Raw genomic sequence first — 231,332 nt, forward strand, 5'->3', positions numbered from 1 at the left:
GGTCATTTTGGTTACTCCTTTACTTTATTAATTAATTAAGAATACACAAAATCACACAATTATTACCACAAATCGTATTATTTAAAATTCAAAAATATTGTTAATTATTATTTTATTTTATTATTATTATTCAAAATGTATATTTCTTTGTGTAAATATTTTCTAATTTATAGTTTATCGTGGAATTTCTAGTTAATTACGTTTTTTGAGTTGATTTGAAAATAAAATAACTATATAGATTTAATATGGTTCTGTATTATATTATAAAGAAACCCAACGCTAATCAAAATACGATTTATCAAGTTGACAATTTTTTTCGGTAAGAAAAACATAACTTTTGAATTATCCAAACTTACAAATTTAAAGTGGCAGAATCGATGGGATAATTAACTATTGTCCTACATGGCGGAATCGATATACCTTTGTCCTGGTAGAAAAAAAAACGTATAGTGAAATCGATTATATCCTCTAAAGTATATATTGTTATTGTTTAGAATGTCGTGTACGAATAATGTGTAGAATAACTATACCGTATATTATTGTTATAGTGTGTTAGTATAAATCAGTAGCAAGTATAAGAGTAAATAATTATGAAATTATTGTAATAGTGACATATTATAAAATATCATCAAAATATTCTTAGGCCGACAATTTTTTTTTGTATACGTGCCTGATCTCTAAACTATATGTATATAATATATTTTATATTCTAAATTCTAATTTCATAATTAATATAAATATAACTATTTAATACAGATTCAAATAATTTATTGATCATGAAAATTATATTCTTAAATGGTACTTAATTTAAATGTTTAATTTTGATTTTTATATAATAAATATATTTAAAAAAATCAATTTTATAAAAATGATTTTATCGGATAAAACGCCCTGATTTCATTAATCAATAAATACCTATTCAGTTTTCAAGCCATTAAAATTTCGTTTAAATTATGACGATCTAAGGTCTTGAGTTATTGAAATATTGTCACCAAATAAATGGTGAATATAAAATACAGTCATGCTATTGTTGTACTGTTGTGTTGCAATAAACGTTTGATTTGTTAAAAAAAAATCTATCGGAGACTTAATATATACTTGTTTGAATTGTATGACTATAAAAATGTTATTAAATGTAACGGAAAATATTTTCTGGAGAATAAAATGCATAATAACAAACATGGGATAACAATATTGATAAGTGAACCGGCTTTGAATTGTGCCAATATTAAACTTAATGGAAAAACTTTACTTCTGTATCGTATGCATGTTATGTAAATGTCTATCTTGAATAGTTTATATTGAATTTTGCACACTTGGAATTTCGTTTTATATATTTTACGTATCCAAGTATTGAATTTAAATTGTCATATAATATTATGTGTATACTTTTAGATAAGGTTGTATAAATACGTATATATATAGTATTATAGTTATAATGGGCTATAGTGGTATTAAACAATGAAATTTATAAAAAAAAATATAACGATTTATACATATTATTATGAGAGTAAACGTGAATATTTTGTTTATAATATAAATTAGATAAATATTATTATTAGGTATTAAATTGAGTACGATGGAAAATTAATAACTAGACATATAAATAATATTATATTTTAATAATATAAAATATATTTTTATTTAATATTATTAAATCAATATTTCAATTTTGAGTTAACATAGTTTGTTTTCTATTTGAATCACCAATTTATATTATATTTCATTCTTTGTCTCAAAGTAGAATGCTAAATGGTATTTAAAGTACGATATTAAATGTTGAAAATATATTTTTAATGACTTATAAATATTATTATTACATATTATTCTAAATACTTAAAATCAATACTATACTACTATGTGAAGTAAACAATAAATACAATTATTCAAAAAAATACCATCATCACTATAATAGTTGACATTTAACTCGTTTTTAGTAGTAATTAATAATGATTTATAGGGGTTTATATATGTAATACATTCTACATCTATGTATAGTAAAATGTATAATAACAAGTAGTGTGACGTCGACAAGTCAAGTTTTTTTTTAACGATATTAATTTGTACAATTTCATATTTATTTTACTGTGCATCACGAGTTTATTAAATAGTATTCTATTTTAAACTTTTTATATGCACATTTCCATGACCAAATATCAATATCATCATCAAATATGATTTTGTTTCAATGAATTTTTGAACTAAATTTAGCTACGGAAATAATAAAACCATCCAAGAATAGAACATTCGGTTTGGACATCGTCTTACCACTACCGTAATCTCCACACGCCGATAATCTACACGACGAGAATACGGAAAGTCTAGTCAAAAAATAAACGACCCACGTCTGGTCTCTGGAGCGAGCTTTTTAAATGTGCAAAATCCATATTATATAAGAATAAGACGAGCGAAAACTTGTTGAGTTGACGGATCGATGCTATGCGTAACAAGGAAAATTGTCGGAAAATCGATAAATTTAATTATAATGCATTATATACTACGGAATTTATTGATAACCTAAATGTAGTATTAAGGCTTGTTTCGACGACTATTATATTTGATTAATATGCCGGTAATCGTATATTGTCTTAAATCAGGTGAGTAATTAATTTTTTAAGTGTTCCGACGACAGGCGAATACACCAGTTTATTTAAACTTGTATAAGTAAAATAAAACGCACAATTGTTATAATCATACGATTGATTATAAATTAATATTGGTAGAGAAGAGGTATTTTTAAATAAGTTATATTCATTGTAATACTATGGAACTAACGCCATAATTCGAGATATTTGACTAAAGTATTGCTACTTATCAAAAAAACTTTAAAAAGTTTAAGCTAAATTTCATTTTTTCCATGAAAAATATTAAACTAACTAATTTGTCTTTATTGGTTACCTTGGATAGAATTACAAGAATGTACAAGAAATATACAAATGTACATATTATATTATTATATTCAATTTAAAATTATAAATATTAAAGACTTAACTATATACAAATGTTACAAACTGATTATCCCTGTAAATTTTAAAAATATACATTATACACATACATAAATAAATTCACGTTATTGTTATTTATTAAATTGGATATAAATATTGGTTGTGTAAATTGATGTGTAATTTCAAAATGGTTATCTAAAAATTACAAAATATATAATATATTAGGTACTATTAATTGTTTCTGTCGTGTATATGCCCATGTATAGATTATTATAAATGTATATAATATATAACAATATGAAAAAGTAAATTTTGTCTTCACGGTTCAAATAAAAATAGCAATACAAAATATTGAACTAAAATTTGCGAATACCATAAACATAAATGCTATGCAAAATTAATGTATGTAATATGACCCACATAATATATTATTATCAAAAACATTTTGAAACAAATAATATTATAAATAAAATCATTTCGACTTTCAAACCCTGTTTATGAGATATCGAAACAATTAACCAACGACGGAGTAATGTTACTATATTGCCTATCCAAGACTCCGTATAATAATTATAATGTTATGAAGATTATATTATAAACATTATTATTTTATTATTATCAAAATATACAGTATCTCAAGGCAATGAAAATAATAATAATAATAATAAAAAGTTAAAATAGCAATAAATATTACGTTATTTTTTGTAAAATTAAACAATAACAACATTAATATAGTTTTCTACTTATTATATATAGTTTTTTAGTTGATAATCCGAACAGTCTAGTATAATTAAACTAATTTTAAAATATTTTTATAGGTTGAGTCTACCAGAATATTTTGTAAGGAAAATAGTTACGTTGAAAATTTGTTAATACTCGTACAATTTTGTAGGAAAGTACATTATTGATATGTCTATTAGCAATAATGATACACGTGAGCACTTTTTATTAAATTGCTAAAAAAATAATATGTAACATAATAACAAAAAAAAAAAAATTAATAATCAAGTATCTATACCATTTACATGAATATTTGTATACAAGAAATATACAGAATTGCCATTTTATTAAAAAAAAATAGAATAAAAAATTTTTTTTTAAATCCCAAGATGTTTAGCTTCTAAGTCTCAATCAATAATGTTTACTATTACAATTGAAATATATACATACCTACATTATTTTAACATCACGGAAATGATGAATGATGGTATATAAGTACTCATACAATACAATCGAATAATTACACAACAAACAACATAAAATAAATGTACGTAATATTATAATATTATAATATAGTATTCTAGTATAATTCTTTCCTGAAAAAATAAATTAATAATAATAAAGTAAATAAATTATTACTTTTACTGTGGTCAATAAAGTACTAAAAAAAACTCAAGGGATTAGGATACAACTGTAAAAAATTATATATTTATAATATAATATATCTAAATTATTCTACTTTTTTTTATGTATCTCATTCAATGTTTAAACTGAAGTTAATAATATTTATGTGTACCATCTGCTATCATGGTATATCCATTAATTTGATTCTATAAGACATTACAAGTCACAACTTTACAGTTACACAGTTTATATCAATTTAAAAAATAAATTTAGTATAAGTATATAGATAAACAATTTGTATTTAAAGTAGATAATAGTTTCTATAAAATTAAAATTATTTATGTACCTTTTATATTTAATTAATTTAAATAACAAATATTTGCTTTGTCCATGGTATTTTCTTAAATAAGTTTTAAAAAATTTAAGATAAGCAAACATTAATTTAGATAAAAAAATTGACACAGGAAGTTTTCAAATAATTTTTGATACCCAATTAATAAAATCTAATATAATATACCATTTTATGCTTGAAAATATGCCAGAGTTGCAAAGTTTAATGACATATTGCATTCCAATATTAGGGAAGTTTCTAAACCTTGAAAGTTTTGCTTTCGTAAATGCAACTCAGCTTTTACAGTTTGTACATCAGAATTAATATTAAATAATGTAACTTTATTAAATAATCAAAATCTTCAAATTTAATTTAATGAAATATAATATATTATTCAAGACGAAAACTGAAATTAAATTTGAGTTTAAATAATATCATCGCAGACATTAAACAATACAAACAATCTCGTTATAATAAGTAACCACGAGTTTTTATTTTTAACTTAGCATTTTTATCATTTATTAAGTAAACGTTTGTTACTCGTAACAAAAAAGTAATTTTTGAAATCTTATACATAAATACGTCAACGATAATTATTATTTTTTATTTGCTTATTAGTTATTACAAAAAAATTTAATATAATATTAATATATCAATAATATGGTATATTATTTTTACCATTATAATATGTTTAAATGGTAACATCAATAGATAAAATTAAATGATGATAAATTAAATCGTCAAAAATTCATGTAAAATATAAACAGTTATCATTACAAATAATTAGATAGCTTACATTTCACTGCTATAACACCTAAATTGGTATCCTCAATGCTGCTTAATAATATATTTATGCTATTTAATCTTAAAGTAAAATTACATTTTCAGTTTTCTTTTATTTGCTACCTTTAGCAAAAAAAAAAATCAAATATAATCATACATTATAAAATAACCTAGTGGTAATAATTAGATCGAGCTATTTTGTGTTGATCATCTAAGCTTTAACCTAAACTGATATCATTCGTAAATTATTAATGGAATGATTATATTTGGTTTATAATACATTTGTAAGTTTATTAAATGTAACCTTATACAGCAGAAATGGCCAACCCAAATGATTTTGCGGCCACTTTGGAAATACATAACAATCCGGGCCACATATAAAATTATATTAGTATTTTGCCATAATACAAAAAAATTTAGAGTAAAAATTTTAAACAAAATTAATTATTATTATAAAATAAATTAGGTTACGTTGTTAATAATATGGATACCACGTTGTGCGGGCATTCTGATTACTGGAATTGATTTGGCATTACAGGAATCCAGAATATTCTATTGGCACGACAATACATTTTTTTTTGTAAATGTTTGATAAATATCGCGGGCCGTATAACTTTCTAAAGCGGGCTGCGGGTTGGCCATGCTTGTTATATAGTGTGAAAACTCCAATTGAAATATCTATGTTTTATGTCAATATCGCTAAATTCATTATTTTAATCTAATAATTTTATAAAATAGCTCACGTAATATTATATTATTTTCGTACTAAAAAAAAATTGTTTTTATACCAACATTGTTGATGTATAAAAAAATATGAATTAACCAATAATAAGTTTAAATATAAAATTTTATATATATGTTATAAAAAAGTTTGAAATTATAAGTACTTAAGTATATGTACTTGTAGGTTGTCTGGAACAAAACTGCTTTTAAACCTTTCAAAATTGTACCATATGAACGAGTTTATTAAAAAATAATAATGAATAAGAATGAATAATAATAAATGACCTTATATGGTTGGTTTTATTCGTTGTATATTTTATGTATGCTGTATTTTAGAAGGAATTCTGTGTCATAATATTAAAATAGTTATTATTTATCTTAATTGTTTCACATTAACTATCTAATTAAATAATATACAATGTTAAATTATAAAAGTGGCAGCACGCCTAAAAACGGTTTTGATGGATTGAATACGTTGATTCAGTTGGACTTGGACAATTTAAACATTTTTAACTGCATATAATGATTACTGTTATATAAAACAAATGTTTGCATTGAAAAAATGGCTCATGAGATTATAGTGTACTTAAAAAAAAAAATAACAACATTACCTAGGCTAACCTGATAATTACTAAAGTATTATAGTATTAATTAATTACCATTATAGTATACATTATTAATTATTTTATCATTATATCTAATTAACAATTTTTGAATTTTCTTAACTCACAGAGTAGAATATTATGGGTTCAACGACAAAATAGTCCAGTCAAAATATCCTTAAACCAAAATATCCCGGGTAAATAATAATTTAAAATTTAACCTTTATTTATAAAAGTTTCGATTAGAAGTAATAATAATATGTGTTATAATAATTGTATTGCAATAATAACTATGTAACTTTAAATAATTTATATTCATTTTTGAAGAAAAAATTATATATTTTTTTAAAATTTTTATATAAAACTGGATTTTTAATATATTGGGATAACAAAGTAATGTATCAAAAGTTAAACTATAATGCTTATTATTTAACACAATAAATGTAGATTTCGAAATTGAATGTAGAAATACAGTCAATATATAGATAATAAGAGTGATTCAGAATTAAAATGGTTGGCACTCGTGGCGCCTTCGTAAATTAAAAATATCCTTTAATTACTTGTTAAACATCTCGTAAAATAAGTTAGGTACGTTAAAAAAAAAAATAAAAAAATAAAACTAAAAATAAATTTAAGCATTATTTAATGTGGATAAAGCAATATACAATTTTGATAGGTCATGTAAATCACACGTTGATTTTTGATAATTAAACTTTCAGCTTGTATTTTGATCATAACTTAAAAACAAAAAGTCTACTTAAATTCGATCATGCGCACTATTGTTTTAAACGTATCAAAATACTCTTGGGGAAAAATCATTTAGCATTTTTAAGTGGGATGTAAAATAGATTTAAGTCTAAAAGACGTTTTTATGTTACTGTGCATTTTAGTTGAAGTTGGTACCACATTATTAATGACTTAATATTATTTTTAAATATTCGTCTAGAGCACTTTCAATACTTTTAGCGAGTCGTTAACGTTTTTCTTTGCGTATTTTTAGTGGAGATAAATGTTCTGTTTTCTTTTTTTAGATTTACAATAATCTCATCGTATTTGCTTTGGACGATATCCCGAGTTCATTAACACATTGTAATAACATACAATGCCACTAATTTAGTACGGCGCACGGACCGGGTAACTTGATTAAAAACTGCACCGTACAACATTATTATAATCGAACGTCCGATTAAAATGTATAAACGCTGAGTGCAATAATATATGATTAATCAATTTTATGTAAATTTCAAGTTGGATTCTCGACCATTTCCGTTTGAGCTGCAGGATATTGTGGCTCCCCGTGAATTACGTCGATGCAAGTAAATAGTCCAAAAAAAAAAAAAGAAGAATTTTCACAATAAAGACGAGTGTGTTCGCTGTTCAATTTATAGTGACAGCTATATCCAGACGAGTTAGTAGTTTTTTTCCTTCGGTGTGGATTTTCATTTTATTTATATGGACACCGTATTGCGGCGTTGTGTGCAATATTGTTTTTTCCTTTCTGCTGGTATTTAATCCGATGAATCATTGACCACTATATAGTACATGCAGGTAAGTACTAAAAATAAGTATATAAATCTAACTAAGAAAATATCACTTTTTTCTTATTGCATAGGATTGTATAATATTATTATGTTAAAAATAAGTGCGAAGAGGTTAACGGGTTAAAAGATAATACGTGGAATATCAAGTCCATGCGTATTATTTTTGGACCAGGAAAAAAACGTGATCCTAGGCCCGAGAATCATATATGGATGGCAATGGTGACGGTTAAAATAATAATAATAATAATATGATACAAAATTGAGGATGTTAAGCTAAAAACGAAATATAATGTTTCTCGTAGATTTATGATAATGGTCAACATGTAATACGTGTAAATGACCAATCTATTTCGAGTGTTGGCGTGTACTTAATCTATAGTAATAGTAATAATATATAAAATAAAATAATTTGTCCCATTATTTATATTCAACCGTTGTTTGGTTTAAGACACACATACAAGCCAATTACTGTTTTTTTAAATTTATATTTTCTATTTATTTGTTTGTAGAAGAAAATATTTTACTAAATATAATTGTCGAAGGCGTATGTTAAAACAGTTATCTTTTTCTTTCTTAAGTCTATGTAAACATATCAAAACTATATAACCTATCGTCATGGTTAATCTTGTGTATAATATTCCTCACTGCTTTTATTAGTCTTATTTAATTATTTAAACTTTTCTTTATAACTGTTGTAATAATATTATATTAGTATGTAACATTAGGTATTTTTAACGTACAATTAATAAATTAAATTTGTTTTCTTATGTTAAATAATATTGATTATCTTTTGTTTCACAAATATAAATAATTAATGAATATTTTTAATTTTTAACAAATTATCAAAAAATTAAAATACAATAATATTTTAAGCTCTCCGTTTTTGTACTTAAATTCTAAATGTTGACAATGAATGCTGTCAGATTTGATAATAATTTTTAAAAAAAATGGTTGAATGAGCTGCACTGTGATTAATGGATTTAATTATTACAGTGCATTTTATTTATGGTTTATATTATAATTAAAATAGTACTCCAATATAATATAGATCTTCTCAGAGTGAAATTATTTGACAGGCGCTGCAGTTTTCAATCGTGCGCTTCTTATACGTTCGCTTACAAAAATAAACGGGTCATGTGTGATTAACGGAAAGCTGCATATATGTATACAGGTGTTACGTACTAATGTGTTTCAGTGTGCTGTGTTGTTTTTGGCGTGTTCCCAGATTAGATTCCAGACGTGTATAGTCAGAGTACAAGGTAATTCTTTGATCGTGAACCTGGAAATATTTTAAAATGTATACGAGAAATGTAAAGGCATTTTTTAATTTTAAGAACAAATACTGGTAATTATAATTTATTAGAGTTCGTGTTTAATTACATTAAAAATGTTCAAAATGTGTAGGTATGCGAATATGCATTTAAAATTAATAGAAAAATAAGTTTAAAAATAACTCTGTAGATATGTTTTGATTCTTTTTTGTTTTTGTATAATAATCTATGATAAAATAAAACTGAAAAACAAATAATTATTAAACATTAAAATACGAAGCTGAAATTATAGGAAAAAACAGAATAAAATAGTATATATATATAGGCAATTTATGCTCTAATATCAGATTAATAATATTTAAGTTATTGTTACTAATGCTTATAGACTAATTTGATTTTTTTGCAAGATAAGTATTTTAAAATTCCAAGTAACGTTGCATTTAATTTTATCATTTCACAAAACAAATTTTTCCCAGAATATTCTACTACTACGACAAAAATAAAAATATGCAAATGCAAAGTCCCAATTTAATTGATAATAATAGAAAAATGAAAAATAGAAAGACAAAATATAAGAGTACACAATGAAAAAATAATAAATTTAAAAATATTTTTATTACTTAAGTTATAGTTGTCTGGTTTATAATAAAAATCTTTCTTGTGCACCTTTTACGTATTACTGTAGTATATGGTGTACAAAATACAAATAGACATATTTCTGGGAATATTTTTAAATGGTAGTTTTATAATAATAATTTTTATGATAAATAATAATAATAAGTAGTTCCTGTCATAGAAATATATTTTATTTTATATAAATTTACAAAAAGGTATATTTGGATGGTTTACCCGCACCTATATCACAATAACGGCATGAACTTAGTGAGGTAGATGCATGAATGCCGTGTGAAGTATTGCTGCACATAGTATTTCGGTGCGGTAAGACTTAAGTCGCTTAAGACTTGCAGATTACATCTGTATTGCGTTAAAGTATAACAACTCGCGATATAACTCCACAAGTGCCATGAGATTGATCTGCAGTGACGACATAAATTGATGGCACGCTTTCTAACTCAAATCTCTACGAGTAGCAAAGTAAAAAAAATACGATTTGTGATTACACCCGTTTATTTATTTTGCGCTGTCTCGTTCTCTCGGTTCGTTAGGCTTAGTTTATTGGAAATTTGAGAATTTTTACATTTTTTTTTCTTTTACAATATGACAATAATTATTCAGTTCATCGGCTCGGACGACTTCATAGGACATATCATAGGACACTGCTGTAAGTTGTCCTGATAATAAATTATACGGCATTATGCATATAGTATACACAATAATATATTCAATTTTTTAATTGTATTTATTATGTAGCAGAAAAATGATCTTGCGGAACACTAGAATATAATATTTAATAAATGAAAGTGTAATAGTTTTACCGATTTTTGGGGTCAAGAGAACACGAAAGAGATTTTTGCCCCCATTGAAAGGTTCGATAAAATTAAAATAAATGCACATTATTTTTTACTATCAATTTTGAAACCATTTGCCATGGAATTAAAATGCTTTTTTTTTGTGAAATTTATTTTTCATCGGTGTATCGTTTTAGTTTTGTAGGATAAATATTTATTATCTGACACAAATTAATGAGTGAAAAACTAAATACAATTTGGCACTCTTCATCTTTTTTTCCGGTTCCTCTGAATGATGTTTATGAAATATGTTTGATGCTAAAAGCTGATGTCCCGTACCTATATTTCATACCATTCAGGCTATTCTGGTCTCATTTAATGACTAATGACATGACGTAGTCGTGTTCCATTTATATTGATTTTTTATGAACTATATATCATTCCCTTTTCATATACAACAAATAAATATAAATTAATGAATTTAGGAATTGGAATTAAAAATATAAACGAGGAAGTAAATTTTATTTTTGTTCCGATGTTTTCTATTTTCTCAAATATAAGTAATTGTCGTCATATATTTCCTGGTTTTATTATTAAATATACAAAATTGTTTTGTTTGCCATACATGTATATATTAAAACAGTTTAGCTGTTATAAGTTAATTCATTATTAAATTATATTTTCACGAATATATAGATATTAATATATATAATTAACCAAGTATATATAATACATTTCTGTTTATTATAAATTTGACGAAATATTTATTTGGTCATAGTGTATTAAAAATAAAATTCCCATTACCAACGGTGCGTTGAAACGAGAGCAAATGTAAGATTACGTGGGTTGGCTAATATGATAGAATCGTTGTAGGCGATTTTGGAATGTTTTATATCAGTTCATCAGTTAATTTTTATAAAGAAAATTATTCTTTAACTTCAAAGGTTGGCCATGGCAACTAGAAATTTAACGTATAAATGAATACATTGAACTTAAAAAATATCTGTTCTAATCACTACATTTAATTTAAAAGCAAGCAAGCAAAAAAAAATAAACATATTTATTTGATTATTTATTGTACATTGAATATTTAATTATTTTTTTTTAGATAAATATGTTTTCTGATACTGTTTTTTTTTTTTAAGCATAGATCATATAATTTTTAAAACTATACAGATACTCATTCTTGGTATTTTAACGTTATATAATATTTTATTTATTTTATTGGTTAATTAAGTTTTTATAGTGTCAATCACTTAAAACTGTTGGAGTATTTCAATCAGTAATATATATATTTTATTATATTATAACCAAATCAATAAATTTATTTTATTTATATTTTATGGTTTAATATAGTTATTGTAAACTATCTTTAATTCAATTTATTATCATACATATCTTGTAAATATATGCATATTGTTTTTATTATATTATATTTTGTTGAATGCTTTAAAACTGATTGAAATATTATTTTTATTACTATTTTAATTATAATATGGTGGTCAGTAAAAAAGTTGATGTTACCAAGTAATAAAGTCATCATTTTTTCACTAACCAATATATGTTTTTATTGTGTGTCCAATTAATTAGTTGATATCATGGTAGATGTACGGTAGTTATATCCAATACACATAACGAAATAATTTTATAAACTATAAACGATCAAAATAATTGACTTAAGTACATGGTAAAAACGTTTTAATGAAACAACTATGGTGTACTTATTGAAAATAACGTAGCCCGTAGGCATAATCATTTAAAATATTTACTTAAATTCCTAAATTATATAAATATCTATAGAAAATAACATTCTACACTTGTGGGCCAGTAAAATGTTAAACTTTTAGCTATATTGTGCAGTGGTGGTTTTCAAAAACTTATCAAATCGTTTTAATTGAGCATAAATTTAAAAAAAAAAAGATCTTAGAATGGTAGTAACTTTTTTTATAATAACAATGCTTCAACACAAACAATGAACGTTATAAAAAAAAATTTAACTATAACAATAGACGCACAAAAAGTTTTTTCGTTGTAAATATTGTTTCTGGCCATTGAAACATTTTTCTTGTAATATTTAGTTCTTAGTTTATGTTCATCATTTATTATTATTTTTTTATTTACGAGTAAATCTCACAACTGCAATGCGTTTTGTAATATTACATTTGTAATTTCAAACACGATAACTTGGTGTAAAAGCGGATTATTTACTTTTAACATTAAGCAAGGTGTCTGCTACGGATTTTTACAATATTAGCTACATCTAGCTCGGAACAATGTATTTTATTTCGACCATTACTATATTGTATTTACAATATTAGTTGAATTCCAAAGGTAGAATAAATAATACAACTCGCCCGGGACAGATGGGAAACATGTATATGTGTATTATTTACGACTTAAATCAGTACAGAAGGAACAGGGAAATGTTTCACTTTGTGTGTCATCTATTTCTTATTCAATTTAAAAATGTAAAATAGTAAACACACTCGCTGTAAGTTTGCGAGAACGTATTATAAGATAAATATGCTAAATAATAATCGTAAGGAAACGGATTATTAGACTTTTGATTAGAATTTATAATTTTAGATTTATAAATGGATTGTATGTACATTTAATCATACTATTGATCCATTGATAAATTCTATGGAGTCCGACATTGGCACTGGACTTAATACAATTTTACCATAGCGAATGGTCCTAGAAACCTTATAATAAAATACAAATAGACTAGAACTATCAACATAAAATTTAAAATACAAATCACAATATATAAAAATGCCCATAATGAATGATTCATAGATTTTCCTTTATTTTTTACTCTGGGCTAAGCGAAATTATCTCTGCCGATTCTTGTAGATTGGAATTATTAAGTGTGTAGTCGTAAACACAGTTGCGTTTCATTTGTATTACATATATAAATATTAAATATTAAATATAGTAATACATTTCTCAATGCATAAGTTGTCAAATAGAAACCCTAATTTATACATTCATAAATTACCTACTCCAATTTTTATTGCGTTTTTAATTTTTATACTTGTATCTATAACTAATAATCACAAATTAAGATTGATAACATGTTAAATTTTAATTTATTTATATACACGTGATGATATATACTTATAGGCTTTAAACGGCCAAAGATGCGTGCACTACCTAAAATCGCTGATTATATGAAGCATATATATAGATTTAAATTTTCATTGATTAAATATTAAAAAAGCAATGCATCAAATAACTAAAGTAAAATTACTTCAAAACAGATTAAAATAGTTTTATTTTTTCGTACTGAATTTTATTTGTAAAGAATATTTATGACAGTAGAAATTTTTATCTTTGATATCAAATTTATCAATTTTTATTTTTATTTTAAATATAAATAAAAATATTAATTTCTTTTTCTTCATGCTTCTATAGTTCTATCTCAACTATATAGAATTGTGGTACTTATACTAAGGATATTTTTTCAATTCTTTTTTCTTCACAGTGGAATTAAAATAATTATAGGTATTCACATTTAAAAATGTTCCATGTCCACAAAATTGTACTTTGTAATTGTTTATTAAGCAGTGATATATGATAATAATTTTTTTTTTTAATTATACGAAATTCCCAAATCAATGTAAAAATATGATAATAAAAATGTATAAATATTACAAAATAATAAATATAGTGGTCAAAACTTAACTTATACATTAAAATATACGGTATTGATATTTCAGAATAATAAAAAATAAAAACATTTATACATTTATAATATGTGTATATAAATACAAAATAACTTGAGGAGAATTGTGCTTGTACTTTATGAAATGACTTTTTATCTATTCTTGATTATTCAAACGTAAAAATCTAGTGTTCTAGTTTGCTATTATGTATACAAACCAGTTGTAAAAAAGGTAATAGTACATAAATGAGTTGTACCCTATATGGGAGCCAATACAAAACATTTTCTGTATCGGATCATTTAAATAATATATGGTAAAGTACTATGAAAAATATTGTTTTATTATATCCTACTCTGACGGTGGTATGTGATTTTGGATATTATTTTATACCCAGAGGCGTAGAATTCTGGAAAATATACCCATTCCAACATCTATAGTAAGAATTTATTTAAAGGCCTATGTGGGCTGAATCGAAGTGTATGATGTATACAATATGTAAAGAAAAAAACATAACATTTATTTAATTAAATATTGCCGAAATAACAAAAATAAATCTAAAAGTACAATATTGGTATATATGGCAGGATTTTAACATAATTACTCTAGGAATACAGGATTTTTGTATTGAATCCATATTAGTTAATTTGTGCATTCACGCGAAATGCGATTTATCGTAGCCTATAAGATGATTATATCCATATGATATATAGTAGATTTTTATAGAAAAAGTTGTACAAGAATGAGACGGGTATCGAGGGACGTGAAATCGTACAAGTTCCAGTAGCTCAGGACAAGATATAGTTCCATTTAAAAGTTTAGACATGAAGTAAATGTCAGTATGGCCGCTTGTTCTTCATTAAAAATCATTGATTTCCACTTGTTTTGCTTGAACGAGATTGATAAAATGTTACGCGGAGAACTATCGTGCAACCGATTGGTATGTTTAAAATATAGATATATTAGCAAACTCATTGCTGTATTGATTACAGTAAAGCAAATATTAAATGTTTTACGATTTTAAAAGTTCTGTAATTATATAAATTATAGCGTAATGTTTTTTTTTTTTTTTTTATGAATTTGACGTCACGGGACACTACTTTTGTACATACGTATTACGTATATTACGTAAGTATAGTAAGTTTTGGTGTACTATTTCACGACTGGCACATTTCGTCAAAAGCCGGAGGACAACACAGACGGCCAAGGACTTGACAAAGGAACCGGAGAACTATAATAATATATAATAGAGTACCTACTTCTCTCTGAATAGCTTTAATGACAAAGAGATCGCGATGTACATGGCAATATATTATTATATACAATATATACCTTCCTATACCTACTGTTTAAATGCGTGTATAGGAGCGTTATAAATATTTGCATTTCAACCCCGCCCCCTTTTTAAACGCACACATATCATATTTGATGTATGTATACACTGCACAAACACACACACACACACACACACACACACATACACGTAATTGTATTATGTACAATAAGATTTATTACGTATTCTGAGAATTTCGGCAAACATAATAATGTAAAGGGTGATTTGTATTATTACGAATTAGAATCTTTTACGGGAGTTCTTCAATTTTTTGTAATTTTTTTACCAACAAGTCATAAGTGATAAATTATATTGTATTATTCAGGTGATGTTATTATAAATTATTAAATCAAAAACAATTTAACTGTGAAAAAAATTGTATATTACGTTAGGCGTTGTCGTTAGTTAAAATATACTATTATAAAACATTCATTGGTTAAAATATCCTGTATGTTATAATATATTATGTATATTTATGAAACTATTATTATTATTATTATAACGAGGTGCGATGATAGGAATTTGCGATTTTCATTAGACAATGTAATAAACGACCGATGAACGTTCGTCAAAAACCGTTACGATACACCACATCTACAGGTATCTCATACCTCAATTCCATCACCGTCCTGGGGAGGTAATTATTATTTTGCCACTGAATACACCAACTAACCAAGTAATTGACTTTTATACACTTTGTTCGTTAACTGCAGTTAGTACCTATACACATCACACAATGCTGAATGCACGCTGTACACAACTGTTTGTTTGTATCTACGTGTTATTAGTTGTTGTTCGTGTGGTTTATTATTAAATATACCAACACATGGCACTGGGCTGATAAAAATCTAATTTCATAAATTCCATTATTTCAGCAATATTATACATTGTGCATGTAATCAATCTTTTTGTTACAATAAAATAGCAATTTTCATTCGTAGACATGTCAGGGTTATACACAGTACTACGATGAATGATTGCGTTTGGTGTGCTCTCAACGCGTTATTGTCAAACAATTCTATTTCAATCTTCAAAACAAGTCATGATTTAAAAACTAATACAGATACATTTTAAAACGCTTTACTAGACACTGATCGGTTGCGGCAGTCTTTTTTTTTTTCGTTGGATGTCAATCACAAACCACATATTCATAGAATTCAATAACCATCACACATTATAATATATATTGAATCACTAAACATAATATTATATTTTTAAAACAAAACAAAAAAAAGTTATATTATTTAGTATTTGGTGTACAGTAGTAGACAATTGTTTTTTTTTTTTTTTTGTTATTATTAACCAATGATAATGAAAAATGAGTATACATTTAATTATTATGGTTCAGTCATTTTTAATGCTAAAGTATATTCATTTAAATTACAATATTTCCTAAATGTATTTACACTTTTTTCGTCATCTTGCTTCTTTTATCTGTAAAATATCAACGCAAGTATAGATAATAATTTAGCAAAAAACAGTTAAATATTTATAAAAACATATCATTATGATTTAATTTACAAAATTTTAATTTTGGAAAAAAATATAGCTCATATTGTTAATATATTTTCAGTCGAGCCATGTGTTGCATTTAAAATGGTTTTAAATGACAACACTAACTGTAAAATATTTGGAGCAAATCCAGCATAGAGTTTCTCTGGACCATTAAACGAAACGAGTCAACTGATTTAGGATCGTAACGCCGACAAATTGATGTGCGATTTAAAACTGTCTACAGAAACAGTTAGTTAAAATGAAAAGTCAAACACCTATGATATATTTGTTATAACAATTTTTTCTTCTCTTCTCTTAGCGTGATGTATGTGAATTATATAGTAAACAATATGTAAATATTTTTATGGCATAATATGTTATTAATTTCCTATTTTCAATATGGTAATTTGCATTTTTTTCGTGAATCATATGAAATAACGTAAAGGTGACATGGTTGGACACAATTTTAGATTGCCCTGATGTGTTTTTGCCAAAAACATTACATATAAGTATAAGTAGTTAGCAACACACTTCTTTTACTCTTATTTTTTTGCTCAGTAAACGTCAAGTTGTCTGTTAATATAACTTTTTTACTCCAAACCATGTCACTAACAGTTATTCAAATTGACAAGTTCGTTTAATTTCAGTTAATGGACTATTTAAAATAAAAAATAAAATATTATACAAGACTAGAATTATTTAAGATAAGAAAATATTTTAGAACATTTTATAACTAAAATAAAATAAAAACATACTACAAAAAACTAATCTTATGAATTTAAATACGTTTTTTTTTTTTTATCACTACAACATTTTATTGATCTTACTTTCTAGCTTTAAACTCTTTTACAAAAAAAACATAAGCTTAATATATATAACACGATGATAATATAAAAGTATACCATCGTTCTATATATGTTTATCAAACGTTTTAACAAGATCAAAATTACACATTTGGCAAATATGAGTAAATTAAATTAACTTAAGATTAATTTTAGAACGATGGAAAATATTTTCCAAACAATAATTTTGATCAACTTTAGATTGAACGTTAATAAAATCATAGTTAAAAGTAAAATGAAAAAAAAGTTGAATCTTCTCTCAAACTCGATGAGATAAATGATTTACTTTGAGATTCATGCATAATCAACTTTGTTAAACTTATTATGCAATTTTTGGAAAATTGGTATAAAATGTAAAGTTCATATAATATATATTATAACAAGTTTTATTCTATTATATTTTTTTATTAGATTATACAATTTATCTGATAGTTTTACATGATATTATGTTGAACCGTAAACTATATTACATTTTTGATCATGTGCAATGTATTATATATTTATATTTAACTTTTAACTTTTAACTTTAAATGCAAGTTAAATTTAGTTTTAACTATATTTGGTTTTGTATAATTATAATATTTATATCAAAAAATAGGTCGATTCTTCATTAAATCAACCTATTTTAACATATAAACGCAATTAAATGAGAACAATTTTACAACCCTATCTAAAGGAAATCTAGATAACAATTATTTTACCCTCACAGAATGAAAATATCTCTGTCATTATCTAGTGTCAGTATCATTTAGTGTTTTAAATGAGTGGTGTTGTCAAATTAAATCAACATAACCCATATATTCTAAGTTGTAAGTACAACTCTTTAATTATGAATAAGTTGAAGGTATAATAGTTTGAGCTTTTATTTTAGATATTATTAAATTCATTTCATTTTTAGTGATAATTTTTTTTTTCAAATGTAATTAATTAATATTATAATAATTATTTGTGTATTATGTGTATTAACAAATGTTTAGGTAAATTTTGTCTCTATTTTTAGATTCGATTATTGTATTATAACGAGTTTAGTTATAAGTTTTAAAATATATTAGCCATTAGGTACACTTATTTTTAGGATTGTATTTGTCCTCGTAGTAGAACTGTCACCAGCACGTGTTGGTTAACTATAGAATCAGTATTGAACAAATTCGAAAATTTATAAAAATAGAATTTGTTTAACATTTTTTTTTAGTTTAAGAAAATATTAACCATTGGTTGACATTGGCCATAATATTTTTTTCAAAATAAATTGGCGTTATATAGTTATAAATACACGGATTCCACAATAAAAGCTTAATATATTAAACGAAATCAACAATAACAAATAGGTACATAATATTGAATGACTAACATTTTCAAAATTTAAACTTAAAATATGTACGCTGTACTTCAATCACTGATATAAATTATATGTTATAGTAAATAAACGGCAAAACGTAAATTTATTGTTCGATTTATAAATAGTTCTAAATTTTAATCGTATATTAATTATATTCTTAATATTGTTGAAAGCATCTGAATACCCACATTTGTATATTATTAGTACAATTATATTCGAGTGCATTCAAATTGCAAACCAATTTAACTTTTGTTTTGTTAAGTTAATAAATTTACATACAACTCAACAGTTGATTGTATTACCTATAGTTTAATTTTAATACACTAAATTTCCAAAAAAAAAATAGAAGATTTATTAAACGTCGTCACGTTTTGTGAACTTGTTTCGCTTCAGAATAGTATTTTATTATATGTCTTAATTATATTCATTAAAAAAATCTAGGGCAACCATCTTAAATTGCATTAAAACTCACGACTTCCAACTGTCTTAGTCGGTTTAGAACTTAATATTTTCTCTATTATCCCCTACCCAATACAACAAACGTAACCACTAAGAATCTGTTGGTAGAAATAATAGCTTAACCGTTTTACAGTTTTAATAGTTTATTGTATATTTAATAGTTATAATGAAATCATAGAACTTTGATAATTTTTAAAGATTTTAGGTACAATATTAAATTAAATATAAGAAAAAAAGAATAAAAATAAAATAAGTACATATTAAAGTTCAACTTAATTGTTACTGTAACATATTTGTACATTATTTTCACACTTATAATTTGAAATAAGATCCTTGGTGATATTCATCGAAAAATAAATTGCATTGTCGTAGAGAAGCATTACCTGTAAATACTATTTTTTTAATTATTTTTTTATAACTCGTCTTAATCATCTTTCTCAATTGTTTACGTTTTCGCAGGAAGTGAACAGTTTAGTTAATTGTGTTTAAGGAATATTTGGAATAATTTATATTGAAAATGATTTAAATTAAATTCTTAACCAATTTTGCTGTAAAAATATTGTTTACCATATTGATTAACTACTGAATTTTAGTATGATATAGTATTTGAGGGTAGTGTAAAGTTAACACTTCCATCAAGTTTATTTCGTCCACAACTTAACTGTGAGGAACTTACATATGCCTAAAGCCAACACGCAATTACTTACAAATTAAGCTCTACAACTATAATTCATTCGAGTGATTCGGACAAAGTGGACAAAGTTTGAATAGAATTATACAATTATACAATGTTAAATTAGTAATATACGTATAATTTATGAGATACTGGAAAAACGAACCTACAATAGTTCTGTATGCAAAAAGCCTATTCAAAACGCCGTAATCACTATTTTATTATTAACATAAATTTATCATGTTTATGATTTATACCTATTGCTAATTGATTACTGATTAGGTAAGTGAGATACTGGAAAATGAACCTAAATATTCAGAAATAAAATGACTGTCACGAGCATGTAAATAAGTAATGATATACTTATAATTCGCTATCCGCTCATTGATAATGACAATTTGTCGGTTGTTCTCAAACGTTTCAACATCATTACGTGATAATTATGTTTAATTTGAATTTTTAAACTGCAGGTTCTTCTTAAAAAGAGTCTTTATATTCCACCTATTTTATTTGATTTATATCCTAAAATATCAAAATGTGTAAATTGTCGTGATAATAAGTTATAATGTACAACAATACTAGATCTTGACGCTTAAGTCTTTAAACCAATTGTCGTTGTAGGTGTAAATATATCTATATGTATGATAACTGTAAGAATTTGAATAATTAAACACCTAACTTCGTATAAAAAAATTATTTTTTAAATTTATTTTGACTTATGATTATTTTATATAATAATTTATATATTTTGTAAGCATTTGTTGAATGTTAGAACAATCAAACGCAAGCAAGCTCAGCAATACATGCATTAGTTAATAAATTAATCTAATGCAGATTCGTCATTAATATTGTTTACCGATAACATTAACGTGACCAATGTCATTTGAAAATGTGAAGTATTAATTAGTTAATTAATACATTTTCATGATTATTGAAAATAAAACAATTTAGCTGTTATAAATATAAATTCGCTGATCTTCTTATCATTCGAAAAACCCTAAACAAGTGTACACTACAAGTTTTTCTGAAAAAAACATATAACAATTATACAATTCTAAGTTGAAATATGCATGACCACCCATATCACAAATTTAGATTTTTGATATACGAGGTGTGTTTTTAAGACGTGCGCGTTCTTTAAATATCATGACCTACTATTTCGTATAGCGATCAGCTGCCCACGTTTTTCTGTGATTATTAATACGACACATCGGCATGGTTGTCGTTTGATTACAATTAATATTAAATAGTTATTATTGCAATACAATGTTTGCATTCGAAATTACTATTATCTACAAAACAGAAAGAATTCAGCAATTTTATCTTAATATGTTAATTTTATTGTAAGCCTATTACTTACAAGTGAAATTATATTTTAGTATTTAAAAGGTTCAAGTAACGCGTGTATTACTACAATTGTATACAATTATTCCTGTATATTGCTTGCCAAATGTATGTACTCTATTGTATATAGGTTGAAAATCGTTGATATAATATAATAATATCTATGTATCTATTTATCTACTTAATATCTAAAAACGTAGAGCACGCTAAAATATTAAATTTCAAGTCATGAGCATGAACGATGGTCCACGTCATCAGATAATAGTAACAAAGATATAAAAGTAAATAAAGATAACTTTTAAACTATATAAGTTTTTTTATAGTATTTTACTAAGTATTATAAAATGTTTTTATTTTCTGGAATAATAGTACTATTTATTCAAGTTGAATGGGTACGCGAGAGTTGAACAATGCTCGTTCAAAGTTTGGGTATTTACATGATGTAGAATTGTAGATACATGACTATGACTCGAATAATAAATAATGCTATACACTAAAATGTCTTTGACATTTCGATAAAAAAAATTGTGATATGTTATCAATGGTAAAAACTAAAAATGTTACCTATGCGTGGGAATTTTTACGCATAACCAATTTTCGACAAAATCGATTTTTTTTATTTTGCTGTAACTCAAAAAAGAATCATTGTAAATACTTGAAATTTTCACCAAATGTGTATATTAGCGTTATTTTTTTTATTAATTATTTTAATTCAAGCAAGGAACTACCAGTTTCTGCAGCAGCTGAAGCGTAAGAAGAAGCCTAGGGAGCTTTTAAGCCAACAATATCGGCTAGTGCCCTAAGCCGACTTCGAACCTGGAAGCTACCAGCACACCGGCCTCAAAGAGGAACTAACTCGCATTGTGGTGCATATTATAGACTATGTGTCATGTTAAACTAATTTCGTTTGTTTTCCCATCAATTATTTTAAATTGCGTCATCGTATAAAAAGTATGTGTTTACAAAAAATATGATAATTTTTTCCCTCACCACTTTATTATTATATGTTATCGCACGCAACTCAAGGAATATATATGATATATTAATGAATACGTTTTATGCAAATAAATGAATAATACACGTATAAATATGTTCGTTAAGTATTATTTTATAAATATATTATGTATATATAATTTATCCTATACTCTTGTTATTATCATCATGCAAAGGCTAAGTGTACGTTTATTTATACATGTATAGTATGCCGTATATTCATATGTATTTCACTGTAATAATTATCGAGCAATTAAAAATAATAAGTACCAAGAAGATGAACGATAGAATTGAATTGAAAAAATACAAATATTCGTTCAGTATATGATGTTGGGAAATAGTCTGTAGTAAAAGATCATAATATTATAATATATTTACAAATGTTGTGAATTTTAAAAAAAAATGGTTGCAAGCAGAGTTTGGATTATTCAAAAACAGCCACAATAATAAGCATATAATATTTTAAAAATCATAATGTAACTTTAATGATATATAAATCATAAATATTAACCGTTTATGGCACTTCTAAACTTTTTAATTTTTAATTTTAATATTTATTTAATTATCTGAATGTAATGTCTTATTAGCTAGTGACCAATGTTTAATAAATTTTAAGGAAGTACATACGTATGATAAAAGTTTACGATTTTGGTGTACCAAAAATACTCGTAAATATCAAATACTAAATTGTATTTATAAATTTATAAAAATATAATTCGATACGATATCGATACACAATAATATTATATCGTTACCCAATACTAGTAAGTTACCATATTGGTAAATTACAATATTATTACATTTGTATACGGTGATACGTTGCTCGTGCCTTGTTACAGTGCATATTATAATATAATAGAAGAAAAAGTGAATCTCCTAATTAAATAAACCATAAACACTATGTTTCATCGTACGTCACATTATTCTGATTGTTTTTATTGTCAAACAGCTATTAAATTTTTAGAAGTACACATTTTTCGTATAGGTTAATGCGTATCTATTGGAATTACTTTACAACAATTGCAGTGCTAAATACGTAGGCCACTATATATTTTAATGTAAACAATTACCAATACACAGGTGGTACAGTAATGTTATGGATTTATGGTGGTGTAAAGTTTTTGCTTTATTGGAGGAACGGAGTTGTCATAATAATAAAATGACGCCCGACGGTAGCTTTTACCACGGAATTTCAAACATCCTTCCATCAACTCTTTGCGATATTATATTATTTTACACGCGTTTCGTATATTATTGTGTTCTCGGATGTTTCATTCAGATCCGCGTGTGCGCAGTATTATGTTCTATATTTCCGTCATTATAAATATATTTTCTTTGTCTTATAAATTATTTTAACAAAATACAAGATTTATTAAACCTCACCTCTCCGCGAAATTTACCCGAAGATACCGCCGGACGTCAACCTAACTATGTACTTCCGGTTTTTGCGAAAGATTTGTTCTAAAAACAATAATAATAACAACAAAAATAAAGCATAATATAAATATATCACGGGGTTTACCTAGTCGCCGCAACCGGTCACTCACAGGGAAGTAGTACAGGGAATGATAATGCGTACTTATACCTATTAAGACGAATAGATAAATATGGGGATATCCCGAGTGCGTCCTGTTTATAATTTTTACTTTTTTCATAACCCGAGTGCGTCTTTGGTCCACAGCTATAAGCACAGGCGTAACTAGTTTTTTAAGTTAGGGAGTACTTGATTCCTAAAGATGTTTTATAGCAAATTTTTTTTAAATTAGATTATTATTTATTGTTTCTATTGGTGTTTATAACTGATTTGAATGATTATTTGTTTATATGAAACAATATATTTTTTTCATATTGTAGACAAAAATAAAGTTAATACCTACTAATATGTTTATAAGCACATACATTTACCCCAAAATTCTGGGGTTGGGCTGAAGCCACACCCAAGCCCCCCCTAGTTACGCTTATGGCTATAAGTACTTATTTAAGATACAGGTTTGACGATCGAATATTGTGATTCAAATCTATAAATATAATACTTTATAGATATTTAAATTTTTACAGCTATGATTGTGAAGCACTGGTAACAATGGGTCACTAATAAGAATCACAAAATATTTTTGTGGTGTAAGCCAGTTCACCTCCTTGTGGTCAACCCTGGATAAGTCTAAATTAACTGGGGCGCATTAAGGCTATGTCAAAAATATGACCTTCTTTTTTTTGGACGCACTCAAGTGTTACTTTATTTTGGACGCACTCGGAACATTAAAAAAAGATAATTTCGGGAAGCACTCTGGAAGCTCCCATGAATATAACTGTTTTCGTTAATTGCGTCGATTTTGCTCGACTACTTCAAATATATACACTTTTGCGCCGATATCACAAGCTAAAAAGGTATTCATTGATTATGCCAGGAAAATATTTTCTATTATATTTTTGATATTTTATTTCACAATGAGATATACAAGAAAAACAAAAACAAACAAATACAAATAATAAAGTATTACAGATTTGCAAGTGTAAAATTTCAAAATTTTTATGAATCGTAATCAGTTAAAATGTATGCGTTGACGTTATAAGCCGCTACAAAAGAAAAAAAAAACTTTAGAATAACAATTTTTGAGAATCGCAACGCATTAAGACTTAAATATACAATTAAACGTAAAACAGAATAAATCGTGAAAAAAAAATTTAAAAATAAATTATAATTTATGTAATAATATGTGTATTAAACCAGATAGTTCGGACGCGATCGCCGTATACCCAAACGCATATAACATCATACAACAATATAATAATATAATGTTTAATAGTACCTATAATAATTTATTGTATAACATACAATAATATTATAATATCGTATTGTACGCGTTTAGGGGGTGACCCGATGGGCGCGCGTGCGCTCGCCGACGACGCGACCGTTGACTGGCGGCGGCGTCGGCGAGCGAGCGACTTGTCGCGCGACGAGACTACAACCACCACACTCACACACACACACACATACACACACCATACACACGCAAACACGGCGTGCCGTCGAACTTCAGTTTTCAGTAGTCTCGTGGCCGTGACGCCGGTGCGGTGTGCGCGCGTGTTTCGTCGTTCCGTTTCGCGAGCGCACGTCTCGCGTTGTTTTCGACTCGTTTTCCGATTTTTTTATCTTCCGTTTTCCAAAATAAAAAAACACTACACACACACACACACGATCTTCTCCGATCTCTTCGCCGTCCGCGATAGTGTGCCGATAATTTTCGCAGGTGTCGGTGACGTTGTCGTCGTCGTCGTCGTCCACACATCGGCCGTGTAGCGCACCACCACCGATGCCGGCGCACGCGGTTCCGGCGGCACCTCAGTCGCTGCCGCTGTTGCTGCCGCCGCCACCGGCCGTCCAATACGCTCCACCGGAACCGCGGTTCCGGCGGTGCGTCCGCAAGTTCTTCGCGCACCTGTTCAGCAACTTGGGCCTGTTCGGGCTGGTGGCCGGTTACGTGATCGTCGGCGCGTTCGTGTTCCGCTTTCTGGAGGCCGGCAACGAGCGGCAACAGCGCGACCGCATCGGCCGGCTCAAGAACGACTGCTTGGGCGAGCTCTGGAACATCACAGGTACGTCGCAGGCTCACGGCGAGTGTTATGTGTTTTTTTTTTTTGTTTTTTTTTGCGGTCGTCGTTTCGTCGTCGCCCGACGACGTGACGATTCGCGGCGGTGCCGCCGGGTCGGGGTCCGCGAGACCTGCAGTTGGACGGCGAACGAGAAATTTCGATTTTAAATATTATTTTTTGTACACTCGTTTACTTTTGGGTTTGTTACTTGGGTTCGCTATCGTGTACCGGTAAAACGGTCATAAATCTGCAGGTATTGACGAAAACTCGAAATACAAAAAAATAAATAAAAATATCTGACCGATAAATCATATCGCGTAATGTGTCAGTAAATACGTGTCGGGCGGACTCGCGGCCGGCGGCGAACGATTATGATATACTCATACTGTTTTCCCATAGTACTCGAATCGTACGCAAACACATTTCGTTATATTATTATTATTATTATTATTATAACGCGCACTGAAAAAATACGTCTTCCGGAAAACGGTTATCGATAGCGTATAGAGTGTGATATTATTGTTATTTTTATCGCGGTGAACGCGGAACGGGCGCGCGGTGAACGTGATGAGCATACGCGTAAATTAAAAACAAACACACGGCTTACGGACAGACTACTTACATTTTCCGAACTTCCGTGGCCTCCCTAATTTATTACGCCGATGCACGCACGTATGACCCGATGATGGTAACGTCGCGTTTGTACGCATACTGCAGAATCTATTAAAAATATATGTCGTTGCTTACCGTCCCAAAACGATCGCGGCGGTCCCGGAAAAAATAAGAATTTATATCAACGACCATGCGACGAGAGATACCTACACCTACAGCAGGTCTCATCTCAGACCGTAAGTAGAAATTTCGCATGATTTTGTAATTTTACTGAAAAAATTCTACGTACGTACGTATATTATTCGTACATTAATAATTCATACTTTCATAACAACGATTAGGGTACGTCAGGTTAGGTGTTCAGTTTAATTGCTATTTTTATCGCAGTGCTGTGCGTAATATATTTTAAAGCATATATTATTATGATTGCAACTACGTCTGTCACCATTAAATTTAATGTGTATAACTCGAAATCGATTGTTTCATAAAATTTGATATTTTTATTTATTTCGAAGTTCTGTCGTGATATATTGTGGTAATCGTTTATTATTATACACATTATCTATGGATTTTTTATAAAACTATGTGTTCTATTAAACAGTATTAATTATTGGTTTTCTGTAATCGATTCGTCGAGTTTTCCATAACTGCACGTTAGCTATCACGAGGGTACTAACACTGTCAGTTCTGTGCATCGAAATTATTTTTCAATTTCTATCTCTGCAGTGTACTTAAACGGTTATTCATTTAATATTTGTGATACGAAAACTACTAGAATTAGTTACATATTATTTACTTTGTACGTCCTATAATATATCTACCCATGACCGTGTGCACTAAAAGTTTCGTTTAATGTCCGAAAAACAATTATATTCTCATCTCTGGCCATTAATTGCAGTAGGTACATTATAATAATAACCGGCGGCATATATATATATATATATATATATATGCTAAAACCTTACATTTAACAATAATAATAAAATTATACCTATTATTAAACAACCATAACCGTGTTATGGTTATAGGGCTATTTATTTTATATCGTCATTTCGAATTAAAAAAAAAAAACACGATTTTCTTCGCATATGGGTTTTAATAAAGTCGTATGCGGTATGCGCCGCCGCGACGCTTGTTGTACGCCGACAGAATGCATATCGTCGAAAGTTTAATTGAACTGTGTGTATGCAAATCGATGCGGTTTTTTCGCTATACCACCGGCTAAACGATATAAGGTCCCTTATATGTGCATATATAATACATATAATATGCATATATTTTACAATCGTCTAAGTACATTTCGTCGTTTGACCTGGGCCTCGGAGCGATCTTTTTTTTTGTGCGCTTCTATTACCGCTAGGTATATTATTATACTAACCTCTATGTCGCAAACCTCCACTCCTCGTTCCCGGAAAATGCGGCTACCCCATAACCTCGGAACCGGAATATTATAGTAAGAAAATGTTTTCGTCCCATCCGCGAACGGTAGATTTCCTAGAACAAACTTTGTACACACATGCCAAACAATTAACCTACTTACGCCCTATACGAATACCTCTAAAAAGTTTCCGCAACAAGGGACGTCGTGTATATTGATACCGGTAAGCACCATTTGTTTTCACACATTTTTTTTGACATTTGACAAAAACTTGCTGGAAATTTTTTCGTATAAATGAGTAAACACTCAGTAAATTTTATTGTTAGTATTATTTTTTTTTTCGGAACTATATTTTTGCCCCTTTCCTTCCTAATTTAGAATTTATACTCTAGTAACAAAAGTCTAGTTAACACAGACGTTACTTTAAGTCTCGTATTTTTACAGAGAACCTGAAACTGGAAATGTATAGATCATCCAATGCGCAATTCCAAACTATTAATATTTATTTTATTCAGTTTTAGTTTTTCATGTTTCTTATATTAAAAAGTAATAATAATTTTAGACTCTGAAATATATTATCTATTTTACAAGGTGTGTGTGTATATGTATGTTTTTTTGTCTGTATACACGGCAATTAGTCGAAAAATAGTTTGATTTTCAACTTTAATGGTGGTATCAGGTATCAAATTAAATATAGTTTATATTTAAAATTACAAACTAAAAGTATTTTACTGTAGTAAAAATGAATAGAATTTTTGTTTTTTATAGCTAAGGTTTGAAAATATAATATAATACTCTTCATAAGTATCTCATGCTGGAACTAAAACATCAACAAAATGTTCGTACACAATTAGTTTTTATAGATATTTAAATTATTTAAATTTGAATAAAATTACATATTTTAACGATGAATAGTGATATACGACGTATATTATATTATTATGAATTTTGCTATACGCATTGATATTTTTTATTTCTTTTAAGATATTATCTATTTATACTAGATACATGTATGAACCTATTTTTACCGTTTTATGGTATTTACTGAAATAGGTTAATGACTTATACAAGTTGATATTATATTGTATTAATATAATATATTATTATGAGTTATTACAATTAAATACTAATTAATAATGATTTAATGAATGCAAAAAAAACATATTAATCTATCGTAATACTAAAATAAAAATAAATTACTTTAATAGTTATATCAAAAAAACATATCACGACATAATATCTTTACTGATATATTTTCTATAGAGAATCGTTTTTCGTATACAATGATACCAGTATATCATTGAATTCAAATTTAACAAACACGTTACAGTAACCCCCATACGACATCTAATGTATAGCAATGTGGTACCCAAGTTGCTTACATTTTTTTTAAATAACATATTCTGTTTTTATATTTTAAAAATCACTGTACATTACATATAGTACGATAATATTTTAGTAATACAATTATTAAAATAATATTTTGATCAAAAATAGTTTAATTCCTTAACACCTGTAATTTTAATAATAAAGAATAAATAATCAGAAGCACACCATTATAGTAATTGCAGATTCATATAAACAATACTATATTTTAATATGCTTATACCTATGTTATACTTAGTATGTTCTGAACAGGTGTTTTTGAGAAGCTTATACGACCAAAAGCTACTTGTGATAATTATGTATATATTGGCTACTATAATGATGAGTATAATGTATTCAATTATCATTATCATTCATAAAATAGTGTATGTTGTATAGTAATAATAATAACAATAGTAATTTGGAGAGCTTTTCATATTGACTATTGAGTATCAATTAAGCGTATCTTATACTGTTTTAAGTATTGAAGTATATTTTAAAGTAGCCATATATATTATATATATATATTTAATCATATTTTTGATACACTCAAAGGTTAGTCAATATAAAAAAAAAAAAAATGGAAACCAATATATTCCATCCAAAAAAAATTATTTATCCAAACTTTAAACTTTTTTAAAGGAAATAAAACCTTTGTAAAATTGAAAATTACAAAATGTATTGATATTTTCTTTCAAGATTAAATTGTATTTTGTCATTATCATATTTGTAGTATGTACTGTAATGGCATCATGATCATTATTCATGTATACCTTAAGCGTAATTCAAATGTATATTAGTTGAACCTTATGTATTTAAATACGTATATCCATTCTTAGATCAATCACATATATAATATTATACATATATATTATTGTCAATAATAACTAATAAAGACATTGAGTGTATTAATATTATGAACATTGTAAAAGTTCTAAGAAAAAATAATGAATACATTTACATATTAACTTATTTAGTATAATATTATACTTGTATAGTTGTATGTATTTTATAGTGTAATATAAATAGAAATAATATATAATAATAATATATTTTGTTATAGGTACATATTTTTAAATATTAAGTATCTCTTCTAATAGTTGTTAACACTTAAAAATCATTTAATTTGATATAAAATTCCGTTGTTTATAGCCTAATAGAATTTTAATTTATAGCATCTTGTAAAGACTCTCTCGTAAACACTTTTACATTTAAAACAAATTGTAAAAATTGATTCCTGACACTTAATATATTATCTTCTATAATTATATATTAATAATAATTTAAATAAATTTAAACTATTGAAAATAACTTATCAAACTTTCTACTTTCAAACATGAAATGTAAATAACTATTTTACAGAATAACCAATTAAAAAATAAATATATAGGTTGTCAACAATGTTAAAAGTTTGAAAGACGCCACATTAACACACCGATAACATATTTTATTTTATTGAATATCTAAGTACATATTATACGAGTAGGAGTTCGATGAGCAAAATAAACATAATTTGAAGTAAAAATGAAAACCCTCAAAGCAAATAATGGATATTAAGAGTTAAATAACTTATTCAGATGCCAGTTGAAAAATGTACATACAAAGTATATGACTGGTACGCGAAGAAGAATTAGGATAAAATATAGATAATTCGTAAAAGACTGGAGATCATAAAATTGCGTATTTTAAATAATAGTAGAAACATTGAAAGGAACAGCGTTTGAGATAGTAGAGTAAATAAATATTATACTTTAAGATTTTTCGCATTGATATATTTATTTGCGTGTTGTGTTGATAGATGTCTTACAAAATAGTTGGATCCATCCTTAAAAGTCGTTAAATGTCATCGCATGTGTGGAACAACACACGAGTGTAAACAGATATTTTGCAGGAATAATAAAACATCTCATGAATACCTTAACATATTCATTAATCATTATATTTATATAATAACAAAATTAAAATTGAATCTAACGGGATATGCGTATAACTGTGGAATTTATGAAATTATATTATTAATATATTATACTACTGTATATTATGCGTTATTGAAATGTAGACAAATTAAAAAAAATTAAATATTTCCATTTTAAATCAGTGTTCACTACAAAAGTCGTATTATAAAAATAAAATATAGAAGTATGTTCAAGATATTCTAACGAAGTGTACATAATTTAAAAAAAATTAAATTTCCATTCATTTATCATTTTTTAACACCACCCATCAAAAATATGTTAAGTTCGAACTAAATTTATACCACACTATACTTATTCCACGAAAAAAAAAGTTTTGTTTATTATTGTTCAACTTTAAGAATATATTTACACGAGTCCCTAGTTATTTGAATCTTAAATTACTTTTACGACGATAATCTGATTCAGTATAGTTTTGATTTTAATCGTTTATTATATTTTAAAGTATTTTAGTATCTCAGTTGTCCACACATCAGCAATTATAATGATTAATGTCGGCAATCCCAATAAAAAAACCACTTTATTTTGAATGAATAACATTTTTAAATACATAAAAATAAATGAGATTATGATTTATGGTAATATTAAACTAATCAGTCCTGTGTTTCTATAATATTTATGTTGTATTCAATTGTAAAGATATTCTGAGCAGTGGCGTTATCCAGGGGGTTAGAGGTTTATAATTCCCCCCGAAATTCCAATGTAGTATGTATTATAATAAAACCTAGTTTTTCGTAAACCGGGAGCCCTCCCCCCCCAAAAAAAAAACAAATGATATTGAAATAATCAACAATTGATTATAATTTTTTGAGTTGAATTAAATTTTCACTTATCGATCACAGAAAGACAAAATCCAAAAAACATATGATTGGATTATTAGTATTTTAGTAGTATATTGGACTTATTTTATTTACGATATCACTTTAAACTATTGTATGTAGAATGAATGTATGTAGAATGTATGAATGTATGTAGATATTATTTATCCCCTTAGGAATTAAGAATTATTAGCATATTTATAACTCTTAATATTATTATAGATGTCGTTTAATATCAATTCACTGTATTATATTATAAGCGTAGAAAAAAAAAAAAATTATGCGATTTGAAACTACACATGATTTGGAAGTGCGTGATTTATAGTATCTACGCATATTTTCTTAAAATTCAGGTGAATACATGATTTTACCGTTCTCGTGGGATTTTTGACTTAACACCATTTTTTAACACTTAGGCCGTAGGTATACTGATAATTTAATCGTAAATCCGATTGTTCAACGTCTAAACTCATCCCGGTGGAATTTCAATGCAAACTGTTAGAATTATAAACGAGTTTCCGAGTACCATAGATATTAGATTTATTTCACTATTTATAAAAAGTTTAAATTGTTAAGCTAAAATCACGTTTGATTATACATTGAGTTTAATTTTTGATATACTATTATAAACGATAACTATACCTATTTAAATAAAACAACAATTAATGTTTAATAATCAATATTAATATTATATTGGATTAACATACATTTATACAATATTCACTATTAAAACTTCTCCAATAGTTGTAATTTCTTAACGGTTTAGTTTAAATAAGTATATATTTTTTTTTATGTCAGTCATAAATAACATTTTTAATTAGACAACAATTAAAAAATGGGTTGCCATTTTTGTTCATTTCTCTCTCTCTCAAACGTTATTTTGATAATCGCATATAATCCATTCAACTCAACAGCAGCGGTTTATTTGGAAATACAATTAACCGTATAATGTAATTACTGATGTTTATTGAAATATATATTTTTATTCAAACGTGCAATTTAGAATGAATATTTATTTGTTTTTATTTATATATATATATAAACATAAGAAAATATACATACGGCAACATATATATATATAGTGATTTCAATCGTTATTGTTTCTTGACTTTTTCTTACGAATCTACCTTAATAAATTTTCGTTTGAAGGCGGAAAGTTTGTTTTTAATTTAACCATGGAAAATAATTTTAATATTATATAACATTATAAATCAAAAAAGAGATTGTCTTTGAGAAGTCTAAGTGAAGAAATAAAACTTTTATGATTATTTTCTTTTTAATTTTAATTAAATTCATAATAAATTAGTTTTTACTGTAGGTATATAATAATTCAGAATATAATAAATTAGCAAATCATCATAGAGATTCGGAAGATTCAGAAGTGTAATGTCAAAAATATAAGTTTTTATAACCTTTCCTTTAATACATCATATGTTGAACCTTGATTTGGATAACATCAACAAAACGTCAGCATTTTTAAAACCATCTAACTTATATATATAATTTAATTTAGGATTACTACATATTTTGCTATTATTTGTCATAAGGCAATAGTCGTTGTTGTGTTAAAAAAAATTTAATATATATATACGATATGTATGGTATATGTATATTATTATCTAAGGAACAGTAGTTGACAATCAAACGACTTAATTACATCTGGAAAATGAAAATATTGTAAAATATGAAATTTAGACATTTTTCAACTGAAAATGCTAATGTGCCTGCTTTTGATTTATTGTTTGGACGTTAGGTAGTAAAATTATAAATTATTGTCAGTTATATCTGTGGGTGATGGGTATAACTCTAGATCCGCAGAAAACGTATTTTTATAATCATTCTCTAGACACTTTTCTAGCCATGAGTAGTCGATGGAGCCTGAGATGCTTACAGTGAGTGTTTGGAGGGGACAGGACTTTGGTATGAAAAAGTTTTCTGCTCAAACGGTTTATCCCTGATGGGTTAAGGTGTGGTTCTGTACGATGGGGTTGTAAATAAATATATCACGCGTTAAGATCTCGTCTTTGTGTTAAGCGGTAGTTGCTTACATCGTTCGCGGGTGGAGTTTGTTTTTTTTTAGGTACTGGTTAGTTATCGCCCGGTCGTGTGAACATTTCATCACCCAGCCACTCTGATTTTTTTACATTCCAACAAACATAATAATATTATAATCGATATAATTTTGCATGTAAAACAAGTCAGTTTAACAGCAAAATATATTTATATACTGTTATATTAAGGGATTTGTTATGGTTAATGTTTGATTTATTGGTTTGATTATATAAATAATTAGTATCTAAAAATAATAGGGGTAACTTTTTTCGAAAAAGATCAATGCTATCTTATCATCTTGGCAGTGGTACGTGTTTATATTTTACAAAAACAACTATAATTATAATAATAATATAGTATACGTATATATTAATACGTGTGATGTTATATGTTTATATTATATCTTAAATCAAAGTGTTAGTATTATTTAATATGTGGTTTTTGATAAGAAACATCGGCATTACTCACTGGTCAATATTTTCTTCTTCTCTGACACATTATCCTATATTAATTTTTGATGAATATTAATTGTGATGTATATTGATTATACGGGTAGCGAAACGATAACATTTTCATGTACCCGAACCCGGACGGGGCAATAATAAAAAAGTAGGTACTGTTTTTTGTTTTTTTTTCCAAATCTACTTGACAACCATTTCCTTTAAAAAAAAAAGAACTATATAATAACGCTCCGTGGATGTTTGTGTGCACAATGACAAGGCGATGACGTATACAAATGAGTTTCGTTCATATATTTATTTGTTTAGTTTTTTGTTAAATATAATATATAGACTTATTTGTTATCGTTGTGGTTACTGTATTTATGTAACGTATGAAATATACTGGAATTTGTATGGAGTGTACGTAAATAAGATTTCCCTGACATCGATTGATCAAATGTCTTGACATAATTATGAGCTTATTGTCACCCAAATCAGTCTTAAATATTTTATCGTTGTTTCTGTCGTAACCTTCTTTAAAATATAAACTGCATTAATATGATAAATAATTAAACGTCTTTTTAATAAAATAAGAATTTAAAAACAATACATAATAGTTACTCAATGTATTTTTTTAAATTAAATTAAATGTCTTGTTAATTGTATTCACTTTTACTTTTAGTTCAACACTAATGATAGTTTTACATTTTTTAAATCGTAAGTTATTGTTAAAAAGTTTATTTATTTAGCCATGATAATACGTGCTTTAATTTGTGTATTTAATGTTGTGCTTTAATTTGTGAAAGGGAATTTTAATTAAGAATGTCGTACTTTCATATACAGTTGTATATTTTAGTAGAAAACAATTATTTTTTTATCTCTTGAAAAAACAATATTTAAGTTACGTGATCAGTTTCTTTAAAATGCTATGTATATAATTTGATTGGCCTTATAAAAAACAAAATATTTATAATTACATCATAGATATGTTTACTAAGTATAGTAATTTAATAAATTTGTGTGAATTACAAATAAACAGTCTGTTATTTATTTATTTTTGATAATTTATAAGATATTGACATTTGTTAAAGACAAAATGAAATCATTTTACTCAATAAAAAATATGATTAAGTTTAATAGTATGATCTATTTACTATATAGATAGGTATTTAATGAACATTTATATATACGTACATTATAATATTATTTTATAATATGCATTATACTTGTATTGTATGAATACAAAATTTAAAAAAGTTTTAACTGATTAATGCTGAATAGTTTAATATTTATAAAATTATATATACAAGCAATGTTAGAATTTCTTAAATAATCGCATACATTATGCAACCAGACATCAATTATATTAAATTATTCCATACATATCTAATTCAATATTATATATTATATATATTATATTCTAAACACGCCTGCAACCAATTACACTTTTGTCTTTCGATTCTTGTGATATCAAATGTTGGTAAACCTACCATAATTAATGGATGAAACCGTTAACCTAATTAATATGCACTATTATTATATTGTCCCAGACTTATGTGACCACGAATTCGACTAGGTATGTGTTAATTAATGTTAAAGTTTAGTCAAAATTCTAGAAACATTAAAAATGAATCGATCTTATTTAAACATTAATGTGCTCACTATTAAGTTTGTTACTTTATAAGATCATTCGTATTAATGCGTTTTTTTATCCGGAAAAGTTGTAGTTATATTCATTTTATTTGGTGTCCGCGAGTTAAAAATAAAATTAACATTTCGTTTTAATTGCCGGGTATGTCCTGCAACGAACGGAAATATTCAAATAAATACAATTTTTGTCTAAGCCAGTACGGTTCATTGTATGGATCCTTTAATAACAATTCTCGTTAATCCTCAATTACAATAACGTGTATCTACTTTTCTTTCCTTTTATAACCATTATTATTATTGTAAAATTATGTATGAAATAAATTTAAAAAATGTATCTTAGTACGCATTAAATGACTTAAAATTATCTTAGCCGAGTGTCTGGGATGGTCTTTTTATATCTATTTTTCAGTCAAATTCAATAATTTACAAAGAATAACAGAATAATGTGTTAGGATTTTTTGTGGAATATTATGTTAGTAAGGATTTTAATAAAATTAAAGTTGTATACTTTTAACAATTTATTTTCAATTTGCCTTTATATATTTCCGTGGTTTTTTTAATTTATAATTGTTATGTAAATGTAATACATTTATTTAAAGTTTTATTTTACATTTTCATTCTAACTTGTTTAAAAGTGCGTTGCTTTAAAGTATAAATTGACTATATTTTAACTATTTTTTACACTTTTAAAAAAGGTGACTTTTTTCAAACAAAGCATTCATTATTAGAAATTATTACTGTGTTTATGGATAACAGTTTTTTTTTTACAATAATTAGAGTACAAACTTTTTAAGGTCAACTGTTAAATTTTACAATTCTTTTTTTACACGTTTTTATTTTTATAAATTAGAGAAGAATATTTTTTAGACATTTAACATGTATGCTTGCTATTTAAATATTTGTGACTGTTTTACACTTGTTTGTATGCAAACATCCCTTTATATAAATAGTGTAAAACAAAACACTTTCGTAGAGTATTGTAAATATTTATTTGTTCATACTTAAGTATAATATTGCATAATAACTAGATTGAAACAATTTTCCATACATACTGCATACAGTCAAATTGAAGAACAAGGTTTATATTATTTAAAGTTTGTTTTCCTAAATTATTCATGATAATATTCTATTAATTAATTTACAGATATTAAGTACAATGTTATATTAGTATAATAGGTACTGGTAGTAATTATTTTATTTTATACATGAATTCGAGTATTTTATAACTTTAAAATTAAAACAATTTTTGATTAGGTATATTTAATTAATATCTGTTTATTTGTAATATATATTATCATGTCTCAATTAATTATATAAGATTATATTATATAATTTTCAATCATTCACAATATTATTTTGTATTGCTCCTAGATGTTAACTAAAAAAAAAAAATTATATAATAGGTATTTATAATTTACACAACAAAAGAAGACAATAATATTTTAGTTATAATACAACGGGTTTCTAATAATAGCATTTCAAAGTCCTTATAAATATTTTATTCATTATAATTTTTAATTTATAATATAAATTATATTTTATTATTTTTTTTAAAATGCTAAAAACAAAATAAACTATATGACTGATAAGAACCATTAATGCAACATTTTGTAATTAATAATAAATACATATGTCATATATCTTATTCTACTATATTTTTCTGTGAAAAAATCTAAAATTCTTACGCTGTTATGTATTTTATTAAATTGCTAATGTTTTATGTTATTGAAATAAATATTTAAATTATAATTTATTCACATTTTACTTATGTTAAATAATATAATTCGTAGTAAGATTATTTATTTTCACACAGCATTTAATCGGCAAAAGTGGTATTGTTTCTTTTTTGTTAAATTTACATTGTAATCTTTGTATAACTATGCACATTGTACATAAAAGTAAACAACATTATAGTGATCTCGTAAAAAAAAAATAAAAAAACTAAAACAACCATTTCAACTATAGGCATAATCTTTCAATAACGGTGAATGAGTTTTGTCTAATTCGGCAAACAAAAGTTGTTCTAACTTATAAAAAACAAAAAAAAATATAAAAAAAAAAATACTACAGACAATTATGCTTGCACATTTGTCTTCTCGCACAGTAGGTACCACTATATATTATGTAGGTACAACACATCATTTTGAAAGTTTCATTATTTTTCTCGTCGTTTTTAGGCTACATCGCCGCTATAAAATATTCCAGGGTTTCGTCGTGGTCGTGCGTTTTAATTTGTATTCGTATAATTTGTACACTACACGCGTATAATATAATGTGAGCGCACAATCAGTATTTTATGTACCGTTTAATCGGAATATTTGTTATTTCAAAACGGTGGAACGGAAACCACACAAATCACCGAGTTTAGCGTTTGCCTGCCTAGGCATATATAATATACGTATAATATAATATATACGTACATAGTTTACGGTACTGATTGGAGGTGACGGTTAGGTGAATTAAATTTCTAAACGTATGATTTAAAAAAAACATAATATCGATAGGTATACCTAAATAAACAGTCTCTACCAGTTTGTCGGACAAATGGTTAGGAATTTTGTGGCAAAAATACTCTTAATTTGGATCCGATGGTCACGTAAATGTTGTTCAGGTGTCGACCTATTACATCGGCATTCCACATTCCACATTCACACGAAATTCGGAAACCAATAATGACTGCTACAACGATATGTAAATATGAAATGAAAAAAATAATGAATAATATATAGGAGATTTTATTTTTCACAAAGCAGTCATTAATTGGTAAAAAAAATTGCATGTGAAAGAATTTTTACATTCATTTTAACGTTACCATTTGATACCTTTTTTATTTCATAGCTGGAAGCAAAGTATTTTTCTGAGGATATTTTGACAAAAAAGTTGAATTTAAAATTATTGGTTAATCAGTTGATAATATGTATTATTTCAAGTTCCAACATTTTTAAAAATATTCATATTTATGATAAAATAACTGTATAATACAAAATCACCATACAATGTGAATTGACCTAAAATGACTAATTTGGTACAAACTACATATATTTTTTTGCTCTTCAAATCAATAGATTATACATCCAACGTCTTAACTAACTTAATATGCGTATTATATTTTAAATTTCCGAAAGGATATTTCGAATAATTTCAAAAATTTATTTTTTTTTTTAAACGAAAACTAAAAATCTAAATATTCTTCAATGTGTCCACAAAATGTTCTGAATTTTAATATAATAATTATCCATAATATAATAGAACGACATAGTGGTTGACGGTTGTAGATACTACCTGATATTTTATCATATTTTTATCAGGTATTTAACAAACAATTTCAGAAATTTCCTGTTAACATCATGCTAACTAATGCTAACTATGCCAATAATAATAATAATAATATGTATGCAGTGGTGTAACAGCGTTGGTAGAAATAACGCATAATGTGCTGCGTATGATACGCACCGTCTGGACCAAAACTAATTACATGACAAACCAGAGCAGTGGCGACCGCCGCCGTCACGGACGCCGTTTGAAATTAATCAGGTTAAATGTGTCTCCTCGTAATTAGGGTAGCGGGTAGATAATATGCAGTACCTACATTTCTTTTGGGCATGCCATTAGCGGTTATACCAAAGGGCCTTTAAATTGGGATTTAGGACGGCACTACATTGGGCATGGGATTCGATTAATCCGCGAGTATATTGAGTATAGATATGTAGCATATTTCTGGGTAGAAAAGACGGTGAAAATAAACACTGGAAAAATCACTGAAAGAGTCTCGGAAAAAATCAAATGAAAAAAAAATAAATAAAAAAAATCAAACGAAAAAAATTGCGCTGACAAGTGACATATTATTTTAGCATTATATAATATAATATTTTATAAATAATACAATATTTGATAATTTTAAACTCGTTTAACCACGTTAGTAAACGTGTATATTATAAGTAAGTATATATTTTCTTACTATATAATTTCTATACTTATGAGTGCATAATCTTAAATGCTTAGATATTGATTGTATTTATTTTCTACTGTAAGTATTGGTATTACAAAAAAAATGTTTCAGAACACCTTTAGAAAATAATACCTATATATTGTAGAAACAGAAAATCTTAAACTTAAATATTATAATAATGTGCTTTGAGCCATTTAAGGATAAAAAATATTTTAAAAAATAATTCAAAGTCATATTTTTAGTCATGCACTCGTGGTGTACTTTAAGTATACTTTTGAACAAGCTTTAAGTAGTATTTGTCTCTGGTAGATTTGTTTTTTTTTTTTGACAAGTCTATCAAACACCGTAAAATCATTTTTTTTTCACTGATTTATTTATTTACCAGACATTTTATTAAACGAAAAAATATTATTTGATACGTCCTACCTATACAAGTATATTATTCTTCGCGTTTTTATTATTTATTTTTGACAAAAATCGGTTGTTAATGGTATTTATTTATTTTGTAAGTTAATGTATAAGTATTTTTAGATATTTTGTTTTGCGTTCCCCGTGTGACATCAGCTATGATTGTTATGACTTATAATCATCTAACCATTTAAATATTTCAACATACTATAAAAAAAACCTAAACACTATCCATTGAATACTGTTGGCCAATAAACTTACATACCTTTATCACATTGTAATATATATATTTTTATATACATATATATTTATTGCACTAACGATTTAAAGACGGTAAGAACGTGACTACCAGATAAAAGAAACTAATAGAAATTATTGCTGTGCAGATGTTCTTTTAAGCGTAATGTGTAGGACTTACTACTGGCGTGGGTATACAAGGAGATTCACACAGCAGAATATATGTTTTTTTTTTGAAATGTTGATACATAAATTAATATTCGAACGATTAGTTTCTGAGTTATTACACTTTATGTATTAAAGTTAATAGCCCCTAGCTAATAATGGTTTTACATAAAATATAAAATTTATGGACGTAATATTTAGTCTAGTACTTATTATACCCAGATATTTTTTATAAAACATAAAATTTTAATAGATTCATATTAATTTTTACAATTTTCAAAATACCATAGACCTCCTATATTATCTAAATCTATTAACATGAAGTATCATCCATAAAATTTACATTTTTATAACTTAGAAATTACTCTTCAAAATAAATTTTGATTTAAATATAACAATATTTTTCAAAAAAATCATCTGCTAACTATCTATAATACAAATGAGGTTACATTGAACAGAACAAAGTATTTATCGCCACAGAACACTTCTTTGATGGCACACGAATTCGAAGTATTTAAAATTTTATTATTCGTTAATGTGTAATGAAGCCACGCCCAACTGTATAATTGATCACTAGTTAATATATTATATTACTTTTATTTTGAATAGAGTATAAACAGTTATCAAAACATTTCCATATTCTGTGTACATAGAAAAGTAGCAAAAAAGTAGCTATCCAATATATGAATTTATTACTATTTTATTTATTAAAATTTATAGTGTTAACCTTTGGATATATATGTAATATATAACGTCAGACTTCAGCTGATTTTACAATTACAAACACAAAAAAAAAAAATTAACGTCATCTGTATTTAATCATATTTTTTCCTCATATTTTTTTGTATTTTTAGGAAATCTCTCATATAATAAATCATCCACGTAAATACAATGTGAATGGAGATAACTATGAGAGTACTATGTTCTATGTATAATAACAAAAAATATTCAAATTTTAAGTTTTATAAATAAACACTTTATTATAATATATAGAATTTTTTTATAATTTACCTATAAATATTTTATAATAACTCTCAGCTGAATCTCGAGACGAAATAAACACTATTTATCACTCTTTACAGTTCTAAAACTATCCCTAACAAACGGTATATTCACTATTAAAGTACAACTGTCTGCATTGGAATAGGTTATTAAATTTTATTCAAGCCTAAGGCATCCCGAGGGATTTAACATCAGCACGTGGTGTGAATAACTTCGCATATCATCGTGTACTGTATAGTGTTTACGTAGGTACCCACATGAAACCTACCTATATTATGTTGGATTCACCGCCACAAAATTGAATATATTTTTACCTTTGTCTGACTTAACTGACTTTTGGTTTAAAATTCGAAATGTCCCATCTTTAAAAATATAATGAATTTTTAAATCAGACGTGTAAAATATAATTTGTTTATTAATTATCACTTATTTTAACAAAATATTAATAATATGGTATTGTAAAAGTTGCTTTACAAAAAAACTCTAGAAAAATTAAAACACAATAAATTTAAGTAATTTTCTATAATATATAACTGTAAGTTACTTACTAATGTTATTACATTTTGAGGAAAAAAAATATTAATAATGATCCTTATTATAGTGTAATGCAAAAACAAATAGTACATTTTTCTTAAATGGTTTATGCGTCGAATGAGTAATATGGGTACAGGAATTATGTGTATGACAAAAGTATAATGACTTTCAATTTATCAAAGTACTAAAACTTTGTCTTAAATATATTATAGCCCAATCACCCTCTCCACAAGAAAAAAAATGTTCGTTAAAAAATGTGATGGTTTCATGAAAACAAAACAACTTTTGTAATTATTATTATGAAAGCTTATAATTATTGAATTATAAATTAATATTATTATGCTAATATGTGTAAAAACCCATGTAGGTATTTACTTACTGTACTTCATTTAATTTTCACTTTGTTTTAAATCGCTCGATTGTTGTACCCGTATTATGCTAACTAGCTAACTTAAAGTAATACTGAACCTTTTTTCTTTTATTGAATTTATATAGGTATTTATTTTGAAATTGAAACAATGGAAATTTTTAATATCATAATTTTAGTACAGAGTATAGGTACTTAGAAGGTAAAAAAAAATGTTTGTTTTTTTCTGAAACGGTTGTTTGTAGATTAAAATATACTATATATGTGATGGCAATAGTTTGTATTATATAATTTAATAACAACATGAAATATTATAAACATTTGTAAATATTGTACTAGATAAATAAATAATTACCTACAAATCGATTATACTTTAACAGCATTATTTATGTGTCAATTAAAGACGAAAAAACATGAATATTTAAAAAAATATATAAGAGTGGCACTATAGAGTACACTATACAATTCACAAAGTAAAATGTACACTACACATGGTGTCACGAAATATACTTGCCTTCCTTTTTTTTTTCCAATAATAATATAGTTAATTATATTTATTTGATATATTTTTTTAAATTTTTTAAATATACTCAGAGAACATATATTTAAGCACTTGAGATTTTTCGTGTTACTTACAGAGTGATATTATGTATAATTATTTACCAAAATAGTTTTCTAAAAATGTTGACGTATGAAATCTAAATTCAAATGAATAGTTTTTAAGTTATTTAACTTAATAAATAAACTAGAATAAAAGGTCTATGATAATGTGTTTTGGAGATATAAGAGCTATGGTATTTAAGAATTTTAGTAATTAATAATAGTCTCTTAAGAGGGATGCTATACCCTCATGTGATGTATTCTTCTTACAAACGTATAACATACCAAATTTTCTTTCAGTAGAACCGATGTTTTGTTGTTATTTTTAGTTTTAAATTAAATTGATCTATTATAGAACTTGAAAGTAAAAATATTATCTATTCTTTTTATATATTAGTATTAAATAATATACACATTACATGCTTAAAAATCAAAATGTCGTAAAAACCAACACGGGTTAACAAAGCATTTTTTTAAGTTTTGTAATAGGTCAATTTGCTCTAGAATTAAAAATAACAATATAACATCAGTTCTATTGAAAGTAAATTTTCTATGCTATACGTTTGTGAGAAAGAGACAACATATTATGTGGGTGTAGCATCCTCCAATCTCTTAATATTAACAATTAATAAAAATTGTCCAGGTGTAATAAATACTAGATCAGATATTAATTAATTTACAATCAAAATGGGGTTAATTCTTAAAAAAACAGAAGTTTGTCCACAAGACATTCTTAATGAGTAGTATAAAAAATCTCAAGGATTTTTAAATATAGTTTTTAAGTATGTTTGAAATTCCGAAAGTCAAATTTTAAGTAGCTGCATTGAGTATTGAAGAAAAAATAGTAGGTGAGCATGTTTGGTGAATCACCTTTTATATTTTAATAAAAATCACCATGTATAATAATATTATGGTATACATAATACGTGTTCGTTGTTTGGTAATTTTTCGGAATAACGCAAACAAACTGTTCACCATAATCTATACTTAACATCATACAACACAATGCTATTATACGCTATAACTATAACAGACTTTGTTGCACTTATATTCACATTGTGGTTTTAATGTTCATGTACACCACAATGACTATATTATTATACCATAACTTCAAAATTGCACCGTATACTATTACCTGTGGGCTGCGATATCACAGGAATTGTGTTTTAACTTTGCTGAAATATAGCAATATAAATAATTAACCCGGGAAACTCGGTGGGATACATTTAATTTACTAAGCTTTATTTGTAGAGTACTCCAGTCAAACAATAATTATTTATCATACAGATTTAGGAACATACATATTACATACGCGATGTTTCGTTAAAAACTATTTGTCATTAAATTTATCACTTTTTTTTTTTAATTTTTACATCAATTTTAATAATAAATAAAAAGGTTTTCATTCATCCTGTTCTTAACTCATACATTTTATAATTATATGGTTTATATTGGTACATTTTGTTATATTTTAAGTGAAATTAAAACTCACATTAAAATAATTTATTATCCACTTAAAATATTGATAGAATGTACATTTTATTGTGATCTTCGTCTTATATTTGTTTTAAATTAAGACTTAAAACATCATAGTAGATAATTAAAAAACATTATAAATATCATTATATCATCGACTTTAATTTATTCTTTTTATTTTAAAAGGACATGACATTGCAAATTTAACATAGTTTGTCAAAAAAATTGTTTCACAGAATCTTCGAAATTAGACAAGTGTACTATTGGAAATACGCCAAAATCTGCAATGGATGGCGTTCGTCGATTTACGGTCATATGTTTTTTATTTCTTTTGGAAACTATTCATTTATATATTTTTAGTTCGAATATTGGATCACAAAATATAACTGATTTTCAGTTTTTATTTATTTTGATAAAATATAAGTTTCGTTAAACGCTAATATTATAAATACTTAATAAATTTTCTATGGTACCTATTTACAAAGTCGGTTTATAATTAATTGTCAGTCTACAATAATACGAAATAACTACAATACGTTTAAAATTTAAATTTAAATCATATATCTATAACCAAGTATTGATGAATATATAATATATTAATCTATAGTAATGTATAATTTTACTGTTATATAAATATACCTAAACAAAATTAAATAAGGCTCAAGGACCACCTATTATTGGACACTCTCTATTTACAGCACAGCAAATATATTAAAAGATAAATCATAGTGGATATTTGAAAAAAATAATTTCCATTTACTGTATAATATAATGTTTATATGGCTATTTTTTAAAAAAAAAATTGTTACCCGTGAAAATAATTAATTATTAAAGTTTTTGAAATTTTCACCATTTATAGATTATGAAAATTAATAAATGAGTCTTAATACCTAAAGCCACAAATCTAATTAAAATAAGTATCAAAAAATAATATTGTCACATAATGATATTTATAATATTGGTGGTTCAACTGATGCACCCATTGCATCCTATCTTCCTTAAGTAAACTACCAAGTTTCTCAATATTCCACTTGTTCCATTGATCATTATGTAGTTTCCAGATGTGCTACAAATTATTGTCAAAATCATCTGCTTAACCATTTAATGTTTTTGGCTAATGAGTAATGAGTTCTCAAACCAGCTATCTACATAGTTTTATGATATTTATATTGAAAACAAATGTATTTGCATCGTAATATATTTAATATAATATATATAATGATATATATTATGAATAAATTAAAAGGCACTTATAATTCTTTAATTATTTTAGTAAACTCATTATAAAACACAAGTTGTTAGTAATTCTTTTAACTTGATTTTATATTAAATGTATTGTTTTTAACATTTGAAAGTGAAAATAGAAATTTTTATTATTAAAAATCGTAAAATAATATATTATATTTAAAACTTGATAACGCATCAAATTTAATTACATTAATTCAAAATATTTTTAATTTTTACAATTTCATAGATTGCCATTATACAATTATTAATATTATAGATTTGAATTTTAAGAATATTACTTCTAAATAGCTACTTGCATATTTTTATTTTTAACACATTTAAATATTTTTATAGATATAAGATTTTACAAGTTATTAAATTATATTAAATAATAGGTATTCGAAAATGTTTCTGTGTATTTTACGTAAAGGATTTTAAAATGGATTATATCAATATAATTTTCCGATTTAAAAAAATTGACTACATTATTTTTATACACATTTTTAGTTTTTTTCCTGTAGATTTAACGAAATACTTTATCTATCTACTTTATATAAATACAAAACAAGAAAAAGTTATCAAACTTAATGCTTATCAATAAAGTATAATACGTAGAAGATATATTATGTAAGTGTATTTTGTTCATTTTGAATGATAGTCCTTTTTGGAAAGGGTCAATAAAAATTTAGAACTAAAAAAAAATACATTATATACGACATCTGGCTGAAATATTCAATCCATATTGTATGTATATTTATGGATCCATCTTATATGAAAGAGTTATATTTGTTTCGAACGTAAAATTATAGATACATATTATATTTTATTACATTATCCGATCATTTTTTACTTAGAGTATACGTATTATATTACTGTTGATAATGTGTTTTTAAATCAGCTGAAATGCTTGTGAATGTTTATTTTGGTTTTTAAAATTTTAAATCGAATGCATCTAATTTTACTATCGAGTCTTTTAAGTCAATTATATATTTCGTTTTGTTACAAAACTAATTAATTTGATTACAATATACCGCCATGGTACATAATACATCTATCTTGTTATTTTAATTGAAAAAAATTAACTTGTTTTATGTTGATAAAACTCAAGTGAATAGGTTTGATTAAACCTTCATTACTTCAATAACTTTTTAAAAATATAAATATTCGTTCAAATCTATTTCTAATAATTTTATAAATAAAAGCATAGTTAGTGTTTTTCATTTGTCGTATATTATCGCATAGTAATAAAAATAATTACAAAAGACAAATATATTTCTTACAACTATTATGACAATAAAGTTTTCTTTGCAAGTTATTGACCATCTGATGTGATTTTTTTATATGATATTGTACAGGTCTCTTGTATTAATTTAAAATAATAAACACAATTATATATTTAATTAAAAATTTAACAGGAGTAATTATTTATAACTTATTAGTAAATACATATCATGATATATATTATAGTAAACTGCTTTTGCGTTAAAATAATATTTTTCTGGTTCAATAATATATTATTGTATTTAAATCACTTGACAGCAATACATAATAATATAGACATAGGCGACTCTTTGTTCCACAATCGCAATTTATTTTGAAACTTATTTTTTTATGAAATTGTGACTTAATCCTATTTGAGTTCGTTTGAGCTTAGTCCAAAAATAATAAATAACACAATCAGCAAAATAATACATTGCCAGTTTCTCAGTACCTCCACAACGTTTTGTACATGTTTAATGTTTATATCTTGATTTTTCTATGACAAAATAATAATATGTCTTTCACTATTTCCGTCATAGTAAATATGACTATTTTATAAAAATGCCCGTTTATGTTAAATTGCTGTGATTATGAGGATTCAATGGAATTATCTTTCTTTAAAAGAACATTCTATGATTAAAAAGAAATATCAGATTTAGAATATTATTTTTATTTATTAGTTATTAGTGTATTAATATTTTTTTTTATTTAGCATATTATTTTATATAATATTATACAAATAATACAATTATTGTATGAGGGTATATTATATAATATTATATTTGATAAGTTTGTAAATATATACAAGTATACTATTATTTGTATAATATGTTAAAATATAAAAGGCAAACGTCTACTTTATGACCATAGTTTTTTATAACATAATAATTTACGTTTTATAACATGTACTTATTTATAATTATTATTTATTTATTAATTCAAGTACGAAACAATTAATATTACAAACATTAACAATAATATAGTATAAATACTTTTAATAAACAAAATTGTATTCACATAATTAATAAAAGTAAAGTTAAATAATTCAATTTTCGTTTCTTTAGCTAATTGAAGAAACTAAAGTATAGTTTGTGCTTTGTATAAATACATTAAGCAATATGAGGTAAGTGAACCTAAAATACATTGAAAAACATTAAAATTAAGAACAGGTACTTAATTTTTGAATAACATAATTAGTTAAGTCCTAAATATCCTAACCACTATTATAGAAGATTTACTTATGATATGTTATAAGTATTGGATAAAAAAAAGCGGAATAACTAAGATGGCACTAGTTCTATAGTCATAATTATTTAAACATTTTACCAGGATAAATTAATTTAAAGTTTTGGGCTTAAGAAGATATTATTAACGATTACTTATGTTTAATGTACAGCAGATACAATAACTCTGTTTTTATTTATATATATATATATATATATATATATATATATACATATACATAAAAAAAATACTGATAATTTCAAAAATGGAATATTCTTTTATGTTTATTTTTTCTTAACATCCGATGTCAAATAACTTGCATCAAGGCTAATCGTGTGCCGTGTTGTCATCACTATCTGTAGTTGTGTAGATAGTGTTTTTCTTTCTCGATGAATCGAGTTTTTACGAAATATGTTGGCAATCTATTTCTTTAAATAAATATATTTTTCTGCCAGTCTTTAATGTTATTTTCTTAGACTTGTTGCATATTATGTTGCCGGCGAAAAAAAAACGCCCGGTGTTTTACTCGAGAATACGGGATATTTATGCGGGCACTTGTCTTGTTCTCTATCGTCGGCATTGCGAAAAGTAAAATCAATCAAACGGTACTGACGCCTTGTTTCTGGTTCGGTAGGCACTGAGACAAAGGTAGGAACTCCAGGAACGGTGAAATGGATACTTTATTGACTTAAAGACGGTCAACTGGGTTTGACTTTGTAACTCCTAATAATGAACTATATAGGCACTGCTGTCATCGGATCAGCACTCGCAGAGGGGTGAAAGTTAAATACGACGATAAAATTAAATTTATAAGTAGGTATTAGCATTATTACGTATACGATTGAGTCCGACAATGATTTAACGTTTATCACTGCACAAAAGGTACGTATCGTGTATATATTATAATGTATTGGTATACTTTGATTTGGGTCTTTATTGGCGTTAATAATTTGCATTATATAAATGACACTATGTTTTTGCTACTGTAGTAGTGTGGTTTATTGAACTTCACGTACTGCCCATTAACGATGCATCGTAAAAGGCAATTATAGCTGAATCATATAAATATTAAATTATGTATGGCGCAATAAATTTACTAACGTAAATAAAGACGAGTATTGAGTATACTTTTAATATTATTTATTCCGACAATAACATTACAACGAAATATTTTATGCTGTTCGTTACTTAAACATGACATTTTGGTCGATTAGAGGTAAAGTGAATTTTTCTATTGATACAACGAAATCCTAAAAACTCAACATAGTGGTTGTTGACAGTTAAGTGTACATTTTTATGTGGCTGTTTGTCATTTAATGGAGAACGGTCGATGCGTATATTATATAGTGTTCAATGTGCAATAAACGCCAATGGCCACTCATCACTGCCGCCTGTCGAACGCAAGCCAAATGGACACTGCCATTGGTTGGGTTGGTTGATTGATTACAGTAAATAACTTTTGTGCATTTTGCACACTTGTTGACTTGGTAAGTAGCCAAAACCTGATTATGTCACCCAAAATGGTGTTATCTATACTCTCTATATATACGGGGTGATTTATCAATTTTGATCACCCTTTTTTTCCTGTGGTTATTCAAAATTTATTTTTAAAATTTTGAAATATACTTTATCGCAATATTTTCGTTTATATGAGATTTCCCGTGTATCATTTAAGAACAATCTTGTGATGATTAACACTTTTGTTTTTAAAACAAGAATCACCCTTTTTACTTAAATTTTTCTGAAAACTATGATACATCTAAATCAGAATTTAAACGAGTAGTTCCGATTACTTTAACTTTATTTACTAATGATAGTAGTTTATGATACTTGCCATGGCAATCTATCAAATATCAAAACATAAATTTGATAATTATTTAGTCATAATCGTATTAGTAATTTTTCAGACAATTATTAGTTAATACTAATTTTAAAATATGCATATAGATTAATATAACTGATTACTATCATTTATAAATAAATTAAAAAAGAAACAATATTTACCATTCATATTATATCTAATCTCTTATCTAATTTGCTTGTAAACATAACGTAATATATTTTATGTTATGTGTTTAAGCATATCTATAATCCTCGGTAGTTAGTAAAAATTGAATCAGAAACTACTCGTTTAAATTTTGATTTAGATACTTGAGCATTAAAAAAAAAATATCTGTCAAATTATTTATTTTTAAAAAGAGTGGCTTTCATTAAAAAAAAAAAAAAACTATTTGTTATTTTAAAATAATTCAAATGGTACTTTTTTGTAGTATATAAACATCAAATATTTAAAAAATTAGATTTTTGAATAACTTTATTTTTAATTAACAAAAAGAGAGTAAGCATTAAAAGTATAGATTAATGAAACGTATTTTTTACCATATTAATTTTGATTCTAACAAAATTCTATACTAAAAATGTATTTTGATTTTCACAAAATTATTTTAAAACTATAAAAATTATTTTTACAGACCCTATGGATGATAATCGCACCTAACTCAATCATTATCTTTGTATTTTTATTTAAATATTTTTGGTAATATTAAGATATGTAAAAAATTATAATATGTATCTAAAATTATCGTGTAATGTTCTATAACAAAGTTTATAATTTACTTTTACAAAACTTTTAATTCCTAAATTGATTTATTGTTTGATAAATTTAGATTTATGGAGTACAAATAATTTAAGACACCACAAAACTTTCATACATACGGTTCTATTCATTCATTCAGACTATAACTCTTAGATTAATTACATTTGTACCCTAATGCACGTCAAACAATTGTGTTAAAAGACGTCCGATCAAAATCGAAACCATAACTGAATTGGCTATACACAACATCACAACTTGTTTACAATTAAATTTAACAACCACGAAGAAGGATTCATTAATATTAAGCACGTCAACTGTCAGATAAACTACACTACTAATTAAAAATAAAATATAGTAGGGACCATCATTACCATTACAATCAAATCTATGATATACGATAAGGTTTAATACACTCAGGTTAAGTTATTTGTTTATAAACTCGTATATTTAACCATTAGTACAATGTTCTAGAAACGAAATTTTGGTAACTAAGTACGTAACCCAAATGAATAATTTTCAAGGATAGAAAGCTCTTGTAAACAAAAAAGCTAAAATGTTTCTTTGAACTTTTGAATAGAAAAAAGTAGCAGTGAAAACGTAAAACTGTCTACTACAGAATTATTTGGTATCCCCGCAAATATTCTGTCTAAAACAGATACCTATTCGTTTTATTGAATAAACCGAATTTCTTAGTCTCAGCGTGTTAATATAATGTTTTACTTAAATTTAAGTTTATTTTACTATAGAGTTACATACATGCCTAAAATGCGTATTTAAATAATAATGTAAAACCGTATCGAATTGTTATTGCGTTTTTGAATACCTATTGAGTTTTATTTTAATTTGTGTTTTTTCTAGTTATTCAACGAGCCATTTTTTTTTAGTAAAATTAATGGGAAAATGCCTAATATTTGCCGGTTAAATTCCACTGCCTATATATTTTTTATATTTATTAAATAATGTTTTGCTTTTAAAATAACATCACTTAATTAATGTTTATATAATTTATATGTTCCGAATCTGGGTTTATTATACATCTGCTATATGACTTAAATTGTGTTTAAATAATAATAATCGTTAAGATAATTTTATAGTTCAACGTAAATATAAAATAATCGAATTAAAAGTGTATTCAACATTTTGATTTTTAAATATTCTTATATACTTTTTTTTTCATCAATGACAAAAAGGAACAATAGGCGTATACAAATTCAGAATTATTAATTATAAAATACATTTAAATTTTGTTAATACTAAATGTGAATGCTGCAGCTATTATGGGATCATGTATTGTTTTTACCTGTTTTACATTGGCTTGTGAGGTCGATACTTGATATGTCCAACTATATTATGTAAATCGGCTTATTCATAATTATTTTGTGCTAATTTGTAGAACTGACCCAAATGAGGATATTAACCCAAGGGTGACATTGCAGTGGTTGAGTGCTCTATATGCATTAAAGAAAAACGCATAATTAAACGAGATCAAACTTAATCTGCCCGTTTAAATTACATACACTTATACATACTTGTACAGTGTCCACAACGATTCGCGATTCATTTGAATGAGAACCGGAAATAATGCAGTTAATACTGAAACTAATTTATTAGACGCATAAAATTACTTCGTTCTATATGCGGAAACAATGTACAACTTTGTTGTCTCTTTTATTCTAATTTAATTTATTTCATAAATAAAAGTTTTAAGATGTTTAAATACATTGAAATACTTCTGAAATACTATAATATATATTATAAACAAAAATATTTTCAATCCACGTTTAAGTGAATCTATTTAATTTTTGGATAAATCTAAACGTATATTATTTATTTTTATAACTTTGACAGGCATTTTATATTTTTAGTCAACTCTATATATTTATCGACATAAATTGATAAATTATGCACATACATTTTTTTAGACTCAAATATATTTATAAAATGTGTTGTAAAATGTAAGATTTATTGTTGTGGATTTTTATAAGTAAATGCTGTATAAAATATAAATTTAAACAGTTATATATTATTTTTGTGTTATTTAATGATGTAGATACTATGTTATACTCAAATTTATATAAATATTATAAATTTAGAACTTGTTATTATTAGCGTATTTTTTATGCTAAGGTCATTTCCAAATTATATATTTATATATAAAAACATTACTTCTTATATAATGATTATTTTTTATACAAAAATTCTTTATTAAACATAGTCGATGGTCTTATACATAAACAAATTATTCAATAAATTATTTAAGAATAAAAACAATACCAATCAGTAATTTATATTTATAGTACATTAATACTTACTTAAATACATATTATTCATACATTTTGATACTTAGCAACACATGACTGTGTTTTATTAAATTTTTCAATATTTATGTATCCACAAATATTCTAAATATGATCTTAATATACATATTATATCAGTTGTTTTCAGAGTTATTTCTTTTATAAATCGTATTTTTCTTAGAATAATACACATCGAAGGTTTCAAAATAATAAATTATCTTTTAAATTGTGTTGACACGCTTTTCACAAAATTACCATCACATGTGTGCAATGTGTACGGTTTCCACCTTTGATGGAAATGTAGTGCAAATTTCCCGTGAGATTACTGTTTGAAATGAAATAAACAAACACGCCGAAAATAAACATTTTTATCAATATAAGATTTCAAATTATATAATTTTGTATAAGCATAGTACACAGTTATTCTTAAATAACTTTTATCCACCAGTTAATAATACATTTAAGCGATAAATTTTCTATCATATTTTTTTTAACTTTATTTACTACCATCGTTTGTTTAGTATGGGTTGAACAGTAGTTTAAACATATACAATGAAGTGCTTTTGTATTAAGTGATAATTTAGAGATGTTTCGTGCCGGTACACTAAGAGTAATGTCATTACTCATTTATAATAATCACGCGATGACATATTGTAGGTGACAGTTAAAAATAAATTTAAAAAGTACATGAATATTCCAATTTATTTTAATGTAGATTTTATTATTTGGTAGACTTAACAGACTATGATCTCACGAGGCACATTCGTAGATGATTTTGAAAATAAGAAATATTTCGCTTAAGATATAGCGTGTTTTAAGAATCACATTCCGAAACGAAAAATGTTATAATTCTAACTTATACTTTGTAAAAGTAGTTTAGTATATCAATGGCATTTTTAAACTATAATAGATATTAGATTTTTAGTCTATCTTAAGCGCAATTTTGCCACAATAATATACATTAGGTAAGCTAAGTTTTTGATTCAACTAATATTTAATTATATTGAAAGATAATTAGTGATACATATAATTATTATGGTTACAGACCTAAATCCGTATATTGTAAAAGGTCCAAAAAGTATAGCCCAGAATAAAATAAAACAATTAATTTTAATTTCCAGTTAATGCAATTTCCATTGCTAGAAAATCCGAAAAGTTTAACTCTTGTTTTGGTCACTAGGTATATAATATTTAATTATACGTAGAAATAGAATATATATATATGTAAACATTTACATTTTAATCGAAAACAAATATTTCATTTATTTAAATTGTATATACAATAACAAATTGTTTATAATTTTATTTTTCTAAATTTTAACTCGGAACCATTTAACAAGCATTACAGACATCGTCAATTCGATATTTTTTTAAACTTAATCGTAAAGTCTTACAGAATTGTTTCATTTAAAATAAAATTGTTTGTACATCATAACCATAAAATATTTTTTTCTTACTTTTTGCATGTACTCTATCTCATCGAGGTTTTTCGATCTAAATCTAGAACTTTAATTTTCGTATTAGTCGTTGCATGTCAGTAAAAATTAAGCGAAATACTCAGAAGAAAAGTAGAAAAATCACTAAAGGATGCATTAACCTGATAATTTATCCATATACTGTTCATAAGATAAATAAAAATAAATTAGCATAAACATTCCTCGAGAAAAAATGAATCATATATATATCATATTTTCAAAATATAAAAGCTATTTACACTATATTATAACAAACATTTTTGTGAAATAATAAAAATTATATTTATATCATTGTGATATATTTTTTTTAAGTATTTAAAATAAAATATTCATTTATATTATTAAACAATGATATTTTAAATAAAAAAGACACTTCGTCATCTTGGTATAACCATTGCTTACCATAGATATAGGTTGCAATATGGATGTCTGCAGTTTATGTTTTTAATAATGGTTGTATACATCTAAATATATTTTAATTTACACGTACTAATAAAAAAAAAATATTTATCCAATTCTACATTATAGTATCTGCAACAAACATTTAAAAAAATTAGTTCAAAACAACTTTTAATGAATTCTAAAATATATTATTGCATTCTGTAATAAAACAATAATTTATACAATAATTCTTATATTGTACTCTTTGTTAGGTCTAAATAAGAATTAAATTCTTTCTTATTCATAATTTATTGTATATATATCTATATATATTTCAAAGTAACATTGTAATTTTGTTTTCGTTTTTTTATGTTATGTAAAAACTTAAAATATAAAATGTAACAATGTGATGAATGTCTGATAGTATTTACATTCTTTCCTGTTGTAATTCCTGGTACCTCATAACAACTACATATATCAAGGGACTTTTTTCGTAAACAACAGACTAAAATATTGAGATAAATATAAATCCTCATACAACAGGCTCCATTTCAATGCAAACTTAAGTTTGGTGAAGGGAAAGTTCAACAACTTAAACTAATACATGGAATTAAGCATAAAAATGTTAGGTACTGTGTTTTATGAATTATTTTGGTCTATAACAGACTAAAAGTTTCAAATTTTCAAACATAATTTACCTAAGCGACATGTACAGATGAATGACTGAAGATTATAAATAATCAATTGTAGCATCCATGCTAATTGTTAAAAACACAATATATATATATATAATACATACACACACACACACACACACACACACACACACACACACACACACACACACACACACACACACATATATATATACTATGACTAGTATTTTTATTTTGAAGTTATACTCAGTTTTTTTTTTATTCGTTTAATATGTTATAGTATATATTTAATATCTTTATTCTAAGTTTTTATTTATAGTTTTGTGTATTGTAAATGTTAAGTACTAATATATATTTGAAAACATCCAGTTATAATTACTGTGTGATTAAAAATGTTATTACTTATTATTGCTTTTTACTTTTTCACATTTATTGACGTACACAAAATATCGGGAATACTGTTCAAAATTTCAAATTAAAAATCAAAGGTTATAAGATATAGCTTAACACAAATTTCTTTCTTATTATAAAGCAATATTAATGATGCAAAAAATAAATATTATTTTTTAATTATTTACAAGTGAAAATGTTATGTTTTGAAGAAACAGGTACTACAATAAGAAAATTTAGATATCAATCTATGTTATGCTCCGAAAAAAAACATTAAAAATTTGCAATAAGTATGAAATTATACAGCGTAATGTACTACAAGTTACTTGTTTAATGATTTAGAAATTATATTATATTACGTTGAATAATATATTATTATTTTTTATATAATTATGAGTCACTTTCACGGTAAATTATTTAAATATTAATAGAAATGAGCTTTTTAGCCGATTAGAATAATATTAATTAAGTAATTTAAATATTTATGTATTGTAATTTTTATATAAAACAAATTATTATTTTATTTATACTCAGATATTGTACTCAACAAAAAAGTTAAGTTTTTAATAAATTAGGTACCGTCAATCGTTATGCATTGAAAATGCAATAGCTATACATATGTAAATACTCATAATTACATTATAGGAAATTATTATTTTATTATTAATATAGAATAAGAAAAACATTTTTTTTATGTTCACTCTTTACTGTGAATTATTGAGACATAAAACGCTAAAAATTTTAAATTTTAGATATATAGAACATATAACATTAATTAGCGTATTTCATGTCTCATCTACAAATTATAAACATTGTAACACAAATTTAAAAACTAAAAAGAATCTTCTATTCTCCTTTTATACACACTCATAAACGTTTTTACTCGACTATAGGTTGGCAAATTGGTCGATTACGTCATGTGCGAAAATAGATACCCAATTTTCGTACCTTGAGTTTAGTGTGTGCGTCATGTAAGTGGTTCAAAAATAAATCCTAAAATACCTTTATGACGACCCGATATCATGGAAAAAAATAGGTATCATTTGCTGCGCTGATCTGAAAGACCACGTTTTACGTGACGAAAGGTTAAATCTGAAACGTGAAGTTATAAAATATGTATTCGGACATTTTTTTGAAATACTGTTGTGAAGAAAATGTATAGTGACTATATAATACAGTATATTCAGTATAATGTTTAAGTTGAATTCATTTTTTATTTTTTGTGGATTTTATCATTCCTTTGCACTTTATTCAGTATTCTTAATAGTCTCAGACTCTTAGATACAATCAATTGTTTTCATTTATTTTGACTTAAATTGTGATAAATCTGACTTTGTAGTTTGTACTGTACAAAATAATATTATGTACGTGATATGCAAGTAAACCGCAAATAAAAATTAGTTTACTGGATTGAAATTATTTAAATTTCTTAAATAATTACATTTGCAAAACGATTGTGTATAATTAATAACTAGTAATCATATAAAATAATGTAACTGTACACAATAAAAATAATACACAAAGCAAAAGTGATTTATATTTAGTTAAAATTATTGTGCCACGTGTTTCACTTGGTCACAGTAATAAGTTTTTAATTAACAGAGTTAAGGTAATTAATGAAAAAAATAAATAGGTAATTAAAAAAAAGTGCAAGTTAAAAAAAAAACAAATTAAGATTTGTAGTTTTATATTGGTATTCACATAAGTAAATATGAAAGATGTTTTATAACTTGACAGATATCGAAACAGAAATAAACATAAATCATTTAATTTAAGAAAATGCATAAAAACCCATATTGTGTAATTGGAATTTAAGGTATTTAGAATTTAAACGTATTGTGCGTCGTGTTTGTCAATATTGAGTACAAATATTTTTATCTGACTTAGTACACTTTGAAATAATGAACAACTTAAGTGATCAGTTATGTATTAATTCATAAAATAAAATAAATATATCACATTATGGCAAGTATGATATTTTGATTATTAAAATCTAGATATTAATTTAAATTATTTAATGATCATTGAATTCAAATTTAACACATCCATTACATTGTCCCACTCGACACTTACTGCACAGAAAAGTGGTAACCATTTCCCTCTTTTTTAAGTTTTACAAGTAAACAATGTTTAATAAACATTAAAATTCTAAAAAAAAAATTTAAAAATATTGATATTTTTTATCATATTTAAATTAGTTATAAAGCAATATATTTCGTTATACATACACAATGCATACGTATATAGAAATAGTATTTAAGTCCCGTCTATACGCTCTTAACTACCTAGCTAATATATGGTATTGAATATTATCTTAGGTGTAAATCCCTTCTACCCTTCTCCCCAAAGACTCTACACTTAAAATCTTTACGCTTATTATTTTGTTAATTATTGCTCATGGAAATTACTCCAAACCCAGATAAGGTTAAATCCTAGATCTTGCATATTAGAACATATAATTAAAATATTCATATTAAATTTGAAATAGTGTTCTTGATTCTAACTCGATATTGTGCTAATAACGAATATTATTTGAAGAAATAACGGGAAAAATATTATAATTATTAGGGTTATGAGTACCATTAATATCAACAATTTCTATAATTTTTAAAATTTTAAAATTACACTCTTTTTGAAATAATACAATGAAATATATTTTACATTTATTTCAAATATATTGTGTTTAATAGTATAAATTAAAACTGTAATATACTTAAATCTTAAATAAAATAATTTAATAAATATTAATTGGTTTTTCTTTCATGCGTAAGTAGTATATTTATAATATATACATATTGCTATAATAAAAGTCAATAAATATTATAAATTTAAAATTGTCAATTAAAGATTGAATTGTAGTATCAGTCTGTATGTTATTATTAAATAATTTAGTTGTATAAATTATTTAAAAAAATATTATTTTATCTTTCAATTGTCTTAATAAAATTTTTTAAATAATGAATGAGTATATTATGCAATCAAAAATATGTTTAAAAGTTAACTTATGATTTATAAATAATTTATTAAATATGAAGTATTGTAATTTTTATAATATATTGCGTACTCGTGTTTAAAATATTTCTATTATAATTTTCACTTAATTAAATGTTTGCTATAGTTAATACTTACTACGATAGCTTATAACTAAAAATACATTTTTTTTTTATTTTTCATTTAAATTAAATATTTTATAAAACTTTTAAGAAATTTTAGATTTTATTATAATTGTGAGGTTTCAAGTTTTTATTTTTTTATTCTTGTTATAGCTTAAACAACTTAGATTATTAGTTAAGAACAGTATTAAACATTAACGATACACGTGAATGAATGCAAGAGAAACCAAAATTATTTCATTACAGTTGTCTTCAATTGGGCTCAGAGCTTTGAAGAGGTTGTCAGAAATTCCTAGGCTATTTCTAGTTTCCACATGACTACGAAAATAAACAAGGAAGTGTTTGACTGAAGCTTTGTACTGTTTAGTTGTATAAAATGTATTATGAGTAGGTATCAAATTTATCATATTATAAATATTATCTGTAAAGTATTAGGTATAACGATGTTCGTAAGATCAAACATATTTAATATGCGTAGGTATTAAAACATCAGAAAAAAATAGTTATTATTATAATTTGTTTTATATTGGTATTGAATTTCGGATATAATATCATCAATTAGGTACTATACAAATATGAGTTTTAAATTCTAAGTGAAATAAAGGAATAAAATATTTAATAACTAATTACTATATTTTTACTTATAACTTTTACTTCCAACTCAATGGGAAATCGCAGATAAATTATGAAAACACGAAGTGTATAATATGAAAATATATAAACATATATTATACAATTATAAAGGCTTTACCAAAGTCTGTTTTGATTTTTTTTTTCAACGCTATGTATTCCAAACACCACGTTTTGATTAATTTGGTGATCAAACTTGTTAACCGTTTACTTCTGGTGGAAAAATTCACACCTGCCGAGGTAATCACCGATCAACCGCAATCATGTATGATTTTGTTTTATCATAAACGGTTGTAGTTATTATCATAATTCGTTTTTTATTTTTAAATTTTATTTACTTATACAATGTGTCATACCGTCATGTGGTCCGAAGAGATGTTTCTACATGGTCTTAATTATTTCATTTATTGCGTGTGAAATTCATACCATCGCTGGTTATAATATCCATAGTTAAATCACAAATTCGATCACCTTAGAGTATTTGAGGCTCACTGTATAATAAAAGCCCAGTGGCGATACAATTATTTATAAAATAAGCAAAATTATTAATCGCCAATATTACAGTATGAAGTACAACAATATTAGATAACAGTTATAACTAATTAGGTTAATATTAATCGTTCTATAAAATATGAATAAATATTCATGCCTGAATTTTAAAGTGTTTAAATATTTAAAAAAAAAAAGTGTATGTAAAACGATGAAGATCTGTTAGTAACGCCACAAGAAATTGTATATAATATAGATTGATAGACTATGTCTGATTTAATTAAATGTTTTTAATTAATCAAATAGTAAAATCTGCCAATACTTAAATCAACATATTTTATTAGCAGCTCGTTTTTTAATACCTTTGGAACATTATCTGAGACAGTATATATATATATAGGTACAGCGTTTAAAAGTTTACTAAAAAAATTGTGCGCGTTTGTTCTCGTCTGAATTTGAAGCCGACTTTCTAATTAATTAATACAATCCTTAATAATTCAATTTAATGAAGTAGGTGTACCAAAGAACAAATAAATCAATTTTTAATGTGAAGTATTCTATGACTCTGATGTTGTGGGCTACGAAGAACTGCACGCAACGTTTTGATTACAATTCCCAGTAATATAATTTACAGATGTTAATCTTAAATCTTTATATTATTATTTTAATTTATGTTTTCACAGGAAATAAATTGTATTTTAATATAATGTAAATTACATTATATAAATTAGTAAATAAAAAATATAAATATTTATCTTCTACACGTGCAAAAATATGTTTTGAGGATGTTATCCGATGTTATAAGTACCTATAAATTAATATTTGATTTGGAAATGAATAGTTACTGTTTTTTTCATTTTATGATCGATAATAATTAACAGTTTTTTTTTTCGATTAATTACTTTTTTTGATTCAAATAATTGAATTTATTGTCCATATATTAGGTAATAACATTTTTATAATGCATTATCTAACTAAAAATTACCATGCATAAAACTCACGATCAGTCAGATTATTATAATAATTACAACAATACAGCGTTTTCATTTTTCAGGTAGATATAGTTATAAGGATTAGTCTACCTCTTGAGCTGTGTTAATGTTTATTTTTTAAAATCTCAATAATTAAAATTAAAATAAAATATCAATTACTTTGATTGAATTTAAACAAAATTCAAACTTTGAAAAGCCCCTATCAATATGCTACTAAAATGAAATACGCTTAGCGTTCTCAATTAATTAAACATTAACACAATCATTTAGATTCGTATTTATTTATAGTTTAAAGAATTGGCTATAAGAAAATCATCGATTCTGGATATTATCGTAGGTATTAATATTATTATTATTATTATTGCGTTTCGTAAGTGCGATTTATATTTATGAAAATAAATTCAATTTAAAAATCATACGATATATTCTATATGTATATTTTTATATACACTTTTTAGCTGTCACCGAGATTGACGTAAAAACCTTCAAATCCAGTTATCGTATCTACAACATTGAACATACATATTGTACTTTTCCCAGACAAGTATATTGATCTCTGACAAAATATGTACATAAAAAATATATTATTGCTTGTCTGAATAGTATTAATTTCAGATATACCCATCATAAAAAAAAAAAAAATATTGAAATTCTAAGTGGTATTTATAAACTAAGTGAGAAATAAATTAAATCACCAATAGATGTTCTAAGTTAACTATTTTAGATAACAATTTTAAGTATATTTTTCTTATTAGATTCTTTTATTACAATACAGCTGAATTATCTATGCATGAAATAAATGTTTCATAATTTAAAATATAAATAATAATATTATACGGGTCTTATTAGTGATATTTAAATCATTACAAACAAGTTTCTACAAGTTTTCTGATTGTTGTTTTCACTTTTAGGGTAAGGACCCAGATCTAATTTACGCTAAAACTTTTCAGTGAACAGGTCTAAACCATTACAAGGACAACAGCTAATTACTTCTCACTTTGAGCTTAATATACATACTTTTGAATTAAATAAATTGTTGTAAGTGATATAGCAATAGTATGTTTTTAGTTAAGTTTATTTTTGAATTAATAACTATTGTATTATATTGAAAATATATCTATTGTGGCCTACTTGAAAAAATGTTTTGACAATAAGGCAAGTTCATTCTAAAAGACACACTTAAATATATACATTTTAGTTTTGAAATTCCTACTTTGGTTTTACCAGGTTATTCACCATCTACTATACGTCTATGGTCTATTACTAGTAATGCTTTACTTAATATAAATAATAATAAGGGTTAGATTTATACGCAATAAATACAAATATACCTATTATAAAATAATATATTATAATTACATGTATGTTGCATGTACAAATATTTTAATCAGCGTAGTTATTAATGATCGACATACGAAAAATATATTTATTATCATTGGAATATTCGATATAAAATCAATATTTGTATCAATAGATATCAAAATAATATTTAAATTATTAATTTTGCTGATAAATACCGGTTATATTCTTGTAGGTGTTTCAGTAAGTGACTTATATGTTGTATATTGTATGTACATATACTATATACCTTATTGTCAATATGACACGGTACATGTTGTTTTCTTTGTGTAGTGGTAATGTGACTTACATGTTTAGATTGAATTTATTCAACCGTGTGTTTTAACGGCAGTTGCGTCAAGATGTATAAAATCCAATTGCATATACAAGGAGAAACAAAATACTGTTTTAAAATAACATTCTCTTGTCAGTACTTTATTGAAATTACTAAAAAGTACCATTATTTTACATAAGTACAAAATATGATTACAAAAACTCATTAAATTGTATAAGTACCTATCTAACACATACACATAATATGATATACTGTGTAAGTAGTTGATTTTTTAACTGTATGCTTTGGCAGGTTGGTAAAAAATTGACGTAAAAAGTAAAATGAAATGAAGAAAGACGAAAACAATTGAAAAAGCGTAGGCGTTATTATATAATATATTATTTTATTGACAGCCATCTCCGCATCAGCCTCGCCACCAACGTTCGCATACAAAAAACGCGTTCCATGCTGCAGTTGCTTAAGTGGAAATTGTTTTAAGGCGGTGCTGTTATAAAATGAGCGCACGTGGTTTTGAGAAATGATCTAGTTGACGGTGATCATTTATCACTTTAAACGAATGAAAAAAATGCATACGGTTCTCGCAAAGTGCGATACTTATTCACTATTATTATTAAAACTTAGTCATCAATAGTAAAAAACTGCATTAAAAGTAATCAATAGTCAAAAACATTCAATATACAGTAAAAATAGCTTAGTTCTACACATGTGTCAGGATAGCAAAATATAAATGTATGTAGTAGATGAATGAATACATTTTTTAATTATTGTTTAAGCTTACTTTAACTAACGAAAATTTCCATTGCCATTTCTTTGGTCAAAACGGGCTTTCTCTTTATACTGACCGATAGTCATTTTACCGTAATTGCATCGCAAACAAAACCTGTGAAAGATCTGCTTTATTTCCGAGTTCGACCGGTTGACGTTTGTTAAACGCCTAAAAGACAAATATTTGTTTTTGCGAAAGGGGCAACAAGTGTGATTGTTAGAATTTGGTGTATAGGCGATATCTTTACAAACGAAATGATAAATTTACGATTTACCAACAACTAAATATATTGGTAGAAGCAGTTTAGATAAGCTGAAAAAAAATACTAGGTACCTATGGCACCAATTTTTGGGACTCGTTACTCGTTTGAATTAAGAGATGTTCTATGGTAACAAAAACTACTAATCTTCAAATAAGAACTCAGCCCTCTACCTTTTTGAACTATTGAGTGAAGAAAATATTCATTTGTCTAATTCAAAATTTGAATGAATAATGTTTCATTGTTTTTGAAATATTGTTAAGGGTAATAGTCTGTTTTACAATAATATATTAAAACATTTTAATAAAATTATCCAGTAGATGGTATAATGTATCTATCTACTTGTTTTCGCATAATATAATTGAATTAAAACAAATAATGTTTTCATTAATATTGATGAATCCATCTATTGGCTATATTATGTCTATTCCAACTACCAAGGTCTGCATCTTATTGACTTTGTGCTTTCTACTTTGATTCATCACTCGGTGTGTAATTCTCAGTAAACAGATGTCGCGTGCTATTAGGCCAGAGCTCCAGTGGTGATCAAGATTTGTTTTGTCACTGCACAACATTACACGATGCGAACTCAATGAAGACTTTGATGATATTACCAACGATTAATGTTTAATAATACTGACCAACGTAAGCATACATATGATTATTAGTTAGGTTAGGTTAAATTAAATTAAATGCTATACTTGAGTGGTTAACTACAGTATTTTACACAGGTTATTTATATTACAGCAGCGGTTGTCGCCGACCGTTCGATTCAAAACGATATTCTATCGAACCGTTTTTGCAAGTGCATATTATACTATTTTCAATGTGACAAAATTTCAAAAATACGAATCTTAAAAATAATATATAATATTCACGTAGTCTGGTCTTTGTACGTACAGGTATAGCGATAATAATTAATAAAACATGTATTATATTCTCGCATAATGTACTTTTTATGTATACAGAACATTTTAGACTCGAAAAATCTATCTAAGACCTTAATAAAATTGTCGCATGACATTCAAATTTAATATAGTGCAATATTATAGAATATAGTCACATCGTATTATTTTACGCGTAAATATAAATATTATGTGTATAAATATATAAAAAAATATTTATGAAAACAATCTTAAACAATAATAATAGTAAACGATTTTTGAAAATTCTTAGTTATACAAAAGCCATTTTCATTCAAAGAAAATCTACCCATTTGTAAGGCTATCCTTTTCCCGGTTTTAGATTTCCATTAAATACAAAAAAAATTAAAAAGTATGACATAGTTGTTAATTTATGTAACTATAAAAGCAAAATTTATTGTACAAACTTAGTTCATAAGCACCATTTGATATTATATTATAATATATTGTGTAAAATTTACAAATAATTTATAAGCTATTGCTAGAAGAATGCTAAAAATCGAGTATCAAAAAAAGAAATCGAATAAAATCTTGTGGTGTGATTTTAATAAATAGTTTAACGGAGACATTTTCATAAAATTACTTATTTCTTATAAATATAGCACTTATTAACTAAAATCTACTATAAACAAATTACAATTTGAAGATAAAACGTTGTAGCTATGGCACCTTAATTAAATAATACAATTTTATTATATTTATAATATAGAATTATATTATAATCTACGTAATTTGTCGTAGTATTAAACTATATTATTTTATTTTTTATTAAAAAAATTAAAACTAAACAGTTTTGTCTTTTAATAATAAATAATTTTAATTATAAAACATAAGACGAGGAAATTATCCATTGGTAATACATAATTTAATTATTTATTTAATATTTTATTAAATTACGATTTCAGTTTCGTTGTAGCTGGCGAAGAGGATTATCAAGAATATAAAAGGAGAAAATATTTTTTATTAAAGGGTTAGTGTTGGAATTAAAACGTTTGTAATTAAATTTGGTAAAGTCATTAGAAGAAATAATATCTTTGTTTAATATTAGGTTAGTTAAATACCATTGGACCAATACCAGTAATAACACTAAGCGATACATTTTGGAAAGCAAATTGGGCGGATGTTAGATGGTTTGGCTGGGCCCCAAATTTGTATATTATATGACTAAACAGGTCTGATCACAGCATTGTATAGTGATAGTTTAGTTTTGAGATTTAATTTTGACTTTAAAAGTGGATAAAAAATATGCAGTCTGATGTTAAGTACTTTTCTTTTGATTGTTATGTGAAGTTTCCCCAGGACTGTTAGTTCATTATTGTTATTCAAATATACTTGATTTTGTATTATATTAAAACGTTTATGGTATTAACTGTAATTCTAGAGAATTTACCTTGCCAGAGACTGATTTCTAACTAATTTTAATCGCCAGTTTCCGTATCACGCTCTGAAAAGATGAAAAGATTAGTATTATGTTCTTGAAGAAATTGAGCTTCTGTTCTAATATCGTTATTTGTCGAAAATATCTAGAACCTACACTGTTTTAAGACCATAACAAAATGTTATTATGTCAAATACTCAAATACTAAGTATACAAAATCAATAAGTATATTGAAAAATACTGCTCATAATATATCTTTATCTGCGCAACGTGTCTTAAAAAATTTATCGTAATGCCCATATTTAAATCAGGTAATAAGATAAGTTGTTGTAATTATAGACGTATTTCATTATGATTGTCCTTACAAAACATTTTTAAAGAATGCATTAAATCCAAAATAATTATGCACTTTATAAAAGTCAATTCTTTTTTTTTCTGATAACCAATTTGGTTATTTACAATGTAGGTCAGTAAACGAATGCACATTTCTTTGTCAATAAGTACATACATAAAAATCTCGATTTGAGTAAAAAACTATAGTAATTGTATATCAAAACTAATAAAGTCTTTGAAGCAGTAAATTTGTAGTTTAAGCTATTAAACTTTATCAAATTACAATTTAATGGATATTGTCTATTTTGTTATTGCTCAAAGTATCCACGAAATATTAACCATATTCTATAATATTATGGTATATAAATACATATTGTAATACCTATAGGCTGTTATCGTAAGCAAATTTAATTGTAATTTCATATGCCTGCTATATCGGAAGTATAAACGTACTAAGTGTATACGGATTTACTCTTGGTCACATTTTCTATTCCCATAATGGTTATATTTCGTGTATACATTTATTTTGAATAAAAAATGACTTTTGAGTAGAATATGCTTGAAATACCTCTCAAGAGCTAGATAATACATGATGTAGCCTAATGGTCTTGCGACAAAGGATGAAATGTTTTGTGTTGAATTTTCGATTTTTGATTGTACTACAAAAAAAATCACTTTTACTTATATTATATTCGTAAATTGTAATAAATCTCACGGATTACTAGTTTCTGGTAAATATGCTTGTATAAATGTAAATCATAGAATAACATAACGATAATTATTTTTAATATAATCCATTATTATATTTTATAATTATAGATTATTGTTTTTAACTGTCAGATTGTAAACTTGAAAATAGTTAACAACGGTATTGCCGTAAGTAAATATATTTTTCATTGTATTCGTGAAAATGTACATAAAAATAGCTATCTTTTGGGATATAATATCCTTGTGCGAACATTTTACAGGTGAAATAAGTACACATATGTGTTTGATAAAAAGTTCTTGATTATTTCATTTATTCTAGGTAAAATATTTGCAATTTTAATTAAAATACAGTGTTAATAATTAAAATTGCCATATATATTTAAGCACAGTGTAGCTTAATAATTAACTGTAATCAACACATACGTCCGCTGCATATTGCATCCAATTTATTTTTATTACTGTAGTTAAATTTTTTTTTTTCAATGTAGATACTTACCTTATACTATGTACAAAAAAATTACGTTAATTTTATCTATATTATTCATAGTTATATTATATAGATAAAAAAAAAACTTTAAGTTATTTCTATTAAGTTTTTAATTTATCGTGAAAATTGGTCTTGAAAATCGAATAATCAATTTAAATAATATTTAAATATAAATATAATATAATATTTTTTTCTATATTATACATATATGTATAATAATATTAATGCGCATACAGGATACATGATGAATTATTAATATCCATGTAGGTAGTGTTCAAATTGTAATCTAAGTTTTTCTATTAAAACATACAGAGATAGAATAGCATATATTATAACATATTTGTATATATTTATGAGTAAAAATATGATAATTAACTGTATTTAATTAGTCCTTACTAACATAGAAAGAAATTATTTTTTGTGTACAGATGTTCAACGTTTTTCCACGAATATCAATATACATTTACTCTATTGTAAGTAATGGATATAATTACTTTAATTAAACATCGATAGAATTTCAAAAAAAATTTCAGTAATTTCAAATCTGTAATAAAATATTTTATTTGAATAATATTAGTGAATTATAAAAATCATTTTTCAATGATTTTATTTTTATATAATAATAATAACAATAATTCGTACACAATAGTATTATATTATATTATGTTGTTTTTAACGATTTAGTGAATATTATAAGAGAATATAAACATAATAACTCTTCAAGTTATCAAACTTAAAGATCATACTGACAAATATATCTCATGCTATTTCTAACTATTACCTGTCTTGGTACTCTGTATCTGATTTCAACGGTCTGACGTGCATCATCATTTGATCATCACATTTTTACCAGCAGCATCTCAGTGGCGTAGCCAGGGAGGGTCTGAGGGGGCTGCAGCCCCCCTCCGAAATATTAATAAAACTTATTTTAATTTTTAATGGTCTATGAAAATTGCTACAAAAATCTTAAATTATATTTTACAACAATTGATCAGCCCCCTCCCTCTCGAAGAAAAATCCTGGCTACGCTATTACAGCGTCTTAGTGGGTTTTTCTCAGCTGATACATTGCATTTTACCTGGCGTATAAAAATGTGTTCTTTAAAGCCACACTAACTGGTTAAACCGAGTCTTTTATTTTTTATATCACTCACTATGCTATACCAGTAGACTTTCTTAATCTCTTTGTTGTTTAAAATTCTCTGCTCACTTTAATATTAGATCCCTGCAAGTATGAGCCATATATTTTCCTTTAGATTATTCTTTTAAAAAATTATTATCCCACAATATCAAATAATATTATATATTGTATTATTATGCAATAATTATAAAAATAATCCTACGAATACATTTTCATTTTTTTTTTCTTATGTTGTTATTATTTAACGTGTTTATTTTATATTTGAGACATCGCTGATATTGTTAAATGAACAAATTATTTGTTCACAGAAAAAAAGTAAGTAAGGACCAATGTTTATTAAATATTCAAATTATCAACAGTTATTTAATTTTTATATTCTTTAATGGTCTCATTTGAATTTACATATTTAATGATTATATTTAATAAATTATAAATCAGATATCATCACATAACATGTATATACAATGCATTCAATTTGTGGTCTTCTTTTGTAAAATATATATGTTTACAATTAGTATAATTTTAAAATAAATAATTAATTTCACTTAAAATGTGTACTGAACTGTTAATACAATCACTATCATTGAAATAACCTATATAACGAGTATTTAAAGCACTATTAGACTGTGAAAATTTGAATTAAAAAAAGATTAGATAGGCGCGAGTAAGTATAACAGAGGAAATAATAAAAAACCTATACATAAATAAGTTTGGAATACACGCATTAATTAATTACTTCATCTCTTTCGTTGTTTTCGTTTCATTTATTCTGAAAACTATTCAAAATTAATTATTATTTATCAAATATATCAAAAGCGTTTTATTAAATAAATCGTGTATACAAAAATATCAAAACCAATTTATAAAAAAAAATTGTAAAACTATATTAGCTAAATTATGCGAATTTTGAAAATTAGATATCACTGAATGTATACTATGTAGTTAAAATACTTGTAACATGTAAATATATTAAAATTATCAGTGATGAGATATTATATAATATTAATTCTAATTAGGGCATTGATTATATTAGATGCTTATAGTGGTAAGTTAGCTTAATAATTAGTTCATAAGATAGAAAATTATATAATAATATAATATGTATAATGTATATAAGTAAAATCTAAGCAGTTAATTGTAACATCATTAAATAAAATTGAATTTATTTATTGAAAATCAATTGAGCTATAAGTTTAAAAAAATCATTACAGACATAATACATATATATATATATAAATATATATATGGCGAAAGTTGTAGTACAAATATTTTTTTTTTACTTACCAAATAATCATAAACTTATTTTATAAAAAATTAAACATTAAAAAGTTTTAAACCAGAATTGATAGTATGACCTAAAAAATATGAAATAAATTAATAATTACGTAAATAACATTTTTAATTTTAATTTATTATTATTATTATTATTATTATTATTAAGCAAACCATTAACTAAACCGTTTGATTATGTTGTCTCTCAGTCGTTATAAGTATAACTGATTTTAAATATTATTTGTATACAGCCGTTACAGTCTTTATGATGAAATGTTTTGTCTGGCAAACCACTAAAAAAAGACAAAATATGCTTTTCAATAATATTATAAAACATAATATACCTATAAAAGAGTTTAGAACAATATTTTTCAACGCCGTTTGCACTCTTGTCCAAATTATAATTTTAATGAAATATATATACCATAGGAAGTCTCGAGTCCTCGTGGCCTTATAGTTATGATTTAAACGTATCGTATTACCTACCTCCACCACTGTTAATGTCGCTGAAATCTCTTAAAAAAGCTAATTACATTCATTAAGGAGTTGAACGAGTTCGTGTATAGTTTCGCGGGCTTTCAGAAATATTTCGCTTTGATAACGTCTACTCGGAGCGATCATAAAGGAGTTACCGTCGGTTATTAATTACGCGCAGGAGACATTAGAGTAGGGTGGATACTATACGGACTACGTTTATATAACATTAGTGTTAGTGTCCGTGTGCTTGTATGTGACAACAAATTACGAGTCAGCATCAATGAGTTATGAAAAAAAAAAAAAACAAAACAAAACAAAAAGAGAAATGTGTATACATATATAATGTCGTTAGTATATGTGTGTATGTACGCGCGAGAGATTTTTCTAGAGATAACATCGTTAAGGACACGCAGGGATGACAAATAAAAAAGATCTTAGTAAAGGTTTTTACATCCACCGTCCGCCTTGACACCCCCTGTCTCGCCTTATAGATCATTTCATTTCTCCGGAGACATCTAACTTTCACACGCAACTCTCAGAACACCAAATGGCCGCTAGAAGCGTTCGTCTGTAACGGAAAAAAATGAAATATATAACTATTGTTCTCTTTCAGCCACGGCAGACCGAAAAAGACGGTGAGGGAAAACACTTTGTTGGCCACGGCGATGGTATTTTATACAACAAAATAAAGTTGACTAAATAATAGCGAAAAAAAGGGGAAAAATTTGGTATGAAACCTCTCCGTCTTCAGTTGACTATGCATTTGGGAATTCGCTGATATATAGGCTGATGACAAGATACAATTTGCAAATATATATTTTTTACCGTCGTACACTATACATATTATTATAATATAATTACTTTTAACACTTTAGTCATCGTATAATAAATACGTTAAAAAAACTAATAAACGCAGTTAGTATATAATCAATTATCTATACACTACTTTAATATTAACATAATTCAGTTTTATATTAAATAATTTAAAAAAATCACAACTGCAATAAATCAAGTATATAAATTATTTTATGTTCAAATAATATTTTCAGCATAAAAAAATGTTCAATTTTTATACATATATCCAATAGACTTAAAATAAACATGAAAAAACTACCAATGATAACTATTTAACTTATAACTGTTGTATACTTGTATAAATATTTGGGAACAAATATGGTAGTAATTACAGCTATTCATAAAAAAGTAACCTTCCTTGTTAATCAAATTTTAGAATTTCAATGTTTCTTTATACTTCCAATAACTAACTCAATTGAAAATTTAATTTAGTAAATGGAACTTTTTGACTTTAACATCATGTATTTTATTTATCTTCATTTCATTTGTAATTTATTTTTTAAATTAATTACATTTTGCAATACTTTATAAATACGGTTATGAACTAATTTTTATTAAGCTAATTAAGTACCTAAATTAATTTCAAATATTTTTATTAGTTAACTTTTTAATATATAATTTTACCTAATACAATATATCAAGAGCACATTTTTTGATAACTATTTCATAATATAAAAGTGTTAAATCAGTCTTGGCTACAGTAATATTGTGATTATTTAAGTATTATATTATACGAAATATAAAATACACTTAATTCATAAAATTTAATATTTCCAAAAGCAACTTATAAACTCCTTTTAAACATTTTAAGTATTTTACCTAACCTCAAAACTAGTTTTAAGAATCCTCATTTTTATATTTAAAAAGATGATTTGTTTTACTAATTTAAATTATAAAGGTCAATAAGTATATTTATTGAGTTATATTTTTTAGTAATATTATTACAATTTTCTAATAAAATGATTAATTATGTATAACATAATATTATGGATATTATATTAAACAATTTAGCCGAGTTCCATAATTGAATACCGTTAGACGTAGATTATTATCATTAGATGGATTATTTGCACAGACATATTAATATACGTATATGGACTGAAAGTCTACCATACCATTATATAAGTAATCAAGAACCAATGATGTTATTAGAAAATAATATTCAAAATTTGATGGCACCTAAATGTATGCTATATGTTGTTCCTAAAAAGCTAAAAATGTTGTTATTCTTTTTTGTTAAACTTCTTTCTCTTTCTCCCTCTCTCTCTTCTCTCTTTCTCTCTGGATATTAATGGGTTACATGGTTTTAAATTGTATGCTATATTTTTCTAAAAAAGGTGACTACAGAATCTTCTCTCAATCTCTCTCTCTTTTTCTCACTGTTATTAGTCCATTTAATAATAGGTCCATGATTATTTATTATTATAATTATTATTATTTAGAAAAAAAAAAAAAAGAAATTTGGTATTAGAGTTAAGAAGGTGTTGGAGTTTATGATTTTGTTTTTGTTTTATGTATTTTTCAAAGTAAATACCTAAGTACCCATTTGGATGTTTAAAAACTATATTTTGAAGAAAATAAATAAGTTGTATTGCCTAATAATAACTTTTATAAAAACGATAAAGATTGATTTATAAATATTTTTACTGTTATATTATTGTAGTATCTGTGATTTTCTGAGCTCGTGATTGTAATATTTCTTAGAAAATATTTTTTATCTTCGTCATATCTTTGTCATGTATTGTGCTTATATATTTTGTGTTATAGTTTTATTTCAATTTCCATAATGGTGGCCTAAAAGCCTTCCGGAAATACAAAAACTTTACTTCTACTTTCGTTTTATTTCTATATTTGTTACTCCTGCAGCTCACTATATTCAGATGTTTAATATTTATTCTGAATTTGTTGTTACCCTATCGATGTGATTCAAATTCTAATAGTTGTACAGCTAATTTGCTTGTTTATTTTTACTATTATTATTATTATTATTTTTTTTTTGTTCATATATAGCAATAATTATTTTATTGTTATTGTTGACTTAGATACAATACTAAATAATATATCATCTTATTAAAAATGTAAATTTTTCGAAAAATTCACATTAGTTTGTTGATATTTAGTTATTGAAATATTTAGAAATTTATGAACCTAATTAAAAAATATTATGCATTGAGTTTAGATTTACTTAATACACTGCGATCAAAATAATAATATTTAATATAGTTTTAATGAACTATAACTATTATTTTTTTAGATAGGCTCCAACGTACATACACGTACGTCGTACATACGTATTAAATAAATACAACAAGGAAACGTTATCAATATTTGTTTTTCAAAGTTTAATTGAAAATGTTTTTATTAGAACAATATTTTTTTTTTTTTATGTCTATAGTAGATATATCGGTCGTTCAATCTTTATAATTTGATCGAAGTTCAGTGTATTTTCGAGTAAAGTTGTGTGTAATGAAGAATCATATTTGTAACATCGTTATCATTGTAAAAAAGTATATTAAACATAATTTGTCTATTCGAGGTCTTACATGTAAAGAATTTTGACTAAATAAAAAAACCTTTAAAAATCTCTAATATTAAAATCAAAACACCATTTTTATGATCAAAACATAGAAAATATTAAAAAGCACTATTCCTCCTGAACGTAAATAATCACATTGGGGTTTCAACAATGTTTGTATGATTGTACTCACGTATCGTGTAACTTAGTATGTACTGTAAGAATATATTACTTTATATTTTCATTGTCGGTTGATGTTTTTTTACGTCAACGATGTTCGAGAAATATTATTTTACATTCAATATGGAATCTTTAACATTATAGAGATTTTCAACGATGCGAACAAAAATATTTATTTGTACTATTGTAAAATATAGCGTAAATATACACGATAAAAAAAAAATCAAACTCCACGAATATTTGTTACAATATTATGTATAAGGACTTTATTTAGGCTATTCAATTTTTTGAATTAAAATTTTAAATATCACGTTCATGATAGTTATAATTTATTTTATTTTTTAGATATTAATCTTTATTGTAATTCAAATGTTATAATTACGTATATGGACAGATATTACTTATTGATAAAACAAATTTATTGATGTACAGAGATATAGCTCAAATTTTAGTTCAATAACAAATAATAAACATATATTCAATAATCGATCAATATAGTTTATAATTTTAAATATACATTTTTTTTTATAATAGGTATTTATATCGCTATTATATTTTAAATTATGAATTTAATATTATTAAGGCAAAATATCTACTTTCTAAGATGGTTGCTACCATAACAAATATATTGAACAAATAATACCTTAACGATTTAACATACCTAATTAAATTTAAAAGTATTTAACATATTGTACTTTTTAAATATTGTACAATCTATTTCTAAATTAATACAAATTTTACTAAGCTAATTAGTTTCATAAATTATGCAAACAATAATATTTTTAAAACGACTTTTTGCTTTTGTACAAATTTAGTAATTTAAATTATTTTTTTTCAATATTGTTGGTAATTATAGATTGCGTACATAATAAATATATAAGTGAATATTGTGATACGTGATCCAATTTATATTAGGTTTTTTGATATTAGTTAACCACTTAGTAACAAAAACATGTAAAATTGTAATTTTCTCGTGCTGTGTGAATTCTAAACATAATAGGTTTAGTTAAACTTGGTTGTTTATTATCGAATTTTAATAAAAAATATTATATATATCAATATATATCAATAATATATATGTTGAAATAATTAAACATTTTATTCTTCAGTGTGAGATGAATAAAAAAAATATGAAAATGTGTGTGTGTAGAATATTATGTAATTTTTCAAAATTTATAATTTATTATACATTTGTATACTGTGTAATATCCTATTTTGTTAAATACCGTTTTTATGTCGATAGTATTTTACATAATATTGTTTTCTAAATAAAAGTACACATTCATTGTCTATTAAAGTCAGCGACATTTTCATATTACAAAACATGTACTCCAAACAGCCATTATTATACACACCAATGCACTTGAAAACGACAAGAGAAATAATGTCTTGAAATAAAACCATTTCTTTTATTCTTCTTTCTTTTCATCTTAAACCCTTTTCAGTAAAAACGGCCAAAATTGTTAAATGGTTTCGTTTATCTTTTTTTTTCTTATTTTTTATCAAACTATCTTCATTCTGTTTTTTGAGATTTATTAGTTGTTTAAAGTGAGTTTTAGTACTGAATTTATTTGTAAACATCACCACATAAACAATAACTTCTATGTAAGAATATGTTTAACAATAATTACTTTGAATGGCTAATACGATAATTTATGTTATTATATTTACATTTTATGGTCAATATAGTTTTTCATATAATTGCATACATAACATAAAATAAGTAATTAAATTCTTTTCGAAATCTGAAAATTTAACTGTTTATTAAATATTATTGTGGACCATATATTAGAGTATCGATTTTAAAACGATATTCGTAAAAACAAGGTTTTTAATAAACCTAATAAATTAGAATATGTGAAATAAAATCAAAATTTGTATTATTAATAGGTACATTTATCTTGAATGTATGTTTAAAAAAATTATGGTTAACAGTTAACCATAATAATAAATAATTAGGATTTATAAAAGTTGTTAATATATTTTTATTATTTGTTATTAAAGTTTATGAATTATTAATTTGCATAAAATATGTTTATTTAAGTGAAATATAATGTTTATTAGCATTGTATTTTTATTTTATATCAAAAAATGTAGTTTTTATTATAGAAATTAGAGCTGATATTTATTTTTTAATTGTTGCAGGTAAGAAAAAATACAATCTAAGAATAAGGGTTCCATTATGATAACATGTACCTATAACGTATGTATACCATTTTTAAACTTAATTTTAATAAAATATATTATAAATATAATCTATTTTAAAGTTAATTTTTTTTTGTTTACCCATACCATGGAATATCTTAAAAAATACAAGAAATTATATTTATAGTTTATGTTAAGAACATATTCTGATGATTGATAATAATAATAAAAACAATGAATATGAAATTTTTAAAGGTTTAATAAAAAAAAAAAATGTCTTAAAAGAAAATCAGCTGATCATACCACTGATGAATACTAACCGATATATTTAAATAAAGTTATTGTTCAATATTAATACACATTGTTATAAATTATACTCATTGTGACTTTCTGCATTTATAAGTATAAAATAAAACTGCAGGAATACATGTGTATTCACGTGAGTGTTTTGATTTACGCGCACTTCACTCGACATTACCATAAAACTGTGCTTAAAGGTCGACCGAGACGGGTTTTGAGCATTTTTGGCGGTCACCGCTCGCACGGGTGAAAATCCAAAACGCATAAACACACATACACACACACACACACACACACATTACGCAGTAATACACACATAACAAAAACGTGAGGTTTCTTCGTTCCCGCGCGGAAGGAGACTATCCTATATAGTCTATACAAGAGCTTCGCGCGTCAGGTCGTCCAGCGTTAATATACGACTATAAGCTTACCTTTTCGTCGCGACTAAATATATTATATATACACACTACCACTACAGCGTGATGAATAATTCAAATTCGAATTTGGGGCGCTTTAACGTTAGTGGTAAGAGCCACGTGTAGTGTATACACATATGTAGGTACTTACATGAACCGAGTAACGAGGCGATGGCGGTGCAGTTACGTTCTTGATTTTTATCCCATTATTCCGGTTTAAAGTCACATATGCACCACACTGCAGTCTTAACATAAAAAATAACCAGACTTTGGTCTAAAAATTAAAATATTTTCTGTTGTATCAAAAATGCTCATATATTCGTTACTGTAAATAATTTCAAGATGCACAATAGACTTTTTTAAGATAACAAAATACATTTCGTTTAATAAAATTACGATTATCTATGATTTTTTATCACAGCAACTTTAAAACTGTTATTATTTAGGTGTAGTTTCTCATCTACACATACGTATACACTCTATGGATATTGTGTCACAGTATTAATCGTTATAACATTTTAACCAGCTTACCCATATACTATAATGAAACAGTATTGATTTAAACTAGAATGATTTTATCTGCAAAACATTTTATTTAAGATAAAACCAAATACTATGGAACATAATATACGCGATTAAAATAAATCCTATCCATCTGAATATAAACATAAATAACACTAAGCACACAGAAAAAGTACAGTACTTTAATTGCTTAGAAAGTAAAATAACAGAAGTTGGTTATAGTAAAGCAGTTATATAGTAAGCAGGATAACACGAGCAAAGAGGGATTAAAAAAAAATATGTTTGACAAACGCCAATTATATTTGACCGTATGCATAGGAGCCTTAATCCAATTAACAAATGACTAATGGACTATACTTAATAAGCATAATGACATTTGACATGTAAGTACATTTGCCCATTAGATGTTAAATAGTATAATGCTATACGCAGTCGGTTAATTGCATATACTATATCCTTTCATCTGCAAAAACTTTTAATCGTAAGTGCAAACTTAAAATGTACGTAGATAAATAATAATTAGCGTATAAATAATTTGACTCTGTCGTACTTTTCGACAATAGTTACTTCGTTGTCACGTTAGAAAACAATTAAAAAAATATCATACACAGATATTTTACTTAAATGAGGTTACCCTATAGATTATCATAACTATTGCATAAATTCATTTAAATTATCACTATTTATAAAATAAAACGAATACGTCATACTTAACTGTTATATTTCCACCACCGCAGTTCATATATTTGATGAATTTATTATTATTTTAACTTATGTAGATTTGTCACTTTCTTTATACACTTGCCGCAATAATTATAAGGGCAATAGTATAGACATTATTAATAGGTATAATTTATTTCCGTTAGACATCATAAACGTTTGTAATCTAGTAATATAACATTGAGTGTTAGCTTGTGACTATTTTGTTTTTACAATTCTGATAAAATCTAGCTGTTATCCGTCAGCGGATATTATATCGAATAAATAAAATAATATATAATGTATAATATACATATAAGGTGTAACAAGGCTATTTGACAAACTTCCATTACAAATGTTACTATATATTTTGTTCAATATTCCTGTTACATCCTGTATATAAATATAATGCAATATAGATCAATTATACAGCTTCATATTACGTCTGTTATATTATAATAATTCCGTATTCGTCGTCGAACGGCGATGTATGAATATGTTTTTTTTTTCCATTAACACCCGAGATTCCGAGATCCGTTTGATTCGACTGATTGTACTCCTGTGTATTCGTATGACACGATCGTGAATTCAATAACAAATACATCACTATAATAAGAACATATTGGTGGTGTCGGTACTGTAGTACGATGGCAACGGTATCGTCCGTATACAAGTTTGTGTAGTGTCCACATGTGTTTGTATATTGCAGCGGGTGTGAATCTGTAAGAAATATCGTAAGGGATTTAGGTGCCTCGTGTGGCGAGGCTTTTGTATACGCCAACGCGTAAAGCACGCACGCGGCACGCGATTATGAGCCAAGAGACGACGACTGGCGAAAACGCCACCGCCACCGCGTTACGATATACGGTTTTTGTCGTTTCAGAGTTCGAGCACGAACCTGACATTAATCCCAAAACTCTGGTCTTTTTACTCGGGCGTGCCCGTATATAATAATAATAGCAATGGTCACGTGGACCCGTGGTGGAGGGTGTAATAAGATGAAATGGATTTCGAACGAATAACACAAAGTCGGCAATTTTTTTCGTTGTGGTTTCGGCAGTGTCCTCTGTTACCACCACCATACACGGTCCATCGTGTTCTCACCTGTGCAGACTATATTATACACATTAATATAGTGTAATATATATATATATATATTATATATGATTATCTAATTGGTAATTATTGGTAATTTATATCAATCATTAAGCTTTGAAAAACGAGTAATTCGTTCAAAATTCTATTTTTATATAGTATGATATTCCAATAATTATACTCGTCTCCATTAATTATCCTCTAATAATAAATATATTCAAATTATTCTGGTTTTTGAATTTTCGAGTATCTTAGTTTATTTTGTGATTTTTTAAGAAATCAAGATATACCTATGTTTTTTTTTTTTTTTTAATATGAACTACCCTTTATATTATAGACTTGTTACTACGTTTTCAAACAATCATCTGCTTAATAATTAAACAGTTATATTAAACGCTGTTCAAAAAATACGTTTAATTTCTTAAAAACTTGTTTTATCATTATATTTTACACCAATTAAATTAGTTAATATTATAATATGTTACACAATTGTATTTTGCCGCTGGCTTTTTGTACTGCACTTTTTAATTGGTTCATTATAATTTGTACGTATAAACTTAAAAAATATATTTATATATTATGTATATACATATAATACAATCATAATAACAGTTTATTTTCATTTTTTTAAATGGATAGCTTAAGTAATAAATCGTTAATTCAAGTTAATTGATTTTTAATAATTAAGTTATGCTGTTATTGATCTTCCAATAATGCATTATATATCATTATTTTAAGTTATTTACATAATACAATAATAAAAACCATTTATCATACCTAATTAGTATAGGTGCTATATATAATATGAATATTGATCGTTTTATTAATACAAAAACATAACAATTAATTTACTGATATTTAATTTAAAACGTTAATTATTGTCCATGGTATTGTATATTTATACATAGTAAGTATTAATTATATGTCTTATCATAAAACAAAATGCTTACTTTCTATTTTGAATTTTATAAAAAAAAAAAAATTAAAGTTAATTATTTCAATTGGGTTGAAATAACTAAATTAAGCAAAATTATTACTGATATCTACTCATTATTATAAATAAGAGTTAATTGATTTATGATTACTTGGTTCAGTTAATATATTATTATCTTAGTTATATAGTAATTATATCTTTGAAAAAAAAAAATAAATTGATTACCGATAGTTTGGTAAGTACATTTTTAGATTCTGAAAAAAGTTAGTAGGTTATTAACAGTGAAAATATCACGAAGGCTCTAAAGAATAAGAAGCAATAATAACACGATATCGTCATGTTGAGATTCTTCTCAACTTGAGAATGCTGAAACATTTAAAAATGATAAAACCAGTAAAATAGTACAGATAACAATAAAAAAAAATTATATTTTAACATTTACAAATAAATTCAAGTTTCATGATTTCAGCAACGTCTGAATATTGTTTTTTTTACGATGTTAAAAATCAAAAATTACTAGTATTATGATATCTACTACAAATAAAAGTTGAAAACCAACTTGAAAAACATACACTTCTGAAGAAATCGGGCTAATGAAATTAACAGAGTAAAATATTAAAAAAATTTCAGGACATGACTAAAAGTTATGTTCATTATTAAATATGATATGTTTAAAATGTTTGTTTAATAATAGAATATGTATTTTATTTTATATTGGGCATGTAGGACTTTGTAAACATTATATAATTATAGTACTTATTTCTATGATTTTAATCGTAGTGGCATCATTAGTTGTTGTTAATAGCAATTTAGTTCATAAATAATATACGCTTTCCATAAGACAGTAGGTATATTTAATAACTTTTTAATACAACATTTATTATAATCATAGTAAAAAAAACCAAATATTCTTATTAAACTATTTTATAAGAGCTTTGTAAATCACAATATAATGATTAACGTATTTATTCTTAAGTATAATATTTTATTTATTTTATTTTATTAGTAACATTGTTCGTACAACACAATGTCAATTAATAATCCATTCCATTATTTGTCTTACTGTTAATTGAAGAAGATTGAATACGACAAAAAAAAATAATAATATTAACTATTTGACTGTAGGAATTGAATATTTGCGTGAAATTACTTGAAAATTGTAAAAAAATATATTTTATAAGCAGCATGTTATATAAAACTGAGACAACTTGAACGATTTCCACTTATGTTCCCAAATTCAAAATGCTAAATATAAATATGAATCATAGTTGCTAGTTTTTAAAAATTATTCAACACTTTTTTTTTTTAATTGGCCCTATCGTTCTCAAATGTATGTTATAAATTCTTAATATTCACAAATAACTTGGCAAAATATGAATATGTAATATTTTAATACTTTTTACTACTTTATTTTAATTTTAAATCACACAACGTTTATAATGTATGAATGATGCTCCAATAAACAATAACAATGTCCATTGAAGAAGTAAACGATTAAAATCCCAATAGTGAGAGTTGACTGAGGTAAGATCGGCGAGGTCTTTGAACTTCTTAAAGGAAAACCGATTTTCTATTCTCATTATTATAATGTTCTTGGCAAATAAAGGGATTGCTTTACCACCAAATACCTACAAATGAGAATACGACCCATGCAAACTGTTGTAAATAATTTATAAATGCGCAATTTACACCGTGGTTTTAACTTTCCTTTAGCTTTAAGAACAATGCACAGAAAATGATTAATTGGTAATAAACGATTACTTGTTTAAACACCTACTCTTATTACGTAGTTATATTTTGGCTAATAAATAGGACCTCATTATGACTTTTAAGTGTAAAATTTTATTTTAGGTATTTTATGAAAAATACTTATACAATGCATGTCAGATCATCTGCACCAAATAATATTGAAATCATCTATTTAATGAGTAGTCTTAATTGTAGAACTATAGAATTCAAAAATTATTCAATCAATGTACCTATCTATGCAAAAATGTATGTAATGTATATGTTTATTATTTAATAAAAGTGGTATATTAATTGAAGATTCTGTACGAACTTGATGATTAATGATTATTGAAAGATATTTTATACAATAAATTTCCGTATAATTTTATTTTTTATAAAATATTCATTATTAAATTGCTGAAAAATTGGAACAATATTTCTATCATAAATTCAAATTAGTTCCATAAATTACCATTTAAAAAATATAATGTTTTGAATAGAAATTACTTATAAAGGCATAGAACTTAAATATAGAAGGAAAAATCAATTTATAATTTATTTTATATTTTTTTAATACGGACTGAAGAATACTGATAATAATTGAGGGGTGGAGTAAACGTACGAGTATCACGAGTAATCAATAAGTTTGAAATTAAATTAAAAATATAATCCTAGATTATTAAACACATTTGAGTCGTTTTTAATAGAAATAATATTAACTATTAAATAATTTAAAAAAACTTCCTTGTCTTCAAAATGACTTGGCTATTTTATGAAAGTGAAGTTACTAGAGTTGGTGTCAAAAAAGGTTTAAAAATCTTCAGAACATCGGCTAAGTCGATATCCTGCCAAAACAAAACCATGTTAAGTTAGCAAAAAATGAAGATATTCAAATTAAATACATTTTTTAAAATACCAGCTCATGCTGAGGAATTTTATAATGATATCTTTCAAAATGTAAATAATAATAATATTGAAAATGACGAAGGCGGGGTTTATGAAGAAGACCCTTATTAAATAAGAATTATTATTATTTTTATTGTATTTATTATTTAAGAATTAATAATAAATTAAATTAGATGAATCACAATATGATTAACTGTATTTTATATACTTTTCAGGGTATGCAAAAAAGTAAAAACCATTTAAATATGTATACCAAAATTATAGTCATTGGTTTAAATATCTACTTATTATTCAGAAACTTAAGATCAATATTATTTTATTGTAATTTAATATCATATGAGTTATTAACTACCAAAATTGGAGATACAACATTAGAATTAAGTATTTACATGTCATATATTAAGCATATTATTTTAGAATGATCGTAAAAAACGTTAAAATGTAAAAACAATAAAATTATTAATAATATTTTTATTTTGGAAAAAACACATTTTGGAGTACATTTTAATAGGTTTTCCAAAACGAACTATTTTCATTAAATTTTCCAAAACGTACTATTTCCATTAAACTAATGAAAAAGGTACGTTTTGGATTATTGTACATTTTTATATGACAAAAAAATAGGGTTTATACTTAAAAAAAGAATTTTTTTTTTTTTAAATCGCTTTAACTCATTATACTTTACATGTATAGTGCTTCAGTAAATTGACATTGGTTATAGAAAAGGAGATACAGAAAATCATTTCTCCTGAAAAATCAGTATTTTGGCAACGGTATGTTTTGGATTTCCACCTCTCAATTGGAAATTTATGTTGTAAATTTAATATACCTATAATTGAAATTATGGAACATCTCTAATATGTAAACAGTATGAGTCAATGAGCAATTTTCATTCCCATTTTTTTCCTTTAATAATTAATTTATTTGAATTCTGATTTTTGGAATTTTTGAATATGTACACTAAAAGACTTTATTTTAAAATTCTAGAGATTTTACGTAGTATTTGATGAGTAGTAATTTAATATGGTGATAAAACTGGTTGTTTTTAACACTAGAACCCCCTTTTTTGCTATACATTTTGGAATAATTAACTTTTTTGAAAATGTTGATCCATATATCTAATAGTTCTATTTTAGTTCTTATAGTTCTAATAGTTCTTAATAAGTCTAATAAATCTAAAAGTCGATCGAGTAGTTTTTCTATAGTTAAAATGGTAATATTATAATAGTTTTTTAAACTGATTTCAAAAAGATATAAAATACATGTAATATTGAATCTAGTATTTATTGACTTAACTATTACAAACTTAAAAATTAAAATAAATTTTTTTAAATTATAAAATTAGTTTAATTGTTTAATTTTGTATTTATAATAATGCATCTAGTAAATATTGAGTAGTGTGTATAGTTATGTATAACTATTCAAATGACAAAACTTACATTTTAGTTTAATAATTTAACTCTTTGTTAAGTGGTTAAATAGAGTGTAAACATTGGGGAAATGGCTGTAAAATAAACACTTAATATACAATAAACTCGTACTGAAAATGTTTTAAACGTGATGAAATGTGTATAGTTGTGTGTTGCGTATGTAAACGAAATGTTTAAATAGGTGTAATTAATTTCTGCAAGACAGCTACAAATTAACTTCACTAGTTACCTATGAGAATGGCGTGCATCCGGTAAATTTGTATTATTGTATCGTAAGTGTATTTGTATGTAAATTTACGAGGTCTACATATAGACACCGGGGTAGTTATATGCTAGCCATTACTACCCGTGTATAGGAGGTACCTGAAATAATAGAAGAGATTTATTAGTTTTAATCTTTGAACCCGTAAGTCACGAATAAATATTATATTAATCTATATAATAACCTCGTTGAAACAATAGATTCTATCGTGCCACCGATGTGATACCTTTTAAACTTTGACCAACTCATTCGTTACTACTATATTTTATAGTTTATATGAATAATTTTTATGATATTAAAAATAAAATAAAATTGTATTGTTAGTATAATTGTGGGTCAAATAACAGACCATAATAAATTCTATAGATTTTCTTTTTCATTTTTTAGTATAGTACATACATCGATATTTCGTATATATTTTGTTTTAAAATTGTGTATGATGTTTAAAACATTTTAAGAATTTATGAGTTAAAATTTATTATCATAAGTAGAATATATTTAATTAAAATATGAACACATACATTACTCGTATGGATAATATTATCTGTATATTGAAAATTGAAATTGACTGTACATTTTAGATTCTAGAAGAGCGATACATATTATATTGATTATACAATGTTGTGTGTTTTATTTTATATATTTGTATACACGATAAATCGTAGAAAAAAAAATGCTAAGATTTTTAACATTAATATATTTTCTGGTAAGAAAGATAATTAAACAAATAATATTGGTAATTCAAATAACATTAATTTATAACACTTATCAAAATAATTTTTAAACATAAAAATTAGAGAAAATAGGAAATTTTACGCAAAACCAGTTTTTGAGAAAATTTATTTTATTATTTTATTATAATTCTAAAATCAAGTACTATTTAAACTTGAAATTTTCCCCATACACTTATATTAATATGTTCTATACATTATATAATTTTAACTCTTTTAAGTTATTAATAGACATTGAACATTTTTTTCTATAAAATATAAAGATAAATATTTTTTGCTCAGTCACGAGGTATAAAAATCGAATACAAAATTTCTGGTTATTACCATACTTTATAGTTTCATATTTATAAAACAAAAATTAAAGATAATTAGGCAACCTTTTTTTTTGTAAATATTTTAAGTTCAAATTTGAATGAAATTAAATATATAAACAAAAACAATATTTTTTAATTATTTTGTCGTAACTCAAAAATTGTATTTGCGTGGACTTAAAACTTTTACGTATATTATTATATTTTATAATATATAGGTATATTGTCATAGTGAAATTTTTAAATTGTTTAGATTAATTTTACTTCATTGCTTATTTATATCACGAATTGTTCACACCGTTTTACAGTAAGTCTGTATTGACTCAAAAGTTAATAACAATAATATTTCATTTTAAAATAATTAATTATTTAATGCAATATAATATGCAATTTTTCTGCAAAACTTTATTCAACATACCTATTTCTGATAGTTAAATAAAATATAATTGTATCACAAAATAAACTTATTAATATAAACTGAAATTTGACTGAAGGCTTTTCTTTGGTCAAAATCGTTTTTCGTATGTAACGATTTTTTTTATTAAACTCAAATTTTACTCATATTTTTCAGTTATATGATTATATATTATACTCAATGACGAGGTACACTTCACGCGTACTATTATTGTACAACAGAGCGGTTACCTATTTCTACTTGCATTATTGCTATTATTTACTTAATTTATTGATACAATAGATTTAAAATTTAAAATTAAATTATTTTTCTTCTAATACATAAGTACTGAATGCGAAATTGGGTATAAAATAAATTGATTATAATTGGAAAACATTAAATAATATAAAGGCCTATGGTAGGTATAAAATAAACATATAATCCAATTTAATTTTCATTATTCTTCTTTAACGAAGAAATAAAATAGTTAAATACAATATTCCTGTATATGTTTGTTCAATTGATTCTTTAAAGTATTTGAATATGATACTAAACTTTAAGATCAAATAGAAAATGAAGTAGCTAAAATAAACTAAAGGAAATTTCCAAATTCACATTTTTCAACATTATATCAAGTAAGCGAAAACAACTATTCTTTTTAATTTAATCAGATACATACATTTTTGTAGCTTAATATAAAATTGGTGTATTAGACAGTCAATGTACAGTTTAGCTTGTGATTAATGTGATTTAATTGGAAATAACAACTGCAGTTGAAGTAGCTCTCGGGACAAGAGCCAAACGACGAATTTTACTATAATTGCATCATTTCAACATTGAATCAAATAAAAATCTATCTCAGTTCAGCTGTAACATTCAGCATGAACACACGCATGTCTTTTCGTTTTTGCTTCGTTATCGCTATATTGCGCTCGTTAATTTATTATGGTCAATTTTATTGGCGTTCCTATAATTAATAATGTTTTCGTACAAATGTCAGATAAAAGGCTATGTTCGCCAAATATAACCAATCGTACTAAACATAACTTGTCAAGTTCATCTATGTCATCTTGCTATGACGATAAGAAAATCAAAAACTTTCGTTTTACCAAATAAGTAGGCCTTACTCGTCAATAATAATACTAGTGATAGTGCATTTATCACAATATCAATATCTTGTGACGTTCTCACAAATCCACCTATTCCCGATCAACATAAAAAATATTTAAAATGTCTTTTCTCACAAAACTCACTATCCCAAACGGTTATACTTATAAGTAAACGTCTTCTTACCTCATTGAATCTCGAGATTATTGTTACCATGTCGCTCAATACGTAAAATATGTTGAAACGTACTGTAAAAACGTGTTCCCAAAAGACCGAAAAAGTCCAGTCAAATTTGCCCTTTACTGAAAGGCCAATTTCAAGGATACCAAGACTTCAAGTCTCCCCAAAAAACCGTTTAAAATTAAAGATCTACTCTGCTATTTATAATATCATTATTATTATCTAGTTTATTCCAAACGTTGTTTCGTTATCACCTTTAATTAATAAACATAAAATTTACTATTATATACTTATAATTAATATATTTGTATTATATAGTAATTGTTGAGCTATCGTAGTTTAAACTAGTACCTAGTTAAATAAAAAAAACCATCTCTATTATGCTATAATATAGTATCCATAATATATAGATATTAGTTATCTATTGCTATCTTAAGTGAGAAGTTATTCTCATTTTAGGATATTTAATAATTAATTTTATTTAATTACCAATAATTCTATGACTTACATAGATATTATTTGAGGATAAAAATATTTATTTATCATCTATTTTTAAAAATACCGAATATAGTTACTGATTATATTATACATTTTTGCGTTATGATAAAACCAAATCGCTTATAAATACGGCACTGTAAATATTGAAATTTACAATTATATGATGCTTAATTAGTATAAAGTTTTGAATAGAGGTCTTAATAATATAATAAAAAGACAAAGAAATAAATAGAAGTTTAAAACAAATATATCAATCAAAAGAAATTTATTGTTGACAATAGTAATTATAACGTGTGTAAAAAGAAAAACAGAAACTACTTCAAAAAGTTTTTTGCTGCCTTTCAAATAAAGAAAAATAAGTATTCATCCTATTTAAAATGTTAATACTTTATTAACATAATATTATATAATATAGATACATAAGCATATTAAAGCAATTTAAATATTTAAAAAGCTTAATGGTTAACATTTAATGAAAATTTTATAAAAAATTGTCTAATATTTGTAAATTAATAAGATGAATGTTTCTTCAATCTTAATAAGTACTGACTGTTATAAATTAAAAAAGTTTAATTATATTTTTAAATATCGCTAACTATTTAACACAATATTATCAAATGAAAATTTATATATATAATTAATATTATGACATAAGTATTTCACAATTTCCATAAAGAAATTATATAATAATTTAGCAATTAAATAATAGAAATAAAATGTTTTGAGTAAAATCATTTAAACTTTTGTCAATCTTCGTGATTATAAATCTCGAATTGTTAATTAACTAATAAAAAATAAATACATTTTAAATTTTTCTTTAAATTAACCATCACTAGATAACTCTGATAACCATATCAAAGCACCGGATCCAGAATCTTTATATTTTTTTTATTATAAATAAATATAGTATAAAAACAGTGGTAATAATACCGTACTAAGTTTAATGTTATACATTTATAAATGTCTTTAAAATTATTAAAATTATAAAAAGTATTTATTTAAGTGCATTATTATTTTTAAGTAAATTGCACATTTTTGCAATATCATTATAATTATTTCCTAGACGCTTTCTTGTTATCACTCACGACAATATCTTTTGTTCATTAGTATCTTTAATGGTATCCATTAGTAAGAAATCAGGAATGTTTTTTCATCGTTTTGATGAGTAAAAGTAATTTTAGCAGCTGTTGAACTTTACAACTATAGGTAACATATTATTTGTGTTATAAATCGGCAAACGGTCCAGAACAACGATTCTATTTGTTTAAGTGTCTAATTAAGGCGGACTGTTTGCAAAACTTCTTCCTACTAACCATCAATCAAACCAGTCTGGAATTAGTGGCAAAAAGACTTAAGGAGTAATTTGTAATGCAAAGTGTAAAAGACCCTTGTAAATATTGTATCATACGACAAACAGGACCAATAAAATGACATTCTCATCAGTACTTCGTAAGGATTTAAATGATTTAATGTCCAATTTTGCTATAGTTGTCTATTACTAAAATTGAATTTATACTTGCTATAAGATTTAGTTTCACAAAAAAACAAATAATAATAATTATTACGCTTATTACAGTAAATTTAATACTTTTTTGATTAGAGAGAATACGATTAATATATTGTTGTATGGATAATAAGATAATATAAAAAATCTACCAAAATATTATACAATAAAATAAATATTCGTTGAAATATTGTTTCATTTTATTATTGTCAATACCATCATATTCGTCTATGTGATCTAAATAGGCTAACTGAATTATATATTATATTTAAATCCAGGAGGTTAAACTATTTAAAAAAAATGAAAAATATTATTAGTTAGGTTCCAGGCAAATGAAAATATAAGATAAATGTAGTAATAAATTATAATTAACTTAAGTTATTTATTTTGTGTAACATGATTTCATCTCCAATATTGTAAATGGGTACTTTTCTAGTTTTTTCAAACACAAAATGAATTTATTTTAATTCTCGAAAGCTACAAACTTAATATAAATATTAAATAATAAATTTCGTTTAATTTGATTAATGGTTATTAATTTACATTAGTAATTAAAAACAAATCCTGAATAAATAGTAGCTATTCTAGTGAATAATACAGTTACACTTGAAAATATATCAAATAATAAAAAATATTATAGATGTGTATTACGATTAATATAGTATGTATATAATAACGATTCTAATAGATTAATAAATATTTTTATTCGATAAAATATCATAAAATTTTAATGTTTATTTACATCCATAATATTATGTTATTATTGTTATTGAATATATTTGGTGTAAATGTGATTGTACAATTTGTTATACAATACTCTAATACATAAGAATCTAAGTTACTGCAACTCAGGTATAAATATTTATGTTATATCAAATATATTAATTAATTTTTAGTTTCAATAAAATACTAAAAACTTATTAATATACAAGTATAAATATTAAATGCACATTACACATATATGATTAAATACGTGGTGTTTAAAATTTTATTTTTGATTATTAGAGATTATAGTGTAGAAATAGTATTAAAGTTTCTAACAAGTTTAACTTATAGCCTATTCGTATTTTATAACATGAATTAACAATTATTAAATTTTAATTTAGAAAACTTCAATTCAAGATAATCTAAACTTTAAATTTAATGTAAATGATACTTATTTGTTTCTGGTAAATTATTCATTTTGAAACAACTTTTACAATCACCCCTTTTTATGCAGCCAATTGAAATTACATATTATGCATACATTTTTTTCATTAGTCGTGTAAATAGTATTTCGATTCAACACCGTAAATAAAATGTATTGTTTTGGAATACCTAATACATTTTGTTATAAATAATTGCAATTGTCCATATTATAATCTAGGTTTATATTATTTTAGTTTTTAAATATTATTAAATTTTTAATTTTCATTATTTTGAGAAAAAAATACAATTCTGATTACTTTGTTCTAGCAATGGAAAAGTTGCCGTTTAAGTGTTAATAAAGGTATTTAGAATTTTGAATTTAAACTGTAATAAATAATCGTAATTTTTTCATTCTTTACGTGCGTAATTTAAGTTAGGCATCCCTAACTACTGATGTAGAATACCTTATAAGTTTCATTTAAATACTAAAGTTGTATAGTTTTTCAGGAGTTATTCGATATCATCACCCTTAAACAGTACTCAGAGAAAAGCTTAACATTTCTTACAGTCCTCTATAGAATTTCGATAATCATTTCTCACACACAATCTCCAGGGAACATCCAAAAAATATATCAAAATATATAACAATGAATTTATTAGTTAAGATTCCATAGTGTAATTACTTGGATTTTACGATTTAACTTTATTTCATGAAATACAAGTCACGGAGTGATGTTTTAATGAATACCTAAGTACTTCTGATCGTTTAAATTAAACAAATAAGTTTTCAAATCAAATCAACAATCCGAGTTAATGAATACTTAAAGCAGTACAATAAATAGGAATACAGATTTAATCTACATTCATTTAAAAAGTTGCTAATAAAATAGATGTCTATACATTTTAAAGTTATAATAAACTAAATAAGTTAATAGAAAATTAATTATAATTGATATTATTTTACCCAAAACACTTCAATATGTCGTTAAATGCAAGACTGTATTTCATCACTAATCAGTAAGTTAAAATAAGTAATAAGCGTGATTTCGCATTTTTTTTTTTTTTAATTTAACCACCACATTTCGAAATAGTTGTATTGGACATTTATTTTTTTATTTTTAACATAATAAAAATGGTCCAATAACCGAAAAAAGTACACATATTTACATATTTTTAAAAACTCTAGTATATCATGTACGATTAGCTTTACTCACAATTTTAATCTTAAAATATCTATAGGATTCTATGACTACCTAATATATCATTTTTGTGAGTTTATGATATTGTACTGATAATGGTGAGCGTTATCAAATCAAACTTGTATCAAAAATAACATTCTTACGCGTATCAGTGTGGTAGGCAGTAACGTCATGTGCACGTGCGTACGGAAGTTACGCGTTATTAAAAGACAGGTGTCAACCACACGACACTTTTGCAAATAAATTAATATTGCCTATATTAAACTCCTTAAAAATAGTCAGTTTACAATCTTTTTAGATTAAATACAATTTAATTTATTCACAGAAGAATTTAGTGTTAGTAGTATAGTTATTCAGTACACAATAATGAGATATTAACCAAATACCATTGTATATGTAGATACGACAAAAATAAATCAATAACACATTAACTGGTTAAACCACTAATTCGAAACTATAATATTAGTATTGTTTTTTTCTCCGTTATTTGAAAGTAATTATCCTGATAGAAGTATTGAAGTATCCCTGATTGGAATTATTATTGAAGCTTCTTTGAATTGCTTAAAAAAAAAATAATTGGATTTTTCAAACTTATTTTGTATTTATATAAATAAATATTGTTTTAATTATAAAACTAAAAAATATTTGCTCTAAAAAAACTTTTGAAAATCATTTGTATTGTGCTCTTACACGGTAACTTTCTTAACTAAACAATATATATAATTTAATTGTAAAACCTATAGGATAGATACCGTAGAATAAAATAATCCTTTATCTGTACGAAATAATGATATAGTTAAAAACGAATTACACATTGTAAAATTGATAGTTAAAGAACTAGATATGTTTTATTCATATTTTTTTTTATTGTGAAAAAACACTTAAGAATACTATAAAATGGATACCTACTTTTATAAGATTTCCTTGCTATGTGCCCTTGGGTTAATATGATATTAAACCTTTACAAAAAAAGTTGAAGGTTTCAAGCACAAAACTTGCGCAACTTCATAAATAAGTAACTTTTCACGACATAGTACACATATTGAATGAATAAAATGTATTCTTCAATAAGTTCCAAAATATATTTTCTAAAATCAATCATCTGATTTCTATAGAATATTTTATCACAGGAAATATAAATATAATATACTTTGTATTAGTTAATTTTTTTTTAATTAAACCTTATAATTTAATTTATAATAGTATATTATTAGTGCTATTAATAAAAGCATTAGTAGTTTTTTATTTTGCAAAATACGTTTTCAATAGAAAAAAAAACTTTTAACATAACGTATTTATAAATTATATTTTGTTTTTCTTATAAACACTCGTTTTTCAGTGTAATCGACCAAAGTAATATTTCTGATTATACGAGCATGTCTTTTCGTGTAATTGTTGCAATGGGACTAAATAGCCTATGGTTAGTTTTAATCGTTTTAGGGCATGTACGGAAAAAAAAAGTTCTACCCCCAAATCAATGTTATCAACACACAAGTATTAAAATATGTACTCATAGTATAGCTGGTAAACATTTTTCATTTAACATCAGCGTTTCGTATCAATAACATGGTGTATAGTGGTATAAAAATTTAGGTAATTTATTTATTTTTTTATATAATTTAAAAAATAATGAGGACAACTAAGCTACAATTATTTAAACTAAACATTTCCGATGATAACACAAATATAAAAATTAAAGTATACCTAATTCGATTTATTTTTAAACAGTGTGCGTACTTTCTGTACGATATTGTGAATTGTGATACATGAAAATATCTACCTGTTTTAATATTTTATTTGATCGCTACTCTTGATTTTAATAAACTATTTATTGCATTTAAACGGCAAAGTATATTATAAATTTAAACCAGCTTTTATCAACATTATTCTATAACCCTTGAATGAATCACGGAATTTTCAAATACCAACCTATGGTTTTAATTATTCCACATCGTGTATTTTATTTTTCAGTTGATTTTCTCATACGTTGTTTAGATTGTTATTTTTAAATTTAATTAAATTAACCATTTTTTTTTCTCTTCTTAAATTTTGAAATTATCAGTATTAACTTTAAATGTCAGTTATTACTCATCAGTTAATCGTTTTTGTACGCATGTTTGGTGAATAAAATTTATAAATGCTATAAAATCTGATTATTACGTTACACGTGGTAAGTTTCTTTTTGAAAATGTTTATGATCACGAACAAAGTGTATACAGTATTGCAATAAAACAAACAAAAACGCGTATCTACGTATATTATTTTATTATTATTACTATTATGTTATATTTTGTATAGCATGAAATATAAAGGTTCTTTTTTTTTCTTCTGACCATCATCGAGCCACGCCCAATTTAATTGAACTCGACTAGGTTATAAATTAACGACGACACCCGGCCGATTTTATAAACGGTTTTAATTTCCTGCATTTCTGGCGAAAAGCTAATGGCGGTTTCGTGTACGGCAAATTGACGACGTAAACAATATTTTGTACCACCAGCAACGCGGGTCTAACACGGACGCTGTAATAATAAACACATAATAATAATAATAATAATAATATAATATTATAATATAATGGTGGCTCGTGCATACACTTATTACTTTTACCATATAGTCATATGCGTTCGGCGGGCGTAATATAAGTACTTTACGAGTTGCTCCTCTGCCTCGGCGTTGTTGCGTGCACGAAAACTTCGAACGGTCCCAGAACCGCGACAGTTTATGCGGGATTTACAATAAATACACGTATCGAATATTGTAAGTGCACGGCGTATAGTACAGTAAGACCGTTTATAATACATCCCTAGGTAACTATTTAGTAATTAATAATATTATTGCAATAAATTATCATAATATTAATACAATTATTATAATTATAGGGTTAGGACAATATCTATAAAATATGAGTACATACATTTTGCCCGAAAAATATCATACTATTATAACGATTTTTAAAACGATCAAATATGACCTTATAAAATCCTATTGTTCACTATTCATTGGAAATAAACAATATATTATTTAGAAACTATACAATTCATATTTGTTTGTTCGCAAGAAGTATGACTCCAACACAAATGCTTACCTATGATTATTGCGCCTACGGACATATGTGTCTGAATAAAACCATGTACGATAAGTTTTTGGCGTATGTGTAGTACAAACGAGCACCTGTACGCGGTAAATATATCAACAACAAAAAAGTTCTTTTAAATTTAAAAATTAAGAAAAATTATCTATGATTAAAAACTTATTTTGTAAAAATGTTAAATTTCAAATTACTGACTCTATAGCTAAAAATATGCAACGTCAAATGTAATATAACTGTTTCTGCGTCATACCAAAAGGATTTATAATTTGGTCCCAATGTGCTTGACTAAAAGAAAAAAATATAAAAAGTCATATCTCATTTACATCCTAACCCCTAATTATTATATTATTACGATTAAGTGGAATTCATTTATAATTTTATATGGTATATAATATAATTATACCTATATGCATGGAAATCTCACCAGATATAATTTTACATACCAAAAACTTCGCTACCTCCTCCCCTCGTGGCAAGTAACCTGAAATATGATAATCTATTTCATATTTACATCTTACATCATTGTTTTTATTTGTACAGACGAATAATTTTCGGCAAAAAGTGTAAGTGAATATTTGAAGGAAAACGAAGAACAGCTTTAGACATTTATAATATTGAACCACCTATCAAACTCCTTAAATCATTTATGCTACACGATAAATGATAATTTATTCAACTTAAAAATATGCATAATATTTGATTACAAATATAATAATTGAATAAAATATTGTGATTGAACAATTACAATACAATTATACAAAATAGGCAACTAGAGCTTAAAATATGATGAGATAAGGAGATAACTATGGACAATTTAAGTATTAAAAATAAGATTTTATAATTTTAATATACAAATATCCCAAAAATAATATCTAATATAGAATTAAAATATGAATTTAATTATATTCCTTACTTAATTACATACTAATATAATATACTATTTTTATTTGAAAAAATATTCAATTTATAAAAATTGTTGATTACGTGATAAAAATGAATCAAATAAAATATTGTATTGTGACTATTAGGTTTACTTATTGATTGCGAATGTTACGATTACCTTATCGGATAATAATACAATTAAATTGTTAAAAAATTAAAATATTTACAAAATATACGACTAAACTTGATTACGATTTTTCTTCAATTATATTGTAATATACTTAGAAGTTAAATTAAAGGAAACTATAAAGATTAAAATGTAAGAAACAGAAAATCGAAAATCGGAAAACTCATTCTAAGTTCCGTGAATACAATGTAATTTGTATCTAAGAATAAGTTGTTCGTGTTCTTTTCATAAACACGTTCTTATAATAATAATAATAATCATTTTTTATTTATTTTATATTTAATAATCTTTTCTTTCGTCTTTCGACTAATATAATACGCAAAATTATATTTATGAATGACTTGAGATCTGTCAAAACGTGTGGTAAAAGATTAATTTCATAAATTGAAAACTTTCAAAACCATCTTGATATATTTTATCATAATTTCCTTGCATATCAGTATAAATTGAATACTATCTGAAAGTTTGCTCGGTGACAACTCTCGTCAGCTTTACTTATCGCATTAAAGAAACAAAAATATTATATGCACAATAAGGCATTTTATTTTTACACAATACAATTTTCAATTCATATGTATTCATTTATCTGATTTAAAATATAAGTTGTTAATTTATTATTTGAACATAATTTTAAGAGTGAAAATGTTAATAAAATATAAAAATTATCCAAGTAATCTAATTATTTAGTTTAAATTACTTTGTTAGCTACATTAAAATATAATATAATCTAACTGTTCAAATGGAACAAAAAAAAAATAGGGTTTTTACTTTTTTAATTATTTATGTTAAAAATCTTGGAAAAATGAGACAACACTAAAATAAGATAGTTACAAAAACTTACTATGTTACGGATAAATTATATTCTTACCGTTTTATTTTATTTTTACATTGTTAATATTTAATAATTAAAAATAACAAGCATGTTCGCATTTTTTTTTATATAAAAAGTAAAAAGTACTTAAAAAAATAATATAATTCACCATATCGTTTTTAAATTGTTTTGTAGTAAAGCGAGCAGATTTATTTTTTAGGCCTTACAAACACTTTTTTTAATTATATAATTTAAATAAGTGGTTAATTAGCTGGACAAAAATAATATTATAACTAAAACTGACACATGTTGTTTTTTTCAATGTACGTATGATTAATTAATATGACATTGTAGTTATATTGTAATAATTATAGACAATATATTAATTTCAAAAGTATAAAAGAGATGATAAATTATTTTAAATTTGGAATGTCAAGAAATATGAATAGACAAAACAAAATAATTCGGGGAATAAATAGTAACGCATGGATTTATATGGAGCCTCTAATAAAATAATATTTAAATATCAGTATATAAAAAACGAGTGATATATTTTCAAAAAAAAAAAATAAAATGATTTATCAATGGAATAATGACTATAAAAAACATTTAACTCATAAATCATATAGTATATAACAGTAAACTCCCAGGCTCCCTAAAAATAATCAACATTTCCCTCTCCGAAAATATTTAAATGACAAATTTTAGAAGAACAATGATACCTGCCTTCAAAAAAATATAAATTAGTGATTTTTAAAAGTGGCTACAACTATACCATATAATATTTATACATAAACATTATTATAATATGTCCAATGTCATTTGAAAATGTATTAATTTATATCTTTGGTAAGTCCATGTTATCCATGGTCGTTATTATCATCATATTTTTATTTTATTTATCAAAAGCATATATATTTTATATTAAACTGGCACGGTAGAGTAGTTAAATTCTAAACAATTGCTTGGAAAATATATCATCGCTAGTATTATTCAACGCATTCTTACTCGATTTACTCGATACATTATGCCAAAGCATTGAACATTTTACCCTTTATAAACTATTAAGTATTCGGATATTTCCTGTTTTAAATTTTCGTATTCAGCCAATATGTCATCCCTCCGAACCGATTTTTACATTACGCATGACTTGACAAGGCTGCAGGTTCGTTTCCTGTATTTAAAGGAAGTGATGACTCTTCCACCCGTGTCTGAACCCACGACCCTAAATACCGGAATACACCGGTCGGCCAGTCCAAAACGCCAGGCACGTCTATTATCACAGTACGAGTACCTAACAAAATGAAATGGGTTAAACGTGTATACTATAAATTAAAAACGTAATTTTATAAAAAGTGATGATATCAAAAAGTGTATATTACATTTTAGATAAGTACATTAAAAAATATTCAAATTTTATTCAATACGATATGCTTTGAATACCCATTTTATTACCATTTTAAAATAATAATTGATATCCATTAGAGAAGTATTTTTCTCAAAAACCATTGAAAACCTTATACAAATTATAAGTATTATTATATGAAATTAAACACTAAAATATGTACTACGCAGTAAAATTATTCGTGGTGTTGCCGTGGATATCAAATTAAATTTCAAATTTATAGCACTTTATCTTAATTATTGCTTTTACTTAAAACTAGTGATTCCTATGTTGAAATATTGCAAATTTTAAATAAAATAAATATGTACAAATATGTTATATATTTACAATCAGTCTTGTATTATTTTAACTTATTTGTTATTTACTTACTTTAATTCATTAACAGTGTTTCATTCAAATAATTTATTCTGCTATTTATATATTAAATGCAATTATAATCCTTAAACGGAATCAATAAAACTGCCACAAATAATATTCCGAAATGATTCTTAATAAAAAATAAAAACCACTGTCCACTATTTTACATCCACATCCAGTCTGTTAGATCGTACACATGTCCAACCATTAACAAATCTAGAAAATTAACCTCTTATCCTAATTTATTTAAAAAATACCTCGGAACTCAGCTCAGAACTATTTTTAATCAACTAAATATTACATACTGGTAGTTTTGAAAAAAAAACACATCATTATTACTTTTATCGCTCTACTAATAACCTAAAACCGTTGACGTTACCTATTCGGTATTAAATTTTTTCTTACAATAAAATACTAATCAAAACTCAATTGTATTAATATTTGATTACACGGTGTACAATTATTTATGACATTTAAAATGCAAAGTATCTGTTGTATACAAGGTAATCTGATAATTAAATTTAAAATCCTTTTTTTCTATTCAAAACTATCAAATAAAACTAATTTAAATGGATTTACATCGTTTTACGCATTAATAAATTTAATAAACCCTTAAAAGCAACGAATTCCTTTATTATTTTAACAATAATTCTAGGTATTTTCTATAATGTAATTTATTTTAATTTATTAAAAATAATTCATGAATAAATAACAATTTTCAATTAACTAAAATTGATTACACATTTTATATTTTAATACTTTATACCTTTACATTATTTATCTCTAAAGCACAATACGAAAAGCTATAATATTTTGTAATATTTAAATATTTGATATATTTAATAATAATGAGACTCCTTGAAAAAAAAATTTAGGTAAATTTGAATACAAAATTTAATTTTTTTTTCATTTATTTAAAAGGTATTTTATATAATAACGACTTAATAACCAATATTAACTACCAATAAATTTATCAATTTTGTTTAACACTAGCAAATTTTACGTATTATGAAAAATGTACAAAATAAATGTTACATAATGTTTTATTTAAATTACTTAGATTATTGTCTTAGAACTTTAAACATTTTTAATATTACAATAATGATGGTTATAAATTTTAAATTCTTAAATTGCATTTAATGTAGTCTCTTGAAACAATGAAGATAAAATATTAAAATTGCTATATAATATAATTACATGCCATGCCTTATATACAGTTATATCTCCTAATAGATATTTCTCTATATAAAGTCGTTCAAATTTTACGATAGGTACTAAAACGATGAGGAATATACATAAAAACAAATGTTTTCTATTTTTGTGAAGTAAAATTGAATGTACAATTAAAAAACTTAACATACTTTTTAAAAACGTACATGTCGTACATATTATAAAAAAATTTTATTATATTCCAAATATTAATCTTCATTCGTAAACTACAAAATACACCGTACATTATCATAGTATTTATTTAAACATCATTCCACTAGTACTTATATTTTATTTCAAAATATTATTACATTTTATAATAACTGTAAAAATGTATATAATAATATATTATTAACATGGTATATTTTATTCAACGATTGAAAATTATTGAATTCATTTTTTTACTGATTTTACTCAAAAATATGTAAAACAAGCTATAAACAACTTATTCCAAAAAAATATTTCCTTTAACTTATCAATTATCATATTGTGTTTTCATTGGTTATATTATAATTAATGTTAACAGAAATGAAAATCTACGCAAAAACTATTTACTTCTTACAATCACTTCACAAAGCTGCATACGTTTATTATCAACAGTGTCCGCTTTTGATGTAGAAAGAACATAAAAATCAAGTTTTATGTACGGCATCTGGTGTTTATAAGAGATAAAAAGCCAAGTGTTCGATAGCAAATTTTTAACATTAGTTTCTCGTATGTAACTCGTGAGGTGTAAAAATGTATGTGCGCGTATGGTCAGAAAAAGTTTTGTCGGTCATACTAAATATTATCCACCATCACGACTAATACGAAAGTTTTTAACCCGTTCTTTAAACACATAAATCATAATCATTGATGATTAGACCTACAACGTTTTTGAAAAATGTCATTATTAACTAATTTATTAGAGCAGGATTGACCGCCACCATGATTCTCTATAGTCTATACGTATAATACTGTATGCGCATTACACACGATGTAATTATTTGGTGTAAAATATTTCCGATATTATAATATATTATTTTTATTATTATTTTTTTTTTTTTTGTTTAACAAAGGATTTGCAGCAAAGCTTTTTACGCGCATTGCATTAACGCCATCATCAATCATAAAATATAATTCTTATTAAATAATTTCACGCTGACGATAACATTTATATTATATTTATTAATTATTCGGTATTGTATATACGATTATATTGCCGAAAATATTTTTTGGTAGTCGTCTATTGATGTTACCTTCAAAGGTTTTCAGATATTATACATAACTCTGCAATACAAGCATTAAATTATTTTAAAATCATATATAAAATATATAATGTAGGTTCTGAACAAATATGAAAAAATCGATATTGATTACAAAAAAGGCCTATTTGTTCACGATTTAAACTTTGTCGTATCAGTCATTTATACTTTGTTGATTAATTTAATCACATTATTTGATTATTTATATAAATTCTCGTCGTCTATCTACGTCGTCTGCAGCTCGATATTGGCTGCTTTGTTGACAAAAATGTCAATATACAAAAGAATAATCAATGAAATTATATTTGTAAACATAGTTTGGAAGTCACTTATTGCAAATTTATGTATTTAAACGGAAGTTGTTTTAAATATCGCCAAAAATGGTAAAAAAAAATCTGTAATATATTGCAGTGATTTCGGTTTTTTTTTTTTAATGGATTTACTGGTTTTTATTACTGCTTTGAATGTAATTTGTACTTCAGCCGTGAAAACCCCCCAATTTATAAAGCCTTTGTATTTTGCAGCAACTCGTGATTTTCATCAATAGCAAAATTTACAACATTACTTGGATCCGTTTATATCCGTCACAAATAATATTTCTGATATTTTTTTGAGAAACAATATTTCTATACAGATATATGACTTAGTTATATAGCATCTATGCTATGTTTTATTTTTTCTCCCTATAATAAAGAAGATAGACGTAAGTACTATTATATCGATTGTCAGCCTATATTTTATCTTTGTGAAATACCTATACTTACCAAGAAAACATTTGAATTCGATTGTTTCTAGTAACACAGGTGATGTACGAACGTAGTCCTACACTGTCGTTTTTTTTTATTATTTGCACAAGTCCATTGTTTGATTGTGAAACAGTTTTATTAGATATTACATTTTTTTATGTTTATATATACATATATAGTATACAAGCCAATACAATTATGTCTTATGGACGAACATTTTTTATTAAAATAAATGTTTCCAAATCATTAGTACTATTATTACACTTTTCGATGACACTTAATCAAACATTTACATAAAAACGTCAAACAATAATAATAAAAAAAAAACAATATAAACACAATTATACTGACAGTACATAGTATTAATTTTTAACGCGAGAAATATTATAACTACTTACAAGCTTTTCAATACATACACTTCTGTAATGCTGTTTAGTCAACCGAATCAAAAAGTATATTTTTAGCGTCTAAAAATGCCAAATATTACATGGCAATCAAACAAAAACATATAAGCATTGATGCTAGTTAATTATTAAAAGTACATATAAATTTATCGATTTAATACATTTTTAATGTTCAGTATATTGTATACCTACTTTTAACTATATTTAACCATTTATAAAAAGTAAATACTGCGCCTACTTAATTAAATTTTCAAATTAAATTTCTTTGCTAAAAAAATTAATTAACATAATAATCTATATATCTTAAATATTTACTTTTACTGCACGACAATAATATGTACAGTAATAAATTTAGTAATAAATTTAAAACTAAAAGAATTTTATGAGTATATCTCATATTATTTAATATATATATATATATACATCAGAATATTTTGAACTTCAATAATAATTTACCGAATAATTAGATAAGTATTAAAAAATGAGTTATGATATATTATTGTATATAGGTAGATAAAAACAAATGTAATAATTGTGTTTAATAATATATTAAAACCTAATATCTAAAACCAACGATTATTTTTAACAATAGTATATAATAATATTGTATTGATTAAACACGGTGTATATAATGTATACATAATAAAGATATATCTCTATAAAGAGTTATTTTATTTTTCTTCATATAATGTGATGAATTTTCCACATACTATAAATTTAAATTTTAAAATATGGACATAAATGAACTTTTTCAATATAGTTTAATTTATTAAAACTATAATGACAATAATTAAATTTAAATCAATATATTTGTATACCTATTGTAAGTTATAGTATAAAAAAATGTAAAATGTCGTATTTTTTTTTTTTTTTTTGTATTTGTATTCTATATAATAATCATTAAGTTATATTTGGTAAAAATTGACGAATAAAACCATATTTTGAATTGTTTGATAACATTTACCCCTTTATGTCAATAAAGAAGTTATGATCACAATGTTTTCTGCAGAAAGAAGACATGCCCATGACTTAAACTTATCAATGAAAAAAATTGATAAATTTTTTACTTTCCAAATTAAATTAAATTTTTGAAGAAATTGAATTTAACTTAGTGCAATCATTTCAACATTTTTACGAAAATGTTCCATACGTTATTTATTTTTTCATTATTCCTAAAAAATTATGAATAGCGAACTTGTCTGCTTTCTGAAGATAGTGGATCAATTATATTAAATACTAATAGGTATAATATAATTAATATAATTTAATTTTAAATAGGTTAACTATGTATGTAATGTTATTATCCTATTATATTTTATGTTGTAGACTAATGATATCGTTAAACCGTTATGAGGAACTATTTATACAATAAAAAGGTATATATTTTTTATAAAATGATAAAAATTATTACAATTAAATGCATATACTTTTATTATTAGATAATAACATAAACAGGTATAAAACTTCACAAATACTAAGAAAAAAAATAGTTTCTATAACAATAATGTTTCTTCGAAAGTAATGAAAAGCTGATAACAATGAACTACTTTAATAAACGAATACACAAAAATATTATAAAAATATCGTTATTTTTTTAATGTATAATATGTCCTTATATATAGTACCTTCTAATCCACAGATTTATCAAACGCTTTTTAATTATTAATTGACTTTAACGATGAAACCGTTCGCATTTAAAATAAACATAAATGACAAAGGTGAAAGGTTTTCTGAAAAATGCTTTTAACCCAGTTAAATCATCACTCGTAACCCTTTTCGTATAATCTTTCAAAAACATGTATTTATATTTTATTTTTGTTATGCTCGTTTGACAGTAAAATCATATTATAACGCAACATTTTTTTTATGTGACGAGGGGTGTTGGAAAATAATAACACAAAAACAAATGTCTTTCACTGGTGATTAAATATAATGTAATAGGATCATGGCGTTTTCTGACACCTAATAATTAAAAAATACAATCACTAACGATTATTTAAGATTATATGGAAAAATATCGACATTGAGTATAGCATTTGTAACAAAATGTACACCAATAATATGTGTATGTAGCGGCGTCCATGATTATTTGTACCGACAGAGGAAAGTATTCGCGTTGAATATTTTATTTTGTTTTACGATACAAAAATACTCCAATAACTATAACAAAAAAACTTTACCAATGGACTTTTTGTGTGATTAATAAGCAGTTTTGAAAGTTGACAACTCAGAAGATTATATGCAGTTACAACTTACGAGACTAGAAATATAAATTGCTCAAACAGCATTTAACAGCTTTTAAATTTTATTATTAACAATATAATACTACGAAGCATTTAATAATCAGTCATTGTTCGAAGTAAAGTATAGGTGAAGCGAAGTGCTATTGCCTCCGAACTCATTATGTGCCCGCCTACACGGATATGATAATCATTTAAAAACTTTCTCTAGCACACTTGCAAATTTGTAGCCCCGGTTGCTGACAAAATTAAATTAAAATTTATTGAACATCGTGTAATGAAATATGCACGCACGAGTAGGTAGCAATCTTTGTATACTTGTTATCTGCAAAAAGCTGTTATATCGAGTAAAAAAATAAATGGAACCATATTACTACATAAATATCGTTAATATAATAAGTCTGTAATATACCTTTGCTTATGGTTATGGATTAACAGACGATTTATATACTATATATTTTAATGTATTTTGTCACCGCGTAGAAAATTACTTTTTTCATATATAACTTAAACTAATTAAACGGTGCGTACTGGTTCGAAGTGGGAGGGGGGTAAGGATGGATAACATCTCTATAATTATTTTGTCTAGAATCCCTTCTAAGATTTTTTTAGGGTATAATGTATATAGTATTTATTTCACAACATAATGTCCATCAAATCGAACTACAAAATCGTTTGCAATTAAAATAAATACTAAAAAATTATTCTCATTAAAACAACATAACCATGCTCGTTACATTACTACTTACCATATTCTGAAGATAATATTTAGATAATCAATTATAAAAGATAAACTCAACACCTATCAAAACCTGTAATATTAAATGCATTCTATAGAGTGCACTTTAGAGCGCAGGCCAACAAATTGTAGGTACACCTTTATTTTGTTTAACTTATCCGTAAGATCTGTACACAAATACATTTTATATTATACAGTGAATTTTAAAACCAGACTTCTAAATTATATATTATTTTTGATGTTTATATATTTGTTGTGCCTTCTAAGATAATAAACTGAAACGGAATGAAAACAAGAAGAAAATTACTATTCTTTGCATAAAATATTGTATTTCTTTTTGTGAATATTAATAGACGGTAAACGTAGCTCATTTTAAATCTTCTTTAACCAAACAAATATTCATTACCGGTGTCCTTAAGGCAGTTTTATAGACGTTTTACGTACAGTAGTTTCCATTACCTAATATGTACGGACGCACGTTAATTACGTCACGCCAAATCGCAAATGCGCTGTACAAGATATACCCACTTACGCAACCCTACAACTATACGTTATTATCATCACGCGCCAGCGGAACATGCGAATTATACTGACGATTCGCCATTATACTGACAGCGCCTTCGAAAATTCACTCACTCTACACGGTGGAAAATAAACGTAAATGACGCGTTATTGTCATATCGCACTTCATACTTGGGTAAGCGAGACCATCACAATAATAACCATAGGGGAAAGCCCATACAGACATTTACACGTTAATCGAAACAATATTATAATCCTATAAAGGAGATATGCACACCCTGACAACTTCTATAGGTACATCGGGTATTATAGATGCAAGTCAGGTTGGTCGTCTATACCTCTCGCGGATTTCGTATGCAAAAACGTTCATAATAATATGCTTACACGTGCCGACGAGAGATGCAAGTCGAGTTTATTTATATTATACAACGGTATACATGATATATATTTTAACGCTTTTGTGTACAAAGTATTTTTTTGATACAAAAATGTATTTAAAATATCAAACAGTCATATTATTATCTAATATATTATACATAATTTCGTTCATATCACAGTATCACAACACAAATAACGTAAAATATGACGATACGTATAAAAAAGAATAAGAGTAAAACGTTTTAAATCATTCAAGAAAACCAAATAATTAATTTTTACCTTTTTATTATTACTTATTATTTCTTTTATACATATATATATATATAATGACATTATACCTAGGTACCTACCGTATAATAAATAGTTTTGAAAAATTAATTTCAAATTGAATCCAAAATATTAGTTAAAATACACAAAAATTTGTAGCTATTTATATTTTATAAATCTCGTGATTCTTCATTCTAGTAGGTACACACTATTTTTTACAGATGAGTGAACTTTATTGTAATTCGGAGTACGGATAAAAATTTTCATCACATTCTCTGAAAATATCCTTCCATGAATATATTATTAAATGTTCAATTAATATTGACATTTCTGATTTTGTTTAGAAATTCAAATATTATATAATATTTGCTATTTGTTGTTGTTAACGTGCATTGATGAATACGCATCTTAATTTTTCAGCTTTAATTACCCAAATCTGATCACGTACTAAATAATACTAATTTATTTGTCGCGTTAGATAAGGTTAGATAATTACTTTTCGTTGTATTACATTCGTGTATTTTGTTATTTACTAACAGGCACTTAGCGCATTTAGTATATTTGATAATAATTAACAATATTAATTTGATTTTCAGTGAGAATGCACGTTTTACACGAATTAAATTGGACAAAATTAGTGTACGAGCCGCTGCACAAGTTCGAGACTCAGATCATATCAACAAAAAACATACAAGGATACGACAGCAAAAACACGGAACAGTGGTCATTAACAGGCGCGCTATTATACTCGGTCACGGTTATCACAACGATCGGTAAGCGCATTATACGTGATTCTTAATTGTATATATTATAAGTTATAAATACTGTTATAATATTTGTTATCATTACGACAGTAATACGATTTCGAAACTTTTTAGATTCAAAACTGAAAGTTGTACCAACCACCATGTAGTATAATATGCGTTTGATACTTTGTGGCGAGACATCTCCAAAAAACTTTAATTTTGAATCGATTGCTTTATGAACATTTCGTTTAACAGTTTTTATTGTAATATACTTAAATGAACTAAGTATATAACATATATTTTTCTAAAACTAAAGCGATTAAATAGGACATATTAATAAATTAAATAATATTGTTATATAATGGGCTCGTTCATTTATATATTACTAGCTGTTCTCAAACACTTTGTTGTCCATAAAAAATGCATCCATGTTAAATATAATGTTGCTTAATGCTAACGTTTAGCGAAACGTGAGTGAAAACTTCAAATCACCACGATGAAAGCACAAATCAATCATTAAACCAATGACGACCACGACATCGCGATGCATTCGTTAACCATATTTTTTATCATAATAAAACGTCGATTTTTCGACATCGATTTTAGCTCTTGAATCTTGATTAGCACTGTCATAAGCGTTCAGCTTCACGCCATCTGTCTAACTTTTGCTCTTCTGATGTTTTAATAGTTCTTAAAATAGAAGCTCTGATCCGATCACTTTCTCAGCTTGCATCTACTTCTTAAGATTTTTCATAAGATCTTATGGCTGACATTAGCCGCGCATGTCTTGGTTAATCTTCTAATGTTTTTCGTGGAAATTCAAATAATGTTCAGTATTTATTGTTGTATTGACAAATGAAGCATCTAAAGGTAGTTTATTTGTGTGTGACACAAATGTCATCCATATTTCCGACACGTTACATTACATATATTCACTTAAATACTAATTATTAATCCAATAATAATCAATTACTTTTTTTCGTGTCACCCGTGTTACCATAGTAATCCACGTATCAAAAAAAAAAAAATGTATTCAATATAATATAACATTTTCCATTTTTACCCCCTTTTAACCTCTCGGGGTGAATTTTGCAAAACCCGATCTTATCGGATATTTTCTACATGTATATTACAACTTACCTACCAAATTTACATTATTTATTAATGCATACTTAATAGAACAATTAATTTTCGAGATTTCGTGTTTAATCGAAAATAGTCGATATACGAGTACCTATATAAAAATATAAATATAGACTGATATTAATTCATTCATAATAACTAGGAACATACAATATCACATTTTTTAAACATATATTTTGATTCAAAAAAATATCATCTATACAATTGGTATATATGTATAGTACAATATTATGTATTTTGTTTAAGATGTATAGGTACTACCTATACTTGAAATACGATAATAATATTTGCTAAATAATTTTAAAAGATACTATTATAGTAATTTTTTTTTCTCTAAAATACTGCAAATTACTTAGGTGAGTTATTATATTAGATAATTTAGAATATTTTTTAACTCTTCTAGAAAATTTGTTATTGATTTATTTATGTCAATTACTTCTATTTGCGTCTAATGAGTATAGAATTGACCCGAAGTAGCCTACGCAAAGATTAAACGGGACTTAAAATAGAACACCATAATCTGGTGGCTTAAACATCGCGTATAACTTCAATCTAACATTGTCTGTTATGAAAACTTTATTATAAGCTATTTCTTACGGCATGGAAGCTCATTTTTTGTTTTTTTACTTTAATATTGTCAGGACTTGGGAAAGCTAGATTCAGAAGAATTTGAGCGATTTTCTTTTAGGTCTACACCGAAAGGTATCATTAGTAGGATTGCACATATTGTGCAAAGAGCTGGATCCAAAGTTTTTTGTAGAATTAATATTAAAATTTATATAATTAATTAGGCAAGTAAGTTAGTGTAGTTTTGTTTATTTTACCAGAGTTATTTATATTATTAATTGTACCGCAATTTATATTTGGAGTTGGGGACATAGCCTTCGAGAACAAAGGATACGATCCACTGCATGTCATCTGCGCCAGCGTTTTATCTACAGCAATAAGTTCGATGAATGTTAGATAACAGCATTTTATTAATAGTAATGACTAATTAATAATGAACTCAATTTTTATAAAAGCACGACGAATAAAATAGATATACTTACGAATTCAAAGTTAATTTTATATATTTGAATTGAATACTTTACGTGCTAATTTTATTGTATTCAATAACTAAGAATGAGAATCGCAAGCCATTTTATAGAACAAAAACTAGGAATATGCATCGTGAAATAAACGATTAAAATAAAAAATGAAGAATGATGATAACGTGTTAGGAAGTCTTTAATTAGAAACACCTTATGCTTTTTATTTAAGTTATCATATCATGGCACCATTTCCGCTTGAGTCGTTACCATTTATCTTATAAGTAATAGTAATGTACTAATGTATTTCACTCTTCTGTCGTAGCCCACATATTTTAGGTCTGTGTTAAATTCTGGTTTAAATAGAAAGCATGCAGTATTATCTTAATTTATTAAACTTATAAAACTACAAATTATTAAAAAAAAAGAAAAGTAGTACAGTTATCATATTTATAAATCACTGTTTGGAGTAACCTGCTACAAAGGGGTGTATTTAATTTAGTAGAAAAATACTTAATATGAAAAATGAGATAAAATAATAATTCAAAGTGAATTTAAATTGAAATAACTGTTTATATCTTTATTTAAAGAATTACTAATAAAAATAAATATTTATAAATAGGTAGGTATTGTAACTAAAGATTAATTTTTTAATGAAATCTGAATAAGCAATTAGAGTGTAATAAACAATGTTAATAAAATTATAAAATGAATCTCAGTCATAAAATTATCTACTAAATTTCTTACAAAAAGTACTTAACAAAAAATAATTCTATAATAATATTATAATATATAATACGTTACTTACAATTTTATCTTATATAATAGCATTTACTTTAATATTCAATTGTGTAACAACTTGAGGAATAATTATATGACAGTTTAAACATAATAATTATAATAAATTATTAAATATTTATGTACAAAGTATCTCCTTGCTTTTCTACTAAAATTAATTGCAAACTATGAATGAAGACAGTACTCTGGTCGGAAATAGAATTACTTACATTCCTCAATTTAGTACTATAAAAAATAAAAATGATATTATTTGCAAAAACACGAAATCGTTAAAAAGTAGCTTTAACATCGAGCAACAATGTAAATATTCAAAATAAAAGAAGGTACCTAATCAAATATCATAAAATAATATATAACAACGTATTTGAAAATATTAAACTTTCAAAGTATTTCCTAAGTCAAATAAAATCCCCACGAATAAAATCCAAAAGTTATTTACTTTTATACATATGTCTTAAATTTTTCTCTTCTTGTTTTAATGTTTAAATAGTTATTGAAACTTTATAAAAAACAAACATAACATTTATTGCCCACCTTATGCACTTAACTTCTCGTCAAGAAAAGAAAACTATTTGTTATCAAATAAAACGCAGCACAAAACAATGTAAATAAAACACAATAGAACATGCGTCAAACCCTAACATTAAAGAATGATAAAAAAAAATTCAATATACATATGTGAATATAACAAACTGATTTTATAATAACTGTAACTAATACTTCGAAAATAAATACACTTAAAAGTAAAAACTTTGTATTGGCTTAATATAATATGCATGTATGTACATTGTACAATATGTAACGTTTTACAAATACATAATATTATATAAATATAATTATTATGAACTCGATGTATCCATAGACCATATAGTATAAACTTAAATCTATAATTTAAATCTATTACAAATATAATGTAATATGAATAGTTTCTTTAGCCAAACAAATACAAACTACTTTTATAATAAATAAAATAAAATTATTCAGATTCTATCGTAATGTGTAAGTTTATTTTTTCATTTGTATTATACTATATAAACTTGCAGTTAATTGTGCCTATTTATCTACTTATCAACCTTAAACTTATTAACTTCAAATAAAAGTTGTTTTAATATGTATAATTCCGAATGAAAAATATTCAAATATTATTAAGTCGATCAATAACTATATTTTGTACAGTTAAAATGAATCAAAATGCTGTCGTCAACTTTAGTAAAATAATTATTCCTATTTATTGAACATTCTTACACATTATGTGATTTTACCATTCACAATACTTTGACTACTTTCAGTTGCCTGACCTTAAAATATTATAAATGGTAATTTTATAGCAGTGAATACTAATTTCTAAATTCAAAAAGTATAGACATTTTTTAAAATAATATTATATATATTAAATTTGTTATAGTTAATATTTTATTTTTACTTTTTAAATTGATTAAAATAAAATTTAAAATTTAATTTTATATTCATTTATATACTCTAAATAGTTATAGTAAAATTAAGGTAAACAGAAAAAAATTTAAAATGTTATTATTTATGTAATTCTCATAAATTACCTATTTTATGTTCCAACAATATTCATCAATGGAGATTATAGTTTAATATTTAATATTCATAAATAATGCAATGTGTTTGAACTGTCAAAATTACTTATAATCTTCTAAGAAATTAATATTAGTTAAAATTAAAATAATGATTGGATAGTTAAACATTTGAATTTAGAAAGCAATTATTTAAATGGTTATTTTTAATTAAATATTTAAGTATTTTTTTAAGATTAAAAATAGTTTATTTGTTTCCCTTCAATAATATAAGGCGTTAAACAAAGTGTCTAAAAAACTTTTGAAACGTGCAATATACGTATATATTATTACTAAATTCAAATTACAGAACAAACCATTAATTTAAATTTTTCTTGTTGTAGTAATTATTATTAAACGAAAACTAAACTCTTAAAACTTATACAGTTTTACAAATATCATGCTTGTAATATATTTTTTATAATACCGGGTGCTTCAATCAACATTAAAACATTCACTATCTCGAAATGATTTGAAAATAACATTTTTACATGATTTAAGTCATAACTTAATACTTATATTATATTTTGTAATAACTAAAAAGAACCAATAAAATAGGTTTATTTAAATAATTTTGATTTAAGATAATTATTATGTAATTACAATTTATAATAACTTTTTTTGATGATTAGATGGCGGATTTTTCATCTTTTATTTTTTATTTTCTATATTTGGAACAATAAAAATACTTTTATATTCAACGTTAGGGTGGTTTCTAGTTTGATTAATCAAAAATAATATATTTATATATATATATACTATTTTCATCGGAAAACCAAAATATTTAAGGAAAACGGGAATTTATACACAAAACCAGTTTTTGACAAAATTATATCTTTATTTTGTTATAATTCAAAATTAAGACATTTTAAATTTTTACCAAGTGTTTATAATAATATAATTTTGTCTTTATATAATGTACATTTTTTATCTCTTTTTATTCTTATTTTGTGTTTTAATCTCAATAGAAATGTTTTCACTCAGTCAAAAAGCTTAAAATTTTAAAATAAAATAGGTTTCTCATACGTATTTATGACCTTTTTGAGCAGTAAAAATGCTACAATTTTCCACTTTAGTCTTTAAGAGTGATTCGGGTAGCAAATTGGTTCTAGTTAGTACTTTGCATAACAATATTCTTTTTTTTATTATAATTCAAAAATATTATTCGTGGAGACATAAAACGTTTACATATATTATACATTTTTCTATACCTACGCAATAAATTTGTTTAAATATGTATAGATTAAATTATAGATAATACCTGTTTATACTATAATCTATTTACACTATTTAACGGTTAAGTAATATTTATTTAAAAATAAATAACATTATTAGTATAACATGATAATTTATTTATTACATATTCAATGTTTTAGAAAAAAATTATGTCAACCTAATTTAATACTAACAGTGGAATAATTCAAACTTTATACGTCCATTTCAATAAACCGTTAAACACTAGAACGGTACACAGTTACTCGAACGATTTTTTATATCGAAATTCTTAAAAAATGTATTCAAAAGTTCAAAAATCAAATAATTACTAAAAATCTAAAATGTGTACATACATATAGGATATAGCTATTAGTTGTTTTAAAATGTATGTGCAAAAACGATAATTTGTATCGCTATATTGTTAGATTATTTTTAAAATAGTCATTCTTTTAATTTATTGTGATATATTTTATATAGATATAATGCAGGAATCGACGAGTTTTTTATAATTAAAAAAAAAATTATTTTAAACCGAATCGTTCATACAGCGTATTTTTCTCTTATTCGTTTTATCGATTTTTCTTTTTATATTTATTTGTTCATAAAATGAGTGTATTTTTTTCAGGCTACGGTAATTTGGCACCAAAAACACCAGAAGGCAAAATCGTAACTATGGTCTACGCATTATTCGGCGTGCCGCTAATGTTGCTGTGCATATCAAATCTGGGGTCCCTGTTGGCCGGCACTTTCCAGTTCGCATACTCCCACTCGTGCTGTTTCTCTAAGAGGAAATCGGGTAAGGGAAAAAATTTAATTTAACAAATAATAAAAAAAAAAAAAAAAACGTACCAGTCGTTGTAGGGTTAAAACGTAATATTATCACGTCTGCAGCGTACACCTCTAAATATACGTATATTATGTGTTATATGTATTCGAGTGTACTCCCCCCCCCGAACCACTACATCCAATCGACCCTACAAAAATCACGGATATCACGTGCATGGGGATAATGAAGTTCCGCTTCGACTTGATTGAATACCGAGACGGTGTTATATATAACTTTATACATACCCACGTCCTATGCACACACTTACATATATGTATGTGCATGATAATATATATATAAATTCTATATTTTATATAAATATATAGGTATATAGTTTGTGTGCATTATCAATTGTAATATCGTTAATGGTTTTTCATATTTTAGCTCCTCCCCCACCCTGGAGCACCGAACAAAGTTTTTTTCTATGTAAGCGCAATGCTATAGTATATTATTATTATAATACGCCAAACGCGCATTATTATACATAAATAGTGTATATACATACAGTTGTGTAGTGGGTGAACGTGAAAATCTAATTTTGAGACTAAAACATATTTTTCTTGTAGATAATATTACTCTGACCTTTTCGCGTTCCCATATACACTGTATTATATATATATAATATATTATACTGCTTTATGGAAGATTACTTAAAGAAAATTTCATGGTACGCCAAAGATATTTTTTATGACGATGTGTGTATGTATGTGTGTGTGTGTGTGTGTTTATTTAAAATATTATGCAAACTAATATTCTATTGTTAACACAAGGTATTAAATAACCTGGAGCAAAAAAAGGCTCGTTTAAAATATATTATCTCGGTGTATAATGGACTGAGTTATTTTTTCTGTGCCGATGACGAACCCATAATATTCCATACATAGTGCGGTTGATATTTCGTTACCGTGGTTGGATATCAACGTAAACCCAACACGAAATATAATATTTATCCGCATTAAAAGCTAAAGCAATGATATTATTTTAATCATTGTTCCATATAAACGTTATTTTATTTATTTTTAACCTAAACATTTTATTTATGTTCTTATCATAAAAATAATAAGTCATATAAACACTTAAGATTAGGTTAAAGCTCTTTACACAGGATCAGATAAAGTAATTTGTGAAGTTGAAAACATTTTAAATTATGCAGCTTTGTCTGAATAACTCGAATTCCATAAAAAAAAAATCTTTGAAAAACACTTTTACAAATAATAATAATTCTGCTATAGCAGTATAAATAAACTTGTCAACATAGTGCTTGTTTAGATAATGAAATCCAAAGTTCTCTTTGTGAACTTAGTAAATAATTATTTATTTGAGTGTATTTATAGAAGTTTGGTTTGAGTTACATTATAGCTTACAATGGTATTTTTACTAGATATTTTAACTAAAGAAATAAATATATTACAATCTACAATATTATTGTAGTATTTATTTTTATCTTTTTATAGATAATATATTTCTGCCTGTATAAAAACTTTAATGAATGATGTTTAAAAAATAGACAGTATTATTTTTTAATGTAAAACGAATAATAAGCCATCATATTCCAAAAAAATATTTTAATACCATCCTAGTTAGTTACCTTTTTTAATTAAACAATAGCTCTTTATTCCACATAATTTATAATTATATAATGGCAATAAAAAAAAAGTATTTAATGCATCCAAAACTACAATTCATTCGGAAATAGCTATATTATTTCACCATTTAAATACCTTACTCTATGCGTATTATAATAACCACGCTTAAATACAATTAAGTGATTGTAATAATAGTACAATATAAGGCACTCTGTGTAACATAGAAAATAGAATCATATTGGGTGTTTGATCGTTATCTCTCTAGAATTTGTTAATTATTATTTGAACCATATCATTTGATGTTAAAATTATAAAAAAAATGGTTCAAGTTTTAATTCTGTGAAGCTATAAAATCAAAAAATTGAATGACGACCAAATGGAAGCGAGATTTAGACGAGACCAAAATATTTTTTCGTTTAGTTTACGATATTCAACTGTATCACCGTCGTGAATTCAAATAGAAATTATAGGTATCAGTAATTTTAGAATTATTATGCTGAAAAGCTAGCAACAAAAATGGGAAAAAATATAAACAAACATTTTCAGCAGAACATAAATATTAAATTAAATTAGGACTCATTATTCGTCTACCACGACACCGGTGACACTAACTGTGATTTATATACATTTCGATTGCTATAGTTTATTAGCCCTCTTTTTTTCTTCTGGAAGACACCAGGTAATTTTTTACTTCAAAAAGTTTATTATCTCTACCCACCCAGGTTCTGTATTTCAATCTTCTAGTGGCTTCATAATAATATAAATAATCTTATTTTAAAAATTATGAAATGTTGACAAATATATATATATATAAGTTACTTTCTTGCTGCTGTTTGAAAACTGAATTATTTTTTTAGTATAAGAAAACGTATCGTCTGAATTCACTTTATGCAATAAATAACGCCATGAAGAGTATCTGTCAAGTCTTAGTTTCTTTTTTTCATTATTTGTATTTATACTAGAACGTTCAACGTTTTTGTAATTTATTTCAATAGGTATCTACTTATATAAAATAAAATACATATTATATATCTTTAAGAAATATATGGTCTAGTATCTTTAAAAAGAAAACAACGATCGAAGTAATAAAAAAAAAAAAATAATAATAATAATAATAATAATAATAATAAAAAATTAATAAAATTAATTAATTTATTGATTTTGAAAAATATGTTTTTTAGTTAACTTTAAGCAATCTATTATTTTATTTGTATTATACAAAGTTGGGCAAATTGTGTATTCAATTTTATACAAGAAAAATATATCATTGAATGAGAGTGGTTATACTTTTATTTGTTTTTGAAATATGTTGCTATTTTTGTGGGAAAAATAATGATGTGTATATTATGCAGATAAATGATAAATAAAAAATAAAATATAAGAAAAGCAAATTCAAGATTTGGGAGTTAGATTTTGATAATAGTATCATTTGGCTTGAAATAAACTGCTGGCACCCAAAATAAATTAAATACATTTTTTTCAAAAAATTATAAATAAAACTATAACTACGATACTACTTTATATGACTATAATAATCAACAACACAAAACTTTTGCTTTTAAAACATTGTACACATTTAAAATATAATATAATCAATTTAAATATTATTTGAACAATGCACATTAGGTAGAAAACCACTTGACCGGGTTTGTATGAAACGTTTAGTTATGTAAATTTGGAAACAATGAGTTATCACATGCTTTAAACAATCCTAAGTAAAATACAACTCCATCTCATGTAAAAAAATTATACCCAAACCTATAAAAAACAGTTTCTTGGATTTTTTTTTTTACTTTTCACAAAAAGTACGAAAATAATAATTGCTTACATTAATTTGGTGACAATGTTATAAATTTATAAAAAAAAATATTCTTGTTATGTAAGACATAATATAATAAACAAAAATATTTTCATGGATTTTTTTTTTATTGTTTAAATAACAGTAATAAGTTAACGTTTCTGTTAAATTAATTATGAATTATAATTATATATTATGTATTATTTTATTGACATTATTTTTAAAACCAACAAAAAATAATAAATTATCTATATTTTAAAGTGCCGTCCGTTTTTTAATTGTGAATAAACTAGATTTATATATGCTATTGAAACGATAATATAATACATCTTATTTGTACGGTATTATATCAGTAATGAATCGAAATAGGATGTAAATATCACAATTATAATCTGTTAAATTTATGTAGTACTATACATAGTTATTTGTATAAAATACATGGAATACAAAACGTAGAAAAATACAAAATACAACATGTATTGTAAATTAAAAAAAGAAAAAAGTAATGGTGATTTTTGACAATTTAATAAATTGCCAGTATTAAGCAATACGTCCATTCACATAAAAAATAATCTTCAACTATTCATGCTAAACATGACTGGACATATTAAATAAACGATTAAGACATATTAAGCATTATTAAGATCGATTACATTTTTTTTCCTCTACATTTAATATGTTTTACTCAATGTCTCATCTATCAATTGACTTTTTATTAGATCTCGTTTAATGTGTTGTTATAGACTAATTTCTAATTAACCAGTATCAGCACTAAACAGTCTGTCACTTAAATTTAAAATACCCAAAAATCGCAATATAGACATGACTGTTTTAAAATATTTATTACAAGGAATATTTTTCCTTTGAGAACGCATTAAAGTGTTAAACTTATACTAAATCATAATCATATATTAATATTACTTATAATAAATTATGTTGATACCGATACATAATTCTAGCAGTTAACTGAAAGCTGATAACCAATCAATATAGGTAAGTAGTATTGGAGTGATCAAATTATTTTAATAATATATAACATACACACGGGAAGAAATTTACCCATTAAAATGTCCAATCTATATTAATGAAGATATCGTAAAATAATATTATCAACATAGTTTTATAAAAGATTAAAATTTATATACCTATACGTATAAATTTATAAAACTGTGATAGCTAAACAATTATAATATTTATTTATTTTTTTATCATTGTTTTGTGTTTTAAAGAACATTTAAAAATATCAAATTTGTTCTTCAATAAATGATTTATTTCAAATTAAAATAATTCGAAAAATCGTAAATTTATATTTTACTATATTATAGTAACAATTATAAGAATAAAAAAAATATACAGCAACATTAAATCTTTGTATATATATTTTAATACTTTGTTCAGTGTGAATAATCATCTTAATTGGGTTTTTATAATTAGCTTTTTTTATGGAAAATTATTTTTAGTAACTTTAAAGTTTTTCCTATCTTATAAATAATTTTTAATATAATTTAGCATAATAATCTAATACAATAAATAATAAAATGTAGGTACTTTATTTTATGAAATAAAATGGTGTTTATGAAAGTTTATTTTAAATTTTAAATTTAAATTTCTGCAATTTTTACTATACGATTGCCTCGATCATTAACCTTGATCACATATTGATTTCACTTAATAAATAATATTTAAAAACATTTTTGGTTTAATGTGTTATGTTTTTTGCCAGTTTTTAATGAAATTAAAATATGTTATATACCTTACCGAGGATTCCAAAATGTGTCGTCTTTCTTGTATGCGATTAAATCTTAATCGAGGAATTTCTTCGAATTATCTTTCAATGGTTTCCTTCTTTGAGTTATTCTGACTGCGCTGATTCAACTTTTCTCCCATATCCTTCTTAATTGCTCTTCTTTGTCATGTTTACGTACTTTCTACTCTCCACACTTTGTAATATTATCATGAAGTCCTTTTTAGCTCAAAACTCAATCATATTGTCAATTTTATCTCTTAACTTTTGTGGATTGGTTCAGTTATCATTATTATCAAATATCTGTATTGCGTAATCTTAATCCATTCAATTGTTGTATAACATAATTTGTCATAATTTCAAACTAATTCTAAGTTGCTTTATATTTTCATAGATTAAATAATAATAATATTATTTGAATAATTTTACAGCATGTCTACTGATTTGCGTTGAAACAAATCTCCCAGTGTACATCTACGCTCAATAATTTTCAAATCTAAACAAAAATAGATAACACTTAAAGCATTAGATTTCCATTAAGTATAATGAGGGTACTTAAAAATTGTGTTCTCAAAAATGTTTATAGTTAATGAGCATTTTTGTCCTAACATTTTTCTGAACAATATTATTGTCATCATTATTTTTATCGCATTAATAAGAACAATTATAATTCCTATATATATATTTACCTTTAATGCGTTTTTTTTTTTTTAAAGTAATGAAAACTATCTTTTTGTCTCCCTTTTTCATCGGTATATTATTACATTGTCTACAAAATAATAAATAAGTGTTTACCTCAAACTATTATCATATTAAAAAATGTTCATTTACGATTAACCATGGATTGCAATATCACTAGTACCTGGACCACGTACATATGACGTAGATAATACTTCCTACGTATTTATTCACTGCACTTTCTACTATCTGCTGGAATAATAAAAACTTTGTAATTTAATCTTTAGCAAAAGTATCAAATTGTATTACTATTGCATCATCTACAATTACATTCAATTCAGATACTTTTATCAAGATTTGCGTATTCTGTGCGCGTTCGTTGTACCATTTTTGATTATGCTCATTTAATTTTTGTTTTCTTATATTTGTTTTATTTTCGATAAAATAACAATTTAATATGTACACTGTACAGTATAAGTATAATAAGTTTGAATTAAATCTATTCCTCCTGTTATCTTAAGATATTATTTTCTAAAACAAATTTACACATTTCTCATTTCACATTATTGATTTAATAAAAAAACAAGATAAGTATTCAAACGGAACAAATTATTTTAAGGTATAGAACTATAAAACATAAAACATGATCATTTATTATATACTTTTACAGTTTTTTGTATTTATAAGTTAGATACAAAAATATAATATTATGGGATTTATTTATTTTCTACATATATTCCATGTTTGCATTATACAATATATAATATACGAGATTAAGCTATGCTACAGCCCAAAGAATAATACACAAGATAACCAAATTCACGGCGTAGAGAAAAAATCCACTTATTTAAATTAGCTTTGGAATAAATTTGTATGCTAATAAAATACTAACAATACTAAATATTTAATTTAACTCATCTTATCTGTGAACTGTATTTTTATTATAATACCAATACGGAAGTTGTTAATTTTATTATGTAATAAAACGTAAGTGTAAGTTACTTGGTATATTATTATATTTACAAATATAATAAAATGTAGTGGTTTTTTTTTTTTAATCCATCTATAACATTTTTATTAAATTGTGATTTTACAAAAAAAAAAAACAATTATTTTAATATTTCTATAAAAATTGATGAAAATTTGCTATACAAAAATAAATTATTATTACCATTATTATTATTTTTATTTTTTTTTTAATAATGCACAGAAATATAACAACTTATTTTGTTATTGGCTACATTATTTAGAAAACTTTTCATTTTTATTAATTATTCTATAATTTTTATTTTTTAAGTTAAATTTAAAATGAATATTATATTATAATCGATAATAATACACTGTCTGTTATTGTTTACCTTAAAAATTGTAAAGATACGATTAAATACTCATTACTATCTTGAACAGGAGCTTACAATAATATAAGTATACCTATACGTATTTGGTACATAATTCTATGTTGAGATAGTAAATAAGTTCACGAATAAGAGATTTCTACCTTGGTACAAAATCGTTTGCGTATCAGCATTTAACACAGTCAATAGACATAATATTATTATCCTATAAATTTAATAACAGGATACAGCTACAGTATTAATAACAAGAGTATAATATAAATTAATAACACTTTTATCATTATAACTTAATATACGCTTATAAGGAAGATTTACATTATTCGGTTCAATATTCATTGAGGTCAGTAAATGGCTTAGGACGTAATTTGTAATTCCTTGCCTTAAGTCAGTCCAGAACTATTTACGATTGATTTGTGGCTATCGCTCTGAAGAGCGATAAAAAAAATCAAAGAACACGATTCGAAATATAAATGAGTAAATTTGTGTACAGTTATAGTGAATTTGTATTTATTCACCATGCGTCAACATTTTGTGAAAATGTTTAAATAAATATTGAAGATTTTCATATTTGATTAAATTTTTATCGAGGAGTAGACGAGAAACAAAATTTACAAGGGTTGAAGTTAAATGCGATAACTATTGATGAATGATGATAACTATAAAATCACATTATTATATATGTTTCTATTTTATCTGTATAGTATTAACACGCTTATATTTAAAAATAAACATTTTGTATGGTAAATGTTTCCATTTTACTTTCTTTGTGTAAACATGAAATTTACAATAAGTTTATATTTTATATTTTGTGCCAAATTTAAATATTAACAAATTGACTGTTATTTCCCTTAGTTATTTTATTTATATATATCAGCTTAGTATTTACCGTCAAAAGGAATTGATTGAACATTTTTTTTTATACAAGAAAATTGTTAGAGCCTATTATATAAACTGTTTATTTTTCTATATTATTATTTAATATTGTAATAATATAAAATGTTCCTAGCTTAGTTGTGTCATGTTTATTAAAGGTACCTATTAACAATAAAAAAAAAAAAATGTAATTCAATCGAGTTTCGATTAGGTATTATAAGTTATAACTGCATGCAAGTGCATATATGCATTATATACTTAAATCTTTATATGTAGTGGGAAAATACATTTTTTTTACAATATTTGTCCTATACCTAATTGTTGAATGGAATTATATAACATATGATATTTTTAATAAAAAAAAAATGTCATGCTATGTACGGTTAAAATATAGTGAAGCATTTTATTTTTTTCAAAATCTAATCTATTACCTTTTACTTGTACTTGGCAGATATTTATATAGTTGTACATTATTTATACACTAAATTATTTACAATTTAATATCGATAATTTTAAATATTTTCTATATTATTTATAATTATGAATTATATAATAATATGGAGATAGTAATTAAGATACATTAAATATATAAAAAAAAATAGTATCAATATATTATCATAATATAATTAAACTAACATAACATAATTATTATTTATTGTACATTAATAAAATCATAAGTTGTATTAAAGACATTTTAAATTTAAAACTTTGATGAGAATATAACATTTTTGGTTGAATGAATTTTGAATTTAATTTTAAGGAGTAACTTATACACGCTATTTAAAAATAACTAAAAATTTTAATTTCTAGTATTAAGTTTTATTTCAAAATAATCTATTTATATATTTTAAAATATTTAGAAATATAAATTAAAATTTGAATAACAATTTAATTAATTACAAGTTTATTTTATAAAGCCTTGCATACGCTGGCAGCAATTTTAATGCAAATGCAATTTAAGATAACATTTTAAATAAAATACTGAGACTTTAATACTTTATCAACACTTACCAAAACCCAAAATGTTACAGCAAACTTATTCTTAACAGACATAGATTTTCTTTCGTGTGAATGTCTTATTTGATAACGTATAAACCAGTGATTTCCAACGTGGGCGCTACCGCCCCCTTGTGGAATTTTTTTAATTTGAAGGGGGCGTTTTCTTAGGGGGGCGCTAAAGGGGGTGCTCATCTTTCATTTGCATTTTTGTTGTTTATAACTGATTGCAATGTAATGTATAACTGCGTAGAATAAAAACTAATTTAAAATACTAAATGTAATATGTATTATACCTAATATTTTATAGACACTTAAATAACACCAATCTCAGGGCAGTCATTAGTCACATTAGTATTTTTTGTGTTATTATTTTACACTGACAAATTCAAAATCAAATTAAATAATTAAATAATTATTTTTTTTTATTTTTTTTTTATTTATATTATTTTATTCCTACTAATAAGTAGGTATTTAAATTTAAAATTAACTAAATTGTAGCGTTAAAATGTTAAATTATACTTTTTCTTTAATTAAATAGCTTATTAAAAAATAAAACATTAATCTTTTGAAAAAATTGATTTGTGGGGGGAGGTGTGGCATAGGATTTTTAAAATCTAAAAGGGGCCTTAAATAAAAAAAGGTTGGGAAACACTGAAATAAACCAATCAAATTAAGAATTACTTAAAATCCAAAATAAACATACAAAAAAGTTATTGGACGTTCCCGAAATAACCTATATCTTCAAATATAAAATGTTAGTTCCGTTAATAAATAACTCAAAAAAAAAATGCCAATTGTTACCCACTGATCGTGAATATACACGAATAGTATGAAGGTTTAGTTCGTAAATATTAATAAAATAATAAATGACAAATCTTAACGAATCACGAATCATGAATCATAAATCACGAATTCGTGCATACTAGTGTGCTACCTAAGCAATCAAATATAATAAGTTTTTGTTTTAAAATAATTAAAATTATATTAATGCATTTTTGGTTTTAGTAATATCTTTATATGGTTTTTCAATGTCTGTGTACATTATTATTATAGTTATTATAGTTATAAAACTCTGTTTAACGTTTTTATGTTACTTTAATTTCGAAATCTATTAGATTTTAATGAAAACCTCGAAACAAGTAAATTCTATACTCGGGACAGTATAATTATTGTTTGTTTTGATATCACGAATATAATTTGATGATGTCTAAGTCGCGTGCTTATTGCTGTTGTATTATTATTATTATTAAAGTAGTAGTAAAATACAGAAATAGCGGTGAATAGTTTCATGGAGAATAATAAGTAACAAACTAAAACAATTATTATTTACAAGATGTTAACCATGCATAAAAGGTATTATTCTTAAATTTACAAATTATATTATATTTCTAAGTTTATGATTATATTCCTTTTGAAATTTAGCCCATTTGTTTTCATATATACAATTGTCTTTTGAACGCTATTTATAATTTAAACCATCTATGTTACTCACTTATACCTATATACATTTTATTTAAATAAAAAATTGTAATATCTCTATCGTTGACATTTCATATAAAAAAGTAAAAGATATTTTCATTTAATTAATCATCATTAACGTGTAAAACTTTATTCGACTATATGAAAATATTTGCTTTAAACATAGGCAAGTCTTGCAATTAACAATTTTAAAATGCAGGTTCATTAACACACTTATGTATTCATTTATATATAATACAATGTAATTTATATTATGTGCGTAATATAAAAATGTAGTAATTACGATCTAATGTAATTATGATGGATAATCCAAATTACAATATAGTAATATATATATTATGGGTTGTATTCTAGATTATACATTTTTTAAGCATATATACGTACTCGTAGATTAAATAATATACTATATGGATATTAAAATCCAATGCAATTATTTACTACTCATTATTTTAATTTGGATTTGATTCAATAGTAGCATATGAAGGCAAGAAACAGGTAGATGCTCATTGCTCGTCGCCTCCTCCCGTCATACACCGCAAGTAAGTCGAATTCAAATTAAAATAATAATGAACGATGCGAATGATTGCATCGGCGTTGCGTATCTATTAAAGTGTTATATAATATATGGCAGTGTTTCTCAACTTCTTTTTGGAGCTTTTCTATATTCAAATCATAATTCAAATCAAAAATATTGTTAATTAATTTATATTTTCCCAAATTTCTCTCGGAACCCTTGGCACCGGCTGACGAAACCCTTACGTTCCGTGAAACACCAGTTTGGAAACACTGATCTATGGTATGCTGTGTAGAATATTGCATATTATCATACTTAATTAATAATTGATTTTACTAGTGTATACATTAATGAAATGATTCATCAGTTTGAGCATAAGTAGAATACTGAAATAGAGAAAACATAGTGCCCTTATGAACGTATATTAATAATTATAAATGTATCATGTATATTTTGGAGTTGATTTTCGCGTAATCAAACAGTACGTACAAATATTTTGATAGAAGCATAATGGACAAATTTCGAATGAATTAATTACCTGCAATTATAAAATAATAAATAAATTCCGTGAAGTTTAAGTGGATTAAATTAAAAATTTTAATAAATATTTTACCATTGCTGAGCATTATATTTATAATAGGTAGAAATGTCGAATGATCATTATACAATATACGCTTTAGCTTGCCGAGAAAGATGTTACAAATTATCTTAAATATTTTTGATTGTTGTATGACAAACGAAGAATTCAAAAACATAAAAAATGGATAAGCTACAGATGAGACAAATTAAACTTATTATACATTTATACAAGTATTGTCATCAAAAAATTATTTAAGTTGAGTATATTTTCTGTGCATGATTAAGTATACACCATTATCTTAAAACATTAAAAAAAAATATGACTATTTGCATATAATTAGTAAATTAATTTTTAATGTATAAAGGATTTTTTTAATTGAAACAGTATAACAATTTCCCATTATTTTCCCTACGATACATACTTGTAAACATTATATGGCTAAATCAGGTAAATTTTTGTTTTTATTTAAAAATGAATACATTTTTATTCCGTATAATTTCATAGTCTTAATAATTTTTATTCAAATACCAGTGAGCCTAACATAGGTATTTAAGTGCTGACAAACATGTATTTATTTTATAAATATTATTTTAAGTTTTAATTGTGTTTGTTTATTTATTATTTTTATCAAATATACATATAAAGATTTTTAGTTTATTAATTTAATACCTTTTTATGGGTAATTCGCCAAGCAGGATAACTCCTGTTTTTCTTTTAGTAATAAATTTATTCAAATTTCAATTTACGGGATTTTTTTAATATATAGTTTTAAACACTATATTTTCAAATTCTTAAGTTACTACTTAAAAAGTATAATTTAGACATGTAAGTTTCTATTTTTCAAACGAGCTCTCCTCCCTCCCACCATATTCTACTGTAAATTTTTCACTTGATCAGCTGATTATTCTACTACACTTTTGCTGGTAGTAAAATTATAATAATAATTATTTAATGTAATATAACCTTATTAATAGATTATTTATATTATTTATACAGTATAAAAGATAAGTTATTTTTCTATTTTCACTATCAGTAATAAATATATAATATATAATATTATGTTTTAAATACATAACTTAAAATCAATATAGATACTTATATTATATTTACTTGCTATCTTACCGTAAAACTTCATCTCACCGTCTTTCTGTGCAGTGAAAACAATGTTTGCAATGAAAATGAAAAATAGTCGCGGTAATTTTATGATGGATTTCAATTTCAATCAGAAGTTATAAAACTGTCTGTTGGTTTATATCATCGGGGAATAAAATAGGAGCGTCTCGATGATTCTCTGGTTTTGATTTACTATATTATTTACTGTAAAAGGGAGATCGATAATCTTTTAGACATCATGCCGTCCGAAAACAACTATAAACTTTAGTGTACTAATTATAAGTAGATGGTTCTTCTTTTAAATGTGATTGGATTGGTATTTTTGTCCGGCATACTTTCTATATTATATTATTGATTTTTCGTTGATGGTTGAACATACACGTTTATTATACATATATACGTATAAACCATAATATAATCAGTGTGTTGAGTATATAGATTACACCAAAACACTTGTGAATACATATTGTGTTGATATAAATTATATCGAGTTAAATCGGAAATTAAATTCAACGTTCAATACCAAATGTATCATTGCACGATACGCCATAATCGTGCACCTATAGCTAATACTATTAAGTTGTAATTTACACGTTGTTAAATTTTTACTCGCAAGAGGTGTACCATCGTAGCTTTTTATTTATTCATATGTTTATTGTATACTCATATGTATAATATTATATTTTATCGTTTACGTATATTTATACAACTAATGTACTATATTTAACATTGTGTAAACTTGATGTTTATTCACAACAATAAACGATCGTCAGGCTTTGACAAAGGTTTAAAAACTATTGAATATGAATAATTAATTAGAAGTGTGTTGTCAAACGTTAATCAAATGCGTATTAGTATTTTTCGTAATAACGTTCAAGTTATTCAATTCTATTGGATTTCGAATTTTATCCGCGGCTTAACATTTCTCATTATTGGAATCATAATTATACGTGTTTCACAATGTCAAGCTAATTTTCCTATAACATATACTGACGGGTAATCAAAAAATAATTTATTAACGCAATCTATACTTGCGAGGAAATGCGATATTATTATTATAGTATTATTTCCAGAAAGCAATACATAAGAGAACGGAGGGACATCCACGCGAAACGCAAACGAAACGTCCCGTTTGAACGACGACAACAAAACCTTCGCGACTATACCAATAATAATAATAGGTATATTATTATTTTTTATGCGCGTTTTATTAACTTTGCAATTGAACCCTTTTTATTAGAATATGCCTCGGTACGAGATGAACTTTGGATAAAACGCACGTAGGTTCATGCGATTTACGGTCTGTGGTTGAATAATAACGTCCGAACTGCATATAGACAATATTTTCCAACCCATTTTGTTTCGAACAATAAGCACGTTGCATCGTGCATTTTCGGTTACAACGACGTTCAGATAAGTTTCAATACAATACCCACAACGCGCGTAAGTCAGCCGCTTTATCAAAACGGCCTTGGATACAGAACACATTATATGGTACGAATATGCGATGGTGGCTATATAGTTATCGTAAATTTATTTTTTTTCGACTCAAATCTTTTACGAAAAAACCATGTATATAGGTATATTATAACACACAGTGGACTGTATATTTATAAACGACTAGCCATAATAAATGTTGACGATATTATTTTTTTTATAGCTTACCTACTATATTGTTTTCAGATGTCTCTAATAGAGATTTCCGGAGTGTATGGTAATATTTTTGGATCAAAATTGTAGAAAAATTATATTCAAACAGCACTCGCAAATTGGCACATTATACACAATATACGTAACAGTCGTATCTTAAAGGGCGATCCACAATCCGCAGTGGAACGAAAATCGATCTGAATATATGACGTTAACGCTTTAATTCCGTTTAGACGAGTACCTAGGTCATTCTGACTCGTGGCTATAATATAATATAAATCGTTAAAAACCCATATAGTTTTTACTTTTTATAACCACTGTAACTGATGTGTGGCTTTTTTTAGCCTGGTATCAAAATGATAAATATATGATATTACGTATATATAATAGTAGTGCGCTTTAAAATCATATAGGTACGTTGTGTGTGTGTGTGTGTTTACAAAAACAGGTATAGAAAATTACCGAGAAATAAAATAAAGCGGCTTATTCGATAATATAATGTACTAATGAACTCGTAAAATTAAACACGCGATTAATGAGAATTTACACAATAACATCACGGATTATGTGAAACTATTTATTATTTTAATTATTTTCATATAATCTTTAATTATATTATGAAGAAACAAATGAACGCAAGGAGAAAAAAATATTATTACATTTAATTAGATGAACATAATATTATCTATGTAATACTTAGTAATATTATACTCGTCTTAAAAAATAAATGTTCGAAAATTGGCGGTGGACTCGATAAAATAATAGCTAAGATATTACTCATTGTAATAAGTTATCTGCAGCTTGTGTATATTTTTTGCAAACTTGAAAAATACATTATTTTTTATAATATTTTTATATTATAAATTTATAATAATATCATATTATAGAAGGTACGCTAAACGACGGTAATATACATAGATTGCAGTACTGCACATTATAATATCATTAAATATCTAAACTGTATAATAGTAAGTTCACTAGATGTAATATTATATTTTGTATTATTAATATTTAAGTGCGTCTATAGTCTGAACTGTTTAGTAGGTTAGTCATATTTAATAAACAACCACAGCCAGAAAATACCGAAAAAACGAAATGAACCATAATCTACAAATAATTACGATATTATGTTAATTTTATGTTGTATAGTATTACGCACATGTTCTTGCCATCGGTCAATAGATATTATTATAATATACGTATATACGAATTTTAAATGAAACAACATTTTTTCCTTTGAACCTATGTAATTTTTTCACAACCTCTAAGCCTCTGCATCGTCATCTAAACTTCATAAACCTTTAATAATTCATCAAGGAAGCATAAAAGACAGTTAGACACCGGTGACTTTAATATATAAGTATTGAAAAAAAATATATATTTTCACACAAGAGAATCAGAGTCTTAATTAAAATTCCTAGTATTTTTTGTCAATGTCCAATTAAACTCAAAATAAGATATTTTTTTGTGACACGCCACATAGATACAATCAATCAGTACCTACGGACAAAGGTTTTAATAAATTCCTTAAAATAGCAGTTATAATACGTAACGTTTATCTAATACCAATGAATTTTTTTCGAATGTTTAATAGGGTTTTTATCAGAGATCGAAAATTGTAGTGAGTGTATCTTTGTACGCCCAGCACTGCGCGGGGGACACCTTTCTAGAGTACATAATCGTTTAGCTTAATAAAAAGACAAGATTAATGGTGTTTTATATACCATAGACTGACGTTAGGTCCCTTGTCGCTGTGTATCCTCCACGAAAGCATTTAAGTCAAAAACATTGGTTTTTAACCTATACACAATGCAATAAATCGTTACACTACACGCATCTTATATTTTGTCAATTCTACTAAAGTGTAGTACAGCGGAAAATAAGACATGCTATTATAAACAGTGACAATATCTCTAACATAATATGAACCTCAAGTTATATGATACGTACTTTTTTTTTAATTATACAAAAAAACAACTTAAAACGTTAAAACTATTGACATTACGATATTGTTGTATTTATGTATAAAAAATGTACGTATAATCGAAAATTATAATAGTGTTAATTTTTAAGATACCCATTGATGATATATATAATATATATTATATATCGCTATAAAAAAAAGTATAATAATTATACTGTATGCGTGTTATTTGTATCATGTATCATTAAAATGCAACTTAATGTAGAATAATGATGGATTGAAAGTTACTGAAAATAAATGAAATCTAACTGTTCACATTAAAATTTAAAATATACATAATATGGTAAATATTGAACATAATTAATAATTTTATAAAAGTATAATATGTACACTACTGTGAGTTTATGAATAAATGCAAATAAAAATGTGTATTAGATTTTGAATGAGTACTAATAGAAGTTGTCGGTTTTAATTGGTCTTAAAAAGCGATTTCGATCAGATAATTAGGGTAATAAATATGCTAAAATTTTTTTCGGGTAATATGCTACCAAATTATATTATTTAAATCGGAGATTTACGACCTACAACCTACTATATCTTTATTTATTTGTATATTTTTAATCATTTAATACATGTTTTTAATGTTTTTATTACTGATGCAATCTATGAAATGTTTTAAAAATAAAGTGTCTTGCTACCTAAAAATTATGAAGATCTCTGGTCTAAATAAGTGTAAATTTATATGATAAATCATATATAGATTACCTAATCCTGAGTGAGTTTGTAATGTTTATCAGTATGTAACAAAAAAAAAATATATAAATATTTGTGTACAATTTCGTTTTTAAATAAAATTATAAGGATAAATTATTTTTTATTACAAAACATTGATTACACTTTTTAATAAAAAAAAAAATGATTTATTACTAACATATTGTATTTAATTCCCCCAAAACGTTCTCCCTAGTGCATAGAAAAACAAAGCGAAATGTTTTGACTTTAGTTGCATTTTTGTGGATTACGCGAAAAAACAATGGACAGTGGAAATATGACAGAGGGATTGCCGTTGGGTGATAAAAAAAATGTATGCTATGGGAAACGTGATGAAAAGAAGGTAAACAATAGTGTTATTAGAGACAAAACCAAAAGATCATTTGCATGACAATGATAAAAATATATATATTTTTTTTACCATGACATTTAAAATGGTCATGTGTATTTAATTAAGTACTGAGAGCTTATTAAAAAAATTTGAAACAAGCGAATTACTTACTTATAAATTATATTAATATAATTTTACCTTGTTTTATTTTTAAAAAAAAATACATATAAACTACTAGTGAATATGATACTTGGCAACTTCAACGGAGATATCTACAATTTCAGAAATTTATATCTAAACCTCTCAAACTTTGAAAATTAATTTTACATAATAAGATTTAATAAATAAATCATGAGTTTTAAATGTTAATAACTATTAATACAATAATTCTACAATTATTATGACATTTTTAAATTAGACGTTTTATGAATCGCTTTTTACAATATTCACAATTCTTTATAATTAAAACAACATTAATAAATTATATTTAGTACAATTACAAACTCAATTTATTATTATTAATTATTATTCACTAGTCGAACGAAAAACTAGTCTAATCACGAAAGGAAATAGATAATTTATTGAAAGTTATTAATTAATAAACTCCGTTCATATATTAAAATAAATAGTATAATAAAGCTATAATTTTTTAATACTAAATTTAACGCTGTTTTTAAGTGCGTTACAAAGTCTAAATGACTCGATACGCACTACAAAAATGTCGAACTGAAGTATGAAAACATAATCATCGTAGATTTACTGAAAACTCGAATACAAATACGAAATGCTGTTACAAGAAGTCTAAATCGAGCATACTACAGCAGTAAAAAATTATAATCAAACAATATTCATATTATACGTGTTGTATATTTATTTGGTTATACGCATACATAATACTACTGTTATATGTATATATTTATAAGTGGTGTGATCAGAATAAAATAAAATCGCAACGAAATTCGATTATGCACATGTATTTATATTATATATATATATATATATATATATATATATATATATATTATTTTTTCAAGTAAAACCAAATAAGAGCTCTACGCAGAGCGAACTGTTTCTGTGTATGTATGACCAATATATCACATTTTTCCAAGTAGTCGCATACAGTGCAACAAATCCATTAAAGCTAAAACAATTTTATACGATTTCAAACAGTAATTATATTTTTATTAATGTATTTTATTTTATATTAATTTGTTTTATCTTTTAGATGATAGTTTTTAATAATCATTCTATAATAAATTCTATATTAAGAATTAAGATTTTTTATCAGTACATGGATTAGGAATGAGCGAGTACAACTGTTATACGTATAGTGATCAATTTAACGTAAGATGACACTCGTTATTTCAGAAAATCAGAAGACACCTACGTTTTTTTAAAATATATTTGTTTCATTTTAAGTCGTTATAAACTTATAAAACAAAACTTTTGAAAAAAATAAAATGTTTTACTATTTTATATTATTATTTTCTTTTAGGCTTTTTACTCTTTTTAAAGACTACATACATTTTTAATTTCATATTCCGAAGCAAAATATTATTTGGAGAATTTCAACCTATCAAAATCAAATTTCGTACAAGCAGTTTATTAGTTATAACTGTTATAAGTATTTAATTTAAAGTTCAAACAAGAGGGTGGACCAACATTTTGCGGAATACCCCTATACCACTACACCCCGCTTGTCAAAACTTTAAATACTTATAAATCATAAACTACTCGTCCAAAATTCAATTTTTGTATATTGAAGTACTACAAAAAATATTCTGCTTTAGAATAAGGTACCTATTAAAAATGCACGTTGTTATTAAAAAACCCCAAAAACTTTAGTAAAAACTATGTATTTTTTTATAAAAATATTGTCTGCTTAATATTATATTTAAAAAAATATTTCAAAACCTTTATATTATTTTAAGAGATGAGTATCTTACGTTAAATGGATCACAGTTATACAATATATTATGCTACTATTGTTATATTTGTCGCGGTATTAATCATTAATTATAAATAAATATATAATGTAATTAAATTGTGTATAGTAATAATTTACCCATTCCGTTTGTTTTGCAGGAAATCGGCGAGAGAAGTCATCGAAAAAATCTTCATCGGCAGTAGGTGCGGGGTCAGTACAACACACTCCACCACCACCGCAACAGTACAACACAAGCCACCACCAAAGGACAGAATTGTCGCCGAGATCACGAAAACAGCAAATAGGTCCGTATAATATAGGTATTTAATATTATAATAATAATTAGGGTACTGAAAACAATAAAATTACTATTGCAAGCTATAATACGATTAAAAAACATTTTTCGACTTCTTATTATTATATTACTATAAAAAGCAATTTAATACATATTTTAATAATTAAAGAAGTTTGAAAATTCTATCGGAATAATTTAAAATAACTACTTATCAACAATATATTTTTATTGGGTGAACAACATTATTTTAATTCTTAGGGTTGTATTATTTATTCTCAACTTTTACAAAATAAAAAAGTAAAATTATGTTGATATTATTACTATCAACTAATTTATATGTGTTAAATTTTAAGTATTACATCAAATTAAAAATATATAATATATTGAGTCATTGAGATAATATTTTTGATTACCTTAACTTAAAAACTCAAAAAATAATAAAATAATTACCTAGAACTGCAAAAAAAAATGCTCTTATAACTATAAAGACATACAAAATGTATGTTTCATTTTTAAAGTACCTGTAACATGAACTAAACTATATACGTGGGACGCATAATTCTAGATTTAGAGCACTTAAAATAAATGCACTTTCCATCATATCCTAATTACTATACATAATATAAAATGCATGTTTCGTATAAACGAATCGCGTGCGGTATGTTTCCTTTTTTCTTTCCTCCTCTTCTCACCACTAGTATTTGTTTTTCAATTATTTTCTTAATATAATATATATTTACAGAAGTGAAATGAAAAACGAAATCATAGTTTCGAGCGCACAGTTAAGTTAAGACATAGACGGTATATATTTATTATTATAGTAATTTATTTGAATGTACTGGTGCAATATTATCAAATTACAGACCCATCTCCCACGTGTACCGTACGGTGAATAATTACATCGGTTAGCTGTAAACGGCGTTATTTATAGTATGTTTTTGCAATGTCTGTCTACTTTTTTCCAAAAAAGCTCGACAATGGTGTTCGCGATAGTTATTATACAAAGTACAAACTGTGAATTGTAGATATATTATTATATAATATTTGCCGAAAAAACGCCAGCATGGTGAGTTTAATTGGCGGTGACAACGAAAACACAGTACTGGGATTGTATATAATGTATATTATCTTATTACCTATGTATAATTAATGTTTGTCTAAAATTAAATTAATAGTGTATAACTAGTTGTGGTAGTGTTATAGGTTATTAGGTTAAGTTACACCAATTAGCACACACGAAAATACCTCGAAATCGCGTATTAATGATTTCTTATTTTATAAAAAATAAAATACAAGTTACAAGTTTTGTTTATTAATTTAGATCAATGATTTATTAATATATAGGTATATAAAAAATAATTTTCTTATTGTAAACCAGCAGTTCCATCGCATTGTTTGGTGTTAAAGTAACAAATGCCGATTATTCAAAATAGTATACGAAACAATTATAGTTGGTATTTTAAAAATAATAAGTATTTATAGTGTTACATAGGACCGACTTAAAGTAAAATTACGTCATTTAGATAAAATATAAAATAAAAGAAATATTTTAAAATTGGTACGGATTATATAATATACACTATACAGTTATAGATTAAATATTATCGTACAATTATAATAAATTAATAAAGTTAATGAGTTGAGTGATGGTTTCCTAGTCTGATGCTCAAAGTTTACATACATCATGAGAAGAAGATTTAGCTCGTCTCTGACCGTCAGGCCTTGTATCATTCTATGATAAGTTTTATTCGAAACGGAAAGGGTGAGCAAAGTTGTTTTTGTCGAGTCTTGAGATGTTTTTAGGTTAAATTGAAATGGCTAAACCTATTTATAATAATTTGGGTATATCTAGAAATAGTAAACTTGAATTAGACGACTTAATTTTTCTTAATTTATTTTTCATGGTCATGGATTTAAAATGTAAATAGGTTAGTTTTTTTATAACAAAATAAAAAAGTAATCTTACATGTTTTGAGACTAATAATATTAGTCTACAAGAACAATCCAATTATTAACTCAATATTATCATTGTACTTATTAAAACTATTTTTACGTTTTAAACTCCGTCATTACATCATTTTTGATAGATAGACTCAAAAATACTTTAAAAATATCATTATAAGTAAAACCAGATATTATATGCTTTAGGTTTATTTTTAAATTAATTTACATTAATTGTTAAATTAAATTCTCATCATATGTCGCTGTGTAATAGGTTATTTATCATAAATCCAGATTAATAATACGTATTTTCTATTCATTTTTCCCTTTAATGCATGTGAAATATATAAATATATATGTTTAAAATACAGTCATTTTACTTTAATATAATTTAGCTAAACTGCTGGCCCATCATAGATCATATGCACTTAATGAATAGTTTAAAGTTATATGGCAATAAAATGATTTCATAAAAATGATTTCGTTTTATGATCGGTGTTTAGAAAAAAAAATTATATATATTAGCTATTTTTTTAAAAATATAGTCATTCTAAAAATCCAAACCCACCAAATATTGAAAACTTAATTTAGCTTTTATGACAGGTCATATTATAGTGACAAATATATAACTTTACGATGAGTCAGTATGTTTGTACTATATTTATAGTTTCAGTGTCATGTATTAATATAAATTATCCTAATATACAGTAAATTATCCCCCCCTATTTTTAATGTAAATTATGTAGTGGTTTTTTTTTTTTAAATTGTTATGTTTCATTTCAAAATGTTAACGAGTAAATTCTCAATTATTAAAATTAAAATTTGTAGTAATTTATACTAGTCTATTAATATTTATAATTTTTAAAAATGGCCCAAGTAGTATAAATACTAGATTCAATAGACTAGAACTATTTTATATTTTATTTTTAATAACTAAGATTTTTTTTTAGAACTATTATTCTTAGTATAAAAATTGTAATAGCTGAGAATTTATTCGTTAAAATTGTACCATATCCCTCTAACTTCCATACTCATTAGCCATTATAATGGAACAATTATTGTTAGTACACAAAGTAAAATAATTCGTTCGAATTTTAATTTTTACTCGTTAAAATGAGCAATTATTCAGCTTAATAATTTACAGTAAGCTGTTATTTAAAAGACAGAATGTTTTAACCTTCACGTGGCACTATTAAGTACATATTAAGTAATAGAAAAAAAAATTAAGAACTTAAAAATATGGTCTATAATATTATATTTAAAAATTCCAAAAATCAGATTTAAAATTATCTTATCACAAAAAAAAATTAGTTTTTATTGTACCGATTAACGCAGTGTGATATGATTACCTATCGAAACGTATACAATTAAATAATAATAAAACTTACATTAGAAAAACTGTATGTATCGTGTAAAACTAATTTACATTAATATTTCTGTCGGAGAGCGCGTGTTTATAGTATACGCATTGCAGCATTTGAAACGAAGAAGTTTCGATAATTTTATTTCTATCCACAAAGTCACAATAAATTTAGAGAAACCCACCGGAATAAAGTTGTTTTTAATTTTTTTTTTATAGACGCGAATATTTATTATAATACACAGGATTTCTAAATAAAAAGTACACGTTTCACCTATTGCATACAACGATATAAAGCATACATTTTATTTTTATTTTTTTGATTCATCATTCGTTTCCCAAGACACATCCCTAAATTATGCAGTCGTATAATACAGTATACATATATATATTATTAACGTATTCCATTTGACGACTTGAAAACCGTACTGGAGAGGTTTCTGTCTAGCCGCGACTAATTAATGCATTTTACTATGGGCGTGAAATCAATATCTCTCGCGATTATTTACATTAATTGTTTCATAAATCATAATAGAAAACGGGCACAATAACAATACACGCGATAATGTTTTATCGGTCGATCGCGTGACATCAATATTACTTCCTATATTATAAATATAAAAGCGTTATGTTACAATAATAATATGATCTTATACGTATACATACACTAATATCATTTATTATGTTTTAAACATTCGTATCCGCGTTTCTGTGCGTATTTCATAATTTTCTCACTCGTCATTGTGCTTAGAGTACAAAAAAAAAATAAGATAAAAGTACTAAAGTTCGCATAAACTTTGCGACGCTTTGTTTTACTTTGGCCGAGAATAAGAATAGTTTTCAACACTCTCGCTAAATTACTGCGTTAATGAAAATGAAGAGTAATATGAACACTTATTTAACAACGCCTCGCAGGTATACTGTGAACGAGAATTTATTCTAAGGAGGTAGTTTTAGAGCCGAACAATTGTTTATGACGAAACGCACAGTGTACCTAAATAACATTACACATAGCACAGCTTTTAATAAGAATAACATCAAACATGCGTATATTACAATTATAGAATTATTGTACCCGATGGCTGTAAAATTTATCACTTGAAAAATGTGGCAGCATGTCAATCAGTCCTTTTTTTCGTTCGAGTAATAGCATACCTATCATGTATAGATATGACATTTCCAACCAAAATGAATGAAGTAAAATTTTATTTTTCGACTCCAAAACGAGATGTTTTTAAAATGACGTTCGGTTTTTAATGTGTATATACATAATATATGAAGATTCAATCAACATGTTATTTATTTATAACGCTTTTTAGATTGTTCACACACATATTTAGCACATTAAATTATACTTTTTCAATTGTAACTATGCATAAACTTATTATATCTTAACAATTTATAAATATACTTTTATTCTATGATAAAATAAACTAATATATGTCCTACCTAATAAAAATTTTAAATATTTTTAATTTGTTCTATTAATATTTATGAGATATTGAACCATATTTTATGAAAAAAAACATACCCGGTTTATACCCGTGATTCTTTATCATATACATAAATACCCATTCAGTTCGTTGTAGCTAAAATAAATAAAATCATTTAAAAATAATAATAAATATACTTATATAGATTTTTAGACACTAAACGGGATGGTGTATCGATTTTACTATAATCTGTATGTCTAATATCACTTTTTTGAACAGTAAGATGCTTCAATTTTTAATTTTTCAATAACTTTTTAAAATAAAAATAGAAAAAAAAAATAGGTAAAACACTAATTTTATCGCTAAATTAAATTTTGACATAATATTATAAAAATACTTATATTTTTTTAAATTAAACATAAATAAATTTAGAATTTAAATTTTTATAAATTATTTGAAAAATGTGTAGACCATTATTGTGCTATTTATAAACATTAGAAATTGTCTGGTGTTTTTACATCTTTTAGACAGTGTAAAATTCAATAAATTGTTTTCTTTTGTAGAACCAATTCAATTTACACATCTAAAACGAATTTATTATTATTGTAGTATATTTTATCCATTCGTAAATGTCTGCTCTCCCTGATTTCTCAATCTTGCAAGAGAAATTTAATAAAAAGTAATATATTATACAATAATATAGTCAGTATTTTATTTTATTGACATTTTTATTTTCAATGAGATTTAGAAGAGTCCATTTGTGGGAATCTTGTCCAGTCGTCAACCCATCACTACTGATAAAGACAAAGACATGCATACCTACATGTATTATTGGCTTTTCTAGGTATACGACGATAAAATGGAAGTAATTTCAGGGATTTTTAGGAGACAGTGTGGATGTCCAAATAGTAATACATTTAGATAAGACAGCCAGAATTATTGAGGTATCGAAAAACGATACAATTGTCCATAGTAAAGATGGGTGAGCAATATATATTATATATAACCACACATGACACGAAACTGAACAGTAATCACATGGTTGAACGATAACAAAACGCAGAGACCCAGAAACCTCACTTATAGTCGGATATACGGATGCAAATAACTATAATCCTACTCCATATATTATGTATATAAAAAAAAAATTCGAAATAATTCTACCTAGCCGTTTTTCAGATCTTGTTATATTATATAAAACCTGCTTATAAACATTTATGCGTATAAATAACGTGAAAATATTTAATTCGTTTAATATAATTGAATATAAGAATGTAATCAACCGAACATAATTTAGTTAAAGGTATGCTGCAAAAATGAATAAAAATACAATTTCCAGCTAAAAAAATTATTCGATTTTCCAAGATACTATTTTACATTATTAAACACATTTTAACCGTTGAAACTCGAAAGTAATAATTTACGATACAATATACAATAATAATTGTGTATATTATTATTTATTATTATTATTAATATAATTTAGATAGAATATTCTAATGAACTCAAATGCATTATGTTAACAACGGTTTTATAAAAATTAAAATATATATGCATCCTTTTCTAAAATTTATGGCCACAATATTTTCAAATGTACATCTAATTAAAGTTCGTTATCATCGTGGATTGACATGATTGGTTAAAAACAACTTTTAAGGAAATGCAAATTCCATTTTGATAACATTTATTGTTATTATTATTATTATTGTAATGTTCTATTAGCGGAATCGTATTAAAATGTGTTTACGTTTTACGCCAATCGATCCGATTTTGTTTTCCTTTGTATATACCACCGCTGCCAAGTTCAACCCAACTTATGTTAACCAAAAACCATATATCGATCGTCTTAAAACGGTCCCGAGAGAGGTATTAATGATGTTCACATTAAGTCGAGTAGCTCGAGTTTAGTAGATCATGCCAAAATAAAAAATATCACTGATATTATAAAAATAATTACTAAAAAAACTAATTGATGAAGTCAACCACAGGGAACCATGGATGGATATTTTGTTAAATGAATATGTTATTCACGTATATTTTACTGTATTTTCTGAGTTCAAAAATTTAAAAATCAAAACTCGATATTTCTAACGCTGTATTATGAATTTAGGCCTTTAATTCGTGAAAATAAATGTCAGGGGCAGTAAATGTAATACGAGTTCAATTTTATGTATCAAATTTATCTCTAAAAATTTCTAAATACAGTAACTGTGTAATATTTAAAAAATATATAACCTGTGTAATTAGGCAATGAGTTATTAAACTAAAAACAAATTAGCTGTACGTAGTTTATTCATATAAAATGCCTACAAATATCAAATAAATAAATTAAAATGTAATATAAATTAAAATCCCGTTATAACGAACTCCAGGGCACCGAATTTTTTTTCGTTATAACGGAAATTCGAATAAGCTCTTTATAAGCCCTGCTTTTCGTCAGGGGACTTCTATGACTTTCGTTTTAACGGGATTTTTCGTTGTATTGGTATTAGTTGTAACGGAATTTACTGTATTTAATTTGCTTAATATGGCTAGTATTACATTTAATGTTAATATTAACATTAATACATAAATGTGTAATGAATAATAAAGTACTATATACCTATTATACCTATATGAGACATTTAATTAAACAGCTTTGGAATTAAAGGACGTATCATATTATACAATTATTGTTGTTTCCATCTTACAAATGCGCAACATAGCAAATAAACATTTAGCAGTTTTTGATTAATTAAAAATCAGTTATTATATAAATAAAGTTAATTTTCCCATTATGAAATAGGCAACAACATTTCTTGGGTTTGTTTCTTATCGATTTTTAAAATTTTGTAATTATGGTTATAATATTTTTAAATTGTAATACTTTATACACTACTGAGCATAATTCGCTTAAAAATTAAATCTGTAGATTTTATTTGATACATAAATTCACTCAAATATTAAAACAAATTAAATTAAATGAAAATATTGCCAAACATACGTTTTTTTATGTAGACAATACACGTGTAAGACCGAGACTACAGTACTACACATTTTGATGAGACGGTTTTTTAACAACTATAATGATAAAATTTTGATGATATTATGTAAATAATATTATTTTCTACGAAATCGCTAATCTATACGTACCACGTACATATACATTAACCTCAGAAATGATGTAAATTGTGTTATTTATTATGGTATAATACTCGCAATACTTATATATAATAAAATATTATTTATAATATATTAACATGACAAGTCCTCTTACCATTTGTGTCTATCGTGTAGGTGGCCACGGAGGGAGACCGGTGTACCGTTTGACGTCCGAAGCCAAACATGTCCTGTGTGAATGCGCCGAATATCAACTGGCCAACTCACCAACACACGATCACGTGGCCGCGCACATCCTCAGGCAACTGGGCGATCGTCCGGACTTGCCAACAACGGCAGCGAAACAAGAAGAATACGCGTACGACGACGGTGTTGGCGATGACGACAACAACGAAGACTGTTACCAGTGGTAAGCACAACATTTAACGATAAAGAAAAAAAAATTAAAGCACATCCTTGAGACAGGATAACAAAAAATTACCAAGTGGGTGCATCTAAAAATATATACTTCGCGTGCTCCACAGAGGACCTTACATCTTAAAATTAACGTGAAAAATTATATTCCTAGTATACGATTTATTCCTAAAAATACAAATTGAAAAATATTAACCTGCCGTTGAAACATTTTAAGGTGATACACGTTGGATCACTTGGAACTTATTATATAAGCGCACATTTTAATTTTTGGTTTAGAAAAATTTGTATTTTATACGTTTAAAAAATGCATTCATTTACATTTGACTACCGTATTTTATATATATCACATGAAACTATAGAATATACATTTTGTTAAACTAAAATATATATATCATGAACATTTCACCTGACTCCCAATTTTTTTTTTCAATAATCCAAGCAAATTTCAACTTTTTACTTATGTTTGAGCACCACGACTGTTTATTTCTATAATTCATAAATTATATTAAGATGTAATATGATATTATTATAAATATAGTAATATATTATCACAGTGAAAAAACAACTCACAAGCCGCGGTTCATGTGCTGGGAGTGCGGTATGATTCTGATGGCTCGGTGGCTGACATTAACAAATAACAATGAAGCAAGTTTATATTGTTTGTGAACAATGAAAAATGTATATATATTGAAGGATTAGTGTATTGTCAAGAATCGTTATTAACGATATTATATCGGCGTGTTGTTCCAAAAATATTTTTTAATATTTCAACTTTTTAAAAGTTCAAACAAATTTTCTTCATAATTAAATTGTTTCAGATATGGATTAAACATCAAATAATTTTAGATACATATCATGAACATTGCGAAATAACAGAGTCGCTCTTTAACATTGTAAACTTACATTTCTCTTTTTCTTATTATTTCAAAATAATTAAAAACGGATGCGTGGTGGTATGGATATATTAATATCGTTTGATAATTTTTGAAAGTATCTAGTGAATATGCTTGGAAATTTCTCGATGTGTTAGTAAACCAACCGCGCGTCCCGACTACTATCTCCAACGACTTATTATAAACCTACCAGCCGACGTAGTCATAAAAAAACGTATAGACATTGCACGCATACGTGTACCTATATTGCCTACACGACAAGCCGTCTTACGAACGATGGAAGTAGCAATCTATACTAATAATAATATAATAATTATAATATTATTAATCCTATTACTGCAGTTAGTAGACAATAGCACACTGTCGTGCATTATTTTATATCCAAATAATAACAATGTGATACCGTCCGATGATTAGACGCGACAAAATAGTGTGGATCGATCAGAATTTATTAATGATATTATGTTTACGACGACAAATAATGCTCTTGCCCGCAGCAGCAGCAGTGTGCAGAGCTGTTAAATGTATAATAAAACGGTACAAAGTTTTACGGTAATGAATTTTTAAACATGACGCCGCGTCGAGCCGCACATTCGCAGCATTCAGATGACCGTATCGCGTTTAATGACGCGAAAAGCGATTGTTCGGATCGTGGACTTTTATATAGATATAAATTTCAAGGCAAAATAGTGTTGCACATAATTTCGTATTCAGAATAATATATATATATATAATAAAAAAAAATGTCTTCACCGGATTGAGTTTAGTCGTACAGAAAGAAAAAAGAAACTAGACAAAAATCGTTTTTACGAAAATACAAATATCATTCACAACGTCGTCCTCTCGTGTTTGACAATTCACGAAAACTGTTTCCATTGTAAAGGTTCAAGAAGAAAACGTTTCGTTATTATCTTGTATAAACTATCTTTCTACTGCACTAGGCAGACATATTTCTGGTGGTCTTTTGTGTGCGGACAAGCCTAATAGGCTTATTACAGTGGTCGTCAGCGGCGTTGGCGGTGGTGGTTACGCCAAAATGAATTGTTCGCGAAATCGTCGTTCGTCTCTGTCGTAATGACTCGAACACGCGTATTTCGGTGATCGTTTGTATTCATTATGGTTACGACCTGCACAGTATACACATTACACACACACACAACAACTCATCCATACACACTTACACAATATATGCATACTGACTTGCCCCTTTTTTTTGGCCTTTCATTATGAATTTATTTAAGTTCTCGGTTTTAAAATTTTCAAACATAATTCAATACTATAAATACCACATTTTCAAATACTTACATTTTGGATATCATTTAAAGTGTCCTTAGGCAATACGAATTTCTTTCTTTAAAATCTACCCTTTTTACAACGCGCTGTTAAGCAGATGCGTTTTATGAAAACATTAATTATATATCCAAAAACAATGTCCTAGTTATTAAACGGTATATAATAATTATACGATTAGATGATATGTAAGTAACAATTATTTGACCATTATACCTATACTTGCTTGTTAATATTTATGATGATCTGTATACATTATCCAAATATAATAAATCATAGACAGTAGAATAAATATTACATCCATTATATATTATGAAAAACTATTATTTGTTTTTAAACCATACAAGCTAACTCAATGGTTATAATTGCAAATATCAATGACAAATAAACATAATAAAGACATATTTATGAAAACAATAATGTTAAGTTTAAAAACATCAAAATAATAGTATGATGCTAAGAGAGAGAGAGTGAGATGGTCCTACATTAGCAATCTACATCAAAGGGATGATTACTAATTAACAGCATCATTTGTGGTGCCTATTATAACAAAAAAGAAATGTTATTAGTTACATGAATAAAAATGAGAAACTTTAAAATTGATGCAACAAAGGAGATAATTTATGGAGAGTATTTATTTTAACCGAAATGAATTTGCTAAGAAAATCCAAAGTTGATAAAGTGATCTATTTTTTTAATATACAATCGTACTCAGTAAATTACAAGAATTTATTCTGTACATACTTTAAAATACAATTATAGCTAATGGTATACGAATCCCCACAATAAAAATGCATATTCTAAAATGGAGCGTTATCGAGAACAATTACCCTTAGTGCAAAAAGTTTGATAACTATAAAACTACTTGTTCGTATTTCGATTTGAATGCATCAGTATTTATACATATATAAATAACAATTCACAAAGTCACATGAAAAAAAAAATAGTGGTTCTCATTTGAATAAACCGAAGTTTAGAATGCCATAGGACACTCTTTTAATGGTATACAGTAAAGAATACATCTAAGTATTTGATAATATGATCTTGTTGTGTTCCATTCTCAGTTATATCGGTTTGTGAGTTTTACATTCGTCTTCGGCGCGGAAACAGATGAATTTTATAGAAATCTCTAAGAATGGTATTATGTGTATTGTTCAAGAATGTTAAGTTATACAAATTTTTTTTGATTATCACTATACTTTTATTGAATGTATACAAAAATAGATTAGTTATAATATTTAATTATACGTAGATAATGAGTAATGACTAATGAGCACAAATGGAGTATGTGGAATGGAATACGACTGACAGTGACGCACATTCAGTTATATAATACTATATCGTCAACGGTAATCGTGAGAAAATGCTTATTTTACATTAATTTACTTTTAGAACGAGTGGTTCGTATTAGTCTCGTAAGTATACTTCAAAATTCCAAAAATCTGAATGTGAATAAATCTATTATAATATTAAAGAACAACACGAAGTAAGCAGGCTTGACGAAACACTCGAGTTACACTCCAATTATGTATTAAAATATAGTATATATTATATTATAGTTTGCGGATTATTATATAGTTGTACAGCCTAACTGCCGCACGGTTGTGTGTTTTAACGTATAAAAAGGTAAATCGGTAGTGTGGGAACGTGTGGAAAATCGCGTACGTGACTAAAAAAAATTAATCGAAACTTATATTGTACGAGCGTGGGAGACGGTGTACCAAAACGAGTGATTTGGGGATGTTTTATTACGGCCAAATGTAAATCGCGCCGTACCCGTTGTAGCGCAGGAGACGTATAAAAAATAAGACAGCCAAGGCTTTTGCGCTTGAACAGTTCGCGTACAATGATTTCGTCGAGTGTTTCCGCCATAAAAAAAAAATGTGCATACGTATATATACGCACACACGCCCGTATAATATACACGCGCATTACGGTTTGCGACTGCAAAGTAAACTCTGTTCGAATATAAATTTCAAAATCCCAATCTCCAATTGCTTTTGCGGGTTGGAATGGAAAACATTGCAATGCGTTGCTCAAACAACCGTCGTAGTTTACGCATATATTCTAAATAAATAACATAATATTATGTACGCCGGTGTATACAGAGCGCGTTGTGTTCGTCAATAACTATTATTTCTAATCGATATTTTAGAGGTAAAATCAATTGCCGTGCAGTAGTGTAATTTTAAAGACGTCGTGCACGTAATTTGTGGTTGTGCCGATGTGCCAAGTGCATTGCACGAAGGATTCTGTTCATATTTTTTAGCTTCGATATTGAAACTCATAGACACGTGTTTAACACAAATAATACATTTTTTTATGGTCTTACACATTTAAAAAAATAAATATGATAAAAATATGAACATTTTTGATTACGAGTATAAGCAGACCGATTGATGTATGGATTTACAACGACGTGTTTTACGTCTTTCTTTATTCTTTACGTTTTGAAGTAAAATATTTGTTCCAATCATCCATCAACGTCAAAAATAATTTCTGGTAGTAGTTTTTATTTACTGTATACTTTGGCACAAAAATAAAAAAAATCCAATACAATCCTAAAAAATTATGAAAAATTAACATACATTACATTTTCATCAAATACTTAAATCAGCATTATTTATTACTTTTTTATTATTATTAGTTTGAAAATTTACATATGATTTTGTAGTTAAAATTAAAATTAAAAATATTACTTTCAATTTAAATACCTAAGACTCAAAAATTATATACAAAATTTCCAATAAAAATTAGCATACATGAATCCGTTAAAGTCGTAATGATTAATTGTTATATGCCTTTGAAAATTAAATTTTGAAGGAACTTAAAACGTAAAATTGTAATTTAAATTTATTATACATCGTATTTCACTGGTGAGCGACAATCATCACATTTTTCAGATGAAGAGCTACCAGAAGGACAAAAATTAAAATCGTTTATCACATCATACGTAGTAATATTGTTACATATTATTTATATATACAATTGTTACCGCTGATTGGACTCACTTTGGTACCACTAAGCTAAAGTATTTGAGTCCACTGGTCGAATAATGCTAAATCAAAGAATAAAAAAAAATATAAATATGCGTTATAATAAAGAAATTAAATTTAGGTATGTACTAATAAATATTAATTATTATATACTAGTTTTCAGTATTTCAAATAAATGTTGTCATGAATGAAGAACAAAAACCTGAAATTTGATAACGACAAATTTAGAAAATGTTTTTTTTTTCAAAACAATTGTTTCGTATAAATAATGAATAATTACGTCAAATAATGTAAAAAAAAATATTTTTAATATTTTCTGTTATAGTAAGTCGAGAAATTAGTATTAATCGTCAAAATATATGCGATAAGATGATAGAAAACCGACTAAACATTGTAGAAATAAGCCTTAATTAATACATTTTGTCGCATTGCTCTATTAATAAATATTCTAATGTAGTGAATTCAACTGTCGATTTTTTTTCCTACGCGTAAATATACGTACGAGTAAATCGGAACCAGTCTATTTGACTCTAATAGGCGATTGAGTCCATTATAACTGCGAGTCCAATAAGCGGCGACGACTACTGTGTAAGCAACGTCACGTGTTGTGTGACAAACATTGTTTCAGCGATCGAATCGGCCAGGCCCTGTGTTTTATTCTATACCGACGCAATTCGTGGAAAACTGATCGTAAAGGACTTACGCCGTAAGGGTGTACTGCGTATTATATTTATAGACTAACAAAAAAATTAAAAAAATTCGAAATCATCGTTTTCCGAGACGTTCCTCGAACTTCCAAGAATAAAAGTTCTAACGAGACGACATATCAATAATCTCGATTTATAAGGTATCATATTATCTTTTAATACATAATAAAAAAAAAAAGTCTAAAAATATAAAGGTTATTACAAAACGTTACTAAAGTAGTAAAATATTATATTTTAAAGTACATTTATTTTTTTTTCATCGCTTTCGACATACATATTATAATATGTGTAGTTTTTATAAAATGTTATAATATTATTATGAGGCTATTCAATATAACAATAATATTTTCTACGTAATAATACTATATTATAGGAATCCATCACTGGTGTGTTATCAGATGACGTATTTTTCGATAAATATAACCGTAGAAACCTATTCTGGTATGGTCTAACGACGGTTTCTAGTACTAATATGATATTATAATATTTATACTCATAAATATTTTATTATTAATTACTCTTGATATTGTCTCCTAAATCATATTTATTTGGAAAAAATATTGTTATCTTTTTTCATAATGAAATTAAAGTATTAATGAAGTTTATATCGTGGTGAAATGATACTTATTTTGTGCTGATTATGGTTACATATAAATCTTTAGTAATTAGTTAAATATCTTATATAAGACGTAAAATTCTGAAAAGGCGCTCCTTGGACCTTGATTTCTGTATTATATAAAAAAAACCGCAATTTTATTTCTATAATTTAATATTTTTTTAATAATAATACTAAAAATATGTAATTCGTATTTCTTAAGAATCTGCAATGGCCAATTTATGAAAATATTTATTGTTTATTGCATTAAAAGTCGATTAATGTAACTTCCGTTAAGTGTTATTTAAAATAGTAATGCAAACCGTAAAGTTTAGTGGATAGGGGTTGTTGGATTAGTATACACGAAGGTAAATATGGTTAGCACCTCGTGTATAACAAATTAAATGTTTTACTTTTTCTTAACATAAAATAAAAATCATTGAATCGGATAATTTGCCAATCTCTATATATTTTTATTTTTTTCACATTTATTATTATTTCGGTGCGCATGCGAATCACCAGCTGATTTTTTAATTAACCACCATTATTTTTATCACAAAATGTAAATAAGTTATTATATTTTAAATAGGTCGATTAACCCTGGTTACTTAAACAAAGAATTGGGTCGAGTTTGAAATTTTAAAATAATTAGATTTTTTCGATTTCTTAAATCTTAAACACATTACAACGGCCGACACCCGTATTGAAAGATATTTCATGCATTCGAATTAACTGTGAAATATTTACCAAAGTGTTTACTTTGGTACCTTTTAGCTATTACAACTAACTGTAATTTAATCTTAGGCCATTGGGATGAGATATTTGTTGGTACATACAAGACAGAACATAATATGACATATAATATAATAATATAATATTATGTGATAATCCGCTATCGGTTGTAGACGATTGTGTATGCGGAATATAATATATTATAATACTGAGATAATTATGTGCGCTTGTACGATTTTACGATATGAGATTTTTATTCGCAAACTTTGTAAAATATGTTATATTAGCTTATACAATATTTTAGTGCATAAACTATATTATATATTATTATATAATATATTGTAATGTTTATACTTTATTGGTTAACGATCGCGCGACAAACGTTTCGGTCGTTTAGATAAATATGTTATTCCTAATATTATTACTACTGTACGGCGATAAATATAAGATATCATTATCACGAGATATTCTGGACAATTTACACGTATAAGCTTTAACTGTAATGTATTCGCGTAGTATAAATTTAATTATAAAAAAATGTGTAACCAAATTTTATTAATTACCTATATACATAAAGGTATATAAGTTTGTAAACTCTGTAAACCCTAACTTATCTTAAAAAATGACTAATACGTAAAATATATTATCTTTACGATTATTTTTTTTTTTGTTTTTTTATCAATATGATAAAAGCAGTTAAATCTAAATAGCCAATTTTTCGCTAAATAAAAATGATGCCCCAGCCTCCTTATTCATTGGATCTCACACCCTTTTGGCTATTTTTCCGACTCAAGGCATTTCTTTGAGAAATCAAATTCAATTCAAATCCTGAGATCCTGCAATTTATTGATGAGGTGTACCTCAAACAACTTTCAAAAAGTCATTCTCAGATTCGGTACCGGAAGTAGGAAAAGAATCTGATTTTTAAGAATTTTAGTCCCATTCTTCATTCTTTTTTTTTGACACCCTATGTTGTCCCCATATTTTTCAACAATTAGTAAGAAAAAAGCAATCATACTTGGAATAATAAATTGGAAATCATAAAAATTTTAAGAACAATTATTATTGATAAATAACTCACATAAAAAAAGGGATTCTCATTTGAAAAAATAAGTGTGAGCCTCCACAAGACTCCATAAATAATAATAAAAAAAAAACCTAAAGTATTTAAAAATATGGTCTCAATATTTTTAAAAACTTGCTTGATGGATCAGCCTGTATAGTCTATAAATTCTAAAATCCAATAAGTAAATAAAATGTTGGTTTAATATAAATTTAAAAATATTTAAATTCAACAGTTTCGTAGAAAAAAAACAACAGTTTCTCATAAAATAGTACTATTTTTACTCGAAAAAAATTTGAATTCAGTTTTTCATCAAATGCTCAATCTATAAGCCTATATCATAATCCTACCCACCGACAAAAAAGAAAATATTGGGTATACATACTAAAATAATATATACACAGGATGATCCACCCAGCATGCTAACAAAAGTTTCTTTTTTTATTACATATTATTCAGCAGACGATTTTATGAACAAAAGTTATCTAAATTAAAATTCAACTAGTTTCTAAGTAATTATAATTTCTGTAATATGAATAATAGCACCATAAAATAAAAATAAATAATATGTGGGCTGTGATGTTTGAAAATTATAGCAGCTTATATTAATCATTTAATAATTTATAAAAATTATTAAAGTAAGTACACGTGAAAAATTCAAAATGTGTATACAAGAACAATATTAAAAGATAATAAGGGGAGAGCTATGCCGGTAAATCAATCCGCTATATATAATATACTAATTAATACTATATTATATACAATAAATTTAATTGAATATGTCGAATTCTATCACTGGTTGGTTTGCCGTTCTTATATTTATAGCGTTATTCTTTTTTGTGTTTTATTATTATACACGCGCGGTTCTCGATTTCATGGAAATCCGATAAAAATATGACATGTACAAGTGGTACAACTCTGTTACGGAAGAACGTGGCTTAATAAATATATCGCAGGATTTTCTCACATCATACAAAATAAATACAGCTACCGAATTTTGGGTTGTTCCGGAAAAACTCACGGAAACAAGTCTGGACTGCCAATACAAACCGACCTCTCGGCCATCACTCAAACCACTATCGGGAAATCGTGTATCGACGACATTTGTCAAATCATATACGACACGTTATATATTATTATACGTAGACTATAATGTATTGGATAGCTATTTCATTCTCAAAATACAGGTTTCCGGTTTATGATGGAACTTGTGGCTGGCTTTCAGTAATGTGACATCTATCGTGTCAACAAATAATTGTATTTTTCAAAGTTCGCTCTGCTCTATAATATGGGTACTTGACACTTGATTGTGCTTGACGCGTTTAGACGTGCGCTAGACATTTTTCGTGCAGTTTCCATACAACCGTTAAACGTACAAAATCCATTAGGAAATTTTCCAAAAGTATAACAATTTTTTATTCTCGCTTATAACTGACTAAATTAAAAATTTAGAATTAATTTTTATATTATAAATGATCGACTTTAAGATAAAAATAAAATATTTTTAACATGATATGTGGCATATATTTAATGCCATAATTTGCCGTTCAAAATAATGTCCAATACGGTGAAATTCCTTACACGTGTTTGTGACACATAACTGGTTTATATACATATATATATATTTATCATTACAATAAACGCTCCATCTTATATCTATTTTTATTTTCTCTGAAGTTTTAATTTTAAAATTTATAAAAACTGTACAGTATTATGTACCTATTTTATAAAAATAAATAAATGATAAAAAATATAAACATAAATATTTTATTAACATTTATTTTTCATTAAATTTAAATATTATTATAATTTATTAACAGTTTAGAAATTTGGCACAAGGCAAAAAAATCTTTAATAGATTACAATTGAAAAAAAAGCTGAGTGGGGCGAGTCTTGTCTTAAATATATATAGGCACATTTGGACCTATATCTATATCACTCGCTATTTTCTTTCTTCTTCTTCTTCTTTTAGTGATATAACTATAGTATCTAAGAGTTTTCGCCACTATTACTATCATTTCCGCCATATGTCTCTATCTTGAATTACCTGTGTCCAGCTTTTAACTCAAAAGCTTTTTAGATTTTCTTCCCTTGCTATTAATAAGCTACAATGTCCCAATAATAGTATTTTTTTTTTAAAACATTTCTAAATCATAAACTTTGTCAATTTTGTTCCCTATAAAAATAAAAATGATTACTACAAAACAAAAATACTAATATTATATAAACTACCACTCCTTCCTTAGGTTTCTTACAGAATCCAATTTTGGGGAACATCCAATAACTCAAATATGAAAATTATACGATATTTCCAGTCAATATCCCCCAAAACAATAACAACGGTATGATAGTAATCGAACCCTTCATAATAACCCTTTCATTCTGTACCCCGAATCAAGCAGACGAATTCTACAAACAATTTAATAAAAATAAATAAAAATACACAATCATTCAAAACCTCTCATATCAAATTTATCCCATCTAGACCTAGCCGATACAGCCCGTCGACAGGAAGTCCGGAGTTTTTTAAATTAATTATTATTTAAACTCAATTATATTAAAAAAAAAACAAACAAACAATACTTTTAACTCGGATATCTATATATAACTATTGAGTATTTTCTGTGCCCATGCGTACCTCGTGTCATTTTTTTTTTTTTTTAACTCTGATCAAATTCCACTTGTTGCGTGTATATTACTTGACGTGGATTTTAAACGAAAAAAATAATCTAATCCTTCTCAATTTGCTTATTATTATTATTACCGTTTTGTGTGTCCGCAGCCAAATGTACAGTGGAACGCACGGGACGCCCAGCCGACTGCCCCTCCTGAGCGGCAACCGTCAACAGCAGCGACGACGTGGTGGCGGCGGTGGTGGCGGTGTAGACAAGGACCGGCGACACAACGCCGCGGCCACCGCCTCGGAACACTATCACCGCGAGGTGGCCGCGGCTGCGGCAGCGGCTGCAGCTGCGGCCGCGGCGGCCGCGACCAACAGCAAGCGGCCGAACAAGAGGCGCAACGGCGCACCGCCCGGCGTACCGGTGGCCCTGGTGCTGCTCGTGCTGGCCGGTTACATCTGTCTGGGCGCGGCCGTGTTCGCCGCCTGGGAGGGCTGGACGTTCATCGACGGCGCGTACTTCTGCTTCGTCACGCTGTCCACGATCGGGTTCGGCGACCTGGTGCCGGGCAAGTCGTTCCAGGGCACCGACACGCAAAACGGTCAGCTGCAGCTGGTCGCGTGCTGCGGTTACCTGCTGTTCGGCCTGGTCCTGATCGCCATGTCGTTTTCGCTCGTCCAGGAAGAGGTGGTGTCCAAGTGCCGGCACGCCGCCCGCTACGTGGGCCTACTCAAACAGCCGCCCCGGCCCGGCACGCAGCCGTACGCCCTGTAATATAGTACGCGACGTCCATCCATCACATTATATTATTATATACTTATGTTTTATTTATCGACGTTTCTCGTTTCGCATTTAAAATAAAAAATAAAAACCAATTAAAACATAAAACATGTGTCCAAAACACACTGTGCACGCGCTTTACGAAAAGCACCGCGACCGCCACAGCATCAGCACGTCGCGTTATATTATATACACGAGCGACGAGTACAGAACGATATTCCCTATATAAGGTATATATATACTTTTGAATAATGATTGTCAAACGAAACCAATAAACAGCCTTTTTCGTGCCGATTCGTGTCGAAAGTCCGACTTGTGTCGTACTCTTAGACTTTCCGGAACGCAGTCGTTTTTCTTTCTTTGGGGGTGTGCGGAAAATGACGAGCACCCTATTGTTGTTCGACGTTATAAGCGATAATATATTAAAACGGAATGTGCATTTCCGCCCTCCGAACGGAATCACTCGATCGATCGGTACCGCCGTATATACAATATGCACAGTACATAATAATATATTATGTAATACATTATAATATACGATTGTTATAATGCTATTTTTATAATTTAAAAACCCGTGAAGTTAGCTCGACGTATGAGTCTGTACCCTAAGGCCTAAACCCTCCATAATATATAGTACGTACGGTCGTATAAAAAAAAACAATCCCAACGACGACCGATTTCCTCTTACCTTTTTACTCGTTCGCTCTCACTCAATCTCTCACTCTCTCTCTCTCTCTCTCTCTCTCTCTCTCTCTCTCTCTTTCTGTATGTGTACTCTATCAATCTTCCAAACACGCACATACGCGCCGTAACTCGCTGTCTGGCACACCTGTTGGCATAGGGTTTAATCTGAATGCGCATACGTCTTTGAATCGTCTCCATATCATTGGTACATTGTATGATTTACGCCGAACATAGTTTTCCCAAACGTCGTTGCTGCAATAATCCGACGATTTGTTTAAAAGTTTATACAAACGAAAATCACTTACACGTGTAACATAATTTAAATTATTACAATCAAAATATATTGTTGCGGAACGCTGTGTAGATTGCTATGGGAAACGTCGTCGGTCCAACTGAAATAGACTATTAATACTTTTCCGCAACCAAACGAGTACCCAACGACTATATTATTACCGGCATATAGCCTGTATACTATTTGCGTTCTGTCCGTCAATCCGTTCTAAACTAAACACACGCCTACTTGACATTTTCCTCCGGATAAAAAAAATATATCACCCACACTGTTGCGACCGACGTTTATAAGTTTAAAAAAGTTGATTTATTATATTATTGTGTTTTGTTGACGTTTTTCAAAACGAGTTTTATTCTTGATGTATAAATATTATTAAATCGAAATAGATGCCTCTTACGTATTTATATTCCCGTATCAGACAAAATTTGAAAAACCGCATACCTTTAAAAAAATGTCATTTTCTAGTCAAATGTACCTATATAATTATTATATTATTGAAAATGTATATTATTTTAAGTATAAATTATTATTTTTAACTAAATATTTATACATATTATAATACCATTATAACTATTATATAAGCTATAAATATTATACTATAAAATATGTTATATGATAATAACTTATAACCGTATATAATTCATGAAAACGCATTGTAAATGTTTTCGATTATCTATATTGATAAAGTTGTAAATAAAATATGTTTTATTTTAAACTAGTTGATCCTGTATACGGCGTTACCTGTGACATTAAAATATGTCCGTGAATCTACTCCTTTTTAAACTCCCTTAAATGTTAATACTCGTCTACAGATATTTTTAACATAGTCACATGGGTGATGGTTTTAATCACGTATAAAATACGTAATTAAATACATTAATAAGTTATATAGCTATTTTGTTTTATGAAACAAATGGCAACCCTACCCAATATATTTGTTTTTCGTGAGCTAATAAATATCAGTGTGAACTCTGTAAAATGCAAAATTTAAAAAAAAAATGGCTTCTATTATAGCACATCCTTAGTTATAAGATTAGATGCACTCGGAATCGCTATATACTATTAAAACGGAAGAAACCCATTCTAAAAAGCATATGATATATTAATTTATTTAAATATTATATAGACATAATCAATGTTGCATGTACAATATTAAATTTATACTTGCCGTACATTTAGGTATAACTAATTGTAAACATTGTAAACGTAATATTATTAATCAATCACATGGATCACTTATTATTTCAGAAGCACGTGGTAGATCGTAAATCGTGTAAACACTTGCAATATATTTATGTAATAAATATATAAAATACAATAATTTATACCACAATAAACAAATTATATTAACTTTGTTATATAATAAATTATAGTAGTAATATCGTAAATTTTCCAGTACGCCATCGCGCAGTAAGCTTTGCAAAAACTTTCTCGTGAAAATGCGTATGAGTATATAATATACCTATATAAATAAGTTATAACTATATATAACTATAATAATATAGGTAATTGATATATTCCTATACATAGATATATATTTATATATATATATATATATATATATATATATATATATATATATATATATATATATATTATATATACACCTATATATTATATAAACGCACCTATGTATACTCATGATTATGTAAATTTTATATTGCATACGCTGCAATATTACTTGTATCCCACAAAAAAAAATTAAGCAGATAATATATGCAAAAGCCAATTTACGTGTTTTTTAATTTTTAGCAGGTATTTTAACTTTTAAGGTCACCTAGGTGGACGTTTCCTGAGTCAATAATAATTTTATAAATTATATAACTCATACAATGAAATGTATATAGTTAATAATAACTATGCATAATAAAAAATAATGAGCTGTTCGAGTGTTCAACAAGACTACAAGAGCTTATGCGTTATGTAAATATAATATTTATATATGCCATTATATCAGTGACAAAAGTAATAATATAAATAATTGCTTTTATCTTATCGCATAACGTACATTATCAATGTCAATTAGTCCAATTTAGCCACAGCGTTATATTTTGACAGTCATATGCTTGCATGACGTATTGTTATTAATGAGTACGTGCATATAAAAGTTTTATTTACAATTATTATAAAATATCCAAAAAAAAAATTTTTAAAAATATTCACTTTTATTGTATCTTCAACAAATTTACAATTCCCCTTGTATCTTATTTGTAAAAATAATTTGGTATACCCTTCAAGAATAAATGAGAATTGTATAAAAACAAAACATTCAGATAAAACTAACAAAAATATTGTATCTATTAAATATTTTATATTTTCGTGACTTAAATAATAAAATATGAAAAATGAGTGCATTTTTAATGAAGTTATAACATTGCTTCCAACAAAGTGTTATTTTTTATAAATTGCAGTGTGTAAAACTATGGCTGAAACACTTAGTTAATCTATTGTGGAAACTTTAAGTTCAATGACAAATACTAAATAGCAATGCGACTGACGTAACTATACACATATTATATATCTTAGTAATAATAGCATGTTCAAGTAAATTAATGAGAAGACGAATGTCGTTGCAATTAAACAATATTATACTACGATAATCTTAAAATTACTAATTTTTTCTGAAAAATTAACGAATTCACTATGATATACACAACAAGACATTGTTATTTGCTTACATATTATGGCTTGTAAACACTGACAGGAATAAAATTACGGAAAGATATTTCAACCTTAGTTTTTATTAAAATAGTATCTAGTCACTTAGTATTATTATAAATAATACCTCATCAATTTTAGAGTTTTACAATAATATCTATTCATTTACCAAATTGATTGTATAGAATGTTTGGATCGATGTTTGCTAATGTCGTGCTGCTAACTTCACAGAGATATAATACCTAAATAACGTAATTCCGTGCACAGCTTGTCTTAAAAAATGCTTTGTAAATACCTAATGAGACGGCATTGTAATGTTTTCATTACCGTCGTGAAAGTAGGAAGATATCGTGCTCGCCAGATATACAAAATAAGAAGTTGACTTTCAAAACATAATACGCTTGCAGTACGGAATTATAGTCGGGTGAATCTTAAAATATGAATAGAGTATAATGCGAGAAAAGGAACAGTTTTTTTTTTTTAATCATACTTTGTGAAACAACAATACTACAGTTACCTGTATTTTTATATTTATTTTACATATTCGTGTTTTTAGTGACTTCGTGGCTACTAGTTTCTGAAAGGAACATTTTATCGGTAGCTTCTCGTGCATTTGGCTATTGACTGTATTGTTGGATTTTAGTCGTAAACTCGTAAATGATCATTAGTTAGAGTATAATAAAACGGGTATAGACGGTATATATTAAACGAATGAGAGATTTTTATACGCACTCGCATGTAAATGTTAAAAATGTATTCAGTGACTACTGAAAACGTTTTATTCTTCAATTAAAAGGACGGTTCTATATTCTAATAGTGCAATTAATATTGCTTACTCTGATTTTATACAGATCATGAAATTACCAAAATTTAAGTAATAATTTTTGGTCGGCTAAATAGATTAAATTGTATTTTAGATTAAGTTTATTACAATTCAAAGGGCAAAAATAAAAAAGGTGACTTGGTAATTTCCTCACACACACACGCACACAATTGGAAAATTAAAATGTGTTTTTTTACTAAAATAATGATAACCATCTAGGTATTTTTTATATACCCAGTTTCTTTATTATGATCTACATTTTCGTTTAACTATAAATATTACTTACAATATATTAATATCACCCTCGATCAGTCAGCGTGCGTCCTTTCTATTTTTGTATCTATTTAGTCTGCAAATATAACTTTTTTTCATTTCGTTTCATAATGCAGAGACAACTATCAAAAATTTCATTATTGTTTTTTGTGTTCAAAAAAAATTACCTTGCTCGACTAAACATAATAATATATTATAATACAAAGGATTTACCTTCGTTTTTTATATTCTGTCGTTTTGATATTTTTACAACATATTTTTATAGATAAATGAAAAGATATATATTAACTGATGATGAAGTTTGAATAGGTATATTGATAAAATATCCACTGCGCCAGTCGATGTAAACGTAACGAAGATACATATATATATATATAGGTATATATATCTTTTTTATATTTTCATCACGTATGATAATATACCAAACACACTGCAGGATAAACGTAGGTACTTATATGTATAGTAAAATATATGCATTTATTATAAATGTAATACTATTTTAATAATCCTGCAATAATATAATTATATAATTAACATGATAAGAAGATTTTATTTATGATAATATTTTATATAAGTGAAATAAATATAGTTCACATTTTTAAAATAAATATACAAATTAAATACAAAAATAGTATTATTATTATGCCGTTGGCGTAGGTATTGATGTTTTATTCAATGCTGCACTGACATCTTGTGAAATTAACTTGTAAGATTCCTCATTTCTTCATAAGTTGTTTCTATATACGCTTATACTCGCCGTGGAATAAAAACGTACCCGGGCGGTAAACCAAAACAACTAAGTTCTGTTACAAAGTTGTAATGGAGAATTGGAGAATAGTTCTACCGCCTGCACGACGAGGTGCTCGTGCGTTCTTATTCCGCAGCGAGTAGACTCTCACTATGAGCCCGTTAAAATATCACCAGATTTTTTACTCGATTTCTACCTTATTGTTGTTTCGGAAGAGAGATAGTTTCCATTTTTCTCTACGTCCTTCTTCGGGAAGCTTTTTGATTGGTTTTGACATTAAAAAATACTTTTCCAAGACTTAAGAAAATTACGTCATTGACTAATCTGGTCTTAACACCCCTGCGCTGTTCAGTCCCAAAAGTAAAACGTCGATCAATTATGAGAAAAGTTTAACACAATTTTTGGTCGGGAACACGTTTATTGGCTTAAAAACACAAACATATAAAATTAACTTTAGCCCGTATTACGGTCATCGCTCAATTGCAAACAACCGTCACACTTAAGCTTTTTCTGAACTTCACAACAGCAGCACTATACGTGCGGCGTTGTTTAATAATAATAAATATAATATGTCGTCTCGACCTTAGCATGTCTGACCTCTGACTTATATTAAATACTAATTACTTGCTAAAATATAATACACATTGACGACTGTTTACAATATACGACATAGTACCTACATAATTCTCAATTTGAGTAATTGACCTTCCCATCCGTAACCTCGTTTTTTGGTAAAAACACTAAAAATTATGTGATATCGTGATCAGCGGATCAGCCTATAAACAGCCTTTATTTGGGAAAATAATGAATAAAATATTAGTGTAAATAAAAATATTTATGAAAATAAATAAAACACTTGACTTTGAAAATACTTCTCAGTGAAATATTGTATCTTACTTAATAATTAAAAATACAGTTATTCTCTAAAATGATTAATTTTGTCTAACTTTATTTTTACTGAACCATTAAAAAACAATAATACAATTATTATATTTTATATTAACCATGATAGGGAAAAAGTGGATTTAGTAAATTTATGAATTTTAAATTGTATAGACTATAGATATTATGATCCTTTTAAAATGTTGATAATCGAATAATCATGCAGTTGTTTTGGCCTAAAATTCAGTATTATTGTCTGAAACACAACGTCGATGATAATTAATAATATATTATTTTTAGACATATAATATTATTACGTTAATTTTAAAGCCAAAACGACGCCATAATTTGTAGTAATCTCCAATGTTCATAGATGGTAGGTATGTGTATGTTTAACTGTTAACATTGGCACATACACACGAATTTACCATGTTTTAACACCATATATCTACGTTCAATCAATGCCCGATAAACCATAAAAGTATAAAACAAACATCCGTCAGAAGTAAAATTGACAGTTAGTATACGAATTTCTAACAGTTTAGATGTGTGCCATAAATTAAAGATCATAACATTATAACTATTTATAACCGTACAACACTGTTTCATCGCAGACAAGTTATTGGGAGCATAATATGAGAAACAAAATTATTCACGTCACGATGGCTGCAGCAGGTTGACTCCAAAATCAGCATTATACATTTATGCTAGCAAAACGTGAAATCATTAAAACGTACTAGCCTATGACATATTTGATGTTTTTAAACGAAAAACTCGTAAAACTAAAAGTTGACGACTTTTAAATCTGTTTTTAAAATAATGGAAACGCACGTGGGTAGGTACCTAACTAGGCGTTTAAAACGGTTTTAGCATTTTATTTTTTATGCTGTTCGGAATAGCCAAAAATATATTTATATTAATACATCACTTGTATACAGCAGAAAATACTAGTAAGTCTCTCAACGTTTATTTACATACTTATTACACGATACCGCGTGGCACGTGTGTGCTGCACCGCATTTATATTATATTAAAAACCCATATTACAGAATCATAACGACATATTAAAATCCCCATTGACGCATAAAAAATAGCCATTTTCATATTTTTACGCGGTGGGTAATATATATATATATATATATCTTTTATGACGATTGCAGAGACAATAATAATACTATAGTCTATAATATAATAGGTAGTCATCATTTTGTAGTGGTTTTGTTTTGATAGACTCTGGGTATCATATAATATAAATATATTGCACACAGGGATCGACTTAAGTATTTGTAGTACTTGTACAGGCTCAGAGATTTTGTTTTAAATATTAATTAAAAATAAAATTAAGAAACATACATAATGCATTCCTGTCATAAACTATCAAATTTATTTAAAACGATAATATATCGATAAAATTTGTATTAAAAAAATTTTATACGAATAGGTGACGTTGAAATTGATAGGCGAATAAATGTAATGTCTATTAGTCTATTAATATTATACTGATATCTTATAGTTTCTAATCGGTAAGTCGGTAAGTCTACTTCATTGATTATTATTCTAGTCAGATAAGTAATAAGAAGGTTCATAAAATAATCAAATTCATATTTTACAAATTTATCGGTCATCTATAGCAAATGAGGAATACATTTTTTAGACCTTAAAATGCAATTTATTGAACTAGACAACTATAAAGTTAAAGTGGTAATAATTTTATTAAAATCAATAAAGAAAATATATAAATACATACAAATTAAACAATGGACTCTGTATAGAAGCATAACGAAAAAATAGGGAGAAAAATATTTTGTTGATGTGAGGAAACAATATTTTGAATAATGAAGTGGGTGTTTGAAGAATTAAAAAGAAACTACAAGTATGTACGTATATTTTTTGACAATTTAGAATAAACAAAAGTTAAAGAGGAAATAAAAAATATTACTTTTCCAGAAGTTGTCGCGGAGAGTGTAAGATATAATATACAATATAATATATGTAATATTACGAGTATAATTTCCTATTGTCATTTCACTATGATATTATGCCTAGTTAGTAGTTATTTAATATTAGATATTTAGGTGAATTATTTATATATCAAATTCATATTTCTAAGGAACACAATTAATTGTCACCGCGATCATCTTCTAATTTTAAAGGTGTATCGATGAATGCACTTTGATTATAAGATAACCAAAATAATTCCAGTTTGTTTTCGCTTTCAATACTGACATTTTTAAATTGTCATAGGTACTCAATCGATAGTTGTAACATACAAAATTATCCAAAAGACTTGAATCTTACCCAATTTGTCCTTATAAATATACTTAATAATTAAGTACCTATTGCGTAAGATATTCAAATCTGTATAAATTTAACATTTGAATAATCAAGCACCTATCATATATATATAAATAGGAACATAGGGTATTATTTAAATGTGATAAATTACTTGGTTGATCTCTAACGATTAAAACATTTTGTATTATTTTAAATTATTAGTAAATTCTGTAATGGGTTAAGTAATGTAATATCTAGTTTTTAGACCACCGGCAATAAATAAAAATGTAAAATGTAAATTGTTATTTTTTTCACATACAGGAACACAACTACCTATGTTCGATTAAAATAAGTCCTAGTCTATACTGATTCCATTTTTACTGCCCAAAAATAAACATCTAGTAGGTAGTTAATTAATCGAATAAATTTAGCTCCACCTACGTTACATCAATATAATTGTTAACCATGTTTGACTCGATGGCAACTATGCGAGTGATGCGACTGCAGCGTCACCAATATAATAAACCGTTATCTGCGTATTTACCAGATAGGTAGTATATTATATTATAATGATATTATAGTAAATGATCAACAGAATACAACAACACGGCACGGCACCGAGATTAGAGAGTCGTGTTTCGTGAACGCACCTAAAAAACTCCACTTGAAAATATTGTTATCGCTTACGATTTTTTTTATACTTAATCAATTCATTATCACTATATTATCAGTAGTACAGGCTACAGGTAGTCATCGCCGCTCGAGATAGTACAATATGTGCTATCTGCAGACTGCAGCCATGGTAATCATTTGCTAAAAAGTGTTTAGTATATTATTTACCTACTCGTAGACCATAGTTGGTTGTGTACTTGTATAAACTATAGAAATATTGGAAACCGATCAAAAGCAATGTTCGCTTTGCCGAGATCAATAACGAAAAATCATTATTTATAGATTTTTGACCATCACATCAATCGATGGACCGTCGACTTAAGAACGTTCTGTTCGCTGCGTCCGCAGGAGTCTGCGGTTCGTCGGCCGGCTTGTTCAGCAAAATTGGGATGAGCGTTAACGAGTTCTTCGGCTACGACGATCAGGTAAAACCGTATAGATCATTATATTGTCTAAAGCTTGTTTGTAATATTGATATTATAATCCAAGAGTGAAACCGCTCATAATATCGTCTATGACAACGGTAGAAATATGGTAGTATGTCCTGGTAGGTAGTATGTTAATTTTTGTTTTCCTCTCGTAGACTCTGTACACCAATTTAGCCAGATTCATCATGCTGACAATGGTCGTGCTGGCCAATATTGGTGGTTGGCTAATGTATACCAGATCCCTGCGATTCGGTTCCACGTTGGTATCCACCGGCATCAGCATCGCTTCCAATTACATCTTTACCGTGAGTAACAAGCGGCTAGCTATTTGCACAGGTGTATGGTTTCTCCATTTATCTTTAACATCATAATAATACCTATATTATTAAATTATTATTTTGCAACAGTCACTTAATGTTGTCATCATCAATTATAAATTGAAAAATACCATTTGATTTATTATACATAAATAATTAAATTTAAAAACTATTTTGTGTATTTAACTATTAAAAGTTGTTAATTTGTGATGCAAAATTTGCTCAGTGCTAATTAGTATGCTGTACTTTTGGCAGTTATTTAAACATATGAATTATGACTTGTAATTAATAACTACATTATTTTAAATATTACAATTGAAATAAAATATATTTGTTTTTTATATTTTTACCATCAACATAAACATATAATTTGCTCTGGATTTATTAATAAACTTAACTATTTCAAAATAAAAAGTAATCTGTAATTATATCTTGAAGCAAAAATTAATTTAAAAATCTATAATAATGATTAATATTTATGGGCAGAAAAAAAATCAAGTTTTGGTAGCTTTTGATATGATCCTTAAAAACTTGACTGCCTTATGTACCATATGACTCATATGTGATACACTGATACCCATACAACATTCAATTATTGCCTTTCATATTTTATTTAGACTTGCTAATTTTGTCTTAAGTGCATTTCATTTTCTAGATTGTTAATTTTAAATACAAATTATAAAATATATATATTATATCAAAGTAAATTATTTAGATACCTATGCCGAATAGTTTAATATTACCAGGGTTCAGATTTTATAGCACTAAAAATAAATGAAATATGCGCTATAATATGACCTAAAAAATCTTTAAATAAGCGCTATAATATGCCCTAAAAACATGAAAATTAGCAAAAATAAAAATGTATACTGTTCATAACTAAAAAAAACTTATATTTATTAACTAAAGACTATTTATGAATTAATAGGTATATTTATAATTAATTAAAAACTAATGTTTTTTTAATTACTAAAATTACTTGAATTAAGCATGGTGACTATTCATATATTAAATTATTTTACTTGAGTTACACGGTATGATTAAATGTTTCAATATGAACAAAAATTTGGGTATTTTTCATATGTATTCAAAAAAAAAATAATTAAAATAAATGACAACATTTTTATAATTTTCATACCACATACCTAATATAAACTAGATTTATGAAAATACAAAATAAAACGTTATGTTATGCAAATTAGCAAAAAATTGCTCTAAAACTTGAAAAATAGCATTATAAAATTTCATAATTGGAGTCCCTGGTGCATAAAACACATTTATAGCTCACTCTGCTATTTTTATCTGTATCCTATAATAATTAACAAATGCTATAAAATCCGAGCCCTGAATATTACATGACAATCATTGGGCATAATAAATTATTCTCTTCATAAGATGCAGTATATACATTACCTATTTAATATGTTATCTTTTGAAATATAATCCAAATCAAATCATATTTTATTTTAATATCCTTTCCCATTTTATTATATTAGTCATATCCAACATTTAATAAATTGACAAACAATGATAAGTTAATTAATAATTGTTAGAATTTATTTTTTATATTACCTACTGGTTCCTATTCAAATTTAATTTCAATATTTTTATAAACTGAATTAATATTTAATAGCAGTATATTTATTTCAGGCTTTAACTGGTGTATTATTGTTTGCTGAGAGCTGTTCAATTCTTTGGGCATGTGGTACATTTTCTGTCATGATTGGAGTCATACTGATGTCGATTTGAATATTTTACAAATACAAATGTAAACTGATCTCGTGTATATAATATTTTAATGGTTAATATTATTTAAATAAATAATTATGCATAGAAGAAAAAAACCGACATATTTTATCATTACTTAACCTAGAATTTTAATAACCATAAAAAATGCATTTTACCAAAAAACTTCAGAAAAATGTGTTTATAATATGATTGTATTTTATTCTATTTCAGATAATACATTAGAAATATTAAATATTTTATGGTAAAAAAAAGATGGGTTAACCTAATCTATTAATAAAATTGACATATGTGTGTAATCAAGTGGTGGTCAAGTAATAATCAAAAAAAAAATCCCAGACTTATGTTATTTTAAACTAGATTACACTCATAAAATAGCCAAAAGTATAAGAAATTTTAGATTATTATACACATGCAAGTTACATAATATAACCCATTTGAAGCTTGAAATTCTGCGTTAAATCAATAAAAAATACAAATACACTGAAATCTGAGCCCTAAATATAAAATTGTTTATAACGTTTCTAATATTCATCTAGTCAAGTTAGAAACCATAAATAAATACAACTCATTCAAAAATTAGATTAAGCAGTCAATTACTCAGTCATAAAGAATAACTTGAAACAATTGTATTTTTTTCTTTGGTCAAAAGTGTTAAATATTGTCAATATTAAAATATACAATTGATCAAATGGATCAAATTAAATGGAATTTATCTAGCAGATTTCCACTAACAGTTGTTATGATATAAAAAAAAAAAATTATACTATTAAATACAATATGTTTGAAGTATTTGCAATGCTACTTTTTTGTAAACAAATCAAAATATGTTCAATAACTTAATTTACAATATTTCATTAATCTAAATTTCTCTAAAAATATTTTACTTCGATAAGATCAGTAGAATGATAAGACTTTTTGTAAGTACTTCTAATAATTTAAATATATAATATAAGATCATATAAATAAATCCAATGTATAGTATTTAATAGAATAACATATTTAATATTGCCGTTTTCAATATATTACTTACACAGCTGAAGAAAATGTAGAAAATATTACTATTCAAAAGTAGAAAAAATAATTAATACTATACTATAAATTCATTATAATTTATAGCAATATGTATAACAACAATTAATTTAATTAGTGTATTAAAGAATACACATTAGTGAACTAATGCCATGAGAATGGTATACAATTATTCTTTATTACATTCATTTGGAACTTTTAGGATAAAAAAAAAACAAATTCTTTCTTTACTAAAAAAATACTGTTATATTTTATATTGTGAACTGGCACAAGACTCAAGTATTATAAAAATTAACTAGCTAAATATTGTTACCACATCACAGTCTCTTTGGAACAGATAACAATTATAAAAATTAATTAGCACTCCAATATATTATATAAAGTAACAATAATAATACTATAACATATCGGCAGACTACCTAATATTATATATTTTATCTTTTAAAAATTTAAAATGTTTACAATACAAATGGATGAGAAAAATTAAACAACATATATGTATGTAAATATAAATAATAAATTGTAATACTATATAACTGGACGGATACAATTAAATATAATTTTAAAAAATGTTATCCATTATTTCTTATACAAATATGATAATAGTTAAAATTTTTTCATTTTATTTTGCTTTTTACAAAAATTTTTACAACTATTTATATACACAACAAATTATATATAATATAACACACGTTTAATTGATAACATTTGCTGGAAATGCAATGGGTAAAAATTGGTAGACATTAAATAAGGCGGCAACATGTAAGTACAATGACAGCAACAATAATTGAGATAAACATGTCTATTGAAAGACACTGGTCTCCAACTTTACCAATCAATAGTATTAGGAACATTGTGTGTATGTGTATATGTGAATATCTGTTATTATAATGAAATCATAACAATATTTCATAAATTTTGTTTGACTTCTAACAATTCAGGATGGTTTTCGACAATGTTTAGTAGAATATTGTCGATATAAGCTCGCAACTGATCATTCACCTCCTGTTGATCTTTCAAGGCAGTTTTCATCTGAAAATAATTAAAATCATCAACAACATAACCCATATTTTTAATTACATTATGTAAATAAGAAATTAAAAATATACAACGTGCAACCAAAACAGTTACTATAGTAACCGATTAAAATTAATACGGCTGTAAGCCATCTTCAGGTGATAAGAATAAAAAAAAAAAACATTGAATAAACACTAAAATAAAATACTAGTCTAAAACGAAAGTTAAAAAATATAAAAATCAATAAAACTCAAAATTGAACATTAATAAAATAGTGTTAAATTTATTACTATTATTATGTATGATTAAGATGTATTTCATAAAGATATACTTATGCATTTCGTTCATTTAATAATTATTTATTATTTTTGATATTTATGAATTTATATTGAAAGTTACCAATTAATTTTCAAATATCACAATGAAATGATGGGACACCAGGCCCCATTATGAAAAATTGACCATTTTATGTCGTAATTAGTTATAATATTATAATAAACAAAAGTAAAAATTATATTTATTTTTAACTACGAGTATATGTATGTATAATAATAATTGAATCTTTCATAAATAAAAAAATATATATTGATTTATATTAGAAAAATTGAAATTATATAATAACTCATAACTGATGAAAACATACTAAAAAATGACATCAAAAATAACAATTTAATACTTTTATTACCAACCAGTAATAAATAATAATAAAAATAAAAGAATAAATTGTAAACTGTTATTTATTATTTTTTAGTACGCATGCAAAGCCCATACGAAATGTAATAAAATGTCAAGTGTTACAAATTCCATGCAAAAAAGGTGTAATACATTTTTTTTTTGCCAAATCTTATCGCTGAGTATGCGTCAATCGACATTCCTAACAATATGCGTTAACACAATAAAAATCTTGTAATCGTTCATTCAGGCAACACGACGACACAGCAAAGGTAAGAACACCATGACAATATTATTATTGTTTGTGTTTCCCCCATTGCTACGGCTACTCGACGACGACACCAATGACATTGAGACTATTGAGAGTTAACAACCGCGACTCGATTGAATCGTTTTCAACTGCTATTGTTGAACTCTCGGCATAACAACACAATTATTATGATATATATTAATCAATATTAGTCGATTCCATTTTTGATTTTATAAAATTAAATGTTGTGGTATATTTACCGGGTGCGGTTAAGAAAAAAAAATTAAGAAAAAAAGCCAAACACTGTTAGTTCGATTGAAAAAAAAACATATTTTAGTAACCAAATTGAAATTACCTTGTTTATTTGCAAAGATGAGGGACTGTGCTGTGAAAAGGAGCAAAAAAAAAACAATATTATATATAAGTACTTCAAGTGTGTTGTTAAATCTACATTCTATATATTTTTAATTGTATTAGATTAAGGTGTATCATATATATTATCATTTGCACTCGTGTGATAAATATTATTTGCTCTTATTATTGCTCTATTATGTGTACTACTCTACTTACATATGACAAATTTTATTGACATAATTCGGGTTAGATTCGTTATTCCGGAATTTTTTTTTTTCTTACGGTTTATGAAAATATTATTTGTAAGCACGGATACGCGAGATTATTAGACAAACGTCATGTTAAAATAATATATTTCAAACATGAATAACCATTAGGCATGTATAACACCACACTTACATCATCGTGAGTCAAACCGTCGAGTTCAGATGCGAGGCTGGGTGACTCTGTCAACAACAGTCTGCCTCTTTCGATGCCTTTGGCTATGGAGGACGCTTGCAGCTCATCGTATGAGTCTTTCAACGCTACCGAAAAAATAAAATAAAATAAAAGTTAACAAAAATTAACTCGCTCTAAATGCTATATTATATAAGTTGAAATACATCGATTGTTTGAGATAAAAGAATCACCATAGTCCATGACTAGTAAACTACATATAATTATAATCTTTATAGTAGTAGTTTTCAACTTTTTTTTATGCACAGCACATGTTAACAATAAATAACTTTTTCGAACTTTTTTTTTAAAGTTGTTTACATAAAATTGCATAAACAGAATTATACTTTATTATACATTCATATTAATTAATTAATATTTTATTATATATTTTTATTAATTATATGTAATTACTTATTACTAAAAAAACGTTTAAAAGCTCACGACACACTGGTTAAAAACCACTGCTTATAGGTTACACTTACACCGATTCTGATGTTTTAGTGACTCCAACTGGGCCGTAAGCTCAGTGACATACGGCGATGGCGATTGCAGTTTGGTGATCATAGCTTCCTTTTCAAGTCGAGATATTTCTAACTCTTTGGTCAGACCTTCGATAATCTATAAACATAAATGCGACATAAGTTTAATATAAGTAATATAACTAAACAGCTCATAAGCAAAATTCATTATATCAATATACGGTGTTGTTATTATTATTGTTTTAATTGTTATAAGCAGAGACAGCAGAACAGTATTTTATATACTGACCTCTTCGTTGTCCCGTTCTCTCTGTTTCAACTTTCTAAGTTCAGCTTCCAGTAGACGTATTTCATCTTTGAACGACTGAGCACCCACGTTGAGATCGCTAATCCGTTGTTCCAACGAAATCTTTTCAGTGCGCATCGCTTCTAACGCGGACTTACATTTTTCTGCTTCCAATCGTAAATTTTCATTAGCCGACTCAATACTTTGAAGTCTATAAACATTGAAAAATAGATAGTTTTAATTGACGACTATATAAATATTACAAGTATATTTATTTACTGCTTAAATGCAGAAAAAATGCTAAAAAAAGATTCATATCATTAAAAAATATTTTATGTTGTGCGATAAATGCGTTTAATATAAAAAAGTATATGTAACTCATAAAACGTTAATTAAATTTATTTTTTGAAGCCCTTTGCCCTTTGCATAATATTTGTTAACAAAATAATCTATTCTTTACAATCATTAAAAAAAGAAATATCATTGAGATTAAATTAATGCTTAAAAATGAAAAATTAATATGTCACATCAATCCATACAATGACGTTTATTATTGCTAAAAGTCATCAATTCATCATTATTCGTTCATACTATTACAATATAAATTATTTTAAAAGTATATATTTAAATAGTTAAATTTATTAAGATTCAATTATATCATATACAATAATTATATAGATTACATAATATAATTAACATATATATATATATATTATATATACGTGGTTATACTTTGTAGTTGGCCTTATTAATTATTAACATCAATGAGAAATAACTAATAACTTTTATAAGAAATAAGAATAATGATTTTTATGACAATATATTATACCTTTAGTGATAATTCATTATTACTATCAATTGATTTTATGAAACGTGGCTATATAATAACCTTAGTTAAATAATTAACAGATGACTCTTCAAACACTGAATGTCCAACTACACGATGAGACCAGTTTATCATATTATTATAATATATTAATATACATTTATATTTACAATTATAAATATAATGTTTAATTCTGCATGATGTAATATACTTTCTTGTAGCTAATGACATATTATATTGTATTTACCTTATGGCACAATTATCAATATGCAATTGTTTTTCCCTATCGACTCGGGTGACCAGCTCCCTGTGTCTACGCTCTTCGGACGCCAACCGCTCCTCGCACCTGAGTTCGGTGTCGCGGAGCTGCTCTTCAAGCATGTGGACGCGGGCTTGGAGAGCGGCGTTTTCCTCCTTGGTGCGCGCGTACCGTTCGTCCGTCAAGTGTTGATTGTCGGTCAGAGAATTCATCTGTTTTTGTAACACTTGTACCTGCACACACACATACAAACACATTATATTTTAAACGATGTCGGTTGGTGTAATTGTTATAGTAATTATTCTAAATACAACACGTTGCATATGCACGCGAGTATTTTAATATATTACAAAGGTAAAACAAAGGCGCATCGGTATGGAAATATACATAAATTATATATTATATACAAATACCTATACCTATAATGTATACGCAAATACTGCACGCGAGAGATAAATATAAATGTAGGTAGGTATAGAAAAAAAAAATTAAAAAAATAGTCATAAACTAATGATGCAACAAAATTACTTTTTGCACGTCAAAAACATTCGAGTTTCGTGAAATTTTTGGCAATTTCAACACGTCGTCTCCGATGGAACTCGCTTCATAAGCATTGCCAACAAATTCAAACTGTCCATCCCACATGTCGAACTCAAGCTCGGAGCAGCAGTTTTCTAAAATGTCGGCCTTATTCTTTTTGGGCGAAGATGACGACGACGACATGACTAACAACATAACTTCTAAAGAATGTGACTGTACGAGAGTAAGTACGATACTACGGTATGTTACAACTACCGACGGCCTTTTGGCCGATTTTCAGAAGAGAAGCCATTGCGCTTATCTGAATATTGATAACGACAGCATCAATTAACTATATTATCAAACGCGAGCATGTTTGTGTGTGGTGTGTGGACTACTATCGGAGCGTTCGTCGAGATATGATGCGTTTTTTACTGAACTTTGATCGCACTGCGCCGAGAGAATATGATGTGTACTCTAATAATAATATCAACGATGACTTATTTTGGCTCGGTGACAGAAATTTTTTTTCCCAAAAGTCGACTATTTTTCTCGATTCGTATATTTTAAGTAGCTGCCCACGTCCGGCGATGTATATGCGCTTCAATAGACGGAATAATAAGAGTGTTGTAAACAGACGATAAAAATATGCTGTACCACACACAGGCCCCCTGCAACGGTGTTATTATCAATATATATTTCGACACGATTTATCCAACGATAATATAGTGAAAAAAAATAAGAGCATACGCGAAAATGTTTCCTCACCGACGACTATAATTATACATTATGTACGACACTGACACACACAGATAACAATATCGGGATCTGCGCGCAGACTGAACGATTATTTAAAAAAAAAAACCTAGTATAATAACTATACATACATATATACACCTATAGTATTGTAGTACACTACTCTATACTATAACATTAAGTACAATTATACGTTCGTTAAACGACGACAACGATGATGGGCTTTTATCGAGTGCCGCCGCCACGTTGGTCCCCTACCCAATATACACGTGTGGTTACTTTATACTTATACAGTTGAGTTTGAGTCGAAAACGTCCTATCACAAACTGTTGTCACTTATCGAATACACCGCTATACTGGGTGATTCTTTTATCAAACAACACTCGTTATATAATAATCTGTTGGCATTTTTTGAAAAAAAACATCTTTACATAATTTCCAATCGAAATAATATATTTTTTTAAATATAACTTAATATTTTTTATTGTTATAATTTTTTTAAGATTTTATTTTTTTGCTAACAACACATTTTTTATTTTTTATTCCGAAGCATACTTATCACATTTGCTTATTGTATAAATGATACAGATTGTAAATATATATTTTAATAAAAAAAAAAAAGAAAGAAAAATATTCCTAAGCAGAATATTTTTCTGAGTATTTCGTTACATCAAAATCGAAATTCTGACAAGTAAACTATGAGTTATAAGTATTTAAAGTTTAGATGAGCGGAATGAAAAAGCACGGGAATACCCACAAAATATTGGTCTATCATTCCGCATTTTCGCTTACATAAACTTTAAATACTTATAACTCATAAACTAATTGTTAGAATTTAGATTTTTAAACATTAAATACACCAAAAATATATTTTGTTTAAGAATATGTAATAAAAAATATGTTGCCATAAAACAATTATGTAAAAATAATTTTTTCAAAAACGTTTATAGATTTTGAAATAATGAGTGTTGCCCAATAAAAGAATCGCCCAGTATACCACTTCTATAAATTAGAACTTCAATTATTACTGCGTGTGTGTAGGTAGGTACACGACACACATCCATTTACGATGTATAGTTACAACCAATAGAAATCCGACGATTAGTCGCGAGGACGAGGCTGCACAACCAAAAATATGACGACAGTTGTGTAACGATAGGCGAAAATGCATGATACGCGGAAACAATTCAGAAGAACGTAAGATTAAATAAGAAAAACTAATAAATACATTAATATTCAACGAAAAATATATTCACTAACGGAAATGTTATGCCAAAAATAATCACATTTACTAAATTAAAAAAAAATATATAAAATTTTAATATTCATTTTTATTGCTTGAATAATTATTAATTATACAACAGTATTTAAACTACAGCAAAATAAAAAATTCAGATAAATAAATAAACAAGACGAAAACAACAAAGTGGGTATAATGACTTCCACCAATCCTATAAATGCAACAAAATATACAGAATTAGTTTATGTGTCAAAATAAAGTGTTATAAATGAATTAGTTCTATATATACAACTATACAAGTAATTAAATATATTATTAATTCTGATTATATTAAATACATTTTGTTAAGATCTGATGATTGATTTGCTACCAAGAACATAAAAGAAATTTTATCTTTCTTAGAAAAAAACTATATACTGTGACGAGTGATGAAAACTTAATTTAGAATTTTATTCCACGCACCCAAATGTTTTTTGTTAAGTAAAAAAGATATCCAAACAGTAAAAACTGTATTTAATATTTACTGGTTAGACTATTATTAGACCTATTTTATTAGTACTACAAGTAGTATTAACAAATAATTGTCTAACTTGTTGCTTATACTTGTATAAATTGTAATATGTCATATTAATTAACAACACAAACATGTGAAATTGTTGTCAGTTTAATATACAATAATTTTTCAACCATAATTATATGTTAATTTTAATATAGTTTCATTGTTTAAATTCAAGTTAATCGAATCCGATTCGTACACCTATTATCTACCTATAGACTACCCGGGAACCAATTCGGTTAGATTAGGTTGGCATGGATGTCTGCAAGTTGGTTGCAGACATCCATGAATAATACGTATATAATGAGTATTGAGTAAAAAATACAAATAAGACCAATTTGAGATTAAATCAAAATACATTTCTGAAAACTAAGACTTATTTTTATCTAAATAGATTCCAGACTCGGCTGACTCGAGTAAACATGCAAATAATTGATGCTTCACTCAATAAACATAATAAATTGTAATATTGAATTAAAATATTTTAATGATTTTTAACCAACTACTATTGTTTGATTCCGTAATACGCAATAAACGATTATCATTTTCGTTCACCTAGCAATTAAGTTACATTATTTTTTAATCGAATTTAAAAATAACTCTAATTGACAATATACCTGCGAATATTCAGAACACGCGAATAACATTTAGTATTATATAGTACACTCGTTTCCTGCGGACAGCGAAGGAAATTATTTATACGGCAGTAGCGCGCACAGGAATGCTGTTTAATAGTCGTGATGGAACTTATCACGTATAAAATACGAATATAGAAATAATAATAGGTCTTAGTAGTGACGGTGGGGTATAATAATAATGATTACACGATGGCATCTATGTTATAGTCTTACCTTATTGTTGAGGTCGAGAACGTCTTCTTCGATAGATGTGTCAGAGTACACATCGTCGGGCGTATCGCAAATGGAACTGCGGCCGGACGAATTGAAACTTGAACTCCGATAAAGATCACTGAAACACAACAACAATGATATTATTATCTAATAACGTGTAGAAACTACGAAACAATAATAATAAACGCCGTTAAATATTTTACCTGGCGAGTGCATTTGAACCGATCCTTTTGGCCGATCTGCGTGAAACAAAACAGAAACGTATCATAATTTAATAATCATACTCAAATATTATACAATAATAATGATAATAAAAAAAAATTAAAAAGGAAAAGCGGTCGGTAAACTCCGCTCAATATGCATTTTTAAAAGACCATAACGCGTTTTTCTCCAAAATATCTATTCATTAGGATAGTAATAATAGCTAAGGCAGCATTAACGACGATGGCTATGCAGCTGGTATGGAAAGCTACTTTCTATAAACATTACTTACTATAAGTACTATTCTTAACACCACACACGCATTACGCGTCTATTAATTATTATTATAACAAGCTTCATTATCAAATGTCCAGAAAAAAGATAATAAAATAAATGCATTCTTTCTACATACATAGACGAATTTACTCCGATTACGATCGGTATAACTATAGCAGTTATGATCACATTAACACGATATAAGATATTTAGTACCTATGTTGTTTTATTTCGCCTTAATTGTAAATTTTCCACTAAAATTTGTGAACTTTCCTAAAACTTTAGTGAATCAAATAATAATTCTAAAATGAAATTTTCAATATTTAAAAAAAAATATTACCCAGTTTAAGATAAGTGATAATTGAATAATTGTAAATCAAAACAAGACTATAAAATACGAGTAATATCTAATAAATAATATGTACGAGAGGAGAGATTAACTAATTAGTAATTAGTGATAAACATATAATTGAATGTAATCTAATTTTCAATGAATTCTCAATTTAATTGCAAACAACTATATTATTCGACATAATTGTTCTAAAATGTATAATATGTATTATTTCACAACTAACATTTAAAATGGTATAACTCCTATCTACCAATACTCAATAGCTATCTAAATGTATATACGCTTCCAAGGACAACGTATAAAACATAAATTTATAATTTTTTTACTCACTCCTTCTATTTTGGAACAGAAATATCTACAGTGAAACTTACCGGGAAACTAAACAAAAAGAAAAACAGAGGTTTTCACTACACTCGTACGCGATGATAATTACATTTTCCTAGTACTCGGGAAATTATTCTTAAAAAATCATTGTAACGAGGTCGTTGTCCGTACGATAAGTATACAGAACACGTATACAGTACACTATACACCCAAAAATTCAGTATATATCCGAAAGTCTTTTGACTCATACGATTTATCTTTAGAACAAAAAGGTGAACTATCAGTGCAATATGATTGTATTGACTAAAAAGAATATTCATTACAGAAACTAATTTTTTGTAAAAACATTTTAAGAATGTTTCCATTGTCACAGGGCAAGCAAATATCTCCTAAACACCGTTATTATACTGCTATAATACAGTATAATATATACCCTCACTGCTATTTCTAGCACATTAGACACGAAATATCTTGACTACGATTAAACTATGACGAAAATAACGCTGGTCGTGGCTAATTTCGCAATTTTTCCGCAATTCTGAACCAGAATTTATGTAAACACAAACAACGCGATAGGTGACAATAAAATTCACCATATGGAAGGACGATGATGGCTACTATACGATATAGTCTATACCAATAATTTATAATAATTTTATAATGATAGTATTATTATAGAGACGGACAAACACACCTGTGATGAAAAAAAAACATTCTTTTTGATTTTTAAATCAATACCAAAAATAAAATGGAGCTTTGTTTAACGTATCTAGATAATAATAATTACAGTTGTAAAAACCAAAGGAAACGTAGTAAGTAAATACGACATGATGACCATTACATACCTTCTCCATGAAGACCGATTATATTCCTGTTTCATATCTCGTCTATATGCAATATACTACACTGGTAAAGCATTAATCGTGAGTCATGACATTTTGACGAAGATAATAAATATATATAAATCACTAGCACATGCGATAAAGACGCACTTTAATCTCAAGCAACACACGACCGCGTCGCCAGAGAGAAGTGATCAAACTCGTCGACCGTCGCACTATAACTATACGTAGGTGAAATCACACACTCACGTGAACACACACACACACACACACAAACACTACAAAATCGTACTATATACTATTATTTTATACACAAGTCATGTGTGTGCGTGTGCTCAACAAGAAGGGGTGTTGTGTACGCCAACTGTGTGTATGTCTGCCGAACACGCAGTGGTGGTGTAGGTATAGGTAATAATATACTAGACGTTTATACCACGTAGACGGTAACTATACGGCTACCACTACCGGTCTCACAAGGCGGGTTATATTATATACAGTGGATAAAAACAGAGAACGGCCCCTCAGCATTCCTTCCTATCGTTGCGTTTCGCCTTTCATTTTTTTTCAATGTACCACTGGGTCATACTCATAACGCTCGACGGATAATATTATTATTATACTAAGCACACTCGAATAGAACGATGACGACGTATATACACATGCGCATAACCGCGAAAAATATCAAATTGTATTATACAGTCAGTACTACATATATTATATATATATGGTTATATGGTAGGCTTGTGCCTACCTACCTAATATATACATATACGTTTAAATAAATATCATATATTCATATTATATTATAATATAGATAGAGAATTCCAGTCACGGTATATAACCGACTCGGATTAGCTGAACTCAAGGGCACATAAGTATTTGGCGTGAACGGTGAACCATACTTCGACAGTTCGACGGTGCAAAAAGTACCGAACAGATAAAATTAAAGGGGAAAAGCCTAACAGCTTAATGTACTTAAGCAGGTACACAAATTTTGACCATATAATAGTATCTATACACAATATATACACACAATTATAATAATATGTAACCTACTTTTTTACTATGTGTTCAAATGGTGCAAAAAATAAAAAAAATATTAGGTAATTCCAATTTTAGTTTTTTAAATATAATATAATAATCGTTTGGAACAAGAAAAAATGTTTGTGCAGTATGTATAGAACTGTTGTTTTCCAATCTATGCAAAAATAAACAATAGACACGCCCGCAAAACCACGTTTACTTTCGCCAAATACGCCCACAAATGCAGCCAATCCAGGTTGGGTGTGTGTACATATAATATATCATCCTCTTTCGTATGATGGACAAGTGAATTTCAATAAAATCTCATCTACTAATACAAGTTATAAACACTATGTTCGACTACACTAAAGTTGTTGCAGTGCTTCTACAATTGTATAAAGTACAATAAGTATATGTATTATGTAGTATAGTGGTATTAATAGGTTAGTGAGTGGTGTATATCTTCTTTATATATACATTTCTAAAACATATTATGTATACGACTATATAGGAGCAAACAATTAGTAAACGTACGATAATTATATATGTATAAACGAACTCAGTTTTATCGAGATATAATTTTATGAAATTCGGGTGCATATAAAAAATATGTTAACGTCGCCAACGCAAATCGTGCCGCTGATGTGCACGCATTGAAGACACGCGTAATAACATTGTAGCCGGAGAATTATATGCTCTAGAGAAGAAATTATTACGTAATACACGTAAATATTAATCACTATAGTATTGTCTCGATCTTTTGTGTGTGAATGTAACTATGACGACAACGGAATACATACACACACACACACACAAATCGAATAACGTTTGTTCGATCACGTGTTTTAAAAAGAAAGAGAACAGTGCATGGAACTAATTCGAAAAGTAAAAATATTCGTTGTATTTATTTTATGTAGAGCGTATTACATATTTAAGCTTACACGGAAATAACGCGCAAATTAATTGACAATGTTATCTTTAAAAAGAAATATATAAAATCTGTTATTATATTATTTTTACTTACGACAAAACTAAACAGCGCAAAAATATTCATAAATCGCTAAAAACCTAATTTCTACTTAACTCCCATAAGTATAGTCAATGTCATATTACACATAGAAACCGATTACTTCGACAAACACAAACGACGTAAGTAGTAGGCATCTTCACATAATCGAATTAAGGGCGTCGGGTAAACGTAACAAATCATAGACGTTCGCACTGACAATACATACACAACCGCGGGAATAATATAACGCGAAGCCAACTCTGGACAAATCATATTATAATAAGCTATAGCCTATAACTGGTGCCACCTTAATACGATTTCGAATACACCATAGGTTAAATATATATTTATAGACAATAGTAGTTATTTTGTGTCAAACGACAAACCTACACGCGATTATACAAATAGTTTGTACCGAATAAGGACCAGCTGGTGGATTTTTATCATTGAGCCCGTTGAGGTCATATACTATTCATGCTAGTATACTACTATAGTACTATGTATATATATATATAATTATTTAACACCACTCTCACCTTTCTCTCATTTAATTAGTAACCTATACCTATCTGCAGCCACGATGACGCAGATTTATTCAAAATAGTTATTAATAAGTATTAAATTACTTAAACTTGATCTTCAAATCGACAAATAAACAAATAGAAATGTATAGTGTCTAAAAACTAAGCCATTTTAAATAAAAAGAAAAAACACTACAGTAATATTATTTGGTTTGTAATTTGTACCTAACACGAAAATATAATGATATACGAGTATAATACAAAGAAATAATATTTGTAACACGATTTTTTTCAAAACTTATAAAATGGAAGTACAGTCACGAACGTTTCAGTCTGTAAAAATTACCATTTGTATCGATTTTAATCATTAAAAGTTTCAGTACGTGCGTAAGTGATTTGCCTTAACGGTAAAATACAGTATATTATAATATATTGTATAGATATATAATACATAATAAGTTATAAAACAATGTTAAGTACTTACGAATGTCTCATCGAACCCCATTTACGGTTTGGCAGTATTTCAGCACTGAAAAGATTTTTAAAAAAAATAGACGATTAACATTGGATATATTATACATATATATTGTACACGTGACATAAACAAGCCACGACTACAGTAGTTTAAGTTTGACTAATATTTTATTATACCTGTGCCCGTTTGTCGTCCTCCTCAAACTTGTCCTGAGCCACGTATTTCTTTTTAGTCCCAACGTGTTAGTGATTGGATTTTCGACACCGCTGAAACGAACAAAAAAATCATGATAATATATTTACTAACGCTGTGTTATAAGGAATAAACAAACTTTGAGATCACGTTATTAACAGGTGAAGAATTCTCCATGTCATTTTCACCGTAACACTCGTAACTCTCTTCATCTGACATGCTCGAAAACTGGCTGTACCAAAAAACAAAATTAAAAATAAAATATCGTTTTGATATATTTCAGTATTTCACACAGTTCAACACACCTATTATTCGTAGAATTCGAGTCTGTGTTCCCACCATGTATGGCCGTATCTTCTATGTTAAGTTTGAACGCTGGAGAATCACCTTTGTTATTGTTATTGACGATATTTTCATCTTCTTGTATTTTGGGCGCCATCATCCTAGCCAAAACCTACAAACACACATACGACAACGGACAATGTAATACCATTATATCGATATTTATACAAATATATTAAAAACTAATTGTGATTAAGACAATGCATTTCCAATGGTCGCCATGATAACATGGCATTACATCATTAATTATAATACTATATATTGTATTAGTAATAATAGCTTTGTCACAACGTCATTAATGAGTGTAATTCATATAAGAGAATTCCAAATGTACACCATACATTTATTATACATAAATAACATTATTGTTTTCCAATACCTGCGATCGTACTACCATAGTCATGATGTTTTTGCGGACAACCTTCGCGATCGGTTCGCCTACGTCGCACAAGATGATTCACAATATTATAATATTATGATATATTGAGCTGTATAAAATGGACTGAACTCATTCGCGTAGGATAAATCGACACACACTAACACCCGGACGAACACCCACACCCTTATATATACATGGTTACAGATAGGTGTGGTAAGGCTCCAATGAGGGGGTTGTACTTTCTTTCTTCCGAAAGGTGATAGGCACGTGTCCCGGCAGACAGATGTAAGTAGGTACCTTACAGATGTATACCCGTCAATAAAGCGGAACATGCCGTATTGTGTATCGCAGCACACGCGTTTGTCGTTACGTATATATCATATATATTATGTTATTATATTAAACATACATACGGCTAAACTAAGGGCAAAAAAACAAGAGAAAACTACGATGCCCTAAGTATAAAATATACTCCCTCTTTTGCAGCTGCGTCGCTCAAGACAACGTGTGCGTTTAGATACGGCACGTTCCCCGCTACCGTTTCCGATCAGGAAACGAGTGTTTCTTAGCATGCAGAGGGTTGTTAGTCGCGTTTCCGTTTCTTTTGTTTTATCTGCAACCCATTTAGTCAAAGGACTCGAAACGCGATTTATCTACTAACTATTTATCGACTTAAGTTTACACGCGCCAATTTAAGAATCTAGTCAAAACGACATATCATTTTTTTATAGTTAGATTTAACTTGAAATTGATTTATAACTAACTACCTTCTTTACAAAAAATTTATCAACAATAATTATATTGTTAGGTTATTAGTATTAATTTAATAATTTGATACTTTCGATTCATTAAAAAAGTGAAATATGGATGAGCGTGGTTAAGTTTTATAAATTTAACATTTACATAAAATTAACACGAAAAATTAATATAAATATTAAATAATACATACTTTAAAGAATACAAAATATACTACGATTACATTTTTTATTATTATTTATAACTTATTAGGTATAAAAAGAAAGATTTTAATAACTTACATAATCATATTATTATGTTTAATTGCCAGTGTAACGAGAATAATAATTGATAATTCCTGTAGAATAATAAGTTTTATTCAGTTTATAGGTATAGATTCACTGATATTATTAATATTATACAGTTGCACAAAAAAAAAAAATTCTGATAATTTTATATCATATTAATATTATATTATTACATAAATAAATATGGTATGATATCAATAAAAATGTATATTTTATTTTTAATTATATACAATTATTACAATTTATTACAAACAAGATTGAATGATTGTGTGGGTTGTATTTTTTTTTTTCAGAAAAGAAACTACACTTAATATAATACAAATTCATCATTATTGTTTATCTTGCAGTAATTTAGATAAAACGAAACAATAATATTTTGAATTAAAAAAATAAATAGGCATGTTTTAAACGTTAAAGAATGTCAAACTATAATCTCAGATGGGGCATATAAAATTAGAAATCATAAACAAAAACACTTTTAAATGCAACACAAAAGTATTAACTGTTAATTTATTAATTTACAATATTATATATTATTATGAAAGCGATAGTGAGTTTTCCTAAGACATATATAATATATATCCTTATACAAAATGTCCACCAAAAAAATGATCATTACTCATCATTAATATAAAAGCATTAATTGTATTTTTATTTATCACCTCAATGACCAATATTGTCACGGGTTAATTTAAATAATAATACAAAATATATATATTATGATCTTTTAAGAAAGACAATATATTATTACAATTTATAAACCGTATACAAAATCATAGAATAATGCACAAGTATTAAATACCTATAAGATACGTCAAAGTAAAATTATTCGCACTATTGTATTTAATGCGATACCCAATCACTGACTGAGTGATTGCGTTTTATTACATTTAATATTATTTTATCAGAGAAGACTATAAAATATGAATATCAAAATCAACAATAGTAATTTTAATGTCTCCCCCTCCCACCGCACATAAGATGACATATTTCTTTAATACTTGAATGACGACTAAATATTATAACAACAAAACCAAATTGATATCATGAATAGGCGAATCGGACATAAATTTCCGAATAGGTATGTATATTTTTAATTATTAACACAGAATAGATGAAATTACTATTATTTTGCGGTATAATGAAAATATGAATATTATCAAAGTATATAATATGTATAAAGGAACGACCTTACACAATATATTGCAGCGACAACAACTATAGTAGCTATTCATAGTACTTTTTTTTTAACAAGGACAATTATTATATTATGCTATTGAGCATATTTTCCTGGATCCACACACATGAATATGTGTAATTTTTTTTTGTGAGGGAGGGATACATCAAAATACGCGTGAGAGATTGGAGCCGAAATTTATGTTTTCCTGGATAAAACGAGTAAGTGTTCCGGCCAGATGGCACTTATATTTTTATATACGTAGATACGTGGATACGTCTGGCTTTAGTTACGAGTGTTAGTGTGGTATACGTTATTTATTACGAGTTTTAGAAGAATATAAGACATGGAAAACAAAATATGACGGTCTATAACACTTAAATAAAATATACAACATGATATTAATAATATTTAATATATGGGGAGACGGAAACAACCAACGCATATGACAGGTTCAAAACAATATTAAATAGCGTCTCTATTGTCATGAACCATTAATCCCATCATTTGTGTACTCTTTAAAGTGTGATGAAGATTAGTATAGTTACACAGTGTAACTTTTTCAGTTTCAGTCTCGTCCCAGTAGCACAATTATATTATATAGTACACGTTATTATTATTCTCTCTAGCCGCAATGGCCCCGGTTAACACGCAAAACCACCGTTAGCCTAAAAACATACCTACACAATATGAAGCAATTGGTGGTGGTATGGTAGTTGCTTCATTGAGATACGGTCTAACGAATATAAAACGTGTGGTTTTATTATGTATCTATTATATATGTATAATTAACGCATGAAATATCGGTTTACCTATATAGATATAAAAATATAAAATGCGTATTACCGCGAATAAATATGTATTAAATGAAAAACACAAACATTATGTGTATTTCGTATAGGTATGTGACATAAACGTTTTTTATCATCATTAAAATATGTAAAGGCTATCACCTTGGAAACAGTTATTTGGATTTAATTTAGCATTAAATTATACATTTTTTTTTTAAATTTAATTGTACTCAAGATATATTGTTATAAGCTTACATTATTCGAGGAGACCGATGAGAATTCAATAAATTTACAATCTACAATACTTTATTATCTCAAAGTGAATTAATATTTAATACCGAGTAAATAAACCTAAACGAATTAATCAAATCATTTAATTTAAAAATTGAATTAACATACTACGTTATGAACACTAGCGAATAATTAGTAAAAGTATATATAATTATAAACTGCAGGTTTCTAAATAACATTTAGGAACATGATATTCTGTAGTGTTGTACTCGTCATTTTAATTATTCGTCTGACAACAGCCAGATGTCGATGGTAATTTTTTATTTAGCAATAGAAAAAATACCATATGGTCAAAATAAAACAATTATTAATAACTATACCAATAACACAATTCGGTAAAACCGATAGAAAAAGTAAATTTAATAGGTAATCTTATTATAAAAAATTAATGAAATAAAATATAATATTTACCATGATTAAACGTCTATACTTAGCTTAATAACAGTTTTAACAAGTTTCAACGCACAAAAAGACTATGATTTTAAGTTACATTTCTTACTAAAGATAATATATATATAAATATCGCAATTTCGTCAATATTAATAAGGATCAATAAAATATTCTATAACACAAAACACACTCCTTCTCATTTAACAATACTTAAATTTTAAAAAATTCTCATGTCAATAGTGCAGTAATTCGTAACAATAATGTGTTTACTGTTTCTGGAATGAATAAAGAACATCAGTAATGCGTATTTACACTTCCTTGGTTTGCGAATTGATAAATATATTAAACGAACGTGTTTAATTACGTACTATAATAATAGACTATTTAAGAACTGGTCATGGTAAAAAAAAATAAAACTAAAGATGCATGTCAAATGTGTATTGTGTAGTTTCCTCGTTTTCAGGTTAACGCCGTCGAAGGTCGTTGAGATTGACTTGCATTTTTTTCGTCATAATTTATATTCTGTTGTTGAATATTATCATCAAGTCGCGTACAGTGTAGGTTTAGTTTCCTTTGTCGTTGTTAAGTATGCAAAGCGAAAAAAACTAATTAAATATTGTTTGAAATAGGTACCTACGCAGTTTCGTGTTACAAGAGAACCAAAATATTTTTTTCCGAAATGAACTTTTAAATATTTAAAAAAAAAAATACGTTACAATAATGATCAGATTGTGTTATACATTATAGACTGTTGTACATTATAATATTCCTTAATATTGTATAGGGTAATTTCATGATCCATGCATTATGAATAATTCACAAATCGTTCTACTTTTTGCTTTTAATTCAAGAATATTATGAGAAAAAACTTCATCAAGATAACATATAAAATAATGAGGTCGGTACAGTCTAAAACCTATTAAGAGTTGAGAAAAATGAATGTTAAATTGTTAAATGGTCAACTCTCCAACTATATACTATTACTTATATTAAACCCATTACATGTTATACACATTATACTGCTATGTACAGTAATACTCGATAAATTATTAGCCAAACCATAGGTATCAATAATAAAGATGTAGACGAAAACTCAATATTATTATTATATTTTTCTAAAATAAAAATATAACATTTTTCAAAAAAAAACTATTCAGTTCATGATTGTAGGTAGGCTAGGTAGTTATTAGTTATACATAATAATACATGATACATGTACCTATCTACCTAATACTGATTACTGAGTATGAATGTAAAGAGAATTTCGTAAATACCACGAAAATTGATGTAAATTACGGATTAACAAAAAGGTCTACGGTCTATCTATATTCTATACTATATACTATAATGTAAATAAATCATACAATATAATATACAATGGCGTTTAACTTGTAAATTTTTTTAGGATTTTTGGAATTTGAAACCATCAAATATTTCAATTTTAATGGATTTCCTAGAAATAGGTTTTTTACAGGTTTCCGTTTTAAGGGGATTTAGAAGCGGTGATTTTCAGTCTTTGTCAGCCATATACCTATAGCAACACAAGAATCTAGATGTGATCTATTTCCAATGTACCTATCAATTAATCTATAGAGAAACAATAAGAACTTTAAAATCAGACTTGAATTTTTCGTTAAGTCTACTTGAAATGTTAAAAAATGTATACTCTAAAATATGAAAATTAAAAAATTGCCATACTTTAATGCTCGGAGAAATTCAAATCAAAATCAATGTCAAAATTGTTTTTTAAAATTATTATCGTATTATTAAGTGATACGTTAAAAATATAACATTTCTACATCGCCACTTTTAGTTTTATTTGATAAAAAAAAGATGAATAATTTAATCCTTAAAATTAAAATTAAAATATATATGTTTAACTTTGCATAGTTTAAAGAAAAATTATTATTTTACCTATACCTTTTAAAATACTATTTTTCACATTAAATAAAAATTTAAATTATTATTATTATTTTTTTAAGTGTAAATAAAGCGATTTATAATATATTGTTGTGTGATAACTTTATAGTTTCAAAGACTTAAATGAGATAAATATTTTTTTATTCATAATATTTTAAACTTCAATTAAATTACAAAATGTTGAGAAAATTTTCCAAAAACATACATGCCAGTGAATTAAATATTATTTCAATAGGTACTGTTTTACATTTACATTCTTTATTTATTATTATTATCATTTAAACAATGGGAAATACTATTTGTCAATAACTAGTTATTCTTATAATGGAAAAACTAAAAAGATAAAGATACACAGAAATAATAAAATATTTATTAAATATAATAATAGTATTGTTATTTGTTAGTGTTTAGTGATAATACACATTACACTAAAATTTATAATATTATTTGATTTTGGAACTTTACAAAACTTATCAAGCTAATGATAATAACTATACTTATATTTTATAAAAAAAAAAGTTATCTTGTCAACATATAGTTAATCACTAAAAAAAAGTTATTACTTTTACTTAAAAATTGTCTAGATAAAAATATTAATAATTTTATTTTGTGGATTATTAATTTGTTTTTAGTTACTATTAGGTATCACCTATAAATATTTATTAAAATATTTTTATCTCATCAGTCATCATATAAAATAAGAATTTTAACAATTAAATTGTAATACTTCTACCAAAATTGATAAATTGTAATCATCATTGTACTCTTTAATTCTTACACTCGCATAAATTATTATTAAAATAAGAAATACAAAACTTTTGAAAATAGTTTAAATAAAATATTTGATTATTTGGAAGGTATAAACTGCATGACAAAGTCTTGTTTAAAAAGATTGAAAGAGCAATAATGTTATCAATTTTAGATTTATTGAGCAATAAAAAAATAATTTAGTTATAATTTGATGTAATAACGGTCAAAAGATTATCAGTACCTTTATAATTGCAGGTCTAAAAATACTTGAATTATAAAACGGTAAAAGATAAAAACTAAATAGTCGGCTGTGGGCCCAAACATTATAATACAATAAAGTCACAGTCAATTTAAACACAAACTGTAGGTAAGATTTTAACGCGGCAGACTCGGTAACAATATAGAGAAATTGGATTAAATAATTAGTCAGAGTTTAATTCAATTATACTTCACATTTAGTATAACTAGGTTAATCAATAGTTTAAGTAAAGAGAATATTTAAATATCACCAACCTTTGACTGTCCTATTAAGTGTACGTTGTGATATGTATTTGATGTGTAAGTATTCACAGAATCTTCATCACACAACTATAGCAGAGATGTCCATATGTTGTATGACACCAAACACCATTGCACAGTTAAACTGACATTAAAAAAAAAAATAAAAATAAATAACACACACAGACACACAACAGATTTCAAGCGACTCAGCAAGTTGCTGACAGGGCTGAGTATTGAAACCCCAGGGACTTGTGGAACAGATAGTTGCAGATAACAGTATACAAAAACCAGAACCCCGACTCACACTTAACGGATAAGATAATACAATGTGCACGGGAACGTAGTGGGTGGGTGCCGTCGATACCGCAGTAGTAAGCAAACTGATGTGTTCATTTTTCGATGACAAAATTATTTAAAATATTTGAAAAAAAAAAAACAATTATTATTATAAAAATTAAAAAAAAAAAACAATTGAACTGTAAGCAGAGTCACTGCTGCTGCTGCTGCTGCTGCGGCGGCGGCGGCAGTGTGGCAATTGTATTTCACTTCACCTGTATTATAGAGGTGCCTCACTACCGCAGTACCTGTGTTACCTGTAATAATATATTCACCTGTAATTTATGTTTTGCTTTTTTTTTTTATTTACACTTATGCGCCGTAATGACAGTGCGTGCGGCCGAGGCGACTCGAAATATTTGCCATCGAACGAAACCGTTTGCGGAAGTCGCGGCACGACGGGATCTTCTGCAGCTGTAGAGATCGGATACGGCTACGATCGAAACGTCTCGATCGTTTCCGTCGCGTTGGAAAACAATCACACGAGTGCGGAGTGAGGAATCTCATGGCCCGGGCGGTTACACTATAAACTCAATACCTCTCGATTGGCTTGATTTACGTGATTACGACCGAGTTCAGATTTGTTAGCGCGACGGGCACTGAACGTTATCAGACTATCAGAGGTTTCTTCTGTATTTTCGTCTGTTCGACTGATAACAAATGAACTGCCGCCCATCGCCGGACGATAAACAAAATAGGTATAATGTTTGTTTATCAAAATATTATATTTTTTTTCAAGATTTTTTCGTATTAAAAATTAGTTTTTAATTTTTTTTTTTTCGTTTCCTTCGATGGTAATTCGGTCGTCTCTATAAATTTGTCATCGATTTATGTCAACTATTGCTACTCCGTCCACGTCATCTAGGTAAGTGCAAAAAGTGATTTTATATCGATACACTTCAATCTTATCGACGACCCTGTATTTCAGTTTATATGTGGTCGTTGTTATAAATTCCAATATTTTATATCACTTATAGAACACTCACATTTTACTTTACCGATTAAGCCTTATTATTTTCTAAAGACAAATTTGATAACATTAATAACTGAAGTATTGAAATATAATATAATTTTATGATGGTCAAAAGAAATATAATACAGAGAATAGACTTATATATTTTAGTTTGTCTGTCTCAATTGCAGTCAATTAAAAAATACTACCTACCTAATACCTTTGAAAAATTGAATATCTGCCTCACAATTTAATTGATAAAATATAGAAATTTAAGAAGTTTCATTTCTCATAAATCTAGAATGAAGAAATAGACACCTCTTAAATAAAATTAAAATAATCTTTAATTCGACATTTTAATATATTGTTTAATTATAAATACAACTTTGTCAAAATACATTTTAATCATAGGTACCTAACAACATCTCACTTTTTAATTTTATATTAAAATTTTCAATAAATTCTGTTTAAAGTTTATACTTAATACCAAATATCTTCAAATGCACAATTCAAAATGTATTAATGTTCTAAAAAAAATGTTCAATTTATAAGGTGTCTTTAATAGACTAAAATATGTTAGTTTAGCAAATTTTATAATAATATGAGGTTTCATCACTTTAGTTGGTCATTATCAAACAAAATTAAATTTCTCATCTTGGCTGTAGAAACAAAACTTAGATCTTAAGTAACAGATTTCATTTACAAAATAAATACATAACTAAAAACTAATAATATATACATTGATAATCTAATGATTAACTTTTAATTCTTAGGATGATGGACGGAGACAGTGATAAATATTTGTCAACTATATCTTATGAAAAAAAGATATTAGCCAAGGAAAATATAGAATTGATATCAGGGAAAGATGTCAAGGATTTTTTGGACAAAAATCTAATTTTCCGTAATATTTTTAAATGTTTACGCTGTGAACTAACTTTTGAGAATGAACACCAATCACATAATTGTATAGCGTTACCTTTAAACATCAATAAACAGAAGAAATTAAAACGAGTGTTCAAATGTTCACTATGTGATAAACACTATCTCTTTCCATCATTAGCTATGCTCCATTTGAAACGTCATCAAAAATGTTTTGAAAATAAAGTAAAGAACATATGTGATATTTGCAACGCCAAATTTGAAAGTACAAAAGAATTAAAAGACCACTTTGAAGTGAAACACAATATTATTCAATTTCAATGTAATATTTGTGATAAATTATTCAAACAAGCCAGGAATTTACAGTATCATATGATGAGTCACTCTGGAGACAAACCATATCAGTGTGAGTTGTGTGGACATAAATTTACTAGGGCCGATCATTTGGTTAGACATCGAAGAGACAACTGTGATCAAATGGAATTTGAATGTGACTTATGTGGCAAAATTTACAATACTAAAAGAGGTATTGTATAGTAAATCATTTTATTTATATTGGCTGGATAAAAGTTAATTTATTGATAATATCATGGTTATTATTTTCAGGTATAAGAACGCATTTGAAAGTGCACTATGATAGCCCAAAGCCTGGTACCATATGGGCGTTGTATACAGAATCTGGACAAAAATATTATGAATGCACATTATGTAGCAAAACATTTACTCAATTTTCTAGATTCAAAGAACACATACGAACACATACTGGTGAAAAACCTTTTGAATGTCAAATTTGTAATAAAAAGTTTACTTGCCATTATAAACTTAAAATGCATGGTGATGTGCATACAAATGATAGACCCTTCAAATGCAATTATTGTGAGCTTAGTTTTAAAAATCGAAGATACCTTAATAAACACATGCGAAAACATGATGGAATTAAGAAATATCAATGTAGAATTTGCAATAAAGAATTTCAATGGTACAATAGTCTGAAATATCATATGGTCTCACACTCTGGTGATAAACCGTATGTGTGTATTGAATGTAACAAGTCTTATTCACATCTAAGTACCTTAGTAGCTCACCAACGGACCCATAGTGGGGAAAAAAATTATGGATGCCATATTTGCAATAAAAAATTTAGTCATTCTAATACGTTAAAAAACCACATAATCACTCATAGTGAAGATAAACCATTCAAATGTCATCTATGTCCAGCTCAGGTAAAATTTGCACAATTTTAATAGGTAGCTAATAATAACAATTATTTAATATTTGATTATTACAGGTTGCTACATGTGCATCGTTGAAAACTCACTTGAATACGCATGGTGGAGATTTTCAATGTAGTTTCTGTGGCAGTACTTTTTTCCAATTATCCAATCTTAGATGTCACGAACGTAAAATACATGGCAAAACAGATTTCTATGACTGTGGAGAATGTGAAGAAAAATTCAGCTCAAAATTGCAAATGAAAGAGCATTTAAGACATGAACATAACATTCTATTCACAAAAACTGTTACTGTATATGATGTTGATTTTATACAAGGTTTCTATGATTGATCAAGTTGTATCAATTTAATAATTTGTTTTATAAATATAACAAATGTTTAAAAATATTGTTGATAGCCAATAATCATTGGTTTATTTTAAAAAAATTATATTATTTTATGTTATGTAGTTAAATTAGAAAATTTGTCATTATACCTTTTATCAAGGCTGGCTTAATGACAATGTAGTTGCATAGTCAGTGCCGGTGCTAGGGGAGGACAAATGGGACAAAATATGCCCAGGGCCTAGGGTTTTTAATTATCATCTTAATACTGTGAGACACATTGACATTTTACATAATTACAATTTAAAGCTCTGGTTATAACCATCCATATAGGTATAATTAAATTTGTTAAGATAACTAGCACACAAAATTCAAGATTCATCACCACAAATTTAAATTTCAAAATTTTAAAATTATCTATTTATAAATGAGAAGTGAACCATACACATTTCATCAATATTAAAACTAAATTAAATAATTATTTTTCTTAAAAACCATAAAATTATCAATAAAATGGCTATTTTTAAATTAGTCTGATTATATTAACAAGTATGCGACTAGAAAAAATTATTTTAAAATACTATTTAACTATCATTTATATTCACTTAAATATATAGTAACTACTTTCCAATTAAATTATATACCTACTTAATATTATAAATTATAATATAATTTTTATAATTCTATTTTATAATTATAATTTTAATTAAGTTTGCAAGTTCTATGAGTAAATACTAAATTTAAAAATTGGATAATGTATCTATTACATTTTCAATAATAACATTCCATTCAAGATGTAAAAACTTATTTGTAAGAGCTGAAATAATATCAACTAATTACAACCTCTAATAAATCTAATTATTTGCTGATAAATCATAAATTGCTAAATATCTTTAATACTTTCAATTTAAATAGATTGCAATAATTGAAGAAAAATGGTTACTGTCATAAATAAAGATAGTTTACATTAAAATTTAACATATAAATTATTATTTAAAAAAATAATACACTTAAGAGTTACTTGCAAGGTAATTTTAAATTGTTGCCTCCCCCCAAGCAACTTTTACACTTTTATCATTTGATATTACTTATGCACACTAGTATATCTATATACCACTATGGCTTTAAATGCATCATTAGCTTATTGTCTATCTTAATCCTATTAAAGTAAGAAATAATTTCATAAAATTTACAAAATTATATAAATTGTCATTTGTATATAATATAATATAAAAATGTATCTAATCTAAATTATGTTTAAATTTAAAACTTTATTTTATAATAAGAAAAAATAAGACCAGTATGAAAATTAGTTATACACGATGTTTATTTTGGTTACCTGCATAAATATTAAATGCAGCTATATTATTCTTTATAATTAATTCAAGCTTATTATTAGGTTAACTTGTAAAAACTGAATAGCACTAGCTGTGTCATTGTGAATTTTATAAATTCCTATAATTCATGATACAGGTATTAATAACAATAAGAAATAAATTATATGGATATAAAAGTAGATAAGTCTGAAAAAACAACAAACACATACTATGATAGTGTGATGTCACATAAACATTTATATGATTAGGTAGGTACCAGATTACATGACACGTGTGCCCACCTATACCTACTACCTACCTATATTTTAAGTGTTATACAAATAAGCAATAGATATATTTGTGATACTTCTAACTAGGTACCTATTTACTATATTTATAATATTTAATAATTTAATAGGTACTTAAACGTCTTAAACTTCTACGGACTAGAGAGTTATTTTAAATTCCGTGTAAAAATAGTAAAATGAATAATTGGCAATTGATATACTTATACTGATTTTTCTATGTTATAAACATGAAGTACCACAATATATTATTAATTATTGTACTATAACATTATGTACATAATTTAAAAAAATACGAAGTTAAATATTACAAACTAATTAGGTAATACTGATATTTTTGTCTTGAACGTATAGGTAATGTGCAAATTTAAAACATAGCTTTTTAATATTTACATATTTATAAAAAAAATTGTATACCTACCAAACAAATACCTAAAAAATAAAAATAACAGTAGGCAATAACAATTGTTAAAACAAATAATATATCTACAGCTGAGAAAATACCTATTTAAAAAAAACTATTTAAGAAATTCAATGGAGCAAAGTAGTGCATTAAATATTTCTATATCAAACATCGAAAAAAAAACAAGCTAATAACCTAGATATTAGCTAAATCATTAATCAGTTAGCTGAAGTCAAAGCAAGAAAAGTTAATTTACTTAACTTAATTAAATAATTATATATTTATATATTAGTTTATTAGCTTAATAACTATAAGAAAATTAATATTTATAAAAAGTTATATTCATAGTTATACCTAGTGGATATTTAATATACATAATTATCAATTAGTAATTACATAAATTAGGTTTGTTAAATTAAATAAAACTGCTCGATATACCTATGTTTACAAGGAAAAAATGATAATATTTATTATACTAGGTAGTAGGTACCTGGTACTTAATATAGTTACCTACTAATACTAATTAGTACCTAATTACTCTAACTATTAATAGATACTATATAAATACAATATAACATTGAGTATACTATAACATCTATTCGTCTATAACCATACAAACTTACTATTACTTACTATTTATTTAACCTGATTTTCTGAACAGAACAAAAATTTCAGAATTTAATAATATTTGTTAGATATATACATGTTATAACCCATTAACTTATAATAGTTTTTAAAAAAATTGTCAATTGGTAAATACTTTTATTTGGTTATTTTTTCACTAAAGATTTGTTTTTAATTGTTTTTCAATAATTTATGTAATATAAATTATAATTTAATTATTGTTAATTATTATAACTTAACCAGGTGGGTACCATGTTCATGTACCAATACACATTATTTCCATTATAATTGCTCTGGTATATAATAAAAATTGAGTAGCATGTTGATTTATCAGTAGGTAGGTAGTCCGTAGTTAATATTGACAGTATTTATTAAAAAAACAATAATTTACTGAAAATAATTAATTAAATAATTATAGTTTTTCAGATTTACCCTATTATCGGGGCTCCGCTCATATACGCAATCGATACAACCTACATGGCTACATGATATAGAGTATATATAATATATATATATATATGTGTGTGTGTGTGTATTTATAATTTAAACTAACTGATACCTGCTAATTATTATTATATATTTATATTATTAATTATTATTTTGTTGACAATTAATATGAAATCAAAATGTATATAGCTTACTAAAATAGTGGCTTGGTAAAGGCAGTAATCGAAAGGCGGTGGCGAAACGGCCTCCAATTTTTTTTAAAGGCGCTTAGTGGATAAGTAGGTATAGCCGTTTAGGTAATGGCCATTAGGCAATAATTTAGCATTAACTAAAGTATATTTTTAAATTTTAATAATTAAAAATATAATACTAAAAAGCAAAAAATGCTTTTAGTGATGGGTGACTGAAATATTAGACATAGAGTCCGCATTAGTACATGCAGCTAGCATTTTCAGATATACCATAGCCGTTATTGAGTCCAAAGCATCTTCATGCTACACGACCATTTTACAATAATTGTGTATTAACTTATGTTTTTATTTTAATGAACAACTATTTTTATTTCAACTGATGCAAATTGTCTTAGTATATTAATTTACTTTATTAAACAAATAAAATCGCTGGCGGAACTAACCAAACTCATGTTGTTTTTCTTCATTTTTGTAATTTTAATATATATAATATATAAATATATAATAATATAATATAGTCAACAGAACACTGCTGTCTACTACAGTATTAGAAAATATATGTACCTCCTACTACCATTCTAGATTTAGATATATTGCTTATGATGTAATAAGTAATACATAATCAAATCCTTATAAGATTTAACACGCTACAAACATATAACATCGACACATCGTATATAGATGATAGGTCCATATAACGTGTGATTTTAAAAGAATGCTATTCAATAATATTTTAGTCTAATACTTAATATAATAATATGCACAGTGTACATATTATATTACATAAAAAATATATGCATTACATAGTTACAATAATACATAAGCCTTACTGTTCATATTATAAGTATTAAATATAATATAGATAGATAAAGCCATAAAGGTAAAAATATACTGTATTATATATTTATTAAACAGTACCTATGTGGCTATTTACGGTTTACCTATATAGGTACACATATCTACGATATATACCTCAATGTGTCGATGACAATACGCGCAGTTACATAAATTGAGTAGTGCAAATTTATATTTTTGCTCAATCAGAAAATCATAAAACATTTTATAATTTCTATTTTCAAAAGACTATGACTTTATATTTGATTATTAAACAAATATGATAAGTATACACTGTATAGATACAGTTGTAATTGCCGTACAAATTTCGTTTTTAATATTTGTATACTAATTATACTACGTATAACTACGTAAACCATTTTCCAGCAATACCTTTGTCCTATACGCATGAATTGAAGATAGAGTTAAGCATTTTTAATAAAATGTTTAATCAAAAATGTGGTAACACTTCAGTATTTGGAAAATTAGAAGTAAGAATAGAATATATAAGACAAAAACATTTTCGATTAATGACAGAAACAATAACAATTTTTTAATCATACCAACACCAACACAGCAATGAGCAAGTTATTGTGAATGATAATTTCCCTGCTTACAGCAACAAACATACTTTGGAACGACGCAAAAACCACTAAGTTGTTTAGCTACTTTACAACTTGAAAAAAGTAATAGCATTCATTTCGACCGAGTAATCGATGAATTAAATTCAATATGTTTTTATAGAAAACGTCAATTAGGTTTAAAATAAAAAAATGTAAATTGCTTCTTTTTAATGTTATAATAATAAAGTTTTTACTATTGAAATAAGTCAATACTTATTTATTAATTGTACTTATAAAAGAAAAAATTGGCAAAGGAAAATAAATTTTTCGTTAGGCGGGGATTTACAAAAAAAGTTGGTGTATTGATTGCCGATGGTTTAGAAATTAAAATATTAATTCTCATCTGCACCATCGGAAATTGAAGATAATTTACGCCACTGTTTACCTGTAGATATGGGCGATATGGCTGTATATACATATACTGAATTATATTTTTAATAAAAATTATATAATTATGAAATATGTTCTTTCTTCCCTTTAGTACTCATCCTTCGTACCTCTTTCAGAGGGTCGTAATAGTGATTTAGGCCCAACTTTTGATTTTCGAATGTCATCATTACCGATATTAATTACTCAATTATAAATAAATGGGAAGTTTAAATTGTATATAATATTGTTTAAACAATTTATAGTGACATAAACCAATTCAATGAGTTATTCACACGACTGAATGGTTGAATATTAAAATATTATGTTATAATATCATTAATATAATAATATCTCATATAATATTCGTTTTGTATTATGACGTGCCGTATTTGAACAGCAAATCGTGTTGCAAATTGAATGAACGACAGTCTCGCCATCATATTGTGAATACTGAATTCAATTGAAAACGAACGCACTATATAGTATTATCACATCACAGTCAATAGACGTAATTGGTTGTATGAAAACTATCGCCGTCAGTATATTATAATGTGTCTGTACTGCAGTATACCGCTGCACCAGCCGCGATATACGTTCAGAATGTGCGGTACACAGCCATACAGAGTAATATATTGCACTGCAGATACAGGGGTTACTAAATAGCGATCCGTGAGCTTTGGACAAAGTTTATATGACCCGCAGATAAAACATTTATTTTTTTAATATTATTTTTGAATTTTGATGGTTATAATTAAATGAGATTTTCATTGATTTTTATTTGATTTCTTTTTCTTTACATACTTTCTTTGGGTATACACGTTTAGTTCAATACAGCATTTTAATGGTCACAGACAACTTTTAAAATTAATAACGTGACCCTCTAAAAATATTAATTGGACTAATTATTGGAGATCCCTATATATCGCTGAACGTTGCTCCTCGAGACTTGGCAATTGAAAAAATAATAAAACATTTCTTAATCATTTTCAGATATAGATATTTAAGTAAATATTTAAAAAGTATATTTATTTATTTTTATTAAATGGATATCATTATATCAAAGATCAAACATATATATTATATAATTCTTAAATAATCAATATTTCCGCTTATTATATTATACCTACTGAAAAAAACATCATTGCGTTCAAGATATACAGTAAAAGTATGAGAAACCATTAAAACGTATGGTTTCTGTCGTTTCTGATTAGAGTTAAGAAAACTAGAAATATTTTAGGTACTAGGTATATAAACGCAACAAAAATCATGAAAAATGAAAATAATTTATAGAATTTGTGTAATGATATCTAACCTAACTAAAAATTAAAATGTATATAATAATGATTTTCAAAAAGAAAAACGTAAACAAATGCAATACAGCTGATATATGTACCTACGTCTATCGAATACCGATCTATTTGTATTTTTTACCGAATAATTTATTGGAACATACAACTATGCAAGCCAGTGGGTACACATACGTTTTAAGTATACATGTATAACTATAATCACGTATTTATGCGTTAAAATAATCTACAAAACTATCGGTGGATTCGACTCGATTCCCTTATATTAATATTTGTTGAATAATAATTGACTACTTATTATAATATTGATATTATTATGATCGTATGGTTGACGAATTAATTCCTGGTCGAAATCGTCGTTTAGAAATTATAGGCATATTGTTTATAAAATACATACCTACTATATTATAGAGAATGCTGTACAGATTACAGACAATATGAAATCATATATTATATACATATTAAAATAAGTTAATATAGTAATATACTTTGGCAATAGTAGCTTGTAGTGATTAGTGTTAGTACTCAAGTATTATTTTTGGAACTGATATTAAATATTTTAAATTTAAATTTACTTTATATTAATATTTACGCCGACTCATAACTTTAATAATAATATCAACAGAAACTGCACATTTATAAATACCCAATTAAAATGGACTAAGAAATGGATAAAAATACGAAAAAAATCAAAAAAAACCTTCCTAAAATTAAAGTTAGTCCGCGAAGAAGCTGAAATACATTACCGACTAACCGAGTATTAACGCTTCCACAATCGTCTTATCATCACCAACAATTAATACAAAATTTACATGTGACGTCTTAATAAAAAATGGTAGACATCCATAGACATAAATAGTTTAAACTGTTTAGATAATAGTTTTAACTACGTTTTAGGCACGCGCTGACGTTTTGTTAACATTGCCGCATTAGGTATAGGCTAAATAGTTGGGTTTCAAAAATAACCTAATACTATTATTTTCTCATGAATTAAAAACATTTTTGAATTTTTAATGAATTAATCCTTGAATAATAATATCGCCGGTGTGTTTAGATTATTATGTGTTGTATATATACATACTGTGCACGTATATATAGGTACACGTTTGGGAGAGCGGTTACTGTTGAATACGATTTCCATATCCTGCAGGTCGTTATAAAACAATAAAACATTTTCCCCACACATATTATGATATGTTAATCAGTCTAAATTCAATCTGCTTGCTTTACAATAACTTTATACAGGTCGAAACTACAAATATATACAACATATTATATACACAGAAATTAATCGAAAGAGAGGGGTTTCAAATATTTAAAATGTAATAAAACTACATTATTAATATGGGCCCTGTACATTAATTTTTTTAATTCTATATATTTCATTAACAAGTACCTTATACCCAAATTATAGTACCTAATTAAAATTTATGTGTTTGCAGAATATTTGTACCCATCTACTTAAAGTAGGTATACCATAGTGACATAGTCTTATTCTTCTAGAATCTAGAGTCTTGAATAATTTCATATTAAGAACTTCATTGATTAATAATTATATTATTTCACAATTAATATTTCGAAATTCTATACTATTCAATTGGGTTTCTTATTACTATTGAATTTTTGAGGTATGTAAGCCTTATTTTTAAAGTTGAAAATTACCTTCACTTTTCGCTAGCCGAGGTCACGAGAAGACCGTGTTTCATACTAGCTAATATTTGATATAGTAGAAGTAATTTATATTTTTATAAGTGGTTGCAAAAATATAATTATATATTAGAAAAGTTTTCAGTAACTATCTTATATACCTATATTAGTTTTTCAGCTCCCACAATTCACAAATCTTGACCAAGTGAAACATCTTTTTTTCGATAATATAATATAGGTACACATAATATACATGAAAAAAAGATTCGAAAATGTTTTAGTCTACAAATAGCCCAGTCGAAATACTTGGAAAACTATACCAAGTGTACAAAAAATGAACATTTGGTGACATTTTAAATTATCTATACCGTTCTTCGTTTTTGTATTATATTAATAAAATAAGAAAATCGATTTTGACAATAACTGGTTTTTCGATAAGATTCCTGTTTTTTCTTATTTTTTTCTGTGTATCACAATTCACAATTATAAAATTAAAATATAATAAAAACTAACGTATGTACTAACATGGATAATATTCTTACCTTTAAAGCAGCTCAACTCGCTTTAATACTTAACAGCTGTAACATCACACAATTGGTTTATTTGGTCATTTAACACTAATTTATAGTGTGGTACGTTCGTTATGTGAAGATAACATATTATGCGAGTATATTGCGTTCTCTTTGCAATGTAGAACGTAGGTAAAGGACATAATATAGGTATAATTTCAGTGAACGCAGTATACCGACGAATAATATAGCAAAGAAGTACTCAAAAGATAAACTGTACATATCTTATATAAGTATAGATACCAAACCTAACTATACTCGTATATGTATACTGGGTGATTCTTTAATCGATCAACACTCATTATTTCAAAATCTATTAACGGTTTTTAAAATATTTTTTTATATAATTTCTAGTCGAAATAAAACAACATTTTAAATTTCGTAATCTGTAGCAGAATATTTCGATGCATTAAAATCGAAATTCTAACGAATAATAAATTAATGTATGAATTATATGTACCTATTTAAAGTTTAGATGAGCAAAGTGGAGATCTATAGGCACGAGAATACCCGACGAAATGTTTGTCTACTACTTCGCTCACTTTAAATATTTATAACTCATATTAAGCTACTTGTCAGACTTTTGATTTTTTTTTAAATATATTAAACAATTAAACTATATAAAATTTATAAAGTACTCCAAAAAATATTCTATTTCAGAATATAAAATTAAAAATACAGGTGTTGTCGTTAAAAAAGTTAAAATAACTTAAAAAAATTACGATAAAAAATAGTAAAAACATGTTTTATTTCGACTGTTAATTATGTAAAAAAATATTTTCAAAACAGTTAATAAATTTTTGAATAAAGTTCGATAGACGATAAAAGAATCACTCTATATATATCACTCTATATACATTTCATAGATGGTTAAACGTCAATGGTCAGTGCTTAATATTTCTTCGTTCTGAGCCAGAGACAGTGCTTTGTAACAATTTATCAAATTTCACATCAGAAAATATTAAAATATGATAATTAATTACAGTATGATTGCCAGTACCGCATCTATTAACTCAATAGGACCCGTGTGTAAAATTTATTCGGAGGTCCAAATTAATATTATTATATTTTACTTGATTTTTGTATGGCCACAGCAATTAATCAATAGTCTTTAAAATTTTAACTTGTATGGAATCATTTTTGATCTTATATACGTACATCACACTAATTAAACAAGCAGTTAACCTTATTATTAAATATTTAAATAGGTATATTTACAATGGGATATTTTGTGATCAGAAGTTATAATTCTAGTGTAATTTATATAGATGCTCAACGATAATACCAGAAATAATAATAAAACTACTCAATAGTCAACCTCTACGACCATTGTATATCATTATGAAACAATTCAATGGTGTATGTCAGGGATAGCGAACCTATGACACGTGCACAATCTTTAAGTGACACCCGCAACTGTTAAAAAAAAAATTTTTAAATTTAAAAAAAAAAATGAAAAATTTATATATTTTAATTATTTGAAAAAGCAATTGATAAATTCAAAGGTTTTTGAAGATTATCAGCTTAATACGAAATCAATAATTATAAAATATGTAAAAATATTAGGAAATTCATCCGAATTGTTTTCAAGCAGGTTTTCTCAATTTCGACATCTAGAAACAACTTTAGATTTTTAATAAATCCTTATATAATTAAATTTTACGAACTTAAACTTATAGTATTTTTGAGTGGCTAAATATTGAAAATTTAGAAATGGAGGTAATGAAGTAATATTTGGAGAAATAAATTTATTAATTTGAATAATGAGCTTGATAATCATTGTGAAAATTTGATTCTTATTGAGTGGAAGTCTTCCAAATTAATTTACTTCAATAAAGAAACTAGCAATTTCTTTATTGGCAATGTTTGGATTTCCTTATATGTGCGAGCAGCTATTTTCTTCAATTAATTCAATTAAGTCAACTATAAGGAATAGTCTTGGAACAGATTGAAGTACAGCATTTGTGCTCAACTTAATTCAACTAAATACAGTCCGAGGATTGATTCATTAGCCAATACAATTCAGCAACAAATTTCTCATTATAAATGCATGTATATAACATTTATATTTTAATAATGTTATATTTGACTTGTTTTCATCATTCAAGCCATAGATGTAGGAAAGTTTAAAAAAAGGGTTTTCAAATTAGTTGACACACAAATAAAATAAAATAAAACTAAAATTTTGATTTAATACGTGGGTACGGAAAGGTTCGCCATCCCTGGTGTAGGTATGCGCTATGCGGTATCGCACATAGGAAATAAACTAAAACCTACGACTAATAGATACCTACATATAATTTTAAATTTGCACTCAATAAACATATTTAAATCTTAAGGAATTAATTCGTGTAATTGAATAGGGAAAATTTGAAATAAAATTGTTATTAATGAAACAGAACTAGACGAATGTTTAACATACCAACATTGTACATAAATATCAATTGGCGTTTTCATTACTTATCTGTTCGACTGTTTATAAATTAGCTAATATTGGTGATTATTATAGCCTATAGGCTACTAATACATAGTTTGTACTCGTCTACGAGTCAAATAAATCGTCTGTGGACTGTGGATTATTATGAATTAATTTATAATGAAGTACCTTAGCTATTACACTGTACTCGAAATCAACACCATCAGCGCTAGAACACTACAATGAAACCAATAAAAAACGTGGGGGAACTTATAAAACGAAACAAAACCACATTACACATGCTATCTCAGTAGTATCGAATTCGGTGCGACAATATTATGTAAAAATAAATTACTTTATACTTTTAAATTATTTAAATGTATAGTAGGTAATACCTAGGTTATAGACCAATCTTAACGATTTTTTACCGTTTAATAATTCTAGGTGAGTAGAATCTATACATAGTATAAATTCAATCTTAAATTATAAACATCTAAACCTAAATCATTTAATTCTAGAAAAATAAAATAATTTTTCAAAAATGTCAAGAATAATAAGAGTAGTGAAGGAAACTTTTAGAAAATATCCAATGATAGCTAATTCAACAGTCTATGGTACAATGTGTGTCGGAGCGGAATTTTCACAGCAAATATTGACTAAACGTATATTGGTAAAGTACTAAATCAACGTCATTGTATTAAATATTTTACTAAAATTAAACATTTAACATTTTCATAGAATAAAACTGAACCACAAGAACCGATTGACATAGATGTATTAGGACGATATGCCATAGTGGGCACTTTAATTAGTCCAAACATTTTATACTTTTGGTAATATAACACATTTTTCAAAACCATTTTAGTTAATAGTTTATATATTTTTTAATTAATAAAACAATATGTTTTTTTTTAGGTATAAATGGTTGGACAAAGCATTTGTGGGTACTGCACCAAAAATTATTGTCAAAAAATTATTAATCGATCAATTTATCATGACCCCACCATTTTACGTAGTTTTCTTCGTTAGTAAGTTAAATTTGTAATATAAATATAAGTCTATTATCTAATTACTCTTTGTATTTTATTGTTTATAGCTATGAGTCTTCTTGAGGGGAAAAAAGATCTTTTTGAAGAATGCAGACAGAAGTTCATTCCTACATTCAAAACTAGTTGTGTGTTTTGGTTGCCAGCACAAGCTATTAATTTCATGTTGGTGCCGCCAGCTGCTCGTGTAATTTATGTCGGAATGTGTTCATTTATATGGATAAATATGTTGTGCTGGATCAAAAGAAATGATTACAATGCCATTAAACAAGAATAGTTAATTAAAATGCACAAACGTTGGTATCAAATATTAATCACTTTCAGTACCTACATTATATGTTCATATTATTAGTCTTTTAACTGTTATAATTTAAGACTGTTTTTATCGATAAAAACAATAGAAATACAATTAATAAAATGAGCTTTAAGAAAATTATTTATTTTTTTTTTCGCATTATATTTTATAGGAACAAGATAAAAAGAATATAAAGGGAAATACAATTTATACACAAAGCTGCTTAATCTTAGTTTTATTTGAAATAAACTTAATTAAACTTAAGCAGCTTTGCATATAAATTTGTGATTTTTGTATGGTTGATCTATCCTTTTCATCTTGTTGAATTGCTTTGACTAGATTTGATGCTGATTCTTCATCTAATACAACTAATGACATCATTGCAAAATCAAGTTGCATATATCTAAGTATATTGGTTAAGGAAAGTAATTTTTCTGTAACTTGATTATAAAATGCATGACTTTATAAAAAATTTATTTATTTCAGTGTTCACTACTAAAACAAGAAAAACGTCCAAAAATATAAATATTTATTGTATAAATGTATTCTATATTTATGCAAATTTAAGTTAAAATCATAATATATGATTATACATAGCAGAGGTGGCCAAACCTTGGCCAGCGAATTTATGTATATATTATATAAATATAATTATAACCTATATATTTAAATTTTGGCTCTTCTATATTTATTTATATATTTGGTGGCTCGCGAGTCTCTTCTCGCTGGCCACCCCTGATATATAGTTATTTAATCTGTGGAGTATTATAAATATATGAAATAAAAAAAATAATTCAAAGGTAGCTTATTTCTTAAATATTAATAACATGTAAATGTAATAACTTATTACTAATAAGTAATAACAGTATCTACTGTATCTATGTAGTATCTAATACATAAGTAAATTCAATTAAATATTCATGTAGAATCTAAAAAATCACTGACATATTAAATATATAATAAAATAATCTAAAGAAAAAAAAAACTAAAATTTGATCTGTTAAGTCAAAATAATAGTACCGGTGACAGGGATACTTTTGTTGTAATGTCATGGATTTACCAGTAATACTGAAATAAAAAAAAATATATATAATAATATACCTATTATTCTAACTTACTTTTATATTAAATTGATTGACATTCATGATACATTTGTTACTGTTATACTTAAACGTTTATAACCAAATTAATACTAAGATAAAATTGAAGATATAAAAAACTAACCGAAATAACAAAATTTATTTAGTTACTATTTTGTCAAAATTATCAATAATGACAAATCATAATAATCAATAGAAGGGATGTACCACATAAAATGAACATGAGTTTACAAATAAAAAAGTGAATCATAGAAATAATAATAATATCTAAATTCATTAATAATTATACTAGTTATTATAAAAATAAATATACATTTAATGTATTAATGTGTATATATACTGTTATTCAATATTATTTTCAAGTAGATAGCATATAAAACTACAATTGAAACTTGTAAACATTTAAATAAGTTAGGAAATATATTTTTCTTTAAACCATCACAACATATTTCAATTTTCAGTTCCTGGTTGTATAATACTTTTTTGACTATAGTTATATCCATTGATACTGATTTATATAAAAAAAAAAAAAACAAATATTATAATTTAGTGGTATCAAATTATATTATAATGCATGAAATGTTAAATTAACCAGAAATATATTTTAAATATTAATTGCTCTAGATATAGATAATCAAATACTTAAGACATTTATATTCCGTTAACTTAAATTAATATTTAATCTGTTCTAAATTTGATTAAGATTTTGTTTTTTTAAATGTTGTTATAACAATAAGAATTTAAAATGTGTAACACAAAATATTTTTACTTTAGGATTTAGGTATCTATAGATAAATTAAATCCTATATGTTATAAAGGTGTCCAGATTAAAACTACATTATGATTAAATTATAAAATCAATTGGTTTTTATTAATTATTATGATAGTATCAATAATAATTGTTATTATTTGAAAATGTTTTTTATTACATTAGGGGAAATCCTAATATTATTAAAATTTGAAGGTAAAAAGTTCTATTTGTAGACGTAGAGAAATTTGAAGGCTCAAAAATATACTTGGTTAGAATTTATCACAATGTCTACTCTCATTGAATGACAGTCAAAGATTATTTATATAATTACATATTGTATACTTTTATTCTTAACTAGAAACAAATAATTAAAATACTGTGAAACTTCCATATTATGAACTTTAATTTTATGAAATGTACTTGGAAATTATAACCTACCTTTTAAATTATCATTTAAGAGGACTTTATACCCGTGTGTATTGTCTTTATCTTACTAACATACATCATAGCAAGTTTGCGTTCAGTAGAATACATTTTATGTTGTTAGCTTTAATATTGAAGTTAATTTACTTATTCTAAAACTTAAAGGTAAAAATATTATCTATGGCATCGCATATTATGATTTTATTAATACTATAATTTTAAAGTGAGTTATGAGCATTTTAAAGTATATCATAATATAGATGCCATAGGCCCATAGATAATATTTTTACCTTTTAAGTTTAATAAAAGGTAAATTGACTCCAATATTAAAGCTAACAATATAAAATGTATTCTACTGAACAAAAATTTACTATAATGTATGTTAGTAAGACAGATACAACACAAGTGTGTATAATATTATCCTCTAAAGATAAAATTTATTTTCATATAACAAATTTGATGTTTTTATATAACAAACATGATACCGATGTTACTAACAGTTTAAATACATATTGAAGTTCCAAGTGTACAACACAAATGGGAAAATTCAATGTGACTATGTTGTATATTATTAGAATTAATGAAGATATTGATGATTATAAATAATTGTATTTATTAATATTAATATTATTAAATTTAGTTTAAGTAAAATACACTTACAATAATAACCACTTTAATAAGAATTATTGTGATATTTCATAATAAGGATTTTCCACTGTAATTATTAAAAAAATTTAAGCAAAGTGTTTTGTCAGACTCGAGATAAGATTTTAGCAACATCAAGTATTTGTAACTAGATGATAAATAGTATCCAGCAGTTGCACTTTCTTCTGTGATTATATACTAAATAACTAAGTAGAAAAGGATACAAACAATGAAGACATGTCCAACAGTCTTCTATCCACATGACATGTTCACGGACTGAATGCTTAAGCTCATTATGTTCTTCAAATGATATTTGCTCAAGTTTATTGTTAATTTTATTCAATTTAATTTTGAGACATTCATTTATGTTAAACATGCGTCCACTAATAAAAAATACAATTTCAATACAAACTTGATTATTTTCTTTTATACAATAATACATCTATTATGAATATACTTACATAAGTAAACGCAATACAGAAAGTTGGTCATTTCCAAGCCCTTCAAGTTTTTTTGCCACTTTATTTCTAATATCAGGGAATTCTTCTAAAAAATCTGAATCCAAAGGAGCCCTGAAATAATGAATACGGTATTATTTTTTTAACATATTCAGTTTTTTAATTTAAGAATAGTATTTTATATTCTATGGTAAGGGTAAGAAATGAGCAATTTTAATGTAGGGTATTTAACATGTCGTCGTTAACGAGGGATGCATTTTGCACATCCGCTGAACAGATAAAAATCAATTATCAAAGCTTCAATTGCCATCAAATATTAAACTTTCATGATTAATTTATGTATTAAACAGACATGACAAAAAACTATTTTAGGTATCAATAAATTTAGTAACATTACTTACTAAAATGTACTATTTTACTGTTTAAGAATATTTATTTATTTTTAATAAACTTGGACATAGATAAAAAGTATAGTACTAAGTGTTTTTAAATACAACTTTTATACATAAATATCCATTTATGAAATTCTTAATAATACACATTTTTGAATTGTTACAGAGAATTCTTAAACGTATTTTATTTTATTTTTTTTATGTTTACCAATTATTATTAATATTATTCATTTCAATTTATAATTGAATGTTTGGTTTGTATTTAATGCAGTTAATTTTTTTAATTATTTACTTGATATTATATTACTATTATTGCATATTATATGAAGTACCTAATTGATGAGTAAATTATCAATGTAAGTACCTATCTGGCTATCTAATGTCATATCATTAAATTTAAACAAATACAAATCTATACAAAATTGAATAAGTTATTTTAACTTTAACAATATTTCTTCAAATTCAAATATCAACCCATAATGATTCTTTATTACCTCCAAGCCACGTTAATTTTTTCAACAATGCCTGCATACAACTGTGAGCTTCGATCCCATGTTTCTACTGCTTCTGAGAGGTTAGACAACACGTTTCTAGACACAAATTCGATGCATTCCAAAATATCATTTAAAAGTTCGTACATGATGTATTATTGGAAGTAAAAATAAAATATGGATAATATTATGGTATTTATTCACCGAGACAAACATGAGTCGCTCTAGCAGAGTCCGGTGTCCAGTGTCCACTGAGACAAGTTTATGTCATTATCGCGGTCTTTTCGTAGTGATAACAAAGGTAGCGATAAGCCGAAACATGATAAACTGATAAGACATTGGTCGGCTATCAGCTTGCTTACAGATTACTATTTTTCACTATTGTACATAAATGTTTGTATTATGGTAATATTGGTAATGGTCTTAATGTCTTATGGATATACAGTAATGTAGTATATAGTATAATATGCTTGTGTAAAAATGTTTTTAAGGTGAAATATGAAATAAACAAAACTTTTTAAATAGTTGTAAAAATGTATAAAAAATACTTGGGTCACCCGTGACCAGCCTTGTCTCTTTATGTAAGATTATAGCCTTGCCTGTCAAAGGTTAATGATTATTATGAACTACGAACTAAATTCTACCAGAATAACGACTAACGAGACTGGTAATTCAACTTTTTAGTCATTACTTCGTTAATAACTACTTTATACACTTTACGGTAGTTACAGTATACCTATATATATTATGTATTATTCATTTGTTATGCTTTAAAAGTTTAAACGAGTTATCTAAGTGCCTATCTAAGTCATAAAAAAATATCCATAGTAGACTTAAAACAATCCGCTATTGGCGTTATATTACTAATATTTACTATTATACTACTTTTTAATAGAGTGTGGATTTATTTTAAATTTCATGATTTTGTTATATTCTGGTTGATTATAAGACATGCTTTTATGGTATTGATATTGAAAATATGAAACACTTTTAGTGAATATTTCCATAGATTGATTAAATATTAAAATAAATCATCGGTTCCCAACCCATGGGCCAACGGGCAGCGTGAAACTAGGCCGTAGACCATATAATTTTAACATTAGTAGGTACATTAATAACGTTTATATTTAGTCGAGTATCTTGTTTTGAAATAATAGGTGAAATTTTGGCAGAGTAAATACTCAATATCTGATAATGGCATTCGAGTAAAATTTTCAAACTCGCCCGAAGGTTCATATAATAATTCTACTAATACATTTTTCATGCTTTGCCTGAAAGAAAAATATTGTGAGAAAATAAAATGTAGTACAAAATATAATTCTCTCCACCATTTTTATTCTTAAGGTCAATACTTAATATCAATCTAACTTACTTTGTTCTGTTTCTGTGTATTGTTGCTATCCACCATCTCCACTTATTGGGTTGTTTAATTTTTTTTGAGTGGCTTAAATAAAGAAAATTATAATAACTGTATGCACACAATGCAGCCGCAGCTGTTATTTCAACCATGTCCATTTTATACGACCGCTAGAAAAACTATAAGTGAAGCACGAGTCACGAGACAGCTAGAGGCTAGTGACTAGACTACACGAGAGTGTTGAGTGTACATTCGTGTCTGCTTCGCTTCGCGTTAACTCGACGAGGCGACCTCGCGAGTATGGAGCTAGCATAAAATAATGTTATTATATACTTTATAATATTATATATATTATACATTTATACGTATATCGTATACATATAGGTGTACTTTTAGTCATTAGTGGGCTTCAAAGATTTTTTTACAAAATTGGTGTGGTCCGTACAACTAAAAAAGTTAGAGCGGGCACAATCGTGTTACACCCTTATCTTTCATGACCCCTATCATTTTAATTTGATAGAAAGTTTATTGTAATAATGCCAATACAAATGTCCATTGTGTTTATAATATACAAATATTATACTTTAATAAAAATAATTTATATAATAATATCAAAAAAAGGTACTGTTTTTATATTTTTAATTTTAGTATTATATAACGGCTGTTTTGAAATAACGTACATTTCCCTGCCCCTCCACATTCATAATATTGTAATTTCTTATGCAAATAATTAGCTTATACAAAGCTCGTGATTCGCACAATTATTTTGCATCTTTTAGATTCTGCATAAGGAGAAACACTTCTCCAGCCCCGCCAAACATAAATACGTATAAGAATTTATTTATATGCTAATACGTATTTAGCACTGATTATCACAAATTTGGATGACCAAACTTGAGATTCAAACGCCACTCTCTCATCTTTAAGGACTTATTCAATAATATTAATAAATTATGTATATTAAATTTTTTAGTAAAAATGTAGGTATTTTTTATGAATTTCGAAATTAATTACTGTCAACAACGTCAACATAAAAAAAAAAAATTATTTGAAATAAATTAATATATTTAGGTATTATAATAATTATACATTTATACGGATTACCTGGATATGTCCAACAGTTAGGTACAGATAGGTAAATTGGTAAATTGTAATGATATTTTTCTATCAGGTACCTCATACCTAGTACCTATATTAGTTTTTTATTAATTATTAGTTCATAGTTTATTATTAGTTATGATTAAAGAAATAAATGTTTTTTTTTTTTATAGAATCTAAGCGCGTATATTTAAGTAATTTTGGAAAATATTGGGATGGTTTTTAGGTTTTAGCGCATATAAATCTTTTCATAGGAAGAAAGAGGACGACTCTTATGTATTGTTTCATATAGCAAATTTGCGTTCAGCAGAATCCAATTTATGTTGTTTGCTTTAATATTAGAGCCAATTTACTTACTATCAAACCTATAATTTGGTTATAGGTTTTTGAATTATTTTCAAAAACAAATAATGTTTTATTCTGTTATTATAATAACGTGGTACTGTATTATAAATAGTCTGCAAAATCTGCAATTTAATTATAATATACACATACGCAATTATACACTTATACCATATTATACAATGCCTCCCACATATTATATAGACATATAAATTGGTATATACTATATGTTGTATATAAACGTCAAGTCTTTGAATTTTGAGCCAAATTAAATTAATGTAGAATAAACAATTTAAATTTCACGAATAATGGAAGTTTGTAATTACTTATTAGTAATTTGACTAAATATTGATTTTCATTTTTTTACGTTTCATTAAAGAAACTTCATATATTAACTTTTTGATAATTTTATTTAAATATATACAAGTAAACATAAAAATAATTGTAAAGTTCTTAATATTATTCATAAATCTGTGATTATAATATAATCTATTACTTACAATATGTAAATTGTAAGTATATAATCAATAATTCAATTTCATAGCGGTTTGGATTATATAAGGTATTTAGACGGTGAGCACTAGCTATTTTTAGTGTAGATACAAGATATACCTCTCAGTTATTGTATAATAATTGAAAAAAACACAATTAAGATTTTCTAATTAAATATTTCTTAAACTGTAGATGATAAATATTAGATATACATGTTAAACATGATATTCATAATAATTTGCAAATTCGTTTGTTGACATAAAACATTCGTGTAACTCAAATCACAATATATACATGGCGGACTGTGGTGTTTTCTCGTTTTACCGTGTGATAACCATGCGGGGTATCGGAGAAAACACCACCACCTCCCTGTATATAATAATATACGATGTACATGCGTATACCTCCCACAGAGTAGTTCAATTGCCAATAAATTATGTGAACAAACTAGCCGTTTTGGAAGCCGCTATATGGTAAACGCATCTTATTCAGTTGGATTCACATTTCCAACTTAAAAATAGCATCTTAAACACGTCACTGGTCCCAAATCTTATTCGACCGAAAATAGTAATTAACGAAAATTAATAAACTCAAAAGGCGGTCGTAAAAAAAAGACTACCGCAATAATATTATACAATATTATAATGCGGTGTCTACCGTTATGCACGTCGCTTGATGACCATATACATGATATTATCACAGAACAGATTACATACTTCATCTATTCTGTGATATTATATTATAATATACTGTTATTGAAGTTGTCACGTTTTTAAGATGTACTTTTTTGTTCATTTGAAATGGCAACATATTTTTCGGACCCACACATATTATTATCTAACAATTTAATATAAATCAAAGAGAGAAAAAAAAACATTCTACACGAAAACGAATAAATAATTGGTAAAACCATAATATTTGAATATTAAACAATATAATATATCAGCTGTATATACGATGGGTTTCGGATAACTTCATCGTGTCATTTTCACGGCGTCTCCACCACCAGTTGCTCTTCTTGTCTTTTGTATTGACCGATCAGGTCGGGCAGATCGTAGGCAATGGCCATGTCCAGTTTGTTGATCGGACAACCTCGGAAGTACGTACATGTATCGGACAGCCGCTTAAACTCATACACAGGGTTAAGCCGGAAGAAGTCTCGGTACACGTCCGGATCAGGCAGATCGTATCTCGATATGTTAGTCAGCGTGCTCAGGCCCTCGTAGATGTGATAGTTTTGTGGATTCTCAATGATGTCGTCGCTGACGGTCTTCCGGTTCGCGAAGAACGACTTGTGGTTGTAATACGTGGTCAAGTAACAGTCAACCATCTTAGCGTGGTTTCGCACCCTCACCTGTAACACACCATTGTGGCACAATAGTCATGTATATAATTATTTATAAAATGTTAAAATATAATATCATGTATTATAATAGTATAATATTATAACATTATATTGTAGGTACGGAGTGATTTGTTATACCTAATGTTTAACCAGCTAGAACAGTGGAGGGTTCAAGTTAATAAATTCTTGCAACCTCGAAAATAAATGTTTAATTAATACCTATATAGCTCGAAGAACTATATTATACATCTATTAAATTTATGACATTTTTTAAAAAAACAATTGATTATTTATATTTTAATTTTTTAACCAGTATTTTAACAGGTAACATTCGATTGTTTTTTTTTTCTAGAGCAGAATACTATTCTCATTATTTAAATCATACAAAATCTAAAAAATCTATAATATGACCATTATTTAAGACGTTAAAACAAAATAAATAAATTAAAAATCACTATGATTAAATATCAATATAATTATACATATATTAATTATTCCCTAAAAAATACAGTAATTTTTTTCTGTAAAAATATGTTTTAATTGAGTATTTTTTAGTTAAAAACCATGTATACCTATATATATATTTTATAGAATTCAAAATTATATATTAAAATTTTTATTATTATACGTACCGCGAATCGCCGAGCACTGGCTATTTTGTTTTCAACACGTCTGTCGATTGCCGAACGGATGTCCTTCAAGAATGATAGTTCTTGTGAGTGAAGTAGCTTGGCCGGAGACCCGATTTCGTACGGGTTTGACCATAATGACACCGAATAAATGACTGGAGGCTCGGCACTGGACATGAGCGGACTTATGTTCCATATGAGCGTTCCCTGTATGCGCATCAGTTCTTCAGCACGAATTTTATCAGCCTTATTTAGCAATATCCTTGTCTAGACACAGAGAAATATAGAAAACAAATTTAATGCATTAATTTTATTCATTAATAATATAATTATTAAATTATAATATAGTAATGTACATAATAGACATGTGCACAATAATGTTGTTAGGCGAGAAACAAAACTAAAAAATAAACCCTACCTAACGGTGGTAATAAAATATACTCTATAGTCTATATACGTCTTTAATATTAACCTGATATTCTCTGCCTTTAAGTTGGTCCAATATTGCTTCGGTTTCCGGGCCTACGTCCAATTTCGCCGGGTCGTACACTAAGAATATCATATCGGCCCTGTCGATGAACCACTGACACACATCGTTGAACGGGAATACCCGGTCCACGTGTTTACGCATTTCTAATATTCCGGGTATCTCTACGATGTTTACCTGCGGAAAAAACACACACGATTGTTTGTATTACGAAGCTACAAAATATTAGGTGAGTCTTTTAACAGTAAACAATCATTCAATTGATTCATAAAAAAAAAAAATAAATAAATAAAATAAAATATAATATAATATTTTATTATAAAGTTAATAAAGCAACAAACAATGTAACATCGTATCCATTGTTGTTTTATTTATCTAATTACTAAAAGATAAAATGTAGACGAATAAAAACTGAATTAACTATTTTTACAATAGGTAAGTACTTGATTTGTTTTGTAATAAAAATATTCATCCAACTATTCTTCTTCAGGTAATAAAATTTGTAAAATTATATTGGTTATTACTAAAAAATATAACATAAAAACACAAAGATTTTCCAAAAACCAAAATAATGAGTGTCATTTGTTACAAGTATATCTATATATATATTCTATATGGGTAATATTACTGTATGAACGTATTTCATGATACCACAAATCGGAAACCATTAGCTATGTATACAATGTACTTAAAGTTTATAATAATGTTTACCTTCTCTAATAAAGGGTGAGGTAACTTGAGTCCACGGAGCTTATCCAACAAACCTTGTCCGAATTTCTGAAGACCCGAAAACGTCCAGTCTGCTGCTAATTGCGTTCCGTCTAGAATCGCTTCGCGATTATTGTACATCATTATGTTAAAATAAGCTGGAGATGGTTCCGCTCCTTAAATGCAAGCAAACGTAAGTATAACAATTAGACAATGTGTATACAGAAATAATATATTTATTTTTAGTAAAATAAGTTAGAAATTTGAGTCTTCTTATCATTAAAGACAGTATATTTTATCTACTTTTAAGATTCAAAATTACCTATATACAGTGGTGGATTTTCGGAGGGGAGGTCTAGATCCCCCTAGACGCTTTGATAATGCTATACAATTTATAATATAATATATATTATAAAATATAATTTTTAAATATTATTTTTCATGACCCCCTTCTCCTTACAAGAAAAAAAATTGTTGAAAATCCACTACTGCTTAAATAATGTATATTTTCACAAACTTTCAATATAATTTAATTAATTACATCATATTAGTAATTACTATATGTAAAAACTAAAAAGTGTTTTACGCAATGATCAATATTATACTTGTAAACCTAAAATTACGCCAGGTTAGAATTATCATTATATTAACTATAAATTAAAATGTTGAGTATCTAATTGATAATTAAAAATAACTTAATATATTAGAACTTATAACAAATATCTCGAATACTTATTAATATTAAGTACAATAAGAAAAATTTGTCAATTTATATTTTGATTTTAAGAATAAATTGCATAAGGTAATTATGTATTACATATTTTGGTCTGCATAATGAACTTACTTACCAGTTCTTAATGCAAATTGAGAATGTTCAATGTCCAAAAGATAATTAACTATTGAAGATTTACCACCACTCCAAGGTCCCATAAACAAAATAAGTGGTTTAGAGAATATTTCTGGCTCTAAAACATAATAAATAGTATGCTTTTAATAACTATGTTAAAATGAATATATTATGTATGAATAATTTTAATTACCTCCAAAATGTCTGTTACTCAGATCTCGGTACTTGAAAGTCATTTCCAAAGGTTTGATTGCCACTTCATACACTTTTTTTAGTTCTTTTAATGTAGTATCTACAACTTTTGATAGAAAACTATCATATTGTGCAGTGTTTTCGCCTATTTTTAATGTTTGTTTTATATGACTTTTATTTCTTAGATTCTTTGGTACCACTTCATCCTAAATTAATACAAATAATATATTAAATATATTATTTATAATATACAATTTTTTTTAGAAATTTTTATTTAAAATACATTACATATTATTAACGTCAGCGTTAATTTGGTTAACTTATGATAATATGCAAAGCTAACGTTATGATTTAAAAGTTATTAAATTAAATTTTATTACCATTGTCAAATCTTCTTCTGGTATGTATTCTTCAATTGTGACTTCATCTAAATACATAAAAATAACCATAGAAATTTGTCTATCGATGAATTTTTTAAGAACTATTATTTTTACCTCCAGTAGTTTTAATTTTTTCGTTTTTAGTATCTTTTTCCCATTTTGATGGTTTTACTTCTTCGTCTAATTTCCAATACATAGTTCTTTGAGTTTCAATTAATTTTTCTTTTACTGGATCAACGGGTTTTTCTTCTGTTTTCCAATATTTATTTTTTTTAATTGTTATATCTTCATCTTTCACTTCCTTTGGTTTTTCTGTTTCTTCTGTCTTCCAATATTTATTTTTTTTAGCGATTGGTTCTTCTGGTGTAATTACTTCTTTGGGTATTATATTTTCAACTTCCTCTGCTTTCCAGTATTTATTCTTTTTTGGTTTCTCTTCTTCTTTTTGATCTATTTTTTTTATATCTTCATTAGATTCGTCTACTTTCTTATATTTGTTCTGTTTTGATTTGTCTTCTTCTTTATTTTCTATTATGTCTTCAGTTTGTTCATCTGTTTTCCAATATTTATTTTTTTTATGAGCTTTTTCTTCTGTTTTATCTTCTTTAGCCATTTTGTTAGGTTCATCAAGTTCATTGTCGGGATCGAATTTCCAGTATTTAGGGTTTCGCTTAGCTTTAACTACTGGCTCTTTTTTTATTTCATCTTCATATTCATCTGGGTCAAATTTCCAATATTTCGGATTCCGTTTTTTTGTTCCTTTGAAAATTTGATTTACATCTTGTTTTAACGTACTATCAATAGTCGAAGATTTTTCGACGTTTACTTCTTTTGTCTCTTCATCTGGATCAAATTTCCAATACTTAGGATTTCTTTTACCTTTCTGAGGAACTGATTTTATTTGTTCAGTCTTTTTAGCTTCCTCTAACTTGTACAACTTTTCTTCTTCAGGATCGAGCTTCCAATATTTAGGATTACGTAATTTCGGAGGTTCGGCTGGTTTTGGTGCTTGTTCAAGTGGAAATTCATCGGGATCAATTTTCCAATATTTTAGATTTCTTTTTGGTTTTGGTTTTACAATTGGAACAGTATTTTCAGGTTCGTCATCTGGATCAAATTTCCAATATTTTGGGTTCCTCTTTTTTGTTCCTTTAAATAATTGTTTAGGGGTTTCTGTTTTTATGTTTGCATTAGTAGTTTCTATTGTTTCTTGTACTTGTATCTTAGTCACACTAGGTTCTACTATTTTGTTAGCATTATTAATTTTAATGTCTTCAATATCAATTATAATTTCAACGTTATTGTTAACTACATCTTTGTCTAAAATAATAGGTACAATTTCTTCTTTAGGTTCTATTACTTCATTTTCTACGACGTTTAAACTATTATTTTCCAGATTTTCCTCTTCTTCATTAACAATTTCAATCTCACTATCTTCCTCTTCAACTTTATGTGCTTGATTATTTTCTGTTGTTTCATTTGTACTGATTTCTTCAGCTTCGATTATTCCATTATCATGATTTTCAATTTCATTTATTGCACTAACGCTTTCATTTAAATTTACTTCGTTTCTGGTTGTTTCTTCTTCTTTTTCGAACTTTTCCTATAAATTATACAAAAATAAATTTAAATTTAATCGTATTGTAGTCATTATTAACAGTAATTTATTTTACCGGTTCGGGTGGTGTACTCTGTCCGCTATCATCCGGAGAATTACCATCTTGAGAACTCGAGCCTGTAACATCATCATTTGGAGTGCTTCCACTTGTGGGGCTTTCATTTTGAATGTTTTGGTCGCGTCCTGTACTTCCTGAATATGATACACTTCCTGAATATAATATGCAACGAAATTTACGAATTTTAAATATCTAACTACCAATAGGTTCTGGAGTAACTAATTCTTTGATGGCTTTCTCTACGTATGGTTGACAGTCCACCTCCGATGGAGCTATAGACGCCGATGGTACACTGGCAAAAGTTTCACAAAATGTATCTAAACCAAAATCAGCGATGGAGTAAAATTGAATCATGAAATAGTAAATGATCCTTCAGTTTTAGACAAGACATTATATTAGATAGACAAGGCACTGAATTAAAACAAGAAAAAAGAAAAAATAATCGACAATAGACAATAGACAAAACAATAAAATAATACAACTAATACAAATATAAGGTAATGACTAATGACCGTATATTGATAAAAAAAAATATATAATCGCCAACGAGAGTATTTAAAAATCCCAGACGGCCGCTGGTAATATAAAAATAGAAAATTGCAACCAGAGTGTCCCAGTTGTGTTCTGTCGGTACACTATTAATACACAACATAACCTAATGCCCCTACAGAAATAGAAATGTCGCGAGCGGCAAGATCGCGTTGAGCAAGGGAGTTTCCAATTTTATGAAAATTCGCGTTTATATACAGACGAATTAGGACATTTTAAATTATCTGTAAACACTATCTTAATGGTTTTGCTAATATGTAAATGTTTTCAAGCATTTTTAAAAGTAAAAAAAAATAATTTAATTGGAAAATAAATGTAACAATTTCAACCAGTATGACAAATGTGATCTTTCCAATGGTTTTTACATTTCTACCTAAATATATTATTATGTATCTAATTGAATAATAAGTTTAATAAAATCTTAAACGCATTACACTATAATAAAATAATTGTAAAATATCATTATATGTAATACATGAAAACTTAAAGAAAACGACAAAAAAAATATAAAGTTAAAACATAATTGTAGTTAATTATTATATACATGTGTAATTTAGTATTATAACATAAATTAAACAAAACCCGTCGAGTTGCTTAAGAAATTCTAGGTATTTATCGATAATTTATTGTAATAATAATAATAATGATAAATAAAAATGTATTAGCATTTGCTAAAAAGAATAAATAATATAGTATACATATATTATATAAAAGTATTTTTTTAAAAACATTTTTGATATTTTTCAAACGGTTTAATATTATACTATTTTTACTCAGATAGAGTATTTATGGCCTTTTAGTCATGTTCCAATTATAATACTTCCCCGTACAGACCTAATGGGGTCGTTTATTTTATAATTTATTATATGCTATATTATTAAAAGAAAAAATACGCATATTTATAATACACTTTTAAATGTTATGTATTATATAAAAAAAAAAACTATCCTATTAAAACATGTACAGGAATCTAGTACCTACAGGTATGTATACAATTTATCCACGTGAATAATTATTATTTTCATAAGACAAAATAACAATAATTGTTATATATTATTAGAAAAAAGAATTACCTCTGACGCTAAGCAGGGCGATAATCAAAATCCATCTAAGATCCATCGAGCTCCCTAAAAGAAAAAATATTCACTACCGAAAGCACATCACACGACACTCGGTTGACGCGTTCGTTCGTACTTACAGCCTGAGCTTAACTCCCCGTCGTCTGTTACAGTTCTGCTGGCTGGCAATGAGATTTTTTGTTAAACATACTTTTTTTTTTCTGGCAACTATACTGTACTGTCGTCATCTGTTCTGCACAGGGCAATATTTCGGACAATATATATAAAAAAAAGACAAAATATCACAAGATAAAATAACAGTTTATAATAATTGCTTTTAAAACAAATGTACTAATAACATATGTCATAATATTATTCATAATATTTAAAATAAAAACTACACTATTATTTGTATAAGTTTTCCGTGTCACGGATAGAGGATAAATGATATAAGTACATCGACTACCTTATAATTATTTGTATAAAGCATATTTATTACAAATTTAGAATTATTGTACAATATTACAGTCCCGTAAATTACATTATTGTGTGCAAAATTACGTTACATTTAACGAATAGTGCATATTAATTTATGATGGAATTGTCATTAATATAATATTTATATAAAATATTGTATTCCACATGACAACAGGTGAAATTACAAAATATTTTATTTTTGACATCTACCTTTGTTCATATAGTATATATAATGTATAAATATTATACGTAGTTATATACTTTATATTATAATATATTATATCTTTATAGACAGAAATACTGAAGTGCCCCACGTTAAACTTTTGATGATTGGCATTATTATTTCAACGTTATTAAAAAACTAAAAAAGCTATACAGTAAATGTCTGTTTGTACCATTGCCTGTTTATTGCTTTCGGCACAGTAATACGTAACGTTTACATAATATTATTTACAAAATTGAAATTATTAAAAAGACGAAGAGATTTTATTTGTTTAGAAATAAATATTTCGAGCTTACATATTTTATTAATTAATACGATTTAGCAGTACAAGATTAGATGATCAAAAATTATTAATTAAAAATACAATTTTATTTTTGTTACACTAAACGTATTTTTTTAAATGGAGGAATTCGGAATTTCCCTCGTGATACTAATGAAACAACAAGTAAAAAACAAGCGTCTACCGATAAGTTGATATAATATGTTTTATTTTTATACTCAATTTTAAAATTTAACAAAATATATGTTTTTATTCCAAACACAATGTTTAAATTTAAACTATAATATTCAATAATGTCAACATCATGAAATAAGTTCAAACAACTAACGGAAGGACATTTTTGAAGTTATATTACCTATGTGACCTATGATAATATTTTGGGTTATAAAAAACCTGAATATGTATATTGCGTATTTGTGTATATGTATGTGCTAAGACACGCATACAATTATAAATGCATATAAAGGTTTGCGTAAAATAATTATAGATATAGCAATCGCCACGCACACGTATGTGATGTGTGCAAATACACATATTTATTGTTGATCGTTACTATCATTATTTACCGTTAAGTTCTACAATTTAATGCGATTCAAATCCGATTTGTTACTCAATTCAATAACTCATAATATTTAATTATGACGATCAAAAAACATTTCGTTACAAGGCGCACAAATGATTTCTATCACGTAAGGCATCCGACGACGTCAGTAAAGTCGATGATTAATTTCCTAAATAAATTCGTCGTTTCAAAAATGATGCACGAAACTATTTTATACAAATTCCTGGCTATAAAGTACGTATAGATACTATGTGCTATATGAATATTGGCCAGGTCTTTTGGACATTAGCCAAGGTAGCGTGCGAAACTAAAACGGTACTCTTATTTTTATTCCAAAATCTTATATTACCTATAATATAATAATATTATATTCTGAGCAATAAACAAAACCTCTGTAGACTCGTGTAAAAATCTTATAGCTTATTAGAATAAAAAGAATATTGTCAAATTTTAAATTACTTTCAATTATCGCTTTATGGTTTATGTTTATTATAAATTAAATTAGGTACCATTATCGCATTGGGTTGTTTTTAATAATATTTTAATGATAAAAATTGTTCAACAGACTATTAGTTTTTGTATTTAAATTACAAAAACAGCGAACACGTGTTATTATTAACTACGACAATTCTTAATAACCTCGTTTATTCGTTTCGAAATATATTTTACTTATATTTGGTGTTTTTACTTTTTGTACGGATTCACCGGAATAAAACAAAATAAATACGGTTATGTATATTTAGTTGCGTCTAATTAATCAAAAAGGGGGAACAGTAGTTTTTGTTTTATTGTCATTATCATACATTTTTAGTATACTGTTGTAATAATAATAATAATAATAATATATTGTTATCACCATCGTTTCAAACGTTTATACAGCATTTGATTTCGCCCTAAGCAATGACGAACAGAAGAACGAATGTATAAATGTGATGCTTGCTAAATAATTAAACGATCAAAACGTCCTTAGTTGGAACACTACGATAAACAAAATTAGTACCCAATACGTATTTTTAACATCCGACTTATATATAATTATAAGTAATATTTATCTAGTAACGCATTTAGTACCATTAGAAATTTTAATTTATTATGTTAATGTGTTTACACGACAATCAATATCGAGCTAATGGACGGCGAACAATTATTATTTTTTTTGTTAGTTGTTTATAGATGGACTAACATGCCGTTAGAATAGCAATATTGAGCATCTGGTTGTCAGCGTTTACTATATACCACACGATATTCACACGATTTAAATACATTCACAAAGATCGTATACCAGAACAGTAAATAGTAATGGTGTAGTACTCAGTGACGCTTTAGAGAGAAGCACAGAGGTAAAGCTTTATCTGATACCAAATTTAGAGGAAAAATAAAAACTAAATATGTACTTATCTTTTTTTTTTTACCTTTTTAAAACCAGAAACGGGTGGGAACTATTTACCACAGTACTACCACCCGGTCTCGTATCGTTTATTAATCACCAAAATATCTACCAATCTAGTTTTCAGTTGAGGTTATGGAAATATTTTTTGGCGTGGATACTTATTGATTACCCCTCCCCCATCTAAAGGTTATGGATAGTAAATTAAATATATTTTTGATGTAACTATTTATTAATTTTTCAATTTGTTTGTATGATGCAGTTATTCTTTACAGTTTACAACATAAGACAAACACATTTTCTATTCTCTCTAACAGAAATAAAGACTATTAATGAGTTGCATACGAGTCTGTCGATAGAGTAGCACAGTATTGCAGAAATTCCATACTGTTATTAGCAAATACAATCTACAAATAACATTACAAACCCTAAGCACTCGCTCTGCTCATTGACGAAATGAACTATATACATAATATAATATTTATTTTTAATCTGTTCTGTTGTACAGTTGATTATGTAAATTACTACCTATAATAAATATTTAATTTTATTAATACTACTGTCTGCTAATAGTAATATATTAGGTTGATTTTTAATTAGTTTTTGACGAAATTGTCGCATGAATAATGTTATTGATTATTAATTATTAACTTTTAAGTCAACGCCGATGTACATGTACAAATACGTTAAACAAATAAAAGTTAGTAAAATATTTTAAAAATCTTATTATAAATAAGAAAAAATAATATAATTATACTTTGACGAAACGTTTGTAGAATCTCTAAGATTAATATCAAAGTTCACTTTGTAGAAATGTTGTAGTTTCTTCTAAAAAAAGATCTGTTGTTTGGGGATGTCCGTTAAGAGAGGTTTCACTAGACATATAATAATATATTTATTATTTATATTTTCTAACGTAACCTAACCAAATATATTATTATATGTGCAATATTAGTATAGTATCATGTTCATTATGAAAAGAAATTGTATCCAAATATTATGATTTTTCTAACAGAACCAGTGAAAACTGCTGAAAACAGAACGCGGGGCAGGACGAAAAGATCTCATTTTACTTAATAGATTTTTAACTTTTACATTATCTGAATACAGTGGAAAACTGACCTAAATGGAATTTTCTATATTTTTTATCTCTTGCTTTATCGTTTTAAACTTCTCTCGTAGTCTCGTATTGCCGTATTTATACATTTCATTATAAAGTGTACACGATTTTGATGTTAAACATTGTTATCATCGCAAAGATTTAAGAGTTGCAGTATTATATTAAATTACATATTCATCTTTTAGTTTGAAAATTTCATGATTTTTTATAATTTTTAGATGAAGAAACTTACTTGTATATAAATGTTATATATATATATCTACAAACTCGGTGATTCTTTTATCTTTGTACATTTATTATTTCCAAATGTATTAACGTTTTTTTTAAATATTTTTCTTATATAATTTTCAATCAAAATAACATTTTTTTTTTAAATTTATATTTTTGTTATAATTTTTAATTTTTTTGCTAATGATAACATGCATTTACAATTTCATATCCCGAAGCAGAATATTTTCCGGAGTACTCCGTTTCATTAAAATCGAAATTCGGACGAGTATAATTTTTAAGTTAGGCATATATATATATTTAAGTATTTAAAGTTTATGCGAGCGGAATAATAGACAATCATTTTGCGAGGTATTTCTATAGCACTCCACTCCGCTAATCTAATCTTTAATTACTTTCAAGTTATAACTCATAAATTACTCGTTCGAAACGGGCAGCATTCAATCGCAATCGTATAACATATAATAAATATATAAAAAATCGTCCGCAGCTCAAAAATAATACATATTGTATTACAAAGTACAAATCGCCGTCGATCCATCCGTCGTCGCCACCATGTCCTCCTCCTCCACCTCCACCAAGAATTACCGTTTACGTGTATACACAGTATTACCTCTATGTACACATACGCGTACGTTTTATATACATTATTATTATAATTTCCACGTCCGTTCGGTAAACATGATCAATCCAGTTTGCCTGCCTACCTGGTTTTTTTTTTTCTGTTTACCAGTCCCGTAGTAAGCGCACGGCACCGAGTCTATAATTATTTATTAACCCAGCGCCAGCAGGTATTATAGAGGTACGGTATCTGCTGCACATACACACATATACACACGCAGAAAATATTATGGCCGGGACTACGCGTGCACTCTCCAAGAGCGTTTCTTCAGCGTGTCCCGTACTAATACGCCGTGTACGCAGTGTATAATCACACACAAATATATAAATATTATATATATTATATAATATAAATAAATGTGTATGTATATATATATATATTTATTATGTATTAGGCCCAGTCGCCCCGGTGTGGCGCGCACACGCAAATGGCATAACATTATTATAACAGTCGAAAACGACGCGAGACCACACAGACCGCAGATTATCGGCGTTTTGTATCTATTATATATACATAGAATGTGTGTGTGAGTATTAATATTATTATTATTATAATCATTATCAAATGCGTGTACGAGTTTTTCGAATTTAAACGTTAACAGGTTAAACACTGGTTGTGTCGTCCTCGGAATGTTTCAAAACGTAATATAATAATGGTATATAATATACCTATATACGTACTTTAGTACCTACTATATGTATTATGTATACATATATTATGATACGAATATACGTGTATCGCAATATATTCGCATGTCGCATGTGTATCGAAAACGGTCCGACAATGTTTTATACTGTAAAATATTCTACTGGGCGCTGCACGCTGGTCGGATACCGCAGCAGCAGCAGCTATGTTATCGCGCGGGTCGACGACTGCGGTATGATAATAATAACAGCAATTTGTACGTTGTTGGTCGCAGATTTTTTTTATGGCATATATTTTAATAGGTATACTTGCTGTTTTACCCGGCGTTACCCGGGGATAAATAAGACCAAGACGAGTGACCCACCTGCGGCGTAGAGTTAAAAGTAACTTTTTTTCTTACGTATAACCTATAACAAATTACAAGCAGAAATAAATGAAATTATGGTTTTAATATTATTATTATTATTATTATTATTATAGCGGATAAACCACCCTAAAATAACTGGTTTAATTTATATTATCCAAACCTTCCTTGAATCGTCAAAATCGGTCGAGAATTTGTTGATTCCATAAACTTCAGCTATGTACCAATAAGTATACTTTGTTTCTTGTGTGTAAGTATAATTAGTGCATGTAGCCTATTACTCAATTTTATATTTATATGGAATAGCTTTATATTGGCCCGAATGACAAAATATAATACAATACAGAAAATTATATCCAATCACGAGAATTATTTTATTATCTTTTACCAATATCAACCGTAGCTGCAGTGTATATACAAGAAAATTTGATTTTCGTGAAACAAAACGCACGTGCGAGCAACCCTATAGTGACCTATATATGGGTTGAAAAACCAAGGCACAAACTCTCCCTGAATTTCGAGGAATCTATAATATAACTTTTATTTAATACGGTCCAGTGATTTTTGAGTTTATAGAGGACAAATAAAAAAAAGATTCATTTTTACACAAATAAAAATAATTGATTAGTCGAGCGTAATAGAAGGTAACTACGAGGTACCTCGTATATTACAATATAATATTATCATAATGCTGTACCCTGCTGTATTCTCTTGTAAGTGCGTGGAACTATCAATTAAAATTGTATTAATATAGATTTTAATGGACAATTTTATTTGTAATTATACTAAGAGATAGATTCTACATAGAAGAAAAAATAGACAGTTATAGTTATCTACGGTTAATTTATTTCGAACTTTGCTTGTTTTTAACCATTAGAATGGTTGTTCAGTGTCTTTAATTCAGGTTGGCCGTTGGGTATTCTGTATCAGGCACATGCAGTATATGCGTATGGTCGCTTTAGTTATATCACTTTTACTCAGTAAAAACGAGTGTGCTAAAATATTCGGGCCTTTTAATTTTTACATATGTAATTATTTTAGAACCTTTGTAGGAACAACTTTACAATTTTATTTTTAACGAATACAAATGTATAATATAATATAATATTATTAAATTTATCCCACGAGCACAACTAAGGTGTATTATATTATACGACTTGTTTTAGTCAGCCGTTATGGTCATATCTCACCTATAAACTTTGAATACAAAACAAGAGTAATAATATTATGCACCGGATGGTCTCGAGCGCGACGACCGCAATTACCATAAAGAAGCTATTATACATCTAAGACCCAACATAAACATATTATAATGTGATCAATTATATACTATTATACATTTTATAATTATACTATAACCACCACATATTATAATATTTAATTCATATTGATGTCGATGTTTGCTATAATAATTTAATTAATATCTAAGTATATAGGAAATGTAACGGTCTGTTACCTGGTCTGTATACTTTAATAATATATTGGTATTATATAACATCGTACAAGCTTGTATCTATAAGTAGCATATATATCTGTCAGCTAAGCGATTACATCGTGTCGAAACTCATCTTACTATTAGTAATCATCATTCATCATATACAAATATATTTTTAGATTTTGCAAAAACATTTAAATTATATCATGGATTATTAATAGGTTGTATAACTTATATTCGTTGTATATACCTATGTATCTATATATTATAAACAGACACTATGAAGATGTATTCAATTCACTTAACCTTGACATTGGATATAAAATAAATTAATAACATATATTTTCCTTTTTTACTGAAATTGTAATAGGTAATAATATTATTGTGTATAATATAATATTATGTATACATGCGTAATACCAATATGCATTGGATTCATGTCTCATAGAATATTGTAAAATATTGTGTGGCTAATAAGATAATAAATATATAAATAAAATACTTTTTCCACTACAAATGTAATCATTTATTTTTTGGGAACCTAAAATTTTGTATAGAATGTTATTCCACTTAAACCTTGTTTGAATAACAAAATATATTTTTTGAAAAATTTAAAAGTAAATATTGCAGAAATATTGTATAAGTATATTTTTGATTTATTTTTGTAAATATCTACGATACTCCTGTCATTATAATTGTATACATACATGAAGATTCCTCAATTATTGTTGTAAAATATTTATATAAATAAGTAATAAGTAATAACATATTCTATTATCGTCTATATAACTATCATAAAATTGCATTATAAATTGGATAATTAATAATCACTTTAAGAGAACATTTTTACTTACATAATGAGTATGTTTTGTATGAAATGACCTCCTAGCACCTAAATAGCTAAGTATATCTAGTAAAAATTACGGATAAACTGTATTTCGAAATTATATAGGTAAGTATATAGTACACATAATTTCCATTGCCAAGTGAAATGACAAGTAGGTACCTCTACTTTTATTATTATTATTTAGAAAAAGCCGCAGCAGTTATGGCTTTTGTCTGTCGCAAAAAAGTTTAATAAAAAGGATTAAGTACTAATATACTTATTACCATAGATTAAATATACTACTACTAGTTTATTTAATCTATGTTATTACTTAGTTCAACAGTTATTGTATTGAAACACTTTGACAAAGCAATTTAATTTGGTTATATTAGTTTGTAAACGAGTGTCGGAGTGTATATATGAAAACCTCCAGTTGGTTTTCTGACCAATCACTATTAAACAGGTATATTTTTGTTAATGTTTAAATTAAAAAATATATATATATTATAATGATTATTTTCAATTTTTAGATTTACTTTTTTTTTTGTTATCTAGAACAATGTATTAAACTACTATATTATTATTTTTTTATAATTTTATAAAAATAAGATAAAATAAAATATTATATAATATAGATATTAATTTATTATTACTACAGTTGATGGATTAAATTATTTTTATCGTTAAAGGTAGTATTTATAATTGTATCATAATATGATACAATATTATAATCACGTACGTCTTACTCAGTCTTAGAAACAAGACGAAAACAACAAATAAATAAATATAAAAAGAAAACCAATGGTTCCTCATTCTTTTTTATTATTATTACTGCAAAATATTAAGAAATTAGATATTTTAACGCGACAAAATCGATATTGAAAGTAGGCACAGTGTGTTTCGGAGCACCAAGTGTCGTTTTACGTTTCACACCTCGACGAAACCCGACAAGTTTAGGACGATATCGGGTTTCCGTTGTGCATGAGGTGTCTCTATAATAATATAGAATAATATTATCTAATATATTATAATATACTATTATAAAATACGATCCTGTGTTTTAAGAACACGAAAACAGGGGTGCATCGTATGTGCCATCATGATCCGATGGTAAACGGTATTGTTTGGCAGCGTATAATTTATTATTTTCGATCGTAAATAATTGTAGGAGTGAATAATAATAATAATAATAATAATAGTATTGGCTCCGTGATAGGCGTATAGAGTATTTATAATATGCACATAATAATATTATTTCCCACTGAAAAACAATTGCTGTACAGCCATTATAATGCACAACGGTGTTAGACGGCTTAATAATTTAATATTTCTAGTTTACGGACTATACAGTGTACGAGCAATCGGAATAATAACGATTTTAATAATATAATCTGCTTACAACGATATCCTGACGTCGTGTTTTGTTCATTTTTGTGCATGTTTAAACATTTTTTTTTTTTTGGTTTACGCGAAATTCGTCGATCGGACAACGGATTGTTTCTTTTCGCTATGTAGGTACTATCTGCCGAAGAGAAAAAATTATGACCTGAATCGTTAATTTTATACCTGACGTCTCATAAATCGACATTTATTTTTTAATTCGCACCGTATATTTTAAATTATTATATCGTCTTGTGCAATTCGAGTATTTATATGTTTAAATGTTTACTCATCTCAATTAAAAAGCGTAGGATTACAGTTTTGAAAAGCATAAAAAATATTTCATCGAATTATTTTGTAAACCCAATCAGTTTTATATTTGAATAATATGATGTGATTTTTAAATATAATATATTATAGGTGTATACAATATACATATACTTTGGGCATTATCATATAATTTACATGTTAGCATTATTATATTATACGTTGGTACATTTTGAATATAGTATGAGGCAGCGTTTCTCAACCTGGGGGTGGCGATGGTCAAAAATAATAAAACACCGATTTACAAAAAGAACCTTTCGTTTAAAATTTGGCTTTCCCAACGATATGATAAAAATGTATACTTAATATAGATAGGGAGGGGGGTCGCGAAGTGATTTTATACCTTTTTTGGGGGTCGCGAGACTAAAAAGGTTCAGCAACGCTGGTATATACGGTATTCATTTTTAATTATTCATTTGGCGAGTATTTTTATTAACATTTAATTAACCCATATAATAACGAGAATTGGATACTTTACAACAAAATATACAATTCATTTTTAAAAATGTATTGCCATTAAACTTAAAATAATTTTTATCGCAACAGATAAAAATACATATAAATGTTATGATTTATAACACATATTTATTACTTATAAATTATAACATTTTTTTTTCCATCCAAAATTTATGACTTGGAAAGTTTTAATAATTAATACATAGCAATAGATATTTTCATTAATTTATTATTCTTATGATAAATTCTTAATAATTATATTCTCTTTTCTAATATTGGGTATCTATCTATTTAAAACATCAAAACATAACAAAAGTGCAATTAATATATTTTATTAGGTAAGTCTAAAGTCAACAAATTCGGGCTGGAAAAGGTTAAACAAAATGAAATCCTATTATACAGCAGTATCGAGTGGGAATTATTTTTCAAATTTTGATTTAATTGAGTATTTGTATTTAATATTAGTGAATAACATGGCGCAAATAGTGCATGACCGTTAACTACGTCAATATTACCCAATTACAAATATAAATTGTTATGGATTATTATTATTTATTTTATAATCATTTATTATTAGTATTATAATGAGTCAAGCTAGTGAAATTAATACACAACACTATTTGCTCATGTCCAATTTCTAGAATGATAAATTTAAAAATTGATTGTTCACGTTGGCTTTGACTCTTTCTTAAATTAATTAAAATTGAATGATGTTAAGCGTTAACCACGTTTTTTAACAATAAGTATTTCAGTTTAACACTCGGACTAGTTAAATACACATTATATACTTTATAATTACATTATAATATTATATTATATCAAAATGATGGTTAAATAACACCACATCCTTGAGGCTAATTATAAATAAAGTACCTTATACAAACACTATAGTAGTTTTTCTTGTTATTTTTGTTTCGTGTATAATATAAATTACCTGCCTACCTCAACTCGGACTGAACACCAAGAAACTAACGCGTCTACGATCGTTTCTCGATAAGTGTTCGTTGGAATATGGTAATAAATAAACAAATCATACATGGGTAATTAATTATTATTCGTCGAAGAATTTATATATTTGACTAACACTCCATGAAAATCAATTAGATATAA

The 231,332-nt window shown here is 26.2% G+C and overlaps 7 protein-coding genes across 15 annotated transcripts; 4 read left to right on the forward strand and 3 right to left on the reverse strand.

The window, feature by feature from the left end:
- Positions 1–26,073: 26,073 nt before the first annotated feature.
- On the forward strand, positions 26,074–155,838 carry LOC132917112 (potassium channel subfamily K member 18-like). Of its 2 annotated transcripts, none has more exons than XM_060977681.1 (6): positions 26,074–26,688; positions 107,938–108,114; positions 114,477–114,647; positions 134,158–134,319; positions 142,305–142,536; positions 153,603–155,838. In XM_060977681.1, the coding sequence occupies exons 1-6, from the start codon at positions 26,406–26,408 to the stop codon at positions 154,213–154,215; spliced, it is 1,638 nt and encodes a 545-aa protein (XP_060833664.1). In that variant the 5' UTR covers positions 26,074–26,405; the 3' UTR covers positions 154,216–155,838. The 2 variants fall into 2 exon arrangements, with proteins under 2 accessions (XP_060833664.1, XP_060833665.1); XM_060977682.1 differs by having other exon boundaries at positions 26,076–26,688; positions 134,158–134,304; positions 153,603–155,837.
- Positions 155,839–163,619: 7,781 nt separating this feature from the next.
- LOC132918184 (uncharacterized) lies at positions 163,620–166,116 on the forward strand. Its single transcript, XM_060979309.1, has 3 exons — positions 163,620–163,952; positions 164,111–164,260; positions 165,923–166,116. Exons 1-3 carry the CDS (start codon positions 163,833–163,835, stop codon positions 166,019–166,021), a joined length of 369 nt encoding a protein of 122 aa, XP_060835292.1. The 5' UTR covers positions 163,620–163,832; the 3' UTR covers positions 166,022–166,116.
- Positions 166,117–167,269: 1,153 nt separating this feature from the next.
- On the reverse strand, positions 167,270–189,118 carry LOC132926514 (rab11 family-interacting protein 4). 6 transcript variants are annotated; one of them, XM_060991181.1, is made up of 14 exons: positions 188,964–189,118; positions 188,365–188,494; positions 181,074–181,222; positions 180,908–181,000; positions 180,753–180,842; positions 180,586–180,630; positions 175,757–175,792; positions 175,554–175,671; positions 171,620–171,864; positions 170,550–170,757; positions 170,264–170,399; positions 169,743–169,867; positions 169,345–169,374; positions 167,270–168,082 (listed from the first exon to the last, which is right to left on the reverse strand). In XM_060991181.1, exons 3-14 carry the CDS (start codon positions 181,208–181,210, stop codon positions 167,960–167,962), a joined length of 1,386 nt encoding a protein of 461 aa, XP_060847164.1. In that variant the 5' UTR covers positions 181,211–181,222; positions 188,365–188,494; positions 188,964–189,118; the 3' UTR covers positions 167,270–167,959. The 6 variants fall into 6 exon arrangements, with proteins under 6 accessions (XP_060847164.1, XP_060847101.1, XP_060847230.1 ...); XM_060991118.1 differs by lacking the exon at positions 188,964–189,118 and adding an exon at positions 188,657–188,884; XM_060991247.1 differs by lacking the exon at positions 188,365–188,494.
- A 246-nt stretch (positions 189,119–189,364) lies between these two features.
- On the forward strand, positions 189,365–192,209 carry LOC132926423 (zinc finger protein ZFP2-like). The gene is made up of 4 exons (XM_060990812.1): positions 189,365–189,553; positions 190,414–191,048; positions 191,129–191,745; positions 191,811–192,209. The coding sequence occupies exons 1-4, from the start codon at positions 189,519–189,521 to the stop codon at positions 192,084–192,086; spliced, it is 1,563 nt and encodes a 520-aa protein (XP_060846795.1). The 5' UTR covers positions 189,365–189,518; the 3' UTR covers positions 192,087–192,209.
- Positions 192,210–203,413: 11,204 nt separating this feature from the next.
- LOC132917537 (mpv17-like protein) lies at positions 203,414–204,611 on the forward strand. The gene is made up of 5 exons (XM_060978318.1): positions 203,414–203,573; positions 203,648–203,799; positions 203,868–203,962; positions 204,045–204,157; positions 204,226–204,611. Exons 2-5 carry the CDS (start codon positions 203,671–203,673, stop codon positions 204,450–204,452), a joined length of 564 nt encoding a protein of 187 aa, XP_060834301.1. The 5' UTR covers positions 203,414–203,573; positions 203,648–203,670; the 3' UTR covers positions 204,453–204,611.
- LOC132917535 (uncharacterized) lies at positions 204,594–209,024 on the reverse strand. The gene is made up of 4 exons (XM_060978317.1): positions 208,734–209,024; positions 207,851–207,961; positions 207,614–207,772; positions 204,594–204,873 (listed from the first exon to the last, which is right to left on the reverse strand). The coding sequence occupies exons 1-4, from the start codon at positions 208,877–208,879 to the stop codon at positions 204,678–204,680; spliced, it is 612 nt and encodes a 203-aa protein (XP_060834300.1). The 5' UTR covers positions 208,880–209,024; the 3' UTR covers positions 204,594–204,677.
- Positions 209,025–211,918: 2,894 nt separating this feature from the next.
- LOC132919471 (golgin subfamily A member 6-like protein 24) lies at positions 211,919–220,068 on the reverse strand. Of its 3 annotated transcripts, XM_060981116.1 has the most exons (11): positions 219,906–220,068; positions 218,484–218,600; positions 218,281–218,417; positions 216,722–218,210; positions 216,608–216,654; positions 216,229–216,433; positions 216,037–216,153; positions 215,192–215,364; positions 214,466–214,657; positions 213,997–214,260; positions 211,919–213,373 (listed from the first exon to the last, which is right to left on the reverse strand). In XM_060981116.1, the coding sequence occupies exons 1-11, from the start codon at positions 219,949–219,951 to the stop codon at positions 213,008–213,010; spliced, it is 3,153 nt and encodes a 1,050-aa protein (XP_060837099.1). In that variant the 5' UTR covers positions 219,952–220,068; the 3' UTR covers positions 211,919–213,007. The 3 variants fall into 3 exon arrangements, with proteins under 3 accessions (XP_060837099.1, XP_060837116.1, XP_060837107.1); XM_060981133.1 differs by lacking the exon at positions 218,484–218,600; XM_060981124.1 differs by lacking the exon at positions 218,484–218,600 and having other exon boundaries at positions 218,281–218,435.
- Positions 220,069–231,332: the final 11,264 nt, after the last annotated feature.

Source organism: Rhopalosiphum padi, chromosome 1 (assembly GCF_020882245.1).
Source record: "Rhopalosiphum padi isolate XX-2018 chromosome 1, ASM2088224v1, whole genome shotgun sequence".
In the NCBI taxonomy this organism is placed as follows: Eukaryota; Metazoa; Arthropoda; class Insecta; order Hemiptera; family Aphididae; genus Rhopalosiphum; species Rhopalosiphum padi.

Bases quoted from the DNA above. Each gene is read 5' to 3' on its own strand.
- LOC132917112 (XM_060977681.1), top strand. From the start codon at position 26,406: ATGCCGGCGCACGCGGTTCCGGCGGCACCTCAGTCGCTGCCGCTGTTG. The intron at 108,115-114,476 runs GTAAGCGCATTA...TATTTTTTTCAG, and splicing joins CACGGTTATCACAACGATCG to GCTACGGTAATTTGGCACCA. The intron at 134,320-142,304 runs GTATTTAATATT...TCTATCGTGTAG, and splicing joins AATAGGTCCGTATAATATAG to GTGGCCACGGAGGGAGACCG.
- LOC132918184 (XM_060979309.1), top strand. From the start codon at position 163,833: ATGGACCGTCGACTTAAGAACGTTCTGTTCGCTGCGTCCGCAGGAGTC. The intron at 163,953-164,110 runs GTAAAACCGTAT...TTCCTCTCGTAG, and splicing joins TCTTCGGCTACGACGATCAG to ACTCTGTACACCAATTTAGC. The intron at 164,261-165,922 runs GTGAGTAACAAG...TATTTATTTCAG, and splicing joins CTTCCAATTACATCTTTACC to GCTTTAACTGGTGTATTATT.
- LOC132926514 (XM_060990909.1), bottom strand. From the start codon at position 181,513: ATGACTATGGTAGTACGATCGCAG. The intron at 169,868-170,263 runs GTAAGTGTAACC...TTTTTTCGGTAG, and splicing joins ACTAAAACATCAGAATCGGT to CGTTGAAAGACTCATACGAT. The intron at 169,375-169,742 runs GTAAGTGTGGTG...TCCTTTTCACAG, and splicing joins ACGGTTTGACTCACGATGAT to CACAGTCCCTCATCTTTGCA.
- LOC132926423 (XM_060990812.1), top strand. From the start codon at position 189,519: ATGTCAACTATTGCTACTCCGTCCACGTCATCTAG. The intron at 191,049-191,128 runs GTATTGTATAGT...TATTATTTTCAG, and splicing joins AATTTACAATACTAAAAGAG to GTATAAGAACGCATTTGAAA. The intron at 191,746-191,810 runs GTAAAATTTGCA...TGATTATTACAG, and splicing joins GTCATCTATGTCCAGCTCAG to GTTGCTACATGTGCATCGTT.
- LOC132917537 (XM_060978318.1), top strand. From the start codon at position 203,671: ATGTCAAGAATAATAAGAGTAGTGAAGGAAACTTTTAGAAAATATCCA. The intron at 203,800-203,867 runs GTAAAGTACTAA...ACATTTTCATAG, and splicing joins TATTGACTAAACGTATATTG to AATAAAACTGAACCACAAGA. The intron at 204,158-204,225 runs GTAAGTTAAATT...TATTGTTTATAG, and splicing joins TTACGTAGTTTTCTTCGTTA to CTATGAGTCTTCTTGAGGGG.
- LOC132917535 (XM_060978317.1), bottom strand. From the start codon at position 208,879: ATGTACGAACTTTTAAATGATATTTTGGAATGCATCGAATTTGTGTCT. The intron at 207,773-207,850 runs GTAAGTATATTC...ATTTTTTATTAG, and splicing joins TCTGTATTGCGTTTACTTAT to TGGACGCATGTTTAACATAA. The intron at 204,874-207,613 runs GTATCCTTTTCT...CAATATACTTAG, and splicing joins TGGACATGTCTTCATTGTTT to ATATATGCAACTTGATTTTG.
- LOC132919471 (XM_060981116.1), bottom strand. From the start codon at position 219,951: ATGGATCTTAGATGGATTTTGATTATCGCCCTGCTTAGCGTCAGAG. The intron at 216,434-216,607 runs GTAATAAAATTT...GTATTAATTTAG, and splicing joins CAGAAGAAGATTTGACAATG to GATGAAGTGGTACCAAAGAA. The intron at 213,374-213,996 runs GTACGTATAATA...GGTGTGTTACAG, and splicing joins CCAGTGCTCGGCGATTCGCG to GTGAGGGTGCGAAACCACGC.